The following is a 288,358-nucleotide window of genomic DNA, read 5'->3' as shown; positions in this document are numbered from 1 at the left end:
ACCTGGCTGATGCCCCTGGTGTCACACCGGTATGTGTCCAGGATGTGGCGCATGTGTGCCATACCGGTTCCCTCAGCTGGCTGGTCAGGTTCTCGCCTCCGCCTGCCTCCACTCCCACCACCCCTGCCCACACAAGCCTGGCCTGCCGTTGTGGGCACATCAGGTGCATTAGATGGCATTAGCGTGGTCGTCTGCCTCCTCCTGGGTGCCCGGAGAACCTTGTCCCTCCTGGTCAGACTGGCTGTGTTGTTCAGTGCGAGCAGGGCTCCTGGGTGTCTCCTGGGATGTGGCAGGAATGGGGGTGGTGGTTGGCACAGATGTACCTGACGCAGGTGCTGCAGGGGCTTGGGCACCAGAGGGGCCAGGTTGGTCGGGGTCATCCACGGAGTGGTGGGAGTCGTCGCTGCCGGTGGGATCATCTTCACGCTGAGCCTTGGACTGTGATTGTTCCCCCCCATTGTTGGGGGGAGGTCGATGACGTTGCCCTGTGTGTGAGAGAGAGACAATGTTAATGCTGTTTCATGCCACATCCATGTTTCATACATATTCAAGTAGTCACAGTTCCTCCAGGTGGTTGGATGTGCCTAGCATTCCTCTCAATGTACACTTGGGGATGGGTATGTTGCGGGGGACAGATTGGTATGTGCTCCTGAGTGTTTGCCAGTAGATTTTTGACTGGGATGCTAATTTGGCTATGGATTGGTCTTGTTGTGTCACATGTCCATTGTGAGAGTGGGTAAATCCGTTGCCTGCCCCGGAGGTGTGTGCTTGTGTGAGGGGGTGTGTGACCCGGCCTGCTGTTGGGTGTAGTGTGATTTGTCATTGGGTCTCCCATGTGATGTGTCTGTCTCCTCATGGTGCATGCTGGCATGACAGTGTGTGTGAGTTCCTGTGCTGGGTATGTGAGCTAGTGGAGTTGTTAGTGAGTGTACAGTGGTCACAGGAGGGCCTGGTGCTACCTACAGCAGGGCCAAGTGTCAGCTACCTTGTCAGTACTTTGCCAGTCCCTGTGCATTGGGCATGGTGCATGGGTATGTACCTAGGCCATATGGGCTCTGGGCATTGGTGTCTGGTTCTGAGTTGCACAATGTGTTGTGTGAGCCCCACCCTCCCAGCATCCCGGACATCCAGTCTTGGGTTTGTGTTTGGTGGGGCCTGGGACATGGCATTGCCTTTATTTGTGAATGGGGCATGGAGACGTTAGTGGCATGAGCGTGGTTTTTGGGTGTGGTTGTGTGCGGTGAGGGCTTGGGGAAGTTGCGTGCATTTGGTGTATTTGTGGTGTGGATGCCATTCCCCCCATGTTACGTGAGTTGTTTGTGTACTCACCAGGCTCTGCGACTCCTTCGACTCCGTGTACTCCCACCGGTGGAAGCGTGGCCATCACCTTCTCCTCCCAGGGATGGTAATGTACGGGTCTGCGGGGCAGCCCACCTCCAGTGATGTTACTCTGGGCGTATTCCTCGTTCATTTTCCTCTTGACTGCCCTGCGCAGATCGTACCACCTGGCTTGGCATTCATGCCTGGTCCTTCGGATGGGCGCAACTGCATTCACCTTATCGACGATCCTCTGCCACAGGCTGGTTTTTTGGGCTATGCTGGTCTGTCTGACCAATGTTCCAAACAGCTGTGGCTCGACTCTGATGACTTCGTTGACAAGGAGCTCCAGCTCCGTCGTTGTGAACTTTGGATTCTTGTCTGTGGGCATGGTGTGGGGTGTGGGTGTGGATGGTTGTGGGTGTGTGGGTGTGAATGTGACGGTGTGTGTGTGAAGGTGAAGAGGGGGTGTTTGTGAAGGAGGTTGTGTGAAGGTGTGTAAGTTAAGGTGTAGTTAAGGTGTGAGTAAGGTGCAGTTGTTTGTCTGTGGTGTCTGTCAGCAGTGGGTCTGTTGCAAAACCACAGGGACATTAAAACAAATAAAAATGAACCATCCCCTACTACTGACATGGAATATGCTCCCTCCTGTGAGAACACCCTGGAATCTTGACCTCCCATCACGGTTAACACACTGAAGACCATTTTTAAGACCATCAAATCCGGCTCCCCCAGGGACCCGATTCCTATCAAAGTAATTAAACAACTGGTTGATCGCTCCCTGGAAATCATTGTGGATACACTCAATTCTTCGTTAGAACTTTCCACAGTTCCGGCCCTTTGGAAACACGCCATGATAACGCCATTGCTAAAGAAGCCCACAGCAAATCCGGAACTCCTGGCAAATTATAGACCTATATCTTTGCTCCCTGCCTTCCCCAAATGTTTGGAGAGACACGTCCACTCGGTCTTATCCACCTTTGCTGAAAATAATTCTCTCTTGCACCCTTCGCAATCGGGTTTTCGGGCTGGCTTCTCAACAGAAACCACCCTCCTAGGAGTTACTGAACACATCCGGAACCTCCTTGATAATGGTCAAACGGTCGCGCTCGTGCTGTTAGACCTGAGCGCGGCCTTTGACACCATATCCCACGAAACACTCATCAAGGCGTTATACAGAAATGGTGTCCATGAGAAAGCGCTCGAATGGATCCGGTCCTTCTTGGCTCAACGGACATTCCAAATTACATCCTCCTTGGCCTGCTCCGACACTTTTAAAGCCCCTCACGGAGTGCCTCAGGGATCTATTTTGAGCCCCCTGTTTTTTAATCTGTACCTCAGACCCCTGGCCGACCTTGCAGAAGAATCTGGACTTACCCTCATGACCTACGCCGACGATTCCCAAATTATCTTCTCCCTATCTGAATCTTGTCCATCAACTCCGTCTCTCCTTAAATTAGGGCTTCAAATCATCCTTAACTGGATGACAAGAAATCAATTAAAGCTTAACGAAGACAAAACAGAGATTCTTCTCTTAGGGAAACAACAAGATCTTTGGAATCCCTCTCACTGGCCCAGTCAGATGGGAATTTTTCCCACCCCAGTTACTCAAGTACGTAATTTGGGAGTCATCATGGATAGCTCCCTTTCCATGAATAAAGTTGTCGGCCTATGCCTTACCATTATCAAATGGCTGAGGAAAATCCTTTGGATGCTACCCTCCTCCACTCAAAAAACCGTAGTCAATGCCCTCATAACATCACGGCTTGACTACGGCAATATTCTGTACCTTGGTTCCAACAAAGCGGTAGTCAGTAGACTACAGCTTGTCCAAAATACAGCTGTTCGATTATTGTGCAGAATCCCCAAAAACTCCGGAGTCTCGAGCTACCGCCGTGAACTCCACTGGCTCAGGGTAGAAAGTAGAATCCGTTTCAAAGCCCTGAACTACATGTTCAGAATTAAAGCTGGCATTGCACCCAATTACCTTCTAGCGTTGGCTCATCCCTACACTCCCAAGCGAAACCTTCGCTCGCAATCAGCTGCCAACTTCTGCGTTCCAAGATTCAAACTGGCAAGAATGGGAGGCAGATCTTTCGCCCACCTTGGACCATCCCTTTGGAACGCACTCCCTCCTTTCATTCGTAAGGAGGAAAATCATGCCAGGTTTAGAAGGCACGTTAAGACTTGGCTATTCGAACAATAACTTGAACAGCCAGTATTCCCCTGCCATCATTATGCTGTGTCTCGGCGCCGGGAAACCCTTCTTGGGTAGCTGTTGCGCCTTATAAATTTAAAAAATAAATAAATAATAAAGGCTCATGGGTTGTGTGTGTGGGCCCTTTTTATTGGTCCATTTGTGGGTGTGGCTGGGTTTGAATTTGTGGTGGGTGTGATATAAGAGGTGGTTGTGATTTAGGGCCTCTGTTTGCCTGTTTGGATGTGCCAGGTCAGTTATAGAGATGTATTTTGTCATGTTGACGTGTTTTGTGGTGTTGTGCGAATCGAATTGACCCTCCTTGTGCTGTTTTACAGTGTCCTGGTTCTGTACGAGTCTTTTTTGCGTAGGTAAGGTCCGTACATTCGCGATGCTGGGTGAGGGTGCTGGGGTATGGTGTTGTGGTACGTTGCGTACAGGTGGGGGGCTGTGCTACGGAATTGGAGTACAGTGCGTACAGGTGCGGGCCTGTGCTACGGTGTTGGGGTATGGTGCGTACAGGTGCGGGGCTGTGCTAGGGTGTTGGGGTACGGTGCGTACAGGTGCGGGCCTGTGCTACGGTGTTGGGGTATGGTGCGTACAGGTACGGGGCTGGGCTACGGTGTTGGGGTATGGTGCGTACAGGTACGGGGCTGGGCTATGGTGTTGGGGTACGGTGCGTACAGGTACGGGGCTGGTCTACGGTGTTGGGGTACGGTGCGTACAGGTATGGGGCTGGGGTACGGTGCGTACAGGTACGGGGCTGGGAGACGGGCCTGGGGTGTGGTGCATACAGGTGGGGGGCTGGGGTACGGTCCTGGGGTACGGGGCGTACAGGTGCGGGGCTGGGAGACGGGCCTGGGGTGCGGCGTGTACAGGTGCGGGCTGTGCTATGGTGTTGGGGCACGGTGCGTACAGGTGCGGGGATGTGCTAGGGTGTTGGGGTACGGTGCGTACAGGTGTGTACAGGTGCGGGGCTGTGCTACGGTGTTGGGGTACGGTGCGTACAGGTACGGGGCTGGGCTACGGAGTTGGGGTACGGTGCGTACAGGTACGGGGCTGGGGTACGGTACATACAGGTACGGGGCTGGGCCACAGTGTTGGGGTACAGTGTGTACAGGTACGGGGCTGGGAGACGGGCCTGGGGTGCGGCACGTACAGGTGGGGGGCTGGGGTATGGTCCTGGGGTACGGGGTGTACAGGTGCGGGGCTTGGAGACGGGCCTGGGGTGCGGCCCATACAGCTGCGGGGCTGTGCTACGGTGTTGGGGTACGGTGCGGAGGGGGGTACGGTGCTGACATACGGGGTTACGGTGCTGACATGTGCGGGGTGAGGGGGGCTGTATGACTCGTATCCGGGCACAAGTTTACCCGTGTACATGTAGGCTACAGCGTTCGCTCCGTACCGGGCCTTTTACATGCGGTTGTGTATTCGGACGGGCGGTACGGTTCGTACTTGGGCGCTCGGACTTCTGTTTTACGATTTGAACGTAAAAATGTCCGGCTCCCTATCGGACACTTTTCCCAAAGCAATTCGTATGTATTTTTTACGTACGAATCGTACTTCGCAGTTTGTACGGTACTTGTACGATTCGTACGTGAAAATATACAGATACGAGTCGTACGCAATTTTTTTTTCCCGGATCGGAATCGGCACCTTGGTGTGTCCATACTTGCATCACATAACAAGGCCCCTAAAGTGTTTATATAGAGAGTAAATAGGACCGGTGCAAGGATGCATCCCTGCCTTACTCCTCTATTTACCGTCCATGACTTTGTTAAGGAACCATTTTGGCTGTATTTTGCAGAGGCAGTTAAATTAAAATGAGACCAGTGTAGGAAAGATACCAAATTTGCGTCCATTATCTATTTCTAACAATAAAAGCCATAATTTAGATCTATTTACTCTGTCAAAGGCAGACGTCAAATCCATAAATGCCATAAACAAACAACCTTTTTTGGCCATGGTGTATTTACTGATCATCATATATAAATTAATGCACTGGTCCACCGTTCCCATACCTTTTCTAAAGCCATACTGCAAGTCTGATAACACATGTTTTTTCTTCCAGCCAATTACTTTTTGCTGCAAAATCTAATAATGAAATCGAGCGGGAACATGCCGGGTCATCTCTAGCCCCCTTTTCAAAAATAGGCAAAATCACTGCTGTGGACCAAAAATGAGGTAAACCTACCATTGTAGCAGCATTAAAAATCTTGGTTAAAAACTTTGCCCATGTACCTGAGTCTGTTTCATAAAGGTCCACTGGTATCCCGTCAGGACCTGGGGCTATTCGTGCAGATGCATCGTCAATTGCTTTCTGGACTTCATTCACTCTAAAACCTAATGAAAGAGGTACGTTAGAGGGTACCCAGGATGAGTCTGTTTGATTTTCAGCCACCTCCGCGTAGATCTGTTCAAAGTGGCTGACCCATCTATCCGCGGGAATAACACATTCGGTTCTCGCCGTGTGGTCGTTCTTAAAAAAGGGCTGTTGGAAAGTGGATTATTGGTAGGGGCAAATGTAGGTCTGCCACTGGCAATAAGGCCACTAACACAGTATAGGGCTCAGAATAAGTCTTAGAAAATGATTCCCATGCAAACTACTGGAACTTCTTCCTGAAGTTCGCCAAGGGGCCCCAAAGTGTCTCAAACTCACTCCAAGGGTCTGGAAGCTCCACTTGGACAAAACCCTTACAAATCCACTGGTATTTCTCCAGGTTGAGGATCCTTGGTGGTGATGTTCCAGGTGAGCTCTGTTAACCTATAGCTTGCAGGGAGTCCACTCTTTAGTTCTTTTTCAGCAAGGTAATCCACAGGGCTTTAGTTTCAGCTGGTGCAGTCTTCAGAGGGCAAGTCTTAGAATTTGTACCCCAACTTCTCAGCATGGCAACGTCTTGCTTTCTTAAGTTTCAAGCAGCAGATCTGAGAGACTCTGCCCCTCTCAGATACTTATTCCAAGTTTTCTGGCTCAAGCAGGAGTTCACTCCTGACCAATGGGAGCCAGGCAACTCCCCAAGGATAGAGTGCGGCATTATTTTGTCCCAGAGTGCACCAAGTCCTCCAAATTAACAATGGCTGATTTTCCAACAGGGAAGTAAGAGACGGCTAAACACACCCCTAGGATGGCTACTTTCCATAGCCTCTCCCCCTGCATCTGTGCATTTCTTCCAAAAGCCTAGCTCTCGCTTTGGGTCAAAAGAGTGAAGTTGTAAATGACACTGAGGCCGTCCTCATCTCTTTGAAGACCATGGTTTACGACTCCTCCCCCTGCTCTGGCATTCCTGTGTAGCAGCACACTGCCCACCCAGCAGAGCTTGTTAACCCCAGGGGCTCTTTATCACCTCTTCAAAGCAGCCTGGCTAATCCACTCAACCTGACCAATCAGGACAGACCACTGGAAGGCTGAATCTGGACCTACAAACAAGAAAGTCTTATAACTTCTTGTCTGTATATTTTAGGAGAAATTCAACAATATCATAGTGTTGGATTTATCACTACCATTCTGGGAAGTCTTTGAATGGAAATTCTATTATTCTTCTATCAGGAGTTATTAGTTAATAACCTCTTGCCATGTTAACCTATGTGGCATGGGATTTGCAATGGGAAAATGACTTGGGACAGTTTTCCAGCACTAGAACTTATAAAAACATATTTTATAAGTACTTTGCTTATATCTACAGGACCCCCACCCCATGGAACAACTAAGGGAGACTTTGGGGGTTCTGAATCTGTAGAAATATTGCAGATCCTCCCTTCACAGTGCTCCTAGCCTCAAAGTCAAATTTGAGCAGCACTTTATCACAATGTGGGGAGTGAAATTTCACTTAACCCCGGGCATATAAAACTCTTTTTATAAGGGTCTACCTTCTAAAATACCTGACCCCCCACCCCTGAGACACCTAGGGGAGACCCTGGGGCACAATTTACTTTTTAAAAGCAGCCCTGCCATCCAGGTGCAGAAAAAGCTGCTGGCCTCTAAACTGCCATTCCCAATTGTGGACTAGGGACTTCCTTTTAACCCCCCTGCCCTATTATTTAATGGGGTCTGATAGGGTAGGTCATGTCAATCACAGGGGTACCCCACACCATAGTGTACGCTAGTGTATGTAGGTGTTTTCACTGTATTCTAAATGTGTCTCTCTCAGCATAGCACTAGCCCTGGGCCAGGTTAGGCAGAGCCCAGGGTCAGTCAGAGTCAGTTACCACCAGTACCAGTCAGCAAAACGTTGGGGGGTGCCCAGGGCACAGGATGACTTTGCAACAGGGGCTATTTACAACCTTCCAACATTTGGAACTATTGGCAAGGGTGCTTGGCTAGTTTAAATCCTCCCATGCCTGTACCCCTATTTCCTCTTGCCTTATTTTTAGAGCCTTGTTATATTCTTTCCTACATGTTTTAATCAGGAATCCCTAGGCTTATTTTTTAGTGCTACCATAAGGGCTTTGAGGGCTTTGGAACAGTCTGCGTTAAACCATTTGCCCCCTTGGTACCTACTGGGCCTACTTTACCAGTTAGCTTCTTTGCGATCCGTTTTGCCAATTTGTCAAAAGCTTCTAGGACCTCCTCAGGCTCAGTATGGAGGTCGAGATATTGCTTGATATCTCCAATGCCCCCCCACATATAACTGGGTTAAGAAGTGCTCCGGAATGATCGTCCCCCACCTAATTTTACGGGCCTGATCAGTAAACTGGATTTCCCCATTTGCTACGGTCTTTAACTCGGCACCCTGGGTGACCATTAAACATTTGAAATCTGCAATGATTGGGTTGTGGTCACTGTAACCGGTCCATGAAGATCTAACTACCCTTGTGTTATGAAGTAATGGGGCAGACACCACAATATAATCAATGGTTGTCCAACATCCCCTCCCAAAAAAGGAGGGTAAAGTCTCCACCTCATTCGTGTGTTCTAGACAGTGTAGATTATTACTAGCAAAAATGCTTTTTAGCAGGGTACCTTGGGGTGAATGTTCGAAATGAACTACGGTGGCCAGGTCATCTAGTGTCTCCCTGTCCAGTAAGCAGTTTGAAGGGCAACGATGTACATTAAAATCTCCCATTATAATTATTTCGTAGGGGGTGTGTCTGGCCTCTGCAACATCCTCTAAAAAAACTCTTGAGGGCGACTATATGCTCATCATCCATTACTCTACAAAAGGAATTATAAAAATGTATAATCACCATGGTGGGTCTCCTGGGGAAAGTTAATTCAACTGCTAACAGGTTAGGGGATGAACTGAGCAGGCCCTTATTAGAGCATGATAATTTAAGTGATATTAAAATACGCAAATCTCCCTTAGTTCGTCCTGTAGCGGAGGACGATGCAGCCTTAAAAAAGGATGCAAAGCCATCCATCACAAATGAATCTGACGTGTCCCAAGTTTCTTGCAATGCGATGGTATGGGCAGATTTTAATATAGATGTCCACTGCATGTCATCTTTTTTCGCCATCGACCCCGCAAAGTTCCAAGACATGAAGGTGCAAACAGAAGGGTTTAACACTTTATAGTCACTATCTGGCCGGGTCGGAGTAGTCGTTTGAGCTAAAGAGCAGGAGTTTGTGCGGCAGTTTGTGCTGGCCTTGTGTTCATTAGGGGTTTTTAGTCAGTCAATACTGTCAAGATCCCTTAAAGGGCAAAATCTACACTCCCATTCATGAAAAACCAGTCTTAAAGGGAAAAGAATAATTTCACATTCTTTCTCCAGCAGCGCCTTCAAGATTCATCCTAAATCCTGAATCCTGAGTCCAGAGAAACTCTTCCTAATGAATGTTTAGAAAGGATCGGATGCATCAGTTCCAGAACTAACTTGCTACGGTTTTATATGTTTCCATCATTTGTTGGGACGATATTGTCCCTGCGATTTAACATTGGCAATGTAAATGTATTCGTATTTTCTCACTGTAATCGTGGACTATTTACATATGTGCACATTATGTCACTGTGATCGGTTTTATAACTTATGCATGTCCGTAGTAACTGTGTAAAAACCTATCCGTGCCGACTTCACTAATCAACAGTAATTACAAAATAAGATGGCTACCTATTGCAATAAATGAACACAGTTGAGGTGTGACGTCACAGACAGCAGACAAGGTGAAAAGCAGGCAACTGAGCAGAATTAAACTGCTCTTTAAACAATACCAATAAGAACAAGCGATTTCTTCTTCCAAATTATTTGCATTGAAACTTTTAGGTCACCAACTGATGAAGTGTCATTTATGACTGCATGTTTATTTATTGCAAGGTGGAGTTCATCACGAAAAAACAGCGTGTGTAGCACATTACCACACAATCTGAACCTACAATTTCTCCTAAAAATGAAACAACACATTAAATCCCCAGTGCAACTAAATGCAGAAATCTGGTGGGTTTACCTGGGTGTTAATCTAACAAGAGGCATCTTGAAAGACACAGGAAAGGACACAGCTCTTGGCCTACAACTCTCTAGGTTCTCCGAAGTCCTCTGATTCGAGCAAGGCAGCTACCTGCCCTGCAGTGCACGTGCCTACTAGGGGGAAGGAAGTCGAATATGAACCCGAGCTTTTTCCATAGGCCAGAGCTGTCCCGTTGTCTGGTCAGGTCATAGACACTAGTCCAAAATCAGTTGTCCATATTTAGAAAAGGAGGACTAAGTGCCTAAATCATTTTAATCTCTCATCCCCTATAGGTGTTCTTGCTCAAAGTGGCTATACATGCAAAGGAAGGAGACACTTTGATGGAGAAACATTTCAATGTAAAATCCACCAATTTCTGTCAATGGACCTAATGTCATCAGTGTGACTATTCTAGGCCCTATTCTGATGCAGCAAATTTTCAATGCAAAATCCAACAATTTCCGTCAATGTCAATGGACATTATCTCAGCAGTGTGCTTACACTCTGCCCGATTCTGAGTCGGCCATAGGCATATCTCCGAGTCTGAGTTCACCCGGGGCAGGTTTGCACCCAGGATTCCTCCTGTGTTTCCAGGCTGAAAGCAGTGGGAATCTTTGTGCAGAAACAAGGCCAGAATAAAAAATAAACATGTGGAAAGCACGCGGTAATTCAAGGTCCTACATATGATTCCCTAGGTCGGCCGTCCACACTCAGATTTGCAAGATACGGGGCAAGAATACCAGTCTGAAATGATCATTTCAGCCATGTTTACCTATGCCCCCCCCCCCCCCATTAGTTATGTTATGTTATGTTATTTATATTTTTAAAGCGCACAGCTGCCCCAGCAAAGGGGCGTCCTGGCGCTGTGACAGACGCTACAACATAACACACAATAAAAGAAAAGGAAATTAACCAGACACGGGAAACAATAAAGTTTTAATCGCCTGCCTGAAGGCGAGCAGGTCTTCAAGAGCTCGGATGTGTACTGGGAGCGAATTCCACAAACCTGCCGCGAGCACCCTAAAGGAGCGGCCACCCATTCTACTCAATTTAAAGCGCGGACAGACCGCCAGGTGAAGCCCCTCCGATCTCAAGGATCTCAAAGGAACATAGGGCGTGAGTAGGTTAGCCAGTGCCGGCGGCGAAGAAGATTTAAAAATTTTAAAGGTCAGGCACAGCGCTTTGAACTGAATTCGCTGTCTGACCGGGAGCCAATGTAAGGCCGCGATGGTACCAGACACTGAACAATGTCTGGGGAGGCCCACAATGGCCCGAGCCGCGGCATTTTGCACCCTTTGGAGCCTAGAGGCCTCCTCTTGATTCACCCCTAACAGCAATGAACTGCCGTAGTCCAGCCGAGATAGTATAGAGGCCTGGACCACAAGCTGTCTGGTGGGGGGATCAAAGTACTTTAAAACCGGCCTTATTCCCCGCAGAATGCCATAGCACGTGGCAGCCACCTTCTTAGTGTGGTCCTTGAAGGTAAGCGCAGAGTCCAACCAGATGCCTAAATTTCTCACTCCAGAAGCTGGAATGGGAGTGACACCCAGCTCTGATGGCCACCACTGGTTACCCCATAGCTCAGCATGCTATGCTAGTGGCTGGTGACATTTGAAAGTTGTGGGGTGTAACGGTCTGGGGTGATTGCCCTGTGGCGAGTGAGCGAACCCAACTACCATAAAGGAGGTTCCGGGGGGATTCTCCCCCCAGAACATTTTGAAAAATAGAGTGGGAGAATGGTGCATTTACAAGCAAATTTGAGACAGCAAGAAGGTTAATAAAGCAATATTGAAAGATTGGTTATGACATCAATAAATAGATTTTATATGATATCCTATTGCAACTCCTGTTCTTTGTGGACTGCTACGAGCTACCTTTGTATTTTTCAAAATCCCTAAGACAGTCAGGCACGCAACATTGATGACAGCCCCACCATTCTGAAAATTGTTGCAGCACCACTAGAACAGAGTATAGCCCGAGGCAACACGTTGGTGCCATCCATGGAATCTGTCATGAATCTGCCAGGCAGGCCCTGTGTTGTTAGTTTATGTCCTGACAAATGGCTTTAATTTTACTGCTTGCATTTAAAAGAGCCTGCTTTCAGTAAGCCAGTGCGTTTATTATGTAGGCTGCATGGGAGCATTTGTTAGGCCATAAAGACAGCACACAGCAGGCCCGGCTTTAGTGCTGTTATCACCCGGTGCAACACTCTCTCTCTCTCTCTTAGATGCATTTAATTCTTTTTATAGCGCCACTCATACCAGTGTAGGGTGTCAGAGCACTTTGCATTTCACACGTATTACACAGAGATAACCAATCATATGTGTAAATCAGTGTATAGGAAACGTTACATAAGATAGAGTACTATAAAATGTAAGTCACATGTCATCCATACTGGTAGGCAATATATTTTAAGAGTGCTTGGTCTGGAAAAGCACAAACTCATAATTTAAACTGTAACACCATGGTTGGTGGTTCTCATTAATAATAAGAACTGATTTCGACGCAAATAAACCCTTTTTGAAACATTAGGATAATTAAAGATGGGGGAGGGGGGTGGACTCATAACATTCTGAGCTATACCTTGCAGTTTGCATGCAGCTCTTTGATGACAGTTAATAGTTCAATGTTCTATATTTGGATTTTAACTTATAAACTGCAAGTAACAAAAGGGTCTCTCTGACAAAACTAGTAGCCCACTGACCTATTTACATTATATGCACTGTGTGATCTGCATGTTACACGTTCTTTGCAGCAGGCATATTAACCCTCTGTGCTACCTTGCACTAAGTCAAAACTTCCACTAGACAAAACTTCGATCTCAACCCAGGAAGAACATTAACCAATAATCCCCGTAGTTATCTTGACATTTTTATTGTTGCCTACAATTGCTGGAGGCATGGAATGCACACAGGGCTGAGGCCAAAAACTTGGTGAAGAAAATGAAATGACAGCCTAAGCCCATTGTGAAAAAATATAAAAATGCTTGTGGACCCCGCTTTCGCTCACATGTAAATTAAATGTACACAATAATAGAGGATCAGTAAAACAGCTGTTTTATCGTTCCTCGCAGAGAGAGGCGGCCGCATTAAGTGTGACTTGCCTGTTGCTGCAATTGGTCCAAGGGGGTTTATGACACTTGAATGACCGGTAGTCAGGGCACGAGTCGGGGTACCATGCAGGTGGATGGCGTCCCCCCACTTATTTTACAGGGTGGACGCTATCCCCCCTGCTCAAAAGCTGGACTTTGTAAGATGGCGACGTTACTTGCCCGCATGGCCTCCCCTAACTTTCTACGATTTCGTTGACTTACCCGTCCATCTCCCAATGACAGGGCTAGCTGTCAATCTTGTGTAGCGTGCGAATGCGCTACCTATCAAAGTTCTGCTTTGCCCTTTGAACCTAGCCGGGCGCCTACCAGTGGATTCTGTGACCTGCTATCAATCAGTGGCCATAGCAGTCGTCACGGGATTGGCCTGATCCAGATATTGTCATGTCTGGCCCTCCCACTGGACGAGACTCCACTTCCTTTCCTGGCCTCGCCTGCTGCCTGACCTGCCCAGCCTACCCAAGAGTGAAGGAGTTAAAATTTGCTCCTGGCATCCAGAGACGGAAAATTATTTTCCGCTTGGCGACGGTTTTGTGAAGTCGATCACGCCTGGGCTCAGCAGTGTCCGTGACAGGGAGGCCGGGTTGGAGCGGGGAATGGTTTGCTATTTTCTTGGCTATTTGTGAAGTAAGTAATGTTAGCATTACGTGTAAACCCTGCCAGGCCTACATAGGGGCATCTGCAGTAACTTGGCAGTTTGTTAACAAGACTCACCCCACGCCAGGATGCTTAGGATACAGTCTCCAATGTTGGGCCCCGGGGGAAGCAGAGTCGCAGACTAGTCTTCCCCCGGGGTCTTTTGCATGATAGGGCCAGGCTGGGGTCAAGGGGTGGGGTTTGGGGGGTGGGTATAAGAATGCAGGGGAGGAAGAAGACTTCCTCTTCCTGCATCCTGGCACTGTCGGGAGGGTTTATTTAGCAAAGGGGGAAAGTGTTAGGCCTAGTTATGGTCCAGATTTAGGCGGGCGGCGGTTGAGGCGGACCCACTGGTCGGTGTTGTTTGGCAGCAAGGTGCGTGCGCTGGTCGGTGTGTGTGGATGGCGATAGGCGACATGTCTGCAGAACAGGTGAGGGAGGCCCTGAGATTACTGGACTGCGCCGGCTGGGAGGATCTCCTCCGGCCAGGCGTGCTTGAGCAGGCGTGGGTGGGGATGTCGCGTGCCCCGCGTGCGGCCTCAGTGGGTGTTGCGGCAGCGGTGGTGGCTTGCATGGACGAGCCACCACTGTCAGGGATAAGCGTGCCTGGGAGGGGGCGGAGCGGGGTCAAGAAGGAGGCAGCACGCGGAGGCCGGCGCAAGAGCCTGCCCCCGCGTTTGGATCTTAGAGTGGCCAGGGTGGGAGGGCTCTTGGGGGTGGCGGGGTCCCCGGTTGGTTTGCTGGGGCCGAGTAACAGGCCAAGTACTGTTGAGAAGGGGAGGGGGTGGGAGCTGGGCCCCCTCCAGCTCTGGCAGAGCAGTTTGCAGCTGTGAAGCGGGTAGGTTGTAGGGGGGGCGAGACCTCCAGAAGTACAGTTATGGGGCCTGCCAGGGCACGGGGCTCCATTGAGTTGGGCGGTGAGGAAGGGCAATGGGAGGACGCTCCCATTGACCTCTCCAGTGGGTCACGAGCGGGCACCCCTGCATGTGGGGGGCACTGTGGGGGGCTGGTTTGCTTGTCTGGCGGGGGATGAGGGCCCCCGGGCAGTCTAGTGGGGTTGGGCCCTGGGTGCAGATTCAGGGTGTGGGGGGGCGAGGGTATTGCCCCCCTCCTTCCTCGGTGGGAGGCCATGTCAGTGTCAGACAGGATCAGGGAGCAGCGCCTCCTTGTGCAGGCGACAGAGGCGCGCTGGGCAGAACTGAATGCTGCCAGAGATGGGGTGTGGCGGTCTGGGAGGAGGAGGCGGTGGGGCCCCCCACGCCTACTTCTAAGGAGGAGAGATGGGCAGAGCAGGAGGAGAGGGACAGGGAGGCGAGGGGTAGGTGGGAGTGGGTAGGTAGAAAAGGGGGGTTACAGCCTAAGACAGGGACGGCCAGGACGGCTCTGAGGCCTGATGGTGCCGGGGCCCGGCCAGGTTGGAGCAACCTGGGCAGTAGGGGGGACCGAAGCCGGCAGAGGTCGGCGGAGTGTGGGGTGGCACAGCGGGGGCAAGATGGCCTCTGGACACCGGCTTGAAGCAGTAGGGGGGCAGTATTGGCAGCCTTCCCTCTGGCGCGGGAGTGGGCAACGGCGTCATATGTGGTAGGAGGTGGTGGCATGAGTGCACAAGCGAGTAAGGGAGTGAAAAGAGATGTGAGGGAGGTGATGTGGATGCCTGTTGACGTGGAGCCTGTGGTGGAATTTGATTATGACTCGAAGAGTGATGAGTTGGAAGACGGGGAGGTGAGGGATGACGAAGACAGGATGGTAGGGGCGAAGAGCAACAGCAGGATTGGTGTTTTGCAGGTAGCGAAACCAACGAAGACCAAGGCGGAGACCTCCAAAGCGGGCAGCACCAGAGGAAAGGCGGGAGAGACGCAGACGACATTGCAAGGTGAAGGGGCATGGTGGGCGGCTTGGGACGGGGGTCCTAAAGGGGGGCGGAAGAAAGCCTGCCGGTCAGTGGTGGTGGGAGAGGGGTCTGGGGGGGATCCTGTGGGGTTACCACGGAGTGGAGCAGTTGGGGGACCAAGGAGACCGGCGTGGGCAAGAAGGTGTCAGTAGCGGAAGTACAGACGGACAAGACGGAAGGGGCAGATGACAAAGGGGGTAAGGGCGAGGACAAGCATCCAAACAAAATGCTGTATATGGGGTTGGCAATGCCATTGGGGTCACATTTGTCGGAGAAAACTAGGCAGAGAATTTGGAAACACACATATGTGGACGTGTTTAAGTTATTGCACAGGGAGATTCAGGTGAAGGAGGGTTCTAAGGAGGAGGAATGGCAACTGACGAGACGGCCCAGGGTCCCAGTGAATATGGAGAACTGGACATGGATTTTCTCATTTACGCGAGTATCTATTGCGGGAAACATCTGGACAGGGCCATAGCACTTTTCAAGTACATGGATATCATTAGAAAGGAGGCTCAGATGCCTTTTGGGGGCTTTGCCTGGCTGAGTTATGACAAAGAGTTTTGGGCCAGGATCAGTGTGAACCCTGATAAGCCTTGGGGGGAGGTAGACCAGGAACTGTGGATGCAATGGATGTCATCCACACAGTCGTCGGCTTCTACTCACACGGCCAACGGCTTGCCGGTTACTTATCGGTCCTTTCTGCCTCGTCCCGCCCACGGGGGGGGCGGGGGGAACTACTGCCAGTCCAGTGGGTGCAGGGCCATCTTCCAAACAGGTAGTAGCAATACGGGAGCGTGTTAGAGTTACAACAGGGAATATTGTTCGCAATACCCCTGCAAGTTCAAACATGAGTGCTCCAAGTGCGGAGGACGACATGCACTTACCCAATGCTTTACCTTGGCCATGCCTTCCGAACAGTAGAGGGCTATGAAGGGGAGGGGACAGACTGGGCAGAAGGGCGCCTACACCAGTTAACGGGGAGGCGATGGGCTTGTGGCTCTCGCGTTACCCCGACAGGGAGGCGGCATTGAAGATTCAGTGGGGTTTCACGGAGGGTTTTCAGGTGGGGTATCTGGGCCCTAGAGTGCGGAGGTGGGCAGAGAACCTGAAATCAGCCAAGGAGTTGCCAGAGGTGATAGCAGCTAAACTGAAGACAGAGGTGGATGAAGGTCCGTTTGTTGACTGGCCGTTCGACGACCTGATCATCTCCCCATTGGAAATGGTGTCTAAGTAGGAGCATGTTGAGTTTTGAATGACTCATCACCTATTGTGGCCTGAAGGGCCGTCTGTGAATGACTTCCTCGCTGAAGCAGACTCAAGGGTGCTCTATGCATCGGTGGATGATGCGGTCTGCCTAGTGCGGGTGTGTGGGGTGGGGGCAGAAATGGCAAAGTGTGATGTGAAATCAGCTTTCCGCCTGCTGCCTATACACCCTACGGATTTCTCTCTACTGGGAATGCAATTCTCTGGAGCCATCTACGTGGACAAGGTACTGCCCATGGGGTGTGCGATTTCTTGCGCACTCTTCAAGATGTTTAGCACATTCTTGCAGTGGGCTTTTACACAGATCAGCGGACATCGGGAAGTTTCTCGCTACCTGGATGACTTTCTCTTTTTGGGAAAGGCGCATTCAGAAAATTGTGACAGGGCTCTGTCGCAGTTTCAGGAGATGTCACAGCACCTGAGAAAACGGCTGGGCCCAGCTGTAGCCTGACTTTTTGGGGAATTGAACTTGACTCCAGGCATTGGATTGCCCGACTCCCTGACATGAAGGTGACAGACATAAAGGCGTGCCTTTTGTGGGCGATTGGGGAAAGGAGGATTGCGTTGAGGGCTATAAAACAACTGTTGGGTTTCCTGAACTTCGCATGCATGGTGGTGCGGGCAGGACGGACGTTGCATTGCCATGTCGGCTGACTTTCTTGACTGATTTCAATGGGGTGTCTCTGGACTTTGATGGAGAAAAAATGGTTTGGCAAGTACAAATTGACTCTGATGCGGCCGGGGCAGCAGGTTTTGGGATTTTCTGGCATGGCAGGTGGTGCGCAGAGGACTGGCTGGCCCATTGGGTTAAACAAGGGAGGAGCATTGTGTTTCTTGAATTATTTTCCCCTGCTGGTTGCGCTGGAGGTGTGGGGCTCTGAATATCGGAATCAGTCAGTTTTGTTCCATGTTGATAACATGACTGTAGTCGAGTTGGTCAACCGGCAGCGCGCAAGGCATTTGAGAGTGCTGAGATTGCTGAGGAGTTTTATGCTGCAATGCCTGAGATTGAATGTGGTGTTTTGAGCGAAGCATATCCCAGGGGCGAATAATGATATTGCGGATGCTTTGTCTCGTTTGCAGTGGTGACGGTTCCGGCAACTGGTACCTGGAGCAGATCAATACAAGACCAAGCTGCCGGACGGCATCTGGGCCTGGGGGAGCGAGGGTGATAAGCCTGGCGGAGTAATCTATAGCTGATACCACAAGACGAATTTACAGATTGGCCTGGTCGGAGTTTGGATCCTTTATGGGCTGGTGTGGGGAGACGTCGACAGGAGACCGCTCCAATATGGAACAGGGAGTGTTGCGGTTTGTTTTGCATTGCATTGACAAAGGTTTGTCTTCCACGACGATTGCAGGGAAGCTGGCTGGTGTGTCTTTTTATTGCAGTTTGTTTTTTGTGTTTGATCCAACAAAGGATGTGATCATTAGCAGGGTACTCAGAGGTTGGGGCAGAGAGAAGGGAACGGGGGGGAGGAAAAGGGTTTTGAGAGAGGCTATTACGTTTGGTTTTGCTGGTTCGCCTGGTTGAAAAGTTGCCTCTCTGTTGTTATGACGATTTTTAGGTTGCTGTTTTTTGCTTTTGTATGGTGTGGATATTTTTCGGGGCTTTCAGGGTGTCTGAATTGTTGGGGACAAGAGGGATGGGTGGAAGGAGCTATGAGGATGTTCGGTTGGATGCGGGTCGCCTGGGGGTTTGGTTGGGGCAGTCCAAGACGGATCAGTTAGGGCGCGGTAAATTGGTGTGGCTGAGTGAGAGTGGTTGTCAGGGAGCGTGTCCCGTGGATGAATGGCGGAGGTCCCTACAAGCGGCGCGGGATCCAAGAGGGGAGATTTTCTGTCATGTGTCTGAGACAAGGGTGACAGCGGCTCAACTGTTGGTGGTGTTACGCATGGCTCTGAGACGTTTAGGTGTGAATCCGGCGGGGTTTGGGACTCACTCTTTCCGTATTGGGGCGGCATGGCGGCAGCACGTCTGGGTTGGTCCTGGGATAGGATTCGACAGATTGGACATTGGAAATCTAGGTGCTGCTAGCGCTATGTGCGTAAATGAAGGGTCGTAGGCGGTTCCTGGGGGGAAGATGGGGTTTCGGGAGTGTGATACTAACGCTTTTTTCTCACCGTAGGTTGCGTGGGTCGCCCGGGGGCCAAGACGGTCATATGGATTGTCGGTCACTTGATTGTGCATTGGGCCTCCAAGTATGCAGAGCAACAGGTGTACAGCCGTAACCTGGGACACAGAGGAAACCATCATGAAGTGCATTGGTGGGGAAAGAGGGGGATGCGATGGGGGGCACTATTGCCCTGGCTCGCGAAGATGGTCTCACAGAAAGGATGCCCGGACTTGTTAATACTGCATTTGGGTGAGAATGATCTTATTCGGCTGTCGGGTTTGGCGCTCTTGCAGCTGATGCAAAGAGACTTGGAGATCATGAAACAAAGAATGGCGGGGACCTGCATTGCTTGGACAGAATTTGTTCCACGGAGAGTATGGAGAGGGGCACTTAAACATGGGGGTGTTGAGAAGGCTCGAAGAAAGCTTAACAGAGCGATGAGGGTTTTTTTTGGAGGGAGAAGGACATTAAAGTGATCGCTCATACAGGACTGCGACTGGAGGAACCGTTACTGTTCAGGGATGACGTTGTGCATCTTTCGCAAATGGGAAACGCGTATTATATGATGGAGATGAGAGATGTGGTCAGCAAGTTGTGGAACGAGGCTATTTGGTGCAAGAGGGTTGAGTGAGTAGAAGGGCGAAAGATGCACAGAAGATCCCGGGAGGGGGCAGATAACCACCCTAAAGGGGGTCCCCTGGTTGGCGGTACGTGGAGGGGGTGGGGGAGTCTCTGGCGGGCACACCCATCCCTAGGGGGGAGGAGAGTGAATGATGGGGGGATGGAGGCATGAGTGTAATGCCTGGTGATAAAGGGGAGGATGCTAGAGGGGAAGTGAAGAAATGGGTGAAGAACGGAACGGGGCATGGAGTGGAATGAGAGGTGAGACGGAGTGGGTGAAGGGAGTTAATGGATGAAGAGTTTTATGTTGGGGGACTTGTATTGGTTATTTGATGTTATTGTTTATTGAGATGTTGTGCAGCCTGGTCCTAATAAATGGCCTTTTATGCTTAACTTTCAGCGTGGTCTGTTTCTTGCACGAAAAACGACTGCAGTGTTTTGCATTATGTAGGCTTAGCTTGTAGATCTACGGTCATCGGCACAGCAATGCGCAAAAATGAAGGCAAAATTGCAAAATATTTTCAGACTCAAGGAGAAGGTCATGCCATAGTTTCTAAAAATGTGACCCTGTGCCTTTGGCTGAGAAGAACACTAGTGTAGTCATTACATAGAACATATATAATTATCGCTAAGCACGGCCAGCGACAATTATCGCTGGCCGTTGTTAATATGCCCCAATGTTTGTAAGGCTGAAACAGAAGAGACTCCTGTCTTTCTACATTTGGTTCCATTTTGATTTAGGAAATTTGATGGGATGACATTTTCCTGAATATCGCTTGATTCAAAATACTACAGAATATATTGGCCAGGAATTGCTGGCAATCTTTGTAACGATCCCTTGGGAGTTACCAATTGCAGGACTGATACATTTCACGAATGGAAGCACAGCTGTGTGGATGGTGTTGCATCACTTTAGTTTAGGTTTAAGGGCAGCAATATATCCAAAACTGCACGCTCATCCTGCTGGTGGGCTGTGAAAACGTGTTCCTTGGGGAAGAAACAGGCTGGGTCATGGCTTGATCTAAATGGGTGATTGAATATATCTTGGTTTCTGCTGAGAGGCTGGCAGACTGGTGTGAGTGGCAGGATGTGTACCCTTGACTTTTAATAGCTGCTCACATAGAAGCTTCAACTGGGAATTTGCAACTGTCTTTCAAGCGAGCTATTCAGCTGGGCACTCACATGGAAAAGAGCCTCCGATTACCCCAGGCCCACTCAGGATGTTTGCGTACTGGGACCACTTGTTGCTGTAGCAAGTTTCAGAGTTTCACATTATTTTGGGGATCACCTGTGGGAATTAGGTGGCCCTGGACCAGTTTCCAGCTTGAGAATAACAGCGGAAGTCGGCATCCAACTCTCAGCTAGCAGTGAGCACCATATATAAACAGACATTTCCTACATGGTTTTAATCGCACCCAGAATGTCAAGCACCTGATTAAAGATAGCAAGATTATCCAAGGAAGGTACTCACTCCAGGTAGTTACCTTCAAGGCTCAGAGTATCGACCACAACAGGATCAGGGCACGCCCCCTGCTCAAAAGCTGGAGTTTCTAAGATGAGGTAGGAGTGAGCCACAAGGAATGTACCCAAATGGAATGAGCTGCAAGATTTGAGCAACACTGAGAATTAGTCACAGGGAATGAACAGCAAGAACTAAGTCAGAGAGAATGAGATACTGAGAATGGGCCTCAGAGGTAAAGGGCATGCAAGGAGTGAGCCAAAGGAATTGAGTGGCTCATAGAAATAGCCACAAGGAATGAGCTGCAGTGAATGAGCCACATATGGCAGCACAAGCTGAGTTACCAAAATCAGTTTGGTAGTTGGCTGAAATCTTCATGGAAAATAGCATTTCACTCCCCTATTACTGATCAGATACCCCCACAAACAGTGTCCTGGGAGGCACAGGCCATGAGGGTGAGTGGGCCTGCAGTGGACTCTGGTGTCTTGCTCATGTTGAGACCTGAAAAACAATATCAGTGGACCATCCGATACAAGTTGTCCGTTAGTGGTTCCTTAGCTGCCGTTGGTAGTCCCATGAAGATTTTTCGACTGCAATAGGAGGAGGTTTCTCTTTCGTCCTGCAAAATATGAAGAGTAAGATGTGTGGTCAGTACTTGTATCTCGACTTGCCAATCTTGTTCAACCCTCCCATGAAGCATAGGTACTTTACCATCGCTTTTAATTGGCTGGCTTTTAGAAAGTTACATTTTCCTTGCCTGAAGCATGTGTAGGCTAATCAGTATTTGCTCTTCAATTTCTCACAACTATAGATTGCATTCGAATGTGTGAACATGGTATGAAACACAACTTTTAATTTCAGGTGTTTTGCAGCAGTTTCAAAATGTTGTAGAGCTTCTCATTGCTGAATAGGGTGCAATGACTGATATCTATTTCTTTGCACTTTGTAGCTTGGTTTTCACTGAGTGGAAAGTGTCACTCTAAGGGGTCTATTAGGATGGCGGTCGGAAAATCACTCCGACCGCCGTGGTAGTGGGAAAACACCGCCCACTAGGACCGCGGCATATAACCGCCGGTCCGATTGGTATGCTCCATAGTCGAAATCCAACCGCGGGGGTGCGATTGCGCCATTTAACATTGCGGCGGTAGCTGCTGCCAGCGGCACCGCCGCGATGTCCAAAAAAGCATGTCCAGCATATCCCTGCACTGCGTGGCAGGCACTGCACAGTGCCTGCCACCTGGTACAGGGACATGATAGTGCACGACTGGATCTCATCCGCCACTCGTAGTCCGGCATACAGGAGATAAGTCCTTGAAGGGAAACAGGAAAGTTTGACTTTATAACACCACACAGGCCTCGCGCAAAGCTTTGCTAAACCATAAACACGCAACAAAGCATTGTCCAAAACTGCCACGTCCAAACCCTCGAATCACTGACAGAATATCAAAGGTCAGAATATCGACCTACAAAAATATCGCAGCAAGAATATCGAAGTCAAGAATATCGACATCCTATCTACATTATGGCAAGTACAAAAATATCGAGAAAAAAAATAATGATGTCAAAAATATTGTTGTTAAAAATATCGTTTTTTATTTAAGTAAAAAAAATAATGTAAAATAAAGTACATAATACATATGATTAAAATAAACATAGTTAAAATTATTACAAAATGTTTAAAAATTATAAGTCATATATATATACTGTCAAAATAAATTAAACATATACATATAATATATAATATATATACTTACTCATTATATGTTTTAATAATTGTTCTAATAACGTATACATTGTTTTTTTTAAAAAAAAATATAAATACATCTATTCACATAAAACAATAATATAAATAAAAATGTAATAAATATATGTAACAAATAAAAAAATGTTTTTATCTTTTTAAAATTAATTATATACTACATTAGCTAAAATAATACAAAAAATATTAGATAGCAGAGGGAATAAAATTACTATTCCAACTCACTCCAACCAGTGCAACAGTAGGGAAAATGTTGGATAGCATTGGGGTAAAAATTACTATTCCCACCCCACTGAGTGCAACAGTAGAGAAAGTGTTGGTTGGCGTAGGGTTTAAAATTACTATTCCCAGTCCAGGGAGTGCAACAGTAGGGAAAGTGTTGGATAGCCTAGCTGTAAAAATTACTATTCACACTCCAGTGAGTGCAACAGTAGGGAAAGTGTTGGATAGCGTAGGCGTAAAAATGACTATTCCCACTCCAGTGAGTGCAACAGTAGGGAAAGTGTTGGATAGTGTAGAGGCTAAAATTACTATTCCCACGCCAGGGAGTGCAACAGTAGGGAAAGTGTTGGATAGCATAGGGGTAAAAATTACTATTCCCAATCCAGTGAGTGCAACTGTAGGGAAAGTGTTGGATAGCGTAGCAGTTAAAATTACTATTTCCACTCCAGTGAGTGCAACAGTAGGGAAAGTGTTGGATAGCGTAGGGGTGAAAATTACTATTCCCACTCCAGTGAGTGCAACAGTAGGGAAAGTGTTGGATAGCTTAGCAGTTAAAATTACTATTCCCACTCCAGTGAGTGCAACAGTAGGGAAAGTGTTGGATAGCGTAGGGGTAAAAATTACTATTCCCACTCCAGTGAGTGCAACAGTAGGGAAAGTGTTGGATAGCCTAGTGGTAAAAATTACTATTCCCACTCCAGTGAGTGCAACAATAGGGAAAGTTTTGGATAGGATAGGGGTAAAATTAACATACTTATTAATGTATTAATTTTTGTAAAATAAATAACATATTAATAATTAATTAACAAAAATAATAAATACCAATAAAATTACATTAATATTAACTTAATTATTATAAATTGCTTCCCACCCTATTCCCCTATACACCCACAATCCGCTACACATAAAAAATAACACAATTAATGTAATTATCAATTAATAAAAATTAATTACCAATTAATAATAAATTAACAATAAATTAAATAACAATAATAATAAATAAAAATTAATAATAAATGAATTACAATTAATATAATTATAAATTAAACAATTATTACGAATTAATTACCAATCAATAATTAATTAACAATAAATTAATAATTAACAATAAATAAAAACATATTACTTAATTAATTATAAATAAATTACTTCCCACCCTATTCCCCTATAAACCCACAACCTGCTACACAAAAAAAAACATAATTAATTTAATTAGCAATTAATCAATTAAGAAAAATTAATTACCAATTAATAATTATTTAACAATATATTAATTAGCAATACCAATAAATACAAATTAATAATACATTAATTATAATTAATATAATGATTAAATAATCCATTATTCAAAATTATTACAAATTAATAATTAACAATAAATTAACAATCAAAAACAAGAAATAAAAACATATTAATTAATTAATTATAATTAAATTACTTCCCACCCTATTCCCGTATAAACCCACAACGCGCTCTGATACTAAAACGCAAGATTTACTTAAAAAAAATTACTAATGTATAAACATTTAATACATATATTTAAAAATAATAAAAATACATTACAAAAAATGTTAAACATACATATAAAATACATACTAAAATACATAACACTAATATAAATATCGATATTATTAACAACGATATTTTTGCTAACGATATTACATACTTCGATATATAAAAAAACGATATTACTTACCTTAAGGTCGATATTCTGGTCACCGATATTCTTGACATCGAAATTCTGTCCCTACGATATTAAAAACTCGATATTATTGAAGGTCGATATAAAAAATTTGATATTTTGACTGCGCACCCAATCCTTCACCTTTAATTTTTTACATTATGTACCTTTTTTGCATAATTTGATGGATCAGGCCAAAACCTTATGCGTACATTGAATAAAACGATCTTGAAGGTTGTGTTGTTCATTGGTATACCACATTCAGCTGTGCAGCATACAAACCAAAAACATAAAACGAATCTTTACATGTGACGCCTGAGGGCCTCCCATGGGAGACATGGGGGCGGAAGGCGAGTGACGGGGGCGAGAGAGGGCTTGCATGCTGAGAGGGCCACGGATGCCCCTGGAACACACAACAAGCAGTTACTGAGAACAAGCCAGCGTACATAGCGGCTAGGAAACCAGGCAATTCATTCTTACTTACTGTGGAAGGGGAGATTTTTTCAAATTTGTGTGCAGTAGGCCCTTGGCAAAACTAGCAGCAACCAACACTGCCTGTGAGTTTCTCTGTCCGTGGGGCATGAAAATGGGTGAGAGGGATAACCTCCTCCTGCCCTGCGCTGCCTCAGTCACATGCACACACAGACATGCCCCAGAGCAGAGGCCCGGCCTGGGATCTAAACCACAGGCTTCTTAGCCAATCCAGACACTGCTCCTGCTGTTACAGCATCTCCTGGACTGGCTAGGGCAGGCAACCTCACTTCTCACACTGAGAAAGGGGACTGCAGCTTTGAGTCACCACTGGCTCACTAAAGCACAGGCGGAGAGACGACTGTGACGCTTTTAGTGCCCATATTGGGCTGGCGGAGAAAGGCAGCCGTCAAACCCGATATGCGCACTTGGGCTCAGGGGCCTCTAACGAGTGTCTGTCAATAATGTTAAGCAAGCCCCACACCCCTCCGGCTTGCACTGGCTGAGGACCCGCCTCAGCCTCGACCATGCAACCTGCATGCGGCAAAGGCTGACGGCGGCAGGATGCAGGCAGAATGCCGCTGCCCGCGTCCCAAGCAGTGGGACATCAGCAGGGCAGCCCTCTAGTGGCCGCCCGTCGGAGCCTTCCCCCTTTCTGCCTCGCGCGCGAGGCTACGCCCACAAAGGTATGACCTCCCAATAGTGTGCAGGTGGAGGCGGGCCGTTGGGGGGTGGGGGCGAGGCTTGCACCCCCTACTTAGGAGGCCCTCTCGCCCAGTTCCTCCTCTGTTCCCTGCGCGCCGCTCCAGCCTGGACACGCGTAATCCTCCCCACGCCGCCGTTTTGAGTGTCTTGGGCGTTCTGGTCGCCCTGTCTGGCGTCGGGTTTGTGCCTTCGTGTTAGTCCGGTGAGTGTTAATTGTCCCCTGTCCCCGAGCCTCACTGGCCTGGGTGTTGCTGGGTTGCCTGGTGGGGCTCGGGAGGTGGGCAGAGGGGAGCGGGACTTATGCTGTGTAGGTGCGAGGCCGGGGGAGGGGTCTTTGTTGTGCAAGGTTGGCATGCCGTTGGTCTCCTGTGCGCAGCAGGAGCCGTAGCTCAGGTCGGGCGTGGTCACACGGTTGTGTCCGTGGTCTGCCGTTGTTTTCATTGGGGAGTGCAGGGCAGTACCGCCTCCCGTCTTCCCCCGATACTACGTGTCCCCACCCCAGCTCGGATTGTCCCTCGACGTCTCGCTTTATCGGTCGTGTTGGGGATTGCTGTAGACCACGAGGTTAGTCGGCTTCCCCCCTTCCCCCCCCCCTCTATTGGGGTCCCACCACCCGGGTTATGCCCGGGAGGCACTCCTCTCACGCTGGAGTTAGCGAGGTCCGCGTTGCCGGTACCGGTGGGGGTTTGAGCTTAAGGGAGGTGACGGGGCAGGGGGGGTTGAGTGCGTGGCAGCAGACGCCCGGCCGTAGCCGAGGTCGGGGCCTCCAGATCCGGGTTAATTTACTCGCTTACACGGCACCCGAGTGGTTGTCATTGGAGTATTGGGTCCCCTGGGGGGTAGCTAGAGCCAGGTCGGGATTATCATCGCCTGGGAGTCCCGATGTGTAGGGGAGAGCAGGTAGCCACATTGTGCCCCCCCCCCCCCTCTTCTAAGGTTTAATGGAGCTTGAGGGGGCTGAGGCAGAACTGCGAACCTCCGCAGTGTGGGGAGCACGCTTCGGGAGAATTATCCCTTCCCTGCCCAGTTAGCACTTGGAGCCGATGGCCTCGGCGGAGAGAGCAGGCCATGTGGCTTTCGAATGCGGCGCCTTCGGCGCAGGGGCTCCGTGTGTGGAGGGCATCGGGCTTAGATAACACGACGACCATCCTATCGCGGGCAAATGTTAAAATACACTTTTCATACCCAGGGTTTGAGTTTCCTTTTTTGGTTTTCCTGAATGTGTTGCCCCCGAACTAAAGATACGATTAAAAAAAAAAAAAAAAAAAAAAAAAAATGGAATCCCACAGGGATGAGATTTGAACTGAGAAGTCTCTTGACATGGGCTCAGTTATTAGTGATATGCAATTGTTACCACCTCAGGTATGGAACCTTACATAACCTGATCAGAAATCCGGAGCACAGATTTTATCTGACCAGGTTCAGGTTAAATACGGCCCATTTCTTGGTCGCCTTTCCTATGGTAGGCATTACTTGGTTTGCCTCTGTTCCATGCTGCCCATGTGACGCTGTCCCCACCCAATCCACCAAGCACTGTATACTTATTTACACTTTGTACCGTACCTTAAGAGTCCGTTTTTTACATCCAGTTCTCTTCACAAGCACTTTACATCCTACAAAGAAGGGCTGGGATATATGCAAAGTTTAGCTTCGCCCGAAATGCGCTTCGCTGTACTCAGCTGTGTTGTTGCTGCTATGAAGTTAAGGAACTTTATGCTTCTTAATTATAAACCGGGAAGATTTTCATCATGTTTAAAATTCATTGTCATTTTAACTGTTTTATTTTATCCTTGCTGCGGCTTTTGAATGTATCTTATATTCCGTGCTTTTATGGTCCTATTCGTTTGACCGATTAAAGATACTTTGACCATCACAGGGTTACCAAGAGCAACGCTGGATATTTACAGCGTTACGAAGTCAGAGGCAGACAATGTGTTATTTCTGGGAAAGGGATAATCATTTAACAATGCTGCTAGTTTACTTAGGGTAGGAATGGTGTGTTTACGTCAAATCCTACCGCATGTTTTCAACTTGCACAGACGCGACACGAGTCAGGAATGTTCTGGATTTAGCTCACGTGGGAAGGAATGTTTTTAACATACATAGGAGACAAGGTACGCATAGTTTGTCTTTACATTTGGTGTCATTCCTGTCGACACTGCTGGACAGGGAGTGCTGCACACTGCTGGGGGCACACAGTGCAAAGTGCGGCGCTTTTTTCAGCACAGACTCCTAACACTTACCGGGTAGTGTCTAACTGGCGATCTAGGGGGCCCGGCCACAAAGTTCCTATGAAGCCATTTGTTTACAGATGAGTTATCACGTGTATTCCAAGATGGTTTGGTTTGTCCATAAGGGCGCATCTGCGCAAACCATTTGTATATTTAGAGGATGATTTAACAGCAACGGTACAAGCACCACTTCCATCAGGGTGGTCAGCCCATTCTACGGTACAAGCTTCTTTTACGCATATGCGTGCATGCGAGCTCTCTCTCTCTCTCTCTCTCTCTCAAGCAGCAGTGCCTCAGTGAGGAAGGGCGACGGTAGTGCAAGCAATATCAGATAATATTCCACTAAACATCCTATGACACACCTACTATACCACTTTGTTGTATTAATTTCTAGGATGATTTACATGCCTGTAGTTGCAGATACGGCCTATCGGCTTGAGCTACGCTGCACAGAAGGGGACACTATTTGCATAGGAAGGAGTCTCAATAGCATAGCTGGGAGCAGGAAGGAGTCTCAGTAACATACCTTGGTATAAACTACGCTTATCCTCGCCAGGCGTAAGACTTCGTATCGGAATGTTGTCAGTTAATTTGGCCCCAAGGCAAGATTGCTAGGCATGGTAATAAAAGACACTTGTCTCTCCTGTGGGGGGGGGGGGGCGGCGCGGCAGATAGTTAAACCTGGACCGCAGTACATGACCTGCACCGAAGCGCACAAGGATATTGTATCTCCTACCTGTTGCGCTTTGCAGTGACTGCTCCAGACGTATCCTTGTTTGAATTGCACCCTGTCTTCTCATCTGGGAATGGCATTCCATATATTAGAGCCAATTTTACGTTACAGTATCACTTGGCCATTTGATAGTTGATTGGCTCATTGAGATTCGCATTTACATTCTATGTTCCGATACACCCAGTTTAAAATCCTTTATACAGAGAGTAGTGTTTAAACTTCAGCTAGTGACTGCAAGTGGGGCATACCGGAATGCCCTCCTGGAGACATGACTATAAAGTAAGCAGGAACAATGTAGGTGCCGCTGGCAAAACAGTCTGACGTGCGGCGTTCCGGCCAGGCTGCGTTCACCTTAGGCTAGTCCAGAGCTTTGCATTTGAGGCCGTACTGCAGCCATAATGTTCTCAGCTTATATGCCTTCCTGCTAGCTGTGAGGTGCTGACTGGGAGCGGTATGCCAGGTTCGAGTGCACCGCCCGTTTGCGACATTGTTTCAGGTCTAGCTTTCTAGGTTTTGGAGCGCGGTGGGTGCTCTGGGCGAACCGGTTGATTAATGAATGCGTCGCGGTGAGTGGCTGAGATTGGAGCCCCGGGTATTGAGGCTTGAGTCAAGCGCCTGGCTAGGTGCCCGGGGCGCGGGCGGGCGGTGTAATGCAGCAGCCGCCCGGCCGTCGCCCAGGTCGCGGCCTCCCATGCCGGGGACTTACTAACTGAACACGGCCACCTAAGTGGTTGTGCGTGTGGGGGGTCTGTGCTGAGTTTGCCTTGTCCCCAGCCTACACGCACACTGACCAGAACCATTTTCCCGGCGCTGCTGCCGGTCTTGGGGGTACGGGGCAGACATTTGCCATACAGTGAACCAGGGGAAACGAATTAGAGCCTCCGCACGACACTTAACTGCAGGTTATTCCTGGCATATTTATTCTTTGTCGTACCTTATAAATTAAATGCGCTACCAGATATCGGACATGGTGCTCATGTAAAGCGCCCGGATACCAGAAGTCAAGGTATCTGTTTCGGAATTCCACGGGGCCAAAGTGTATAATCGGGTTTGGATATGTTCCCTGATCCGCTATGTTTCCTTGCCAGCCATGTGGCATATTCATTGTTTAGGATATCGCGCGCAGCATCCAGTGCTCACTAGGCATGCATCCACAAGGGGCCTTTGTTTGGTTGCTCGGGACATTACATTGGGGGCCATTGCGAGTGACAGTGCCGTGCGCAGGTGTGGCTGTTGGTGTCTGTTCGATTCAGGATGCACGGTCCGAACCTCTGTCGGTCTTGTTTGGCGTTGGGGGTGGCGCTGCTGGGGCTTGCGCTTACAGCAGCTTGTTTCTGTGCACACGCTTGCTTGGTTAGGCGTGAGCAGGGGAGGGCCTTCCAATTACTTTTCCCCACAAGACTGCCCATGAATAAGTCTGCACTGAAATGATGGAAATGCCACACATAGAAATCAGACACCTGAGCAGCTATGGATGGGAGCGGACAGCCCTCGGGTGGCTAGGCAAATGATCGACAACCGTGGTTACTTCACCTTATGCAAATAGAACTGAGCAGCCAATGGTTGGGCTGGTTGTGGGTAGTGCCCCCCCCCCCCTTTTTGTAGTACATATAGGGATGCAATGGCTTCGAGGAATATGTAATGTACCTGGCGCCCAGAGGTAGCGTTTCAATGCCTTGGCATCCACAGACACGTTACACCTTAATGCCATAGTCATTGCCTGAGCAAGAGGGGTAGCTCTGCAGATTAGTTTTCTCTCTTAAACAATCTTTGTAGCTTGCTCAGGGCTCCCTCAGCTCCGTTGGTGTCGTTTTATGGGCCAGGTCCTTCTTGTCTTTCTTGTCAGGGCCAGGCCTGGGTAGGACTTGGATGGGAGGCCCAAAGGGGAACACCAGGATGACGCTACTTTTTGGAAACAGAGTTTTATAGGTATTATACTGCTCTTGTCTATTTGGCGGCAATGCGCGTAGATCAGAGTGGGTGTTACACCTGGCAAAGGTGCTTGTTGCTTTTCAGTCCTTTGGCCTTTCTTTTCAGTATGCAGATGCTTCCTCCCAGGCGCACCCCCTTTTCCTCTCGCTGGTTTCTAATGGTGCTGTCACTCGTGCACAGGGAAGTTTGTGGCAGGGGGCACAAAGGAGCAAATGAATATGTTGCCGAATCCTGCATTTTCACGCAGCATGATTTGACCATCTGGAATATGCTCTGCGAGATTCTCGGGCCTGTCTGTGTGCGAAGGGTGGTGCACTTTGCTGTGGAGGTGCTTGCTCCACGCCATCTCACGGAAGCCGCTTCTGGTGGCCAGTGTGTGACTCATAGAGGCTACATATACATTGTTAAACTTGATGGGTTTCACCCTTATCCAAGGACAATCTTCAGCTCTCCCACACTATTAGAGATCCGTCAATGGCTCTTGGCCGGGAAGGAGGTGTGATTAATCGGGTATTGCCTGCGTTGGGATAGGCAGGCTGACCTAGTGTGTGAGTTCTTGTGTGGCCATGTGCAACATCTAACAGGATCCACTGCTTTACCAGCTTCGTGTGTAAGTTGTCCTTTGCCTTGCAGTTGGAAAACAGCTTGTGTAATGTTTCTTTCAAATCAGTCATAGTGGCAACTCAGTACATGCAGAAAGTCAGCAGCCTGCGCTGTTTTGAGACCAGCTGAAGGCCTGGGTTTCTGGGGCATATAGAACACCTTGAAGGTATTTATTACTGTGAGTTCCACGCTTAAGTCAAGAGATGCCGCCGCCTTTCATCTTTAGCCTTGCTATTCTGAAACAGCTGGTGTAATGTTTCTGCAACTCAGTCATAGGGGCAGCTAGGTTATACAGGAACGTCATCAGCCTGAGCTGTTTGGAGACAAGCGGAAGGCCTGGGGTTGTGTGTCATACATAACATCTTTAAGGTTATTCTCCCTGTTCCCCAGGGAGAGCACAGAGTGACATGGTTTACCGAGACTTTGCCTGGCTTGCCGCTTCTGCGACCTTTGTGAGGGTTTATGTAGTGTACGAAGGTGACAGAGGCTGTCACTGTTGTTTGTTAGGCACCAGGGCCAGATGACATTCAAGTACATTGTGTGCTGAAAACTAAGGAGCGGGTCCATTTAGTAAGCACAAGGAGCACGGGGGGCGTTGTTAGCTCTAAAAGGAAGTTGAGGCAACCCAGTTGAGCTTCAGTGCAAGGCCACATTTGGTGGGGCAATTCCAGGCGTAAAGCATTAAGCCAGTCAGCCTAGGGAATTAGGCAGGCGTATGATTAGCTAAGATTTTGTTCAAACTGAGGGAGAGCACATCGACCATAATTAATTGTGGAACAAGAAAAAGCTTTCCAAAGCATGCTGTAGATTTCCGGTGGAATGCTGTTTGGATAGGTTTCAGGGTTAAGGCCATGACCTTTCTGGAAGGGGCGTCTTCTTCGACCTGTGTCAGACTGGGAATGGAAGTAAGGCGGGCTTGATAACTCTTTATTCTACCTGCGTTGGCACGTCTTGTCAGGAGTGATTGTCAAAGGTTTTGCTTTCAGCCAGTCTAGGTTAACACCCATCCACTCCTACAGATGGATTGAAGTCAATTCGCTTCTTGTAGAAATCTCCTTGTGAGCCTGCCCTGTGCTTCTGAGTAAGTTGCAAATTATTGCTGTTATTTACGGGTTACAGAACAGAACCCATAACTTAGCCCACTAAAGCCAGCCCGCAGGGGCAGGGCACCTATAACAGTGAAGGGAGGAAGGGGGGGCTCTGGCAGAGCGAATCCTTCATGCTAGGATATGAAGGGAATCGATGGATTGAGGAATTTAGCCATGGTTCAGTTCTGTCTCCATGTGCAGGTGCTAGATCCTCCCATAATTACGTTAGGATGATCTGCTGTGGCTTCGCTTAGAAGGTTAGGAACACCAGTCACGTCTAAGCTTACGGCGTTGGGGCCGAAATACATCTTTGTTCGTCTGCCCTGGGCTTTTGAGTAATGTGGCAAATTAATGCCGTCGTTTATGGGTTACAGAACAGGACCTTAATTTAGCCCATTAAGCTGGCTCGCAGGGGCAGGGCACATATAACAGCAAAGGGAGGAAGGGGGGGCTCTGGCAGCGACGGTTGCCTCCCCAGAGCTGTGGCGGAGTTACAGGGCGATCTGGATGCAGACGGGTACAGTAAGGGTACCTCTGCGACAGGCGGTACAGTAAGGGTACCCCTGTCCGGCACAGTAAGGGTGCCCGAGCCAAGGTCCAGGAGCCGAAGGGGGTTCTGGGAAGACCGCGACGGGCGGTTGGGGGGCCTGACCAACCGGGGGTGTGCCACAACACGCTCCGCCCCTGTCGGAAGGGGCGGGAGTAGGAGACAGATCACGTGACCCAGTGGATGATCTGTAAATAATCATGTGCCACACTGCCGGGCATCGACCCACCGTGTGTGCTGGCTCACCAGGCGGGCGGAGCAGCAAGGGGCTGCTTGCCCTGGATCGCCCGTAAGATAACCCAATTTTATTATCATACTATGTTGTATGAAATAAACCTGCAGCAGTTCTTCACCCACAAAGAAAAGTGTCAGTGTAATCATTGGGTGACGTCTGTGTATGCGTGTTGACTGAAGCGGATGACGGTGTGGTCACTATGCCGCTGCCCGCGTCCCAAGCAGTGGGACATCAGCAGGGCAGCCCTCTAGTGGCCGCCCGTCGGAGCCTTCCCCCTTTCTGCCTCGCGCGCGAGGCTACGCCCACAAAGGTATGACCTCCCAATAGTGTGCAGGTGGAGGCGGGCCGTTGGGGGGTGGGGGCGAGGCTTGCACCCCCTACTTAGGAGGCCCTCTCGCCCAGTTCCTCCTCTGTTCCCTGCGCGCCGCTCCAGCCTGGACACGCGTAATCCCACCCTTTCCGCTTACCCACGTGTCAGACACAGCGCGTTATTGGAAGGTTTTAATGTTTTCTTTTTGCGTTGCAGGCGGAGTTACAGGGCGATCTGGATGCAGACGGGTACAGTAAGGGTACCTCTGCGACAGGCGGTACAGTAAGGGTACCCCTGTCCGGCACAGTAAGGGTGCCCGAGCCAAGGTCCAGGAGCCGAAGGGGGTTCTGGGAAGACCGCGACGGCGCCCCGTTAGTCCTTCGGGCGGTTGGGGGGCCTGACCAACCGGGGGTGTGCCACAACACGCTCCGCCCCTGTCGGAAGGGGCGGGAGTAGGAGACAGATCAGGTGACCCAGTGGATGATCTGTAAATAATCATGTGCCACACTGCCGGGCATCGACCCACCGTGTGTGCTGGCTCACCAGGCGGGCGGAGCAGCAAGGGGCTGCTTGCCCTGGATCGCCCGTAAGATAAACCAAATTTTATTATCATACTATGTTGTATGAAATAAACCTGCAGCAGTTCTTCACCCACAAAGAAAAGTGTCAGTGTAATCATTGGGTGACGTCTGTGTATGCGTGTTGACTGAAGCGGATGACGGTGTGGTCACTATGCCGCTGCCCGCGTCCCAAGCAGTGGGACATCAGCAGGGCAGCCCTCTAGTGGCCGCCCGTCGGAGCCTTCCCCCTTTCTGCCTCGCGCGCGAGGCTACGCCCACAAAGGTATGACCTCCCAATAGTGTGCAGGTGGAGGCGGGCCGTTGGGGGGTGGGGGCGAGGCTTGCACCCCCTACTTAGGAGGCCCTCTCGCCCAGTTCCTCCTCTGTTCCCTGCGCGCCGCTCCAGCCTGGACACGCGTAATCCCACCCTTTCCGCTTACCCACGTGTCAGACACAGCGCGTTATTGGAAGGTTTTAATGTTTTCTTTTTGCGTTGCAGGCGGAGTTACAGGGCGATCTGGATGCAGACGGGTACAGTAAGGGTACCTCTGCGACAGGCGGTACAGTAAGGGTACCCCTGTCCGGCACAGTAAGGGTGCCCGAGCCAAGGTCCAGGAGCCGAAGGGGGTTCTGGGAAGACCGCGACGGCGCCCCGTTAGTCCTTCGGGCGGTTGGGGGGCCTGACCAACCGGGGGTGTGCCACAACACGCTCCGCCCCTGTCGGAAGGGGCGGGAGTAGGAGACAGATCAGGTGACCCAGTGGATGATCTGTAAATAATCATGTGCCACACTGCCGGGCATCGACCCACCGTGTGTGCTGGCTCACCAGGCGGGCGGAGCAGCAAGGGGCTGCTTGCCCTGGATCGCCCGTAAGATAACCCAATTTTATTATCATACTATGTTGTATGAAATAAACCTGCAGCAGTTCTTCACCCACAAAGAAAAGTGTCAGTGTAATCATTGGGTGACGTCTGTGTATGCGTGTTGACTGAAGCGGATGACGGTGTGGTCACTAAGTAAACTGTAGTACACTTTTATCTATTTTACTGTCCTCACATTAATAGAGGGTCGAGGGGCCATAAGATAAGTGGGGCAACGCCCCAACGCTCTAATGGAGGCATCACCCCTGCGCCCCTATCCCACATCCCCCTCCTACCATGCAGCTCTAAATCGGAGCCTTATTGTCTCTGTGATAGGCTGCAGTTTTATGGCTGATATTCTATGACCAATCAGAATACGAGTCTGTTCATTGCCCCATTTTAGTATGATTGGCATTCTAAGGAATAAGCAATTGTCTTTTCCTGTATTGTAATACTTTTTCCCTGAAATGGAGACTGGAGTTGGAGATGGCACTTTCCTTCCTCGAAAACTGCTGCAGGTAAAATCCGCGTTGACTGAAAGCGGTTGGCTGGAAAGAAAAGGAAAATGCTAAGGCTGTCTGTTCAATCCTGCCGTCTGATGTTACAAGAAAGCAGGGGAACAAACTGCTGCCGGTCCGGCAGTGGCCTCAGCCCTTGACGTCACAGTGCTATCAGCACAGTTATCGCGTGTCTTCTCAATGTCCCACTGCAAAGCATCCTGGCCTGGCACAGGTACCCAATACATTGGGCTGAAACTTGTTTTGTGAGCCTTGTGCTGCTACACTTTCTGAGGTCACCCCGCATATTACTGGAGAGTTATTAAACTGCTTTGCAAGGTTTGCTCCCGGCCTGACCTCCATGTTATAATGCGTGAAAGGGAAGACGGCTTGCTGCAAGTAATTCCTTCTCCATGACTCCCCTGCGACCTCTCTATTGATCTCGCGTTGTTATGCTGCATCTGAGAAGGTGCTGTCCATCATAGCGGGAGGCAGGTGAGCTGACTGCACACAAAGAGCCCAAGGTCATTGTTCATCTCAGGAGGCATAATGCTGGGTAAATCTATTTTCCTGTACCCCGCGAACCCTTCAACTTGTAATTAAAATCAAAATACGATGTGTGCTATTGACAGAGTGATTTGTTTGTGTTCTGGTTCTCATTAACCCAGCTGATTGCATTTTTCACGGACATGTAAATCAAATAGTTATCAAAAGACTAATTCTTATAATAAATTATTTTGCTCTGAATTGAGATCAATAGTTTTCTGCAGAACATACCGGGGTCTTCAAAGAAACAGATCCTCTTGATTAAACTCAGAAACAAACAATTATAGAATAACAAGAACAGAGCCCCCCATTCAACTGACAGCAGCGCCAGCCTCTAAAATAGGAACAATAAACATTACGTAAATAAAAAAGAAACAAGAAAATACTTTTAAAAAGCACAACATTTTCCAGCCGATCAGGATCACAGGGCACATGCAACCTGCCCTTGTTTGCCTTTTCTTCCAGCAAAATACACTACCTGTGCCCTGATTACAAATCTGCCAGAGTGGAACTCCTGTACGGAATTTCCCTTTCACACCATCACAACTGGTCCAGGGTTGCTTCACCCAATATACTGACCGATTATTTCAGCTGGTGAATTCGTTTGAGGCTTCAGCTGCAATAGCCCCTTTCCCCACCCAGCTTCTTTCTAATGCACCCCCCCCACTGGACACTTTGCCCCATTCCCTACCCTACCTTCAACATTCCTCTCCCTCCACCCATGCCCTGCAGAGAAGCCCCTGCTCCCATTTACCTTCTGGTTAGAGCAAGTATGTATGTATGTATTTGGTATTTCTATAGTGCGAACGTAGCCGAAAGACAGAGGAGCACTGTACAGGGTCAAAGACAAGCATAAAGTCAAGGAGTAATAGAAGAGGTAGCTGGGTTATTAACAGTTAATGCATTGTGCTGTAGTATTCTTTGAAAAGCTGAGTCTTCAACTCTTTCCTAAACTGGAACAGCGATAGGGCTGGCCTGATGGATAAGGGGATTTTGTTCCAGATCCTAAGCGCATTAATTTGATGGTGTCCGTGTTGCAGGTGTGCCACAAACCACCGTAGATGCTGAGCTAGTCTGGAAGGTAAGTGTTAGACCTGGCATCTTTTGGCATAGTCTCCCCTGACCTTTCGGCTGCGGACCTCATGTTTTGACTTTGTTTTGCTGGCATAGGACTTTGAGTGTGTTTGACACTGACATTCTGTGCCAAAGCACTGTGTTTGTCGCATACATACTGGTGATTGGTGTATACATGATTGGCTGATTCGAGTTAGCTGTAAGTCCCTTGTTGGGGGTAAGACATATACCCAGGCCATGTACCTCAAATGCTCCTCCTTGGGCCTGCAGCACTGGTTGTGCCATCCACAGAGGTAACTCATCGATTGTGCCATAGGTATGCCCCAGTGAAGCCTGTGTGCGCAAGTCACTGTACTCGCATTTAAAAAGCTATGTGCCAAGGTTCTGCATGTCTCCTCCTATATCGGAGTTTTTTCTGGACAGGGTTCGGTGTCAGGAAGAGGTAGGGCATAAGCGAGTGTGTTTTACATGCAAGGGTCACAAATGCCACAGGATGGTTTGTTCGATATAATGGGGCCTGCTTCTCGCATTGGATTAGCATGGCAGAATGTAGAAGAAAGCTATTGAGCAGTATTTCCTACGCACAGAATAGTAGCAGTATAGTGTTTAATATCGATGAGTTTGTAATCGTAAATTCTCTCTAGTAGTGCAAGTGGATCCAACATTACATATGTGGAAATCGCACTTTGGGAAAGTGGGCATTCGATGCTCATGGCTCTGTGTGCCTTTCGATATTTCTCGGATTCACACCTGGATGCTGGGGGGACAGCTAGATCTGTGCATTCCTGATAGACGGCCATAAACTAGGGGCTCAAGGGAAACTGCAGGACTCTCAGGAGCCTTTCTGGGATGGTTATGTGGGGGTGGAGTTGGTATTTGTATTCAAAGGGGCAGAGTCTTGGCCCCACTTGAGATAGTGATCAAACCTCCTGGCATAGGATGGCAGACAGAACAATGTTTAGAGAGGTCATGTGCATTTCAAAAATGGCCTTTTGAACTGATCGTATTTTCAAAGGCCATTGTGGGTGGAGTGTGGATGGATGAATGATGAAATGAAGAAGGACAACAATTTTTTAAGATCCTATTGCATTTTTCCAGAGTTTTGGTTTTAACATATTTTGACTACTTGGTCCCCAGAGTTTGACTACAGGGGTCCCTCTTCCCCCTTCCCATGGGACAATCCCACACCTGAAATAGGGTAAGATTGTCAGCTGGTCTCACAACTACTTGAATCTCAGAGCACTACGTTTGCAGTGACACATGTGCTCACCACATGCACTTTCAAATTTCATTGTGTGCAAGTATTTCAGACTGATTTCTTTTTGTAGCATGCATTGTATGCAACCTCACTTACAAATGTCATTTGCCATTTTCTTAACAGGTGTCTTGAAACGTAGTTAAAAGAGTTGGATTAGTGCCAACCTACAAATAGTTGATTTGTCTCTGTCTCCCTGAGACGAGACAGGAGCCCTTTTCTCTTAACGCCCTGATGAATGCCATGGATCCCCCGGGCCGTTTAGGCAGAAACATGTTGGCAACACAGATGGAGATGGGGTACTAACGCCCCGAGTCTCCACGACTTATTTTTAATATCAGGAGTATATAACATGGAGGGGGGATTCAATAAGGTGTTCGGAGGCTGGAATCTGGTTAATACTTTTTGAAACAACAAATGCCTCTGACACCATAGATCACAGTATCACTTTTTCTCAGCAGACCTATTTATTGACTGCGAGTTGAATTTGATTTTCATATATTTGAATTATTTTGAAACAGAAGAAACACTTTCTCAGTGTGACAATCACATATCCTGAACATTTAACATTAAACAAATCTTCACTTTTTTCAACAGTACAGGGTGATGACAAACATAAATTTAGCAAGTGAATAATAAATCAAAACAGTACTCAGATATCCTCTTTATAACATAGCGGCATGTAAACTCATTGTTGCCTCCACATTGAATGATTGTTGAGGTCCTAAATGGGATTAAAGAAAAAATATATTTTTCAGAGTTATCATGGAGAGCGTTGACTGGATGTTTTGTTTTTGCTCTTCTAGGGGCGTTATTGTGTGATTTTATCCCCAATACGTTCTCATTTTCTATTAGCCGACGCGTTTCGACCTTTCCTGTAGTGGACCTTTATTGGCTTCCTAAGGTCTTCATCAGGGCTTAATTGTGGTTCCAAAGGGACATCTTTTTCTGGAAAAATCAATAATATATCTTGTCATAAAGGTGTATGGTATTTGTTGGACCCGGCCTCGTAGAATGGCCCTCCGTGCCCCCGCACCACCGAAACCTGGTACCTACAGCCCAAGCCCCCGGCCCAGCCGAACCTCCCCACCAGGACACACGCACCGACCCGGACATCCCCGTCCCTGGCCTCTCCCCTTTCGGCCACCCCGGGCCCGCGTGCCCACTTCATGCACCAAGATGGCCGCCCGGCCCCAGCGCGACCCGGGCATAGAGGCGCCACTCCGGCTGGAGGACATCACGCTTCCAGGGGATGAGAGAGGGAGGAGCAGTTTCTATCGCACCTCTGAACTCCCCCGGGACGATGGGTTTCGATCAGCCCTCCGGCCTCCCTGAGGGCTGGCTCCACGCCTGCTGGGTGTCTGGGACTCCTCCCGACCCGGCCCTGAAAGGATCAAAAGACTATAGCAGGAAATCCCGACAAGCGACCCCCAGGTGACAAGACCCCTGCCTGCACAGACTCCGGACATCAAAGAGGGGTCGAACTATAACAAGGGGTGCTCTGGGGCTGTCCGGCAGATTCGACGCTGGAACAACGAGAGCCTGCTGACGTGGTCGCGGCTCCTGGAACTGGAACTCACCTGAGCCCTGCTGAGTGACTCGCGGCTCCCTGAAGATCGTAAGACCTCCGAACTTGTAACTGAGCCCTGCTGAGTGACTCGCGGCTCCCTGAGGATCGTAAGACCTCCGAACTTGTACCTGAGCCCTGCTGAGTGACTCGCGGCTCCCTGAAGATCGTAAGACCTCCGAACTTGTACCTGAGCCCTGCTGAGTGACTCGCGGCTCCCTGAAGATCGTAAGACCTCCGAACTTGTACCTGGGCCCTGCTGAGTGACTCGCGGCTCCCCCAGACTCTCACGGTCCCGCCGGACCCCAACTCCAACCACGTATCCCCCAGCTCGAGGATTGTGAGCTGTGCGCCGGGTACGTCCCTGCTTTGAACCGTTACCAGAGACAGTCCCGCTACCCCCTACCTTTCCGAGACTCCTGAGCCCGTGCTCACCTTGTACATATTTGCAGTGATACCTGTTTGATAAAGCTTGTTCTGAGAATACCCAGTGTGGTCCCTCTGTGTCGTGTGGTGCCAGAAGTACGATCCTAGTTGCGAGAGTTCTCCCCCTGGGGAATCTCCCGCCAGTACCCGGCTACGATACTTTGAGGGTGGGTCTCAGGGTAGTCAGGACCCCTTTCCGGGCTCCTCTGAGGTCGCCGTCTAACATTGGTGGCAAGCGACGGGATTCGGGCCCATCACCTAGAGATCGTACAGTAAACGACGGACGCACGACCAACAAAGATGGCAGAAGGAAGCGCCACGAGCTCCGCAGAAACCAACGCCAACAGAGTGTTCCAGGTGGAGCATCTGGAAGAATACACACACAAAGAGCTAAAACAATTTTGCAAAGAACTTAAAATCGCTACCACTGGCCTCAACACTAAGGAAGACTTGCAGAAAGCACTGAAAACTTGGGTGGAGACCGGGGCCTCCCGCCCGGAAGGCACGGGGGAGCGCCCCGACGAAGCCGAACCCCCCCAAAGTGAAAGCAGTAGCAATCAGGTGCGAGGCATCGTACCAGACGGGGGCCTATCCCCGGAAGAACTCGCGGACAGAGAGAGAAGCCGCAGTCATGAACTCGAGTTAGCCAAACTCAAAATCGAGGGCGAATTGAAGTTAGCGGAGAAGAAGCTAGCAGTAGAGCAAATGCGTGTACAAGGCGAACTGGAAGAAAAGAAGCTCCAACGGGAGCACGAAGGAAGAAAGCTCCAACTGGAGCACGAACGGAGCTTAAAGGAACTCGAGCTCAAGGCCCGAAATGAGGACGGGAGGCCCTCGGGGAACCGAGAGACGGCCCCCCCAGCGGAACAGAAGGTCCACATCCCCAAAGATGTGGTCAAAGAATATTATAAAAACGATGACATTCAGCAATGGTTTCGGGCCTACGAGGTCGCCATGACCTCCCATCGGATTCCACAGAAGGACTGGGGGGCGGGGTTGTGGGGACGGTTTCTGAGCGAAGGAAGGGACACCCTGCTCGACCTACCCCTCTCCCTGCAGACCTCCTACAGCCACATGAAAGAGGCTCTCCTCACAAGATACGGCCTCACCCCAGAAATGTACCGCCAACGGTTCCGGGACTGCAGGAAGATCCCGGGCACCACCTGGGTGGAGTATGTAAACTTTTTTAGTCGGGCCTTCGATGGGTGGGTCAAGGGCAGCAAAGTCACCACCCTTGCCGAACTCACTGACCTCATGTTATGGGAACATCTGGCTGCGAACTGCTTCGTAGAGCTACGTCAACATCTGCTGGATAGCAAGCTCACAGATCCCCGGAAGCTGGCCGTGGAGGCCGACCGCTGGACCAACACCCGGGTCTCCCGGGGCATGGTAGGAGAGTACCCCCGAACCAGTCAGGGACCACCCCGCCAGAGAGGGGGAGGGAACCAGGGAGGGCCGAGGGAGTCCCAGCCTAGCCCCCCGAAGACACCACCTCCACCTTTCCCGGCGCCCCCCCCACCAGTAACAGGGCCCCCTGGGAGACGGGGACACCGGGTGACCGTCACATGTTTCCGCTGCCAGAAACCCGGGCACTACGCCAATGACCCAGAGTGCCCCATGGCCACCCAAGTCACCCCTGCGAGACAGATAGCCAACGTAGCCCTAGGGGAGGAGGTTGAGGAAGCCGAGGAGTGGGAACCAGCCGCGATGGCCCTAGTATCCCTGGGAGATAGGGAAATGATCCCTGGTAGCCTCCTACCGTCCAACACACAGAAATATGGGCAGCTCGTCAAGATCAATGGCCACCAGGTAGAGGCCCTGCGGGACACCGGGGCCAGTATCACCGGTGTCCTCAGGCACCTAGTTCCCGAGGAGCAGATCCTCCCCAATGTCTTTTGCCCCGTAATATCTGCAGACAATAGGGAAAGTATGTGTCAGGTGGCCCTGGTGCCATTTGAGTGGGGAGGGGTGATAGGTAAACTCAAGGTGGCCGTAAGAACCTCCCAGCCGGTCGACTGCCTCTTAGGGAACGACCTGGAGAGTTCTCCCTGGAAGCACGTAGAGCGCAAGGCCCACCTAGGAATGATGGGACTCCCCGAGTGGGTGTGTGCCACCACCCGATCTATGACAGCCCGACTCACTCCCCGGAGAGAAATCGAGAGCACCCCGGTCGAAGTAGCCAGCACCGTCCCCGCCGAGGGTCCTCCCGTTCCCCCATCGGAAGGGTCCGTCGCCAGCGACGAACCCGCACCATCCGACCCCGCCCCGGTCCCCGAGTTGGGGGATCTACCCGAGTTGGCCCATTGGCGCCACGAGGGCGGGCCCACCCGAGAAGAATTTTGCCGGGAGCAAGCCACCTGTCCTTCCCTGGTCGGGCTGCGGCGCCAGGCCGAGGGCCAAGCCGCAGGTGACCAGACCGGAACGCACCGAATCTATTGGGAGAATAACGTCCTGTATAGTGAGCAGAAATCAGTGGAGCTGGGATCCGGACGGGTACTGGTGGTACCTCTCCGCTTCCGGGATTTCCTCCTGGGCTTAGCCCACGATGTCCCCCTCGCCGGTCACCTGGGTCAGGACAAGACCTACAGCCGTCTCGTGACCCATTTTTATTGGCCTAAGATGAAAGCAGCGGTAGAGGCCCACTGCAAGTCCTGCCCCACGTGCCAAGCCAGTGGGAAGAGTGGGGGGAAGCGCAAGGCTCCCCTCCAACCCTTCCCGGTCGTCAGTACCCCCTTCGAACGAGTCGGGATCGACATCGTGGGGCCCCTGGACCCCCCCACCTCCCAAGGTCACCGTTTCATCTTGGTCCTAGTGGACCACGCCACCCGCTACCCAGAGGCTATTCCCCTACGCACCATTACGGCCCCCGTGGTGGGCCGGGCCCTGATGGGGATCTTCTCCAGGGTGGGTTTCCCCCGCGAGGTCGTGAGCGATCGCGGAACTAATTTTATATCCAGGTATATGACGTCCCTGTGGCAACAATGTAGGGTGTCCTATAAGTTCACCACCCCGTACCATCCCCAAGGGAACGGCCTAGTAGAGAGGTTTAATAGGACTTTGAAAGGGATGATCGCTGGCCTAGAAGAGCCCCTCCGGCGTAAGTGGGACGTCCTGCTCCCCTGCCTCTTGTTCGCTTACCGGGAGGTCCCCCAGAAGTCCTTAGGGTTCAGCCCGTTTGAATTACTCTATGGGCACCCCGTCCGAGGTCCCCTCAGTTTAGTTAAGGAAGGGTGGGAGGCAGCACCCCAGACCACCCCCCGAGATGTGTTCCAATTTGTCCTGGCCCTCCGGAACCAGACCAGGAGGTTCCGAGAACTAGCCGAGGCCAACCTGGAGGCGAGTCAAGAAGAAATGAAGCGCTGGTACGACCAGAATGCTACTCTGGTCGAGTTCCAGCCGGGCCAGCAGGTGTGGGTCATGGCCCCCGTGAAGCCTGGCGCTCTCCAGGACCGATGGACTGGGCCCTACAAAGTGGTCGAGAAGAAGAGCCAAGTCACCTACTTGGTGGACGTCCAGTCGCCTCGGGATCCCCTCCGGGTCCTGCACGTGAACCGCCTCAAGCCTCACTTCCAGCGGACAGAACTGAGCCTCCTGCTGGCCACCGATGACGGGGCCGAAGATGAGTCGGATCCCCTCCCGGACCTCCTGTGTATCAAGGAGCAGGATGGCTCCGTGGAAGGAGTGAACCTCTCCCCAGCCCTCACTGCCCAGCAACAAGCGGACTGCCGCCAGCTCCTAAGACAATTTTCTGACCTCTTCTCCCTGACCCCCCGGGTCACCAACTGGTGTGTTCATGATGTGGACACCGGGGACAGCCCGCCGGTGAGACACCGAGCCTACCGGGTTCCTGACCGGGTCCGGTCCTGCATTCAAGCGGAAGTCTCGAAGATGTTGACCCTGGGGGTGATCGAGCCCTCTGACAGTCCCTGGGCCAGCCCCGTGGTCCTGGTCCCGAAGGCAGCGGCCCCCGGTGTCGCCCCCGAGCTCCGATTCTGCGTGGACTACCGGGGGCTCAATGACGTTACCCGAGCCGATGCCCACCCCATTCCACGAGCCGACGAACTCATTGACCGACTAGGGGCAGCCCGGTTCCTCAGCACATTCGACCTCACCTGCGGATACTGGCAGATTGCGCTCACCGAAGGGGCCAAAGAGCGGTCCGCTTTCTCCACCCCCGATGGGCACTACCGCTTCCGCGTAATGCCCTTCGGGATGAAAAATGCCCCGGCCACTTTCCAGCGACTGGTGAATAGAGTCCTGGCCGGGCTAGAACAGTTCAGCGCGGCATACCTGGACGACATCGCTGTCTTCAGTTCAGAGTGGAGTGAGCACCTCCAGCACCTCCGAAGGGTGCTAATCGCCCTGCGCCAGGCAGGCCTCACAGTAAAAGCCAGCAAGTGCCAGATCGGGCAAGGATCCTTGGTCTACTTGGGGCACCAGGTCGGGAGTGGCCAGGTCGCCCCGCTACAGCCAAAGATCGACGCCATCCTGGCCTGGGAACCACCCATCACCCAGGCGGAGGTCCGAGCCTTTCTGGGACTCACGGGCTACTACCGAAGATTCATTCGGGGGTATGGCAGCCTTGTCGGCCCTCTCACAGAACTCACGTCTAAAAAACAGCCAAAGAAAGTGCAGTGGACGGCTGCCTGCCAGGAAGCTTTCGATGCCCTAAAAAGGGCCATGTGTACTGCCCCCGTCCTCCAGGCTCCCGACTACGCCAAGGAGTTCATAGTCCAAACCGATGCCTCCGAGCATGGCATTGGGGCCGTCCTGTCCCAAGTAAATGACCAAGGCCTAGACCAGCCCGTCGCCTTCCTCAGTCGGCGGCTGTTGCCCCGAGAACGAAGATGGAGCACCATAGAGCGCGAAGCCTTTGCCGTGGTCTGGGCACTCAAAAAGCTACGACCCTACCTGTTTGGCACCCATTTCAGAGTCCAAACTGACCATCGGCCCTTACGTTGGCTCATGCAGATGCGAGGAGAAAACCCCAAGCTACTGCGGTGGTCAATCTCCCTCCAGGGGATGGATTTCACCGTGGAACACCGCCCTGGTACGGACCACGCCAATGCTGACGGCCTCTCCCGGTTCTTCCGCCTCAGCGAAGAGAACCCCCCAAGCTGATGGGCAGTTCTCTCCGGCTTTCAGCTGGGGGGGACGCGTGTTGGACCCGGCCTCGTAGAATGGCCCTCCGTGCCCCCGCACCACCGAAACCTGGTACCTACAGCCCAAGCCCCCGGCCCAGCCGAACCTCCCCACCAGGACACACGCACCGACCCGGACATCCCCGTCCCTGGCCTCTCCCCTTTCGGCCACCCCGGGCCCGCGTGCCCACTTCATGCACCAAGATGGCCGCCCGGCCCCAGCGCGACCCGGGCATAGAGGCGCCACTCCGGCTGGAGGACATCACGCTTCCAGGGGATGAGAGAGGGAGGAGCAGTTTCTATTGCACCTCTGAACTCCCCCGGGACGATGGGTTTCGATCGGCCCTCCGGCCTCCCTGAGGGCTGGCTCCACGCCTGCTGGGTGTCTGGGACTCCTCCCGACCCGGCCCTGAAAGGATCAAAAGACTATAGCAGGAAATCCCGACAAGCGACCCCCAGGTGACAAGACCCCTGCCTGCACAGACTCCGGACATCAAAGAGGGGTCGAACTATAACAAGGGGTGCTCTGGGGCTGTCCGGCAGATTCGACGCTGGAACAACGAGAGCCTGCTGACGTGGTCGCGGCTCCTGGAACTGGAACTCACCTGAGCCCTGCTGAGTGACTCGCGGCTCCCTGAAGATCGTAAGACCTCCGAACTTGTACCTGAGCCCTGCTGAGTGACTCGCGGCTCCCTGAGGATCGTAAGACCTCCGAACTTGTACCTGAGCCCTGCTGAGTGACTCGCGGCTCCCTGAAGATCGTAAGACCTCCGAACTTGTACCTGAGCCCTGCTGAGTGACTCGCGGCTCCCTGAAGATCGTAAGACCTCCGAACTTGTACCTGGGCCCTGCTGAGTGACTCGCGGCTCCCCCAGACTCTCACGGTCCCGCCGGACCCCAACTCTGACCACGTATCCCCCAGCTCGAGGATTGTGAGCTGTGCGCCGGGTACGTCCCTGCTTTGAACCGTTACCAGAGACAGTCCCGCTACCCCCTACCTTTCCGAGACTCCTGAGCCCGTGCTCACCTTGTACATATTTGCAGTGATACCTGTTTGATAAAGCTTGTTCTGAGAATACCCAGTGTGGTCCCTCTGTGTCGTGTGGTGCCAGAAGTACGATCCTAGTTGCGAGAGTCCTCCCCCTGGGGAATCTCCCGCCAGTACCCGGCTACGATACTTTGAGGGTGGGTCTCAGGGTAGTCAGGACCCCTTTCCGGGCTCCTCTGAGGTCGCCGTCTAACAGTATTAGATAGTTTAAAGTGTGTTCTATTTATTTTCTAAAAAATCACTGAGTCATTTTCTTAAAAACCTAGTTAAAGGTGGAACTTACATGCTGTCAGGTAAAGGGTGCTGGCGCCTTCTTTCACCTGCGGGGTGCAAAGGGGGACATGTCTATGTCATGGTTTGCTTTCTTATGGTATATGTTTCATTTTTAGCAGAATCGAAACATTACCAGTTATATGAGTGTGGCTTGACGTACCTTTCCCGTTCGCCCTATAGTCAATGGGCTGACGTGTGGGTCTTTGGCAGTAATGGCGACTGTAGGGATCTGTTGGATGCAAAGAATGGCAAGGCGTTGTAATGCGGGGTTGTCTACAGAAAAAGAGGCGGAATTTTTAATCAATAAAAATCCACGGACACCATTAATGTATGTTCTCCCCAAGGTGCACAAAGATTCAAATAATCCACCAGGCCGACCTATAATTTCGGGAGTCAACTCGATTTTAGAAAGACCTGCAAAATATGTGGACACCTTTCTAAAACCTTTAGTCTGCAGTATACCCAGCTACATCAAAGACACGATGCAAGCTATCACTTTATTGGAGGATTTTCCGTTTGATGAAGAAAATGAACTTTTGGTAACTCTCGACATCGTAAGTCTGTACTCCAATATCCCCCAGGAAGATGGTCTGGAAGCCATGCAAATATTCTTAGACAAACGCATCAGGCCACACAATGTACCCACCATCCATTTAATACAGTTAGCAGAAATATGCTTGAAGTACAACTTCTTCACCTTTAATGACATACAATTTCTACAGATCATGGGTACCGCGATGGGTTGTCCATTCGCCCCAGAGATGGCCATAATGTTTATGGCCCTCTACGAGGAGAAATGGATATACAACAACAACCCATATGATGGGCATATTAAAATATGGCGTCGTTACATCGATGATGTGTTTCTCCTGTGGAGAGGCAACACACAACAGCTTGAAAACTTCGTAATTTGGCTCAATGATAGAAATTCAAATATTCAATTTACGGTCAGTCACAGCAATTCAGAAATGAACTTCTTAGACCTTCTAATCAAACATGAAGAGGGACACATCTACACAACACTGTACACAAAAACCACCGACAGGAATACCTTCCTGCATTTCTCCAGTTTCCACCAAAGAAATTTACGTGAGAATCTACCCTTTAGCCAGTTCCTAAGGATCAGGCGTAATTGTACAAAGAAAGAAGACTACTTCAAGAATGCAACAACACTACTTGAGAAACTAGTAATGAGAAATTACCCCAAAAAACTACTCAAAAAAGCCCTGAAGCGAGCATGGTACACTCCACGTGAAGCTCTGCTCACCCCCAAGACAGAGAAAAAAAGTACACCGTTGGTATGTGTTACCACCTTTTCAGGACGGACTACAGAGATGCAAAAAATCATCCGCAGAAACTGGAACATAATAAGAAGCATACCAGTTTTCACACAGACTCCAATATTTGCTCTGAAGAAAAATACAAGTATAAGAGAGAAACTTGTACGAGCAAACACTACCATGAGGCAACCAGAAATCAACCTGAGGTCTATGTTATCATTACCACCAATTAAAGGACATAGAAAATGTGGCACCTGTACCTCATGTGACAGCACTATAGAAGGAACTAGATTCACGTATGGAGAGAAATATATTAACCATGAAGATTTCACAAACTGCAATACTCACAACGTGGTATACTGCATCGTCTGTCCCTGCCCACTGGCTTACATTGGGTAAACTACACAACCCATCAAAAACCGCATTTCTCAACACCGATCCACGATTAAATGAAAAGTACTGACCGCTCCCATGGTCCCACATTGTATTGAAAAAAATCATGGCCCAAAAGATTTCAAATGGACAGTATTACGTCACATACGAGGGAAAAACATTGATGCAACTCTATCAAAAAGTGAAGCAAAAACTATAATGTTCCTAGGAACCATTGCCAATGGGATGAACGAGATGACAGAATTGACACATATCGTATAGAAGAAGAGTGCCAATTGTTTTTTCCCTCTGAGAAGCGGAGTTGGAAGTTCATATCAGACCATTCCTACCTTTCCCAAACCAAAAAAACCACAGTGAAAACAATCCCAAAAACTTTATTGACAATTTGGATACTCACAGACCAGCAACATAGGCACAACAAATGACCCCTTCCCTCAAAAAATCCAGGCGCCACAACCTAGCATTGAAACTACGGATCAAAAAGCAAGGAGCCACACAGTTGAATTCACATTACGAGGAGAAAAACAGAAGCGATCAAGATAAACATCTAAAGCAAACATATCGCCGCCGGCAAAATCCCACACGAAGCAATCAAGGAAGTCGCCGGTACATCAACAAACCAAGCGTTGCCATAACAACGCAATCCGAACGCGGTGACGTCGGAACAACATAAATACGTCCAATTAACACACACTTCCGAAACAGGAAGCTTCCGCACAACGACGGACGGAGACGAAGAGAACACCACAGAAGAGAAGAAGTAGCTCTGACCCCCGAAGAAAAAACAAAAGGTATGCAAGCAACATGAGATGACGAAAATCTCGGACCTCTGAGATCAAGCCCTGCCGTTATGAACGACATAGTTTTTAAACAGCGTTGTTAATCACTCACGCATGCGTGTAAACTATGTATATAACTAAGCAGAAATTCGAGAGGAAGCCACAGTCCACCTACCGATACATCACGGGGAATTTAGTTCGCCACATAACTACCGCGTTTTATGCACAAGTTGGTGTTCACCTAATCACATTTGTGAAAATGCACACGGGAGCACTTGTCACACATAAAAATATGTCTGTAGACAACCCCGCATTACAGCGCCTTGCCATTCTTTGCATCCAACAGATCCCTACAGTCGCCATTACTGCCAAAGACCCACACGTCAGCCCATTGACTATAGGGCGAACGGGAAAGGTACGTCAAGCCACACTCATATAACTGGTAATGTTTCGATTCTGCTAAAAATGAAACATATACCATGAGAAAGCAAACTATGACATAGACATGTCCCCCTTTGCACCCCACAGGTGAAAGAAGGCGCCAGCACCCTTTACCTGACAGCATGTAAGTTCCACCTTTAACTAGGTTTTTAAGAAAATGACTCAGTGATTTTTTAGAAAATAAATAGAACACACTTTAAACTATCTAATACCATACACCTTTATGACAAGATATATTATTGATTTTTCCAGAAAAAGATGTCCCTTTGGAACCACAATTAAGCCCTGATGAAGACCTTAGGAAGCCAATAAAGGTCCACTACAGGAAAGGTCGAAACGCGTCGGCTAATAGAAAATGAGAACGTATTGGGGATAAAATCACACAATAACGCCCCTAGAAGAGCAAAAACAAAACATCCAGTCATCGCTCTCCATGATAACTCTGAAAAATATATTTTTTCTTTAATCCCATTTAGGACCTCAACAATCATTCAATGTGGAGGCAGCAATGAGTTTACATGCCCCTATGTTATAAAGAGGATATCTGAGTACTGTTTTGATTTATTACTCACTTGCTAAATTTATGTTTGTCATCACCCTGTACTGTTGAAAAAAGTGAAGATTTGTTTAATGTTAAATGTTCAGGATATGTGATTGTCACACTGAGAAAGTGTTTCTTCTGTTTCAAAATAATTCAAATATATCAAAATCAAATTCAACTCGCAGTCAATAAATAGGTCTGCTGAGAAAAAGTGATACTGTGATCTATGGTGTCAGAGGCATTTGTTGTTTCAAAAAAAAATTATTTTTAATATCGAGCACAAGCTGCATTATTAAAATATTTCATGCAGTATTGCGCATCGGTTTTTAAAATCACTCACTTTTTCAGCACGGGCCCCCACTTAGTTTTAGAAGTGCCTCCCTGTCTCCAGGTGCTGGCCCGCCTTTTATCAAACGGGGTTTTTAAAGGGCGAGGACAGCCAATGATGAAGCATGACACCTGGTGGTGTGTGAGGCCAGTCCATACAATTTTTGTAATGTCCAACACCACCTAAATCATTGGTATTATGTGCCTCTATATGTGTTAGTTCCGAGAATAGGGTAGCTTTTTCTTGTGTGTTACATGTAGATTGGAGGCCAGCTTCCCCTGTTTACCCCATTGCTCTTGTTCCCCGCCCTTTTTCATTAAAAGGGTTTTGTGTTTTGATGACATAAAGGATCTCCCCATTTCCATGAGATCGTAAGGACTGCACAGTGTACACCATGATCGCATTGTGCAGAGGAGTGAGCTCACAAAGATCGGCATCCCATCTGAGGTGGCAGGACATGAGGAATTCCAGGTGTGCGGGGGAAGCTTGCAGGGTCTGAGGGATCCATGCTTGCAACCAGGGGACCTGTGCTAGTTTGCACTCTGGAGCTTGTGGTATCCAAGGGGTGTTGAGGGACCTGTGCTGGGAGCTGAGACTGTCTTCAACCACCAGATCGGGAGGACGACAGTGCCTGACATTGCAGCCTCAATCTGTGGTCGCTGGCTCCCTCTCCCTGGACCCACATCACAAGATAATTTGTTGTGGAAAAAATTATGATAGGGCACGAGGGGTTTCGTTGTGCCTTGTGGGCACCTATGGCTGGGTGTCGGGCGGTATGGCAGCGTGCACCTCCACTTGAGGGGAAACATTTCTCCAGAATTGGAAGCACACCAGCTTCCTCGGTCACAGCCTTTTGTCTATTGGGGGATAGAGATCCCACACTCATGCAGTTGCCACTGGGGGCCTGGAGAGTTGTTGCGGATGGATGAAACTAAGTAACTGTTTCTTTCCGTTTTAGATGGCTACGACAATCTAATCAATGTGCGCAAAAGGGTCAAAGTGTATAGTTGGCTGGTGCAGTCGAGTGACTGATGGGCTGGGTCACGACGCATAGTAAAAGACCTGCAATTGCTTGACAATTGCAACTGTTGGGGGTATGCGATATTGGGGAATGTTGTGTTGGATGAATACCTCTGATTAGGGCATATATGTTCATGCCATTCTGCTGCTAATTGGAAAGTATGACAATTGCGCAAAACTGTAAAGTGTATATACAATGTGCATCTTGTTTTGATATCAATGTGTGTGTAATGCAAAGACCAGTGTTTTATGCATACGCGGTGGAGTCTTTTTGTAGCGTATGCAGGGGTGGTTTTGTGCCAATACTTTACACTTGAGCCCTGAGGATAAGACTGACTTCTTGGTGTCAAGCTACCCAAGGGTGTGCACAGGTTATCAGACACATGTATCGTACTCATCATATCCAGGACATTGGATTCTGACTGGCTTTGATGCGTCCCAGCCTGACGGAAACTGGTGGGTCTAACATTTGATGATCAGAGGTGTATGAGGGACGTTTGTTGGCAGAAGCCCTAGCAACACAGTTGTCAGCTATGACTCCGGTGTACAATAATGTATTCTTCCGCGGGCTTTGTTTTTTTCTGTGGTTTGCCATTCTTGTTTGGAAACCTTTCTGTATTCACAACAGTCATGTTTAAGTTGGGAGAGCCCACCGAGGGGCCTGCAGTAGGGGAGTTTGAGCAGGATAAGTCGGAAACCTAAATGGAAGCCAAGCTCAAAGGGTTCTGCAGAGACCTGAAATGTTCCTTCAAAGGCCTCAATAGAAAGGAGGAACTGTAAAAGGTATTGAGGGCCTGGCTGGAGGCCAGAGCTACACCTAGGGATCTAGGTGAGAGTGTTGTAGTGAATGCTGAGGAGCAGGAACTGCAGGAAAGGAGCGTAGTACCCTCCTGGTCGAGCAGTAGTATTTCTTCTAGGGGTCTGTCCCCAGAAGAGCTGGAGGACAGGCGGGAAGAAAGAAAGCTTAAGTGGGAGCTGGCCAAGCTAAGTGGGAAAGTGAGAAGGCCAAAGTGTCAATGGAGGAAAACAAATTATGTTGGCTATAGAGTTAAGCATGAGAGAGCTGGACATAAGAGCCAAACCCAAATGGTGGCAGCATTTCATCCGTGTGTTCAGACAAAAGAGTTTACATACCTGTGGGTCTGGTCCCTGATTATAGAGTGGGGGATGACATAGACCGGTGGTTTGGGGCCTATGATATAGCTTTACAAATGCACTGGATCCCTGAGGGGGATTGTGGGCGAGTTTGTGGAAGAATGTTCCACCTAATGGGGGGACAACTTGTAGGCCCTTGAAGAGTGTGACCAGGGGCCATATGTATGAAAAACGCATTTTGCGATTCTCAAATTGAGATTTTTAGGGAATCGCAATTAGAGAATCGTAAAATGCAATGTATGTAGGATTTGCTAAATATTTTGCGAATCCTACATATTCCTTATTTGCGAATCGCAAATTGAGATTCGCAAATAAGGAATACCTTCCCATTCATTCCTATGGGCTAGAAGGCCCATAGGAATGAATGGAAAGACATTCTCAATTTGCGATTCCCAATTAGAGAATCGCAAATTGAGAATGCAATTTCAAGGTTGCAAGGGTGTCAATAGGACACCCTGTGGCACCCCTGAAATAAGCATGTGTGCACATGTGGTGCACATACATGCCCTAAGGGCATGTATGTGCACCACATGGCACTAAGAAAAATGCAAAAAAGAGAATTTTTCAAAGAAATCACAAATTACCACCAACTTGAAGTTGGTAGTAATTTGTGATTCCTTAAGCCAAAATAGCACAACTTGGGTGCTTCCTACATTGCATTTAAGGAATCGCAATTTGAGATTCCTTAAATGCATTCGCAAAATAGGGAATCGCAAATTTTGTGATTCCTTATATTGCGAGTGGGTTTTGGTGTGCTACATTGCACACTGCCTAAAATACGATCGTAAGAGCTGAAATTCTGCAAATTTCAGCATTTGCGATCGCAATTTGGCTTCATACATATGGCCCCAGGTGAAGTATTTCACCCTGAAGGAGGCCCTGGTCAGGAAATATGGGCTGACCCCTGAGAAGTACAGGCAGAATTTAGAGACAGTGTGAAACTGACCCCCCAGACCTGAGTAGATTGTGCGGATTCATTTAGCAAGGCATTGGATAGTTGGGTCAAGGGCAGAAAGGTGGTGGAGTACAAGGGACTGTACAACTTGATTGCACAGGAGCACATGCTTAGCCTTTGTTCTACCGAGCTGCGTCAGCACTTGATTGATAAAAAGCTTTCTGATCCCGGAGAGAACTTGCTGAGGTGGAGGAACTCTAGGTTAACACTCGGTTCCACAAGATGGTGTCTGGGGGAGATCCTACCAAGAGTGGGCTAGGTCTTTCGCAGAAGAAGGAATAAAAATAAGGAGGTCTCTCAAGGGCCCCAGACTAAGTCCCCAGTTAAGGATTCCCAACCCCCTGGTGATCAAAAGAAGTGGTTCCCTACAGGTAAGATTGCAGGAAAGGGACCCCCCTCTGTGCTATGCTTGTCAGCAAGAAGGGCACTATCGGGGGGATCCTAAGTGTCCTAAGCGGACACCGTCCCCCACCGGTGGGCAGACACCGTAGGCAGTGGGTGTTGCGCTTGGGGATGAATTGATCCCAATTGATGGTGGAGAGCCATCTGGGATAAGTGCCTTTAGGTGACAGTGAAGTGGTCTAAAGAACCCTTGTGCCTGAAAATACTAGAAGTACAGGCAGTGGGTGACCATTAATGGTAATAGGGTGCAGGCTCTGCGAGACACCTGGGCTAGTATGATGACCTAATACTAGGTTGTTCCTAATGTGAGTCACCAAGTGGTCACAGCCGACAACAGGGAGAGACACTGTCCAGTGGCACAGGTTCCTTTTGAGTGGGGGGGGTTACCAGTTCCTTGAGGGTAGCTGTTAGCCCATCTATGCCTGTGGACTGTCTGCTCTGCAACAACCTGGAACATACCTCCTGGAGGGAGGTAGAGCTCTGGTCGCACTTGGGGATTTTGGGACTGCCTGAGTGGGCTTGCCTGACCACACAGTCAGAGGCAGCACAGGAGGATGGTCAGAAGGACCCTGAGCCTGAAATAGTTGCCCAGGTCCCTGCCAGGAAGAGAAAGGGCAAGGGGCACAGAAAACCCGCTCCAGAGATTCCTGCAGTCTGGGAAGAAGCTGACCCTTAGGGGGAGGCTCCGGTATTTACAGGGGAAGATGTGGCCAAAATGAGCAACCTGCCTGAGCTGACCAATTGGCAGTAGGACGGAGGTCCCTCCGGGGAGGAGTTCTGCATGGCGCAGAAAGAGTGCCCTAATCTTGTGGGTCTTTGGCGGCAGGCTGAGGCCCAGGAAGCTGGTGACGCCTGTGGAACTCACTGGATGTATTGGGAGAATGGTCTCCTGTATAGTGAGCCTAAGGTTGCTGAACCAGGGTCAGCCCGTATGTTGAAGGTACCCCAGTGTTTTAGAACCTTCCTATTGGGTTAGGCTCATGATGCGCCACTAGAAGGTCATTTGGGGTAGGGAAAGACCTTTGACAGGCCGTCCAGTTATATTGGCCCCAAATGAGGATGTCCAGCATTCTGTCAGTCCTGTCTGACCTACCAGGCGAGCAGCAAAACAGGAGGGAGGTGAAAGGACCCCCTGCAACCGTTTCCTGTTGTGGGCACCCCATCTGAGTGGGAGGGCCTTAACATGGTGAGGCCTCTGGATCCAAGACTGCCGTGGGCAACAGGTTCACCCTGTTCTTGGTGAACAATGCCACCCGGAAGCGAGCCCCTGAGGATGGTGATGGTGCCAGCTGTGGCCTGGGCATTGTTGTGGATCATTTACCCGCGTGGGTTTCCCCAAGGAGGTGATCTCCGACCGGGACACCAACTTCATGTCCTCTTTACATGAAGGCCATGTGGAAGGAGTGTGGGCTAACCTATAAGTTCTCCACCCTCAAACCAATGGGTTGTGTGAGAGATTCAACCGTACCCTGAAGGGCATGATTATGGGTCTTTCAGACCCCATGTGGCGTAAGTGGGACGTCCTTCTGCCATGTCTTTTGTTTGCCTACAGGGAGGTTCCACAGAAGGGGGTTAGCAGCAGCCCATTTGAGCTTTTGTATGAGCACCACATGAGGGGTCCTCTCAGTTTGGTGTGGGAGGGCTGGGAGCATGCTCCCCGTAAGCCGCCCCAGGATGCATTCAGTTATGTCCTGGCCTTCCATAACCAAACAGCCCACTTCAGGAAACTTGCTCAGGTGAACCTGGAAGCTAGCCAGGAGGCTATGAAACAATGCTATGGCCAGAACTCCACTCTGGTTGAGTTTCAGCCATCCAGAAAGTCTGTGTTATGACCCTTGTAGAGCCTCGTGCTCTACAGGACAAGTGGCCCAGGCCATTTGAGGTGAAGAGGCGCAAGAGTGACGTCACCTATCTGGTGGACTTGCAAACTCCAAGGAACCCTTTGCAGATCCTGCATGTGAATGGCCTCAAGCTACATTTTGAGAGGACTGAGTTGACGATGCTGTTGGTCACCGATGAGGGGGCGAAAATGGAGACTGAACCTCTCCAAGGCCTCCTGTCCTCCTTGGAGCAGGATGGGTCAGTAGAAGGCATGAGTTTCTCCCCTATTCCGACCCAGGAGCAACAGGCAGACTGCCGCCGGTTGCTGGAGCAGTTTGCTCTATTGTACTCGCTCACCCCCAGGGTCACCCATTGGTGCATTCATGATATTGATATGGAAGATAGTCTATCTGTTAAGCTTAAGGCATCGGGGAAGAGGGTTTCAAGATGCTAGCCCTTGGGTTGGTTGATCAGTCCAACAGCCCTTTTTTGCAGTTTTATATCGCGTGAACGTGACTCAAAGGTATTAGAGCACTTTACATGAGCACCAGTTGCATTGCAGATGGCCACATTCATTTTTTCTTTTAGGCGCGGGGAGATTATGTGATTTGCCCAGAATCACAGGATGTTTGAGCCTCCAGCCAGACTCAAACCAGGTTCCCCAACTTCAAAGTCAGCCGCTCTAGCCGTTAAGCCACATCCTCTACTCTTGGTCTAGACCTGTGGTATTGGTGCTCAAGGCTGCTCCCCTGGCGTGGCCCCTAAAATTTGGTTCTGTGTGGACTATTGTGGGCTCAACGCTGTCACTCGGACATAAGCGCACCCTATCCCCTGAGCTCATTACCTCATTGATCGGCTGGGGGCTGCTAAGTTTCTCAATACCTTTAATCTTATGTCTGGGTACTGGCAGATTGCCGTAACTGATGGGGCATGAGAGAGGTCAGCCTCCTCGATACTGGAAGGGCATTTCCAGTTTCGGGTTATGCCATTTTGATTGAAGAATGCATCTGTCACCTTTCAGAGGTTGGTCAGCCAGGTACTCACAAGGCTGGAGAACTTCAGTGTTGCCTACCTTGATGACATTATGGTTTTCAACTTCAGTTGGGAGGATCACTTGGACCACCTCTGGGAGGTACTGAGGACACTGCTGCATGCCAAATTCACTATCAAGGCCAGTAAGTGCCAGACAGGGCACAGGTCTGTGGTTTACTTGGGACACCATGTAGGTGGGTGACAAGGTGGCGCCGCTGCAACCAAAAACTGAGACTATTCCCGTAAAACAGACGGAGATGAGTGCCTTTTTTAGGCCTCACCGGATACTACCAATGGTTTGTCAATGGGTACAGCACCATTGTAAGCCCTTGTCAGAACTGACTTCGAAGAAGCAATTACGTTGAGTCATCTGGGCGGAGGCATGCCTGACCCTGAAGGAGGCCATGCGCAAGGCCCGCCTGCTAAAGGCGCCTGACTTCTCCCAGAAGTTTGTGGTGTAAACTGATGTATCTGAGCATGGTGTGGGGGTTGTGCTTTCACAGCTAAATGAGGAGGGCCTGGATCAACCAGTAGACTTTCTTAGTAGGAGGCTAATATCTAGGGAACAGAGGTGGAGTGCCATTGAAAGGGAAGCCTTTGCTTTGGTCTGGGCACTGAAGAAGCTGAGGCCCTATTTGTTCGGGACTCACTTCGTGTTATGATGGACCACAGGCCCCTCTGAAGGTTAATGCAGATGGGGGGTGAGAATCCTAAACTATTGAGGTGGTCCATCTCCATACAAGGAATGGGTTTCATGGTGAAGGACTGGCCTAGAACTGAGCACGCCAATGAGATTGGTATTTTCAGATTCTTTCGCCTTAGTGATGAAGACTCCTCTGAGGTGGGGTAGTTCTCCCCACTTTCTGCTGGCGGGGACAAGTGTTAAACCTGGCAATGTTTGGTGTGGTCTCCCTTGACCTTTTTTGGCTGCCAACCTCATGTCTGGACATTGTTTTGCTGACTTAGGATTTTGAGCGAGTTTGAAACTGGCATTCAGTGCCAAAGCACTGTGCTTGTCATACGCACACTGTTGATTGGTGTATACATGATTGGCTGATTCAAGTTGTTGTAAGTCCCTTGTCGAGGGGTAAGACCTATACCTAGGGCATGTACCTCGAATGCTCATGGAAAACTGCAGACCTCTGACTCTGAGGGGCCTTTCTGGGAAGGTTATGTGGGGGTGGAATTGGGACCTGCATTCCAAGGGGCCGGGTCTTGGCCCCACTAAAGATAGTGATCACACCTCCTGGGGTAGGATGGCAGACAGGACTAAATTTAGAGAGGACAAGTGCATTTCAAAGGTGGCTTTTTGAACTGACCGTATCTTCAAGGGCCATTGTGGGTATAACTACTGGGGCTTTGGTCTCAGAAGTTAGAGACACTTTTGGATTTACAGCCATACTACGCTGGTTGATGCTGGGACATCAACAAGAGGAATCATTAGGGCAGGAGGGACTACAATTGGATTATCCGCAGAGTTGTTGTGGCCTGGAGCTGGTCATGCTCCAGGAAGGGGTGGATTTTACCTAGACATTGCTGGCCTACAGCTATGTGCCAACTATTGTAGCCCGGGTCTCTAAGTACTCTCCAAGGGCCGATTGGCTAGCCTTCTGTCCACGAGATCCCAGGGACACAAAGTATCTCCCCATTTCCACGAGATCATAAGGACAGCGCAGAGTGTGGCAGAAACGGATGGAAGTGATCGTCAGTTGGGACATGGACCGTCCTGATGTAAACCATCATCGCACTGTGCAGAGGAGTGTACTCGTAAAGATCAGCAGCCCACCTGAGGTGCCGAGACGTGAGGAGTTCGAGAAGGGCAGGGGAAGCTTGCAGAGTCTGAGGAACCAGTGCTTATAACCAGGGGACCTATGCTAGCTTGCACTCCAGAGCGTGTGGTGTCCGAGGGATGTTGGGGGACCTGAACTGTGAGCTGAGACTGTCTTCGACCTCCAGATAGGGAGGACGACAGTGCCTGAGATCTGAGGTCATTGGCTTCCTCTCCCTGGACCCAAGCCATGAGGTACTTTGTTGTGGGTAATATGGTGAAGGGCCGCAGAGGTTTCATTGTGCCTTGTGGGCACCTACAACTGGCTGTCGGGAGCTACAGCAGCTCGCACCTCCGCTTGAGGGGAAGATGTCTCCAGACTTGGAAGCGTGCCAGCTTCCTAGGTTACAACATTTAGTCTATGGGGGAATAGTGATCCCACCCTCATGCAGGTGGTGCTGGGCACCAGTAGGTCATATCTGGATGGACAGAACTAAGTAACTGTTTCTTTCCATTTTAGGTGGCTCAAACAATCCAATCAACATGGCACCAGCAAGGGTAACGTGTATCATTGGCTGGTGTAGTTGACTGACTGAGGGGCTGAGCCATGAGACATAGACAAAGATCTGTGACTGCTGGAGCAGAGTTTTCTGTTTGAAAATTCGCTGGTTTTTGAAGCTCTGGCATGTCTATTTGTCATATTAATTTTCTAATCACTAATAGTTAATTATTTGTCTTGTGCAAGTGTGTTTATATTAATCAATCCGTTTGTCCTAATAAGAGAGAGTTACACGTGGGTGCGCATAAATGTGCTGTTTAACAATAACGTGCGTGTTTTCATGTTTAAACGTTGCTATGTGCTGTTTATTTTTGAGCACAAAATGCTTTCCGAATTAATGCTTTTTCTATGTTGCAAGTGCTAGATAGATGCATACACATAAGGGTATTAGTGGGGTTAACACTGTTTAATCACTATGCTGTGGTAACATTGTTTTTGTTTCTTTTAATTAAGATGGTCTATTGTGGCCTATGGTGGCCTAGTTAAAGATGGCCGATTTTGTAAGCCTGGCCTCGATTTGAAAATAGAAAACTGTGATGGAAGAGAGCCCTGCTGAATATGGTCCTGAAGTCAGCTGACCACAGTCCTTGCTTGCCTTGTGAAATTTTCCGTGAGGACATCAGCAGCCGGGGTAATCTTCGAGTGAAATGGAACGTCCTTGGCAGCCTTGGGAAAACAAAGGAGCTTTAGAGAAAGACTCTGAGCATTGGTCTCATTGCCGAGGAGAAGTAGAACTAACAAGATACATTTGAGATTCTTGGTTCCTGTTCCGTAGTCTTTATTTTGTGATTTTTCCTGAGCGGAGATTTCCGAATGTAGCAATGTTACATCCTTTCCTTCTCGCTCTGCTCAGCGGTCCAGCGGACATTACAACTTTTCTATGTATCTTTCTTTTGTTTGATTTAGTATAAGAATTGTTAGCCTAGAGAGGGTTTTCCCACTTGCCATTTGCCTTTGCCGCGTACCGAATCTGCGCTGCTGAGGATTGATGCTGAAGGGACTTCGTCTTGAGAGACTTTACCGAGAGACTTGTCCTGACCCGTTCTGACATTTAGCTAGAATAGGTAACTTTGAGAAAAATGATTTATTCTGCTTGATCTTCACTTGACTAATTTTAGATAAAGCAATATAATTTGAACATGGTGTTGGATATTATTTCTTGTCAATTATTGTGTATTATATTTTGATCATTGCCGTATAGGTTGTATAGATTATGTTTATGGACAGTCTCAATAACCAGGTCTTATCGACCTCGATATAGATGCAGGGTGACTAGGAGTTTTCTTTCCACAGGTTTATTGCTGGTAGAGTATTTGAGCGTATGTTAGTGAAATGGGCCCTAGCGTATGATGAATGTATGTGCGTGTAACTGTGAGATTACTCTATCTGTGGTAGTGGGAATATTATACACACCCTGATCTCTATCAATTTCCTGGTAGCAGAGTTAGGATGGTTATTGATGATTGTCTTGATCTGATAAGATTGCATGTACATTAGCTTATTGATTATTGATTGATGTTGGTATATGTACTAATACTATATGTTGGAGTCGTAATGTTGAGTTATATGTAGTGCTTCTGGAACTTGGGAGCTGGTAGCAGTTCCGTAGTAGGGCAGAGGGAAGTATATGCTGCCCTCGGGAAAGACGGAATTGTAAGGAATAACGTGTGACAATTGAAGTTGCGCGTCACATTGTCTGGGTTCGGAATCAGTGACATCGTCGTATGTTACTATTAGATATTTCTGGTATATAAGGAGTGTGTGTGTTGTAAAAACAGGGGAGGGAGGAAGAAATTGAATAAAGAGAACCTCAAGAAATTGAATTAGAAGAATTAAGGGAGAGTGTTTACTTAGAGACAAAAAGGGATGATGAAAGAGTGACTGGTGTGTATTGTTGTGTAAGGGGAAAAAGACATTTCCGGTATCTCCTAAAATGGGACTAAATTTTCACTAATTTTTTTTATGAGGTTTATTTGGTGATAAAATCACCAAAGGGGGGATTGCTGGAGCAGAGTTTTCTGTTTGAAAATTCGCTGGTTTTTGAAGCTCTGGCATGTCTATTTGTCATATTAATTTTCTAATTACTAATAATTAATTATTTGTCTTGTGCAAGTGTGTTTATATTAATCAATCCGTTTGTCCTAATAAGAGAGAGTTACACGTGGGTGCGCATAAATGTGCTGTTTAACAATAACGTGCGTGTTTTCATGTTTAAACGTTGCTATGTGCTGTTTATTTTTGAGCACAAAATGCTTTCCGAATTAATGCTTTTTCTATGTTGCAAGTGCTAGATAGATGCATACACATAAGGGTATTAGTGGGGTTAACACTGTTTAATCACTATGCTGTGGTAACGTTGTTTTTGTTTCTTTTAATTAAGATGGTCTATTGTGGCCTATGGTGGCCTAGTTAAAGATGGCCGATTTTGTAAGCCTGGCCTCGATTTGAAAATAGAAAACTGTGATGGAAGAGAGCCCTGCTGAATATGGTCCTGAAGTCAGCTGACCACAGTCCTTGCTTGCCTTGTGAAATTTTCCGTGAGGACATCAGCAGCCGGGGTAATCTTCGAGTGAAATGGAACGTCCTTGGCAGCCTTGGGAAAACAAAGGAGCTTTAGAGAAAGACTCTGAGCATTGGTCTCATTGCCGAGGAGAAGTAGAACTAACAAGATACATTTGAGATTCTTGGTTCCTGTTCCGTAGTCTTTATTTTGTGATTTTTCCTGAGAGGAGATTTCCGAATGTAGCAATGTTACATCCTTTCCTTCTCGCTCTGCTCAGCGGTCCAGCGGACATTACAACTTTTCTATGTATCTTTCTTTTGTTTGATTTAGTATCAGAATTGTTAGCCTAGAGAGGGTTTTCCCACTTGCCATTTGCCTTTGCCGCGTACCGAATCTGCGCTGCTGAGGATTGATGCTGAAGGGACTTCGTCTTGAGAGACTTTACCGAGAGACTTGTCCTGACCCGTTCTGACATTTAGCTAGAATAGGTAACTATGAGAAAAATGATTTATTCTGCTTGATCTTCACTTGACTAATTTTAGATAAAGCAATATAATTTGAACATGGTGTTGGATATTATTTCTTGTCAATTATTGTGTATTATATTTTGATCATTGCCGTATAGGTTGTATAGATTATGTTTATGGACAGTCTCAATAACCAGGTCTTATCGACCTCGATATAGATGCAGGGTGACTAGGAGTTTTCTTTCCACAGGTTTATTGCTGGTAGAGTATTTGAGCGTATGTTAGTGAAATGGGCCCTAGCGTATGATGAATGTATGTGCGTGTAACTGTGAGATTACTCTATCTGTGGTAGTGGGAATATTATACACACCCTGATCTCTATCATGACTGCTTGACTATTGCAACTGTTGGGGGTATGTGAGATTGGGGAATGTCGTGCTGGATTAATACCTCTGATTAGGGCATATATGTTCATGCTGTTCTGTTGCTAATTGGAAAGTTTGTCAATTGCATATAACTGTAAAGTGTGTAGACAATGTGTATCTCATTTTAATTTCAATGTATTTGTAATACAAAGACCAGTGTTTTATACACACCGTGTGGAGTCTTTTTGTGGCGTATGCAGTGTGTTACAAGGGTGGAGTTGTGCCAATACTTTACACTTGGGCCCTGAGGATAAGACTGACTGCTCGGTGCTGTTGGAGAGGAAACACATTTAAACTTTTTAATGACATGAGAAAGCAAAGTACAACACTTCTGAAAGAAAATGTATAAACGTGCACCATATACACGTTCAAGAAAACATGATAAGAGATCCTTTAGTTACTACATCATTAAAACATGCAGTATAGATGAACATTAGATGATATAATTTGTGTGACTAATATAGAATGTGATTTACTAATTGACAAAGTTCTATATTTTATTAACGTGTGCTAGAAATGTGTAAATGGTGAGTTTTCACATTATGGAGTTCATCTCTAATCACTCTTTATCATCATTTATATGTGTGTATAACTAATGAGAATTAGTCAAACAGTAAGATTTAACCTGGTTATTATGGTGAATTTTATTAAACATTATCTTTGTGTGTTTAGATGTTGTAATGTTGGGCCCGGGGCCTGGAAATAATGACACTCGGTACACACAGGTATGCAAGTGGTGGTCAGTGCAATGCCTGCCACGCCCAGAGCCCTGGGCTTTTTATTAGCACTAGTGCGTGCCGTCCGAGGGGACGTCGGGCACACCCAACTCCGGCTACGCAAAGGGGGGGGGGTGAGACCCTGACACACGCGCGCGGACCCTCGGGCTATGATTCGGTCCGTCGCGCAACATTACATTTCTCCTTTACCCAGAATTGAAAACTCAACACAACTCGTCGCCTATCGCGACTCGAAAACAGCTTTAGCAGTCTCTAAAGAGTCTCATGGAAAACAAAAGAACAGTCTTACTTGGTCGGTTGTTGGAGGGGCAGCCTTCCTTCACTCCCACAGCTGACAGCGGGCCACAAAGTCTCTGTACCTCTGGGACGGTCGCGGGTGCGGGCGTAGGTGATACTGGCCCTGGCTGCGCCCATCTGATTGGGTGAGAGACATGTCCTCTGATCCGCCCGCTTCCACCGAGTCCGGGCGGCCTGGCGCCGCTTGTGGCACCTCTTCCCGTCCTGTTGACGCTGAGGGGGTATTGTCGGCGCTCTCCGCCCTCTGGGGTTCTTCCGCTCCTGGGGTTTTCCGAGGGCTGTGGGATGGGGTTGGGTAGTGGTCTTCCAACTCCGGGAGGTCTTCTTCCTCATTTTGCGGGGCTTTCTTGAAGAACGACACGTTTCTAGTCACTTTTTCACCGCCTCTGGCGGCTGTGATCAGGGTCCCTTGTACATCGGTGACAATCCATGGGGCCAGTTCAAAGGGCAGGCGGAATTTTCCCCCGGGGTGCCGGTCTTTCACTAGCACCTGGTCGCCGACCTGGATTGTGCTGTCTGACGCTCTCCGCCGCCGGGAGGCTTCTTGGTTCGCTTTAAGTCGATTTTCTGTGGAGCGGTTGGGTGGGTCTGGTGATGACTCCCACACAGGATGGTGCGGGATAGTGTCCCGGATCGCTCGACCCAGACACAGGTGGCTCGGGGGAACCCCGGTGGTGCAGTGGGGTGTCAGCCGGTACTCTCGCAGGAATTGGTAGAGGGCTAGCTCGACGTTGACGCCGTCTGCCAGGGCAATCTGAATAGTTTTGTTTAGAGTCCTCATCAGTCTCTCAACCTCACCGTTTGCCTGCGGCCACCGGGGGGTGATGCGGCGGTGTTTAATGCCGTGGGATTGCAGGTACTCGGCCAGTTCCGTGCCATTGAATGGTGGACCGTTGTCTGTGCGCAGCTCACTGAGGAGTCCGTGGGTGGCCATGACTTTTTCCAGCTTGGGGATTACGTCCGCCGCTGCAGTTGAGGGGACAATCTCCACTTCGGGGTACCGCGAGTAGTCGTCTACCACAACTAGCATGTGCCGTCCTCCAGGGAGACTGCCGAAATCGGCGCTGGCTCGCACCCACGGCGAGGTCGGGCCCTCTTCCGTGATCACGGGTGCTGGGGGGTCGGGTAGGCTGGTCGCCAAACACCCCGGGCACCGCTGGACCGTGTCTTCCACCATCTTGTCGAGTCCCGGGAACCAGAGCTTGCACCTGAGGCGGTTCTTCGACTTGACAATGCCTTGGTGAGCGCCATGCGCCAGGAGGGCGGCTCGTTGGGTGAGGCTGCCGGGCAGCACCAGGCGGGGACCTCTCAAGAGACACCCTTCGGGGGACACCGATAATTAATTCCTGACGATGTAGAGCGCTTTCAGCGCCGCCTGAGCCTCGGGCGTGCGAAAGGATGACGGGCTTTGGAGCGGCCTCCAATCTCCAGACGCGACCGCTCGGATGGCCATCTGCAGGCAGTCGTCTCCTTCTGTAGCCAACGCAACCTCGTTGAGGGACATCGGCAGGGGCCGGGACCTTTCCACAATCATCCGGAGATATTCCTTGGTAGCGGCCGCCTCCGTGGCTTCCATGTCCGTGGCCGGGCGGGCGTGTCTGGACAGGAAATCTGCCGGATTTCGGGCGCCTGGTCGGTACTCCACAGTGAATTGGAACTCTTGGAGCTGGAGGACCCATTTCTCTATCCACGGGGGAGGGCGTGATGACGAGCCTTGGAACAGCGGGACCAGAGGCTTGTGGTCAGTGATCACCACAAACGGGTGTCCATACAGGTAGATGTGGAAGTGGCGACACCCCCACAGGATCGCGATGGCCTCCTTCTCGATCTGCGAGTACCGCTGCTCCGTTGGCGTGAGTGTTCTGCTTGCGTATGCGACGGGGGCCCATTCCCCGCATTTTTGCTGCTGGGCTAGCACGGCTCCTAGGCCTGTCGGGCTGGCGTCCACTATGAGTTAGGACTCGAGCCGTGGGTCGAAGTAGGCCAGGGTGGTGTCGGCCGAGAGCGCCTCTTTGGTTCTCTGGAACGACTCTTGCTGGGCGGGGCCCCACTCCCAGGTGGCGGAGGCCTTGGTGAGGTCGCGGAGGGGCCCCGTGAGGTCAGATAGGTCGCGGATGAACCTCCCACAGTACGTGACCATTCCCAGGAAACTGCGGACAGCTGTCACGGAGGTAGGCGCGGGGGCCGCGTGGATGTCCTTTACCTTATCTGGGTCGGGGCCTATCCCCTGGTCGGAGAATCGGTATCCGAAAAAGCTGATGTCTTTGCGCAGGAAGTCACATTTGTCTCTGTGGAGGGTCAGGCCTCGTTCCTGCAGCCGGGAGAACACCGCTCGGAGGCGTCGGATATGTTCATCCAGGGTAGGGGCATGGACGAGGATGTCATTGCTGACGTTCAAGACGCCCTCCAGCCCCTGCAGGACATTCTGGATAATGTTCTGGAACACCTCCGCGGCGCTCGAGATCCCAAAATTTAGCCGGGTGTAGCGCCAGAGGCCAGCGTGCGTGGAAAAGGTGGTGATTGGGCGGGAATCGGGGTGCAACGGGATCTGGTGGTACCCCGACCTCAGGTCCATCTTGGAGAACCATTTGGAACCTGACAGCTCTCCCACGATGTCGTCGATGGTCGGCGTCAGGTGGCGCTCGCGCCTGATGGCCAAGTTGGGGACGCGCATGTCCACACAGATCCGCACTGCGTCCGGCTGTTTCGGTTTTTTCGCCACCACGGTGGGTGACACCCATGGGGTGGGCCCGCTTACCCGTTCGATAATTCCCGCTTGTTCCAGTGTCCGTAGTTCTGCTTCCACTTTGGGTCGTAGGTGGAACGCGATGCGTCGATGCCGGAGGGCTACCGGGGTAACTGTCTTGTCGATGTGGAGGTGTACGGCGGGCCCTCTGAGGCACCCGATCCCGTCGAATAGGGCTGTGTGCTCCTGCACCAGATGGTCAAGGTTGCTTGTTTGAACCGTGAGGGCGAAGTGGATCAGGCCTAGGTCTTGGGCTGTCCGGCACCCCACTAGGAATCCCATCCCTTCCTGTGACACGTATATTTTGGTTGGCAGACGAGTGGTGTCGTGGGACAGGTCAGTCCTGAAAGCCCCGCACAGGCGTAGGGGGCGATGGGTGCCGTAGGCATACACTTGCACCCTCGTGGGCCGGAGTGGTGGAGCGCTCCTCAGAGTCCGGTACACGCTGGCTGACATCAGGTTGATGGAGGCACCGGTGTCGATCAGGGCCGGCACGGCCTGGTCCTGTACTGAGACTGTGCACATGGGTCCGGTTGACGGGGACGCGGCCAGGGTGTTGAGCATCCGCACGACGTGCACCGAGGCGACATCCGCTTCGTCGTCGTCATCCATGTCGCTGTTGGTGGCTGTGCTGGGCAGGGGTGCCAGCTGTCTCACCCTCCTGGGCGGGCCTCCTTGCTTCTTCCTTGATGTGGACAGGCACACGCTCGCAAAGTGGTTGGCCTTGCCACATGCGCTGCAGATTTTGCCTTGGGCCGGGCACGCCCCTTTATGAGGTGTCGCTCCTCCACACCACACGCAGGCTCGGCTGGGAGACGATTGGACCGGCTTCGGGCTCCTCCGCTGGGGGTGCTTCGTGCGGGTGTCCGCTACCTCTGCCATGATGGCGCACACCGGTTCCGTTTTGATGGTGACTGCCGGCTTCGGTTCCATGTGCGCGGCTCTGGCCTTGGACAGTTCCTTCGAGCGGCCTAGCGTGAGGATGTCGCGCATTGGCATATTGTCCGCCTCCAGTACTCGTTCACGGAGCTTGGACGACGCGCAGCCTTGGATGAACTGTGCGCGGATCTCGTCGTCCGCATCGGGGAGCGTGCACGTGCTGGCCAGTTTTTTGAGCCTGGCGTAGAAGACGTCCACCGACTCCTCTGGGAGCTGGCGGGCTTGGCGGAGCAGGAAACGTTCATAGTCTGCGCTCGCAAACGGTTCAAAGTACGCTGTGATGGCGTCGCGTAGCGTGGCGTAGGTCATGGGCGGCCCAGCTTCCACCACGTCTTTAGAAATGTCATGTATCGCCTCACCTCCCAGGTGCAACAGCATGGCGCGCCTCCGCACCACTGCGACTTCCGCCGCCACGAAGTAGTTCTCCAGACGTTCCACCCATTTCTTCCAGCGTGCGGCTTGAGACGTTGGGGTGCCGGTGACCTCGAAAGGTTCGAGGGGAGGTACTGTGGCCATGGTCGCAGAGAGCGGCAGCCGGGGGCGTCACCGACTCACTGTAGGAGGCACACTGCACACCCAGGCGTTGTCCGCAGGCAGGCAGGTCAAATGGAGGGCCGGGGGCCCGTCGAGGGGGTGCAGGGCCAGCCAGGGGCTTCCGTCGCCGTAAAACGGGCCTCACGCGAGATGCGTGGGGAACGGCAGGGCCGGGCCACGTGGTGCACGCGAGATGCGTGAGATTCGGCAGGCGGGTCCCAGCGTTCCGCGCGCGCAGGCCCCGTAGCAGAGGCAGGCAGCCGGAGGAGGAGGAACCAGTCGTCGCCGGCCTGGGAGGCAGTCAGGAGCGTCGGCACACAGCTGAGGGCCAGCCGGGGACCTCACAGGGCTGCCAGGGGGGGGCCAGGGCAGCGCAGGGGCCGGGCCAGAAGCAGGTGGCAGGAACCGCTCCTTGGGCAAGAGCGAGGGTTCGGTGATTACTCGAGGGGGTGGCGAGACCACCTCGTCGCCAGTGTAATGTTGGGCCCGGGGCCTGGAAATAATGACACTCGGTACACACAGGTATGCAAGTGGTGGTCAGTGCAATGCCTGCCACGCCCAGAGCCCTGGGCTTTTTATTAGCACTAGTGCGTGCCGTCCGAGGGGACGTCGGGCGCACCCAACTCCGGCTACGCAAAGGGGGGGGGTGAGACCCTGACACACGCGCGCGGACCCTCGGGCTATGGTTCGGTCCGTCGCGCAACATTACAGATGTGTGCACTGAAATGGCAAAAAAAATAGGTGTTACACATTCCTAATTAATGATGCATCTGCGAAACGTTCAGAGATTGTATTATATACATGTACAAATGTTAAACACCTAAAACGAATTTGTAAATTTATGGTTTTAAATATATTTACACGTTATTACATTCGAAAAGTAGTAGTGTACCATAATGACATGTTATTTGGAATATGTCCACACAGAGGATCTAGCGGAACGGGCCCAACCAATGGCATACTACTCTCTATCTTTCATACAACTCACAATAGGTACGTCTGGTCATAAACTAGGTGTAGAAAATCACAGGAAACACAATACATCTACATGGTGCTCTATATGTGATTGTATGTGTGCATAAGAGAGAGCTGTCAAAGAAAACTTCCTATCAGGACAAAACCCTCACTCACTGCAGGTGACATGCTTCAGTCTTTCTGGAAAGTCAACTTATATCTTGTCAGTACTATATACATTACTATCACAGAATATGCTTTCTCTTGGATAAAACATAACAATAGGTCTTTATTACTTTTCATACAATTACTGAGTCTATATTAAATAAAACTACTGAAAATAACTGGCGCTGTATATCTAATATATTTGCAAATACAGGGGTCATGTGCCATTGGAGAATCGTTTGTCAAGCGAGGAATGACACTCAGGGTGCTGTGTGAGGCCATGCCCTACGCATTATTGTAATTCTTGGGTCCTTATAGCGAGATATTATAGACACCAGGGTCCCCAACAAAAGGGTAATTTCCCAGGCAGTGATGCTATAATTGTGGCAGTAAGTCACATTTGCATCTGTTGTACAGTATGTGAGAAGGAGGATGCAAACATAGGCTGTCCATATTTTTTCTTTCGTTTACTCGACTCTGTTCTTGCTTAGGGGATCATTGGTTGTATGCAAATAATTATGTGCCAACATAATTCCACTAAAGTATATACAAAAGTGATGGATGGAATGCTTGAATTAATCTCAGCCACTGGTCACTTGATGCACCATCTCAGTCCATCATTATTTTGCACACCATGCCACCTCAGTTTGAACCCAGCCATATGAAAATCAGTCTTGCCATGCTTCAATGGTAACAGTCCAGCCCGAACTGCCAGGCCAGGTCCATCATGAACTAGAATGCAAGAAACCCAGGACTGGTTTTGTCCTAGTGAGGGCTCATCAGCCAGGGACAGGTTGGTTCCAGTGACATAGTGTGCACAGGACCCCTGTCTGGGCATACCTGTCCCCGTAGCGCATTGCATGGCACTGCTGCGTAAAGGTAAGCGCTTCCTGCACTGCATCCTGACAAATTCTTTGGCAGTTTATTTATTTAGTCTTCATTGAATTCTCTGTTCTAGTAAGAAGACGTGACTGTTAAATGCTCTCGTGCTTTATGAATACATAAATGTAAAATATGAAACATGTTTGTTTCAAATGCTGCGTTGCACTGCACATTATAATCTAGTGGGTTTATGCACTTACTGTGAAATGCACAAACTGTAGATCATTTAAATCTTAGTGAGTCAGACTCAGACATTGATCCTTCCAATGTGTTTAAAATGAAGTCATTTGTTCTGCGACAGCATTGCACGTCTGTGCTAGAGTGTACTATAAAACTGCTATGGCATGTTTTAGACGCCTGCACAAATGCCAAATAAATAAGGAGCAGAACATTGATTTCCCACTCTTTCTACTGTTTCTCCGGATTTCAAGTACTGCAGGAAAAAAAAACCATGGCTACCTGTACCAGCATCCTTGGGAAGAATGTCCTAAAGAAGTCAGAAACCCAGTTACTCTCCAAAGTGCCTCACTTTCCCTGATAAACTCAATATCTGGAAGTAAAGCCCTTCGCTAACTAAAGATCTAGGGGCTTATTTACAAGGCCCTTGCGCCACTTTTGCGTCATTTTTAACACAGAAAAAATGACACAAAAGTGGCGCAAGGGCCTTGTAAATAAGCCCCCTAGGGTTCCCTTCTGGTATGGCATGGACGCCAAACTGACAACTCTAATGTTATTTGTTGGTATAGGATGTTTTACCAGTGTTCAACTATATTTATGAATTGAAGCTATCTGATTGGCTCTCTAATTACTTTGAAGAAACCTTGCTAGGTGGCGAAAATGCAACGCAGCCCTGTTTGGTTCTTTTTGTGCACTTAAACAATACAAAACGGTTCTCACAACCCAAGCTCTTGATTCAGGATTTTCGGGGATCGGGTCTTACGGGTTTTGATCCCATCCCAACCACTCCCAGTGTGCTCTCTGAGAAGACACCGCATCTCACTGCCTCTCTGTTAAATGTTATATTCAATGCTGGAAAACTAGTTCTGCCGGGTTAAGCACTGGGGTTGTCATTCATTTAGATTGTAATCCAGCTCAGTCTCTAAGGACACTGTCTGCCATCCTTTTTAGGTCGAGCCTAGCATTGCAGCACATGCGCTGCCCGCTCTGCGAAGCATGCTGTAGTAGGGTATGTTGTGGAAGTGGAGTGGAATCCCCGCCCATATTGTTGATTGGCTGGTGTCATTGTCCATGGTAAATGCTGGCTTCCGATTGATAATGAAGCTTCTTATCCCTCCTTGTTACCGCCCTGTCTCCTTTTGTGACCGCCCATCAGGACTGGATCTTTTACTTGCGACGTTACACTGTCTCCTTCATTAGTCGGTAAGCACTCTTTTTTGTTCATTGGGTTTGGGCAAGGGCACCCACGGGCACCCGCTTCACAGGCTGCCATGTACATAACTTATGTATGCACGGGCGCCGCGCTGCTTCACAGGCCGCCATGTACATAACGTATGTACGCACGGGCGCCGCGCTTTAGCACAATGCTTTTTTTATTGTCTACTGCTTGTTTTTCTATGTATTTACTTTTTTTTCACGTTGGCGGCACACTCGCTTTACCTTTATCCATGTTAAGCTAAAGCGGGGGTGCCGCGATTGTTGAAAAAGTGAAGAAATTGATTTTTTTCTATTTCTTTACTTTTGCAGCATTCGTGGCACCCGGGCTTTACTTTAACATGGTTAAAGGTAAAGCGCAGGTGCCGCGATTGTAGCAAAGTAAAGAAATAGAAAAAAAGAGTGGGCCGCCATTTTTTTCTATTTCTTAACTCTTGTTTACATTGCCATAGGTTACAAACTATCAATTGTGACACCTATAGCATTGTAAATGCTTGTTTGGTGTGACGTAGGAGGGTCTGCTGCTAGCTCGCGCAGAGCGCGGACAGGCTCCCCTGCAAGTCGCCGGTTATTATTTATATTTATGTTTTAATTTTAATCCCTTGTTCAGGCTGCCACGCCTTCCCCTCGTCCCCCAACAACAGTGATAACCGGAAGCCGCAAAAAGAGCAGGGGCCCTATGTCAATCCTTGCCAGACGGCAGCTCATGCTAGACTTCAAGAGGTAAAGGAGTGATCCTTCTCGTTCTTTAAGAGGTCACTTTTAGAGGTACTGGGGAAAGAGAGGACAGAAACCTGTTGGCACAGGGATACGGTATTCTCGTCTCTATTCTTAGCATGCTCCTACGCTGATAGCGTAGTGATGGTGTACGCTCGCCAAAGCTGGGTTGGGAGCCTCACGCTTTTTGCACAGGAACAGGTCGTTCTGCTGAGTAAGAGGATGATTCTGGCGCTAGCTAGTCTGAGAATAGCTGTATGGTGTAATATTTAAACTCTTTCCCCGCAGGCTTCAGGAGGATTCCCCTGCGGGGTGAGTGGAGCCCAGTCCGAAAACAATATCATGGTGTGGAATGCTGTCATCTTCGGGTAAGATGTTTTCTCCAGTGCTTTCTACTTCATTAGCCACCGTAATGTCCATCTCCTTGCTGTGTGTCCCTACTCCCTTGAGTTGACCCGCACCTACTTCAATCAATCATTTGTAAAGCGCACTACATACCCGCAAGGGTCTTAAGGCGCTGGGGGTGGGGGTGCTACTGATCGAACAGCCAGGTCTTGAGTATCCTCCTAGGCTCAGTGGGAGGGTGTTCCATATCTTGGCGGCGAGGTGGGAGAAGGATCTCCTGCCGGAGGCTGTTCTTCGGATGCGCGGGACGGTGGCGAGTGAGATGTCGGCGGAGCGTAGCTGGCGGTTGGAGATGTAGAAGGAGAGCCGTCTGTTGAGGAAGGCTGGGCCGGTCTTGTGGAGTGCTTTGTGTGCGTGGATGAGGAGCTTGAAGGATCTCCTCTTGTTGACAGGGAGCCAGTGCAGGTTTCTCAAGTGGGGGGTGATGTGGCCGTGTCGTGGTACGTTGAGGATCAGTCGCGTCGAGGCATTTTGGATGCGTTGTAGTTCTTTGATGATCTTGGTCGGGGCTCCCGCATAGAAGGCATTTCCGTAGTCGAATCTGCTGCTGACGAGGGCCTGGGTGACTGTCTTTCTTGTATTTGTCGAGATCCATCTGTAGATCTTGCGGAGCATGTGGAGGGTGTTGAAGCAGGAGGAGGAGACGGCGTTGACTTGCTTGGTCATTGAGAGCGTTGAGTCGAGGATGATTCCCAGGTTGCGTTCGTGGTCGGTGGGTGTCGGGGCTGCCCCCAGTGCTGTCGGCCACCAGGAGTTGTCCCAGGCTGAGGGGTTGGAGCCGAGGATGAGGACCTCCGTCTTGTCCGAGTTCAGCTTCAGGCGGCTGATCTTCATCCAGTCAGCGACGACCTTCATTCCTTCGTGGAGGTTGGCTTTGGCGGTGATGGGGTCCTTGGTGAGGGAGAGGATCAGTTGAGTGTCGTCTGCATAGGAGATTATGTTGAGGTCATGCTGTCGGGCGACGTGTGCGAGCGGGGCCATGTAAATGTTGAACAGTGTCAGGCTGAGGGAGTATCCCTGGGGTACACCTCAGATGATCTCGGAGGCTTTGTAACGTAATGGGGGAGGCGGACGCTCTGGGTTCTGCCAGAGAGGAAGGAGGTGGTCCATTCCAGAGCCTTGTCTCGGATTCCTGCGGCATGGAGGCGAGCGCGTAGTGTGCAGTGGCAGATGGTGTCGAAGGCGGCGGAGAGGTGTAGGAGGATGAGTGCTGCGGTCTCACCGTTGTCCAGCAGGGTCCTGATGTCGTCGGTAGCGGCGATGAGGGCAGTCTCGGTGCTGTGGTTGCTGCAGAACCCTGACTGGGAAGGGTCCAGGATTCTGTTTTCTTTGAGGTATCGGGTTAGCTGTCTGTTGACGATTTTCTCGATGACCTTGGCCGGAAAGGGGGGCAGAGGAATGGGCCGGAAGTTCTTGAGGTCTCTTGGGTCTGCCTTAGGTTTTTTGAGTAGGGCGTTTATCTCAGCGTGTTTCCAGCTCTCTGGGAAGGTCCCGGTCTCGAGGGAGAGGTTGATGATGTTGCGCAGGTGGGGTGCGATGGAGCTGCTTGCTTTGTTGAAGACGTGGTGCGGGAATGGGTCTGACGGAGAGCCGGAGTGGATTGTGCTCATGGTCTTGATGGTGTCATTGACGCTCACGCTGGCCCAGGCCAGCAGGGGGTCGTGGTCGATGGTGTGCGGAGGGTCTGTGGTGTTGCTGTCTGTTGGGGCTGTCTGGGTGTTGAAGCTGTTGTGGATGTCTGCTATCTTGCGGTGGAAGAAGGTGGCGAGGGAGTCGCACAGGGCTCGCGACGGCGGGATGTCGTTGGTGTTGGAGCTGGGGTTGGAGAGTTCCTTCACGATGTTGAAGAGCTCCTTGCTATTGTGTGCATTGTTGTCGAGGCGGTCTTTGTAGGAGGTCCTCTTGGCCTCCCTGATGAGGTGGTGGTTGCGGATGGCGTCCTTCTGTGCTGCGTGGCTGTCCAGAGTTTGTACACTGCGCCATTCCTTCTCTAGTTTCCGGCAGGCTTGCTTGGAGGCAAGGAGTTCTGGGGTGAACCAGCTGGCCCTCTTGCTGGTGTCTCTGTGGGGGGTTTCTTCAGCGGGGCGAGGGTGTTGGCGCAGTCCTTGATCCAGCGTCTGAGGCTGTGGGCAGCGTCGTCTGCGTTGGAGGGTTCGGTGGGTGGGCAGAGAGCGAGGTTTGCATGTAGTTGGTCTTTGGTGATTTTGCTCCAGCAGCGGCGGGGGATCTGTTGGGTGCGGTGGTGTGTGGTGGGTTTCTGGAAGGCAAAGTGGATGCAGCGGTGGTCGGTCCAGAGAAGTTTGGTGGTGTGGCTGACGGAGACGTGCGGGCTTGAGGAGAAGACGGGGTCGAGCGTGTGACCGGCGGAGTGGGTGGGTGCTGTGACGAGTTGCTTCAGTCCGAGGTTGGCTAGGTTATCGATCAGGGTTGTGGAGTTGTTGTCATTGTTGTTCTCAAGGTGAAAGTTCAGGTATCCGAGGAGGATGTAGTCGGTGGAGGTCAGGGCGTGCGTGCTGATGTAGTCGGCGATGGAGTTGCTGAACTGGGGACGGGGTCCGGGTGGTCGGTAGATGAGGGTGCCTCTGAGGGTGGAGTTAGGGTCTGTGTGGATCTGGAAGTGCATGTGTTCGGCGGTGCTGAGCGCGTCATCGGTGCTAGTCGAGACCCTGATGCTGTTCTTGTGGACGATGGCAATTCCTCCTCCGACTCCCTTGGTGCCATCTCTGCGGGTGATCTTGTAGCCGTCTGGGATGGCTATGGCGATGTCAGGTGCGGAGGAGTCGTTCAGCCAGGTCTCTGTCAGGAAGGCGACGTCCGGGGATGTTGTGTTGAGCAGGTCCCAGAGCTCGACGGTGTGTTTGCGTGCGGAGCGGGTGTTCAGTAGTATGCATCGGAGGTGGTTGGGGTCTTTCTTGGCGGGTGGTTCGTCGGCTCTGAGGCTGGTGTAGCTGCAGTTCCGACAGGTGAAGGGACCATGTGTGCGTTTCGGGGCGGCCTTGATGCAGGTGTGGGTCCGTCCGGAGTTGAGAGCATGCAGAGTGCGGCCGGCATATATGGGGAGGTGGGAGGGAGGAGCAGCTGGGAGGCGGGAGGCGAGGGCAGCGAATGGGCAGTGGGCAGTCAGGGGGGTGGGGCCGCAGGGGACGCAGAGGCGGGGGCGATAAGGGACGATAAAGGGAACAGAAGGCAAAAGGGCACAAGAAACGAGGGAAAACGAGTGTCACAGAGGGCAAGAGGGCACAGAAATACAGGAAAAACAAGTGCAACAGAAGGCAAAACGGACAGAGAAATACAGGAAAAATGAGTGTCACAGAAGGCAAGAGGGCACAGAAATACAGGGGCAGCTGAGAAACAGAAGGCAAAAACGGGTGGAGAGGCACGGGGCAGCGAGGGGTACAGAAGGAAAAACCGGGCATAGACACGGGGGCAGCGAGGGGTACAGAAGGAAAAACCGGGCAGAGACACGGGGACAGCGAGGGGAACAGAGGGAGGAAAAGGGGCACGGACCACGAATAGGCAGCGGGGGAAGACAGAACAACAGCAGTCACAGACACAACAATGAAATACAGGCAATACAATAAAACAATAGAGCGGAAGATTAACAAACCTATGGCCTACCACTGGCCACCAGGGATGAGGCGCAGGTGGTAGTCTGCGGGTGGTGGAGGGCCTGGAACTTCCTCAGCAGCAGTGGCAGCTGGGGCAGGGACACACAGGCGGTGCTGTGCGGAGGGGGAGCGACCTACCTGGTGGATGTTTGGGCACGCGTGTGTCACTTGCTAGGTCAGTCAAATTACATAGAAGATTTACTCCCTTCTTACAAATTTCACAAGCTGTCAGTGAGTGAAGTACTGCAACTTGTGTCATGCGCAGTATGACTGGCATTTTCTTCACAAAGGTGACAATCCTAGCCTCGTACCACCGCTGCTGGGCTTCAATGCCCACGTTTACCTGCTGTTATTTTCTAAACTCTACCTCTGTTAGTAATGTTTAATTTACTGATCCTCTCCATGTCCTGTATGTGATTGACCATCTGTGCTTCCCTGCCCCTAACTCTGCTGTATATGTGCCGCGGCTGTTTTCAATTGGTTCCCTCTGTAATGCTTTTTCTACCCCTGTGTTATTGTGTTCCTTTTTCCCTACTGCACGCCGCACTCTTATTAAACTTCCCTGACACTGCTTTTAATCTTTTCTTCCTGCTGCAGTTATATGCATCCTTCCTCTGTGTTTGGACTTCAGGGACTCTCACCCCCAGCTTGGACTGCAGTTCACCCTTGTGCTTAGACTGAAGATGTCCCTTTATCACCCTCTGCCTCCACCCCATGTGCTTGAATGCAGGTGCCCCCCCCCGTGCTTGGACGGAGGTGCCACCCCCTCCCCCCATCCTTGGACGCAGGTTGCCTGGAAGAAGGTGTCATCCCTCCCGAGCTTGGATGCAAGTGTAACCCCCCCACTCTTGGTTTTAATGTCTCCACCCTCTGTGCTTTTAACCTCAGTGTCCACGCCTTTCTCACTTAGACTTTACTGTCTTCCTTCACTTCCCAATTGATGTTTTTAGTCTGTGTAAGTTAATTAACTCAGCCTAGTCAGTCATGAAAACCATCAACCATGACGATATTTGCGATGTCACACTCAAAAGTGCTTTCCAGGACCGTGAATTATTTATTCACTAGCTGCAGCCTGATGTTTCTCTGAAAGATCCAAACGTCAAGAAGCGTATGGATAGCTGCATTGATTTGCTTTATTTTAACTACATTGCCGTTTACACTGTTTAAGTAATGCAGGAAGGGAGGTTCAGGGAGGAACAGTGGAAAAGGAGAGAATGACAGAAAAAGGCTTAAGAAGGAAGGCACAGAAGGGATTGTTTATAGAATAAACACACTGCGATAAACATTTACAATGCAATATGGCATGTAAATGACAATGCCTTTTATGTATGTGTTAAGAAAACCTGCAAAGTACGAAGTGCGTGTTTACACACCGCTTGCAGGTTTTCAAAACACATAAAAAAAGGCAGTGTCATTTACAATGTCAATAGCTCAACTCTCACAAATGCGAGACCTATTGCATTGCAAATGCTTGTTTGTACTCTAAACAAGGCCGAGAAGCTGCGAAAGAGATGAAGGACCCATGTAAATAGCTTCGAAGCATAGACGATTTGCATGTCGAACCTCTGGCAAACAACATGCTTTGCGGCGTAAACACACACTGATTACTGCCGGTGAGAGGTCGGAATTTTGTCTGGTGGCAGTTTTCACTCGTCATAAAGTAGCGCAGAGGGATAATGTGCCCGCTGCAAAGTGTGAGTGAACTATGAGTAGAGAGAGGTTAAGCACTCAAAAAATTAAATGGACATCAGAGAAAGGCAATGGAGAGGTGATGGGCACTACTGTAGAGTGGTAGTGAGGGAATTTGTGAAGAATGAGGTCATGGGGTGGGGCCGCCAAAAAAAGACTGTCGCTCCAGGCGCCACCAGCGGTGAAGCCGACCCGTGCACACACATAACATTTGCCATTGGTCTGGAGTACTCACCGGCACTACACTCGTCCGTAGACAACCTCCAGCGCTATGAGTATTCGGCTGTTCCAGCTCCTAGCAACAATGCGGCTTATCAGCCGTGTCAGCCGATAGTGCGTCCGCCGAGCCGGAGCTTGGCTGCTCTCTCCAGACGAACCTCTTGTTCCTCTTCTGCTACTTGGGCCGGTGCTCCATAAATAGTCCCATCTCAGCAGCGTGATGATTCCTCAAGAGGCGGTTCAAGGAGCCGAAGCGCTTTGAAGGCTGGCGCTTGTTCTTTGCAAACAGCACCAGCAGTGACGTGACTAATCTAACAGGCTCTCTGCTGGAGAGGCCCCATGTCAACTCGCAGGTTTGATTTAAGGCCCCCCTTTCACTAATGTAAACTATTGGACAGATCGACTGTCATTTCTTTCATGCCTATATAAGAATGATTCGACGCCCATTTTTATCCTTTATTTGGGGAAAATGGTGGAAAAAGAGGCTTTGTGGTTTAGATGTTAAGATCACCTGCAGTATGAGGGTTGCTGCATCATTTAACATCATTCGACAGGCCAAGAGTTCTCTGATGCTTTCTTCTGTCACTTTGTGCAAATTGTATCATATTGCATAATAGAAGCTTTGCAGTGTACAATAGTTTCACGTCATTAAAGTGTGTTCTACTTTGTCTGGCGGATTTCGTATAGGACAAGCAGACCCCCAGCTCACCCATGCTTCTTCCTACACACCTTCCTCAACGCTAGACCCTCCTGCTGCTTCCCGCCTTCTTTCAGCTCATGTCTGCTCATCTTGGTTCCTTCCCTCTATGTTCATCCTCTGTCCCATCTGCCTTTTCTTATACTGACTCCACTTATGTTGTTTCCTATGCGCTCGGGAGCACCCTGTGACCTAGTGAGCTCACTCTTAATCCTTCTGCCACATCTGCTCAGATGATATGGCTTTAGGACTGCTTCCTCGTGTTTTTTTCTAACCATTTCCTACCAACCTTCCCCAAATAACCACGTTTTTATTGGTGTAGCAAGAAGTCATTGAACATTGCATTAATAACACTGTCCTGGTAGTAGTGTCACTTTAAAAAGATTTTGCAAAGTTATAAAAAATAATATATAAAATAATGCAACTTGTCATCATCATTCACCACTCAGCAGCAATAGAGATGTACGACAGGATGAACATCCTGTTGCGTTCCTCCTCATCCTGCATCATTGACTGGTCTGCTGCTACATAAACTGGTGATAAAATCCGTGGCAGCTGGTGACATTTGAAAGTCGTGAGGCGTAAAATTATTGCCGTACTGCACTGCGGTGAGCGAGCGTAGCGAGCGAGCCCAAATAACCTACAGGAGGTTCGGCGGGTTTCTCCCCACTAGAACATTTTGAAAAAAGAGTGGATAAATGGTGCATTTTCAAGCAAATTTGAGGAAGCAGGAAGGTTAATAAAACAATACGATTGAATTATTTATCATTTAAGAAATTGCCAATTTTTATGAGCTATAGAGGACATTCTTTGCATATGCTGATGTTATCATTTGCCCATTTTAACGTTTGAACACACTGATACACTTGTAATGGTTCTAACTATACAATAGATACATTCATTGACTGTGCAGTGTTGCACATTAATATGATGACACTATTTCCTTAAATAAATGTTCTGTTTTCATGCAAGAAACGACATTTAACCCCTTCGAGCGGTTCCGTCATGAGCGTCGGTTGCGCTGTGCGCATGATGGAACCGCTCCGTCATGGCCCCGCCCATGCACAGAACCTTCAGCACGGCGCGGAAATCCGCGCCGCGCTGAAGGGGTTAAAAAAAAGTGCCACAGTGACTTCATTACAACATTCTGAATCTGTTTTAGGTGACACCCTTGCATAGCAGGAAGTCCACAATGCAGACCGTGACTATAGTGAAAGCACAATTAAATGTTCAACCTATTACAGTGCAGCTTTCGAGCCACGTCTCTTGTCAATGAATAGTGAGGTGTGAATGTAGTTAAACCACATATTTATAAAGTATTTACACATTCATACACTTGTATTACATAGATATAAAATTGATAAATAACAATTTCAAGAATCCACCACAAGGGCCAGGGAAGACATGCACGTGGCCTCAGAATCAACAGCTTTAAGTAGTAACGTCACGTGTGATGCAATGTATAATCAGGGCCAACTGAATTATGCGGCAGGGAAGGGACAAATTATGCGGAATCATGTACAGTTTTAGGCCCAAGACAAGGGGTATCCGATTAAAAGGTGATTTGTATTAATAGCGCTTGCTCCAAAATGCAGCACGCTGTTCTCTGAGAAGCCAGAGTTTGCTGACGTTTGGAATGAGCAAAAGAACTATTTACATCCATGGAGGCATGAAATCCACTAAGTGCGGAAAGACTGTGAGTCCTGTAATCGGTCACCCACCCAGGAGTACACCACTTACCTCTCTTTCGTTACCATAGTTTTCTTCCTTCAGATTCAGCTGTAAACCATCTCTCCTTGTATAGAGCGGCGTCTTTATTCACAGTTTGCCAGCAATATCAACCCCATAATATCAGCGGTCTGTGCACAGCGCCCTCTTCGTTATTGTAAGATTAGATGCTAGTTAGTACTTTCGAACAAAGGGCTGGAATGAAAGGTGTGCTGACTGCTGAGTACCCGTATTTGTCCTGGGTTTATAACGCGCCCCTGCTGTGTGAGGTCCTCTTTTCGGATTGTGAGACCTTAGGTGTTTATTTTAGACTGAAGGTCTCTTTAAGCGAGGGTGTAGTTTTGCCACAAAGATTCTGACTGGCTGCCAGTGTCTTCTGAATGGCCTAAACACAGGGATCTATTACAAGCTTTGGCACACAAAGGGGCTTATTTACAAGGCTATTGTACCGCTGGTGCATAACTTTTTTTGACACATCGGTGCCACAATGGGGTGCCACAATGGGCTTGCCCATATTTACAAGGCCACGTAAAGTCACCCTGCATGACTTTTCATGGCCTTGTAGATATGGCCCCCTTGCATGGATTACTCTGCAGGAAAGGGGCGTTCCATGGGTGTTCCCACACATCATCCATGGAACCTGACACATCCCAGGTTTACAAAAATGTTGTGAAGCTTGGAATGCGTCAGACTCTTACGCCTATGGTGCAACGAGGCAAAATACTTTAATCTCTCCTTGTTTTTTCCTCTTTCTGTGTGTGCTGTATTCTTCAGCATGCATAGGAAGAGGGACATTCGATTAATTACTATTTGTGTGCAGGAAAGTCTCTCTTCCAGTACAAAAATAATCATCCCAGCAGCGCAGGTACCTTCACAAAATGATGCAGGGGGTATGCGCTGGCACATGGCAGCCAAATGTGCGCCAGCGCAGGGGAAAGCACAGGGATGTGTTGTATTGTTGTTAATACGATGCATCACTGTGCTTTGAAAATGATGCAGCACTGCGCAGCTAAATGGCTTGCGGTGCCGCGCTGTGTCATTTTCTTGTAGATGAGGCACAAAGGCTTTACTGGCGCTATGGTAAACACCAACTACTGCACTCACTCAGCCGGCATCTAAGGGAGAAGGTATTCTTAGCATGACACTTCTCTCAGAGGCCAATACATCTGCTTTTTGAACAATTGCAGAAGACCAATGGTAATTAGGCAGGTAATGAGGCCTTGGCAAGCGTTACCTTTTACATTTTGACACTTCCTAAAATTCTCTCCAGGGATTTCTGAGTGAAAAGTATTTAAACATTAAACTATGACAGTTATAAAGAATAAAAACATTGAATTCGATGTACCATAAGGTATGTGCTTGCTCTTCCCTCAGTATTTTGAAAAACATTTATTTTCCTGAGCAAAACTTTACAGACAAACATTGGCAAGGCCAGCAGCTTGGCACTTGCATTATAAAGGTGACACTTATTAGCTTTGTCAATGCTTGTTAATTGGCTGCTGCTGCCGTGCCAGTCCTACAAGCAACATGGAAACTCCCTGCAGCCTAAAAATGCCAACGCAGTTCGCTTTTTTTAGTCCACTGCAAGTGGGACGGGAACCCCATCAAACCCCATATTCTCCATTGAATTCGTATCCGCAGAGTACAGATGAAAAAAGAACTTCACCCAAGTGGGACGGAAAACCTTCTGCGTGGCATCAAAGATCACGCTTCCATTTCCCTGTGCTGGTCTCCGGGCGAGTCACTGGAAGGTTGATGTTGTTTCGTTTTTTATTTGTACCCGAATCAATCAAAACAAGATGCTCTGGAGCTCTCTTGCTCGATAGTTTGAGAAGATTCTTGCCAATCTGTCTTTTCCTAAACTATAATATCAGGCAGCATGCTTCGTCTTAGGGACTCAGAGGTAAATAGTAACAAGCATCGGCATACAAACAGAACACGGTGACCAGTACAGGGTTGTTTGCTCTCCCCCACGCCCCAGTGGCACACTCAGGAGTTACACCCTCAGTAAGGACACTGCCAGTAGTGATACATCCAGGAGTGATAACCTCAGGAGAGACACACAGGACTGAAAAACTAATAGTGACACACCTAGGAGTAACACAATCTGGAGTGTAAGTACAGGGGACCCTGTCCCTGCCGGCTGGACTCATTTAGATGTGGCCTAACTGTTAGAGCGAATGACCTCGAAGCTGGGTTACCAGGTTCGAGTCTCTGCGGCTCAACCTCTTGTGATTCTGAGCAAAACACTTCATCTCCCCACGCCTAACAAAACATGGATGTGCCCATCTGGAACAGCTGGTGCTTGTGTAAAGCGCCATGATACCTCTGGGTCGAGTTTGAGCTCTATAAAACTGCAAGACAAAAAACACAGCTCTGCGGATCTTACACGCCCTCACACATGCACTCGCTGTCACGTGCCTCAGAGGTACTCTTGTGCTCGTGGGGCATGCACTCTCTCCCTCCATGAGTGCCTCTCTCTCCCAGAAGATTCACGCACTTCCTGCTGGTTGGTGAAGAGTGAGACACAAGCTCTCACATGACAAGGTCGGGGTATAGCGCCCACCAAGCGAATCTCGGGTTTAAACAAGCATCGGCATACAAACAGAACACGGTGACCAGTACAGGGTTGTTTGCTCTCCCCCACGCCCCAGTGACACACTCAGGAGTGAGACCCTCAGTAATGACACACCCAGTAGTGATACATACAGGAGTGACAACCTCAGGAGAGACACACAGGACTGACGGGCTGGACTCATTAAGATGTGGTCTAACAGTTAGACATATGACCTCGAAGCTGGGTAACCAGGTTCGAGTCTCTGCGGCTCAACCACTTGTGATTCTGGGCAAATCACTTCATCTCCCCGCGCCTAACAAAACATGGATGTGCCCATCTGGAACAGCTGGTACTCCTGTAAAGCAAAAGATACAAAGGTATGCTGTTCCTAAGAAGGCTATGAATGATTTTGAAGATGTATGAGTCAGGAAAAAGACCCTCACACATCCGGCAAACTAGCTGTCATATATCGTCAGCATAAGGCCCGGATGTCATGTTTCATCATAAGGTCTGCTCCGAATCGGGGCGGCGCTGCAATCCCCGATCGGCGACCTTGGTGGCGCCTTTTAGTGGAGATCTTTATTCCTTTTAGTTGCCGGTAGGTGAAGTGCAAGTGAGGGCCCTAAAGAGAAGTGTGTGCAGGACAGAGTGTATTAAAAATAAGTAGTGGAGATCCTAAGTAATGAATTTTAATGAGGGAGGTCCCACTCTTAATTAAAAGCAATAACGTGCGTAATCTAACAGTAAAGGTGTCTGTATTACGCTATAGTGAATGGTGGTCAACATGTTTCTTGCAAAAGGTATAACTAACCGCAATTCTTCAGGACCAGGAAGTTCACACACTTATTGGTAGTGGTAGCAACTGATAAAGCACTTACCACTAGTACAGCACCCTAATAAGTGGTGAATGAAATAAGGTAAAAACGCCTGTATAAAGAAAAGAAAACAAGGGGACAAACATACAAATCAAAAAACATCTTACTAAGTACAATCTTTAGTAAAATCGCCTTATTTACTGCACCAAGATGGCGTCATGCAGTATTCGTGGTGTGATGATGTTTAGTATAACAAAGGAGTGTAAAACAAACTTGTTAGTGGCTAAAGGAAATTGTTCCCTTTGTCTGGTGAGCGCTGTTGCAGAAATGATATATGTCTTAGTATTAATACACCGTGACTCTAGAAATTGATAAAAAATTGATAAAAAACCTCATCAGTAGGTAAAACTCACCCTGAGGTGTAGGGCTTCAGGTTCCAACGAGAAGGCGCTGGATACTGACACTGAATAGTGCAGTGACCTGTTAACACAAAGGAAGGACAACAAATGCGTAGGACTAGTATGTGTATCAAGAACTCATAAAGTGTCATTCTTAAGTATTGGTTTATCAAAGATGAGGTTGTCAATGTTGTGATTCTGTTAACTGCACAGAACTACTGGTGTATCGAGAAAGCAAGAGTCTAGGTCTCGTACACGTCTCACAGAGCTAATCAGGTATCGATCTAAAGTAAACATTTTCACGGCTGAGTAGTCAAGGTTGTCATCTGTTCAACCGCATGTGATCATTGGTGTGCAGATGGAGTAAGAGCTAGCCAAAGATAATAATGTTACTTACGACAGTCCGCAATGTGGGATGCCTAGGATCCTACCCTTCGTCCGCGCCAGCTCGGTGGACAACAACAATCGTTGGCGGGTGGAATACATAGTGGCCGGCTCCTGTAAAGCACCCTGATACCTCCAGGTTGAATTCGAGCTATATAAAACTGCAAGACAAAAAACACGGCTCTGCGGATCTTACACGCCAGGAAATTGCTTGTACTATCTCCACGCAAGGAAGCTAGAGATGTTTAGGAACGACTGCTGTGGCACAAAATGCCATGAAGGTGCTTGTGTGTGGCATAGAAGGACTCCCTGCAGATAAATCACGGATTACAGTGGCATAGCGCGTGACAGTAAGAAAATAACAAGCGCTCGCCATGACGTTTACGTCGCCTTTTTCTGCCGTCCCACTTGGACGGCCTCACCTGCTAAAAGGTTTCTTGTCTTTATGGGGCCATGTGTTTGGCCCCATAAAGAAGATAAGAAACCTTTTACGCCAGCAGGAAGTCAGACGAGCCAGTCCAACTGGGACGGCTCTAAAAGAGAAAAGTGTGCGTCACTGGAAGCTCTTTGCCAATGGCTGGCCACCGTTTAGCATAAACGGTGACGCCAGCCAATGGAAAAGAGGGGCGAGGCTTAAACCCCGCTAGTGAAAGCTACCCAAAAACATAAAATCTCGGCAGCGAGACTGCGCATGTTTACACAGCCTACGCTAGCCGAGACCTAAAAACGATACCTTAGTGAATGAAAGTTAGAGAAATAAAGTAAAATAGGCTTAGCTGTCTAAAAGGTCAAGTGGGATCAGTGCAGAAGAGATGCCAACTGTAGTTTACAGCACCTCACTTTCAAACGAAAAGCAACTTTTAATTTTAACATGTTTTTTTTCTTTATGCGCCTTGTCATTAATGAGGAAAAATCTATTTTAAATTAATTGAAATGAAACTAACCCAAACGCCACTTTTCCAGTCAACTGACTGCAGGCCAGCTTCATCACGATCTTCTGCTCTGCTTCTATGGGCCTTACTGAAACCATGCGTCTCGAGATCAGGGGCTGATTACTGAATGTCAAATTAGAAGGCAGGATACGATTGGGGCTGACCCTTCTTCACTCTGTTGTGTTGTATCCTGGCATTTGACAGGGCATGGGGCGGCTGCGTCAAAAACACATCACCGCCCGAGCAGGATGCTATCTTAAGACATGCTGCACTGCACTAAGCATGCGCAGCATGTCTAATGCCTAGTCAATTGAATACTGGAGCTGAAACGAAAAACGCCCTTCACAGGCGCAGTCCATCTTAACTCCTGAACTTGCCTGCTGTGTGCGTTGGCATGCGCTCTTTAATCTGTCAGGAGCGCAGGCCGGAAAAGTAAGCAGACAAACTAAGAAAGGTATCGGTCTACTTACAGTCCTGCCGCCTGAGCTGCAGAGAGCTGTTTCTTTTTCTGTAGATAGTGTTGCGCCGCTCCAGCGCCCCCTATGTACCAGCCGCCCCTGGTTAAAATCACACTGGCTGTGCAGATGGTGGCCCTAAGGACTTACTCTTCAAAGTGAGGGGACGGCTCCGTTCCTCTATGATTTTACATCAACCATCTTCACTGGAAGTGACATTACTTCATTTATAAGCATCCACATCAGTAACTGACATCATTGGTTTCCTGCCAAAACTGTCTTAAAAAAAAAACTAGACAAACAGACATTTTCCCCCATCATCCATTGCCGCAGGAAGTAACGTAATCGCATTACCCAGCATTCACCTCAAGAAAAACTGATATCACTTGTTTTCACTGAAAAATCAACTTTAAAAGATGGAATTTACCGAAACGCTGCATCGATTTAATAGGATTTATTCTGCAGCAGCATGTTCCAATTTCTACTTATGGTGCCTTGTTGCTAGATGGGAATCTGGGCACATGCCCGGCTGCGTATTTAATTCCTAAGAGTGTCAAATTGACTATCAATTTCCCAATAATGTGTATATTAAGACACGCACACACACCCACTTAATGTTATTTATCCATCCATCTGCTCATCCATCCACCCACCCTCTGTCCTTCCAACATCCACCTCCGCCCATCCGAACACTCATTGCCCTTCCAACAAACAGCTCAGTCCATCTATCCATTCACCCTCCCACTATGCTTTAAACACCCAAATCCTTCCTTTAGTCCAACCACTAACTGTCCTTTCAAGAACCATCTACATCCGACCGTCCATTTACCCACCCACTGTCTTTCCAAAACCCACCTCTGAAAGTCCATCTATTTCCAATACAGATGTATAATATGCAAATATAAATATGTACCTGAAGGGTATTAAATATAAATAACATTCATCCACTATATTTGCTAGATAATATACATTTAAATACATATATCAACAATATAACTAAATACACTGATACACAAGTTGTAGTGAAGACTGCTATTTATATACGTACAATGCTAAGTTAGCACAACCGCGTTAGATGTTAGAAAGCCAACTTGCCACTTTTGCTGCTTTTGCACACAACACTGTAGTTACATGTTATTAATTGAGAAATGCTTGCTCGCCTTTGCTTCACATGAGAACTGTCTGTTGTTCACATCCCAAACAGTGATCTACGACCTTGGTCTGAACATTGTGTAAAGAAACAGTCTGGGTCGCTAGACGGTGCATCTTGTTAGGTTCAGGTTGATCGGCCCACTATTTAGCCATAACACGCACGCAGCTGCAAATACCTGAAAGTCGAGTGCTTTTAATATTGCAGGCAGCATGCTTTAGACACATTCGGAAGAAGAGCTTTCCCAGGAGCAGAGTCTAGCTGATCCTGTGATGTGATTCCACTAAGCTGATCTTTACGGTATGGGGTTCCCCATTCAAGCCTAGAGACCTTTTATTAGTCTAATAATAATAATATTAGTTTACTAGCGAAAGGAAGGTGGCTGACATCCACTGTCATTTTATTATGATTACTCCTTTCATTTTCTATGTTATTGTAACTATACCTCCAAAACCCCCCCACCTATTCTACGGACACCAACGACGCAGCCCGCAACCTCGCACAGTGGATCACCAACTGCGCCGACGACCTGGCACCACTGAAGAACCCCCGAAGCAAACCTGGCAGCAGGAAAGCCCCATGGTTCACCGACGACCTCAAAGACTCAAAGAAATCCTGCCGTACCCTCGAGAAAGCCTGGCGCCACGAACAGACGGCAGATAACCTGACTGCCCTCAAGAACGCCACCCGAAAACATCCCCAGCTGATCCGCGCAACCAAAAGGACTTCGTTCAGAGAACGACTGGACAACAACACCCACAACAACAAGGAACTCTTCAGCATCGTTAAAGAGCTCTCCAACCCCAGTGCCAGCAGCAACGACATCATGCCTTCACAAGACCTCTGCAACTTACTCGCCACGTTCTTCAACCGCAAGATCGTCGATATACACGACAGCTTCGGCGCCCAGCCCACGTACCCCACCACCGCACCAACGCCCCCCACCACCACCCTCTGCGCCTGGACCCCGTCAGCACTGAAGACACCACCCACATGATGAACACCATCCACTCCGGCTCCCCAGCCTACCCCTGCCCCCACCACATATTCAACAAAGCCGACTCCATCATCGCACCCCAACTCCGGAACATCATCAACAACTCTTTCGCATCCGCTACCTTTACGGAGAGCTGGAAGCACGCAGAGATTAGCGCCCTCCTGAAGAAACCCACCGCGGACCCCACAGACCTCAAGAACTTCCGGCCCATCTTGCTTCTCCCTTTCCCCGCAAAAGTCATCGAGAAGACCGTCAACAAGCAACTGACCGGCTTCCTCGACACAAACGACTCCCTCGACCCATCGCAGTCCGGTTTCCGAGCGAACCACAGCACTGAGACCGCCCTCATCGCAGCCACCGACGACATCAGGACCCTGCTTGACAATGGGGAAACTGCCGCCCTCATCCTCCTCGACCTATCGGCCGCATTCGATACAGTCTGCCACCGCACCCTAACAACCCGCCTCCACCACGCCGGGATCCAAGGAAAGGCCCTGGAATGGATCACCTCCTTCCTCTCCGACAGAACCCAGAGAGTCCGTCTCCCGCCCTTCCGCGCCGCGGCCACCAAGATCATCTGCGGCGTACCCCAAGGCTCCTCGCTCAGCCCCACCCTCTTCAATGTCTACATGAGCCCCCTCGCAGCCATCGCGCGCAACCACAACCTCAACATCATCTCCTACGCTGACGACACCCAGCTGATCCTCTCCCTCACCAAAGACCCCGCCACTGCCAAAACAAGCCTCCAGGAAGGAATGAAAGACGTCACGGAATGGATGAAGCTCAGCCGTCTGAAACTGAACTCAGACAAGACGGAGGTCCTGATCCTCGGACCAACCCCCTCCGCCTGGGGCGACTCCTGGTGGCCCCCTGCCCTGGGCTCCGCCCCCAAGCCCACGGACCACGCACACAACCTGGGCTTCATCCTTGACTCCTCCCTCACGATGACCAAGCAAGTCAACGCAGTCTCATCCTCATGCTTCAACACCCTCCGCATGCTCCGAAAGATCTTCGGGTGGATCCCCACTGAAACCAGAAAGGCGGTCACCCAGGCCCTCGTCACCAGCCGGATGGATTACGGGAACGCTCTCTACGCTGGAACCACAGCCAAGCTACAGAAAAGACTCCAGCGCATACACTACGCATCTGCACGACTCATCCTGGACATCCCCCGTCACTCCCACATCTCCGCCCACCTGAGAGACCTGCACTGGCTCCCCGTCAGCAAGAGGATCACGTTCAGGCTCCTCACCCACGCACACAAAGCTCTCCATGACAGGGGCCCCGAATACCTCAACAACCGCCTTACATTCTACTCGCCACCCCGCCAGCTCCGCTCCGCCAGCCTCGCCCTCGCCACCATCCCACGGATTCGCAGAACCACCACCGGAGGAAGATCCTTCTCCTACCTAATTACACATCAGTTGAGGCACATTATAGGTATTAGTCCTACAAGAATTTCATATATCAAAAGAGTCAAAGAGAATTTTAAAGTCCACAAAAAGATCAAAGAATTTCATTAATTATCATTTGTTTATTATTCTTTTCTTGAATTGTCCAAATTTCATTATAACACATAACAGCCGACACGTGTTTCGTCCATCCAGACTTTTTCAAGGCTGTAACAAATAGATACAAATATACAATATTACAAATCACATAAAAACAATAACTATACAAAGTGTTGATGTTTAAAAACACAATTTTACTTTAAAAAGGTCCTCTTACAAAAAGACAATTTTACCTATATTTGTGTTGTATCGATTCCTTATATATTGACACTCAATACAAATGAGGGGCTAGTGTCAATACATACAATGAAAGAGAAGGCAATAAGTATGCAGCTGGTGAAGAAAATGTTAGCAATAGAATAAAGAGAGCCACCACCAGAAGAACCATCCAGATCCTATTGGAGTATAAGATACATAGCAGTATGGTAGTAGATTAGTGTGTGCTAATAACGTCATAGCGAGGAACTAACCTCATTGGAAAGCAGAGTTTCTCTCCATATACATTGAATCAAAAATATGGGACCACTCCTTGTTCGCACTGGTCAGTCCTGGCATTAAAAGTTCAGTGTTCCATGTGATAATTTTCTTTCTAATGCCTTGAACACTCCCCACGCTCGTAATCAATTTGAGGTTAGTTCCTCGCTATGACGTTATTAGCACACACCAATCTACTACCATACTGCTATGTAGCTTATACTCCAATAGGATCTGGATGGTTCTTCTGGTGGTGGCTCTCTTTATTCTATTGCTAACATTTTCTTCACCAGCTGCATACTTATTGCCTTCTCTTTCGTTGTATGTATTGACACTAGCCCCTCATTTGTATTGAGTGTCAATATATAAGGAATCGATACAACACAAATATATGTAAAATTGTCTTTTTGTAAGAGGACCTTTTTAAAATAAAATTGTGTTTTTAAACATCAACACTTTGTATAGTTATTGTTTTTATGTGATTTGTAATATTGTATATTTGTATCTATTTGTTACAGCCTTGAAAAAGTCCGGATGGACGAAACACGTGTCGGCTGTTATGTGTTATAATGAAATTTGGACAATTCAAGAAAAGAATAATAAACAAATGATAATTAATGAAATTCTTTGATCTTTTTGTGGACTTTAAAATTCTCTTTGACTCTTTTGACATATGAAATTCTTGTAGGACTAATACCTATAATGTGCCTCAACTGATGTGTAATTAGTGTGTGACCTTAGTGGAATACCCTTTGGGCTTCTCTACGGGTCTATGTTTTTCCTTCTACAAGCAGAGGAGGAGGTTGTTAGGTTTGAGAGCACTATAGGCTGAATAGGAAAGGGGAGAAAGAAAGGAAAGAAAAAAACATACGGATAACTATCATGAAGCCAAAACTGAGAAAAAGAATAATGTGGATGTGCATGTAAATTCTGACAAACTGCTGCTTAGGTTCATGTGTGTCAATCCTTCTCCTACCTGGCTGCCAAGACGTGGAACTCCCTCCCCACCCACCTACGACTGACCCAGGACCACCTCTCCTTCAGAAAGCACCTCAAGACCTGACTCTTCGAGCAGTAGCAGGCCCCCCCCCCCCCCCCAGCGCCTTGAGACCCGCTCGGGTGAGTAGCGCGCTCTACAAATGTCATTATTGATTGATTGATTGATCTTAATCATTTGTCTGCTTATGTTAGCCAAAGTACTGCATCTTAGGACACGAGGTTTATAAAATAAACTCTTTAAACTTTACCGTGTCTCTGTTGATTCTGTTGTGGATTGATATGAGAATAATTACGAACAGGTATTTCTGATTCCCACCATTCCTGAGAATACCCTAAGTCACTTGTTCTGGGTTGTCTATACATTGGGACCGCCGAGATAAAACTCGGATAATGAATGGGACACTGATGCTGGTCGGATAAGGGGTTCTGGGTTCTGAGGTGAGTTTTTGGTACACCACAATCCACTGAGGTCCTGGTTTCCTGTGCATAGTTCTGTGCATAAGCAGAATCCCTGCAACATGGCGCACCTAACGTTTGGTCGATTGATTTGAAACGCCTTAGTAGTGCTTATATTAGTCCACAACGCCCTCCCTCTTGTTTCCGGTTAACGGGAGTGACGGGTTTAACCTAAATGTGTTTCGACTAATAGGTTCTTTCAAGCTTGATCATTAAAAAGGGTTTTTTCTGAACCCCAGTGCTACTGTTGATATCGTTGATACTCTTTAGTGTGTCCTTATGGCGGTTGATATAGCCGCACATAGTCGTGCACCTCTGCACCGTCATTTGACGACGTATGGGGTGCCGGATGATGGGATGGCTGTTATTTTTGTGGTGAGCGCTGATGCGTCATACCCATATGAGTTGTTTTACTCTTGGGTGACTTTTCCGGCGGTGGATGCAGACGATGATACGTTTCATTCCTATACTCCCACGCAGCTACCTGCGATCTATACGCCGTATAGGACACAATAAATTCCTATTTCTGCCTGGCAGCATACCATTTGGTTTAATGGCGCCCTTCCCCATGCGGTTGCACCGGCTTGAATTGGCCCGTTGTCGATTGCAGGGGCCACATGGCCGGTGCTAGCCGGATTTACGCCTCATCCCCGCTATCTCACGGTGGCGGTGGCTAAGTTGCGGGTACTACACACAGCCCTGATTACAATTCTTAGGGCTTTAGTGCAGTACGTGTCACGCAACGTGCAGGTGGGGGCACCTGCTGTTGCGGGACAACCAACGGACCACCACGCGGTGGTTATTAGTCCTGTCATGGTTAATTCGGTGATGGGTAAGCGCCCCCAACATAAGGATGATTTGCCTTATTGGCTTGCTGAGAAATTTGACCAACTGGAGGCGGTTTTTCCGCATACCTCTCCTGTGGAGAAACACAGGATTCTCACCATTAGTTTGCCGAAAGACTTGGTCCCAGATATGGCCGATTGCACAAACTGGGGCAAGGTCTTTGCCGCGACCTACTCAAAGTGCTTCGGCACTCCGTCTATGTCTGTACTACCCTCCGTCATTAAACGTGTTCAAGAGAATCACGGGGCGGAGGCTGCTGTAGAATTGGGAATTAGGCTTGTCGGGGTGTTCCATGTGGTTGCTTCCATGGTAATGGGCAACCTCAAAGGCGATGCCATGCAGTTCCAAGTAGCTAATAAGCTGGACCTCGTGGACGAACTCGACAGGCCTAAGGAGTTCGCTAAAATAATTGTGGAAGCCTATAGGACCATAGGCCGCAGTGCCTTAGGTGTTAAACCAACTGTGATAATTCCTGATATAGTACATCAAACTTAGGTGAGCTCGTCTAGTAAAGACGAACGCCCTCATTTTCCTATACAAAATTAGTGAGCAAAGAAACAGGGGAAGCAGCAACAGAAACAGGGGTCTCGTCCTGCCTCACCCGTACAGTCGTCTAGTGAACGCACATATGATCTGCGCGATCGATCTAGTATTAAGTCACCTGATAGGTTTCAGGTTTCTGAACAACGTTCTCCTCGTTCTTCACAGGAAACATCGGCTTCACAATCCGGTGGCGGAGACCGTGGGAAAGGACGGGGTGCACAAAGTCGTGAACAACCCCGTCAGACTGACGGCAAAGGCAAGCAGGACGAGTCTGCGCATCAACGACCCTCGTTTCAGAAGAAGAAAATTGCAGTGCTAACAGCGAGGTATGCCGCAGATAGTGCGGACGCAGCTTCAGAACCTGACATGGGCACTAACGCTGCTCGACAGCGCGGCGGAAATTACAGTAGTGCGACAAGCACTGCGTCCATATCTGGTGGCGACAGCAACTGATACGTTCATAACGGTAGAAACTGCTGACACTAGTGTGGCTCCCCCTGACAGACTGTATAATATTGTCCTCTTAATTGAAGGTGACATACAACGCACGATTCAAGGGATTTTTTGGGATAATCTAACCTCTTCGTATGATATTCTACTAGCAGAGGCTGATTGGCCCCTGGCTTTCATTTTAGATGCTCCTAGAGGGGAGGAGATGATCCTCCCGTCCTTTCCGCACACAGTGCCAAAGGACCAAGCTAAGAAGTTCACCGAGGAGTGAGCTCTGTTGCTTGCACCTGCTTTGTATCGTAATCAGGTAGGCTGGGATAAATTGTCCCCCAGCCATGAGATTCCGTTGCGGTCCACGCCCCAGCCACAACCCCAATATCCCATGCGTCACGAAGCAAGACCTCACGTCGCGGCTATCCTTGAACAATTGGAATACCAAGGTGTAATTGAAGCTTGTGTGTCACCAATGAATAATCCTTTATTCACTGTGACGAAGCCTGATGGGTCGTACCGCCTGGTTTTGGATTACCGGCATCTAAACTCTCATTGCCGGACATGAGCAGTACAAAATACCCACAGTTCGGCTCTCGTCGATAGTCTCGTGAGAAAACGGTTTAAAACCACACTTGACATTTCCAACGGCTTTTATAGCCACAACCTGTCCTCTCTTAGTAGTGAATGGACAGCATTTACCTCGGGCGGCAAACAAAAACATTTCAAAAGATTACCGATGGGCTATAAGAACAGCCCTGGTGTCTTTGCTGCTCGGGTAGTCTCTCTGTTAGAGAGCATAGACCCTGATGCGTACTCGTATGTGGATGATATTTATCTCACGGATGACGAGTTGTGGCCGCATCTGTGTCGCGTTGATCGCATTATTGTTTTGTTTGCAGACTTCGGTTACAAATTCAACTTTGCGAAGTCTCACATTGCGGAATATACTGTTGTTTTTGGGATACAAACTCAACAATGAAGGTCGAGGATTGGCTCCGCACGTCCTGGAGAAATGCGCATGCCTACGTGCTCATACAACACTGAAGAAATTACAAACTTTGCTGGGCTTTCTGAATTTCGGTCGAACGTACATTCCTGATTATGCCCAGCGTATCAAGTCGCTTTATGCCTTGGTACAACCTACTTTTTCCAAATCATGCTGGCTGCCGGAGCATTCAGCTATATTGCAATCTTTGCAAGCTGACCTTCTTGCTTCAAAATACTTACTGACGCGTGATAACCACACTAACCTGGTCATAAGAATTGTGCCAGGCGCAGTGGGGCAGTGGGTTTCACGTACTTAACGTTCAATGAGGGCGAAACCGTCCCCATTGCCTACAAATCACACCTGTACACTTCGGCTGAACTGCGATTTTCCGCTGTCGAGAAAGTTCTGACGGCACTGCAGATGGCGATTCTGAAAGAACGGGCGCTATCGCAAGGAAAACGCATGTTGGTGGTAACACCTTATCCTGCCCTTGAAGCGGTGACGAAAGCAAGTGTACCAAATTCTAAAGCTTTGCATCCACGGTGGATACAATGGGCCACTTCCTTGACATAGCCCGACGTCACATATATCTTTGATGCGGTTCTACAGACTCAGGAGTTCTTACAGTATGAATTTGTTCATCCAGCTCCTCTGTCCTTGCGCCCGCTCGAGGATTACCATTGTGTTATTTACACTGACGGTTCTGCGCAACCGGCTACTGGATCGAAGCATACCTATTCAGCGGCCCGCGCAATTGTGGTCGGTACTTTCGTGAATGGTGAATTCCAATCTGATGTCGTGCATACGCAGTCATTGGGTGATTGTACCGCACAGTTGTCGGAGCTTCGTGCTCTGGTGCTTGCACTGGAGTTGGCTGATCCTCGAGTCACTACACTTATAGTGAGTGACTCGTTCTATTGTGTTCAATCTTACAACGACAATCTACATTTTTGGTCTCAAAATGACTACCGTGATTCCAAAGGTAGCACAATTAAGCATAAAACGCTTTGGGTTCGAGTGGCAGAACTTAGAGAACATCTGCCTCTCGTGAATGTTATTCACACTCTTGGTCACCAACAAGTTGGTGTCCATGCTGTCGGCAACAGCCTAGCTGATGAGGCAGCAAAAACAGCAGTGGCAATATACTTAGTAGCAGCAGTTACAAGATCACAAAGTAAGATCGATGATGACATCTTGGCAGCTATTGCTGCTACAGAGAAGGGAACAAAATATCCAAGAGGTTTCCCTTCTCGTTACCATTATCGCTTAAGTCCTGATAACGTCCCGTTAGTGAGGATTAACGACGTTGGTGACAGATTGATTCCCAACGCGGACCGCAGCCCATCTTTGATATTAGCGGCTCACGAGGGCATGGCGTCTGCTCATGCCGGCGTTGCAGCTACTGTATCTCTATTACAGCAACGTTACTGGTGGTGCGGTTTATATAAACAAGCTCGCGCTTATGTTCTTAATTGTGACATTTGCCAGCAGATAAAACCTTCAACTGCGGCGCGCCCACCACAGACTCAGTTGTACATATCTAATAAACCATTGGGGTGCGTTTATTTAGATCATTGCGGTCCATTCACCTCTGATACTGCGTACAAATACATCTTGGTTGCAGTGGATTCGTGCACACGTTTTCTGTGGGTATGGCCACAAAGGAGTGCTGATGCCCGTACTGTCATCAAGGATTTGCATGTCTTTGTTGGAAGTTTTGCATGTGGTACCTTTCATTCTGATCAGGGCCCTGCATTCGCCTCTAAGGCGTACAAAGAAGCCATGAGAAATTTGCGGGTCCAAGTCAAATTTTCGTCTCCATACCGACCTGAGGGTAATAGTGTGGTGGAGCGAATGAACCGTGACTTAAAGCAATCTTTGACAGCTAGGGTTTTAGGTACTGGCCGGAACTGGCTAGCCCACTTGTATGACGTACAACGTGCACTTAATAATCTCCCTAGAAGGTCTCTGGGTGGGCGGACCCCATACATGATGCTCTTTGGCATACGAATGTTTGTCCCGGACCTTGATGGTCTAGACATGGCGGCTTCGGCCGCACCCTTTGACGTAGATGATCACTGTGCTGTATTGCAGAATCTACAAGAAGCCAGAGACAGTCTAGCGAAGGAACACGTGCCCGCCACATCTGATGCTGCGCTTCAGATTCCGGTAGTCGGCTGGCCACCTCGAGTTGGTGACCTGGTCCGTGAGAAGGTGGAGAACAAGAAGGAGTTCGGCCCCTCTTATCGTGCACCAGTTCCGGTGCTTGGAGTACAGGGTACACGTACAGTCATTTTACCTCCACTTCCTGGTCGCAAGGATAACAGGTACATCTCTATTGACAATGTCAAGCTACAGTGAGTGGCCGATACTTCTTAGTATGACTCCAGCGGTTTCTTGCCCTGCGATGCTGAGAAATTCTGTTTTGGCCCCGGCTCCTACCACCTTGCCTGATGTTGCCGTCGAGATGCATACAGTTACTGGTCCTTTATTGCCACCGACAGCTGGTGTTCTACCTGAAGATATTGAGTATGCCTATCCTGCGGATGTCCCGTTGCCTGTTTTACAATCCACCACAGTTACCCAGTCGCGCTACTCCTTTGACACAAATTCAATGACTTCCATTGCCCCATCAAAAGTTTCGATTTTTGTTGCCTGGTTTAAAAGACATGTTTTAATTCCCCCTTGGACTTACATTTGGCTGGTGCTCATATGTATTTTTTTGTTTATGTCCATTGGCTTTGTGGTTGTGTTTTTTAGACTTATAAATGGACACTACCTGAAAGAAAGGTCTACAATTAGACTAATTGATGGAACTTTGGCCCCCCACTCCTCATCACATATTATGAAAAGGGAGCAGACTTTTGTGAACATTACTGCCTGGCCTGTACTGCATGGGATCGCTTGGGAGGCTGTTAAATTTCAAATTCATGGTCCCACTGAAGTAATCAATGTGCCAAATGTATTTTGTGTTTCTATGGGTGATGTAGTTAAGCAAAACATCCACTCGGAGGATTGGGATGTACAAGCAATAGAAGCACTGTTTTCTGATTTGAAATATTATGCTGCATTTGATGCTGAGGATTTGTATGATGTATGATGAGCAATTCTGCTATCCACATTATGGCACGCATTTCCTACACAAAGCAAATACGTTTAGAAATTTTGTAAATTATACGCAATGGGAACACTGTCCAGCACCTAGGCTGGGCAGCTGCACCACGTTAGTGGACAAATTCACATATTTTTCTGATTTCAGTGTGTCGAATCCGGCCTCCTTTTATTTTAAGGTTGCAGCTGAGTCTGCTTCTAAAGTTAGACTGACACACACCAAATTGTTGTATTCCTAGTCCTTTATAGACGAGTTGGCAATCGGAGGCTATGATCTGTGGAAAGCTACTATCGATCTTAAATCGGTTTGGGGTTCTAAACCGTGGCAGGTACAGAGAACAGAAGCTTTGCATTGTGCCTGCCTCATCCCGAACCACATGTTATTTTTGAATTTGTCAATTTTTCAGACCACCTGTTTTGGATTGGCTACTTCTAAAAAACTAAATTCTCCCTCCGCTCCGGGTCTGGGGACTTATCCTAATTGGGATAATCATACGGATCTGTCCCTTGCTACGTTGCAGTCATACATTTCCAACACATCCTTCAATATTTCTGAATTGAATCCGGAAGGGTGGTGTTAGACCCGGCCTCGTAGCATGGCTCTTCCTGTCCTCGCACTACCTAACCTGGTACCAGGGACCCCAAGCACACGGCCCAGCCGATCCTTCCCACCAGAACACACACACGCGACCCGGGCCTCCCCGTCCATGGCCTCTCTCCTTTCGGCCACCCGGGCACGCGTGCCCACTTCGTGCACCAAGATGGCCGCCCGGCCCCAGCACAACCCGGGCCTAGAGGCGCCACTCCGGCTGGAGGACATCACGCTTCCAGGGGATGAGAGAGGGAGGAGCAGTTTCTATCGCACCTCTGAACTCCCCTGGGACGATGGGTTTCGATCGGCCCTCCGGCCTCCCTGAGGGCTGGCTCCACGCCTGCTGGGTGTCTGGGACTCCTCCCGACCCGGCCCTGAAAGGATCAAAAGATAATGGCAGGAAACCTCGACAAGCGACCCCCAGGTGACAAGACCCCTGCCTGCACAGACTCCGGACATCAAAGAGGGGTCGACCTATAACAAGGGGTGCTCTGGGACTGTCCGGCAGATTCGCTTTGGAACATCTGAGCCCTGCTGAGTGACTCGCGGCTCCCCGAAGATCGTAAGACCTCCAAACTGGTACCTGAGCCTGCTGAGTGACTCGCGGCTCCCTGAAGAACGTAAGACCTCCGAACTTGTGCTTGAGCCCTGCTGAGTGACTCGCGGCTCCCTGAAGATCGTAAGACCTCCGAACTTGTGCTTGAGCCCTGCTGAGTGACTCGCGGCTCCCTGAAGATCGTAAGACCTCCGAACTTGTGCTTGAGCCTGCTGAGTGACTCGCGGCTCCCCCAGACTCTCTTTGGTCCCCACGACGACAAGCGTATCCCCCAGCTCGAGGATTGTGAGCTGTGCGCCGGGTACGCTCCTGCATTTGATCCATATCCCCCAAAGACTGTCCCGCTACCTCCTACCCCCGCCAAGACTCTGTGAGCCCACGCTCTGCTTGTAAATATCTGCCTTGCTGATCATAAAGATCCTACCACTTCGATTTGATAAAGCTTGAATCCTAAGAACCCTCGGTGTGGTGTCTCTTTGTCGTGTGGTGCCAAGTGTACGATCCTAGATACGAGATTCCTCCCCTGCGGAATCTCCCGCCAGTGCCCGGCTACGATACTTTGAGGGTGGGTCTCAGGCAGTCAGGGCCCCCTCCGGGCTCCTCTGAGGTCGCCTTCTAACATTGGTGGCAAGCGACGGGATTCGGGCCCATAACCTAGAGATCGTACCGTGAACGACTGACACACTACCGACAAAGATGGCAGAAGGAAGCGCCATGAGCCCCGCAGAAACCAACACCAACAGGGTGTTCCAGGTGGAACAACTAGAAGAATACACGCACAAAGAACTGAAGCAATTCTGCAAAGAACTTAAAATCGCTACCACCGGTCTCAACACCAAAGAAGATTTGCAGAAAGCACTGAAAGCTTGGGTGGATGCCGGGGCCTCCCGCCCAGAAGGCATGGGGGAGCGACACGACGAAGCAGAACCCACCCAAGGCGAAAGCAGCAGCAATCAGGTCCGAGGCTTCGTGCCAGACAGGGGCCTTTCCCCGGAAGAGCTCGCAGACAGAGAGAGAAGTCGCAATCACGAACTCGAGTTAGCCAAACTCAAAATCGAAGGCGAATTGAAATTAGCGGAAAAAAAGCTAGCAGTAGAACAAATGCGCGTACAAGGCGAATTGGAAGAGAAGAAGCTCCAACGGGAGCACGAAGGAAGGAAGCTCCAACTAGAGCACGAACGCAGCTTGAAGGAGATCGAGCTCAAAGCCAGAAACGAGGAAGGGAGGCCCCCGGGGAACCGAGAGGCGGCCTCCCCGGCGGAACAGAAGGTCCACATCCCCAAGGACGTGGTCAAAGAATATTATAAAAATGATGACATTCAACAATGGTTCAGGGCCTACGAGGTCGCCATGACCTCTCATCGGGTCCCGCAGAAGGACTGGGGGGCAGGGCTGTGGGGACGGTTTCTGAGCGAAGGAAGGGACACCCTGCTCGACCTACCCCTCTCCCTGCAGACCTCCTACAGCCACATGAAAGAGGCTCTCCTCACTAGGTACGGCCTCACCCCAGAGATGTACCGTCAGCGATTCCGGGACTGCAGGAAGATCCCGGGCACCACCTGGGTGGAGTATGTAAACTTTTTCAGTCGGGCCTTCGATGGGTGGATCAAGGGCAGCAAGGTCACCACCCTCGAGGAACTCACCGACCTCATGTTGTGGGAACACCTGGCGGCGAACTGCTTTGTGGAACTACGCCAGCAACTGCTCGACAGCAAACTCACCGATCCCCGGAAGCTGGCTGTGGAAGCAGACCGCTGGACCAACACCCGGGTCCCCCGGAGCATTGTAGGAGAATACCCCCGAGCCAGTCAGGGACCACCCCGCCAGAGAGGGGGAGGGAACCAGGGAGGGCAGAGAGAGTCCCAGTCGAGTCCCCCGAAGGCCCAACCTCCACCTTTCCCGGCGCCCCCCCCACCAGTCTCCGGACCCCCCGGGAGACGGGGGCACCGGGTAACCATCACTTGTTTCCGTTGTCAGAGGCCCGGGCACTACGCCAATGACCCGGAGTGCCCCATGGCCCCCCAGGTACCCCCTGCTGCAAACCCTGCTAGACAGATAGCCAACATAGCCCTGGGGGAGGAGGTTGAGGACACCGGGGAGTGGGAACCCGCAGCTATGGCCCTAGTATCCCTGGGAGATAGAGAGATGGTCCCTGGTAGCCTCCTGCCCTCCAACACGAAGAAGTACGGGCAGCTCGTCAAGATCAATGGCCACCAAATAGAAGCCCAGCGAGACACCGGGGCCAGCATCACCGGTGTCCTCAGGCACTTAGTCCCCGAGGAGCAGATCCTACCCAACGTCTTTTGCCCCGTAATTTCCGCAGATAATAGAGAGAGTATGTGTCAGGTAGCCCTGGTGCCGTTTGAGTGGGGAGGGGTGATAGGTAAACTGAGGGTTGCCGTAAGAACCTCCCAGCCGGTCGACTGCCTCTTAGGGAACGACCTGGAGAGCTCTCCCTGGAAGTACGTCGAGCGCAAGGCCCACCTAGGGATGATGGGACTCCCCGAGTGGGTGTGCGCCACCACCCGATCTATGTCCGCCCGACTCACCCCCCTGGGGGAAGTCGAGGACCCCCCGACCGAGGGAGTCAGAGCAGTCCCCGCCGAGGGTCCTCCCGTCCCCCCATCGGGAGGGTCAGTCGCCAGCGACGAACCCTCACCGTCCGACACCACCCCGGTCCCCGAGTTAGGTGATCTGGCCGAATTGGCCCCGTGGCGCCATGAGGGCGGGCCCACCCGGGAGGAGTTCTGCCGGGAGCAAGCCACCTGTCCTTCCCTGGTCGGACTGCGGCACCAGGCCGAGGGCCAAGCCGCAGGCGACCAAACCGGAACGCACCGAGTTTATTGGGAGAATAACCTCTTGTACAGTGAGCAGAAGTCGGTGGAGCTAGGATCCGGCCGGGTGCTGGTGGTACCCCTACGCTTCCGAGACTTCCTCCTGGGCTTGGCCCACGACGTCCCCCTCGCCGGCCACCTGGGTCAAGACAAAACCTACAGCCGTCTCGTGACTCACTTTTACTGGCCTAGGATGAGAGTAGCTGTAGAAGCCCACTGCAAGTCCTGTCCCACGTGCCAGGCTAGTGGGAAGAGTGGGGGGAAGCGCAAGGCTCCCCACCAACCCTTCCCGGTCATCAGTACCCCATTCGAAAGAGTCGGAATCGACATCGTGGGGCCCCTGGATCCCCCCACCTCCCAAGGTCACCGTTTCATTCTGGTCCTAGTGGATCACGCCACCCGATACCCCTACGCACCGTCACGGCTCCCGTGGTTGGCCGAGCCCTGATGGGGATCTTTTCCCCGGTGGGTTTTCCCCGCGAGGTCGTGAGCGATCGCAGCACTAATTTTATCTCAAAATACATGACGTCCCTGTGGCAACAATGTGGGGTGTCCTATAAGTTCACCACCCCGTACCATCCCCAAGGGAACGGCCTAGTAGAAAGGTTTAACCGGACTCTGAAAGGGATGATCAACGGCCTAGAAGAACCCCTCCGGCGTAAGTGGGACGTCCTGCTCCCCTGCCTCCTGTTCGCTTACCGGGAAGTCCCACAGAAGTCCTTGGGGTTCAGCCCGTTTGAATTACTATATGGGCACCCCGTCCGAGGTCCCCTCAGCTTGGTTAAGGAAGGGTGGGAGGCAGCACCCCAGACCACCCCACGAGATGTGTTCCAATACGTTCTGACCCTCCGGAACCAGACCAGGAAGTTCCGAGAGCTGGCCGAGGCCAACCTGGAGGCAAGCCAAGAAGAGATGAAGCGCTGGTACGACCAGAATGCCACTCTGGTCGAGTTCCAGCCGGGCCAGCAGGTATGGGTCATGGCCCCCGTGAAGCCTGGCGCCCTCCAGGACAAGTGGACCGGGCCCTTCAAAGTGATTGAGCGGAAGAGTCCAGTCACGTACTTGGTGGACGTCCAGTCGCCCCGGGATCCCCTGCGGGTCCTACACGTGAACCGCCTCAAGCCTCACTTCGTACGGACAGAACTGAGCCTCCTGCTGGCCACCGATGACGGGGCCAAAGATGAGTCCGATCCCCTCCCGGACCTCCTGTGTGTCAAGGAGAAGGATGGCTCCGTGGAAGGAGTGAACCTCTCCCCATCCCTCACTGACCAGCAACAAGCGGACTGTCGCCAGCTCCTAGGACAATTCTCCGACCTCTTCTCCCTGATCCCCCGAGTCACCGACTGGTGTGTCCATGACGTGGACACCGGGGACTGCCCGCCAGTAAGACACCGAGCCTACCGAGTCCCTGACCGAGTCCGGTCCTGCATTCAAGCTGAAGTCTTGAAGATGTTGACCCTGGGGGTGATCGAGCCATCCGATAGTCCCTGGGCCAGCCCCGTGGTCCTAGTTCCGAAGGCAGCGGCCCCCGGTGTTGCCCCCGAGCTCCGATTCTGCGTGGACTACCGGGGGCTCAATGACGTCACCCGGGCCGATGCCCACCCCATCCCCCGAGCCGACGAGCTCATTGACCGACTCGGGGCGGCCCGGTTCCTCAGCACATTCGACCTCACCTGCGGATACTGGCAGATTGCGCTCACAGAGGAAGCCAAGGAGCGGTCCGCCTTCTCCACCCCAGATGGGCATTATCGCTTCCGCGTAATGCCCTTCGGAATGAAAAATGCCCCGGCCACCTTCCAGCGACTGGTGAATAGGGTCCTGGCCGGGATGGAACAGTTCAGTGCGGCCTATCTAGACGACATTGCCGTTTTCAGTTCCGGATGGAGTGAGCACCTCCAGCACCTCCGGAGAGTGCTAACCGCCCTGCGCCAGGCAGGCCTCACAGTAAAAGCCAGCAAGTGCCAGATTGGGCAAGGATCAGTAGTCTACCTGGGGCACCAGGTCGGGAGCGGTCAGGTCGCCCCTCTACAGCCAAAGATCGACGCCATCCTAGCCTGGGAACCACCCACCACCCAAACGGAGGTCCGAGCCTTCCTGGGCCTCACTGGCTACTACCGAAGATTCATCCGGGGGTATGGCAGCCTGGTTGGCCCCCTCACCGAACTCACATCAAAAAAACAGCCCAAGAGGGTGCAGTGGACGACTGCCTGCCAGGAAGCGTTCGATGCCCTAAAGAAGGCCATGTGCACGGCCCCCGTCCTCCAGGCTCCCGACTACTCCAAGGAGTTTGTAGTCCAGACCGATGCCTCCGAGCATGGCATTGGAGCCGTCCTGTCCCAGGTGAATGACCAAGGCCTAGACCAGCCCATCGCCTTCCTCAGCCGGCGGCTGTTGCCCAGAGAACAGAGGTGGAGCACCATTGAGCGCGAAGCATTTGCCGTAATCTGGGCCCTCAAGAAGCTGCGCCCTTACCTGTTTGGCACCCATTTCAAAGTACAAACCGACCATCGGCCCTTGCGATGGCTCATGCAGATGCGAGGAGAAAACCCCAAGCTACTGCGGTGGTCAATCTCCCTCCAGGGGATGGATTTCTCCGTAGAACATCGCCCTGGTACGGACCACGCCAACGCTGACGGCCTCTCCCGGTTCTTCCGCCTCAGCGAAGAGAACCCCCCAAGATGATGGGTAGTTCTCTCCGGCTTTCAGCTGGGGGGGACGCGTGTTAGACCCGGCCTCGTAGCATGGCTCTTCCTGTCCTCACACTACCTAACCTGGTACCAGGGACCCCAAGCACACGGCCCAGCTGATCCTTCCCACCAGAACACACACACGCGACCCAGGCCTCCCCGTCCATGGCCTCTCTCCTTTCGGCCACCCCGGGCACGCGTGCCCACTTCGTGCACCAAGATGGCCGCCCGGCCCCAGCACAACCCGGGCCTAGAGGCGCCACTCCGGCTGGAGGACATCACGCTTCCAGGGGATGAGAGAGGGAGGAGCAGTTTCTATCGCACCTGTGAACTCCCCTGGGACGATGGGTTTCGATCGGCCCTCCGGCCTCCCTGAGGGCTGGCTCCACGCCTGCTGGGTGTCTGGGACTCCTCCCGACCCGTCCCTGAAAGGATCAAAAGACAATGGCAGGAAACCTCGACAAGCGACCCCCAGGTGACAAGACCCCTGCCTGCACAGACTCCGGACATCAAAGAGGGGTCGACCTATAACAAGGGGTGCTCTGGGACTGTCCGGCAGATTCGCTTTGGAACATCTGAGCCCTGCTGAGTGACTCGCGGCTCCCCGAAGATCGTAAGACCTCCGAACTGGTACCTGAGCCTGCTGAGTGACTCGCGGCTCCCTGAAGAACGTAAGACCTCCGAACTTGTGCTTGAGCCCTGCTGAGTGACTCGCGGCTCCCTGAAGATCGTAAGACCTCCGAACTTGTGCTTGAGCCCTGCTGAGTGACTCGCGGCTCCCTGAAGATCGTAAGACCTCCGAACTTGTGCTTGAGCCTGCTGAGTGACTCGCGGCTCCCCCAGACTCTCTTTGGTCCCACCGGACCCCACGACGACAAGCGTATCCCCCAGCTCGAGGATTGTGAGCTGTGCGCCGGGTATGCTCCTGCATTTGATCCATATCCCCCCAAAGACTGTCCCGCTACCTCCTACCCCCGCCAAGACTCTGCGAGCCCACGCTCTGCTTGTAAATATCTGCCTTGCTGATCATAAAGATCCTACCACTTCGATTTGATAAAGCTTGAATCCTAAGAACCCTCGGTGTGGTGTCTCTTTGTCGTGTGGTGCCAAGTGTACGATCCTAGATACGAGATTCCTCCCCTGCGGAATCTCCCGCCAGTGCCCGGCTACGATACTTTGAGGGTGGGTCTCAGGACAGTCAGGGCCCCATCCGGGCTCCTCTGAGGTCGCCTTCTAACAGGTGGTTAATATGGCAAACGAGCTCAGATTCCTGTCAACATCGGTTTCTGGATTTGGCACCGGGGTATACACAAGTTCGTGTAGACCCCCGTTTTGAATCTTCTCACACTGTAACTACCTACTCAGTAGGAAAGTTATGCCAATCTTGGCTGCAACATTCCACCTTAGCATCTGTTAAACTTCATTTATCACAATTGAACGACAAAATAGATTTGAATGATTTTGTTAAGGGTCCTGCGGTTGGCAGGTCCAAAAGATGGGTATATGCTGTTTACAACGCAGTTTGGAAGCTATCACAGATTGAAGTTGCATCCAGATTACGAGCTATTGATCAAGCCAATATGGAGAAAGTATTGGCTGTAATAGATAATAGCATTAACACCCTGTCTTCCAGAATTTATACCTTAGATAATATTGTTTCATCTGTGGTAGACATTGTGCAGGATGATTTGTCTGTTTTGTATCATGGTCAAAATCAATTGCGTTCCATTATGCAGTTTGTATGGACGTTGCAAACTCTAAAGGCTGGGAAAGTCCCTTGCGATTACATGAATACTTTATCTTTGTTCCTTCCTTTTAATTTAACTGCGAAACAACAGTTCATGTCCATGAAGGATGCAACATACTCATTGCTGCACATTGAAAAGTTAGAACCTTTACCTTTCTCTTTTGCCGAATTAAACTCCGCTGTGTGGCTTATCCACGGGTTGATCACATTACCATTCCCCCTGTTTAAGTTCAGTTCGTGCATGAAACATTATGCCCTAGGCAGATATGAAAAACTGGGTACTGCCTTCCTGCGCGAAGTTTGGTCACTCCCATTCACGTACAGATGCGTGAGGGATGGAAAAGAGGTTTACTTAAAAGGTGATGAGTGCCCTTTCACTCCAGATCACTCTGTGGTGTGTAGGCACATTCAATTGCATGGTGCATGTAATGTGCACGCTCCTAATTTAGCTTGCGTCCCGAAAGGGATTCCGTTGCCAGTTATAACACCGTCTTTTACGCTGCTTGCTAACGGTAGTTATTTGCTATTGAATGTTGAAGCTTGCTGTGGGATGTTAGTGGGAATTCCCTACATAGTGACTGTTTCACAGAGAGTAGTCTGCTGTAATAACGTACTATTCCCACCCCCGCATGGACGGCTCAATGTATCCATCTGGCCTTCCATTCCAACCTTGAAAGCAGAGTTCAAAAAGATGAGCAGAATAAGGGCTCTATTGTCTCAAAAAGAAGTCGCGTTGACTTCGTCCCGGGAAACATTTGTCCTTCACGTAGCAAATACGCGCACAGAGGTGCAAGCGCTTTTGAATACTGATCTCCCACTTCATTTTGGGGCCCTGATTCAGACTATCTTTAGTGCCTCGTCAACAAGGGGCCTGGCAATTTTTTTTTAAATTGTGGGCTCCGGCCTCGTGACCTCCTTTCAAACTGTTTTTGGTGTGATCCCGGCCTTTTTTCATTCTATTTTTTCCAGCGTCTTCCGAGGTCTCCCTTTGATTCTTGCCCTCTTAGCTGGGATGCTTTTGTTGATTTGGGTACTACGCTATGGATGCACAACTTGCGTCACACGACAGCATGTCCCGGCTGCTCCATCTTCGTAACTGGATGCTTGAATACTATGGAGCATTACCACTGGCAACTCTAAGCATAGCCTATGGATTGTCCTTCCGGTTTCCCTACTTTACTTTCGTGCAGCCTGTCTTTCATTGCCTAGAGTGTCCGTTCCAATGGGCTCTGGATTTGTGCTTGTCGAACTCGGTGTCTCCTGCCCCGGATTATGTTCGGATAATGAGCCCCTTAGTGGCTCATGAGTTGGAATGTTCTGGCGTCAGGATTATGGCCTGTGGAGCAGCACATGGAGTCCTAGGGAATTGGGACATCGGAACGGCTGCAGCTGAATTCTTAGCGAGAAGTTATCTTGAAGAACACACCAGTTGTCCTCTGATGGTACTAGAGGCTCCGGTTGTCGAGGAACATGTGTGTACCTTCCCCTTGCTGAATTGGATGGCAGATAATTTTGCAGAACGTTCCAATGATTTCCTCTTGGAAGCTGTCTTAACTTATTGTGCTTATACCTTGATGGATTAACTTGGAAGTCATCCAAAATTCCTGTGGAATGTCTTTTTGTTTTTGTTTTTTCTCTCTCCAATCTTTAATTGAATAGCCATCGATGATATTTTTTTCCCCTTTAAATGGGTTTTTTCCTCCCCTTTTTTTTTCTTTCCTTGGAACTTTTCACTTACCTTATATGGATTCACAATTTGTGCCCTTAGTTCGATTCTATCGAACTTGAACTCTGCGTTCTTGGAATTGTGCCCCTACTGGTTAGTGGTCCGATCAAGGGGGGATGTAGTGAAGACTGCTATTTATATACGTACAATGCTAAGTTAGCACAACCGCGTTAGGTGTTAGAAAGCCATCTTGCCACTTTTGCTGCTTTTGCACACAACACTGTAGTTACATGTTATTAATTGAGAAATGCTTGCTCGCCTTTGCTTCACATGAGAACTGTCTGTTGTTCACATCCCAAACAGTGATCTGCGACCTTGGTCTGAACATTGTGTAAAGAAACAGTCTGGGTCGCTAGACGGTGCATGTTGTTGGGTTCAGGTTGATCGGCCCACTATTTAGCCATAACATGCACGCAGCTGCAAATACCTGAAAGTCGAGTGCTTTTAATATTGCAGGCAGCATGCTTTAGACACATTCGGAAGAAGAGCTTTCCCAGGAGCAGAGTCTAGCTGATCCTGTGATGTGATTCCACTAAGCTGATCTTTACGGTATGGGGTTCCCCATTAAAGCCTAGAGACCTTTTATTAGTCTAATAATAATAATATTAGTTTACTAGCGAAAGGAAGGTGGCTGTCATCCACTGTCATTTTATTATGATTACTCCTTTCATTTTCTATGGTATTGTAACTATCCTGATGGTTTTGATCTTAATCATTTGTCTGCTTATGTTAACCAAAGTACTGCATCTTAGGACACGAGGTTTATAAAATAAACTCTTTAAACTTTACCGTGTCTCTGTTTATTCTGTTGTGGACTGATATGAGAATAATTACGAACAGGTATTTCTGATTCCCACCATTCCTGAGAATACCCTAAGTCGCTTGTTCTGGGTTGTCTATACATTGGGACCGCCGAGATAAAACTCGGATAACAAATGGGACACTGATGCTGGTCGGATAAGGGGTTCTGGGTTCTGAGGTGAGTTTTTGGTACACCACAATTCACTGTGGTCCTGGTTTCCTGTGCATAGTTCTGTGCATAAGCAGAATCCCTGCAACAAAGTGGGCACACACACATGCGCAGATGCCCAGTTGTGTTTAGTGCATTCTGGAGCCAGCACTACAAACTTTGCAAGATTTCACATTAGCATATTCTGATGTTGATGTATGCTGAAGTCGGCATATCTTGAACACAGTTTATCTAAACATCGCCATATTTTCACATCAACCTATCTTGAAATCGGCATACCTTAATATTGGTGCATCTTAACATCACAATCTCTTGACATCAGTATATATTGGTGTCTACACATCCTGATATCTATACACCTCTCACCCCTATCTATCCACCAAATCACAGAATTCCACTACACAAATCCACTCCACAACACACAATTCAACCACACACAAATCCACAACTAACAATTTAAATCCAACCCACATAATTCCACTCAAAACCACATACATCCATTTCATACCAAAACACATGGGTAAAAGACATTATCATTTACAACGCCAATAGCTCTGACTCTGGCAAACTTGAGACCTATTTGCATTGCCAATGCTTGTTTTTTCATATGAAGCTTTTATAGGCACATAATCAACAATATTGGTTTCTTGTCACTAACAAGAAAAACAACATTTCGGAAACAGAAATCACCAGAGATGGTTTTTAAATGACAGAGTTACAATGTTTATTTACCAAATAAAAGTTCAGCCCTTTCCTTGTCAGAACATAAACAATTTAACGTGATTGAAAAAAAAAATGTGAGTGAGAGTTAAGAGAGGGCAAATCCATTCCTAGCTTTATAGGCAATACATAATGCACTAAAGATCATTCTTATGCAGCTGGAAGCTGTAGAGAACGGCAAACGACAGACAAAATCAAGTCGGTTGTACAAAGATATATTATGGTCGCAAAACCCTGGATTCACTATGAAATGCAAAAGCCATTTTAGGAGTCAGCAAAGTCATTCCAACTGGTAAAATGAGTTTTGCAACCCAGTCCAAATCACAAGTAGGTGGGGGCGTGAAAGGGGCATTCCCCTACTTTCTGCGGTTCGAGAGGAATGTATCAATCATTGTGACCACAACTGCCGTCGCAAACCATTGATCAGATACCAACACCTCAAATGGGATGGTATCTGATTTGCCAAGGGGAAGATGTTTCACTGGAACATCATCCCCTTTGACAGCCTAGGGCGGAGTAGGTAGTAGTGCAGAGGACTACGGCCACCTCTCGCCAATGTATTCCCAAACAGGAAACCTTTTTTAAAAAGCAGCACAGGTGCCTTTAATGAATAAGGGCTGCTTTTAAAAATATTCAAATTAAGGGACAGAGCTCTTCTGTCCCTTGCAGGCCTCCATCCAATCATAAGGGTTCACAAACTGTGACCTGCCTAATTAATATTCAGGAGGTTGGTGATTTTGCAACCTCCTGCACATGTACAATTTGCATTAAACCCTATCATCATTACACAGGTCACTTCGCAAATTGCATTCCCATTCGCAAACCAATCAGTGTGCAAATTGCACATTCCTAGTTTGTGAATGAAATAGTACATCAGGCACATTGTTTCTCCATGGAAACATCACCAGTTTCAGCGTTCTGCACAAATTGCAGGCATTGCAGGATAAAAGTGACAGAAGATCCAACTAAAATAGTTTTTGTACTCTCAGAGGGAAGAAATGATGGAATTAACAATGGGTTTGTATGTGACCTGAGGAAGATAATAGAATTTCATCTTAGTACCCAAAGGCAGACGAAACAGGATGAGAGAACAACTCCAGTGTGAGAAGCTAAAGACCTATAACTATCCAGCTTCAAAACAAGAACTTTAAAACTGTAAAGGTTCAAGATAAGGTTCCACAAAGCATAGTGTAAAGCATGAAAGCTAGAAGAATGTGCAAAGGCAAACATGGGTGCCATATTTCTGGGATGTGCTTTGATACAGCTATTCCTCATCCAACAATTCCAGTAATTCCTATGCAAACAGTACTTTTCGGTCTGAATTTCCAGATAAAATTACATTTTCCAGAAAAAAAGCAGGCTTTGGTTTATGAAAGAATATTACACAAAGCCTGTGTTGTCAAACGCAGTAGATGCCATTAGGCTCGGACACCACTGATATGTATTTGTTTATTTTGGTACTTAGTTAGGAACATCCTTGCATCTCAAATTAGACCAGTGTGTCATTTTACTTCTCCTGCATTTGGTTCTTTGCCCCCTAGATGTATGTAAAAATATTACCAGGTGTACCCAAGCTTTAAATGGAGGAAAGAGGCGCACACTGTTCTTATTGTTTGTCAGTGCTTTTTATGTTTTATAGAGAATGTTTTAAGTTTTAGCTTACTTTTAATATCATCCTTTTTTGTTCGCTGTGACTACCTTACTCATCTTTTTGAACATAAAAGATCTTTGTTTATCCTAAGGAGCACAATGAGCATAATGACTCTGCCCTTGCCTGCATAATGCTTCAAAGTATGCAGAGACACCATAAACATTCCAGCAGTGGGAATGTGTTGAGTCGCATACTCCATCCACATAATGGCCTGTGGATGCGTACAGTGTGTTTCCTGTGGCATGTTCTATTTTCTGTGTTACTATCCAGTCAAGCAGTTCACTACAAACCTCTAAAGGAGCTGATTTGAGGCTGACATGTCTATGTGTAACCCTTCTGCACTGGCAGCCCTCCAGGGGAAGCACCTGCAGCACATCCTGCACCTGTTCAAGGTAGTGTGCATCCCAGGAGTGATGGAACCTCTAGGCCTCAGATGGGCTCTTGAAGAGAGGTACCAACACATTATTTATCATTCTCAATGTCTCTTCAGACATCTGCAGCTTTCAAACTCCAGGTAAACATACTTTATAGCATGCAGTTTTGTTTTTCCAAGGATTGTTAATGTTAACTCAGTAGCACTGTGCTTGCATCTTCATTTGATAGGCTATCTCTACCTTCTCACCCACTAGGCTGTTTAACCCTTGATTGCCTACAAGAAAAAAAAAGCGGAAATTCAAGACCAAAACTATCTTTTACATTTAACAAGTCTGTCAAGTGGTGCTATGGCATATGATATCAGTCATGGCTTTTCAACCAAACAGTTTGTTAAGTTGTTTGGTGTTACAGTGTTGGTTTCAACACTGTTATTACAGGCTCAACATCACATCATGCAAAGCATTGTTGACTTAAATTACAGAATTAACTGTAGATGTTAAATGGAGTCACATATTAGCTATGTTTTAACATTTTTTAAGTCTAGTCAACTTAAAAAAAAACTGCTTGTTTCACACATAAAACCAAAACTAAAGTCTTGGCACTGCAAATCATTTCGGGCCTGATTCTCAAAGGTGAACTTACACTTTGTAGTAAGTTTACTAAGTTCACAAACTATTTGTGGAATTTTCATACTCTACACTGCCAATATTTATGTGTGAGGAGTTCTCTGCACCCAGAGAATCCCCATCGGTGAGAAGAACTCGGCACATATATGTATAGGGGCTGTGGGTCATAGAACTCTGCATGTACTTTGTGAATTGTAAATGTGCAGGGATTTATATAGCGCAAATCGCCAAGCGGTCTCTAAGCGCTTGCTTAGGGAACCCGTCCTGGTATTCCCCTGTGAGATAACCCAGCAGGACATCCGCGCAAGGTGAAAGCCAGGCATCCCGCCACGAGGGGCCCTTGTGGAGATTAAGCAAGCTATTGCCCAGAGTTGCAGAGTGGGAACCCATGAATCGAGTATGCACTGGAGCGAGAATTATCGAGTCCATGGACATTTATGGACTCAAGACCCAGCCGAGCCGGGAATTGAACCCTGGTCCCAGGCTGACCTCTGCTTCCAGGTCTGCCTCCTCTAACCAGTGAGCCACACTTCTCCACATTTTATAAAAGGTTTTGAAGTACTACACAATGACCTACTGTTGGAAATGGGGGTCTCTAGTTGGCAGAGTTAAGTACCTTTGTCCAAATAGGAACCCTTGCTTCTAGTCAGGGTAAGGGGGGTACACACTCTAGATAACTCCTGCTCACCCCCTTGATAGCTTGGCACAAGCAGACAGGCTAATCTTCAAGGCAATGTGTAAAGTATTTGTCCCAACATTCACAGTAACACAGTGATAACACCACAAATGGACACCAGACCAGTTTAGAAAAATAAAGCATCTTTATCTAAACTCAACAATACCAAAATGGCAAAATTCCAACATACAAGTATTAAGAAAAATGACTTTACAAAGGGTTTAGCAACTGAGTCCATAGAAAACTATGGATGCGTGATTTCTTGCAAAGTACCTGTCGTTGCTCAGGCAGGTCTGAGTTATCGTTTCAGAACTACTCATGTGGGTGGCACAATCAGTGCTGCAGACCCACTAGTAGTATTTGATTTACCAGCCCTGGCCCACTCAGTGCACTCTACTAGTGATTGACCAGTAAATCAAATATGCCAATCAGGGAGAACCAATCATAATAACAATTTACGCAGGGAACACATGCACTTTGACACTGATCAGCAGTGGCAAAGTGCCCAAAGCATCTAAGCCAGCAAATACGAAATCCAGCACAGCATCAAAAATACAGGGGGTAGAGGCAAAAAGTCAGGGGAAACCACACCAAAGATGCCATGGCTAACAACTACAAAGTGCAGTTCCAGAATCAGACCGCTTGTGCAGTGGAAACGTTTATACAAAACTTTAAAAACTGTAATTTTGGCAGCTCAAGCATGCCAAACACAAAGAATAGGGAAAGATGGCAGTAGCTGGGAGAATATAATTTTTTTTTTTGCACATACAGAACAGGTACACGACAGGAGTAAAATGAGTTACCAGACAGTTGTACACTCTCTGTAAACAGACATAAACGTACTGAAAGTAAAACACTCCTGGAAAAAACAGACAGCTTCTCATTGAATGACCGTACCTTCATGTAATAACATAGGAGTATGTACTCTTGACTACCTAGTATAACATGCTTCATTAATGATGTCCATATGTAGCAAAAAGCATTCAAGAGAAATACATTTCTCTGGTTGTGCAGCCTCATGTTTCGGGTTACCAAGTCTGGGTGTGATTATGTCCCCTATGCCGACATTTATGTTGTCCCTTTGTTAAACTGTCAGGCAATATCTAATCTCTCTTAAAATGCAGCAAAAACACCGGTTACTAAAATCTCACTCAGAAACCCGTATATCTGACCTCTACTTTTCTCTAAACAAGGGCATGCAAACCAATGACCTCATCTTCTACACTAAAAGACGAGCACAGTGGAGGACTGCCATATATTCCCTACTCCGAGTAAACAACTCCACTAAAACACCCTATGGGCTTAGACTGTCCATATCCAATTCACCCTTTTGCTGAGTATTCACTACCATATCCCTCCACAACAACGGCATCACTCTGATTCAATCCTCCAGTGACAACCTGGACATACTGAACGATATTTTCCCCATCATAGAAAGAGCTGTGAACAAGAAGATCCCAACCTCAATTCGACGACACACTAACGTGCCTGACATCAACCCTGCATCCCTTTGCACCCCTTCTTCCTCACTGGCCTCATACTGCCCTTCCTTGGGTGTTGACCCTTGTCTCCACTCACCATCTTTGCCCACCACTACCCTTGTCTCCTTCCTCTCTATCCCAATCGGATCCCTCTCCCTAAGTCAACATTCCGGATTGCATTCACCAGACCCTCCACAGACGCAATCAGGAAGTCCCCCACTCCTGATCCTTTCCACACCTCTGCAATCCAACCCTGTGAGAAGTTGGCCTGGCATATGCTGGTCACTAGTTATAGTGGCCACCTTGCACCAGTCCAATTCGACTCTTATGGTAGATAGGTTTAACCCCTTCCCCGCTCATGACGGAACCGTTCCGTCATGAGCCACGGTTGCCGTGTGCTCATGACGGAACGGTTCCGTCATGACAATCCTGTTGGCGGCCGCTCCGCCTGCGCGGCGCTGTTTCCCCGCCTGTGCGGGGAGACAACGCAAATGGGCGGAGTCATGACGGAACCGTTCCGTCATGAGCACAGCTCAACTGTGGCTCATGACGGAGCGGCTCCGTCATGAGCACAGGCCCACCGCGCTGCCCCCCTGCCCCCCCCCAGCGCTGCAGCGCTGCAGCGGAATGTCCGCGGCAGCGAAGGGGTTGTTAAGAGAACCTTTTAAAGAAACCTATCCTAGTGGTAGCTGTGGAGAGCAGCCTTCAGGCTAAGTCTCAGAGGAATGTAAAGCAGCTTGTTTTACCTTATAATGTCTTGAATTACCAAATGAAAGGACACCACACAGGTATATATATCAAATATATATGTATTTATTTCTAGACACACTCTACTAATCTCTTTATGAGATAGAAGCCAGGAACATATTCAAATATCAACGTTTCACAATAAGTTCAGCAAAAATATGGCTGGGGCCCTAGGGGCGTACCAGACCATATACTAAAAAAGAGGTTTAGGAAAGTCGACTTGCAAAATGACAAGGCCTAGGGCCTGTAGAATCGCTGGGGCTTCACTAATGCAGCAAAAGCAGGTAAGTAAAAGACCCACGGGAGGCGCATGCAGTGTGAGAACACAGCCGCGGGTTCCCTATTGATTACAATGGAGCAAGTCACGGTTAGATTTTTAAAGTTTTAGGGTACTTCGTGGAAGGCTACAAGCAAGCCACTTACAAGGAAAGTAATTTGAGGGCCAACACACACTAGGGCACCGGAGTGCACGAGTTACCTCACCCAGGGAAACCGGGTGCATAGGTGTCTTTTGGTGTCAGGTCGCGTCGCTGTTTTCTATGGAGACCAAAGAAGATTTGCTGCTTGCGAAGACTGAAGAAGTGTCCGGTGGAATCCAAGGCTGGATTCAAGATGTAGATGACCTGAAAATTGAAGGGACAGTGTTCACAGTCACTTGCCAGTGACCCGGGGCCAGGAAGATGGATGCCCACGGATGTCGGGTGATTTCAGGTGATCAAGGGTGTTTTGACTCTTCGCTCACGAGGTCCAGGAGAGATTGACAATGACCAGCAGCTGGATTCAGAGTGTCCCATAATGTCTGCAGCTGACTGCGGTGTCGGCAATCGGATTGGAGCCAACAAGCCTTGGCAACAGCAAGTCACGTGGAAAGTAAATTTAGTCAATGGTGCAGACCAGCAAGGTCTGAGGGACTCACCCAGCAAGGGTGAGTGAGGGCAGGCGTGGAGCAACCAGGGGAGCCCTGTGAGTTGATAAGAAAGTCTTCAGCGGACCCACAAGCCAATGGGCAAGGGATCGCAAAGACACCTCTTGAGGAAATGCTTCACAGGAGCCCACAGTCACTCGGGATGGGGTAGGCCTCTGATTTTCACTGCAAAACCTGCTGGAGGCTTGGGCCACATGTAGTCCAAAGCACAAGTTCGTTGAATGTCGTGAAGGGATTGCACTTGACAATAGTGCACGGTTCCCAGGTATTGCGGTTCCTCGTCACTCGTGGGGTCCATTCGCCTCAGCTCTGCTGGGGACTCACAATGGCCGTCGAGAAGTCAGGAAATCATTTTCTGGGGCTGCAGGGACTTCGGACTCCGGCGGGAGTGGGAAAGTTTGCGACCGTTGATTCAAGTTTTGGTGCCTGCCAAGCAGGGGAGTCACTCCTTGACTCCAAGGGAGATTCTTCCGTCTTCCAAAGGTAGTGGAACGTCAAAGGACCAGGATTCTTCTTGTAAAGCGTCGTCCAGGGTTATCTAACTTGCAATGGCAAGGTGTACCTATCTTATAGTAAAAGAAAGGGAGGGACTAACTCTATGACCACTCCTCTAGGAGGGTCAGGGGGGTGGGTGGTTAAACCCACTTCCCTTTGCCCAGTTTCACACCAGAGCAGGGGCTGGTAGCCCCTGAACCGGTTTGAGCTAGCATATGCACAGAGGAGCCTACTGCTCCCCCAGTGCAGGACTTCAAAGCACTCTAAGAGTGCACCTACCCAGCTCCAATACACTAAATCCTGTCTGGAAGGTGGTGACACCTCCCTGTGACAGGATGCCTATTGTTGGGCCTCCTCCACTGCGAGTTTCAGTCAGCGGCAGGAGGGCAGCCCAGTGTCTGTGCTGGTGGCATCCATTTTGTGATGCCAGGGCTCTTTCAGATTACTACTGTGTTACCACGGTATGTACATGTCATCCCCTCTAGAAGGGTGGGATCATACTCCCACACCAGTTACTGGTGTGGGGGTATGATTCCAAGATGTTTGACACCAAACACGACATGTTTTGATGCAGTCATTCCAAAGTTATCATTAACCGGGAGGTTATAATGCACTTAAGAGTATATGGTTTAATCGCATCCACAAACAGCCACAGGGAATAGACCCTACCAGCTGCAGAGGGGCCCTGCTCAGGCAGAGGCACCCCCTCACATTGTAAACCAAGCACCCTGCCCTCAGGATTGATAGGGCCTGCCATAAGGGTGACTGATAGGTTTATATGTGTGTGTATGGTGAGATATAGGAACCTATACCTCTGTGAGGAGTGCTAACACTACCTCACCCAGGCTGCAGTAGCAGGCCTAAGGTGTCAGATTTAGTCTGCTTCCCAGGGGTGGCATAATACATGCTTCAGCCCCTCGTAGGCCTGTAAAGTACCTATGACCCTGGTACCTAAGGTACCATATACTAGGGGCTCATAAGGCACCACAGTAACTAATAACTAGTGCATCTAATATGCACTCCAAGTCGTTTAGAGAGAACAGAGAGACTGGGACCCTGATTAGCAGGGACCCAGCCTGACTATAGCCAGAAACCAGTGTTAACATCAGAAAAAAAGTGGGGGCAACATAAGTGCAGATCCTACTCTCCTACAAACCCGTGCTTCCCGAACTACTTCCACCTAGCCCTCCTAACAGCTCCTCATGGCCTATCAATTCTCTGACAATGAATAGTCCAGATCTCTTACCCCGGATATCTTGACCCATATGCCCTCCAGATCCCCTCAATCAGCATACTTCCTCCCCAATCCGACATCCTCAAGCTATCGTTCCTCCCTCTCTGACAATCCCTCCACAGGATCCATCTGACCTTCAAACTCTTTCTTCACCCATACTAACTGTACCTCCCAACCTGACTCCATAGTCCAACCCACTATCACCTGCCCCCTCGTCTCCTCAGAATCTCGACTCAAGGAGATCTCACTTAACCTGCTACATCTCAAGGAAGATATTCTAAGACTTACCTTCTTAACCAACAAAGTATTGCTCAACCAAAGGCACAACTGTCTGCACGTGAAGCAAGCTGGCTCCCAGATCATCCTGTTCCCCAACAGCAAACTTCATACACCTCACTTCAATAGATACTCCCTTCCCCATAGCTCCCCCTCTTGTCTCAGGAGATCGACCAATTGCCTCTCAGATAGCGACATCCACGCATTGCTCCTTTCCTACACCCCTAATGATCACAACCCCAAGACTTACGCTGAGCAAATCCACACCGTCCAAAGTAATCCATACAGAGTATCGACTCACAACCCCAGAGAAATTAACAAAGCTAATCTCAAGCCCATCAACCTCAATTGGCTTGTCACAGCTCACTCCAATTCCTCCCTGAAATGCATGCTAATTAATTGCAGATCGGCTGTTAGCAGTGTTTCCGACATCTATGACCTCACCTGCACTCAGGAGCTTGACCTCATTATCCTGACAGAAACTTGGCTAAATAACTCCTCTGCCCCTATTTTAGACCTGCTAGTCCCACCTAGTCACAGCATTATTAGACTAGACAGAACTTACAAAACTGGTGGGGGAGTCGCATGCATTTACCGTAATACCCTGGAGGTAATTCAGGCTGCTTCAGATGCCCTTCCTACAGAAGAGCACCTTTGCATCAATATCATTAGGAATGACAGACCTACTTACAAACTTCATCTAATCTACCATCCGCCCTGAAACAACCCAGCTTTCATCGAACAACTCATGCAAGTAATCTCCAACAACGCTGGCCAACAAATCCGTCAGATCTTCATTGGAGACTTCAACCTTCACTGGAATTACCTAAATGACCAATTAGTCAACACCCTCAAAGACTTTCTCTCAGAGCTCAAACTGACCCAAATATGTGATCGCCCCACTCACAATAAAGGCGAGACCCTAGACCTAATCATCGCCGATCGAGGCTGGACGACGTCCATCCTGCCCTGCTGATGGACAGACCACTTTCGTATTACCTTCCTTATCAATGCCAATATGACCCCTAAAAAAGCTCAAGTAAAAAACGAAATCCTTGGAAATGAAACTTACAGAACATAACCCTTAATGACCTATTGGCCCTTAGCCTCAACTACCCGACCCCTCAATTGGACATGGTGGACTTCCATAACCTAACAGAGCATTACAATACTTCCAGCTTGAAGATCCTGGACTCAATCGCTTCATAGCAACTCAAAAACGTATCCACAAAAATGTATAAACTCTGGTTCAACAAAAACCTCAACAATGAAAGACGCAATATGAGATTAGCTGAAAGAGGCTGGAGATCCTCACCTTCCATGGATAACCTGGAAAGGCTACGAGCAGCGAGAAACACCTACAATAAAAGCATCAGGGATTCGAAAGCCAATTTCATTAGAACCCAACTGGACCAAGCCAGAAATTGACCTAAAAAGCTTTTTTGAAATAGTCAAGTAACAATCGAACAACCAACCCCTCCCTGATATCGGCTCCAAAAAGCCTTCAAATTGCAAAGAACTCACCTCATTCTCCATGGAAAAAACTGTCATTATTGAACAAGAGCTACAGACTATGAGGAAGTTGTTACCATCTAACTTTCCCTCCTCTAATCTTCCATTACAGTCCGCTATCCTGATCAACCACCATGATCTTTCACTTAAAAACAATGCCTCTTGGCACACTTTCACCCTTCTCAAGGAAAGTGACATTCACTACTTGCTCATACTGCTGAAGCCATCGAACCACTTCATCGACCCTTTTCCTCCATCTGTCTTTAAGGAGATCAAACTGTCTATCCTCCCTAAATGGACTAAGATCATAAACGCCTCTCTCCTCTAGGGCCCCAACCCTGATTGTCTAAAAGTTGGACAGGTAGCCCACATCCTAAAAAAACAACGGCAGACTGTGCAGACCTAAACAATTTCCGCCCAATCTCCAACATTCCCACCGTGGTGAAGCGTATCAAGAAATGTGTTCAGATCCAACTCTAATCACATAGACCAGTACCAACTCCTTGACCAATACCAGTCAGGCTTTCGTCAAGACCACAGCACCAGAACAGCACTCACTCTCATAATGGATGACTCCCTTTCAATGCTCGATCAGAATGAAGTGTGTCTCCTCATCCTCCTGGATCTATCCTCTGCATTTGATACTGTGAAACACGACAACCTTATAAACCTACTTGAAAGAAGGATAGGTCTTTCAGGGACCGTCCTCCAATGGTTTACTTCATTCCTCCAGAACAGAATTCCTCCTCATTACCCCACCCAAACACAACTGAAGATCGATCATTGGATAAAATATCTAACTGCTCTCAACTGTACTCCTCACTTTGTAGACTCTGTGAGATTGCTGGTAATTATACTAGACAAACATCTGCACATGCAGAAACATATAAGCAACGCCACCAAAGGAGCAAACTAACAGATGAGCATTCTAAGGAAACTGAAACCTTTCCTCCCCCAGGAAGATCTTAAATCGGTGGTACAAGCCCTAGTCCTCCCGAGGCTTGACTATGGAAGTGCCATGCTCAGTGGCCTTCCCCGATACACGCTGGCCCCCCTATGGGCCTCCCTTAATGCGGCGGCCAGACTCATCACCAGAACAAAAAGAAATAATCACATCTCCCCTGACCTGAAATCCTTAAACTGGCTCCCGTACGAAGCACAAATGAATCTAAAAATCGCTTGCATGACCCACAAAGCTTTACATTTCAACACCCCAAGTTACCTTGCTCAAAAACTGGAACCATCGGGTGGCTGTAGGACATCGCGTAGCAACAGCTCCATGCTGCTGAAACCACAGATTTTCCACAAGAAAAAAAGTGCTACAGAGCTTTCTCTGGCATCGCACCGAAAATCTGGAACTCTCTGCCGAAGGAAATCCATCTGATTCACTCTTCCGCCTCCTTCAAATCAGAAGTGAAATCATTCCTAATGTCTAAATGGTTACACTAAAAGCCGTCTCCACATGAGATATCGACTGAACTTACTTGTTGAACTCTCTTTTTGCTGCTCATGTCCTCACCCGTCTGGTTGCCGAAAGAGTTTGCGCACCCGATTTGATACTCTTTTATGTTTATATTTTATGTTCTTAAATGCACTTTATTACTGTCTTCTACCGATGTATCCTCTCCATCCCCCGCCGCCTTGTAAAGCGCTCTGATACCCTTATGGGCTTGTTTGCGCTATATAAAACTTTTAAAATAAGTATCAAAACTGAGTGCGGATGAGCTAAAAATGTTTTTACCGGTGCCTTCCAAGCACAATGTTAAAAATAGAAGGGGCGAGCAAAAGACCCTAACCCTCTCTTTCATCAACATGTGTCAGCCCTCAATGTTTGCCCTAGGGAGGTAAAGCACATTCCTCAGCTCTATAGGTCTCAGTATCTCACATGACATATTGTGAAACATTCTCTGGTCCATAGGGTTATTATGCAGGTACAAATAATATTTTTTTTTTCATAAGATGGAGCCCCAGCAGTGGAAACACCCCTGCATAGAAAAGGTACACCTTGTGGTCAAAACAGTAGAAACTACCCCCTGCAGAGGACAGCTATAGATAGAACTGCAGCAACACAAGTTTTGCCCATCACAGGGCACAAACAAATTGGGGAGAATCAATGCAAGTTTTACGCCCTAATTGATCAGGTACAGCATGAAAATACCAAATAAAAATTCGCTCTTTCACAGAAGACAGCAAGTGCAACCCTTCCATTTCCTGCAGAACAGATTCTGCATAGTACGCTTTCATCACAGAACACGTACAGTTAAGGCATCAGTGGCATGTAGGTTACAAATAGATCTCCAGAGCACTTACTGAGAGTAATGTATAGGTCGATGAGTTTGTGATTTTGTCAGTTCTGACATAATTCTCATTTAGGTGATATTCCACATATGCATCCTAAAAGTTCTGCTGCTGTATCTTGGAGATCTGCTGTCACTGCTGTAATTCCTGTCACATTCTTGCAGTCGTCCCTATTCATAGCGTGAAAGAACGGAGCCTGCTTGCCACTGACGCACTCCATGGGTGGCGAGGTGACACAGGTCTCGCCCTGCGCAATGGTGGCCGGGGCCTGGGTTCTTTCATAGACACATGTATGAAACAGCGCGCAACACAACAGAGAAGCTGTCGCACTACTGAGAACACTACAGGGACACAGTCGAGCTTACCGGCAAATACAAGGTGAGGGGAGAGCGTGGGAGGAGGCCCTAATCGGGAGCTTAGAACCATTGCTGGACACCTCAGACACCGCATGCTGCGGGGCGGGCCCGGAGCGCTACCCGGCCCGGGACTGGCAGGGGCCCGGAGCTACTAATAAAGTAGGAAGTCCCAAAGTCCTGTAACTGGCTTGAGTCTTGAGGGTCACAAGGCCAGGGAGGCCCAGCATTACCACTAGCAGAGGGTGCCAAAATGGGAGTGGTACCTAGGGGGGCACCTCTGCCTGACGCCAAAGGAAAGACGCAGTGCCGCCTGGTCCAGTTTCCCACTACAGACGGTGATATCAAGTCCCAGAGAAGCAAGGCTCCTAATAGCAACTGTGCCGGGGAGAAGGAGTGGCTCACAGACAGAGACCCCGATCTTGAAACAGGGGGCGTGCTGGCCTTGTGACTGCCTGCCAACAGCACCAGAGTCCACACGCTGCGGAGAAGGGCAGCAGATCTCTGCTGGCAATCCACGACCGCCTGCACTAGGGGTGGAGCTTCGAGACTAGGCTCCGCAATAGATAAGAGAAGGGGGGCCAAGCTGTAGTGTCTGGCGACGGCCCCCAGTGGAGGAGGGAAACAAAGGAGATGAGAGCCGGGGGCCGCCCCCCCATGTTAGCAACCCACTGTGGTACAACACATTTTAGGGCACACCAAGAATCTGTTGTTGAGCCAAAGTGTACCTGAGCCTACCTGCGCGATCCACAAGAGAGCAGCCTCACTGGAATCAGCCGTGTAGCTGATATAGTTAGAAAGAGGCTGCATATTGGTGGCGATAGTAAGCGGTGCCCTGGTTGCTGCACTTGAAAACAGTCCTTGAGCATGAACAGAGGCCTAAAGGAGTCAGGAGCCGTTGGCCGATCCCCCTCAATGCTGCATGGAGGTGCGACTGACGGAGACCTGCCTCGCAGGCCCTCCTTGGCCGACACATCCTAGGTCCCTCAATGATTCCCATCAGCAGGGCGGAGACAGACCAGGAGGCTGTTTCACACCAGTGCAACTGGGACCTAGTCACCTCCTGAACTATGACATCTGCAAGAGGGACAAAAGACGGGACCTTGAAAGAAATGTTGATTAAACTCTCCTTTGGGCCAGGGGACGATAGGCAGACAACACCTGGCACAAATCAAGGTCAAGACGTGGAGGGAGCTGAGGAGCCAATCACACATTCATCCTTGGAGGCACTGTTTTCCACACTGAGCGAACACCTGAAAACACTCAGAGGGGATCTATCTAACGATATCAAAGAGATCCACCACAATGTAGACTCAACCAGGGCTCGGGTCACAGCTCTTGAAGACCAGGAGCATACCAGAGATGAGGAAGTGGAGCAGCTGCAACAGGAGGTGATTCACCTGCGAGAACAACACATAAATCTCCAAACCCATGCTGAAGACCTTGAGAACCGCTCCCGGTGCAATAATATTCACACTAAGGGCATGCTGTCCCAGGCAGAAGGCTCCGACATGAATCTCTATCTGGGAGATCTCTTTATATATTTGGGAGGCCCCCCAGAAACTGAGATAAAAATAGACCGTGCCCAAGAGTGGGCCTACCACAGCAAACCTTGGCCCCACCACCAGACATTCCTGCCTACCTCCCAGACTTTCAACTGAAAGAACAGATCCTACGCAAGGTCTGTCATTCCGGGGGCACTCGCCATCCCTCTTCCAAGGCTTAGCCATGATCACGTTGCAGAAAAGGAAGGAATTCCGACCGGCCACAGCTCATTTAGAGAATCTGGCCATTGCATATTCTTGGGGTCACCCCTTTTGTCTTATCTTTCGTGGGGAGGGCAAACTGCACCAACTAAGATCACTCACAGAGACTTGTTGCATCCTTGGTATTGAAGATTCCCTAGCCGAGGACTCAGGGAGAGGAGAATCGGGCGCCAACATGAGAGGAGACGACACTCACCCGAGAGTGGCGTGAATCCGGACCCGCTAATAGAGCAATGGAACGTCAGGCGGTACTGGAGTTGCTGTCTGGTGAGTGGCAAGATGGAGACAAAAAGTGAGACCCCTGAGTAGAGATTGAGTTTTCACACTAGGCTGAGCTGGCGGTGGGTGGGGTTTTTGGGAGGGGGTGGGGGTATAATGCCACAACATGCATCCAACAACTCTTATCCCTATGTACTTGTGGACTCGATCTGCTGGACTTGGACTTAAACTGTTTGTTTCATGTCATAGTTCATGTTTTTTACTAATTTGTTTAGAGACTAGTACTCATCTTAGAGGACTATTGGGAAAAGAGCAGATGCAACTAAGTGTGGGATCGAAGTGGGGGAAGCCGGGAAAGATACGGGGCACTCGGAATAGACAGTCTTAAAGAGATACCCTCACATAGATCAGACATGGCATCACTTACAGTTAAGGTTATATTGCTCAATGTGAAGGGTCGCAACCCTACTAAGATACGAGCAATAGTTTCCTACCTCAAAAACTCGGATGCGGATATATGCCTTCTTCAAGAGATTCACCTCCTGAGCAGGTATTGGCACCGCCTCAGATCCCGAGCCTTTCCCCACCAACTTTTTTCCCCCGCTACTTCCAAAAAAGCGGGAGTAGCAATTCTTCTTGCTAGATCATTCAGGGGCGAGGTGGGCTCTAAGCTTGCTGAGGTGAAAGGTAGACTCTTGTCACATACAGTACACTTTGGGGGCCAATCCTTAGTGGTGGGTTCCATATACGCTCCCAACACGGGACAGAAACAATTTCTTCAGGCGGCAGCTACAGAAGTGATGGCCACACAGTCACGCTTGATACTCCTGGGGGAGACTTGAACCTCATGTTCAAGACTGAGAAAAACAGATCCATCAGCTGCTCAGGTCAGGGAACTTGAACGTATACATAGCTGAATGGGGGTCCCCAGAGTCTGGCTCCAACTACGTGAAGCATGGGCTCAACTAGCGGGCTTCGACTTAGATAGGGCGAAATATGCCGCTCTCCAACTGAAACACTCATTCTACATTGGAGACAAATCAGGGAGGTTGCTAGCTAACAAACTAAGGGCTCAACAACAGCAGATGAAAGTACATTCCCTCAGATCTCAAGGGGGCAGGGAATTGGTAGACGACGATCTGTCAATCATCTCCTTGTGTTTACTTTGTTTGCCCTAAATTGGCAGGGTATGCCCAAACGTGGGTCCTTTGCTCACTTTGCCACTGGATTCCAGGTAGCCTGGCTGATGGCGGGTGTTACCCAGAAACCGATCCCAAGATGCTTATTTCCCGTCAAGGGTGCACCCGGCTTGGCAGTTCGGGCTGGACTGTTGCACAGGATCAAGACTGATTTGCATATAGCTGGGTCTGAACTGGATTGGCGAAGTGAGCTAAAGAGCGATAATGGATTCAACACAGATCTGTGACCGGGAGTAAGTGTCTGAAAAGTTTCAGCACTCCATCCCTCATCTCCTTGTGTTTAATAAAAGATTTAAACCATAAACACAAGGAAACTTTCTCTTCCCACACCACTACTTCCCTTGCTTTATCTCTCATACCATCCTCTCCAACACTTTTCATTTACTCACCAATTTCTCCCCATCTTTTGATACCCTGCTGTCTCATCCTTTTCACTTCCTTCAAGCTCACCACCAGTGTTGGACAGGGCTTTCGGGCAGTCTGGCACTGCCAGTGCGTAAGGGCAATTGTGTGAACTGTGGTCGTTGGTACTGTCACAGCTCATGATACCAAACAAAAATGTCCCATATGATGTCCCTTCGAAGCTGGCCCATCTGGCAATGCTAGACTGCCCAGAAGTCCATTTCAATACTGCTCACCTCAAGTACTTTTACTTATAGGCATTGCATACATTCTAGTTTCACCTTTTCACACCGTTCTCTCAAAATATTTCTCACACAAACACTCTCCCACATTACCTTGCCTCTTTCAAACCCTTTCCCTCTCAAACCCCACTTACTTTTCCTTCTCACATAATTGCCTCTCTTACACTGTGGCCTTTCATGTTTTTATGCCTTTCTTTCTCTCTCTATTGTTTCCAACAAGCACTTTCACTTGTTTACTCCCTCCCTTACATAATCACACAATCAACAAGCATTCGAAATGCAATAGGTCTTGCGTTTGTTTGTTAGAGCTTTGAAATTGGCAATGTCTTTTACCTATGTGTTATTGAATATATGAGTAGTATGTGTCATGAAGTGTAAATATTTGGAGTAGTATTTTGTGTTGTGGAGTGTTATGTAGTGGGGTTTTATTATGTGGTGTTCTGTTGAATGTTGTGGTATGAAATTGAATTATGTGTTTTGAATTGGATATATGTAACGTATAGTGGAATTGTGTTGTGGAGTGGATTTATGTGGTCTGGTATTGAATTATTTGATGTGTAATGGATTTGTGTGGATTTGAAGAGTGTGGCATGGAACAGTGTTGCGTTGAGTGAAATTATGTTGAGTGGAATTATGTGGCATGGTGTGGAGTGTATTTATGTGGACTGTTATGAGGCTTAGATTGTAATTATGTGGTATTTAGTAGCGTGTAATTAGGTGCAGTTGAATAATGTGGTGCTGAGTAGTATTATGTTGAGTGTAATTTTGTTGAGTGTTGTGGAATTGTGTGGCATTGTGTTGAATTATGTGGAGTTGAATGCTTGTTGTCTATGTGCGGCAGTGCTGAGAGAGGAGACTTTGGTGCCGATTCTGATCCTGGAAAAACTGGGTACGAACCGTCGGTTGGAGCGTTTTCTCCGTCCGACTCGTACCCGGGAAAAAAACATTACAAACATGGAAGTACGATTCGCACGGAAACACCATTTCCGTACGATTCGTACAAAACACCGACCGACGAAAATATACATACAAATGTGATCCGGGGAAAGCGCCGACATGACGTCGGGACGCATTCAGGCTGCGTTTCACGAACCAGGAAGTACGAACCACACCGACGTCACCCCGCACGGATAAAATTCTCCGCCTGCCAAAAACTGCCGGGAAATCAGGACGACGCGCGCAAGGAGCACCTGTACGCGACGGACAGCCATGGACCCGAACCTACGTGTCATCCCAGCCCTCATAGCAGTCCACCTGCTCTACAGGAACCGACGCAGGCGCCGCAGAAGTTCAGAACAACACCCAGGGGCAAAGGGGGGGGGGCAGGGGCAGGACACAAAACCCCCACCCAAGTCACAAATCATACATGCCCTGGACATACCTGACCTTCAGGGCCTGGTCACTTCGAGGGGGTGGGGGCGTGTCCAGCAACGGAAGTGGATGTACACGCGAACCGGCAACACAACAAGTCCGGTACGTACCGTACCCACGCCTTAAGAGCGTGGGTACGAGTCGTACCACGCCCACCCCTACATCACCCCAATAATGGCGGTACGGCCCGTACCCATGTTCCAAAGGCCTGGGTACGGGCCGCACCCCCACCCGTGTATGTACGGCGCGTACCAACACCCCAACAGTGCATGTACGGACCGTACCCCCACCCGTGTATGCATGGAGCGTACCCAGACCCGTGTATGTTCGGAGCGTACCCCCACCCGTGTATGTAGGGACCGTACCCGCACCCGCATATGTATGGAGCGTACCCCCACCCCAACAGTGTATGTACGGACCGTACCTGTCAGGTTTGGAATTGAGAGGGTCAGGTTTCCCCGTTTGCACCTACAACACTTTCGTCAGACAAGGTTTGGAAGAAGAAGGCGGAGATGTGTGTCTGCAAGATCGCTCTCTGCTTTCCTCCGTTTACTATTAGTTTAGACATTTCCTTTCTTTTCTTCCCCCCTTCCCTCCACACCTCCAAGATGGCCGCTGTTGGTGCTTCTGTTCCTCAGTTCACTCTGTGGACGCGCTGCAGTGTTTTCCTTTTGAATGTAGTGCGCGCGCTGCCAATACGCGGCGCACTTCAACCGTCTATTTTTGCTGAGTGGCGGTTTCTCTTGGAGCTCCGCATTCCCCACAAGAAATTTTCAGTCAGAAGTTGGGAGTATCCAAGTTAGGGTTTCTCTCTCTCTGTGACTTCCTTTTGGGCTCCGTGAATGGAGCGTTTAGTTCGTGACTTTCTAGCAACTTATCCTTCAGAGTTAGTTCGGCGGATATGAAGAGAATTTCCAGGCTGCTCGACGAATGGGCAGTGTTCTTCTGAAGTAAGGAGGCTTAGTGTTTCGCGAGGGAAGATTACCTCTTGATAAGTAAGTGAAGCCTCTTTCTTGTATTTGCCGTAAGCAGCATCATCAGTGTCCTCTTCCAGACAAGAGAAGTAGAGAACTCAGTTTATCAAACTCCGTGGGAGCACAGACTTGTTCCAGATTTGACCAGCAACGTTTTTTCCAAGCAGTGTTGTGTTGAACTCAGACCTAAGGCGTACTTGCTTCAACAAGAGACTTTGTTTTAATGGAACCTAAAAGCGCTGAGGGGTGTGCAATTATATATATATATATATATATATAGGGTTTTCACAATCCTGCAACCAATCATTCTGGAGTCCAGAATTTCAACAAAACTATCTCGCCCAATCTTATCGCTCCATTTCCAAGTTTGGTGAAATATAAATGCAAGGGTTCCTCACAGAAGGTAGACAGGTATGGTAGCCAGATAAGGAGAGGGTGGGGGAGTCTCTGGTAGGCCGGGAGTTCATGTGTACATTTTCATTGCAGGAACTGTCTCTGCCATCTGTACAGCGCACTCCCCACAAATGAGGTTCTCGCTGAGAATAGAGAGCAGCTACCCACTGTATCAGGACAGGTATTTGGTAGAAGGTGTTTAATTAGAGTGTAGAGAGAGTTAGTGGTTGGAGTTGTTGTTTATTAACTCTCATTACAGGGTCCAAGACGAAAGAAGATACGAGGCCAGTCCTGGAAGAACATACAGTGCAGTCTCTCTTGTCTGTCCAATTCCCCTTTCCCCCTCACTGCTGCTCGTGAGCCCTGAGTTCGCGGCAGCGGAGTGGGGGAGTGGAGATCCAGCATCGGCTCCTGTGGAAAACTAACTTCAGCTTGAGGAACTTGACAGATTGAAGTGCCTTAAAACCGAAATTTCCACCTGAGCACGATGGCTGAGGGAATTGATGTTAAGGCCCTGGCCACAGTATTAGATAGTATACAAAAACAGTTAAGTGATACTATGGAAGAGAATAGGTCCCTTAGAGAAGAGGTCAGGAAGTCAGTTGTAGATTCTAGTTATTTATGCCAACAGTTTGAAGATTTTACTGGAAGTAGTCGCCCTCCTGACAAAGAAGATAAATCCCCCACTTTTGCTCCCGCCCCATCTGCGGCAGAACTCACTACACAGGTGATCCATGCAATCTCACCAACAATTCCTTTAGCAGCTCCTGAGAGATATAGTGGGGATCCGAATAAGGCCCAAATTTTTCTCACACAATGCTCTTTACACTATCTCTGTCGGCCAATTATCTTTAAGGAAGATCAGTCTAAGGTGGCGTTCATGCTGTCGTACCTGAGTGGAGATGCCGCAGCTTGGTCCATGCCGTTGGTCAACAACAATGATCCAATTTTATATGAATTTGAGGAATTTAAGAAAGAATTTCTACGGATTTTTGACAGACGGTCCATTTCTCAATCCACAGATAATGAGCTACTAGATCTAAAGCAGGGGAACCGTGAGTTAGTTGCATACTTGGCTCAATTTAATAAATTAATTGTGGAAACTAACTGGCCAGAAGCAAAACGTGCGGCAATCTTTTATCGTGGTCTCAAGGATGAGATCAAGGATGGTCTATCACAGATTCCGAAACGGCCCACAGAGATTTCTGAACTAATTGACCTTGTTCTTCAGATTGATCAGCGTCAGAATGAGAGGAAGAATGAGAGGCGCAAAGAAACTAGATATATTCCTCCTCGTTTCGACAGGATGAAAGCAGAAGGAGCCAAGTCTAAGGAAACGACTTCAGAAGATGAGCCTATGCAGATTGGTTCTGTGCGAGGACCTTTGTCGAAAGAAGAAAGAGAGAAGAGACGTTTGGGCAAGTTGTGTATGTACTGTGGGAACCCAGGTCATTTCGTGAAAGAATGCCAGAAGAGACCAAAGAACAATTCTTGGGTAAAAGATCGGCTCCACCAGTAGAAGGGGTTGCCCTGGTGGAAGCGAAGGAGCAGTCAACTCCAGATTTAAAATTGGTGGCTAACACTTTGCAATCTTCGGCCCCGCATCTAATTTTATTGGTACAGATAAGATTTGGAGGTCAAATCAAAGAGGGAATTTCCGTCATGATTGACTCAGGGGCCACAGGAAATTTTTGTGATATTGGTTTTGCTAAGACGCTTGGAATCCTGTTCGTGAGGAAGGAACGGCCAGAGCCGGTACGTGCAGTTGACGGAACTAGTTTGTCCTCCGGACCTATTGTCTACGAAACTGAGGAAATTCTGTTGTATGGCCCCGGTCAACATCTGAGCTCAGTACGCTTCAGCCTGATAGATGCTCCGCAATTCCAATTTATCTTGGGTTTGCCTTGGCTTACGGAGCATAACCCTCAAATCGACTGGGCTCAACGATCCATTCGCATGAATTCCAATTACTGTTTGCAACATTGTTTTCATACATATTCAGATTCCTCAGCGGCAGCTCAAGCCTCCCAGTCCCAATTGTTGGCAAGCGTGTCTCAGACCATTTGTGCTTTAGATACTCAAGAAATACCCCAAGAGTATGAAGATCTCGCCTCAGTGTTTGATGAAAAGGAAGCAGAACGTTTACCCCCCCATCGAGAGTACGATTGTCGAATTGAGTTGGAGCCTGGAGCCTCACTGCCCTGTAGTCGAATCTATGCATTGACTGAAACTGAAAATGTCCATCTAAAGGAATATCTGAGTAAATATTTGGCTAATGGCTTCATCCGCCCATCACAGTCACCGTTGTCGTCTCCACTTTTTTTCATCCCTAAGAAGGATGGCGAACTGCGTACATGCATTGACTATCGTGCCTTAAATTTGGTGACAAAGAAGAATCGTTATCCACTGCCTTTGATTTCTGAGCTTTTGGATCAGGTGAAGGGGGCGAAGGTATATACGAAATTGGATCTGAGAGGAGCCTATCACCTGGTACGTATGTCTGAAGGAGAGGAGTGGAAGACGGCTTTTCAAACTCGTTTTGGGTTATACGAATATCAAGTCATGCCATTTGGTCTGTGCAACGCTCCAGCCGCTTTTCAGCACTTTGTAAACGACGTGCTTCGCGAATTTTTGGATCGTTGTGCAGTGGTTTACATAGACGACATCCTCATTTTTTCAGCCAGTTTAAAGGAACATATCCAGCATGTTCGCTCCATCCTGAAGAAGCTGCTAGAGAACCAACTTTTTGTAAAATTGGAGAAGTGTGTTTTCCATTCCACCCGAGTTGAGTTCCTGGGATTCGTATTGTCCCCCACTGGGGTATCCATGGATGAGTCTAAAGTAAGAGCCATCAGGGATTGGCCCTCTCCGACCTCAGTGAAGGAAGTCCAGAGTTTCCTCGGCTTCGCCAATTTCTACAGGCGTTTCATCCTAAACTTTTCTGAGCGAGTCTGTCCCCTTACAAGATTACTCAAGAAAAAGACCAAGTTCGAGTGGAACTCGGAAACTGAATCAGCCTTCAATGATCTTAAGAGAACCTTTGTATCTTCCCCAGTGCTGCTTCATCCAAATCCGGAAGAACCATTCTTTGTGGAAGCAGATGCCTCCAATCTGGCAATTGGGGGAATTTTATCCCAGCGCCATAAGCAAACTGGCCAGTTGCATCCTGTAGCCTTTCGTTCCAGAAAATTATCAGCTGCAGAGATCAATTATCCAATCGCAGATAAGGAACTGTTAGCAGTCAAGGATGCATTCTTGGAGTGGAGACATTATTTGTTGGGGGCCAGGCATGTTGTAACCGTATTTACGGATCATCGAAATCTCCAATTTTTGAAATCCGCTCGCACTCTAACTCCACGTCAATTGAGATGGTCCTTATTCTTTGCAGATTATGATTTTGTTTTGACTTATAAACCTGGAAAAGCTAATGGAAAGGCGGACGCTCTTTCTCGCCTGAATGTGAGTGAGGAAGTTAACACTAGTGAGAAAGGAGTAATCATCCCAGTAGACCGAATAGTTGGAACTCTCACCTACGCCGACATTGAAAAGAAATTGAGTGCTTTGCAGTCTCCAGAAGAGGTTAGGACTTGGACCGCCAAAGGGAAGAGATTTCAAGTCAAAGAAGGAAGACCCTATTATCTTGACAAGTTGTTTGTATCGGATCTGGGTTTGAGAAAGCAGATCATTGAACACTTTCATGACGATCCTCTGGCTGGGCATAAAGGAGTGAAGAAGACTATGGAGTTGATGCAAAGAGAATTTTGGTGGCCGGCCATGGAAGCTCAGGTGCGGCAGTATGTAGCCACTTGTGAGTTGTGTATCAAGGGAAAGACGCCTAGAAGGGCTCCACAAGGTCTATTACAGCCTTTGCCTCCTGCCCCTTACCCTTGGCATACCATTTCAATGGATTTCATTGTTGATCTCCCGTCCAGTGGAGGGCTTTCAGTCATTTGGGTGGTGGTGGATCTTTTTTCTAAAATGAGTCACTTCGTCCCTTTGAAAGCTCTTCCCAATGCCACACTTCTGTCCAAACTGTTTACCCAACACATTGTCAGGGCACACGGCATTCCAAAGACAGTCATTTCCGACAGGGGCCCTCAGTTTGTCTCTCGATTTTGGAGATCCTTTTTGAAGAGATTGGGAGTTGATTCTCGACTGTCCACCAGTTTCCATCCAGAGACGGATGGACAGACAGAAAGAGTAAATCAAGAATTGGAACAATACTTGCGCCTGTTCTTGATGGATCAGGAAGGAGAATGGCCAGACTTGGTCTGGGCAGCTGAGTTTGCTTACAATAATTCACAGCATGCATCTACGGGGTATTCCCCATTTTATTTGAATTCTGGTAGGCATCCAAACACTCTGGTAGATAGAGAAATCAGTAATGTTCCAGCAGTAGAAACTGTAGTACAAGAATTACACTTGGCTTATCAATCAGCTTCTAGAAATTTAGTTAAGGCCAAGAGTTCTTTTAAGAAACAGGCAGACAGGAAGAGGCGTCCAAACCCAGTATATGAGAAGGGGGACCTGGTCTGGGTTTCCACGCGAAACTTACGCCTGAAGGGAAACCGGAAGTTTCAGCCTAGGTTTGTGGGCCCATTTAGTGTGGACCGAATGGTGAATCCAGTCAGTGTAAAGGTCAGACTTCCTCCTAGATTGAAGATTCATCCGGTCTTCCATGTTTCCCTGCTTCAGCGTAGTCCAGAAGGATGTAGGCTAAGGAAGACCCCTCCGCCAATCAAAGTGCAGGGCAGTGACGAATTTGAGGTGAAGAGAATCTTAGATTCTAGGCTACAATGAGGGGAAATTTTCTACTTAGTGGACTGGAAAGGGTATGGCCCTGAAGAAAGATCCTGGGAGCCATTGTCCAATATCCATGCACCACGTCTGCTTCGAGAGTTCCATCACACATATCCCACTAAACCCAAGGAGGGGAGAGGAGGGGCTTTGGTGGGAGGTACTGTCAGGTTTGGAATTGAGAGGGTCAGGTTTCCCCGTTTGCACCTACAACACTTTCGTCAGACAAGGTTTGGAAGAAGAAGGCGGAGATGTGTGTCTGCAAGATCGCTCTCTGCTTTCCTCCGTTTACTATTAGTTTAGACATTTCCTTTCTTTTCTTCCCCCCTTCCCTCCACACCTCCAAGATGGCCGCTGTTGGTGCTTCTGTTCCTCAGTTCACTCTGTGGACGCGCTGCAGTGTTTTCCTTTTGAATGTAGTGCGCGCGCTGCCAATACGCGGCGCACTTCAACCGTCTATTTTTGCTGAGTGGCGGTTTCTCTTGGAGCTCCGCATTCCCCACAAGAAATTTTCAGTCAGAAGTTGGGAGTATCCAAGTTAGGGTTTCTCTCTCTCTGTGACTTCCTTTTGGGCTCCGTGAATGGAGCGTTTAGTTCGTGACTTTCTAGCAACTTATCCTTCAGAGTTAGTTCGGCGGATATGAAGAGAATTTCCAGGCTGCTCGACGAATGGGCAGTGTTCTTCTGAAGTAAGGAGGCTTAGTGTTTCGCGAGGGAAGATTACCTCTTGATAAGTAAGTGAAGCCTCTTTCTTGTATTTGCCGTAAGCAGCATCATCAGTGTCCTCTTCCAGACAAGAGAAGTAGAGAACTCAGTTTATCAAACTCCGTGGGAGCACAGACTTGTTCCAGATTTGACCAGCAACGTTTTTTCCAAGCAGTGTTGTGTTGAACTCAGACCTAAGGCGTACTTGCTTCAACAAGAGACTTTGTTTTAATGGAACCTAAAAGCGCTGAGGGGTGTGCAATTATATATATATATATATATATATATATATATATATATATATAGGGTTTTCACAATCCTGCAACCAATCATTCTGGAGTCCAGAATTTCAACAAAACTATCTCGCCCAATCTTATCGCTCCATTTCCAAGTTTGGTGAAATATAAATGCAAGGGTTCCTCACAGAAGGTAGACAGGTATGGTAGCCAGATAAGGAGAGGGTGGGGGAGTCTCTGGTAGGCCGGGAGTTCATGTGTACATTTTCATTGCAGGAACTGTCTCTGCCATCTGTACAGCGCACTCCCCACAAATGAGGTTCTCGCTGAGAATAGAGAGCAGCTACCCACTGTATCAGGACAGGTATTTGGTAGAAGGTGTTTAATTAGAGTGTAGAGAGAGTTAGTGGTTGGAGTTGTTGTTTATTAACTCTCATTACAGGGTCCAAGACGAAAGAAGATACGAGGCCAGTCCTGGAAGAACATACAGTGCAGTCTCTCTTGTCTGTCCAATTCCCCTTTCCCCCTCACTGCTGCTCGTGAGCCCTGAGTTCGCGGCAGCGGAGTGGGGGAGTGGAGATCCAGCATCGGCTCCTGTGGAAAACTAACTTCAGCTTGAGGAACTTGACAGTACCCCCACCCGGTTATGCATGGAGCGTACCCAGACCCGCGTATGTTCGGAGCGTACCCCCACCCGTGTATGTACGGACCATACCCACACCCGCGTACGTATGGAGCGTACCCCCACCCCAACAGTGTATGTACGGACTGTACCCCCACCTGTGTATGCATGGAGCGTACCCAGACCCGCGTATGTTCGGAGCATACCCCCACCCGTGTATGTAGGGACCGTACCCACACCCGCGTATGTATGGAGCGTACCCCCACCCCAACAGTGTATGTACAGACTGTACCCCCACCCGTGTATGCATGGAGTGTACCCAGACCCGTGTATGTTCGGAGCGTACCCCCACCCGTGTATGTATGGACCGTACCCACACCCACGTACGTATGGAGCGTACCCCTACCCCAACAGTGTATGTATGGACCGTACCTCCACCCCAACAGTGTATGTATGTAGCGTACCCCCACCCCAACAGTGTGTGTATGGAGCGTACCCCCACCCCAACAGTGTATGTACGGACCGTACCCCCACCCGTGTATGTATGGAGCGTATATGGCCAGACACAGGAGGGGTGGGTGCAGAGTCCTCCCAGCAGTGCCCAGACGCAGGAGGGGTGTGTGCAGAGTCCTCCCAGCAGTGCCCAGACGCAGGAGGGGTGTGTGCAGAGTCCCCCCAGCAGTGCCCAGACACAGGAGGGGTGTGTGCCTATCATTCCCAGCAGTGCCCAGACGCAGGAGGGGTGTGTGCAGAGTCCTCCCAGCAGTGCCCAGACACAGGAGGGGTGTGTGCCTATCATTCCCAGCAGTGCCCAGACGCAGGAGGGGTGTGTGCAGAGTCCCCCCAGCAGTGCCCAGACACAGGTGGGGTGTGTGCAGAGTCCTCCCAGCAGTGCCCAGACACAGGAGGGGTGTGTGCCTATCATTCCCAGCAGTGCCCAGACGCAGGAGGGGTGTGTGCAGAGTCCTCCCAGCAGTGCCCAGACACAGGAGGGGTGTGTGCCTATCATTCCCAGCAGTGCCCAGACGCAGGAGGGGTGGGTGCAGAGTCCCCCCAGCAGTGCCCAGACACAGGAGGGGTGTGTGCCTATCATTCCCAGCAGTGCCCAGACGCAGGAGGGGTTTGTGCAGAGTCCTCCCAGGAGTGCCCAGACACAGGAGGGGTGTGTGCCTATCATTCCCAGCAGTGCCCAGACGCAGGAGGGGTGGGTGCAGAGTCCCCCCAGCAGTGCCCAGACACAGGAGGGGTGTGTGCAGAGTCCTCCCAGCAGTGCCCAGACACAGGAGGGGTGTGTGCCTATCATTCCCAGCAGTGCCCAGACGCAGGAGGGGTGTGTGCAGAGTCCTCCCAGCAGTGCCCAGGCACAGGAGGGGTGTGTGCCTATCATTCCCAGCAGTGCCCAGACGCAGGAGGGATGGGTGCAGAGTCCCCCCAGCAGTGCCCAGACACAGGAGGGGTGTGTGCAGAGTCCTCCCAGCAGTGCCCAGACACAGGAGGGGTGTGTGCAGAGTCCTCCCAGCAGTGCCCAGACACAGGAGGGGTGTGTGCCTATCATTCCCAGCAGTGCCCAGACGCAGGAGGGGTGTGTGCAGAGTCCTCCCAGCAGTGCCCAGACACAGGAGGGGTGTGTGCCTATCATTCCCAGCAGTGCCCAGACGCAGGAGGGGTGTGTGCAGAGTCCCCCCAGCAGTGCCCAGACACAGGAGGGGTGTGTGCAGAGTCCTCCCAGCAGTGCCCAGTCACAGGAGGGGTGTGTGCCTATCATTCCCAGCAGTGCCCAGACGCAGGAGGGGTGTGTGCAGAGTCCTCCCAGCAGTGCCCAGACACAGGAGGGGTGTGCCTATCATTCCCAGCAGTGCCCAGACGCAGGAGGGGTGTGTGCAGAGTCCCCCAGCAGTGCCCAGACACAGGAGGGGTGTCTCTCATGAACAATCCCACCGCAGCCCGAACCAAACTTCACGAAGGAATGAAGGAAGTGGCGAACTGGATGACAGACAGCCGTCTGAAACTTAACGCAGACAAGACGGAGGTCCTCATCCTCGGCCCCACTCCCACCGCATGGGACGACTCCTGGTGGCCCCCCGCCCTAGGCAGCACTCCCCAACCCACCGACCACGCACGCAACCTCGGCTTCATCTTGGACTCATCACTCTCCATGACCAGGCAGGTGAACGCGGTGACCTCGGCATGCTTCAACACCCTCCGCATGCTCCGCAAGATCTTCCGCTGGATCCCCACCGACACCAGGAAGACCGTCACCCACGCCCTCGTAACCAGTCGCCTGGACTACGGGAACACCCTGTACGCCGGCATCACCAACAAGCTGATGAGAAAACTCCAACGAATCCAGAACGCCGCCGCGAGACTCATCCTGGACATCCCTCGCCACCACCACATCTCCGGACACCTGAGAAAACTCCACTGGCTCCCCATCAACAAGAGGATTACCTTCCGACTCCTGACCCACGCACACAAAGCCCTCCACAACCTCGGACCCAAACTGATCAACAGCCGCGTCTCCTTCTACACCCCTCCGCGCACTCTACGTTCCGCCGGTCAGGCCCTGGCAGCTGTACCCCGCATCCGCAAAGCCACCGCCGGAGGAAGATCCTCCTCCTTCTTGGCAGCGAAGACCTGGAACTCGCTGCCCACCCACCTCCGCGCCATACCTGACCACCTCTCCTTCATAAGGCAGCTCAAGACCTGGCTCTTCGAGCACTGACCCCCCCCCCCCCAGCACCTTGAGACCCTTTATGGGTGAGTAGCACGCTTTATAAATGCGAATGATTGATTGATTGATTGATTGTGCAGAGTCCTCCCAGCAGTGCCCAGACACAGGAGGGGTGTGTGCTTATCATTCCCAGCAGTGCCCAGACGCAGGAGGGGTGTGTGCAGAGTCCTCCCAGCAGTGCCCAGACACAGGAGGGGTGTGTGCAGAGTCCTCCCAGCAGTGCCCAGACACAGGAGGGGTGTGTGCCTATCATTCCCAGCAGTGCCCAGACGCAGGAGGGGTGTGTGCAGAGTCCCCCCAGCAGTGCCCAGACACAGGAGGGGTGTGTGCAGAGTCCTCCCAGCAGTGCCCAGACACAGGAGGGGTGTGTGCCTATCATTCCCAGCAGTGCCCAGACGCAGGAGGGGTGTGTGCAGAGTCCTCCCAGCAGTGCCCAGACACAGGAGGGGTGTGTGCCTATCATTCCCAGCAGTGCCCAGACGCAGGAGGGGTGGGTGCAGAGTCCCCCCAGCAGTGCCCAGACACAGGAGGGGTGTGTGCCTATCATTCCCAGCAGTGCCCAGACGCAGGAGGGGTTTGTGCAGAGTCCTCCCAGCAGTGCCCAGACACAGGAGGGGTGTGTGCCTATCATTCCCAGCAGTGCCCAGACGCAGGAGGGGTGGGTGCAGAGTCCCCCCAGCAGTGCCCAGACACAGGAGGGGTGTGTGCAGAGTCCTCCCAGCAGTGCCCAGACGCAGGAGGGGTGTGTGCAGAGTCCTCCCAGCAGTGCCCAGACACAGGAGGGGTGTGTGCCTATCATTCCCAGCAGTGCCCAGACGCAGGAGGGTGTGTGCAGAGTCCTCCCAGCAGTGCCTAGACACAGGAGGGGTGTGTGCCTATCATTCCCAGCAGTGCCCAGACGCAGGAGGGGTGTGTGCAGAGTCCTCCCAGCAGTGCCCAGACACAGGAGGGGTGTGTGCAGAGTCCTCCCAGCAGTGCCCAGACACAGGAGGGGTGTGTGCCTATCATTCCCAGCAGTGCCCAGACGCATGAGGGGTGGGTGCAGAGTCCCCCCAGCAGTGCCCAGACACAGGAGGGGTGTGTACAGAGTCTTCCCAGCAGTGCCCAGACGCAGGAGGGGTGTGTGCAGAGTCCTCCCAGCAGTGCCCAGACACAGGAGGGGTGTGTGCCTATCATTCCCAGCAGTGCCCAGACGCAGGAGGGGTGTGTGCAGAGTCCTCCCAGCAGTGCCCAGACACAGGAGGGGTGTGTGCCTATCATTCCCAGCAGTGCCCAGACGCAGGAGGGGTGGGTGCAGAGTCCCCCCAGCAGTGCCCAGACACAGGAGGGGTGTGTGCAGAGTCCTCCCAGCAGTGCCCAGACGCAGGAGGGGTGTGTGCAGAGTCCTCCCAGCAGTGCCCAGACACAGGAGGGGTGTGTGCCTATCATTCCCAGCAGTGCCCAGATGCAGGAGGGGTGTGTGCAGAGTCCTCCCAGCAGTGCCCAGACACAGGAGGGGTGTGTGCCTATAATTCCCAGCAGTGCCCAGACGCAGGAGGGGTGTGTGCAGAGTCCCCCCAGCAGTGCCCAGACACAGGAGGGGTGTGTGCAGAGTCCTCCCAGCAGTGCCCAGACACAGGAGGGGTGTGTGCCTATCATTCCCAGCAGTGCCCAGACGCAGGAGGGGTGTGTGCAGAGTCCTCCCAGCAGTGCCCAGACACAGGAGGGGTGTGTGCAGAGTCCTCCCAGCAGTGCCCAGACGCAGGAGGGGTGTGTGCAGAGTCCTCCCAGCAGTGCCCAGACACAGGAGGGGTGTGTGCAGAGTCTTCCCAGCAGTGCCCAGACACAGGAGGGGTGTGTGCCTATCATTCCCAGCAGTGCCCAGACGCAGGAGGAGTGTGTGCAGAGGCCCCCAGCAGTGCCCATGGAAAGAAAAAGGGTGGAGTACCCACAGATCCAATTGCCACAATTGTCAGTCAGGTGCACAAAGACCCTGCAGTACATGTAACACATGTGTGCGAGGCTGGGAGTACACATATGCATACTGCCTAAAAGCGAACATGTCCACATGAAGTCATGTCAACAGACTACATACACAAGTACAGTGATCACCCAGGATGCCACGAATGATGCAGGTGGAGACATCACTCTGCATGCATGGCCAAAGTTGAAGGGGTCCGTCACACACCCAGCTAATGTAGACACAGCTCAGCGCAACATATTGGAAACACCCTGCAGGGAAGATGTCAGGGTACACAGAGGAAGGAACACACCTTGGGACAATTTCACCATGCAGTAACTGCCTACATGAACAAAGAAACTTAGCTAACACCTTGTGATGGCACACAGAAACCAGGGTCCCCCCTATGACCAGCACACTACTAAATTTCCCACACACCCAACACATGATCACCACCCAAAATCATGTAGCAACCCCACCAACAGCAATACCACAAAAGCAGTAGTGTTCTAAGAAAAAAAAGGCTTTATTCAGCATTAGCAAAAAATGTTTGTGTGGATAAAGTTCAATATTTACAAAGCCCATAGGGCAGTCCATTAGTCACAGCTGGATGGGGGACACAGTGGGACGCGTGTCCCCTAGCTTGCCTGCACAGTTCAGACCACCCTGTCTTCCACAGGGGGGGGGGCATCATGTCGGGGGGAAGGACCAGGCACCGCAGGGACAGGAGGGGCAAGGGCAGGCATTGTGGGTGCAGGGATGGAGGACTCCACCACAGGGGTTGGGGCAGCGCCAAAGGAGGTGGTGAGGATGGCGCTGCATACGTCAGCAAGGTCCCCCAGCGTATCCCCTGCACCCGAAGGAACCACAGGCCCCAAGGAGGGGGGGGCGGAGGAATGGGTCGCAGCGCCACTGGGGGAGGGTGTGGACAGGGGGGGGCACTCAACTACCCTGACCGGGGATTCCTTTGCCCGCTTGCTGTGTGGTGTCACTGTTGGGCTCAGGGACAGAGCGGCCATGAAGGAATCGTTGCTGGATTCGTGGCCAGGAGAGCTGAGGGGAGTGGATTTGGAGGGAGTGGATTTGGCGGAATGCGGACTCCCACTCTGGCTGCGTGACTTACATTTGCCCCCCGACCCAGTGGGTGTGCCTACCTCACCCTGTGCGTGCGTGCCAGGAGGTGTGCGCTTGCCCTGCCCTGCTGGTGTGGTGCCTGTGTCTGGTGTTGTGCGTGCATGCTGACGTCTGGGTGTACGTGGGACAGGCATGGGAGTGGGAAGTGTGGATGGGGCAGGGGTAGGGGGTGGGACGTAGCGCTGCAGAAGACCCACTGCTGCAGTCAGTGTCGAGTCTATGGACCTCAGCAAGTTGCGTTGGTCAGTCTGCGCGGCTGAAATGCCCTCCAAGTATGCCTCCATCTGGTTGAGCACTTGGCTGTGGCCATGGAGGACACTAAGCGTCGCAGTCTGACCAACCCGCAACTGCCGCAGGATGTCCACAGACTCGGCATTGGTGCCAGCAGTGGAGACAGGGGCAGGGGGTGCGGTGCCTGGCAAGAAGGGGACACGTGCTGACCGAGCACGGCGGGAAGGGACACGAGCAAGTGGGAGGCCGGTGATCGGAATGGAGGGGGCGGGTAGTGATGGAGTGCTGGTGTCAGCTGTGGGACCAGCCACCGCCCCCTCGGAGTGCTCAGCCTCGGACCTGTCTGCGTCATAGTCGGTGGTGGATTGACTGGACAGGTCCTCCGCTGCACTCCCGTCGGCCTCCGTGCCACTCGATGTGCCAGACAACTCTGCACTGCTGGCACTGGTGCTCGCTCCCTTCTCACGGTCCGTGCCAGTGTCTCCCTCGGTGTCCCCCGACGATGCTGTGAGCAAGGTGAAGAGACAGGAAATAATCAGACACCTGTATACATATGTCACATGAGTCAAATCCACATAGGTCACAGTGCATAGCCTGAAAAGCAACATGAGTAACATCTACAATACAAGGCACATATGTAGGCCCTGCAACACACAGTTGGTTGACCCACCATGCCACTGACCAACTATGGAGCGCATGACACAATAGCAAATAACATGATATGGATTTGGACAGAGGAGCCAGGCACTGGGGACAATCCAGCACAGCATCTGCAGCACACAGCGTTGGCGTAAAAAGGGATGAGCAGGAACCATGTCTATTAACTGTAGGCACATGCTGCAAAGGCAATACTTAAAAACATGCCCAACATTAATGGGTCACTGCACCTTGAGTGTATGTCCAGACAAACATCACACACTGGCCAGACCTAGCAAGGAGACTTCAGGTCTAGACATGTAGGCCTTGCCCGCACCAACCACCCCCTACATGAGACAATTTATTGAGACACAGGAATCACTTACATCTCTTAGTCTGGAATAAAAACACATGGCCTGCAAGAAATCCTGATTGGACACCAAATACCCCTGGTGCGCCGGTACAAATACATCATCTACAAATGGCCATCATCAGATCATTTTACCAAGACACAAAGGCACTGGCCCCCGTGAGTATGAACAAGGGACATTTGGTCAGCCTGTACAGTGGCACATGTAGCAGAGTTTACGTAGACACAAATGGTGCCAGTGTACAATGGCACAGAGCACAACCTATGCTGTAGACAAAGAGATTGGCGACATTTTTGGATTACACACATGCTACCTAGGAAAAGATGCCCCAGGGGACAATAGTGGCCACACTACTCCATGGTCCTGAATGGTAATGACTGCAACACAAGCCACCATCCCTGCACTCTGCATATCTCACACTCATGCACATCATGTCACAGGCCACAAAATAGGACATGCATGCTGTAAAGCAATACACTTTAGAGACACACTCCTATGTCTGGACTCAGCATCAGTGACAACTGACATGGACCCCACAAGTACTGAACTGGACAGGGCACAGGCAAGGTCCCAAAACCTGTTACACACCACCCCCACACATGAAGCTGCAAGCATTGGGCACATCGATAAACTGGCAGCCTAGATAACCTTGTGCAAGTGTGACTACACACAGACCAGGGTACACATGCCAAGGAGGGGAAGGGAGGAAGGACAGCACCGCTACACTTTGGGGACCAGGAACTGCACTGCACATGTAAACCCTGGCAGTGTATCCATGCAACTGTGCACTTACAAATGCTGGTGACACACAACAAACACACATGTACCTACCCCCTTCCTGCTGCTGCTTTTCCCGTAAGCGCCTGTCCATGTCAGGGAAGACGACCGCTAGCACACGCTTGTGGATGTGGGTCAGACGGCGGCGCCCATGGTTCTTTTGGCTCACAGGTGAGTCCCCCAGCAGGACCCGTGCGATCCTCCGCGTCCAGCACCGGATATCCTGCCAGCGTTTCCTCACCTGGGCTAGGCGCTGCTTCCGACCATCCGTCTGTCTCACGGCACTGACGGCGTCCTTCCAGATCTGCTCCTTGGCACAGGCGCCTACCTGTGAGGATGAAAAAGTGAGACAACATCAATACACCTGCGACATGTCACAGAGACACACATTAGAACAATTTGGCTGGTTTTAACAGGGCATAGAATGCATCAAACTCATTACATCTGTGTCATAGGGACACTTTCCTCTGTGGAAGGCAAAAAGCACTAGGTGGCATTGTAGAGTACACAGGTGGCATGAGGGGTACGACACAATCAATCATCCAGGCTCACACTGTGCATCACAAGCGACACCAGGATTATGTGCAGCACCTCAAAGCAGTCACATGCCACAGGCCACTGAGGCGCCCTCAGCAGAGTACACAGACATACACAGCCACAGGACAATCACCTGCCATTGCCAACTGCAGCTACACACCTCACTCTGCACATGTGCCACTAGACTGGGGGGTGTCACAGGTGTGGGGCTGGCCCATCACCGCAGACACACAGCACTGCTCCCTGCTCACATCAGATGGGCAGGGTATATCCATCCCTCATGCAGCTGGGGTGCTACACTCCACATATGCACTCACCCACATGACAGGGGACTTACACACACACACCAATGTCCAGGGGACAAACACATCATTTGGACACTCTCAGCACATGTACACTAAACAAACACACATCTGTGGGTACTGCCACCTGTCACACTGGGGGGACCACAGATTCACATAAGGACTGTAGTAACAACATTCCCAGGAGGATTAGACAGGCAGACTGTGTAATGCCACATGCAGTGATTGTCACAGTACACACAATGCAAGTGAGGAGAGCAGACATGCACCACAGCATGCTCTGGCTGGGAGACATTAGGCATTCCCCCACCCGGGACCCACCCTACAGTACATTGCATGTGTGTTACACCTGGACACAATGGCAGAAGTCACAGTCACAAAAAAGGGGCACAGTCTTTGCTAGTGGACTCAGCACTCACCTGAACCCCTGGTCGACCATACAGCATGGGGTACTGTGGGAGGATCACATCCAGCAGGGCTTGGTTCTCCTCCTGGGTGAAAGGCTGGGCCCTCTCCACAGACCTGGACATGGTGCCAGAGGATTCACGAGCAGCAGCAGTGTAGTTGAATCAAAGGATGTGCAGGCAAGTGCTCTCTCATGGGACCTGGCTGCCTTATATCTACCTTGCTGCCCTGTTTCATTCACAGGAGTACAGAGTGATTGGTCACTCACATTTGCATCCTATGTTTCCTCCAATCCCTTTAAACCTACCACAGTCAGTGGCTTTGCTCTTTTTTTTTATTGAGCATGATGTCAACTCAACAACCACTTTGCAACATTGTAGATTCTTTCAAACCGACTTTAGCTGGGCACCTGATGAAAAAAATTCAAACTTTAAACTTTGTCTCCATGACAACCAGCATGCATGTAGGGCTTTATACTTGTCCCTCATGTGTCCCCTATGTAATTTGGACATTCACACACAGGTACGGTGAGTTCCAGGGCCCTAGGGCACCCCAAATGCATAGAAACGGCCCGTACAAGTGCGTGTACGGGGCGTATCACCATGGGTACGCATACGCGAGCAAAGCCATAGTGAAACGGCCCGTACACGCGCGTGTACGGGGCGTATCACTATGGGTACGCATACGCGAGCAAAGCCATAGTGAAACGGCCCGTACACGCGCGTGTACGGGGCGTATCACTATGGGTACGCATATGCGAGCAAAGCCATAGTGAAACGGCCCGTACACGCGCGTGTACGGGCCGTTTCACTATGGCTGGGATGTGGCAGGAATGGGGGTGGTGGTTGGCACAGTTGTACCTGACGCAGGTGCTGCAGGTGGTTGGACACCAGAGGGGCCAGGTTGGTCTGGGTCATCCACGGAGTGGTGAGAGTCGTCGCTGGCGTTGGGGTCCTCTTCACGCAGAGCCTGGTCCTGTGAGTCTTCCCCCCCAGTGTTGGGGGGAGATCGACGACGTTGACCTGTGTGTGAGAGAGACAGTGTTAATTGTGTTACATGCGACATCCATGTTTCATTCTTTTTTGATTTGGCACAGTTCCTCTGGGTGGTTGGATTTGGCTAGCATTCCTCACACAGTGCACTTGTGCATGGGTATGTCCCTTGGCCACAGCTTTGGACACTTTACCTATCTGTGACACAATCTTAGTTGATGCATATTTTGGGAACGCAGTCAGCAGTCTAGTGAGCGGGCGTAGCAAGCCATGCAGAGCCGCCTTACGTGTTGCACTGTACGTTGCCAAATGGTTTTTTTTCCATGCTATTTGAGAATGCAGGTAGGTAACTTAACAATTTGTGACAGGGTTCTGACGAACACAGTGGGTAGGTATACTGGGTGTAAGGTTCTGTTTGTGCCTGCAGCACGGATGTACTCGTGCACAGATTGACACATGGCCTAGTGTTTATCAAAGGTTGAAGGGGGGGTTAAGGCACTGCCAAACCTTGTCTACATGCACACAGTCTACCTGCTGACGAGCGGACATGGCCACACCACCCAAGGGTGATTTGGTCTCCCTCTGTCTCCCTTACTCCCTCCCTCTGTCAGCCTCCTCCCACTGTCCGTCTCCCTCGATCTCCCTTTCTCCCTCCCTCTATCAGCCTCCTCCCTCTGTCCGTCTCCCTTTCTCCCTCCCTCTATCAGCCTCCTCCCTTTCTCCGTCTCCCTTTACTCCCTCCCTCTGTCAGCCTCCTCCCTCTGTCCCTCTCCCTTTCTCCCTCCCTCTGTCAGCCTCCTCCCACTGTCCGTCTCCCTCTATCTCCCTTTCTCCCTCCCTCTATCAGCCTCCTCCCTCTGTCCGTCTCCCTTTCTCCCTCCCTCTATCAGCCTCCTCCCTTTGTCCGTCTCCCTTTACTCCCTCCCTCTGTCAGCCTCCTCCCTCTGTCCCTCTCCCTTTCTCCCTCCCTCTATCAGCCTCCTCCCTTTGTCCGTCTCCCTTTACTCCCTCCCTCTGTCAGCCTCCTCCCTCTGTCCCTCTCCCTTTCTCCCTCCCTCTGTCAGCCTCCTCCCTCTGTCCATCTCCCTTTCTCCCTCCCTCTGTCAGCCTCCTCCCTCTGTCCGTCTCCCTTTCTCCCTCCCTCTGTCAGCCTCCTCCCTCCCTCTGTCTGTCTCCCTGTGTCCACCTCTGTCTCTGTCCCTCTCTCTGCCCCTCTCCCTCCCTCTGTGTGTCACCCTCTGTCACCTCAGCCCAGCTTCCTGGGCACACACAGTTTGCAGGTCTTGCAAAGGCCATTGGCTTGTTCATGTGGGTTTGTTTCTTCTCTGCGGGCACCCATTGGGCGGAGTGTGTGAGTCTGCGCTGCTGCTGTGGCGGTGTGTGCTGACACTCTTTCAGTGTGCTGCGTCTTCATTGGCTGCTGTTATGTGCAAATTGTGCCTTCATACCCATGTCGTCGTGCAACGCGGCCACCATTAGCAGGCAAAACAGTACTGTGTGGGGACACACTGTTGGTATGGCTGTGCCCTAAGCCATATGGGCTGAGGGCATTGTTGTGTGCTTCAGAGTTGCTCTATGTTAGTTTTGAGGCCCACCCTCCCGGCATTGGGGACATCCCGTCTTGTGTTTGTGTTTTGTGTGGCCTGTGACTTGGCCTGGCCTTGCTTGGGGCATGGGGCATGGAGGCGCTAGTGGCATGTGTGTGTTTTTGGAGTGTGGTTGTGTCCGGTGCTGGCTTTGTGGGGGTTGCGTGCATGATTGGTATTTGGGTTGTATATGGCGTTCCCCCATGTGAGGTGAGTTGTTTGTGTACTCACCAGGCTCTCGGACTCCTTCTAGTCCGTCACATGCCAACGGCTCCAGTGTGGTCATCACCTTCTCCTCCCAGGGATGGTAGTGTACCGGTCTGCGGGATGGCCCTCCTCCAGTGATGTTGGCCTGGTTGTGCTCGTCCGTCATTTTGCGGCGGACCGTCCTCCGCAGATCGTACCACCTGGCTTGGCACTCATGCCTGGTCCTTCTGGTGGACCCAACAGCATTCACGGAATTGACTATTCTCTCCCACATGGCAGTTTTTTCTGATATGCTGGTCCGTCTGACCAATGTTCCAAAGAGCTGTGGCTCGACTCTGATGATTTCGTCGACAAGGGACTCCAGCTCGTCCTTTGGGAACTTTGGATTCTTGTTGGTGGGCATGGTGTGGGGTGTGGGTATGGATGGTTGTGGGGGTGGGGGTTTGGATGGGTGTGGGTGTGGATGGTTGTGGGTGTGCAGGTATGTGTGTGTGAATGTGATGAGGGTGTGTTTGTGATGGTGGTTGTGTGAAGGAGTGCAAGTGTAAGGTGTATTGATGGTTGAAGTATGGTGCAGTGCGTTTTCTCTGGGGTCTGGCAGCAGTGGATCTGTTGCAAAGGATCATGGTTTGTGTGTGTTGGGCCTTTTTATTGGTCCATTTGTGGGTGTGGCTGTGTTTGAACTTTGGGTGGGTGTGTTATAAGGAGTGGTAGTGGTTTGGGCCTCTGTTTATCTCTTTGTCAGTTGCAGGTCAGTGTATAGGATGTATTTGGCCTTGTTGGATATGTTTAGTGGTGATGTGGGCCTCGGATTGACTGTCCTTGTGTTTTTTTGGTTAGTCATGGTTCAGTAGGAGTGTTTTTAGGGTCTGTACGGTGCGTACATGGGCCATGTTGTTGTACAGTGCTGTCCTTTGCTATGGCTTAGTACGACTCGTACATGCCCGATGTTGGGTGAGGGTGCTGGTGTGTGGGCCTGGGGTACGGTCCGCACATACACTGGTGGGGTGGGGGTACGGTCCGTACATACACTGGTGGGGTGGGGGTACGGTCCGTACATACACGGGTGGGGTGTTGGTACGCTCCATTCATACACGGGTGGGGGTACGGTCCATAGATACACGGGTGGGGTGGGGGTACGGTCCGTACATACACTGGTGGGGTGGGGGTACGGTCCGTACATACACTGGTGGGGTGGGGGTACGGTCCGTACATACACGGGTGGGGTGGGGGTACGGTCCGTACATACACGGGTGGGGTGTTGGTACGCTCCATTCATACACGGGTGTTGGTACGGTCCGTACATACACGGGTGGGGTGATGGTACGCTCCATTCATACACGGGTGGGGGTACGGTCCGTAGATACACGGGTGGGGTGGGGGTTCGGTCCGTACATACACGGGTGGGGTGGGGGTACGGTCCGTACATACACTGGTGGGGTGGGGGTACGGTCCATACATACACTGGTGGGGTGGGGGTACGGTCCGTACATACACTGGTGGGGTGGTGGTACGGTCCATACATACACGGGTAGGGTGTTGGTACGCTCCATTCATACACGGGTGGGGGTACGGTCTGTAGATACACGGGTGGGGTGGGGGTACAGTCTGTACATACACTGGTGGGGTGGGGGTACGGTCCGTACATACACTGGTGGGGTGGGGGTACGGTCCGTACATACACGGGTGGGGTGGGGGTACGGTCTGTACATACACTGGTGAGGTGGCGGTACGGTCCGTACATACACTGGTGGGGTGGGGGTACGGTCCGTACATACACGGGTGGGGTGTTGGTACGCTCCATTCATACACGGGTGGGGGTACGGTCCGTAGATACACGGGTGGGGTGGGGGTATGGTCCGTACATACACTGGTGGGGTGGGGGTACGGTCCGTACATACACGGGTGGGGGTACGGTCCGTACATACACGGGTGGGGTGTTGGTACGCTCCATTCATACACGGGTGGGGGTACGGTCCGTACATACACGGGTGGGGTGTTGGTACGCTCCATTCATGCACGGGTGGGGGTACGGTCCGTACATACACGGGTGGGGTGTTGGTACGCTCCATTCATACACGGGTGGGGGTACGGTCCATAGATACACGGGTGGGGTGGGGGTTCGGTCCGTACATACACTGGTGGGGTGGGGGTACGGTCCGTACATACACTGGTGGGGTGGGGGTACGGTCCGTACATACACTGGTGGGGTGTTGGTACGGTCCGTACATACACGGGTGGGGTGGGGTGGGGGTACGGTTCGTACATACACGGGTGGGGTGGGGGTTCGGCGCGTACATCCGCGGCCGGGGGGCATTTTGCACGTACATGCGGGGTCTGTGGTGGGGTGTTCGGCGCGTATGCGGACACGTGTCTCCATGCTTGCTGTGGGAGTTCGGTCCGTACGGTGTTTTTTGCATACAGTTGTGAAATCGAGAGGACGGGAGTGATCGTACTAGCGCGAGCGGACTTCATTTTTCCGATTCGTACGGTAAATCGTCCGGGGATGTGTCGAACACAATTTCCGACCCGAGGACGTGTGGGGAAATGTTCCGGATGTGATTCGTATGGAGTTTTTCCCATGCGAATCGTTCTTGGCAGTTTGTACGCTACTTGTACGATTCGTACGGTAAAAAATCCAGATTCAATTCGGCCGGGGGAAATTTTTCCAGGATCCGAATCGGCACCTTTATGGGAGGTGAACCAATGTTTTCTCTGTCCTCTTACCATCCTGAACATGAGTGGCATGGAGTGGAATTATATGGTGTGGTATTGAATTTTGTGGCATGAGGTGGATGTTTGTGGTGTAGATTGAATGTATGTGGTGTGTAGTGGAATTATGTGTTGTGGAATTGTGTTTTGGCGTGGAATTATGTAGTGTGGAATGGAATTGTGTGGCTTTTGAATTGTGTGGCATGAATCTGTGTGATGTTGAGCAAAATTATGTTGAGTGGTGTTATGTGGCTTGGTGTGGTGTGTATTTAAGTGGAGTGTTGATTCGTGACATGGAGTGTATTTATATGGAGTGTATTTATGTGGTATGGAGTAGAGTGTAATTATGTGGCCAAAAACATTGACAATTGTTCCACTGAAGCACAAAAGCCTAAACTAAATCCAGAGTACGCACTGCAAATAAAGCCTTAATACTTTTACTGCATGTTTAAAATGTGCAAATGACACAATATAAGCATGTTGTATTTTCATTTCGTCAATAAATGTTTTTCTCCTTAAAGAGGATCTGTTTGGAAAGCCCCAACATTGCAACTTTTCCCACACACTCTGGGGTACTGAAAGTAAATAAATATTAGTTTAAATGCCAGCACTGAAGCCAAAAAGTGCAAACTAAATACAGTATAGAGTAACCCAACCACGCTTCGCAAAATCATATAGAGTGTTTATGATGTGCAAAAATCATAAGATAAGCTTTTTGTTTTGTACAAGAAAAATATTTAAACCAGAGCTTAAAGAGAATGTGTGGAATATTTAAATGCAACCAATGTCAATTTATTTTTAATTTTTAGGATAAAACCATTGCATCAGCACTGTTTTTACAAGGAACAGAAGTCTTCTCCAACAATTTTTTAAAATAATGCAGATCAATGCTCGGATTTTACCCTAACGAATGTAAAATGTATGAGCATGGGTTTAAATCTACTTTATCTTTTGTTTGGGGGTGCCTAGCTCAGTTTTCCAAAAGATAGGAACATAGATAATGAACAAAGGGCTGCCGGAATGTTAGCTTTTTTTTTTTGCTTGCGTAAATGATTTCTACAACCCCAACCTGATAGCATCTCTGTGCATGTTGCACGTCTGCCTTCCTGAAGTAGCACCACCAATTAAATGATTGCGATTCAAATGTTTATGATGATTGGCCCAAAGTTTAAAAGTCAGTATGCATGAAGCAAATAACGCATACCTAGAATGTAGAAAGATACAGCCTTGATGCATAGGGACCTGGAGCTATAGGGTCATAGTGAGGAAGGGGCATAACGCGGAGAGCTGAGGGACAGCAGGCATAGAGAAGTATAGTTTAAGATAATGGATACTGAAAAAAATGCATAGAGGTCACTGAGAAACAGGCTAAAGACAAACAGACTAGTGAACAGAAATATAAAGAGGGATGTGTAGTATAGATAGAGTATATATAGAGCGAGATGGGATAAAGAGTGCAAAAAAACATTTGGAAATATAATTGCTATTGGAAAGGTAAAGTGAAGAGAAAGAAACAAGGAATAAAGATAAGGAAAGAGAGAGAGAGCAGAGTAAGCAAGACAGAGATATTTGGAGAGAGAACTGAAAGGCATAGAGAAAAGAGAGAGAAAAAGGATGAAAACAGTGAGGCTTTGAGAGAAAGAGTGACAATGTGCACGAAAGAGATAAAGAAAGTGATGAGATAGAAAGATACTTGGAAAGATAAGGGAAAGGCAGATTTGGCATAGAAACAAAAGTCACTGAGAGAAAAGAGAGAGATATAGAGCAAGAGTGCGTTAGAGATTGAGAGAGAGCAAGGCAAAAAGAAAGTGAAAGAACCTGTCCAGATCCCCTAACTGCTAGAAGTATTCGGTGTGTGTCTTTTAAAGAACAATATGCGTTGTAACAATGGGGGCTGAAATGAGGAGATTTAAGCCAGTAAAGCGGCAGAGTGAACAGGGAGAGAGAAGGCATTCCAATTGCTAATTACAGAAATAAGCATGTTGTTTATATAAAGCCGTAACAAATACCAGCAGTGGGGAAACTCGATGCCTGAGGTGAAAGGTGGCTTGTGAAACATGAATAAAGTATAGCGGAGAACAGGTACAAAAAGCAACGACATTCTGCGCCTTTCTAAACACTGTGTCCTTGGAGGCATATGTCTATAACCCGTAAACCTCAGAAGATAAGTGTCCTAGTGCTGTCAATACATAGGATTTGGCCTAATGGCTAGAACGGGTGACCTCGTAGCTGGGGAACCAGGTTAGAATTTCAGCAGGGACACTGAACATCCTGTGCTTCGGGGCAAATCACTTACTTTTTCAGTGCCTCACAAAATGAATGTGTTAATCTGTAGCTCAACTGGTGCCCATCGTGTGAAGCCTCTGATACCTTGAGGTCGAGTTTGCTCAATAAGAAAAAGGTTAATCTCCTACACCACCACCCATCAAACTAAATACAAGCCAATAAATGTATGTTTTCTTATTAGCTAATATAAAAGCGTGAAGTCCCCTTTCTAATGTAATGTGCCCGACCCCTAAAACATCAACATTAAAAATATATTTTGTTTTCTAACGAACATAACCTGCAAGATAAGAAAGCTCTTGTTGTAATTCACACACATAAGTGTGCCTTTTTAAGTCTCGCCTAGCGTTGCAGCGTGAATGCGCTGTCATCGCTTTGCGAGGCATGCAGTATATACTGTAGTGTGAAAGCTTTGTTGAAGCTCCGCCCACTCTCTGCCCATTGGCTTTTGTCTTAAATGCTGCCTTCCAATTAGTTTGAGGCTTGTTAGTCCCTCCTTATTCATTATTTGTATACTTCCAAAGCTATTGTCCCCTTTACTCCTGACACTATTTTCTTTTAGGTCTCGCCTAGCGTTACAGCGCGAATGCGCTGCTATAGCTTTGCGAGACATACAGTATATACTGTAGTGTGGAAGCTTCGTGGAGGCTCTGCCCACTCTCTGCCCATTGGCTTTTGTCTTAAATGCTGCCTTCCAATTGGTTTGAGGCTTGTTAGTCCCTCCTCAGTCATCATTTGTATCCTTCCATGGGTATTGGCCCCTTTACTCCTAACACTACTTTCTTCCCTGTCTCCCCACCCCACCGCCCCCTCCCTCAGTCTGTGACTATTCTCACCCTCCCCTGCCACCCCCAATCCCGTTTGTGTTTTCTTGCCTGCCGGTACTTCCATTTTCATCTTTATTATTGCCACCTTGAAATATGCAAATTCAAGATGCGTGCTGTACAAAAACTTCTTGTGTTTAATTAACTAGATTTAAATGTTACTCTAAATATAATAAAACTCAAGGCAACATTCGGGGTATGCGTGGCAACTGACGCCTCTTAGTTCACAAATGGCATTGTTGTCAGGCCGGAGGAGCGGCAGTGTTTTAACTCATGCTTAAAACGAGCACTTTTAATAACTTCCTCTCAATTCAGTGCTATACTCTTGTGTACTGAGGTGACGCGCTAAAGTAATGCACTTTTTCAAATTTTAAAGATACATAATCGCTCATTTACATCATGTTTGCTGTATGATTAACATGCCGATCATTTTCACGGCTCGCCCACTGGCTCGTATACGCTTGGCTTGTCTCTGGCTGGCTCTACCTGTTAATTAATATATTGGCTCGCACACCTCTAACAAAGAGAGATGAATGGATACATGACAGTGAGCCCGGTAGATGGTAGAGAAATAGACTGGTGCAGACAAACAGACAAAGTCAGTCTCCATTGCCTCACGTCAGAATCATCACTTTCAATAACCTGGAAAACTCCTGCATGCCCCAACTTCATCCCCCTCACCTATTCTTAGCAGAAGCGGCAGATTCTGAGCTGTCCCTGCTGGTGCAGAGGAGCACAGCAGAGTCTATAGAATCGCTGGGATCCCTCGCCTCTTCGGGCGGGTACCTAAGCCTTCCGGGTGCCTTCACACTCAGGATAAATGAATACATTTTGTTCTGTGCTTTAGTCGCCACTCTGTGAGCACTGTCTGGTAGATGAAGCTCTGTGTTAATAAACACATTCAGAGAGGTGGTTGTGTACAAACAAACAATAGCCACAATGCCGTACGTTTTGAACGTGTAGTTAAATACCTGCTCATCGAGTACTTCATTGGCTGATCATTCCATGGCACTACCAAAATTGCATTTGGACATATTTGCTCAACTGTAAAACACTCCCTTCTATGGGTCATTTAACAACTCGGGGCTTTGGGGTTAGGTAACCTACTTTGGATGCTGGGTAAAAGAGTAAATACAAAAAATAATGCAATGAAACTAAGCAACCAGTACTGTCTAAAACACTGTGAAAACTGACACGCATTCTGGCATTTTGTTTAGTTAATGTCGATTTTCTCATAGATGCGAGTAAAGTACTCTTAATATCTGCACACTTTTAACTAATAGCACCGGGCGACCTTTAACAACTAGGCAATGAAAACATTTTCATGTACCCTCGAAGCCCCCCTGCCCCCTTGGCAAACTTAATTGCCTTCCAGTGTTTGGGGGATAACCAAGACCCAGGAGAGTGAGTCTAATAGTCTAGTAAATGAAAGAGAAGCCGGGATTCGGATTCACATGCTCCGATCCCGATCACGTTGGTTAGTCTGTAAGCACCACTTTTATTAATGAGTTTCGCATTAGTAAAGCACAACAGTGTGCATGTGTGGCGACACTTCACCCATGAGACACATGCCAAGCAATTGTTGACACAGTCCACACTTTGCGTCCTTTTCAATATATTTATTACGAAGTGCAGGACCTTTCCAAGGGATTTTGCACACTACATACATTCACTCCAAAAATAAAACGTGTTGGTAGAAAAAAAAACATTGCCATTTACAATGTCAATAGCTCTAACTCACAAATGCGAGACCTATTTGCATTGCAAATGCTTGTTTTAAAACCGCAACTGATAATAGGAGCAGTGCTGGTTTTTTTTTTGGGTGGAAAACTAACAAATAACAGCAGTGGTTAAACACGATTCATAGAGTCAAAGGTCACTTACAAAACATCAAGTAAGTATACCCAAGCAGCGACACACGAACAAACAAAACCTTCAGTGCCTTTCTCTTTCTGAACACTGTTTTGACTGACGCTGCAGATGCCCAGACGGGAGGAGGGGCATCACGCACTGTAACGGGAGGAAAGGTAAACACACTGTGATGGGCAACAAAAAGATTTACTAAGTGAAGAGGAAACCAAGCCCCAAAGGAGGGACAATTACAGGGGATGCCCCAATAAAATGGCAGTATTTCTGAATGGCACAACACATAACGAATGGCAATGATGGGCTTGGCAAAAGCCCACAGAGGAATGATAAAATAGACTTGCATACAGCGCATGCGCTGTAAGGCTCGACCTAAAAATGGCTCTATTTGTTATGCTCCCTATCACCATGAATGATCATTTTAGAAAATGACGTTAGTGAAAACAAAGCTGTTTTAGACAAATAGGCAATATCGACTTAGAGGTCCCACTGATGAGGTCAGAGGAGAAAATTCTATGCAGGATTCTTCACTTAAATCAATGCAGTGATAATTTTAAAATGAAACATTGATATTAAGGGGTCGACTATGATGTTGATCGAAAAGCCTCTGACCGCCGGTCAGAGGCTTTCCGACCGACATCTCCGGTTTCAATACCAACTGCCTAATAACAATGTAGGTGGTCAGAATTGAAACCGGTCAGTCATTACGGCTGGATTTCAACGGACTCAAGAAGCCCGTCGGCCAGTCGGATGCCCTAAAGTAATTCCTGAGGACGGCGTTTCCGTCGTAGGGATTACGATGTTGGTTTCCAACAGGCTTTCCATGACGGCCTTTTTGACATGGAAAGCCTGTCGGAAAGCGACTTTGGGGGCACCTAGCAGGCCCCCCATTTCCTCCTCAACCCCAAATTGGGGGCCGAGTGGGCACCCATGGTGCCCCCCTGTTAATCCCTGCACCGTGTGACAGGCACCTTAAGGTGACTGCCACGCGGTGCAGGGATTTACAGAATCTCCTATTTCTCCATGGGAGCTTCTGCTATGGACTGTTTACTGTCGCAGCACAAGCTCCCATAGAGAAACCAGAGTATGCAAACATACCATGTGCGGTTGCATTGTAATGACAGTGTCAGGACCGCCGACTGGACGTTGGTCGGTCCCGAGACCGCGGTGATGTCAGGCGGACGTGAGTTCACCCAACATCATAATTAGGCTCTTAGTTGTGAAATTAGGAGCACAATGAAGGTTTGTGGTCATTAACAAACTGCATTCATTTGTGTTGCTTCTTTAATATTCAATATATTGCGTAGTAACCAGAACCTAATAGATCATCTTTTTTCTAGCAACTTTACTCTAGACAGGCACACAGGTGCCAAACTCTTCAAAAGCGTTTTGAATGAGCATGCACCTGACTCTGAGCAATTTCAATCTTAGTATTGCACATGTTCAAAGTGTTGAGAGTAGCCACTTTCCTTCTTGTTTTGCCGACGGTCTGTAAACAAGCATTGATGAAGCCAATAGGTCCGTGTTTAGTGTGCTAATGCATGCAGTGTCAGCACATTTGAGTGAGATACAGAGAAGGAAGCCAGCAGAAGCAAATATTGCTATAGATGTGAAGTAGTCCCTCGTGCAGTTCCATGCAAGCACTACAGGGGAGGAGGAACGATATACCCAACAACAGTTGGTGACAAATGAATACTCCACTGCGCTGATCCAAAATATAGTTGACAAAGTTTCAAGAAAATGGCTCAAAGAAGCTTTTCAAAGAAAGCCAATGTTTGAAAGGGGCAGGGCCAAAGCCCACTCTAAGGGCCTGATTCACAAAGGTACATTTGCATTTTTGTGTAAGGATTCTTTCCTATTGACAAAGGTATTTTACTGGTAATATCTTTACGACTGCAGAGTCTCCGCACATAAAAGGATAGAACTGTCCTATCTTTTTATGTGAAGAGACTCTGCAGTCATCAAGATACTACTAGTCAAATACCTTTGTGAATAGCAAACATACTTAAACTTACTGAAAAGTGTACGTTTACCTTTGTGGATCAGGCCCACTGTATATTGTTAACAGTAGGTCTGTTTGATATCTTTACTGTTAAAACCCAAACTAAAAAGTTTGTATACTTGAACAGCCTATACGAATAGCAAAAATGCATTCAAATTTGCATTGAAATATTTTCAAAGATTTTAAATTGATTGTGTCTCTGCCCTCTTTCTGAGAACAAAGTCTTTAAGTAATTAAGCCACATCCCAGTTCCATACATGTCACATCAGTTCATCAGAATTGTATTCCATCCACAATCTGGATGTGGCTCAATGGAGGGTTTTCAAAAAATATAAACGCCTTTTCCACTCCACCCACAGATTTGAAACCACAGGGAAATGGTGAAATGGGAAATATTTAGTTTGGTCTTACTGGCTGCTTTTGTTGAAACGTGCTTTTGATATTATTGCTTCTTCAAACAATGGGATGATGGATACCCATTTTCCCTTGGCTTTAGATGAAAACCACAATATTATCAGTAATAACATCAATCTACAATGGGAGGAATAATGGAAACTATCCAAACATGAGAGATTGATGTTCACCATCTCAACATGAAATAATAATGGTTTTAGAGAGAAATATACCATTAATAACAGAAACTCTAATGGAGAAAGAAAACTGGAAACACTATTAAACGAAATGTACTGTATCTATAAAGATTTGCTAATAGGTTATGTCTTCATGTTAGATTTAGAAAACCAACACTTTTATTTATAACACTAAAATTAGTGGAAGAAAATGCTGGAAATTGAGTTTGACATAAAATCCATAATAACAGATGTAATGCAGTTTGTTGAACTATAAAGACATAATCAGTTGAACTAGGACTGCTATAAATATATTTCACAATACTTTTGCGTTATAAAGTCTTATTGTTCTTTTCCTTTGACATCCAAAATTTGTTGAGATCCAACAATATTTGGATTTTAGGAGCAACACAGTGCCGGAGTAGGTCATTTGTTTACTATACACTAGTATAGGTTAGTCTGGAGCCAGGGCAGGGAAGGCAGGATGCCTGGGGACTTCAGAGGAAAACGTCTAGAAGCTTCTCCCAACTTCCAAAGCATGGGCACCAGGTATCAATATTAGACCTCAGATGGTTCAGTGACTAAATATCGAGGGAATAATATAGAATGCCCAAATATCGACTCCAAAATATAGAAGTACAGAATATAGAATCCCTATCTACAAACAGGTAAGTACTAAAATATCAATTCCAAAATATAGAATGTTAAAATATAGTTAGCTAAAATAACAATTTTTTTTAAATGTATTAAAAATAATATAAAAATAATTAAATATTAAAAACAATTAAATATACCTAATATAATATAAAAAAGCTTAAAATGTAAAAATAATAAATGTAATGTAAAAAAAAGTAGAGATTTTGTTGGATAGTGAGAGCGTAAAAATTACTATTCCCACTCCAGTGAGTGCAACAGTAGGGAAAACGTTGGATAGCGTAGGGAAAAATTACTATTCCCACTCCAGAGAGTGCAACACTAGGAAAAGCGTTGGATAGCGGGAAGGGAAAAATTACTATTCCCACTCCAGTGAGTGCAACAGTAGGGAAAGCGTTGGATAGCATAGGGATAAAAATTACTATTCCCACTCCAGTGAGTGCAACAGTAGGGAAAACGTTGGATAGCGTAGGGGTAAAAATTACTATTCCCACTCCAGTGAGTGCAACAGTAGGGAAAGCGTTGGATAGCGGTAAGGGAAAAATTACTATTCCCACTCCAGTGAGTGCAACAGTAGGGAAAGCTTTGGATAGCGTAGGGGTAAACATTACTATTCCCACTCCAGAGAGTGCAACAGTAGGGAAAACTTTGCATAGCGGGAAGGGAAAAATAACTATTCCCACTCCAGTGAGTACAACAGTAGGGAAAGCGTTGGCTAGCGTAGGGGTAAAAATTACTATTCCCACTCCAGTGAGTGCAACAGTAGGGAAAACTTTGGATAGCGTAGGGGTAAACATTACTATTCCCACTCCAGAGAGTGCAACAGTAGGGAAAACTTTGCATAGCGGGAAGGGAAAAATAACTATTCCCACTCCAGTGAGTACAACAGTTGGGAAAGCGTTGGCTAGCGTAGGGGTAAAAATTACTATTCCCACTCCAGAGAGTGCAACAGTAGGGAAAGCGTTGGATAGCGGGAAGGTAAAACTTACTATTCCCACTCCAGTGAGTGCAACAGTAGGGAAAGTGTTGGATAGCGGGAGGGTAAAAATTACTATTCCCACTCCAGTGAGTGCAACAGTAGGGAAAGTGTTGGATAGCGGGAGGGTAAAAATTACTATTCCCACTCCAGTGAGTGCAACAGTAGGGAAAGCGTTGGCTAGCGGAAGGGTAAAACATGCTATTGCCACTCCTGAGAGTGCAACAGTAGGAAAAGTAGATTTAATATTAAAATAAGATTAAATTAATTATCAATACCAATAAACAGTTAATTAAAAATAATGACCAATTAATAAAAATCAATTACCATAGATTTTTTTTATTACCAATTAATAAAAATGAATTACCAATTAATAATGAATTATCAATTAATTATCAATACATATAAATAACAATTAATATTTACTTTATTACAATTAATTTACTTCCCATCCAATTCCCCTATAAACCCACAACCCACTCCCAATAATAAAAAATACAATTAACATTATTATCAATTAATCAATTAATAACAATTAATTAGCAATTAATACAAATGAATTGGCAATTAATCAAAATTAATTGGCAATTATAATTAATTATCAATTAATTATCAATACACATAAATAAAAATTAATATTTACTTTTTACAATTAAATTATTTCCCACCCAATTCCCCTATAAACCCACAACCCGCTCCTAATAATAAAAAATACAATTAACATAATTATCAATTAATCAATTAATATAAATTAATTACCAATGAATACAAATTAATTACCAATGAATAAAAATTAGTTACCAATGAATAACAATTAATTACCAATTAATAATTAATTATCAATCAATTAATTATCAAAACATATAAATAAAAATTAATATTTAATTTACTATAATTAAAATACTTCCCACCCTATTCCCCTATAATCCCACAACCCGCTACGGAATTAAATTACGCAAAAATGTAATTACATAACATTTATTACTTTGAAAAAATTAAACATACATTACAAAAATAATACAGAATTTTAACACATATACTACCATACATAACACTAAAAAAAAAATCGATGTTATGGAAATCTATATTTTTAAATTCGATATTATGGAAATCGATATTTCATACCACAATTTCGATATTCTGTCCTATCTATATTTTGATATTTCGATATTCTGTCCTATCTATATTTTAGAGTCGATATTCTGTCCTGTCTATATTTTAGATTCTATATTTTGGTCGTTTATCCCTCAGACACCACCTCTTCAGTTCACTTCTGGGCCTGTGGATAGTCTGCCATGAAGAGGAACTGCAATGCTGCTGAAAGGCTTACCACTCTGCTGGACTGCTGTTCTGAAGGACTGCTGCCCTGCATTGCTGACCTGCTGCCCTCTTGCCTCGTGAGATGGACTGGACCTGCATCTGCTGAACCCAGGACCTCATAGTTACTCCAAGTGCTAGTTGTCTGGCCTCCTGACTGGAGACACAGCTACAGAAGGCTCCACAACCTTGAACCAAGCACCTGACTCTGACATCTGTGAGTCTACCCTGCCAAATGGTGCCACCCCAGTCCTTGACCCTTGGAAGGGGGCCTAAGGTGTTCTGCCAGCCTCTTGGATCCAGCTGAACCAATGTATCTCCTCTGCTGCACAGCCCAACCCGAGCAGAACCAATGTATTGCTGCTCCTGTGTGGAACTCTTCCATCGCATTGCAGCCCATTGCCTCATCAGAACCGGTGCAGGCCTTCACATCCCTCTTTGATGACAGCCTCGACGAGGAAGCAGGATTTTGCATCACAGCCTCGCAACTCCTCAGAACAGCTGCGTCGTCCCCCAACTGTGCAACACATCTTTGACGCCGGATTTCGCATCGCAAACCCTCATCAACAGCATCCTCAATGACAATGCAAGACATCACACTGCAGCCTCGCCGCATCTCGGAACTGAGCACTGCTTCAGCTGCGCAGTGCATTATCGAAGCAGATCCTCGCAATGCTCTGCAAAATAGGAAGTACTTTATTCAGCGGGCCTAGCTGGGTCCCTGTAGCCAGCCCATATTCCATCATGGTCAGCCTGAACTTGGGACTTTGTTCTCGTCCGATACAACCAGCTATCCACAGTTGGCACTTTGTTCTTTTTTTGGTGTTATTTTTACTGAAATCTTTAAACCTGCATATCTCCGGTTCTACTGATTGGATTTTTATCATTTTGGTCTTGTTTTATTTTCTAAAACGGACACTATTTTTATAAACTGGTTGTGATCTATTTGTGGTGTGTTTTCACTGTGCTACTGTTTGAAGTGTTGCAAAAATACTTTACACATTGCCTCCGAGTTGTGCCAAGCTACCGGAGGGTTGAGCCAAAGTTAATTTAGGGTTTGCCTGTGCCTGCACCTTGACAAGTATTATGGTTTGAATACCCCCCCAACAGGTAACCCCAATTTCTTACTATGGAATATGATAAAACACCAAAGTGCATTTAGACTTTTGTGAGAAGTGCATTTAAAATACACATCCAAAATGAAGTCAGAATTCAAAGCATAATATGTTGAGAACTGTAGCATTCTCGCCAACTTACCACAGCCACCATGGCAGCTGCTGGCCTATCCAGCCAAACTTCCCAGAACCCAGATAGCATAGAGGGCTCCCAGTAGTGTGGACTTGTCACTGGTAAACACTGCAGACTCTACTCGTACAGCAATGTAGGAGTCCATGAAATAGATACCCTTAGGTACAGTGGTAGAGTAACCTATTGGATCATCTGCACACAATCTGCCATTAGGACTTATTCTGGCATGAACCAATATGGACATTTGAATAGTTATGCATAGACCTACGAATCATACACATACCTGTCCTCATATCAAGGCGCTAGCACTTACTCACTTTAAGATGAGCACCTTATATAATATGATAATATGTTCTTGATACTGTTCCAGAATTGATACCATGAACAATATGGTACGGTTTTAACTTAGACATGGTTGCTTTTGTCTCTTGTTCCCTATTGGCTAATTATAGGCAGCGAAATGTAATTACATAACATTCATTACTTTGAAAAAATTAAACATACATTACAAAAATAATACAGAATTTTAACACATATACTACCATACATAACACTAAAAAAAAAATCGATGTTATGGAAATCTATATTTTTAAATTCGATATTATGGAAATCGATATTTCATACCACAATTTCGATATTCTGTCCTATCTATATTTTGATATTTCGATATTCTGTCCTATCTATATTTTAGAGTCGATATTCTGTCCTGTCTATATTTTAGATTCTATATTTTGGTCGTTTATCCCTCAGACACCACCTCTTCAGTTCACTTCTGGGCCTGTGGATAGTCTGCCATGAAGAGGAACTGCAATGCTGCTGAAAGGCTTACCACTCTGCTGGACTGCTGTTCTGAAGGACTGCTGCCCTGCATTGCTGACCTGCTGCCCTCTTGCCTCGTGAGATGGACTGGACCTGCATCTGCTGAACCCAGGACCTCATAGTTACTCCAAGTGCTAGTTGTCTGGCCTCCTGACTGGAGACACAGCTACAGAAGGCTCCACAACCTTGAACCAAGCACCTGACTCTGACATCTGTGAGTCTACCCTGCCAAATGGTGCCACCCCAGTCCTTGACCCTTGGAAGGGGGCCTAAGGTGTTCTGCCAGCCTCTTGGATCCAGCTGAACCAATGTATCTCCTCTGCTGCACAGCCCAACCCGAGCAGAACCAATGTATTGCTGCTCCTGTGTGGAACTCTTCCATCGCATTGCAGCCCATTGCCTCATCAGAACCGGTGCAGGCCTTCACATCCCTCTTTGATGACAGCCTCGACGAGGAAGCAGGATTTTGCATCACAGCCTCGCAACTCCTCAGAACAGCTGCGTCGTCCCCCAACTGTGCAACACATCTTTGACGCCGGATTTCGCATCGCAAACCCTCATCAACAGCATCCTCAATGACAATGCAAGACATCACACTGCAGCCTCGCCGCATCTCGGAACTGAGCACTGCTTCAGCTGCGCAGTGCATTATCGAAGCAGATCCTCGCAATGCTCTGCAAAATAGGAAGTACTTTATTCAGCGGGCCTAGCTGGGTCCCTGTAGCCAGCCCATATTCCATCATGGTCAGCCTGAACTTGGGACTTTGTTCTCGTCCGATACAACCAGCTATCCACAGTTGGCACTTTGTTCTTTTTTTGGTGTTATTTTTACTGAAATCTTTAAACCTGCATATCTCCGGTTCTACTGATTGGATTTTTATCATTTTGGTCTTGTTTTATTTTCTAAAACGGACACTATTTTTATAAACTGGTTGTGATCTATTTGTGGTGTGTTTTCACTGTGCTACTGTTTGAAGTGTTGCAAAAATACTTTACACATTGCCTCCGAGTTGTGCCAAGCTACCGGAGGGTTGAGCACAAGTTAATTTAGGGTTTGCCTGTGCCTGCACCTTGACAAGTATTATGGTTTGAATACCCCCCCAACAGGTAACCCCAATTTCTTACTATGGAATATGATAAAACACCAAAGTGCATTTAGACTTTTGTGAGAAGTGCATTTAAAATACACATCCAAAATGAAGTCAGAATTCAAAGCATAATATGTTGAGAACTATAGCATTCTCGCCAACTTACCACAGCCACCATGGCAGCTGCTGGCCTATCCAGCCAAACTTCCCAGAACCCAGATAGCATAGAGGGCTCCCAGTAGTGTGGACTTGTCACTGGTAAACACTGCAGACTCTACTCGTACAGCAATGTAGGAGTCCATGAAATAGATTCCCTTAGGTACAGTGGTAGAGTAACCTATTGGATCATCTGCACACAATCTGCCATTAGGACTTATTCTGGCATGAACCAATATGGACATTTGAATAGTTATGCATAGACCTACGAATCATACACATACCTGTCCTCATATCAAGGCGCTAGCACTTACTCACTTTAAGATGAGCACCTTATATAATATGATAATATGTTCTTGATACTGTTCCAGAATTGATACCATGAACAATATGGTACGGTTTTAACTTAGACATGGTTGCTTTTGTCTCTTGTTCCCTATTGGCTAATTATAGGCAGCGAAACTGAAGCAGACACAAATGGCCCATTGAGGATCTGTGCACTGCTTAGCACCAGGGCCATGACATCAATGAAGCAGAAAATAACTAGAGAGTCCATGCAAAAAGTTTTGTCCTAGTGAATCAGCATAACCACATAAGGTAGAGAAACACGGCGACCTTTGTTACACAGGTAAATGCATACCAGTAGATTGCTTTTACTTTTAGTGTAGTCTTATAGAGAATTTCTGACATAATTTTAGTTTTTTACATGAGATTCCTACAGCATAGAACTCTGTGAGCATATTACTACGTGTACTTACAGGAATAGTAGAGACAGTTGAACCAGTTAGTGCTTCCGCACAAGTGTTAGTTTTTTTTACATGGAGTCAGAGAGAGGGAAAGTTTTACCCATCTCTTCCCTATGCATGCACACAAAGGAGCATCAAAGCAGAGAAGCACGGATTCAAAGACGAGCACAGTCTTACAGCATTTTTTGTGCGCCCTTAAGGTTTAAGGTGTATTCGTAATAAGTTATTGTCGTTTTATCTCCCAAGTCAACTAGAACCAATTACTCGCACACTGCGCCCAGTCGTACCTCGAATCTTTCTTTTACAGCTACATTTTCAAAATGGAGACTGTACGCTTGTCTCCTCGTGCTACTCCCTCTTTTTTTGGAATATGGATGTTTTGAATGTTACAACAGTCCAAGCATGCCAAAACCATGGCCAGTGGCGGCTGGTGACATTTGAAATGGTGCGGGGGGGGTGAGGGGGGGGGGGGGTAAAAGGTGTATATGAGTGATATTATGTCATGAAGCGAGTCCGAGCAACACTGTCAGCCTCATGCATCAACCCAAAATCCAGTCGGTAAAATACCGATTCGGTAATAGCTCCCGGTAATAAGTAAAAAATACCCAATCCCAATGCATCAACCCAAAAGCAGAAATCGCTATTTAAGGAATCCTTAAATAGCGATTCTTTAAATAGGGATTCCTTAAATACCGATTCCTTAAATAGCGATTGCATTTAAGGAATCCCAAAGTGAGATTCCTTAAATGCAATGCATCAAAGTTAAAAAATTAGCGATTTCGCTAATAGGGGGAGCAAATTACCATGAAGATGAACTGCATGGTAATTTGCAAAAACTTTGAAAAATGCACTTTTGTGCATTTTTCAAAGTTTCATGTTGCGCACACACATGCCCTTAGAGCATGTGTGTGTGCAACATATGTGCACATATCATTTTCAGGGGTGCAACAGGGTGTCCTTTTGACACCCTGGCACCCTTGAAAGTGCTCCCGCTATTAGCGATTCGGTAATACCGAATCGCTAATACAGACTGGCTTTACATTCATTCCTATGGGCCTCCAAGCCCATAGGAATGAATGGGTAGGTATTCCTTATTACCGATTCGGTATTACCGATTCGGTAATAAGGAATATTAAGGAATCGCTATTTGAATAGCGATTCCTACATGCATAGCCTTTTGCTATTCCTTATTAGCGATTCCTTATTTTTCGCTAATAAGGAATCGCAAATGGCATTGTTGATGCATAGGCCCCAAAGTCGGTTGTCTCCCTCTATCCTGACAGCATTTTGAAAAAAGCATGTGGCAAATTGTGACAAGAAACACTACATAATTAGCAGAAGCAATTCACCAAAGCACTGAATTCATTCTGATTTAAATTGCGGGGAGGGGGTTCTGGGGTTCAGAGTGAAACAGTTAAAAATGACAAAACAAACTGTACCTATTTTGTGTGTCTTTCACCCTCAGGTGACTGCATACAAAATAGCACACACACCTTAACTGATGTCAAATGCAAGTTAAAGGAATCTGTGGAAAGTGCACTCTTTTAAGTTATGAAGTCTCAGCTGGTTAATGCAATCACTGCAGATGTTCTGTGTGAGAACTGAGAGAAACAGAATTGAATCTTGGTGGGCGAACTGCAGAATAGACACTTGTGTGTTTATACTGCTATGAGGTCTTAGCATGCAACTTAGAAGGGACTGTAAATATGCATACCATTATTTTAAAATCGCATTACGCACAGTACGAGACAGGCTGTCTTAAAATGTGCAAAGAGATTTAGGGGCTGATTCCGATCCTGGATGAACCGGGTACGAACCGTCGGACGGAGCGTTTTCTCCGTCCGACTCGTACCCGGTAGAAATACCTTACAAACATGCAAGTACGATTCGTACGCAAACACCATTTGCGTACGAATCGTAAGAAACACCGACCGAACAAAAAATACCAACAATTCTGATCCGTGACACCACGGACGTGATGTCCGGACGGAGTCAGGCAGCGTTTCACGAACCAGCAAGTACGATTCGTACCGACGTCACTCCGCACAGACAATATTTTACGGGAGCCAAAAACTGCCGGGAAATCAGGACGCCGCGCACAAGGAGCACCTGTACGCGACGGACAGCCATGGACCCCAACCTACGTGTCATACCGGCCCTCATTGCAGTCCACCTGGTGTACATGAACTGACGCAGACGCCGCAGAAGGTCAGAACAACACCCAGGGTCAAAGGGGGGTGTTAGACGGACCGGGAGGGTCGGCCGAGGACAAGGGGAGAGGTGTGAGAAGTTGGCCTGATGTATGATGTCACTAGTTCTAGTGCACACCTTATATCAGTCCAAATACCCTTATGGTGATTGGTTGTAAAGTCAACCTTATAGACCAGCTATCCTAGTGGTAGCATGGACAAGAGCAGTCTTAGGCTAAACTCTGAATGGCATGTGAAGCCAGCTGTGATACCATATATAATCCCTTGAATACCAAATGAAAGGACACCACAACAGATATATATATAAAATAAAGTGTATTTATTCTAGTCAAACCCTCAGCACTCTTTATGAGATTAGAGGTAAGCACAACACAGTCTTATTTAAGCATACATTAAGTCACACAGGTAAGTAATACAGTTAGGCCCTAGGGGCCACGCAAACCATATACTAAGTAAGTGGTATAAGAACCACTGTCACGGAAATAGAATAGGCCTAGGCCTAGGGAATCGCTGGGGCTACACTACACTAGCGTTAGTTGGGAAGTGGGAGGCCCACGGGATTCGTGTGCAGAGTGGAAACACTCACGCGTAATGCGTAAAAGTCAATAGCAATAGTACAGTTTAGAAAACGGTAGATTTAGGACACTTCCGGAGTAGCTAGGAAGTTGAGACTTGAAAACTAGACACTAGGATAGTCACTATCCTGATGAGCACCGGAGTACCCAAGTTACCTAGCCCACAGGCTGCGGGTGCATAGGGGTGAAGATGCGTCGTTTTCGTCGTCGACTCCTATGGATGCCTGAAGAAAGATGCTGACAGGCAGTCAGTGAAGAGTGTCCGGTGGATCCCAAGGCTGGGATCAAGAAGAAAGGAAACCTGCAAGCAGAAGGGACAGAGTCAAGGTCACTAGCCAGTGACCACGTGGAACCAGGAAGGAACCAGGCGATGTCGTGAAGATTGCAGGTGAATGTGAAGCTTGTCGCTGCAGCCAGGAGGACCAGGAAGCGTCGAGGACGACCAGGACCAGGAGGCGAGCTGTCCCACGAAGGCTCTTGCTGTCGGCGGCGTCGAAGTTGGACTAGGACTCACCAAGCCTTGGCAAGCGGAACCCACGAAGAACGGAGGACTTGCTTCTGGTGCAGACCAGGAAGGTCTGGGGTGCTTCTTCTTTGCAGAGAAGCGGGAGCCAGTCTGGAGGAGCCAAACCAGCGCAGAAGATTTCAGGGTGCGTCGTCACAAAGGCCACTAGCCAGCGGGCAAGCAACCAGACAGACGCGGCAAGCAGGAAAATGCAGAAGGGCCCCACGCAGGACTCGTGGAGTGTGGGGGGCTGATCTTCGGTGCAGATGGTGCTTGGGGTTGGGGCTTCTCAATCCCCGGTGCACAACTTCGAGGGTACCTCAGAAGCTGCGCTTTAAGTTACTAGCCACTTTTTCCAGGTAGCCGGTCCCACGTCGCTCGTCGCCTCCACGGATCTCAGCTTTGCTGTCGATGTGGATCAGGGTCGGAGAAGTCTGGAAGTCAAGGCTCTGGTCGGGCTCTGCAGTCGGTTCCTCGTAGAACGTGGGCAAAGCAAAGGGTAGTCTCTTGATGGTGCCTGTTTGCACAGGGTAGCCACTCCTTGGCTACAAGGGAGATTCTTCAGTCTTCTTCTTTCGTCGAATGTCGAAGGTCCAGAGTTTCTGTTCAGTTTTGCAGGTTCAGGATAATCTAAAGTCTTGAGGCCCAACTCCCACTCTTATACTAATCTGGGGGGCTGGGATACCTGCTAGGTCACGCCTTATGGGTGGGACCTGGGAGGGGGTGGTTACACCCACTTCCCTTTGTCCAGTTTCGCGCCAGAGCTGGGGCTGGAGTGCCCCAGCGCCGGTTTGAACTGGACTATGCAAGGAACACCTTGTGTGCCCCAGGCATGTCTCATTCCTTTCAGCCCACCCTGCCCCAATACACTAAAGGCTGTCTGGGGAGGTGCTAGCACCTCCCCAAGCAGGAAACCTATTGTCCAGGCCTCCCTGGCTGGGATCACTCCCAGCTGCAGGAGGTCAGACTTGTGTCGTGGCAGCAGCATCCATTTTGTGATGCTGAGGCTTTGGTCAGAGGCTAACAGTTGAAGTATGATTTTAACATGTCTTTCCCTCTAGAAGGGGGGAATAATATTCTCATGTCCAGAAATGGCATGGGGGTATTATTCCACAGTGTTAGACACCTTACACGACATGTTTCGATAAAGCCAAACCATAGTTACCATAACCGTCTAAGATTATAAGGCACTTTAAGAGTATATGGTAGGCTATATCATAGAACAGCTATAAGGACAAGGTTCCGAAAGCTGCAGACAGGCTCAGCTCATGCTAGAGCACCATCTCACATGTTACCAAGCACTCTGCCTCCAGGATTGTTAAGGCCTGCCATAGGAGTGACTGATAGGTACACATGTGTCTAAATGTAAGTTAGGTATAGGAATACTACACCTAAGCAAGGGGTGATTACACGACCTTGCCCCAGCTGAGTGATCAGCCAGTTGTGTCAAAATGGAAGGCCAGGCCAGGGGTGGCATAATACATGCTGCAGCCCCTGGTAGGCCTAGGGTACACCTATGCCCTGGGTACCTAGGGTACACTGTACAGGGGCCAATAAGGTGATCCTATCCAAATGGGTTATGCACCTAAAGTAAATAGTATTAATTTAGAGAGAGAACAGCAGGGCTGTGGGTCTGATTAGCAGGCCCACAGCCACATCTAAGTCGAAAACCAGTAAAGCAAAAGCAAAAAGTGGGGGTGAACATAGAAAGCAGACCCTACTCTCCTACACAACCCCCCCCCCCAAAACTTAGGGACATTAAACTAACCTTGACCAGTTGAGTCTTCATGTTCTAAGTGGAAATATCTGGAGAGTCCATCTGCATTGGCATGGTCAGTCCCAGGTCTATGTTCCACTGTGAAGTCCATCCCCTGTAGGGAAATGGACCACCTAAGAAGTTTGGGATTTTCACCCTTCATCTGATTTAGCCACAAGAGGGGCTTATGGTCTGTCTGAATCTTGAAGTGAGTGCCAAACAAGTATGGCCTCAGCTTCTTCAGGGCCCAAACCACAGCAAAGGCCTCCCTCTCAATAGCTGACCAACGTTTCTCTCTAGGGGTCAGCCTTCTACTTATAAAAGCAATGGGCTGGTCTTGACCATCTACATTCAGTTGTGAAAGAACAGCTCCCACACCTAACTCAGAGGCATCTGTCTGGACAATGAACTCTTTGGAGTAGTCTGGACTTTTCAGAATAGGTGCACTGCACATGGCCTGCTTCAGGTCATCAAATGCTTTTTGACAGCTTACTGTCCACTGAACTTTCTTTGGCATCTTCTTGGAGGTCAAGTCATTAAGTGGTGTCACTATGGACCCATAGTTCTTAACAAACTTTCTGTAGTACCCGGTCAGGCCCAAGAAAGCTCTGACCTGAGTCTGGGTAGTTGGAGGAGCCCAGTCCTTTATGGTCTGGATCTTGCTCTCCAGTGGTTGAACCTGACCCCCACCAACTAGGTGGCCCAGGTATACAACCTTGCTCTGCCCTATCTGGCACTTAGTGGCCTTGATAGTGAGGCCTGCCTTTTGCAGGGCCTCTAAAACATTCCTCAGGTGGACCAGGTGATCCTCCCAGGTGGAGCTAAAGACAGCAATATCATCAAGATAAGCTGCACAATAATCATCCAACCCAGTAAGGACTTGATTCACCAACCTTTGGAAAGTGGCAGGTGCATTCTTCAAACCAAAGGGCATTACCACAAATTGATAATGTCCTCCTGGGGTCGAGAAAGCAGTTTTGGCCTTTGCACTCTCAGCTAGTCTGATTTGCCAGTAGCCTGCTGTTAGGTCAAATGTGCTCAAAAACTTAGCAGCTGCCAGTCTGTCAATGAGCTCATCTGCCCTAGGTATTGGGTGGGCATCTGTCCTAGTGACAGCATTGAGACCTCTGTAATCCACGCAAAACCTCATCTCTCTCTTACCATCTTGGGTGTGAGGTTTTGGCACAAGAACTACAGGACTAGCCCAAGGGCTCTCTGAAGGTTCAATGACTCCCAGCTCCAACATCTTTTGTACCTCAACTTTTATGCAGTCCCTGACATGGTCAGGTTGCCTGTAGATTTTACTCTTCACAGGCAGACTGTCACCAGTGTCCACCTCATGGGTGCACCAGTTTGTCTGACTTGGGGTCAGAGAGAACATATGTCTGTAGGATTGCAGAACCTGTCTGCAGTCCTGTTGCTGATGGACAGTGAGGCTGTCAGAAAAGACCACACCATCAACTGAGCCATCATCAGGGTTCTGAGTCAACAGGTCTGGGAGAGGGTCACTCTCCTCCTCCTGCCCCTCATCTGTAGCCATGAGTAGCCCCATGTCTGCCCTGTCAACATATGCCTTCAATCTGTTGACATGAAGCACCCTGTGGGGGCTTCTGGGAGTCCCAAGGTCCACCAAGTAGGTGACTTCTCCCTTTTTCTCAACAATAGTGTGGGGTCCAGACCATTTGTCTTGGAGTGCTGCTGGGGCCACTGGCTCCAACACCCACACTTTCTGTCCTGGCTGGTAAACAGTCAGTACAGCCTTTTGGTCATGCCAAGCTTTTTGGAGTTCTTGGCTTGCCTCACGGTTTTTAGAAGCCTTCTTCATATACTCTGCCATCCTGGAGCGGAGACCAAGTACATAATCCACTATGTCTAGTTTGGGTTGTCTGAGAGGTCTCTCCCATCCTTCCTTCACCAAACACAGGGGTCCTCTTACAGGATGCCCAAACAAAAGCTCAAAAGGGCTGTAGCCAACCCCCTTTTGTGGGACCTCTCTGTAAGCAAACAGAAGGCAGGGTAAAAGGATGTCCCATCTTCGCCTAAGCTTGTCTGGTAATCCTTTTATCATTCCCTTTAGGGTCTTGTTGAATCTTTCAACAAGCCCATTGCACTGTGGGTGATAGGGTGTGGTGAACTTGTAGTTAACACCACACTCCTTCCACATTGCAGTCAAGTATCCTGACATGAAGTTGGTACCTCTGTCAGAAATGACCTCCTTTGGAAAGCCCACTCTGGAGAATACTCCAAGCAGGGCCCTTGCCACAACAGGAGCTGTTGTGGTCCTCAGGGGAATTGCTTCTGGGTACCTGGTGGCATGGTCCACTATCACCAGTATGAATCTGTGCCCAGATGCCGTTTGTGGGTCCATTGGTCCTACAATATCTATGCCCACTCTCTCAAAGGGGACCCCCACCACAGGTAGTGGTATGAGGGGGGCCTTTGTGGTGCCACCTGATTTGCCACTGGCTTGGCAGGTGACACAGGAGCGACAAAACTCCTTAGTATCTTCTGACATATGGGGCCAGTGAAAGTGAGGGACAAGCCTGTCCCAAGTCTTGTTCTGGCCTAGATGTCCTGCAAGGGGAATATCATGGGCCAAGGTGAGAAGGAAGCCTCTGAACTTCAGTGGTATGACCAACCTCCTGGATGCACCAGGCTTGGGGTCTCTAGCCTCTGAATACAGTAGCCCTTCATCCCAATACACTCTATGGGTACCTTGAGCATTCCCTGCAGCCTCAGCAGCAGCCAGCTGTCTGAGGGGTTCAAGAGAGGGGCAGTCTAATTGAGCCTGCCTCAGATCTGCCCTCGAAGGTCCCCCTGTCCCAAGAAACTCAACCTGATCAGGTTCAAGTTCTTCTAGGACAGTTCCTTCAGGGCTCTCAGAATCATCCTCCTGGGAGGGCTGATCCACCACCTGAGGCAGGGGGGAAGGCACAGCCTTAACCCTACTGCTCTTTCTCTTGGGTTGTGACTGGTCCATAGTTTCAGGATCCAGCACTTGTTCAGTGGTGCACTTTTTGGCCTGTGACCTGGTCACAGCAAGGACATGTGCATCTATCCCCAGCATTTCTGCATGGGTCCCATACTTCACTTCAGACCAAACTGAAGTTTCAAGATCATTGCCCAGTAAACACTCTACAGGAAGGTCTGAACTAACAACAACTTTCTTGAGGCCAGTTACCCCTCCCCAGGAGAAGTTAACAATAGCCACACTATGGGAGGTAGTGGCATTGCTAGCGTTGGTCACTAGGTAATTCTCACCTAGTATGATCTGTCCAGGGTCCACAAAAGCAGGTGTTTCCATTGTGACACTAGCTCCAGTGTCCCTGTAGGCCTGAGCCATTCTTTGGTTGATAAAAGGAGTCTGCCTGTACTTGCCCAGGTTACTGGGGCCTACAGTAGAGGACAAAGCTAAGTCCCCATCACAGATCAGAACAGCCTGAGTAGGTGCTCTGACTAGGCCAGAATCCTCCTCAGTTCCCAGGGTTAACCCTACTACACCCTTTTGCTGGGAACCACCACTTACAGCTGAACTAGGGGGTACAGTTGCCTTAGGGGCAATGGTGGCTGGGGGCTTATCCTTTTTGGTGCACTCACTAAACCAATGTGAGTTGGACTTACAATAGTTGCACCATGGTTTCTTTTGGCCATCTTTCTTTTTATCCTTTTTGGGACCACCCTCCCCCTGAGCCTTTTGGGGGCCTGGTGAAGACTTCTGGTCTTTTTGTTTCTGCTCATTACCCTTCTGGTCTGCCTTTTTCTGATCACCGCCCTGGTTCTGGTTTTTCTGCTTAACTCTAGTCCTGACCCATCTATCTGCCTTCTTTCCCAATTCTTGGGGAGAAGTCAGATCAGAATCAATCAGGTGTTGATGCAATAGCTGGTTTTGACAGTTGTTAAGTATTTGCTCTCTCATGATCAAATTATACAATCCTGTATAGTACTTAACCTTACTTCCCATTATCCAGCCTTCCAGAGCCTTAGTGGCACAATCTACAAAGTCAGTCCAGTCCTGAGTCTGTGTCTTCTGGGTATCCCTGAACAACAACCTGTATTGTTCAGTGGTTAGGCCAAACCCATCAATCAGAGCACTCTTCAGGACAGTGTAATTATCTGCATCCTCATCACTAACTGTGAGGAGCTTGTCTCTGCCTTTCTCAGAGAAGGAGAGCCACAAGATAGCTGCCCACTGACTTTGGGGTACCTGCTGTACTTTGCAAGCTCTCTCCAAAGCAGTTATCCATTTGTGGATGTCATCCCCACACTTGTAGGGAGGGACAATCTTGCTCAGGTTTCTATTATCATAGTGCCTGTCTCTATCCTTAGGGATATTGCTGCCACCAGTGGGTTCTGACCCACTCAACTTTTGTTCTCTAGCCAGAGCAAGCTTCTCTTTGGCAAGGGCAAGTTCTTCCCTCTGAATCCTCAGATTAGCTTCCCTCATTCTGGCTTCATGCTCCTTTCTCTCAGGGGAAGTCATTCCCCTGTGAGAGGAAGCATTAGAGATGTTAGAGACATGGGAGTGGATGGATTCCCTTGAAGGGGATCTGTCCCTCCTGCTTCTCTGGGTAAGCCTACTTGGGGGTCTGTAAGGGGGGACCCCATGCAAACTCCCGTGTAAGCTTAGGTTAGCCTGGCTAAGTCTTCCTACTTGGCCCTGGCTGTCTACCTCTTCATCTGAAGTCTCCTCTGACTCCTCTGTGGTGGGTAGACCCTCCTCTGTACCTAGGGTACCTGCCTGAGATGCCCTAAGAATGTCATACTCCTCTAGGAGTTGTCTTAACTGAAGGAGGGTAGGGTTTGCACCCTGTTTTATTCCTCTGGAGGTACACAAGTGTCTCATCTCCTGGAATGTTAAGGTATCATATCTAGAGGGGGTCTTTTGCAGACCTGATCCTCCTGAGAGAGCATCTACTTGATCTCCTCTCAGAGACATGATCTAGTGAGGGTGTGGTGTGTGCACCTACCTACACTAGTTGTATCTACTAAACCTCTCTAGTAGTTGTAGTCAGGGTGTGTTACTCCCTTCAACCTACAACTACAAAGTCCAGTAGGACTTAAGTATTATAATCTATGTTATATGTACCTAGACAATATCTGTGTGATCTTTCAATTTAGTATCTCAAGATTACAATGGTATTACAACAGCAAGCTCAGATCCCAACCGCTGCCACCAATGTGAGAAGTTGGCCTGATGTATGATGTCACTAGTTCTAGTGTACACCTTATATCAGTCCAAATACCCTTATGGTGATTGGTTGTAAAGTCAACCTTATAGACCAGCTATCCTAGTGGTAGCATGGACAAGAGCAGTCTTAGGCTAAACTCTGAATGGCATGTGAAGCCAGCTGTGATACCATATATAATCCCTTGAATACCAAATGAAAGGACACCACAACAGATATATATATAAAATAAAGTGTATTTATTCTAGTCAAACCCTCAGCACTCTTTATGAGATTAGAGGTAAGTACAACACAGTCTTATTTAAGCATACATTAAGTCACACAGGTAAGTAATACAGTTAGGCCCTAGGGGCCACGCAAACCATACACTAAGTAAGTGGTATAAGAACCACTGTCACGGAAATAGAATAGGCCTAGGCCTAGGGAATCGCTGGGGCTACACTACACTAGCGTTAGTTGGGAAGTGGGAGGCCCACGGGATTCGTGTGCAGAGTGGAAACACTCACGCGTAATGCGTAAAAGTCAATAGCAATAGTACAGTTTAGAAAACGGTAGATTTAGGACACTTCCGGAGTAGCTAGGAAGTTGAGACTTGAAAACTAGACACTAGGATAGTCACTATCCTGATGAGCACCGGAGTACCCAAGTTACCTAGCCCACAGGCTGCGGGTGCATAGGGGTGAAGATGCGTCGTTTTCGTCGTCGACTCCTATGGATGCCTGAAGAATGATGCTGACAGGCAGTCAGTGAAGAGTGTCCGGTGGATCCCAAGGCTGGGATCAAGAAGAAAGGAAACCTGCAAGCAGAAGGGACAGAGTCAAGGTCACTAGCCAGTGACCACGTGGAACCAGGAAGGAACCAGGCGATGTCGTGAAGATTGCAGGTGAAGGTGAAGCTTGTCGCTGCAGCCAGGAGGACCAGGAAGCGTCGAGGACGACCAGGACCAGGAGGCGAGCTGTCCCACGAAGGCTCTTGCTGTCGGCGGCGTCGAAGTTGGACTAGGACTCACCAAGCCTTGGCAAGCGAAACCCACGAAGAACGGAGGACTTGCTTCTGGTGCAGACCAGGAAGGTCTGGGGTGCTTCTTCTTTGCAGAGAAGCGGGAGCCAGTCTGGAGGAGCCAAACCAGCGCAGAAGATTTCAGGGTGCGTCGTCACAAAGGCCACTAGCCAGCGGGCAAGCAACCGGACAGACGCGGCAAGCAGGAAAATGCAGAAGGGCCCCACGCAGGACTCGTGGAGTGTGGGGGGCTGATCTTCGGTGCAGATGGTGCTTGGGGTTGGGGCTTCTCAATCCCCGGTGCACAACTTCGAGGGTACCTCAGAAGCTGCGCTTTAAGTTACTAGCCACTTTTTCCAGGTAGCCGGTCCCACGTCGCTCGTCGCCTCCACGGATCTCAGCTTTGCTGTCGATGTGGATCAGGGTCGGAGAAGTCTGGAAGTCAAGGCTCTGGTCGGGCTCTGCAGTCGGTTCCTCGTAGAACGTGGGCAAAGCAAAGGGTAGTCTCTTGATGGTGCCTGTTTGCACAGGGTAGCCACTCCTTGGCTACAAGGGAGATTCTTCAGTCTTCTTCTTTCGTCGAATGTCGAAGGTCCAGAGTTTCTGTTCAGTTTTGCAGGTTCAGGATAATCTAAAGTCTTGAGGCCCAACTCCCACTCTTATACTAATCTGGGGGGCTGGGATACCTGCTAGGTCACGCCTTATGGGTGGGACCTGGGAGGGGGTGGTTACACCCACTTCACTTTGTCCAGTTTCGCGCCAGAGCTGGGGCTGGAGTGCCCCAGCGCCGGTTTGAACTGGACTATGCAAGGAACACCTTGTGTGCCCCAGGCATGTCTCATTCCTTTCAGCCCACCCTGCCCCAATACACTAAAGGCTGTCTGGGGAGGTGCTAGCACCTCCCCAAGCAGGAAACCTATTGTCCAGGCCTCCCTGGCTGGGATCACTCCCAGCTGCAGGAGGTCAGACTTGTGTCGTGGCAGCAGCATCCATTTTGTGATGCTGAGGCTTTGGTCAGAGGCTAACAGTTGAAGTATGATTTTAACATGTCTTTCCCTCTAGAAGGGGGGAATAATATTCTCATGTCCAGAAATGGCATGGGGGTATTATTCCACAGTGTTAGACACCTTACACGACATGTTTCGATAAAGCCAAACCATAGTTACCATAACCGTCTAAGATTATAAGGCACTTTAAGAGTATATGGTAGGCTATATCATAGAACAGCTATAAGGACAAGGTTCCGAAAGCTGCAGACAGGCTCAGCTCATGCTAGAGCACCATCTCACATGTTACCAAGCACTCTGCCTCCAGGATTGTTAAGGCCTGCCATAGGAGTGACTGATAGGTACACATGTGTCTATATGTAAGTTAGGTATAGGAATACTACACCTAAGCAAGGGGTGATTACACGACCTTGCCCCAGCTGAGTGATCAGCCAGTTGTGTCAAAATGGAAGGCCAGGCCAGGGGTGGCATAATACATGCTGCAGCCCCTGGTAGGCCTAGGGTACACCTATGCCCTGGGTACCTAGGGTACACTGTACAGGGGCCAATAAGGTGATCCTATCCAAATGGGTTATGCACCTAAAGTACATAGTATTAATTTAGAGAGAGAACAGCAGGGCTGTGGGTCTGATTAGCAGGCCCACAGCCACATCTAAGTCGAAAACCAGTAAAGCAAAAGCAAAAAGTGGGGGTGAACATAGAAAGCAGACCCTACTCTCCTACAAGAGGTCTCCGGGGAGAGCCGTCTCCAACGATCGTACAGACAAGTAACTTCCCCCCCACAGATGTACACCACACAAAGATAAGGTTTAACGTTCTTTATAAGCAATCTTTAGGTACGATAGAATGGTACAAGGAGGTCAGGACTCAGGGGTCCCCTCAATTCTAGTCTCTTGGTTGGGAAAGGGGGTAGCGGGACAGTCTTGTTACCAATCTGGTAGATGCGATGATATGGTGGATAGCTCACAATCCTCGAGCTCGGTGTTCTAGCTGGACGGGCCGCGGCAGCGCCAGCAGGTCCCGGTGAAGGTGGTCGTTACACGGTCCGCGGCAGCGCCAGCAGGTCCCGACGAAGGTGGTAGTTACAACGGTCCGCGGCAGCGCCAGCAGGTCCCAATGAAGGTGGTAGTTACAACGGTCCGCGGCAGCGCCAGCAGGTCCCAATGAAGGTGGTAGTTACAACGGTCCGCGGCAGCGCCAGCAGGTCCCAATGAAGGTGGTAGTTACAACGGTCCGCGGCAGCGCCAGCAGGTCCCGACGAGGATGGAGGATGCAGAAGGCCGCGGCAGCGCCAGCAGGCAGGATGATAGTTCACAAGGCAGGGCTACGGCAGCGCCGGTAGTCCGTCAAGGATGAGTTCTTCTCGGTGTCTCTCGACTCCAGGATACAACTGCCTTCCTGCTCTGGAGCTGCCCCAGTTATAGGTCTGGCGCCCTTTGATGTCCGGACCCTCGCTCTTGGAGGTCGGGAGGTCTGGGATGAGGGAGTCCAGACACCCAGCAGGGGGGTGGAGCCAGCGCCCGGGGGAGCTGGGGGGCGATCGGCACCTGGCGGGGGAGAACCATCGACACTTCTTTCTCCCATCGACCTGCCAAGTGGTCCGTTCACCTCCTGGGTGGATGGTGGTGCCGGGATGTCGGGGCCTGGCCAGGCCCAGGGTTAGGGTCGAGCTGAGGCCACGCGGCCTCGTGGTGCAGTGTCCAAGATGGCGGCCAGGCCGGGCGAGGGAGCCGGTAGTGGTTCGGCCCCATGATACAGAGATGTCCGGGGGCAGGAGTCCCGTCTGGAGACGGGGTGTGGGTTGTTTCTGTGGGTAACACCTGGAGGGCCGGGGCTCGGGCCCTGTCATGCGGGGAGGGAGCAAGCCCTTCATGTGGCCTGTCCAACATGCGTCCCCCCAGCTGAAGGCGGGGAGAGTCACCCATCCTCTTGGGGACTCTCCTCGTCGAGGCGGAAAAAGCGTGACAGGCCATCTGCGTTGGCGTGGTCTTGGCCCGGTCGATGTTCCACAGTGAAGTCCATCCCCTGCAGGGAGATGGACCAACGCAATAGTTTGGGGTTTTCCCCCCGCATCTGCATTAGCCACTGCAGGGGTCGATGATCCGTTTGCACCCGGAAGTGGGTACCGAAGAGATAGGGCCGGAGCTTTTTGAGGGCCCAAACCACTGCGAAGGCCTCCCTCTCGATGGTGCTCCAGCGCTGTTCTCGGGCCAGGAGGCGTCTGCTGATGAAGGCCACCGGTTGGTCAAGTCCCTCGGAGTTCAGCTGGGAGAGGACCGCCCCAATGCCGTGGTCGGAGGCATCTGTTTGTACGATGAATTCCCGACTGTAGTCGGGGGCCTGGAGCACAGGGGCAGTGCACATGGCGGCTTTCAGCTTCTCGAAGGCCGCTTGACAGTCTGGGGTCCAGTTGACCTTCTTCGGGTGGTTTTTGGATGTGAGTCCCGTGAGGGGCCCCACAATGCTGCCATAGTCCCTCACGAACCGCCGGTAGTAGCCGGTGAGCCCCAAGAAGGCTCGGACCTCGGTCTGCGTGACTGGAGGCTGCCAGGACTGGATGGCAGCGATTTTGAGTTGCAGAGGGGCCACCAGACCGCTTCCCACCTGGTGTCCGAGATAGGTCACGGACCCCTGACCAATCTGGCACTTGCTGGCCTTGATTGTGAGGCCGGCCCGTTGGAGGGCCTGCAGGACCTCTCGGAGGTGGTGGAGGTGGTCGGACCAGTGGCGGCTGTATACAGCGATATCGTCCAGGTAGGCGGCGCTGAACTCCTCGAGCCCCGCCAAGACCTGGTTCACCAGTCGCTGAAAGGTAGCTGGGGCATTCTTCATGCCGAAGGGCATGACTTTGAAGTGGTAGTGGCCATTGGGGGTAGAAAAGGCGGATCGTTCTTGGGCCCGGGGTGTGAGACCGATCTGCCAGTAGCCCGCTGTCAGGTCGAAGATGCTGAGGTAGCGGGCAGCCCCCATGCGGTCGATCAGTTCATCCGCTCGGGGGATAGGATGAGCGTCGGTTCTGGTGACAGCATTCAAGCCCCGATAGTCGATGCAGAATCGGAGCTCAGGAGTGGTGCCGGGGGCAGCAGCTTTGGGGACCAGCACGACCGGGCTGGCCCAGGGGCTGTCCGAGGGCTCGATGACCCCGAGCGTGAGCATCTTTGATACCTCCTCTTGGATGCAGGCCCGTACCCGATCTGGTACGCGGTACACCCGGTGTCTGATAGGGGAACTGTCCCCAGTGTCCACGTCGTGCAAGCACCAGGGGGTGACCCCTGGGGTGAGGGAAAACAAGGTAGCAAACTGCCGCAGGAGGTCCCGGCAGCCTTGGCGCTGTTCCGGGGTGAGGGCATCGGAGAGCCGGACCCCGTCCACGGAACCATCTTTCTCACGAGTCTTCAGGAGATCAGGGAGAGGCTCGGAGTCTTCTTCCGCTCCACTGTCTGTAGCCATCAGGAGGCTGAGCTCCGAGCACACAAAGTGGGGTTTGAGTCTGTTGGTGTGGAGGACCCGGAGGGGGTTCCGGGGAGATTCCATATCGATGAGATAGGTGACGGGGCTCTTGCGTTCGACCACTTTGAAGGGCCCCGTCCACTTGTCCTGCAAGGCACATGGTTCGGTGGGGGACATCACCCACACTTGTTGGCCAGGTTCGAATTCGATGGAGGAGGCATTTTGATCGTACCATTTTTTCATGTCCTCCTGACTGGCCTCAAGGTTCGCTTTCGCCATTTCTCTGAATCGCCTGGTCTGATTGCGTAGGGTCAGGAGGTACTTGAAGACGTCTGGAGGGGTCTTTAGGGGGGCCATCTCCCAACCTTCTATGACTAGGCTGAGGGGCCCTCGCACAGGGTGCCCGTACAAGAGTTCGAAAGGGCTAAAGCCGAGGGACTTCTGGGGAACTTCTCGATAGGCGAAGAGGAGGCACGGAAGTAGTACATCCCACTGGCGACGGAGGGGCTCTTCCAATCCCCCAATCATTCCCTTGAGCGTGCGGTTGAACCGCTCGACTAGTCCGTTTCCTTGAGGGTCATAGGGGGTCGTGAACCGGTAGGTGACCCCGCACTGTTGCCAGAGGGACTTCATATACTTTGAAATAAAGTTTGTGCCTCTGTCGCTGACGACTTCTCGGGGGAAGCCCACCCGGGAGAAGATCCCCATTAAGGCCCGGCCGACCACCGGGGCTGTTACAGTTCGCAGGGGCACAGCCTCGGGGTAGCGGGTGGCGTGGTCCACCAGTACCAGGATGAACCGATGTCCTTGTGCTGTACGGGGGTCCAGGGGCCCCACAATGTCTATTCCCACCCTCTCGAACGGGGTGGTGACAACTGGGAAGGGTTGCAGAGGTGCTTTGAGTTTGCGGCCGCTCTTCCCGCTGGCCTGGCACGTGGGGCAGGACCGGCAGTGAGTGAGGACGTCGTTTCTCATCTTCGGCCAGAAAAAGTGGGTCACCAGGCGACTGTAGGTTTTGTCCTGGCCCAGGTGTCCGGCCAGAGGGACATCGTGGGCCAAATTTAACAGGAAGTCTCTAAAACGGAGGGGCGCCACCAGCACTCGACTGGCCCCTAACTCCGCGATTCTCTGCTCACTGTACAATAGGTCGTTGTCCCAATAGATCCAATGGGCTCCGGTGGTGTCCCCTGCGCTCTGGGCGAGGGCTTGCTGGTGGAGTCCCTCGAGGGAGGGACAGGTCTTCTGTTCTTGACGGAACTGTTCCTGGGTGGGCCCCCCTTCTTGATGCCACTGAGCCAGGTTGGGAAGGTCCTGGGGCTGAGCGAGCCCTTCGGGGGTTTGCTCTGGGGGGTCGGTATGGTCGGTGTCCTCTACTGGAGCGATCGGGGGAGGAGGTGCTGGCCATTCTGGTTCTTCTGGTCGGGGGATGGCACGGGCGGCCATGGACCGGGTGGTTACGCACGCCCAGTCCGGGAGGCCCAACATCCCCAAGTGCTCTTTTCTTTCTACGGCGGCCCACGGGGAACTCTCAAGATCATTCCCCAGGAGACAGTCCACGGGGGCATCATCTCGGACCGTCACCTTCAACGTGCCGGAGACTCCTCCCCATTCGAAGGGGATGCAGGCCATCCGACATAGACTCTCCGAATTGTCGGCTGAACGGACGGGGCAGAGAATGTTCGGCAGGATCTGCTCTGGTTTTACCAGGTGACAGCGGATGGCCGTCACACTGGCCCCCGTGTCACGTAGTGCTTCGGCCCGGCGTCCATTAATGTTCACCCACTGACTATATTTTCTGGTGTTGGCGGGTAGGGGAGCCCGCGGGACCATGTCTCTTCCCCCTAGGCACGCTAGAACCATGGCGGCCGGTTCCCACTCTTGTTGTTCCTGCTCGTATTCTTCCTGTTCTTCGGAGATTTGTTCTCCCCCCAGGGTGGCGGCAGCTACCTGGCGGGGTCTCGGAGTTTGGTTCTGTGGACAGTTCGGGTCATTGGCATAGTGGCCGACTCGCTGGCATCGGTGACACGTGACATTGGCTCGGAACCCCGGCCGCATCGGGGGGTTGCCCCGGCTGGCCGGGAGCGGGGTGCTGGCAGCGGGAGCGGCCGGGACGGTGTCTCTTCCTCGTCCCTGGCCTCCCCCTCCTCCTCGGGGACGGTGCTGACCTTGGTTGTTCCGGTTCTGTTCGTGCGGCCCTCTCCGGCCCACTCGGGTGCTTTCCCACCGGTCAGCTTCGGCGGCGAGTTGCCGTGGGTCAGTCAATTTACTGTCGAGGAGGTGCTGCCTGAGCTCGACGAAGCAGTTGTTAGAGAGGTGCTCCCACACCATGAGATTAAAAAGTTGCTCGTAGGTCGTTACGTGGCTTCCCTTGATCCAACCCTCGAAGGCTCGGCTGAAATAGTTGACATATTCCACCCAAGTTGTACCCGGGATCCGGGTGCAGTCTCGGAACCTCTGGCGGTACATTTCGGGTGTGAGCCCATATCGGGTGAGGAGGGCAGCCTTCATGTGGTCATAGGATGACATCAGATGGTCTGGGAGCTGTAACAGGGCATCGCGGCCTTCATTGACGAACCTCCCCCATAGACCGGCTCCCCAGTCACTTCGATCGATCCGGTGAGAGGTCATGGCGATCTCGTAGGCCTTGAACCACTGTTGTATGTCGTCCTCTCGGACATACTCTCGAACGACATCCTTGGGGATGTGGACTTTCTTTTCTGTCGCTCCCGGGGTGCGCGGTCGCTCGGGCACCTCCAGTTCTTTGTTCTGCTTCCGTAGGTCTATTTCTGCCAGTTTGCGCTCGTGTTCGTACGCTAATCTCTTTTCTTCGAGCTCTCTCTGCCTCTGTTTTTCTTCCCGTTCTTCTCGGAGCCGCAGATGTTCTAGGTTCAGTTTTTGTTCGGCTAATTTTAGTTCACCGTCCATTTTGAGCCGTGCCATTTCTAGCTCATGTAGTCTGCTTTTTTCTCTCTCTTGGATCTCTTCCTGCGAGAGACCCGTTCTTCGCTCCTCGGGAGCCGTGGTGTTCCTCTCTGATGCTGCAATGTTTTGGTCCGGGGATCTCGCGGCCCCGGTTTCTGCCCACGACTCAATGGCGTGCTTGAAATCGTCTTTGGTACTCAGGCCGGTGGTAGCAATGCCTAGTTCAATGCAGAATTGTTTCAATTCACGATGGCTGTACTCTTCCAATTTCTCCATCTGGAATTTCTCGGTGGATCCGCTCTCTTTGGTTGACATTGTGGTTTCGTCGTGGGGTGAGCTACTCTCTGTACGATTACGCGTTGATTCGGATCGCGCCGCTGGCCACCAATGTTAGACGGACCGGGAGGGTAGGCCGAGGACAAGGGGAGAGGTCTCCGGGGAGAGCCGTCTCCAGCGATCGTACAGACGAGTAACTTCCCCCCCACAGATGTACACCACACAAAGATAAGGTTTAACGTTCTTTATAAGCAATCTTTAGGTACGATAGAATGGTACAAGGAGGTCAGGACTCAGGGGTCCCCTCGATTCTAGTCTCTTGGTTGGGAAAGGGGGTAGCGGGACAGTCTTGTTACCAATCTGGTAGATGCGATGATATGGTGGATAGCTCACAATCCTCGAGCTCGGTGTTCTAGCTGGACGGGCCGCGGCAGCGCCAGCAGGTCCCGGTGAAGGTGGTCGTTACACGGTCCGCGGCAGCGCCAGCAGGTCCCGACGAAGGTGGTAGTTACAACGGTCCGCGGCAGCGCCAGCAGGTCCCAATGAAGGTGGTAGTTACAACGGTCCGCGGCAGCGCCAGCAGGTCCCAATGAAGGTGGTAGTTACAACGGTCCGCGGCAGCGCCAGCAGGTCCCAATGAAGGTGGTAGTTACAACGGTCCGCGGCAGCGCCAGCAGGTCCCGACGAGGATGGAGGATGCAGAAGGCCGCGGCAGCGCCAGCAGGCAGGATGATAGTTCACAAGGCAGGGCTACGGCAGCGCCGGTAGTCCGTCAAGGATGAGTTCTTCTCGGTGTCTCTCGACTCCAGGATACAACTGCCTTCCTGCTCTGGAGCTGCCCCAGTTATAGGTCTGGCGCCCTTTGATGTCCGGACCCTCGCACTTGGAGGTCGGGAGGTCCGGGATGAGGGAGTCCAGACACCCAGCAGGGGGGTGGAGCCAGCGCCCGGGGGAGCTGGGGGGCGATCGGCACCTGGCGGGGGAGAACCATCGACACTTCTTTCTCCCATCGACCTGCCAAGTGGTCCGTTCACCTCCTGGGTGGATGGTGGTGCCGGGATGTCGGGGCCTGGCCAGGCCCAGGGTTAGGGTCGAGCTGAGGCCACGCGGCCTCGTGGTGCAGTGTCCAAGATGGCGGCCAGGCCGGGCGAGGGAGCCGGTAGTGGTTCGGCCCCATGATACAGAGATGTCCGGGGCAGGAGTCCCGTCTGGAGACGGGGTGTGGGTTGTTTCTGTGGGTAACACCTGGAGGGCCGGGGCTCGGGCCCTGTCATGCGGGGAGGGAGCAAGCCCTTCATGTGGCCTGTCCAACAGGGGGGGGGGGGCAGGGGCAGGAAACATAACCCCCACCCAAGACCCAAGTCCAAAATCAAACATGCCCTGTACATACCTGACCCCCAGGGCCTGGTCACTTCGGGGGTGGGGGCGTCTCCACCAAGGCCTGCGTCCGCCACAACGGAAGTCAACATGGACGCAAACCGGCAACACAACAATTGTGGTACGCACCGTACCCACGCCTTAAGAGCGTGGGTAAGGGTCGTACCACGCCCACCCCTACGTCACCCCAACAATGGCGGTACGGCCCGTACCCACGTCCCAAAGGCATGGGTATGGGCCGTACCGCCATTCTTGGGGTGACGTAGGGGTGTGCGTGGTACGACCCGTACCCATGTCTGCCGTACCGCCATTCTTGGGGTGACGTAGGGGTGGGCGTGGTACGACCCGTACCCACGTCCTAAAGGCATGGGTACGGTGCATACTCCTACAGCACCCCAGAGCGTGGGTACGGTCCGTACCACGCGTACCACTACGTCACCACCACAATTGTGGTACGGCCCGTACCCACGCCCCCAGAGCGTGGGTACGGCCCGTACCACGCGTACCCCTATGTCACCCCAACAATGGGGATACGACCCGTACCCATGCCTCAATGACGTGGGTACGGCACGTACCAAGTGTACCCCTACATCACCACTGCAATGGTGGTACGGGCCGTACCCAGGCCGTAGGACGTGGGTACGGGTCGTACCACGCCAGTGGACAGAAACATAGGGGTGTGTGGACATCAGCCCCAGCAGTGCCCAGACATATGAGGGCTGGGTGCAGAGTCCTCCCAGCAGTGCCCAGACATAGGAGGGGTGGGTGCAGAGTCCTCCCAGCAGTGCCCAGACATAGGAGGGGTGGGTGCCTATCACTCCCAGCAGTGCCCAGGAATAGGAGGGGTGGGTGCCTATCACTCCCAGCAGTGCCCAGATATAGGAGGGGTGGGTGCCTATCACTCCCAGCAGTGCCCAGACATAGGAGGGGTGGGTGCAGAGTCCTCCCAGCAGTGCCCAGACATAGAAGAGGTGGGTGCAGAGTCCTCCCAGCAGTGCCCAGACATAGGAGGGGTGGGTGCAGAGTCCTCCCAGCAGTGCCCAGACATAGGAGGGGTGGGCGCAGAGTCCCCCCAGCAATGCCCAGATATAGGAGGGGTGGGTGCCTATCACTCCCAGCAGTGCCCAGACATAGGAGGGGTGGGTGCCCAACACTCCCAGCAGTACCCAGACATAGGAGGGGTGGGTGCAGAGTCCCCCCAGCAGTGCCCAGACATAGGAGGGGTGGGTGCCTATCACTCCCAGCAGTGCCCAGACATAGGAGGGGTGGGTGCAGAGTCCCCCCAGCAGTGCCGGGGCATAGGAGGGGTGGGTGCAGAGTCCTACCAGCAGTGCCCAGACATAGGAGGGGTGGGTGCAGAGTCCTCCCAGCAGTGCCAAGACATAGGAGGGGTGGGTGCCTATCACTCCCAGCAGTGCCCAGAGATAGGAGGGGTGGGTGCAGAGTGCCCCCAGCAGTGCCCAGACATAGGAGGGGTGGGTGCCTATCACTCCCAGCAGTGCCCAGACATAGGAGGGTGGGTGCAGAGTCCTCCCAGCAGTGCCCAGACATAGGAGGGGTGGGTGCAGAGTCCTCCCAGCAGTGCCCAGACATAGGAGGGGTGGGTGCAGAGTCCTCCCAGCAGTGCCAAGACATAGATGGGGTGGGTGCCTATCACTCCCAGCAGTGCCCAGACATAGGAGGGGTGGGTACAGAGTCCCCCCAGCAGTGCCCAGACATAGGAGGGGTGGGTGCAGAGTCCCCCCAGCAGTGCCCAGACATAGGAGGGGTGGGTGCAGAGTCCCCCCAGCAGTGCCCAGACATAGGACGGGTGGGTGCCTATCACTCCCAGCAGTGCCCAGACATAGGAGGGGGGATGGATGCCTATCACTCCCAGCAGTGCCCAGACATAGAAGGGGTGGGTGCAGAGTCACCCCAGCAGTGCCCAGACATAGGAGGGGTGGGTGCCTATCACTCCCAGCAGTGCCCAGACATAGGAGGGGTGGGTGCAGAGTCCCCCCAGCAGTGCCCAAACTGAGGAGGGGTGGGTGCAGAGTCCTACCAGCAGTGCCCAGACATAGGAGGGGTGGGTGCAGAGTCCTCCCAGCAGTGCCCAGACATAGGAGGGGTGGGTGCAGAGTCCTCCCAGCAGTGCCCAGACATAGGAGGTGTGGGTGCAGAGTCCCCCCAGCAGTGCCCAGACATAGGAGGGGTGGGTGCCTATCACTCCCAGCAGTGCCCAGACATAGAAGGGGTGGGTGCAGAGTCCCCCCAGCAGTGCCCAGACATAGGAGGGGTGGGTGCAGAGTCCTCCCAGCAGTGCCCAGACATAGGAGGGGTGGGTGCAGAGTCCTTCCAGCAGTGCCCAGACATAGGAGGGGTGGGTGCCTATCACTCCCAGCAGTGCCCAGACATAGGAGGGGTGGGTGCAGAGTCCCCCCAGCAGTGCCCAGACATAGGAGGGGTGGGTGCAGAGTCCTCCCAGCAGTGCCCAGACATAGGAGGGGTGGGTGCAGAGTCCCCCCAGCAGTGCCCAGACATAGGAGGGGTGGGTGCAGAGTCCCCCCAGCAGTGCCCAGACATAGGAGGGGTGGGTGCAGAGTCCTCCCAGCAGTGCCCAGACATAGGAGGGGTGGGTGCAGAGTCCCCCCAGCAGTGCCCAGACATAGGAGGGGTGGGTGCAGAGTCCTCCCAGCAGTGCCCAGACATAGGAGGGGTGGGTGCAGAGTCCCCCCAGCAGTGCCCAGACATAGGAGGGGTGGATGCCTATCACTCCCAGCAGTGCCCAGGTGCAGAGTCCCCCCAGCAGTGCCCAGACAAAGGAGGTGTTGGACCTGGCCTTGTGGCGTGGTCCCGAACCCTCTTATCCGACCCGACGGGGGCAGCCCCCACCCTTTGGGGTCCCTCCGGATTGTACTTTGCTACCCGCACCAGCCTACGCGACACGGCTAGCCCCGGCCTCGGCCCCAGCGAAGCCCCGACATCGAGGCACCAATATCCGGCCAGGGGGTACCAAGTGGCCACTCCACCGATCCCGGAGGAAGGGAGTTTCGATGGGACCCCCAACCGTCCCTCAACGCCTGGCTTCAATCGCCCTCCGGCCCTCCTGGGCACTGGCGCCTCTCCAGCTGGGTGTCTGGCCTCTCCTATCCCGGCCCCTCCGCCCCCAGGCGCAAGGGTCCGGACATCAAAGGGCTCCAGTCCTATATCTGGGGCAACCTCAAGCCAGGACGGCAGTTGTATCCTGGAGTCAAGAGCCTTGCTGATCGGATCGCGGCTGACCCTACGGAGAAAGACTCACTACTTGGACCTTGGACCTCTGAGCCCTGCTGACTGCGTCGCGGCTCCCCCCTTTTGCTGAGAAGAGGATCCTCCCAGAACATCGGAGGTCGGCTCGACCTCGCAGAAGTAAACTATCGGAGCCCTGCTGACCTCGTCGCGGCTCGATCTCGCAGAAGTAAACCATCGGAGCCCTGCTGACCTCGTCGCGGCTCGACCTTGCAGAAGTAAGACCATCGGAGCCCTGCTGACCTCGTCGCGGCTCGACCTCACCGCACCAATCCCCTGAACCGAGTGGACGACGTCCCGGTTCCCGGAACCCCCCCGGCTCGAGGATTGAGAGCTAGGCGCTGGGTGTCCAGTACCAGGCTAAGACTGAGACTGTCCCTCTACCCCATTCCCCCCAGACTTTGAGACTATCTTGGATCCCTCGATCCACCTGTAAATATTGCCACGGAAACCTGCCTTGATAACCGATAAAATCTTATAAGAATAAATACCCTGGTGGTGTCCCTTTGTGGTGGTGGGGTTGCTTGGCTGATATGATCATAGGAGAAGGACCTCGCCCAGGAGGCTTCTCAGCGGCGCTCGGCTACTCGCCTACGGAACGGCGGCTCTCGGGGTGCTCGGTCTGACAGCATCGGGCTCCCGGAGGGCGCCCTTCTAACATTGGTGGCCAGCGGTGCGATCCGAGTCCGGAGCAGATCGTACAGCAAGTAACTCACCCACTACCTACCTAGACACAGGGTAACCATGAACGACCAACAGACCACCCCAACCGCGGAGTTCCGACAAGAACGGTTGGAGGAGTATACCCATAAGGAACTAAAACAGTTTTGTAAAGACAAAGGCATTGCAACCACCGGATTAAACACAAAAGAGGACCTGCAAAAAGCCCTAAAGACCTGGGTAGAGTCCGAAGCGGCCTCCCTCCAAACCGAAGAAAACCCGGTGCCAACCGCGGCCCCGGCAGAGGGGAGGACAACCAGCATAGAGACCGGCTTCTCCCCGGAAGAGATACGAGAACAGGAGAGGGTCAGGACCCACGAGTTAGAGCTCGCCTGGACGGCGAACTCCTGCTAGCCGAAAAGAAACTGGCCTTAGAACAACTGCGGCTGCAAGAAGAGATAGAGGAGAAAAAGCGGCACCGAGAACTGGAAGAGAGGAGGCTAACCCTCGAGCATGAGCGGGGCCTTAAAGAACTTGAAATCAAGTCCAGAAATGGAGAGACCAGCACCCCCGGAAACCGAAACACCCCCACACCAGTCGAGGCGAAAGTACACATCCCCAAGGATGTCGTCAAAGAGTATTACAAGAACGACGACATCCAACAATGGTTCAAGGCCTACGAAGTAGCTATGACCGCCCATCGGGTACCCCGGAAAGAGTGGGGTGCCGGCCTATGGGGACTGTTCCTCAGCGAAGGCCGAGACACCCTGCTACAGCTCCCAGATGCAGTGATGACCTCCTATGACCATATGAAGGAGGCCCTGCTCACCCGCTATGGGCTCACCCCAGAGATGTACCGCCAACGCTTCCGGGACTGCAAGAAGCTCCCCGGTACCACCTGGGTGGAATACGTAGACTTTTTCAGCAGAGCCCTGGAAGGGTGGATCAAGGGCAGCAAAGTCACCTCCTACGAACAGCTGTTCGACCTCATTGTATGGGAGCACCTCTCCAACAACTGCTTCATTGAGCTGAGACAGCACCTCCTCGACAGCAAGCTGACCGAGCCACGGAAGCTCGCCGCCGAGGCCGATCGATGGGTGAACACCCGGGTCCCTCGGAACTCGATGGGGGAGTACCAGCGGAACACCACGGGGCCCGCCCGCCAGCGGGGTGGAGGAGGGGGATCGAACAGAAACAGAGACTTTCCAGCGGGGCCACCCCGAAGTCCTCCCCGGGGACCGCCCTCAAACCGCACGTCCCCGTCCCTCGCCCGAAGAGGGGCCCCCCCAGCCCGACCAGGACCTCGACCGACGGTGACGTGCTACAACTGCCAACAACCAGGGCACTACGCCAGTGACCCCACCTGCCCCGTGAACCGACGGGCGGGGACCACCGGGCCACCCCCCCGCCAGTTGGCGACCGCTGCCCTGGAGGAAGGGGGAGAAGAGGAAGAGAACTATGACGCTGGCCCAACTGAGTGGGAACCCGCCGCCATGACATTGGTCTGCCTGGGCAGCCGGGAGATGGTACCCCGGGCGCCCATCCCGAGCAACACCCAGAAGTACCAACAGTGGGTCACTGTTAGACGGCGACCTCAGAGGAGCCCGGGAAGGGAGTCCTGACTACCCTGAGACCCACCCCCAAGTATCGTAGCCAGGCACTGGCGGGGGACTCCTCAGGAGGAGAAGTCTTGTATCGAGGATCGTACTTCGGGCACCACACGACACAGAAACAACACACCGTGCGTTCTCAGGAACCAATCTTTATCAAATAGGTTAGCACTGCAAATATGTACAAGGAGAGCGCGGGCTCAATGAGTCTCGGAAGGGATAGGGGGTAGCGGGACAGTCTTTGGCACAAAAGTTCAAGGTAAGGATGTACCCGGCGCACAGCTCACAATCCTCGAGCTGGGGGGTAGGCTGGTTGTCGTGGGGTCCGGCGGGACCAGTGGAGTCTGTGGAAGCCGCGAGTCACTCAGCGGGCTCAGGTACAAGTTCGGAGGTCTTACGATCTGCAGGGAGCCGCCAGTCACTCAGCAGGGCTCAGGTACAAGTTCGGAGGTCTTACGATCTGCAGGGAGCTGCGAGTCACTCAGCAGGGCTCAGGTACAAGTTCGGAGGTCTTACGATCTTCGGGGAGCCGCGAGTCACTCAGCAGGGCTCAGGTACAAGTTCGGAGGTCTTACGATCTTCGGGGAGCCGCGAGTCACTCAGCAGGGCTCAGGTAGTTCTAAGTTCCAGGAGCCGCGACCGCGTCAACAGGCTCTCGTTGTTCCAGCGTCGAATCTGCCGGACAGTCCCAGAGCACCCCTTGTTATAGGTCGACCCCTCTTTGATGTCCGGAGTCTGTCCAGGCAGGGGTCTTGTCACCTGGGGGTCGCTTGTCGGGGTTTTCCTGCCATTGTCTTGTGATCTTTTCATGGCCGGGTCGGGAGGAGTCCCAGACACCCAGCAGGCGTGGAGCCAGCCTTCAGGGAGGCCGGAGGGCCGATCGAAACCCATCGTCCCAGGGGAGTTCAGAGGTGCGATAGAAACTGCTCCTCCCTCTCTCACCCCTGGAAGCGTGATGTCCTCCAGCCGGAGTGGCGCCTCTAGGCCCGGGTCGCGCTGGGGCCGGGCGGCCATCTTGGTGCATGAAGTGGGCACGCGGGCCCGGGGTGGCCGAAAGGGGAGAGGCCATGAACGAGGATGTCCGGGTCGAGTGCGTGTGTTCTGGTGGAGAGGATTGGTGAGGCCGGGGATTGGGGCTGCCGGCACCAGGTTAGGTGGTGTGGGGACCAGTAGAGCCATGTTATGAGGCCGGGTCCAACACGCGTCCCCCCCAGCTGAAAGCCGGAGAGAACTGCCCATCATCTTGGGGGGTTCTCTTCGCTGAGGCGGAAGAACCGGGAGAGGCCATCGGCGTTGGCGTGGTCCGTCCCAGGACGGTGTTCCACGGTGAAATCCATCCCCTGAAGGGAGATTGACCACCGCAGTAGCTTGGGGTTTTCTCCCCGCATCTGCATGAGCCATCGCAAGGGCCGATGGTCGGTTTGGACTTTGAAATGTGTGCCGAACAGGTAAGGGCGTAGTTTCTTGAGTGCCCAGACCACGGCAAAGGCTTCGCGCTCAATGGTACTCCATCGCTGTTCTCTGGGCAACAGCCGCCGACTGAGGAAGGCAACGGGCTGGTCCAGGCCTTGGTCATTCATCTGGGACAGGACGGCCCCAATGCCATGCTCGGAGGCATCGGTCTGGACTACAAACTCCTTGGAGTAGTCGGGAGCCTGGAGGACGGGGGCCGTGCACATGGCCTTCTTTAGGGCCTCAAACGCCTCCTGGCAGGCAGTTGTCCACTGAACCCTTTTTGGCTGTTTTTTGGATGTGAGTTCTGTGAGGGGGCCGACAAGGCTGCCATACCCCTTGATGAATCTGCGGTAGTAGCCAGTGAGGCCCAGAAAGGCTCGGACCTCCGTTTGGGTGGTGGGGGGTTCCCAGGCCACGATGGCGTCGATTTTTGGTTGTAGAGGGGCGACCTGGCCACTCCCGACCTGGTACCCCAGGTAGACTACTGATCCTTGTCCAATTTGGCACTTGCTGGCTTTTACTGTCAGGCCTGCCCGGCGCAGGGCGGTTAGCACCCTCCGGAGGTGCTGGAGGTGCTCACTCCATCCGGAACTGAAAACGGCGATGTCGTCCAGATAGGCCGCGCTGAACTGTTCTAGCCCGGCCAGGACTCTATTTACCAGTCGCTGGAAGGTGGCCGGGGCATTCTTCATTCCGAAGGGCATTACGCGGAAGCGGTAATGCCCATCTGGGGTGGAGAAGGCCGATCGCTCCTTGGCCCCCTCGGTGAGCGCAATCTGCCAGTATCCGCAGGTGAGGTCGAAGGTGCTAAGGAACCGTGCTGCCCCGAGTCGGTCAATGAGCTCGTCGGCCCGTGGAATGGGGTGGGCATCGGCTCGGGTGACGTCATTGAGCCCCCGGTAGTCCACACAGAACCGGAGCTCGGGGGCGACACCGGGGGCCGCTGCCTTCGGGACCAGGACCACGGGGCTGGCCCAGGGACTGTCAGATGGCTCGATCACTCCCATGGTCAACATCTTTGAGACTTCAGCTTGAATGCAGGACCGGACCCGGTCGGGGACCCGGTAGGCTCGGTATCTCACCGGCGGGCTATCCCCGGTGTCCACGTCATGGACACACCAGTTGGTAACTCGGGGGATCAGGGAGAAGAGGTCGGCAAATTGTCCTAGTAGCTGGCGGCAGTCCTCTTGTTGCTGGGCAGTGAGAGCTGGGGAGAGATTCACTCCCTCCACGGAGCCATCCTGCTCCTTGACACACAGGAGGTCCGGGAGGGGATCGGACTCATCTTCGGCCCTGTCATCGGTGGCCAGCAGGAGGCTTAGTTCGGTCCGCACGAAGTGAGGCTTGAGGCGGTTCACGTGAAGGACCCGGAGGGGATCCCGGGGCGACTGGACGTCCACCAAGTATGTGACTGGGCTCTTCCGCTCAATCACCTTGTAGGGCCCGGTCCACCTGTCCTGGAGGGCGCCTGGCTTCACAGGAGCCATGACCCATACTTGTTGGCCCGGCTGGAACTCGACCAGAGTGGCATTCTGGTCGTACCAGCGCTTCATCTCTTCTTGGCTTGTCTCTAGGTTGGCCTCGGCCAGCGCTCGGAACTTCCTGGTCTGGTTCCGGAGGGTCAGAACATAGTGGAACACATCTCGTGGGGTGGTCTGGGGTGCCGCCTCCCACCCTTCCTTAACCAAGCTGAGGGGACCTCGAACGGGGTGTCCATAGAGCAACTCAAACGGGCTGAATCCTAGGGACTTCTGGGGGACCTCTCGGTAAGCGAACAAGAGGCAGGGGAGCAGGACGTCCCACTTACGCCGGAGGGGCTCTTCTAGGCCGGTGATCATCCCTTTCAGGGTCCGGTTAAACCTCTCTACTAGGCCGTTCCCTTGGGGATGGTACGGGGTAGTGAATTTGTAGGACACTCCACATTGTTGCCACAGGGACGTCATGTACCTCGAGATAAAATTAGTGCAGCGATCGCTCACGACCTCGCGGGGGAACCCTACCCGGGAAAAGATCCCCATCAGGGCCCGGCCCACTACGGGGGCCGTGACGGTGCGTAGGGGGATCGCCTCAGGGTATCGGGTGGTGTGATCCACCAGGACCAGGATGAAACGGTGACCTTGGGAGGTGGGGGGGTCCAGGGGCCCCACGATGTCGATCCCGACTCGTTCAAAGGGGGTACTGACGACCGGGAAGGGTTGGAGGGGAGCCTTGCGCTTCCCCCCACTCTTCCCGCTAGCTTGGCACGTGGGACAGGACTTGCAGTGGGCTTCTACGGCTGCTCTCATCTTAGGCCAGTAAAAATGGGTCACGAGACGGCTGTAAGTCTTGTCTTGACCCAGGTGGCCGGCAAGGGGGACGTCGTGGGCTAAGCCCAGGAGGAAGTCTCGGAAGCGGAGGGGTACCACCAGCACCCGTCCGGATCCCAGCTCCACCGACTTCTGCTCACTATACAAAATGCTATTTTCCCAATAAATTCGGTGCGTGCCAGTTTGGTCGCCTGCGGCTTGGCCCTCGGCCTGGCGCCGCAGTCCTACCAGGGAAGGACAGGTGGCTTGCTCCCGGCAAAACTCCTCCCGGGTGGGCCCACCCTCGTGGCGCCATTGGGCCAACTCCGGTAGATCGCCTAACTCAGGGACCGGGACGGTGTCGGACAGGGAGGGCTCGTCGCTGGCGACGGGCCCCTCCGATGGGGGGACGGGAGGACCCTCGGGGGTTACTGCTCTGACTTCTTCGGTCGGGGCGTCTTCGACTTCTCCCAGGGGGGTGAGTCGGGCTGACATAGATCGGGTGGTGGCGCACACCCACTCGGGGAGCCCCATCATCTCTAGGTGGGCCTTGCGTTCGACGTGCTTCCAGGGCGAACTCTCCAGGTCATTCCCTAGGAGGCAGTCGACCGGCTGGGAGGTTCTTACGGCAACCCTCAGTTTACCTACTACTCCACCCCACTCAAACGGCACCAGAGCTACCTGACACATACTCTCTCTATTATCGGCGGAAATGACTGGGCAAAAGACGTTGGGGAGGATCTGCTCCTCGGGGACTAAGTGCCTGAGGACACCGGTGATGCTGGCCCCGGTGTCCCGCAGGGCCTCTGTTTGGTGGCCATTGATCTTAACGAGCTGCCCGTATTTCTTCGTGTTGGAGGGCAGGAGGCTACCAGGGACCATCTCCCTATCTCCCAGGGATACTAGGGCCATGGCTGCGGGTTCCCACTCCCCGGTTTCCTCAACCTCCTCCCCCAGAGCTACGTTGGCTATCTGTCTTGCAGGGGGGTTTGGGTGGCCATGGGGCACTCTGGGTCATTGGCGTAGTGCCCGGGCTTCTGGAAACGGAAGCAAGTGACGGTTACCCTGTGTCCCCGTCTCCCGGGTGGTCCGGATACTGGTGGGGGGGGGCGCTGGGAAAGGTGGAGATTGGGTCTTCGGAGGGCTAGGCTGGGACTCTCTCTGGCCTCCCTGGTTCCCCCCTCCTCTCTGGTGGGGTGGTCCCTGACTGGCTCGGGGGTATTCTCCTACCATGCCCCGGGTGACCCGGGTGTTGGTCCAGCGGTCTGCTTCCACCGCCAGCTTCCTGGGATCGGTGAGTTTGCTGTCGAGCAGATGCTGGCGTAGTTCCACAAAGCAGTTCGCAGCCAGGTGTTCCCACAATAGGAGGTCGGTGAGCTCCTCAAGAGTGGTGACTTTGCTGCCCTTGACCCACCCATCGAAGGCCCGACTAAAAAAGTTTACATATTCTACCCAGGTGGTGCCCGGGATTTTCCTGCAGTCCCGGAATCGCTGACGGTACATCTTGGGGGTGAGACCGTACCTTGTGAGTAGAGCCTCTTTCATGTGGCTGTAGGAGGTCTGCAGAGAGAGGGGTAGGTCGAGCAGGGTGTCTCTTCCTTCGCTCAGAAACCGTCCCCACAACCCTGCCCCCCAGTCCTTCTGCGGGACCCGATGGGAGGTCATGGCGACCTCGTAGGCCCTGAGCCATTGCTGAATGTCATCGTTTTTATAATATTCCTTGACCACATCCTTGGGGATGTGGACCTTCTGCTCCGCTGGGGAGGTCGCCTCTCGGTTTCCCGGGGGCCTCCCTTCCTCACTTCTGGCCTTGAGTTCGATTTCCTTCAAGCTGCGTTCGTGCTCCAGTTGGAGCTTCCTTCCTTCATGTTCTCGTTGGCGCTTCTTCTCTTCTAGCTCGCCTTGCACGCGCATTTGCTCTACTGCTAGCTTTTTCTCTGCTAACTTTAATTCGCCTTCGATTTTGAGTTTCGCTAACTCGAGTTCGTGATTGCGGCTTCTCTCTCTGTCCGCGAGTTCCTCCGGGGATAGGCCCCCGTCTGGTACGACGCTTCGCACCTGATTGTTGCTGCTTTCGCCTTGGGGCGGTTCGGCCTCGTCGGGGCGCTCCCCCGTGTTTTCCGGGCGGGAGGCCCCGGTATCCACCCAGGCTTTCAGTGCTTTCTGCAAATCTTCCTTGGTGTTGAGACCGGTGGTAGCGATTCTAAGTTCTTTGCAGAATTGCTTTAGTTCTTTGTGTGTGTATTCTTCTAGTTGTTCCACCTGGAACACCCTGTTGGCGTTGATTTCTGCGGGGATCACGGTGTTTCCTTCTGCCATCTTTGTTGGTAGTGCGTCCGTCGTTCACAGTACGATCTCTCGGTGATGGGCCCGAATCCCGTCGCTTGCCACCAATGTTAGACGGCGACCTCAGAGGAGCCCGGGAAGGGAGTCCTGACTACCCTGAGACCCACCCCCAAGTATCGTAGCCGGGCACTGGCGGGGGACTCCTCAGGAGGAGAAGTCTTGTATCGAGGATCGTACTTCGGGCACCACACGACACAGAAACAACACACCGTGCGTTCTCAGGAACCAATCTTTATCAAATAGGTTAGCACTGCAAATATGTACAAGGAGAGCGCGGGCTCAATGAGTCTCGGAAGGGATAGGGGGTAGCGGGACAGTCTTTGGCACAAAAGTTCAAGGTAAGGATGTACCCGGCGCACAGCTCACAATCCTCGAGCTGGGGGGTAGGCTGGTTGTCGTGGAGTCCGGCGGGACCAGTGGAGTCTGTGGAAGCCGCGAGTCACTCAGCGGGCTCAGGTACAAGTTCGGAGGTCTTACGATCTGCAGGGAGCCGCCAGTCACTCAGCAGGGCTCAGGTACAAGTTCGGAGGTCTTACGATCTGCAGGGAGCCGCGAGTCACTCAGCAGGGCTCAGGTACAAGTTCGGAGGTCTTACGATCTTCGGGGAGCCGCGAGTCACTCAGCAGGGCTCAGGTACAAGTTCGGAGGTCTTACGATCTTCGGGGAGCCGCGAGTCACTCAGCAGGGCTCAGGTAGTTCTAAGTTCCAGGAGCCGCGACCGCGTCAGCAGGCTCTCGTTGTTCCAGCGTCGAATCTGCCGGACAGTCCCAGAGCACCCCTTGTTATAGGTCGACCCCTCTTTGATGTCCGGAGTCTGTCCAGGCAGGGGTCTTGTCACCTGGGGGTCGCTTGTCGGGTTTTCCTGCCATTGTCTTGTGATCTTTTCATGGCCGGGTCGGGAGGAGTCCCAGACACCCAGCAGGCGTGGAGCCAGCCTTCAGGGAGGCCGGAGGGCCGATCGAAACCCATCGTCCCAGGGGAGTTCAGAGGTGCGATAGAAACTGCTCCTCCCTCTCTCACCCCTGGAAGCGTGATGTCCTCCAGCCGGAGTGGCGCCTCTAGGCCCGGGTCGCGCTGGGGCCGGGCGGCCATCTTGGTGCATGAAGTGGGCACGCGGGCCCAGGGTGGCCGAAAGGGGAGAGGCCATGGACGAGGATGTCCGGGTCGAGTGCGTGTGTTCTGGTGGAGAGGCTTGGTGAGGCCGGGGGATTGGGGCTGCCGGCACCAGGTTAGGTGGTGTGGGGACCAGTAGAGCCATGTTATGAGGCCGGGTCCAACAGTCACCATTAATGGACGCCGGGCCGAGGCCCTCCGAGACACCGGAGCCAGCGTGACAGCCGTCCGCTGCCACTTGGTGACCCCCGAACAGATCTTGCCTAATGTACTGTGCCCCGTCCGGTCGGCAGACAACACTGAGAGCTTGTGCCGGATGGCCCGGATCCCCTTCGAGTGGGGGGGGGTGTCGGGCATGCTGAAGGTCACCGTCCGCGACGACGCCCCCGTGGACTGCCTCCTCGGGAACGACCTGGAAAGTTCCCCCTGGGCCCACGTCGAGCGCCGAGAGCAACTAGGGATGCTGGGACTGCCCGAATGGGTCTGCGCCACCACCCGGTCCACGACCGCCCGGGCCGTCCAACCGAGCGTCGAGGCTCCCCCCGAAGAGCCGGAATGGCCCGAACCACCAGCCCCCTCCGTCGAAGAAGAAGCCGACGCCGAGGCTGGGCCGCCCGAACTCGCCCCGGACGAGGTCGCCGCGCTCGGCGACCTCCCCGAACTCGCCCAATGGAGCCAAGAAGGTGGCCCCGCAAGGGAGCAGTTCCACCAAGAACAAAAGACCTGCCCCTCCCTCGAGGGGACCGGACAGCAAGCAGCCGCCCAGGCCGCCGGAGACCAGGCGGGGAGCCACTGGGTCTATTGGGACAATGACCTCCTCTACAGCGAGTAGAAGACCACAGAATTGGGGGCCAGCCGCGTGCTTGTGGTCCCCCTCAGATTCCGGGACTTCCTCCTCAATCTGGCGTATGATGTGCCCCTCGCCGGGCACCTGGGGCAGGACAAAACATACAGCCGCCTGGTGACCCACTTCTACTGGCCCCGCATGCGGAAAGACGTGGACAATCATTGCCGGACCTGCCCGACCTGCCAAGCCAGCGGCAAGAGCGGGGGAAGGGTCAAAGCCCCTCTCCAGCCCTTTCCAGTAGTCAACACCCCGTTCGAGCGAGTGGGGATCGACATCGTGGGGCCCCTGGACCCCCGAACCTCCCAGGGGCATCGCTTCATCCTCGTCCTGGTCGACCATGCCACCCGATACCCCGAGGCCATCCCTCTCCGAACAGTGATGGCACCCGTGGTAGGCCGGGCCTTGATGGGAATCTTCTCCCGAGTAGGCTTCCCCCGGGAGGTGGTGAGCGACCGAGGTACCAACTTTATCTCGAAGTATATGCGGTCCCTGTGGCAACAGTGCGGGGTCACCTACAAATTCATCACCCCGTACCACCCCCAGGGGAACGGTCTAGTCGAACGATTTAACCGGACATTGAAAGGGATGATCAAATGCCTGGAGGAGCCCCTGAGACGCAAGTGGGACGTCCTGCTGCCCTGCCTCCTGTTTGCCTATCGGGAGGTGCCGCAAAAGTCCCTGGGGTTCAGCCACTTCGAACTCCTGTACGGACACCCTGTCCGAGGCCCTCTCAGCCTGGTCAAGGAATGCTGGGAGACCACCATCCAAGATGCTCCCCCTGACGTCTACCGGTACCTCCTGACCCTGCGAAACCAAACCCGGAAATTCAGGGAACTGGCCGAAGCCAACCTCGAGGCCAGCCAGGAGGAGATGAAACGCTGGTATGACCAGAACGCCTCCTCCATCGAGTTCGCCCGTCGACCCCTGTGCCCTCCAAGACAAGTGGACCGGGCCCTTCAAGGTGGTCGAGAAGAAGAGCCCCGTCACCTACCTGGTCGACCTGGAATCCCCCAGGAACGATCTCCGGGTCCTCCACGCCAACAGGCTCAAACCCCACTTTGCCCGAACCGAACTTAGTCTGTTGATGGCTACGGACGATGGGGCTGAGGACGACTCCGAACCCCTACCCGACCTCCTGAAAACCTCCAAAAAAGATGGCTCCGTGGAAGGAGTCATCCTCTCTGCCACCCTGACTCCCGATCAGCGCCGAGATTGTCAAAAACTGCTGCATCACTTCGCTGCTCTCTTCTCCCTCACTCCCGGAGTCACCCGATGGTGCATCCACGACGTCGACACCGGGGACAGCCCCCCCATGCGACACCGAGCCTACCGGGTCCCCGAGCGAGTGCGGGCCTGCATCAACGCCGAGGTCACCAAGATGTTGGCCCTGGGGGTCATCGAGCCCTCCGACAGCCCCTGGGCCAGCCCGGTGGTCCTGGTGCCGAAAGCAGCCGCCCCCGGCACCACCCCGGAGCTCCGGTTTTGTGTGGACTATCGGGGATTGAATGCCGTCACCAAAATGCCCATCCCATTCCTCGGGCAGATGAACTGATCGACCGCCTAGGAGCAGCCAGCTACCTTAGCACCTTTGACCTCACCGCCGGATACTGGCAGATCGGGCTCACCCCCGGCGCCCAGGAGCGTTCCGCTTTCTCCACCCCCAATGGCCACTACCACTTCTGCGTGATGCCCTTCGGCATGAAAAATGCCCCGGCGACCTTCCAGAGGCTGGTAAATAAGGTACTGGCCGGCCTGGAAGCGTTCAGCGCCGCCTACCTGGACGATATTGCGGTGTTCAGCAGCCACTGGGCCGAGCACCTGAGGCACCTCGAGGAGGTCCTGACCGCCCTCCAAAGGGCCGGACTTACCGTAAAAGCCAGCAAGTGTCAGATAGGCCAAGGGTCAGTAACCTATCTGGGACATCAAGTGGGGAGCGGCCATGTGGCTCCCCTCCAGCCAAAGATCGACGCCATTGTGGCCTGGGAGCCCCCAACCACCCAAACAGCTGTGAGGGCCTTCCTGGGACTCACAGGTTATTACCGGCGGTTCATTCAGAACTATGGGAGCATTGTGGGCCCCCTCACGGAGCTCACATCAAAGAAGCAGCCCAAGAGAGTGCACTGGACGCCCCGCTGTCAGGCGGCCTTCGAGACCCTCAAGACAGCAATGTGTACCGCTCCCGTGCTGCAGGCCCCCGACTACAGCAAGGAGTTTGTAGTGCAGACGGATGCCTCAGAGTATGGAATCGGGGCCGTCTTGTCACAGGGGAACGCTGAGGGGGTTGACCAGCCGGTGGCCTTCATCAGCCGGCGCCTGCTGCCCAGGGAACAAAGATGGAGCACCATCGAACGAGAGGCCTTCGCCGTGGTGTGGGCCCTCAAGAAGCTCCGGCCCTACCTCTTTGGCACCCACTTTCGGGTCCAAACCGACCACCGACCCTTGCGGTGGTTAATGCAGATGAGAGGCGAGAACCCGCAGTTGTTGTGACGGTCTATCTCTCTGCAGGGGATGGACTTCACTGTAGATCATCGGCCCGGCAACGACCACGCCAACGCCGACGGCCTGTCCCGCTTCTTCCGCCTCGGCAAGGAGAACCCCCAAGATGATGGGTGACTCTCCCTGCCTTCCGCTGGGGGGGACGCCTGTTGGACCTGGCCTGGTGGCGTGGTCCCGAACCCTCTTATCCAACCCGACGGGGGCAGCCCCCACCCTTCGGGGTCCCTCCGGATTGTACTTTGCTACCCGCACCAGCCTACGCGACACGGCTCGCCCCGGCCTCGGCCCCAGTGAAGCCCCGACATCGAGGCACCAAGATCCGGCCAGGGGGTACCAAGTGGCCACTCCACCGATCCCGGAGGAGGGGAGTTTCGATGGGACCCCCAACCGTCCCTCAACGCCTGGCTTCAATCGCCCTCCGGCCCTCCTGGGCGCTGGCGCCTCTCCAGCTGGGTGTCTGGCCTCTCCTATCCCGGCCCCTCCGCCCCCAGGCGCAAGGGTCCGGACATCAAAGGGCTCCAGTCCTATATCTGGGGCAACCTCAAGCCAGGACGGCAGTTGTATCCTGGAGTCAAGAGCCCTGCTGATCGGATCGCGGCTGACCCTACAGAGAAAGACTCACTACTTGGATCTTGGACCTCTGAGCCCTGCTGACTGCGTCGCGGCTCCCCCCTTTTGCAGAGAAGAGGATCCTCCCAGAACATCGGAGCCCTGCTGACCTCGTTGCGGCTCGACCTCGCAGAAGTAAACCATCGGAGCCCTGCTGACCTCGTTGCGGCTCGACCTCACAGAAGTAAACCATCGGAGCCCTGCTGACCTCGTCACGGCTCGACCTCGCAGAAGTAAGACCATCGGAGCCCTGCTGACCTCGTCGCGGCTCGACCTCACCGCACCAATCCCCTGAACCGAGTGGACGACGTCCCGGTTCCCGGAACCCCCCCGGCTCGAGGATTGAGAGCTAGGCGCAGGTTGTCCAGTACCAGGCTAAGACTGAGACTGTCCCGCTACCCCATTCCCCCCAGACTTTGAGACTACCTTGGATCCCTCGATCCACCTGTAAATATTGCCACGGAAACCTGCCTTGATAACCGATAAAATCTTATAAGAATAAATACCCTGGTGGTGTCCCCTTGTGGTGGTGGGGTTGCTTGGCTGATACGATCATAGGAGAAGGACCTCGCCCAGGAGGCTTCTCAGTGGCGCTCGGCTACTCGCCTACGGAACGGCGGCTCTCGGGGTGGTCGGTCCGACACCATCGGGTTCCCGGAGGGCGCCCTTCTAACAGGAGGGGTGGGTGCCTATCACTCCCAGCAGTGCCCAGACATAGGAGGGGTGGGTGCAGAGTCCTCCCAGCAGTGCCCAGACATAGGAGGGGTGGGTGCAGAGTCCTCCCAGCAGTGCCCAGACATAGGAGGGGTGGGTGCAGATTCCTCCCAGCCGTGCCAAGACATAGGAGGGGTGGGTGCCTATCACTCCCAGCAGTGCCCATACATAGGAGGGGTGGGTGCAGAGTCCCCCCAGCAGTGCCCAGACATAGGAGGGGTGGGTGCAGAGTCCCCCCAGCAGTGCCCAGACATAGGAGGGGTGGGTGCCTATCACTCCCAGCAGTGCCCAGACATAGGAGGGGTGGGTTCCTATCACTCCCAGCAGTGCCCAGACATAGGAGGGGTGGGTGCAGAGTCCCCCCAGCAGTGCCCAGACATAGGAGGGGTGGGTGCCTATCACTCCCAGCAGTGTCCAGACATAGGAGGGGTGGGTGCAGAGTCCCCCCAGCAGTGCCCAGATATAGGAGGGGTGGGTGCAGAGTCCTACCAGCAGTGCCCAGACATAGGAGGGGTGGGTGCAGAGTCCTCCCAGCTGTGCCCAGATATAGGAGGGGTGGGTGCCTATCACTCCCAGCAGTGCCCAGAGATAGGAGGGGTGGGTGCAGAGTCCCCCCAAGCAGTGCCCAGACATAGGAGGGGTGGGTGCCTATCACTCCCAGCAGTGCCCAGACATAGGAGGGGTGCGTGCAGAGTCCCCCCAGCAGTGCCCAGACATAGGAGGGGTGGGTGCAGAGTCCTCCCAGCAGTGCCCAGACATAGGAGGGGTGGGTGCAGAGTCCTCCCAGCAGTGCCCAGACATAGGAGGGGTGGGTGCCTATCACTCCCAGCAGTGCCCAGACATAGGAGGGGTGGGTGCCTATCACTCCCAGCAGTGCCCAGGTGCAGAGTCCCCCCAGCAGTGCCCAGATGTAGGAGGGGTGGGTGCCTATCACTCCCAGCAGTGCCCAGACATAGGAGGGGTGGGTGCAGAGTCCCCCCAGCAGTGCCCAGACATAGGAGGGGTTTGTGGAGAGTCCCCCCAGCAGTGCCTAGACATAGGAGGGGTGGGTGCAGAGTCCCCCCAGCAGTGCCCAGACATAGGAGGGGTGGGTGCCTATCACTCCCAGCAGTGCCCAGAGATAGGAGGGGTGGGTGCAGAGTCCCCCCAGCAGTGCCCAGACATAGGAGGGGTGGGTGCCTATCACTCCCAGCAGTGCCCAGAGATAGGAGGGGTGGGTGCAGAGTCCTCACAGCAGTGCTCAGACATAGGAGGGGTGGGTGCAGAGTCCTCCAAGCAGTGCCCAGACATAGGAGGGGTGGGTGCCTATCACTCCCAGCAGTGCCCAGACATAGGAGGGGTGGGTGCAGAGTCCCCCCAGCAGTGCCCAGACATAGGAGGGGTGGGTGCCTATCACTCCCAGCAGTGTCCAGAGATAGGAGGGGTGGGTGCAGATTTCCCCCAGCAGTGCCCAGACATAGGAGGGGTGGGTGCCTATCACTCCCAGCAGTGCCCAGACATAGGAGGGGTGGGTGCAGAGTCCCTCCAGCAGTGCCCAGACATAGGAGGGGTGGGTGCAGAGTCCTACCAACAGTGCCCAGACATTGGAGGGGTGGGTGCCTATCACTGCCAGCAGTGCCCAGACATAGGAGGGGTGGGTGCAGAGTCCTCCCAGCAGTGCCCAGGCATAGGAGGGGTGGGTGCCTGTCACTCCCAGCAGTGCCCAGACATAGGAGGGGTGGGTGCAGAGTCCCCCCAGCAGTGCCCGGACATAGGAGGGGTGGGTGCAGAGTCCTACCAGCAGTGCCCAGACATAGGAGGGGTGGGTGCCTATCACTGCCAGCAGTGCCCAGACATAGGAGTGGTGGGTGCAGAGTCCTCCCAGCAGTGCCCAGACACATGAGGGGTGGGTGCCTATCACTCCCAGCAGTGCCCAGAGACAGGAGGGGTGGGTGCAGAGGCCCCCCAGCAGTGCCCAGACATAGGAGGGGTGGGTGCAGAGTCCCCCCAGCAGTGCCCAGACATAGGAAGGGTGGGTGCCTATCACTCCCAGTAGTGCCCAGACATAGGAGGGGTGGGTGCCTATCACTCCCAGCAGTGCCCAGAGATAGGAGGGGTGGGTGCAGAGTCTCCCCAGCAGTGCCCAGACATAGGAGGGGTGGGTGCCTATCACTCCCAGCAGTGCCAAGACATAGGAGGGGTGGGTGCAGAGTCCCCCCAGCAGTGCCCAGATATAGGAGGGGTGGGTGTCTATCACTGCCAGCAGTGCCCAGACATAGGAGGGGTGGGTGCAGAGTCCTCCCAGCAGTGCCCAGACATAGGAGGGGTGGGTGCCTATCACTCCCAGCAGTGCCCAGACATAGAAGGGGTGGGCGCAGAGTCCTACCAGCAGTGCCCAGACATAGGAGGGGTGGGTGCCTATCACTCCCAGCAGTGCCCAGGCATAGGAGGGGTGGGTGCAGAGTCCTCCCAGCTGTGCCCAGACATAGGAGGGGTGGGTGCCTATCACTCCCAGCAGTGCCCAGACGTAGGAGTGGTGGGTGCAGAGTCCTCCCAGCAGTGCCCAGACATAGGAGGGGTGGGTGCCTATCACTCCCAGCAGTGCCCAGACATAGGAGGAGTGGGTGCAGAGTCCCTCCAGCAGTGCCCAGACATAGGAGGGGTGGGTGCAGATTCACCCCAGCAGTGCCCAGACATAGGAGGGATGGGTGCCTTTCACTCCCAGCAGTGCCCAGACATAGGAGGGGTGGGTGCAGAGTCCTCCCAGCAGTGCCAGACATAGGAGGGGGGTGCCTATCACTCCCAGCAGTGCCCAGAGATAGGAGGGGTGGGTGCCTATCACTCCCAGCAGTGCCCAGACATAGGAGGGGTGGGTGCAGAGTCCTCCCAGCAGTGCCCTGACATAGGAGGGGTGGGTGCAGAGTCCTCCCAGCAGTGCCCAGACATAGGAGGGGTGGGTGCAGAGTCCCCCCCAGCAGTGCCCAGACATAGGAGGGGTGGGTGCAGAGTCCTCCCAGCAGTGCCCAGACATAGGAGGGGTGGGTGCAGAGTCCTCCCAGCAGTGCCCAGACATAGGAGGGGTGGGTGCCTATCACTCCCAGCAGTGCCCAGACACAGGAGGGGTGGGTGCAGAGTCCCCCCAGCAGTGCTCAGACATAGGAGGGGTGGGTGCAGAATCCCCCCAGCAGTGCCCAGACATAGGAGGGGTGGGTGCCTTTCACTCCCAGCAGTGCCCAGACCTAGGAGGGGTGGGTGCAGAGTCCTCCCAGCAGTGCCCAGACATAGGAGGGGTGGGTGCCTATCACTCCCAGCAGTGCCCAGACATAGGAGGGGTGGGTGCAGAGTCCTCCCAGCAGTGCCCAGACATAGGAGGGGTGGGTGCCTATCACTCCCAGCAGTGCCCAGACACAGGAGGGGTGGGTGCAGAGTCCCCCCAGCAGTGCCCAGACATATGACACATGCATACCCACCCCTGGTGCTGACAGCACAATACACAGAATGAGAGCATGCAACAAGACTGTATACTCATGTGCCACCCTACTAAACTAAGAGACCCAAAGGGAACACACACTGTCACGCACATTCCAGGACTGATAGCAATGTACAGGTGCTGGGGCAGCCAACAAGTTGTTGCCTACTATGGAAGGAAAAGGGTGGAGTACCCACAGATACAATGCCCACAATTGTCAGTCAGGTGACCAAAGACCCTGCAGAACACGCAACACATGTGTGCGAGGCTGGGAGTACACGCATGCATAGGGCGTAAAAGGGAACATGTCCACATGAAGTCATGTCAATATACTCGATACACTAGTACAGTGACCACCAAGGATGCCACAAATGATGCAGGTGGAGACATTGCTGAGCAGGCATGGCCAAAGTTGAAGGGATCCGTCACATACCCAGGATATGTAGACAGAGCTCAGCAAAACAATTGGGAAACAGCCTGCAGGGAAGATGTCAGGGGCCACAGAGGAAGGAACACACCTTGGGACAATATCACCATACAGTAAGAGCACACATGACCAAAGATTATTTGCAGAGCCCTTGTGATGGCACACAGATACCAGGGTCCACCCCATGAGCAGCAGACTACAACATTTCCCAGACACCTAACACATTATCACCACCCCAAATCATAGAGCAGCACCACCAACAGCAAGTCCAGGAAAGCATTAGTGTGCAAAAGAAAAACAAAATGCTTTATTCAGCATTCAAAATAAATTGTTTTAAATGTCCACTATTTGCAAGGCCCATGGGCCAGGCCATCAGCAAAGTCCTGGGGGGGTACACATCGGGACGTGTGTCCCCTAGCTTGCCTGCACAGTTCATGTTGGAAGGCGGACCTCTGGGGAGTCGGCGGGACCACCCAGTGGGCCTCCTTACTGCAAGGAAGTAGCCGAGCGCCGCTGAGAAGCCTCCTAGGAGAGGTCCTTCCCCTATGATCGTACTAGCCTAGTAACACCACCACACAGGACTTGACACCGGTATCAGTTCTCATATATTTTTATCAGTAATTTATCGTAGGTTTCTTTGGCAATATGTACAGGTGGATCGAGGGATCCGAAAAGAGTCTCAATGTCTTTGGGGGGAAGGGGTAGCGGGACAGTCTCAGTACCAGCCTGGTACGGGGGTACCCTGCGCCCAGGTATTAAGCCTCAAGCTGGGAAGGACTCCGGGAGTCGGAGCGTCGGGTGCCGGACACAAGGGCGGCTCGAAGAGGTCGAGCCGCGACGGAGTCAGCAGGGCTCGGGTGGTAGTTCCGCTAGGTCGAGCCGTGACGAGGTCAGCAGGGCTCCAATGGTAGTTCAGCGGGGTTGGGCCGCGACGGCGTCAGCAGGGCCCCGAGGTTTCTGTGAGGATCTTATTCTCAGCAAGGTGGAGCCGCGACGCAGTCAGCAGGGCTCGAGGTACAGTTCCAGGCAAGAGTCTTTCTCCGTAGGGTCAGCCGCGATCCGATCAGCAGGGCTCTCGACTCCAGGATACAACTACTGTCCTGGTGCAGGTTCGCCCCAGATATAGGTCTGGAGCCGTCCGGGGAGCGGAGAGGCCGGGCTGGGAGATGCCAGACGCCCAGCGGGAGAGGCGCCAGTGCCCAGGGAGGCCGGAGAGCGATCGCACCCAGGCATTGGGGGACGGTTGGGGGTCCCATCGAAACTCCCCTCCTCCGGGATCGGGGGATTGGCCACGTGGTGCCCCCTGGCCGGATCTTGGTGCCTCGATGTCGGGGTTTCGCTGGGGCCGCGGCCGGGGGAAGCCGAGTCACGTTGGCTGGTGCGTGTAGATGTGTACTGTTAGAAGGGCGCCCTCTGGGGGCCCGAGGGTATCGGACTGACCACCCCGAGGATCACCGTTCCGTAGGCGAGTAGCCGAGCGCCGCTGAGAAGCCTCCTGGGTGAGGTCCTTCTCCTAGGTTCGTAACAGCCAAGCAACCCCACCACCACAAAGGGACACAACCAGGGTATCAATTCTTATACGTTTTTATCGGTAAGCAAGGCAGATTTCTGTGGCAATATTTACAGGTGGATCGAGAGATCCAAAAGAGTCTCAAAGTCTGGTTGGGATGGGGTAGCGGGACAGTCTCAGTCTTAGCCTGGTACTGGACACCCTGCGCCTAGCTCTCAATCCTCGAGCCGGGGGGTTCCGTACGGTTCAGGGGGATTGCTGCGGTGAGGTCGAGCTGCGACGAGGTCAGCAGGGCTCCGATGGTTTCTCTCTGCGAGGCCGAGCCGTGACGAGGTCAGCAGGGCTCCAATGGTTTTACTCCTGCGAGGTCGAGCCGCGATGAGGTCAGCAGGGCTCCGATGGTCCGGGAGGGTCTTCTTCTCAGCAAGAGGAGGGAGCCGCGACGCAGTCAGCAGGGCTCAGAGGTCCAAGTTCCAAGTAATGAGTCTTTCTCCGTAGGGTCAGCCGCGATCCGATCAGCAGGGCTCTTGACTCCAGGATACAACTGCCGTCCTGGCGGGAGGCTGCCCCAGATATAGGTCTGGACCCCTTTGATGTCCGGACCCTTGCGCCTGGGGGGCAGAGGGGTCGAGATGGGAGATGCCAGACACCCAGCGGGAGAGGCGCCAGCGCCCAGGAGGGCCAGAGGGCGATTGAACCCAGGCGTTGAGGGACGGTTGGGGGTCCCATCGAAACTCCCCTCCTCCGGGATCGGTGGAGTGGCCACTTGGTACCCCCTGGCCGGATCTTGGTGCCTCGATGTCGGGGCTTCGCTGGGGCTGATGCCGGGGCGAGCCGGGTCGAGTAGGCTGGCGCGGGCGGCAAAGTACAATCCGGCGGGACCCCGAAGGGTGGGGGCTGCCCCCGTCGGGTCGGGTAGGAGGGTTCGGGACCACGCCATGAGGCCGGGTCCAACAGGCGTCCCCCCCAGCTGAAGGCAGGGAGAGTCACCCATCGTCTTGGGGGTTCTCCTCGCCGAGGCGGAAGAAGCGGGACAGGCCGTCTGCGTTGGCGTGGTCGTTGCCGGGCCGATGATCTACAGTGAAGTCCATCCCCTGCAGAGAGATAGACCATCGCTACAATTTCGAGTTCTCGCCTCTCATCTGCATCAACCACCGCAAAGGTCGGTGGTTGGTTTGGACCCGAAAGTGGGTGCCAAAGAGGTAGGGCCGGAGCTTCTTGAGGGCCCACACCACGGCGAAGGCCTCCCGTTCGATGGTGCTCCATCTCTGCTCCCTGGGCAGCAGGCGCCGGCTGATGAAGGCCACCGGCTGGTCAACCCCCTCAGGGTTTACCTGGGACAAGACGGCCCCGATTCCGTACTCTGAGGCATCCGTCTGCACTACAAACTCCTTGCTGTAGTCGGGGGCCTGCAGCACGGGAGCGGTACACATTGCCGTCTTGAGGGTCTCGAAGGCCGCCTGACAGCAGGGCGTCCAGTGCACCTTCTTGGGCTGCTTCTTTGATGTGAGCTCCGTGAGGGTGCCCACAATGCTTCCATAGTTCTGGATGAACCGCCGGTAATAGCCCGTGAGTCCCAGGAAGGCCCTCACGGCTGTTTGAGTGGTTGGGGGCTCCCAGGCCACGATGGCGTCGATCTTTGGCTGGAGGGGAGCCACATGGCCGCTCCCCACTTGATGTCCCAGATAGGTCACTGACCCTTGGCCTATCTGACACTTGCTGGCTTTTATGGTAAGTCCGGCCCTTTGGAGGGCGGTCAGGACCTCCCCGAGGTGCCTCAGGTGCTCGGCCCAGTGGCTGCTGAACACCGCAATATCGTCCAGGTAGGCGGCGCTGACCGCCTCCAGGCCGGCCAGTACCTTATTTACTAGCCTCTGGAAGGTCGCCGGGGCATTTTTCATGCCGAAGAGCATCACGCAGAAGTGATAATGGCCATCGGGGGTGGAGAAAGCGGAACGCTCCTGGGCGCTGGGGGTGAGCCCGATCTGCCAGTATCCGGCGGTGAGGTCGAAGGTGCTAAGGTAGCGGGCTGCCCCTAGGCGGTCGATCAGTTCATCTGCCCGAGGAATGGGATGGGCATCGGTTTTGGTGACGGCATTCAATCCCCGATAGTCCACACAAAACCGGAGCTCTGGGGTGGTGCCGGGGGCGGCAGCTTTCGGCACCAGGACCACCGGGCTGGCCCAGGGGCTGTCAGAGGGCTCGATGACCCCCAGGGCCTACATCTTGGTGACCTCGGCGTGGATGCAGGCCCGCACTCGCTCGGGGACCCGGTAGGCTCGGTGTCGCACAGGGGGGCTGTCCCCGGTGTCGACGTCGTGGACGCACCATCGGGTGACTCTGGGAGTGAGGGAGAAGAGAGCAGCGAAGCGGTGCAGCAGTCCTTGACAGTCTCGGCGCTGATCGGGAGTCAGGGTAGCAGATAGGATGACTCCTTCCACGGAGCCGTCCTTTTCGGCGGTTTTCAGGAGGTCGGGTAGGGGCTCGGAGTCGTCCTCGGCCCCATCGTCCGTAGCCATCAACAGACTAAGTTCGGTTCGGGCAAAGTGGGGTTTGAGTCTGTTGGCGTGGAGGACCCGGAGAGGGTTCCTGGGGGATTCCAGGTCGACCAGGTAGGTGACGGGGCTTTTCTTCTCGACCACCTTGAAGGGCCCGCTCCACTTGTCTTGGAGGGCACAGGGGTCGACGGGCGACATGACCCAGACCTGCTGGCCGGGCTCGAACTCGATGGAGGAGGCGTTCTGGTCATACCAGCGTTTCATCTCTTCCTGGCTGGCCTCGAGGTTGGCTTCGGCCAGTTCCCGGAATTTCCGTGTCTGGTTTCGCAGGGTCAGGAGGTACCGGTAGACGTCCGGGGGAGCATCTTGGATGGTGGTCTCCCAGCCTTCTTTGACCAGGTTGAGAGGGCCTCGGACAGGGTGTCCATACAAGAGTTCGAAGGGGCTGAACCCCAGGGATTTTTGCGGGACCTCCCGATAGGCAAACAGGAGGCAGGGCAGCAGGACGTCCCACTTGCGTCTCAGGGGCTCCTCCAGGCCTTTGATCATCCCTTTCAATGTTCGGTTGAATCGTTCGACTAGACCGTTCCCCTGGGGGTGGGTGGGGTGGTGAATTTGTAGGTGACCCCGCATTGTTGCCACAGGGACCGCATATACTTTGAGATAAAGTTGGTGCCTCGGTCGCTCACAACCTCCCGGGGGAATCCTACTCGGGAGAAGATTCCCATCAAGGCCCGGCCCACCACGGGGGCCGTCACTGTCCGGAGAGGGATGGCCTCGGGGGTATCGGGTGGCATAGTCGACCAGGACGAGGATGAAGCGATGCCCCTGGGAGGTTCGGGGGTCCAGGGGCCCCACGATGTCGATCCCCACTCGCTCGAACGGGGTGTTGACTACGGGGAAGGGCTGGAGAGGGGCTTTGACCCTTCCCCCGCTCTTCCCGCTGGCTTGGCAGGTCGGGCAGGTCCGGCAATGATTGTCCACGTCCTTCCGCTTTCGGGGCCAGTAGATGTGGGTCACCAGGCGGCTGTATGTTTTGTCCTGCCCCAGGTGCCCGGCGAGGGGCACATCATGCGCCAGATTGAGTAGGAAGTCCCGGAACCTGAGGGGGACCACCAGTACGCGGCTGGCCCCCAATTCCGCGGTCTTCTGCTCGCTGTAGAGGAGGTCGTTGTCCCAATAGACCCAGTGGGTCCCCGCCTGGTCTCCGGCGGCTTGGGCGGCTGCTTGCTGTTGGGTCCCTTCGAGGGAGGGGCAGGTCTTTTGTTCTTGGCGGAACTGCTCCCGTGTGGGGCCACCTTCTTGGCGCCATTGAGCGAGTTCGGGGAGGTCACCGAGCGCGGTGACCTCGTCCGGGGCGAGTTCTGGCGGCCCGGCTTCGGTGTCGGCTTCTTCTTCGACGGAGGGGGCTGGTGGTTCGGGCCATTCCTGCTCTTCGGGGGGAGCCTCGACGCTCGGTTGGATGGCCCGGGTGGTCGTGGACCGGGTGGTTGCGCAGACCCATTCGGGCAGTCCCAGCATCCCCAGATGCTCTCGGCGCTCAACGTGGGCCCAGGGGGAACTTTCCAGGTCGTTCCCGAGGAGGCAGTCCACGGGGGCGTCGTCGCGGACGGTGACCTTCAGCATGCCCGACACTCCCCCCCACTCGAAGGGAATCCGGGCCATCTGGCACAAGCTCTCAGTGTTGTCTGCCGACCGGACGGGGCACAGTACGTTAGGCAAGATCTGTTCGGGGGTCACCAAGTGGCAGCGGACGGCTGTCACGCTGGCTCCGGTGTCTCGGAGGGCTTCGGCCCGGCATCCATTAATGGTGACCCACTGTTGGTACTTCTGGGTGTTGCTTGGGATGGGAGCCCGGGGTACCATCTCCCGACTGCCCAGGCAGACTAATGTCATGGTGGCGGGTTCCCACTCGGTTGGCCCGGCGTCGTAGTTTTCTTCCTTTTCTCCCCCTTCCCCCAGGGCAGCGGCCGCCAACTGGCGGGGGGGTGGCCCGGTGGTCCCCGCCCGTCGGTTCACGGGGCAGGTAGGGTCACTGGCATAGTGCCCGGGTTGTTGGCAGTTCTAGCACGTTACCGTCGGTCGAAGCCCTGGTCGGGCTGGAGGTGCCCCTCTTCGGGCGAGGGACGGGGACGTGCGGTTGGAGGGCGGTCCCCGGGGAGGACTCCGGGGTGGCCCCGCTGGAAAGTCTCTGTTCCTGTTCGATCCTCATCCTCCTCCACCCCGCTGGCGGGGGGGCCCCGTGGGGTTCCGTTGGTACTCCCCCATCGAGTTTCTTGGGACCCTGATGTTTACCCATCGATCGGCCTCGGCGGCGAGCTTCCGCGGCTCGGTCAGCTTGCTGTCGAGGAGGTGCTGTCTCAGCTCGATGAAGCAGTTGTTGGAGAGGTGCTCCCATACAATGAGGTCGAACAGTTGTTCGTAGGAGGTGACCTTGCTGCCCTTGATCCAACCTTCCAGGGCTCTGCTAAAAAAGTCTACGTATTCCACCCAGGTGGTACCGGGGAGCTTCTTGCAGTCCCGGAAGCGTTGGCAGTACATCTCTGGGGTGAGCCCATAGCGGGTGAGCAGGGCCTCCTTTATATGGTCATAGGAGGTCATCACTGCATCGGGGAGCTGTAGCAGGGTGTCTCTGCCTTCGCTGAGGAACCGTCCCCATAGGCCGGCACCCCAATCCTTCCGGGGCACCCGATGGGCGGTCATGGCTACCTCGTAGGCCTTAAACCATTGTTGGATGTCGTCGTTCTTGTAGTACTCTTTGACGACATCCTTGGGGATATGTACTTTCGCCTCGACCGGCGGGGGGGTATCTCGGTTTCCGGGGGTGCCGGTCTCTCCATTTCTGGACTTGATTTCGAGCTCCTTAAGCCCCCGCTCATGCTCGAGGGTTAGCCTCCTCTCTTCAAGTTCTCGGTGCCGCTTTTTCTCCTCTATTTCTTCTTGCAACCGCAGTTGCTCTAGGGCCAACTTCTTTTCGGCTAGTAGGAGTTCGCCGTCCAGGCGGAGCCGGGCGAGCTCTAACTCGTGGTTCCTGGCCCTCTCCCGTTCTCGTATCTCCTCCGGGGAGAGGCCGGTCTCCGTGCTGGTTGTTCTCCCCTCTGCCGGGGCTGCGGTTGGTTGCCGGGGTGCGCTTGGCACCGGGTTTTCTTCGGTTTGGGGGGAGGCCGCTTCGGACTCTACCCAGGTCTTTAGGGCTTTCTGTAGGTCCTCTTTTGTGTTTAATCCGGTGGTCGCGATGCCTTTGTCTTTACAAAACTGTTTTAGTTCCTTATGTGTATATTCCTCCAACCGTTCTTGCCGGAACTCCGCGGTTGGGGTGGTCTGCTGGTCGTTCATGGTTATCCTGTGTCTAGGTAGGTAGTGGGTGAGTTACTCGCTGTACGAACTGCGTCGGGCTCGGATCGCACCGCTGGCCACCAATGTTAGAAGGGCGCCCTCCGGGGGCCCGAGGGTATCGGACTGACCACCCCGAGGATCACCGTTCCGTAGGCGAGTAGCCGAGCGCCGCTGAGAAGCCTCCTGGGTGAGGTCCTTCTCCTAGGTTCGTAACAGCCAAGCAACCCCACCACCACAAAGGGACACAACCAGGGTATCAATTCTTATACGTTTTTATCGGTAAGCAAGGCAGATTTCTGTGGCAATATTTACAGGTGGATCGAGAGATCCAAAAGAGTCTCAAAGTCTGGTTGGGATGGGGTAGCGGGACAGTCTCAGTCTTAGCCTGGTACTGGACACCCTGCGCCTAGCTCTCAATCCTCGAGGAGCCGGGGGGTTCCGTACGGTTCAGGGGGATTGCTGCAGTGAGGTTGAGCCGCGACGAGGTCAGCAGGGCTCCGATGGTTTCTCTCTGCGAGGCCGAGCCGCGACGAGGTCAGCAGGGCTCCAATGGTTTTACTCCTGCGAGGTCGAGCCGCGACGAGGTCAGCAGGGCTCCGATGGTCCGGGAGGGTCTTCTTCTCAGCAAGAGGGGGGAGCCGCGACGCAGTCAGCAGGGCTCAGAGGTCCAAGTTCCAAGTAATGAGTCTTTCTCCGTAGGGTCAGCCGCGATCCGATCAGCAGGGCTCTTGACTCCAGGATACAACTGCCGTCCTGGCGGGAGGCTGCCCCAGGTATAGGTCTGGACCCCTTTGATGTCCGGACCCTTGCGCCTGGGGGGCGGAGGGGCCGAGATGGGAGAGGCCAGACACCCAGCGGGAGAGGCGCCAGCGCCCAGGAGGGCCGGAGGGCGATTGAACCCAGGCGTTGAGGGATGGTTGGGGGTCCCATCGAAACTCCCCTCCTCCGGGATCGGTGGAGTGGCCACTTGGTACCCCCTGGCCGGATCTTGGTGCCTCGATGTCGGGGCTTCGCTGGGGCTGATGCCGGGGCGAGCCGGGTCGCGTAGGCTGGCGCGGGCAGCAAAGTACAATCCGGCGGGACCCCGAAGGGTGGAGGCTGCCCCCGTCGGGTCGGGTAGGAGGGTTCGGGACCACGCCACGAGGCCGGGTCCAACATGTACAATCTAGGGGGGACCCCGAAGGGTGAAGAGGTCCCCGGTCGGCCTGAAAAGGGGGCTAGGACCACGCCACGAGGCTGGGTCCAACAGGCGTCCCCCCAGCCGAAGGCAGGGAGAGTCACCCATCTCCTTGGGGGTTCTCCTCGCCAAGGCGGAAGAAACGGAACAGGCCGTCGGCATTGGCGTGGTCGTTGCTGGGCCAGTGTTCCACTGTGAAGTCCATCCCTTGCAGAGAGATGGACCATCGCAACAACTTCGGGTTCTCTCCTCTCATTTACATTAACCACCGCAAGGGCCGGTGGTCGGTTTGGACCCGGAAGTGGGTGCCGAAAAGGTAGGGCCGGAGCTTTTTGAGGGCCCATACCACGGCGAAGGCCTCTCGCTCGATGGTGCTCCATCTCTGCTCTCGGGGCAGCAGTCGCCGGCTGATGAAGGCCACTGATCTGTCAAGGCCTTCCGAATTTACTTGGGACAGGACTGCCCCAACTCCGTACTCCGAGGCATCGGTCTGTACTATGAATTCCTGGCTGTAGTCGGGGGCTTGCAGCACAGGAGCGGTACAAATTGCTGTCTTGAGGGTCTCGAAGGCCGCCTGGCAACGGGGCGTCCAGTTCACCCTTTTGGGTTGCTTCTTGGACGTAAGCTCCGTGAGGGGTCCCACAATGCTCCCATAGTTTTGGATGAACCGCCGGTAATAGCCTGTGAGGCCCAGGAAGGCCCGGACAGCGGTTTGGGTGGCTGGGGGCTCCCAGGCCTTGATGGCGTCCACTTTTGGCTGAAGGGGAGCCACCTGGCCGCTCCCCACTTGATGACCCAGATAGGTCACGGATCCCTGGCCTATCTGGCATTTGCTGGCCTTTATTGTGAGTCCGGCCCTCTGGAGGGCGGCCAGAACCTCCCCGAGGTGCCCCAGGTGCTCGGCCTAGTGGCTGCTGAACACGGCAATATCGTCCAGGTAGGCGGTGCTGAACGCTTCCAGCCCGGCCAGGACCTTGTTCACTAGTCTTTGGAAGGTCGCTGGGGCATTCTTCATGCCGAAGGGCATCACCCGAAAGTGGTAGTGCCCATCGGGAGTGGAGAAGGCGGATCGCTCACGGGCGCCGGGGGTGAGCCTGATCTGCCAGTATCCGGCAGTGAGGTCGAAGGTGCTTAGGTAGCGGGCGGCTCCTAGGCAGTCTATTAGTTCGTCGGCCTGAGGAATGGGATGGGCATCGGTCTTGGTGACGGCATTCAACCCTCGGTAGTCCACGCAAAATCTGAGTTCCGGGGTGGTGCCTGGGGCGGCGGCCTTCGGCACCAGGACTACTGGGCTGGCCCAGGGACTGTCGGAAGGTTCGATGACCCCGAGGGCTAGCATCTTGGCGACCTCGGCTTGGATGCAGGCCCACACTCCGTCGGGCACCCTGTAGGCTCGGTGTCGCACGGGGGGCTGTCCCCGGGGTCGACGTCGTGGACGCACCAGGGGGTGACCCCGGGAGTGAGGGAGAAGAGGGCAGCGAAGGGTTGCAGCAGCTGTTGACAGTCGTGGCACTGTTCCGAGGTCAGGGTGGTGGAGAGTTTGATGCCCTCTATGGAGCCGTCTTGGTCGGAGGTCCTCAGGAGGTCGGGTAGGGGCTCGGAGTCGCCTTCGCCCCCATCGTCGGTAGCTAGCAGCAGGCTTAGTTCCGTTCGGGCAAAGTGGGGTTTGAGCCGGTTTGCGTGTAGAACCCGGAGGGGGTTTCTGGGGGACTCCAGGTCGACTAGGTAGGTGACGGGGCTCTTCTTCTCCACCACCTTGAAGGGCCCGGTCCATTTGTCCTGGAGGGCACAGGGGTCCACGGGCGACATGACCCAGACTTGCTGGCCTGGCTCGAACTCAATGGAGGAGGCGTTCTGGTCATACCAGCGTTTCATGTCCTCTTGGCTGGCCTCGAGGTTGGCCTCGGCCAGTGCCCGGAACCTCCGGGTTTGGTTCCGCAGGGTCAGGAGGTACCGGTAGACGTCGGGAGGGGCATTTCGGATGTTCGTCTCCCAGCCTTCCTTGACCAGGCTGAGGGGACCTCGGACAGGGTGTCCGTACAAGAGTTCGAAGGGGCTGAACCCCAGAGACTTCTGCGGGACCTCCCGATAGGCAAATAGGAGGCAGGGTAGCAGGACGTCCCATTTCCGCCTCAGGGGCTCGTCCAGACCCTTGATCATCCCCTTCAGTGTTCTGTTGAAACGTTCGACTAGTCCGTTCCCCTGGGGGTGGTACGGGGTGGTGAACTTATAGGTGACCCCGCATTGTTGCCATAGGGACTGCATGTATTTTGATATAAAGTTTGTTCCTCTGTCGCTCACCACCTCCCGGGGGAACCCCACTCTCGAGAAGATTCCCATCAAGGCCCGGCCCACCACGGGGGCTGTCACAGTTCGGAGAGGAATGGCCTCAGGGTATCGGGTGGCGTGGTCGACGAGAACGAGGATGAAGCGGTGACCCAGGGGGTTCGGGGGTCCAGGGGCCCCACTATGTCGATCCCTACTCGCTCGAACGGGGTGTTGACTGCCGGGAAGGGCTGGAGAGGGGCTTTGACCCGTCCCCCAGTCTTCCCGCTGGCTTGGCAGGTCTGGCAGGTCTGGCAGTGATTGTCCACGTCCCTACGCATTCGGGGCCAGTAGAAGTGGGTCACCAGGTGGCTGTATGTTTTGTCTTGCCCCAGGTGCCCGGCGAGGGGCACATCATGTGCCAGATTGAGGAGGAAACCTCGGAATCGGAGGGGGACCACCAGCACTCGACCGGCCCCTAGTTCTGCGATCTTCTGCTCGCTGTAGAGCAGGTCATTGTCCCAATAGACCCAGTGAGTTCCCGTTGGGTCACCGGCGGCCTGGGCGGCCGCCTGCTGTCGGGTCCCCTCGAGGGAGGGGCAGGTTTTCTGTTCTTGCTGGAACTGTTCCCTTGTGGGGCCCCCGTCGTGGCACCATTGTGCAAGTTCTGACGGCCCGGCATCCGCGTCTGGCTCCTCCTTGACAGAGGGAGGTGGTGTTTCGGGCCCCTCGGGCTCGTCGGGTGCCGCTGCTACGGTGAGTCGGTGGGCCTGAGCGGTCATGGACCGGGTGGTGGCGCAGGCCCATTTGGGCAGTCCTAGCATCCCTAGATGCTCCCGGCGCTCAACCTGGGCCCAGGGGGAACTTTCCAGGTCGTTCCCCAGGAGGCAGTCCACCGGGGCATCATCGCGGACGGTCACTTTCAGCAGGCCTGACACTCCTTCCCACTCGAATGGAATCCGGGCCATCCGGCACATACTCTCGGTGTTGTCGGCCGTCCGGACGGGGCACAGTACATGAGGCCGGATCTGTTCAGGGGTCACCAGGTGGCAGCGGACAGCGGTCACGCTGGCTCCAGTGTCACGGAGGGCTTCGGCCCGGCGTCCGTTAATGGTGACCCACTGCTGGTATTTCTGGGTGTTGCTCGGGATGGGGGTTTGGGGCACCATTTCTCGGCTGCCCAGGCATACGAGGGACATGGCGGCCAGCTCCCACTCGGTGGACCCGGCGTCGGTGCTCTCTTCCTCCTCCTCCCCTTCCCCCAGGGCGGCGGCCGCCAGCTGTCGGGGCGGGGGCCCGGTGGTCCCGCTTCGTCGGTTCATGGGGCAGGTGGGGTCACTGGCATAGTGCCCTGGTTGTTGGCAGCTGTAGCAGGTTACCGTTGGCCGAGGTCCTGGTCGGGAGGGGGTTGTCCCCCTTCGTGCTAGGGTCGGGGACGTGCGGTTCGTGGGCGGACCCCGAGGAGGACTCCGGGGCGGCCCTGCTGTAAAGTCTCGGTTCCGGTATGACCCTCCTCCTCCGCCGCGCTGGCGGGGGGGTCCTGTGGCGTTCCGCTGGTACTCCCCCATCGAGTTCCGGGGGACCCGGGTGTTCACCCACCTATCAGCCTCGGCGGCGAGCTTCCGCGGCTCGGTCAGTTTGCTGTCGAGGAGGTGCTGTCGCAGCTCGACGAAACAGTTATTGGAGAGATGCTCCCAGACAATGAGGTCGAACAGCTGCTCGTAGGAGGTGACTTTGCTGCCCTTGATCCACCCTTCCAGGGCTCTGCTAAAAAAGTCGACGTACTCCACCCAAGTGGTACCGGGGAGTTTCTTGCAGTCTCGGAAGCGCTGGCGGTACATTTCTGCGGTGAGGCCATAGCGTGTGAGCAGGGCCTCCTTCATGTGATCGTACGAGGTCATCACGTTGTCCGGGAGCTGTAGCAGGGTGTCTCGACCCTCGCTGAGGAATCGTCCCCATAGGCCGGCACCCCAATCCTTCCGGGGTACCCGATGGGAGGTCATGGCCACTTCGTAGGCTTTGAACCATTGTTGCATGTCGTCGTTCTTGTAGTATTCTTTGACGACATCCTTGGGGATATGTACCTTCGCCTCTGTCGGCGGAGGAGTGTCCTTGTTTCCGGGGGTGCCGGTCTCCCCCTTTTTGGACTTAAGCTCAAGCTCCTTGAGGCTCCGCTCGTGCTTGAGGGTTAGCCTTTTCTCCTCCAGTTCTCTGTGCCATTTTTTTTCCTCAATCTCTTCTTGCAACCGTAGTTGCTCTAGGGCCAACTTCTTTTCCGCCAGCAGGAGTTCTCCGTCCAGCCGGAGTCGTGCGAGTTCTAACTCATGGGTCCGGACCCTCTCCCGCTCCCGTATCTCTTCTGGGGATAGGCCGGTTTCAATGCTGTTTCTTCCCCCATTTGCCGGGGCCGTGGTTGGCTGTAAGGCTACGTTTAGTTCTGACGTTCCTTCGCTTTGGGGCGATGCGACTTCGGACTCTACCCAGGCTCTTAGGGCTTTCTGCATGTCCTCTTTTGAGCCTAATCCGGTGGTCGAAATGCCTTTGTCTTTACAGAACTGTTTGAGTTCTTTGTGGGTGTATTCCTCCAACCGTTTTTGTTGGAACCCCCCGGTCGTGGTGGTCTCCTGGCTGCTCATGGTTATTCTGCGTCTGGTTGGGTAGCGGGTGAGTTACTTGCTGTATGATTTGCGTCCGGCTCGGATCCCGTCGCTGGCCACCAAATGTTGGAAGGCGGACCTCTGGGGAGTCGGCGGGACCACCCAGTGGGCCTCCTTACTGCAAGGAAGTAGCCGAGCGCCGCTGAGAAGCCTCCTAGGAGACGTCCTTCCCCTATGATCGTACTAGCCTAGTAACACCACCACACAGGACTTGACACCGGTATCAGTTCTCATATATTTTTATCGGTAATTTATCGTAGGTTTCTTTGGCAATATGTACAGGTGGATCGAGGGATCCGAAAAGAGTCTCAATGTCTTTGGGGGGAAGGGATAGCGGGACAGTCTCAGTACCAGCCTGGTACGGGGGTACCCTGCGCCCAGGTATTACGCCTCAAGCTGGGAAGGACTCCGGGAGTCGGAGCGTCGGGTGCCGGACACAAGGGCGGCTCGAAGAGGTCGAGCCACGACGGAGTCAGCAGGGCTCGGGTGGTAGTTCCGCTAGGTCGAGCCGCGACGAGGTCAGCAGGGCTCCGATGGTAGTTCAGCGAGGTTGGGCCGCGACGGCGTCAGCAGGGCCCCGAGGTTTCCGTGAGGATCTTATTCTCAGCAAGGTGGAGCCGCGACGCGGTCAGCAGAGCTCGAGGTACAGTTCCAGGCAAGAGTCTTTCTCCGTAGGGTCAGCCGCGATCCGATCAGCAGGGCTCTCGACTCCAGGATACAACTACTGTCCTGGTGCAGGTTCGCCCCAGATATAGGTCTGGAGCCCTTTGATGTCCGGACCCTTGCGTCCGGGGGGCGGAGAGGCCGGGCTGGGAGAGGCCAGACGCCCAGCGGGAGAGGCGCCAGTGCCCAGGGAGGCCGGAGAGCGATCGCACCCAGGCGTTGGGGGACGGTTGGGGGTCCCATCGAAACTCCCCTCCTCCGGGATCGGGGGATTGGCCACGTGGTGCCCCCTGGCCGGATCTTGGTGCCTCGATGTCGGGGTTTCGCTGGGGCCGCGGCCGGGGGAAGCCGAGTCACGTTGGCTGGTGCGGGTAGATGTGTACAATCTAGGGGGGACCCCGAAGGGTGAAGAGGTCCCCGGTCGGCCTGAAAAGGGGGCTAGGACCACGCCACGAGGCCGGGTCCAACAGTTCACATGTCCATTTCATCCACAGAAGGGGGGGCATCATGTGGGGGGGAAGGACCAGTGTTAGACCCGGCCTCATGGCATGGCCATCCCTGTCCCCGCACCACATACCCTGACCCATGCACCTCATGCAGCCCCCGAGCACACGGCCTAGCGGATCCTTCCCACCAGAACACACACACACCCGACCCAGACTTCCCTGTCCGTGGCCTTCCTCCTTTCGGCCACACCGGGCCCGCGTGCCCACTTCATGCACCATGATGGCCGCCCGCCCCAGCGCGACCCTGGCCTAGAGGCGCCACTCCGGCTGGAGGACATCGCGCTCCCATTGGGATGAGAGAGGGAGGAGCAGTTTCCATCGCACCTCTGAGCTCCCCTGAGAAGGTGGGTTTCGATCGGCCATCCGGCCTCCCCGAGGGCTGGCTCCATGCCTGCTGGGTGTCTGGGGCTCCTCCCGACCCGGCCCTGAAAGGATCAAAAGACAATGGCAGGAAACCCCGACAAGCGACCCCCAGGTGACAAGACCCCTGCCTGCACGGACTCCGGACATCAAAGAGGGGTCGACCTATAACAAGGGGTGCTCTGGGACTATCCGGCAGATTCGCCTTTGGAAATACCTGAACCCTGCTGAGTGACTCGCGGCTCCCTGAAGATCGTAAGACCTCCGAACTTGTGCTTGAGCCCTGCTGAGTGACTCGCGGCTCCCTGAAGATCGTAAGACCTCCGAACTTGTGCTTGAGCCCTGCTGAGTGACTCGCGGCTCCCTGAAGATCGTAAGACCTCCGAACTTGTGCTTGAGCCCTGCTGAGTGACTCGCGGCTCCCCGAAAGATCGTAAGACCTCCGAACTTGTGCTTGAGCCCTGCTGAGTGACTCGCGGCTCCCACAGACTCTCCTGGTCCCGCTGGACCCCGACGATGACAAGCGTATCCCCCAGCTCGAGGATTGTGAGCTGTGCGCCGGGTACGCCCCTGCATTTGATCCATATCCCCAAAGACTGTCCCGCTACCTCCTACCCTCCCCCGAGACTCTGTGAGCCGTGCTCAACTTGTATATATTTGCCTTGCTGATCATAAAGATCCTATGACTCCGATTTGATAAAGATTTGTTCTTAAGAACTCACGGTGTGGCGTCTCTTTGTCGTGTGGTGCCGAGTGTACGATCCTAGATACGAGATTCCTCCCCTGAGGAGTCTCCCGCCAGTGCCCGGCTACGATACCTCGAGGGTTGGTCTCAGGATAGTCAGGGCCCCCTCCGGGCTCCTCTGAGGTCGCCTTCCAACAACCAGGCACCGCAGGGACAGGAGGGGCAACGGTAGGTGTTGTGGGTGCAGGGACGGACGACTCCACCACAGGGGGTGGGGCAGTGCCAAAGGTGGATTCCAGCACGGCGCTACACACTACTTCCAGGTCGCCCAGCATCTCCCCTGCACCCGAATGAACCACAGGCCTCAAGGAGGGGGGGGGGGGCAGAGGGATGGGTTGCAGCGCTCATGGGGGAGGGTGTGGACAGGGGGGGGACTCTACTCCCGTGGACGGGCACTGCCTCCACCGCTTGCGGGGTGGTGCCACACTGGGGCAGAGGGACACACTGGGCACCAAGGACTCATTCGGTGACAGTTGGCCAGGAGAGCTAAGGGGAGTGGTTTTGGACGAAGTGGGTCTTGAGGAATGAGGACTCCCACTCTGGCTGCGTGCCTGCCGTTTGCCCCCAGACCCACTGGGTGTGCCTACTTCCCCCTGTGTGTGCATGACTGGAGGAGTGCGCTTTGCCTTCCCTGGTGGTCTGCTGCCTGTGTCTGGTGGGGTGCGTGCATGGGGACGTCTGGGTGTGCGTGGGACAGGCATGGGAGTAGGAAGTGTGGATGGTGCAGCGGTAGGGGGGGACGGAGCGCTGCTGGAAATCCACTGCTGCAGTCAGTGAGGAGTCTATGGACTTCAGCAACATCCGTTGATCAGACATCGCTGCTGACATGGCCTCCATGTACGACTGCATCTGTGTCAGCAGTGTGGTGTGGCCATGGAGGACAGTAAGCATCGATGCCTGACCAACCTGCAACTGCCGCAGAATGTCCACAGACTCGGCATTGACGGCAGCAGGGGAGACAGGGGCAGGGGGTGCGGTGCCTGGCACGAAGGAGTCCTGTTGGCGCCTAGCACGGTGGGAAGGGACCCGAGCAGGTGGGAGGCGGGTGATGGGAATTGAGGGGGCGGCGACAGATGTAGTGCTGCTCTCAGCTCTGGGAGTAGCGACCGCCCTCTCAGGGAGCTCAGCCTCGGACCCGTCAGCGTCATAGTCGGTGGTGGGACTGGACAGGTCCTCCGCCGCACTCCCCTCCATCTCTATGCCACTCGCTGAGCCAGACACGCCAGCACTGGTGGCACCGCTGCTGGATCCCTCCTCAATTTCCGTGCCAGTGTCTCCCTCGGTTTCCCCGACGATGCTGTGGGCAAGGTGAAGAGACAGGAAATAATCAGACACCTGTATACATATGACACATGATTCAAAACTACATAGGTCACAGTGCATAGCATGAAAAGCAACATGAGTAACATCTACAATACTACGCACATATGTAGGCCCTGCACCACACAGTTGGTTGACCCACCATGCCACTGAGAAACAATGGAGAGCATGACACAACAGCAAAGAACTTGATATCAAATTAGACTGAGGAGCTAATCTCTGGGGACAGTCGAATACAGCATCTGGACCACACACCGTAGCCAAAAAAGGGATGAGCAGGAACCATGTCTTGTAACTTTTGGCACATGCTGCTTAGCAAATACATTTAACCCTGCCCAACATGACTGGGTCACTGCATGTTGAGTGTATGTTCAGACAATCATCACACACAGGCCAGACCTGGCAAGGACACATACGGTTTGGACATGTAGGCCTTTCCCGCACAAACCCCCCCTAACTGAGACAATGTGAGTGACACAGAGGAAGTACTTACACCTCTTACTCAGGGATTACTAAAATGCCCTTCAAAAATCCTGAATGTACACAAACTAACCCTCGTGTGCCTGTCCACACATAAAATTGACAAACAACCATCATCAGATAGTTGTACCAAAACACACTGGCACCGGCCACTGCGAGTATGCACAAGCCAAATTGGGTCACCCTGTACAGTGGACACATGTAGCACACTTTACGTATATACATATTAGGCCAGGGTACAATGCCACAGAGCACAACCTATGCTGAAGACACAGTGAATGTCCACATTGTTGGATGACACACATGATACCTAGGAAAAGGTGCCCCAGGGGACTGTAGTGGCCACACTCCTCCATGGTCCGGTATGGATATGACTGCAACAGAAGCAAACATCCCTGCACTATGCATATCTCCCCTTCATGCACATCATGTCTGAGGCAACAACATTGGTCATGCATGCTGTAAGGCAGTACACTTTTCAGACACACTCCTATGTCGGGACTCAGCATCAGTGCCAACTAACATGGACCCCACATTGACTGAACTGGCCAGGGCACAGGCAAGGTCCCAACACATCTTGCACACCACCCCCGCACATGATGCTGCAAGCATTGGGCACTTGGATTAACTGGCAGCCTAGATGACCTTGTGCAAGAGTGACTACACACAGACCAGGGAACACATGTCAAGGAGGGGAAGGGAGGAAGAACAGCACCGGTTTACTTTGGGGACAGGATATGTACTGCACATATGAACCCTGGCAGTGTATCCATGCAACTGTGCACTTCCGAAAGCTGGTGACACACAACAAACACACATGTACCTACCCCCTTCCTGCTGCTGCTTCTCCGCTAGGCGCCTATCCAAGGCAGGGAAGACCACCGCCAGCACACGCTTCATCTGGTGGGTCAGGCGCCGGCGCCCACGGTTCTTGTGGCTCTCAGGTGAGTCCCCCAGCAGGACCCGGGCGATCCTCCTGGTCCAGCACCGGATATCCTGCCAGCGTTTCCTCACCTGGGGCAGGCGCCGCCTCCGACCCTCCACCGACCTCACGGCACTGACGGCTTCCCTCCAGATCTCCCCCTTGGCATGGACGCCTACCTGTGAGGATGACAAAGTGAGACAACATCAATACACCTGCTACATGTCACAGAGACACACATTTGAACAATTTGGCTGGTTTGAACAGGGCATAGTATGCAGCAAAATTATTGCACCTTCATCATATGGACATTATCCTCTGGGGAAGGCCAAAGGCACGACGTGGCATTGAAAGTACACAGGTGGAATGAGGGGTGCAACACAATCACTGATCCCGGCTCACACTGTGCATCACAAGCTACACCACGATTATGTACAGCACCTCAAAGCAGTCACATGCCCCAGGCCACTGGCGCAACCTCAGCAGGGTACACAGACACACACAGGCACAGGAAAATCACCTGCCATTGGCTACTGCGGGTACAAACATCACTCTGCACATGTGGCACTAGGCCGGGGGGTGTCACAGGTGTGGGGCAGGCTCAGCACGTCAGACACACAGCACTGCTCCCTGCTCACATCAGATGGGTAGGGTATATGCATCCCTCATGCATCTGGGGTGCAACACTCCACATAGACACTCACCCACATGACAGGGGACTTACACACACACCAATGTCCAGGGGACGAACACATCATTTGGACACTCTCACCACAGGTACACTCAACTCACACACATCTGTGGGTACAGTCACCTGTCACACTGGGAGGACCACAGAATCACATCAGGACTGTAGAAACAACATTCCCAAGAGAATTAGCCAGGCTGAATGTGGCAAGCACCATGCAGTGATTGTCACAGTAAGCACCATGCAAGTGAGGAGTGCAGACATGCACTACAGCATGCTATGCATGGGAGACATGAGGCATTCCCCCCCCCTGGGACCCACTCTGAAGAACATTGCATGTCTGTCACACCTGGACACAATGCCAGAAGTGACAGTCACAAAACAGGGGCACAGTCTGAGGTAATGGAGTCTGCACTCACCTGCTCCCCTGGTCTCCCATACAGGCAAGGGTACTGTGGGAGGATCACGTCCAGCAGGACCTGGTTCTCCTTCTGGGTGAATGGCTGGGCCCTCTCCACAGAACTGGACATGGTGCCAGAGGAATCACGAGCAGCAGCAGTGGTGTGGAATGAAAGGTTGTGCAGGCAAGTGCTCTCTAATGGGGCCTGGCTGGCTTATATTTGCCTTGCTGGCCTCTTTCATTTACAGGAGTACAGAGTGATTGGTCAATCTCATTTGCATCCTACGATTCCTCCAATCCCTTCAATCCTACCCCAGTGGGTGCCTTTGCATGTTATAAAAAAATGAGCATGATGTCAAGTCAACAACCACTTTGCAACTTTATATATTGTCTCCAACCGACTTCTGCTGGCCACCTGATGAAAAAATTTGAACTTGAAACTGGGTCTCCATGACAACCAGCATGCATTTAGGCCCTTATAATTGTCCCTCCTGTATCCCCTATGTAATTTCACTATACACACACAGGTACGGAGCATTCCACGCCCCTAGGGCACCACTACTCCAGTGATACGGTCCGTACACGCGTGTGTAGGGTCCGTACCACTATGGTTGTGTCGCCGAAGGCGTACGCCATGGTGATACGGTCCGTACACGCGTGTGTAGGGTCCGTACCACTATGGTTGTGTCGCCGTAGGCGCACGCCATAGGGATACGGTCCGTACACGCGTGTGTAGGGTCCGTACCACTATGGTTGTGTCGCCGTAGGCGTACGCCATGGTGATACGGACCCTACACACGTGTGTACGGCCCGTATCACCATGGCGTACGTCTACGGCGACGCAACCATAGTGATACGGACCCTACACACGCGTGTACGGACCGTATCACCATGGCGTACGCCTACGGCGACACAACCATAGTGGTACGGACCCTACACACGCAATGGCATACGCCTACGGCGACACAACCATAGTGGTACGGACCCTACACACGCGTGTACGGACCGTATCCCCATGGCGTACGCATACGGCTGCACTACCATAGTGGTACGGACCCTACACACGCATGTACGGACCGTATCCCTATGGCGTACGCATACGGCTGCACTACCATAGTGGTACGGACCCTACACACGCGTGTACGGACCGTATCCCCATGGCGTACGCCTACGGCGACACAACCATAGTGGTACGGACCCTACACACGCCCTCAGAGCGTGTGTATGGTGCGTTTCACACCTTACACTGGTGACAGGTGGCACACAGAAAGGAATTGAGCTGTCATACTTGGCCGAGGCTGGGCATCAAGTCATTGTCAGTGCAGTCCTACATGTCTCGGGCCTAGGTGTGTCAGGCTGTGATGTGGCATAAATCTCCTCATGTTTGAACCCAGTAGATGTGTGATGAGCTGTGTACACATGTCATGTGTCAAGCTGCACTATGTGCCACACATCCCCTTCACACCTTTGACATGTGTGCATGTAGTACAGACTTGTTGAGCACTGCGTCACTGGCATGGCACAGACACCAACACCCGCAACTGTCCCCTGATGCCAGGTACATGGATAATGACACCTAACATGTGACTACTGGCTTTGCACGATGTGAGTATGTCATGTGTGTGTCATGTGTTCCCATAAGCTTGCTGTTGGTGTTACGTCAAATGCATCTGCAGTTGCTGCATCCAACATGTGCATGTGTGTGGATGGGCATGGCACACTATTATGCACACCAGGACACATGTGGAATCAGACGTAACGTGTGTATGTATGCATCGAACATGTACTTGCGAGACAAGGACATATCTGCGTAGTATCAATGTATGTGTGATCAGTTTTGACATGTACCCCTTCATGGCAAGGTGTGTGTTCTGTCCTTTTTTCAGGGACATGTGACCTGTGTCTCTAGTGTTCCGCAACCTGTCTGTATGATAAACATCCTTCTCCTGCACACATGTGGATGTCTGTCACTCCTGTAATGCGTCTGCCTGTTCACTTACACTGGCCCACAGCTAGTCTCATGCCATGTCATGTTGAGCTTGTGAATCCACGTTTGTAGATGGCTCTTGGTAGGAGTGTCACCTGCCTGGCATACATGTCCAGGATATATTGCACAGACCTGACTCTGCATGTAGCATATGTGTATTGGCTGTTCAACATGTGGTCAGTACATTGGCAGTGTTGTTGTACTGTACTTACTCTTCGTTGTCCCTTCCAAATTACTGCAGGGCTCCGCCTCTCCCCCCGACCAATCCCAGACTTGGCTGCCCTGAGGGAACGTGACTGTATATGCCGCTACCGCTTCGCCCAACGGTTGATTCTGAACTTGACAGCAAGGCTGGCACCACACCTCCAACCGCTACACAGGTATCCTACTGCACTGACACCCAAGATGAAGGTGATGGCAGCCCTACATTTCTTTGCCACGGGTACGTTCCAACATACCATTGCTCATGTTGGTGGCATGTCCCAGACCATGTTCAGCCGTTTCCTGCATGATTTGTTAGAGGCCATGTTGGTTCACCTGGATGAGTTTATACATTTCCCAACTCCTGAGCAGTTGACAGGTGTCAAGGGTGACTTCTATGCCCTGGGAGGGATACCCCATGTCATTGGGTCTATTGAAGGGACACATGTGGCTTTGGTACCACCACAGGCACAGGAGGTAGCCTATAGGAACAGGAAACATTACAACTCCATTAATGCCCTTGTGGTGTGTCTTGCTAACATGGTGATTTCCCATGTCTGTGCTCGTTTTCCAGGATCAGCACACGATGCCTACATCATGAGGCGTAGCAGGGTGCCTGAAATGATGCTGCAGCTGGGCAACGAACGAGCATGTCTTGTTGGTGGGTATACTCTGTTACTCCTGTATTTAGCGTCATCTTTCTGTCTTACTGCTTCCCCTGACCCACTTCTGTCCATGATGTTTCCATGTAGGGGACTCTGGCTATCCCAACATGCCATGGCTGATCACACTTCTCCGCAATCCCAGAACGGCTGCCGATCACCGGTACAAGAACGCCCATGGGCAGACCAGGCGAGTGATAGAGAGGACCTTTGGCCTCCTGAAGAGCCGATTCCGGTGCCTCGACAAGACCGGCGGCGCACTCCCATATGCACCGGTGAAGGACTGCAAAATCTTCCTCGTGTGCTGCATGCTGCACAACATGGCAGTGAAGAAAGCTGTGCCACTCATCCTGGATCCCGATGAGCAGGAACATCCACCCGTGGAGGACGAGGGGCTTGGTGACGAGGCAAGTGATGTTGAGGAGGAGGAGGAGGAGGACATCCGGAGTCGGCTCATACGCAACTTCTTTGCTTAGTGGTGAGTTGCAGTGTCTGAGTGTGCACGCATTAAACCTTGTGTGGCATGTGTTGCAATGTGTGGGTCCATCTGCATGTCTGGCAAGTGAGTCAGAGGTGTGTTTGGATGTGTCACTCGAGTGATGGTGTAATAACAGTATGTCTTACCTGAGACACTATTTTCACCTAGCATGTTGAAAACCTTATACGTGTCGAGTACATGCCCATGCATGCGGATGTGCTTCTTTTGGCTCACTTCTTGTGTGTCTCTCATCCCCAGGTATTTGCGCATGCTGTCTGCTGGTGGCATTGTTGTGCTCCTGCTATTCCTCATGAATATAGCAACGTGTGCTGAATCAGCGTAACATGCACGGACATGTCGAAAAATCACCTTAGGGTAAGGGATGCACCATGGCTTTTTGGGTGTGCTATGTGTTTGGAATGTGTGTGCACTGCTCCTGTTCATGTTTGGTTACTTAGCATACATGTAGAATCACCATGGGTCACATGACATGGAGCTGGATTCACCTGAATTGATAGTCACACTTGGTGACAGTCATCTGTAATGTGATTGTGGATTGTGATGAAGGCATCAATGTGTGTAACACTGCCCTCGGACAAATACGGGATGCACCGGGTTGGCATAGTGTGGGACATCCCCATTAGTGGTTCAATGGTGAATTGCAGCCTCTCCATGAGCAGCACGGGGTGTTTGCCTCAAACCTGTCACTTGTGTGCCAGTTCTATGGGTTTCCTGCATCTGTGGTGCAAAGGGGGGTGCCAGTGTAGGTTCCACATGTTCATCCACATGACCTGTGCATCTGTTAATATAGATGCATTTGCCTTCCGGCAAACATGACTAATAAAGGTGTCCCTCAGCCTCCAAGGTGCCTCATCTCTGTCAATGCAGGTCTCTTGCCACTGTGCATGCGGCATGTCTGGCATAGTTGTCACAGATTGTGCATATGAGTAGCAAGATGCAAGCTGTTTGTCAGGGATTATGATATGTATTGTGCACGATGTACATGGCTGTGTAGGTATTTTGCCATCTCAGTCCCCACAACGGCCACTTTGCTGCATGTGCATCCATTGTCTGTGTGTGTGCCATGTTGAACCAGACACTCCTCCCTTCTCATACACCTTTTGCAGTAGTCCTTTCTGACATGCTTGTGTCAGTGTGCAACTTGTGGCATGGTTTCCAGGACATGGCGCCTGCTGCTGCAGGCCCTGCAGCAAGGGCACACAGAGTTTCTAGATTTGCCCTCACACACACGCCTCTAAGATGCACCCTCCTTCCTCCCTCCACCCATTCATTTTGGTGTAATCTGCTTGTGTGTGACACAGTTGCGGTGGCAAAGGCTGGACCGTCTGCACATGCTACGTGCACATTGCACGTGCCTCATGTCCTTGCATGTGCCACATCACGCTACACCATGATGTTGAGGCCGTCTGCACATGCTACGTGCACATTGCACGTGCCTCATGTCCTTGCATGTGCCACATCACGCTACACCATGATGTTGAGGCCACCCACCAAGCAATGTCCATCCAATACATCTGTTGCATGCACTCATCACCCACACAGCACCTTTGCATAATGAGTGTGCAACTCCAACTGCCTACACAGCGCTGGCACGCCTTCCAGGCCCTGTCACACCAACCAGGTCATGTCCCTCCTACTCCCCACCGGCTCTGTACCCCAACATGGCCATGTGAGTGGCCTCTGCATGTAGTATGGTGTCATTGTGGGACACATGGCACAGGTATCATGTCTCAGCGTGTCAGTCTACAATGTGTCCAGGATACCCCTCTACACCATGACATGCGCACTGCATCTCATCATCATCTGGTGTCCCATTGACAGGCAGGTGCTCCTCACCCTCCCCAAAGACGCAGTCCTTGCCAGTTCCCATATTGAATAATGCATGGTATCCATTGGCAGATGGCTGCACGTTGGCCTCCTGATGCTGGACTTGTACACGACTGAGGTGTTCATCTGCGGATTGTCCCCTTACAGCTGGGTCAACTGCTTGTGTCCCACCCGCAAGGGCCCTGCACAGGCACACAGTGTCCACGCACATGAGCTGGTGTGCATCATGGAAAGCTTGCTCACATGTGCTATGCTGATCACCAGCATCTGTACCTCAGGCCTCAGAACACTCTGCATTATGCACAAGGTCCACTGTTCGATCCACCTCAAGGCAATACAGACCATCCCCCAGGTCAACTTCGACATCCATGTCCAATCCTACCCTGCACTCTAGGGAGAAGTACCTTACAACTCCCATGACACTTGTCCACATCCAGGGTGCATCTGCACAGCTCTGCTTCAACATCCGGCAACCCAGCCACATCACCGTCCAACAGGGATAGCGGCAATGGATCACTGTCATCTGCAGGATGATCTTCACAATCCACGTCCACACTCAGGATTCAGCCCACGACCACGCCCCCAACACAACCATGTGGCACTGTCATCCAAGACCCTATTGTGTCATCTCCATGCATCCAACCTTGGCCTGGCCACCATTCTCCACATCCACCTGACTCCTGTTTGCAGGATATAGTTCTCCCACCTGGCTACACATACCTGGGACTCCCACCCCAGGACACTCCACATGATCCCTGACCTCTGCGCATGACTGTTGCTTTTCGAAATAGGTCTGTCCGCACAGTTGTGCAGGCACCCCCTCAGCTGGTTGGGACCATCACGGGTGAGTATGGTGCTCCATGTCTGTATTGGATGATACATTGTGACCCATGTGTGTCCTGTGCCAGACTCAGACCCCAGGGCATGCATGGTTGGAGTTACTTCAAAACTCAGGCATGGTTTGACTTGCCAACACACAAATGTAATGGAATAATGCTAAATGACGGCATCATCTCGTGATTTCTAATATTTTTATTGGTGGTGGGGTACGTGTTTGGGGGGATGCAATTAGGTGCTGTACCGGGGGTATAGAATCCAAAGTTCACAGGGGGAGATGGTATCCTTGCCATTGGAAGTCATCAGAGTCCATGCCACAGTCTTTGTCAACATTGGTCAGACAGTGACCAGCAAGTCCATGTGGCAGAGAATGTCATTGGATGAGGTGCTGCTGTTGCGCCAGGGGGCCAGGTGCCAGGCCAGGTGACCTGGGAGATGGTGATGGTCCGCTGACTCTCACGGTCTTTTGCATGGACGACCCACCTTCCTCCGGGGACCCTCAGATGCAGGCCTTGACGATGCTGGGGACGCTTCGTCAGATGAATCCTCCTCCTCCTCCCTCCCTGTGTCTGGTGCTGGTCTATGCCTGGTGGCACAGGGAGGGTTTGCCAGGCTTTGGGCGATCTGACGGAGTGATTGGCTCACGCCCCTGTGCACCGCCAGGAGCTCAGCCAGTCTTGCCTCCATCCGTCCTTGGTGTTGTTGATGACTGGCATGATGCTCGACCTGCAGGTTCTTAACCTCATTGAGGGTCCCCTGCATCTCGGAGAGTCTTGACACAACCTGGTCGATCCCTCTGGTGTCACGCCGGTATGTGTCCAGGATGTTGCGGACGTGTGACATAACTGGTTCCTCAGCTGCCTAGTCAGGCTTGCGCCTCTGCCGTCCTCCACTCCCACCACCCCTGCCCACTTGAGCCTGGCCTGCCCTTGTGGGCACGTCGGGTCTCCGGGACCCCTGAGGGATGGCATTTGCGGGGTCGCCTGCCTCCTCCTGGGTGCCCGGGGTCCCTCGTCCCTCCTGGTCAGACTGGCTGCGTTGTGTGTGAGCAGGGCTCCTGTGTGTATCCTGGGATGTGGCAGGAATGGGGGTGGTGGTTGGCACAGTTGTACCTGACGCAGTTGCTGCAGGTGCTTGGGCACCAGAGGGGCCTGGTTGGTCGGGGTCATCCACGGTGTGGTGAGAGTCATCGCTGCCGGTGGGATCATCGCCACGCCGAGCCTGGTCCTGTGTGTCTTCCCCCCCAGTGTTGGGGGGAGATCGACGACGTTGCCCTGTGTGTGAGAGAGAGACAATGTTAATGGTGTTACATGCGTCATCCATGTTTCATACATATTCAAGTTGGCACAGTTGCTCTGGGTAGTTGGATATGTCTAGCATTCCTCTCACAGTGCACTTGTGGATGGGTATGTTGCGGGGGTCAGATTGATATGTACTCCTGGTTATTTGGCCTGTCTAATGAGTGTTGGGATGCTTATTTGGCTATGGATTGGTCTTGTTGTGTCACATATCCATTGTGGGAGTGCCAATTTGCGTTGGCTGCCCCAGGGGTGTGTGCTTGTGTAAGGGGGGGGGTGTGTGACCGGGCATGCTGTTGGGTGTGGTGTGATTTGTCATTGGGTCTACCAGGTGATGTGTCTATCCCCTCTTGGTGCCTGCTGGCATGACAGTGAATGTGAGTTCCTATGGTAGGTAGGTGGCATGTGGTGTTGGTGTTTGCGTGTACAGTGGTCACAGGTTTGCCTTGTGCTGTCTACAGCAGGGCCAAGTGTCATCTACCTTGTCTGTACTTGGCAAGTCCCTGTGCATTGTGCATGGTGCATGGGTATGTGCCTTGGCCACGGCTGTCAACACTTTTCCTATGTGTGACACACTCTTTGTTGTTGCATCAGTTTTGAACGCAGTGAGCAGTGTAGCAAGCGTGCGTAGCGAGCGCTGCAGAACCGACTTACGTGTTGCACTGTACGCGGCCAAATGTTGCTGTTAGAAAAGGTAGACGGACCGGGAGGGCCGGCCGGGGTCAGGGGGAGAGGTCTCCGGGGAGAGCCGTCTCCAGCGACCGTACAGACAAGTAACTTCCCCCCCACAGACAGATATCACACACGGATAAGGTTCAGTGTTCTTTATAGGTACTTGGGGCCATATGTAGAAAGCAAATTTGCGATCGCAAACGCTGAAATTCGCCGAATTTCGGCGTTTGCGATCGCAAATTTGCTAAGTGGAATGTAGGAAGGCAAATCTGCATGCAAAATAAGGAATCGCTAAATTTGCGATTCCTTATTTTGCAATTGCATTTAAGGAATCGCAAATTTTGCGATTCCTTAAATGCAATGTAGGAACCTCCAAAAAAGTGCTATTTGGCCTTAAGGAATCGCAAATTACCACCAACTACAGGTTGGTGGTAATTTGCGATTTCTTGTAATAATGCAGTTTTTTGCATTTTTCAAAGTGGAATGTGGTGCACACACATGCCCTTAGGGCATGTATGTGCACCACATGTGCACCCATGCTAATTTCAGGGGTGCAACAGGGTGTCCTATTGACACCCTTGCAACCTTGAAATTGCATTCTCAATTTGCGATTCTCTAATTGAGAATCGCAAATTGAGAATGTCTTCCTATTCATTCCTATGGGCCTTTTAGCCCATAGGAATGCATGGCAAGGTATTCCTTATTTGCGATTCTCAATTAGAGAATCGCAAATAAGGAATGGGTGGGATTCGCAAAAAAAATTGCTAATCCTACCTACATTGCATTTTGCTATTCTCTAATTGCGATTCCTTAAAAATTGCAATTAGAGAATCGCAAAACACAGTCTACCTACATATGGCCCTTGGTTATGATACGGTAGAATGGTACAAGGAGGTCTGGACGCAGGGGTCCCCTCGATTAGAGTCTCGTAAGGTAGGGAAGGGGGTAGCGGGTCAGTCTATTTACCAATCAGGTAGTTCGGATGAGATGATGATGAGCTCACAATCCTCGAGCTTGGTGGTAAGGTGGTTCGGTCCGCGGCAGCGCCAGCAGGTCCCGGTAAGGATGGTCGATACAACGGGCCGCGGCAGCGCCAGCAGGTCCCCGGAAGATGTACGGTCCGCGGCAGCGCCAGCAGGTCCCGGTGAGGATGGTCGTTACAACGGGCCGCGGCAGCGCCAGCAGGTCCCAGGAAGATGTACGGTCCGCGGCAGCGCCAGCAGGTCCCGGTGAGGATGGTCGTTACAACGGGCCGCGGCAGCGCCAGCAGGTCCCAGGAAGATGAAGGTTGCAGAAGGCCGCGGCAGCGCCAGCAGGCAGGACGATGGTTCACAAGAGCGGGCTACGGCAGCGCCAGTAGACCGTCAGGGTTGAGTTCACTCGGTGTCTCTCGACTCCAGGATACAACTGCCTTCCTGTTCCGGAGCTGCCTCAGTTATAGGGCTGGTGCCCTTTGATGTCCGGACCCTCGCACTTGGAGGTCGGAGGGTCCGGGATGAAGGTGTCCAGACACCCAGCAGGGGGTGGAGCCAGCGCCTGGGGGAGCTGGAGGCGATCGGTACCTGGCGGGGAAGAGCTCTTGACACTTCGTTCTCCCATTGACCTGCCAAGTGGTCCGCTCACCTCCTGGGTGGATGGTGGTGCCGGGATGTCGGGGCCGGCCAGGCCCGGGGTTAGGGTCGAGGTGGGGCCACGCGGCCGCGTGGTGCAGGGCCCAAGATGGCGGCTCGACCCGGCCGGGGAAGCCGGTGGGGCTGGACCCCGTGATGAGTAGGGGTCCGAGGGCAGAGGGTCCGTCAGAAGACGGAGTACAGGGGCTTGTCACGGGGGTATGCCTGGTGGGCCGGAGCTCGGGCCCTGTCGTGCGGGGAGGGAGCAAGCCCTCTGTGTGACCTGTCCAACATGCGTCCCCCCCAGCTGAAGGCGGGGAGAGTCACCCATCTCCTTGGGGACTCTCTTCGTCGAGGCGGAAAAAGCGGGACAGGCCATCCGCGTTGGCGTGGTCTTGGCCTGGCCGGTGCTCCACAGTGAAGTCCATTCCCTGCAGGGAAATGGACCAGCGCAAGAGTTTTGGGTTCTCCCCCCGCATCTGCATCAGCCATTGCAGGGGTCGGTGGTCGGTTTGTACCCGGAAGTGGGTACCGAAGAGATAGGGTCGGAGCTTTTTGAGGGCCCACACTACTGCAAATGCCTCCCTCTCGATGGTGCTCCAACGCTGTTCTCGGGCCAGGAGACGTCGACTGATGAAGGCCACCGGCTGGTCATGACCTTCGGGGTTCAGCTGAGAGAGGACGGCCCCGATGCCGTGGTCGGAGGCGTCGGTCTGCACCACAAATTCCCGACTGTAATCGGGGGCCTGGAGCACCGGGGCGGTGCACAGGGCGGCCTTCAGCTCCTCGAAGGCCGCTTGACAATCAGGAGTCCAGTGGACCCGCTTCGGTTGATTCTTGGATGTGAGTCCCGTGAGGGGCCCCACGATGCTGCCGTAGTCCTTCACGAACCGCCGGTAGTAGCCGGTGAGCCCCAAGAAGGCTCGGACCTCGGTCTGGGTGACGGGGGGCTGCCAGGACTGGATGGCAGCAATCTTAAGTTGTAGTGGGGCCACCAGCCCGCTTCCCACTTGGTGCCCAAGGTAGGTCACAGACCCTTGGCCAATTTGGCACTTGCCGGCCTTAATGGTGAGGCCGGCCCGCTGGAGGGCTTGGAGGACCTCTTGGAGGTGACGGAGGTGGTCGGACCAGTGGCGGCTGTATACAGCGATATCGTCCAGGTAGGCAGCGCTGACTTCTTCGAGCCCTGCCAAGACCTGGTTCACAAGACGTTGGAATGTGGGGGGGGCATTCTTCATGCCAAAGGGCATGACCTTAAATTGATAGTGGTCATCGGGGGTGGAGAAGGCTGACCGTTCCTGAGCCCTGGGTGTGAGGCCGATCTGCCAGTAGCCCGCCGTTAGGTCGAAGATACTAAGGTAGCGGGCGGCCCCCAGCCGGTCGATCAGCTCGTCTGCTCGGGGGATGGGATGAGCGTCGGTCCGGGTGACAGCGTTCAAGCCCCGGTAGTCGACGCAGAATCTCAGTTCAGGGGCGGTGCCGGGGGCAGCGGCCTTGGGAACTAATACAACCGGACTGGCCCAGGGACTGTCCGAGGGCTCGATGACCCCGATCGTGAGCATCTTGGCCACTTCCTCCTGTATGCAGGCCCGTACCCGATCTGGTACGCGGTAGGCCCGGTGCCGGACAGGGGGACTGTCCCCGGTGTCTACGTCGTGCAAACACCAAGGGGTGACCCCGGGGGTGAGGGAGAACAGGGCAGCGAACTGCAGCAGGAGGTCCCGGCAGTCCTGGCGTTGCTCCGAAGTGAGGGCGTCGGAGAGCCGGACCCCATCCACGGAGCCGTCCTTCTCCTGAGTCTTTAAGAGATCCGGGAGGGGCTCGGAGTCTTCTTCTGTACCACTGTCTGTCGCCATCAGGAGGCTTAGTTCGGAGCGCACAAAGTGTGGTTTGAGCCGGTTGGTGTGGAGGACCCGCAGGGGGTTCCGGGTGGACCCCATGTCGATGAGGTAAGTGACGGGGCTTTTACGCTCGACCACTTTGAAGGGCCCCGTCCACTTGTCTTGCAGGGCACATGGTTCGGTGGGGGACATTACCCATACTTGCTGCCCAGGCTCGAATTCAGCGGAGGAGGCATTGTGATCATACCACCTCTTCATGTCCTCCTGACTGGCCTCGAGGTTCGCCTTGGCCATCTCCCTGAAGCGCCGGGTCTGGTTTCGTAGGGCCAGGATGTATTTGAAGACGTCGGGAGGGGTCGTTAAGGGGGCCATCTCCCAACCTTCCTTGACTAGGCTGAGGGGCCCTCGCACAGGGTGCCCGTACAAGAGTTCGAAAGGGCTAAAGCCGAGGGACTTCTGGGGGACTTCTCGGTAGGCGAAGAGGAGGCACGGGAGCAGCACATCCCACTGGCGACGGAGAGGCTCTTCCAATCCCCCAATCATCCCCTTGAGAGTGCGGTTAAAACGCTCCACTAGTCCGTTCCCTTGGGGGTGATAGGGGGTCGTGAATCTGTAGGTGACCCCGCATTGTTGCCAGAGGGACTTCATGTATTTAGATATGAAATTCGTACCTCGGTCGCTGACGACTTCTCGGGGGAAGCCTACCCTGGAGAAGATCCCCATCAGGGCCCGGCCAACCACCGGAGCTGTCACTGTCCGTAGGGGCACCGCCTCGGGGTAGCGGGTGGCATGGTCCACTAGTACCAAGATGAACCTGTGTCCTTGTGCCGTGCGGGGGTCCAGAGGCCCCACAATGTCTATCCCCACCCTCTCGAACGGGGTGGTGACCACAGGGAAGGGTTGCAGAGGGGCCTTCAGCTTCCGACCACTCTTCCCGCTGGCTTGGCACGTGGGGCAAGATCGGCAGTGGTTCAGGACGTCATTCCTCATTTTTGGCCAGAAAAAGTGGGTCACCAGGCGACTGTATGTTTTGTCCTGGCCCAGGTGTCCAGCCAGGGGGACATCGTGGGCCAGGTTGAGCAGAAAGTCTCGGAAGCGGAGCGGTACCACCAGAACTCGACCGGCCCCCAGCTCGGCGATTCTTTGCTCGCTGTAGAGCAGGTCGTTGTCCCAGTAGACCCAGTGGGTTCCGGTGGTGTCCCCTGCGTTTTGGGTATCGGCTTGTTGGCGGAGTCCCTCGAGGGAGGGACAGGTCTTTTGTTCCTGGCGGAACTGTTCTTGGGTGGGCCCCCCCTCTTGACGCCACTGAGCCAGATCCGGAAGGTCCTGGTGTTGCGCGTCTGCTTCGATAGTCGGGTCCGGGAGGTCGGACTCGCCGTTGTCCTCGACGGGGGCAACCGGGGGCGGAGGTGCTGGCCATTCGGTTTCTTCTGATCGGGGAGTGGCACGGGCGGCCATGGATCGGGTGGTTATGCAGGCCCAGTCCGGGAGGCCCAGCATCCCCAGGTGCTCTCTTTTCTCGACGGTGGCCCACGGGGAACTCTCGAGGTCATAACCCAGGAGGCAGTCCACGGGGGCATCGTCCCGGACCGTCACCTTCAGTAGGCCGGAGACCCCTCCCCATTCAAACGGGACGCAGGCCATCTTACACATACTCTCAGAGTTATCTGCCGAGCGGACGGGGCAGAGAATGTTCGGCAGGATCTGCTCGGGCTTCACCAGATGACAGCGGACGGCCGTCACGCTGGCGCCGGTGTCACGCAAGGCCTCGGCTCTCTGTCCATTAATGGTCACCCACTGACCGTATTTTCTGGTGTTGGCGGGTAGGGGAGCCCGCGGAACCATGTCTCTTCCCCCTAGGCATGCCAGGACCATGGCGGCCGGTTCCCACCCTTGCTGGGCCGGCTCGTACTCTTCGGGTCCCTCCGATGATTGCTCTTCCCCTAGGGCAGCGGCCGCTACCTGGCGGGGCTTGGGTGTTTGATTCAGCGGGCAGTTCGGGTCATTGGCGTAGTGGCCTAGTCGCTGGCACCGGTGGCACGTGACGTTGGCTCGGTACCCAGGCCGCAACGGGGGGTTGCCCCGGCCGGCCGGAGGCGGGGTGCTGGCCACGGGTGTTGCTGGTAAGGCGTCTCTCCCTCGCCCCTGGCCCCCTCCTCCTCCCCGAGGACGGTGCTGGCCTTGGTTGCCTCTGTTCTGGTCGTGGGGCCCTCTCCGGCCCACTCGGGTGCTTTCCCACCGGTCAGCTTCGGCGGCGAGCTGCCGGGGGTCGGTCAGCTTACTGTCGAGTAGGTGCTGCCTGAGCTCGACGAAACAGTTGTTTGACAGGTGCTCCCATACCATAAGGTTGAAGAGTTGTTCGTACGTGGTGACCTGACTTCCCTTGATCCAACCTTCGAATGCCCGGCTGAAATAGTTCACGTATTCTACCCAAGTTGTACCTGGGATCCTGGTGCAATCTCTGAACCTCTGGCGGTACATCTCGGGCGTGAGGCCGTAGCGGGTGAGGAGGGCAGCCTTCATGTGGTCGTAGGACGACATTTGGTGATCGGGGAGCTGCAGCAGGGCATTGCGACCCTCGTTGATAAATCTCCCCCAAAGTCCGGCTCCCCAATCACTCCGGTCGATCCGGTGGGAGGTCATTGCGATCTCATAGGCTTTAAACCACTGTTGTATGTCGTCTTCTCGGACATATTCGCGGACAACATCCTTGGGGATGTGAACTTTTTTCTCACTTGGCCCCGGGGTGTGTGGTCGCTCAGGCACCCCCAGTTCCTTATTCTGTTTGCGCAGTTCTATTTCCGCTAGTCGGCGCTCGTGCTCGAGCGTTATTTTTTTCTCTTCCAGCTCTCTCTGTCTCTGCTTTTCTTCTCGTTCCTCTCGAAGCCGCATATGCTCGAGGTTGAGTTTCTGTTCCGCTAACTTGAGTTCCCCATCCATCTTGAGTCGTGCCATCTCCAACTCGTGTAATCTGATTCTGTCTCTTTCTCGGATCTCCTCTTGCGGGAGGCCCGTTCCCCGCTCCTCGGGAGCCGTGGCGTTCCCCTCTGGTGTGATGCTGGTTTGGTCTGGTGTGACGCTGCTTTGGTCGGAGGGTCCTGTGACCCCCGTTTCTGTCCATGACTCCAGAGCGTGCTTTAGATCATCCTTGGTACTCAGGCCGGTGGTAGCAATGCCAAGTTCTATGCAAAATTATCTCAGTTCGCGGTGGTTGTATTCTTCTAATTTCTCCATTTGGAATTTCTCGGTGGAGCTGCTATCTTTGGTCGACATCGTGCTTATGTCGTGGGGTGAGCTACTTTCTGTACGATTACGCGTTGATTCGGATCCCGCCGCTGCCACCAATGTTAGAAAAGGTAGACGGACCGGGAGGGCCGGCCGGGGTCAGGGGGAGAGGTCTCCGGGGAGAGCCGTCTCCAGCGACCGTACAGACAAGTAACTTCCCCCCCACAGACAGATATCACACACGGATAAGGTTCAGTGTTCTTTATAGGTACTTAGTTATGATACGGTAGAATGGTACAAGGAGGTCTGGACGCAGGGGTCCCCTCGATTAGAGTCTCGTAAGGTAGGGAAGGGGGTAGCGGGTCAGTCTATTTACAATCAGGTAGTTCGGATGAGATGATGATGAGCTCACAATCCTCGAGCTTGGTGGTAAGGTGGTTCGGTCCGCGGCAGCGCCAGCAGGTCCCGGTAAGGATGGTCGATACAACGGGCCGCGGCAGCGCCAGCAGGTCCCCGGAAGATGTACGGTCCGCGGCAGCGCCAGCAGGTCCCGGTGAGGATGGTCGTTACAACGGGCCGCGGCAGCGCCAGCAGGTCCCAGGAAGATGTACGGTCCGCGGCAGCGCCAGCAGGTCCCGGTGAGGATGGTCGTTACAACGGGCCGCGGCAGCGCCAGCAGGTCCCAGGAAGATGAAGGTTGCAGAAGGCCGCGGCAGCGCCAGCAGGCAGGACGATGGTTCACAAGAGCGGGCTACGGCAGCGCCAGTAGACCGTCAGGGTTGAGTTCACTCGGTGTCTCTCGACTCCAGGATACAACTGCCTTCCTGTTCCGGAGCTGCCTCAGTTATAGGGCTGGTGCCCTTTGATGTCCGGACCCTCGCACTTGGAGGTCGGAGGGTCCGGGATGAAGGTGTCCAGACACCCAGCAGGGGGTGGAGCCAGCGCCTGGGGGAGCTGGAGGCGATCGGTACCTGGCGGGGGAAGAGCTCTTGACACTTCGTTCTCCCATTGACCTGCCAAGTGGTCCGCTCACCTCCTGGGTGGATGGTGGTGCCGGGATGTCGGGGCCGGCCAGGCCCGGGGTTAGGGTCGAGGTGGGGCCACGCGGCCGCGTGGTGCAGGGCCCAAGATGGCGGCTCGACCCGGCCGAGGAAGCCGGTGGGGCTGGACCCCGTGATGAGTAGGGGTCCGAGGGCAGAGGGTCCGTCGGAAGACGGAGTACAGGGGCTTGTCACGGGGGTATGCCTGGTGGGCCGGAGCTCGGGCCCTGTCGTGCGGGGAGGGAGCAAGCCCTCTGTGTGGCCTGTTCAACAGTTGCTTTGTCATGTCTATTGGAGAATGCAGGTAGGAAACTTATGCATTTGTGAATGGGTTCTAACAAACACAGTGAGTGGGTATACTGGGTGTGAGGTTAGGTTTGTGCCTGCAGCGAGGATCGACTCGTGCACAGTTTGACACATGGGCCAGTGCTTTCCAAACTAATGAGGGGTGTTTCACGCACTGCCAGACCTTGTCAACATGCACACAGTCCACCTGCTGATGAGCGGACATGCCCACACCACTCAAGGGTGATTTTGTCTCCCTCTGTCTCTCTCTCTCCCTCCCTCTGTCACCCTCCTCCCTCCCTCTGTCTGTCTCCCTCTGTCTCCCTCCCTCTCTCTCCCTCTCCCTCCGTCTGTCTGTCACCCTCTGTCTCCCTCTGTCTCCCTCTGTCGCCCTCTGTCGCCCTCTGTCGCCCTCTGTCGCCCTCCCTCTCTCTCCCTCTCCCTCCGTCTGTCTGTCACCCTCTGTCGCCCTCTGTCACCCTCTGTCTCCCTCCCGCTCTCTCCCTCTCCCTCCCTCTGTCTGTCCCCCTCTGTCGCCCCCTGTCTCCCTCCCTCTCTCTCCCTCTCCCTCCGTCTGTCTGTCACCCTCTGTCGCCCTCTGTCACCCTCTGTCTCCCTCCCTCTCTCTCCCTCTCCCTCCGTCTGTCTGTCACCCTCTGTCGCCCTCTGTCGCCCTCTGTCTCCCTCCCTCTCTCTCCCTCTCCCTCCCTCTGTCTGTCTCCCTCTGTCACCCTCTGTCTCCCTCCCTCTCTCTCCCTCTCCCTCTGTCTGTCTGTCACCCTCTGTCACCCTCTGTCGCCCTCTGTCTCCCTCACTCTCTCTCCCTCTCCCTCCGTCTGTCTGTCACCCTCTGTCGCCCTCTGTCTCCCTCCCTCTCTCTCCCTCCCTCTGTCTGTCTCCCTCTGTCGCCCTCTGTCTCCCTCCCTCTCTCTCCCTCTCCCTCTGTCTGTCTGTCACCCTCTGTCGCCCTCTGTCACCCTCTGTCTCCCTCCCTCTCTCTCCCTCTCTCTCCCTCTGTCTGTCTCCCTCTGTCGTCCTCTGTCTCCCTCCCTCTCTCTCCCTCTCCCTCCCTCTGTCTGTCTCCCTCTGTCGCCCTCTGTCGCCCTCTGTCGCCCTCCCTCTCTCTCCCTCTCCCTCCGTCTGTCTGTCACCCTCTGTCGCCCTCTGTCTCCCTCCCTCTCTCTCCCTCTCCCTCCCTCTGTCTGTCTCCCTCTGTTGCCCTCTGTCTCCCTTCCTCTCTCTCCCTCTCCCTCCGTCTGTCTGTCACCCTCTGTCGCCCTCTGTCGCCCTCTGTCTCCCTCCCTCTCTCTCCCTCTCCCTCCCTCTGTCTGTCTCCCTCTGTCACCCTCTGTCTCCCTCCCTCTCTCTCCCTCTCCCTCCCTCTGTCTGTCTCCCTCTGTTGCCCTCTGTCGCCCTCTGTCGCCCTCCCTCTCTGTCCCTCTCCCTCCGTCTGTCTGTCACCCTCTGTCGCCCTCTGTCGCCCTCTGTCTCCCTCCCTCTCTCTCCCTCTCCCTCCCTCTGTCTGTCTCCCTCTGTCACCCTCTGTCGCCCTCTGTCGTCCTCTGTCGCCCTCTGTCGCCCTCTGTCTCCCTCCCTTTCTTTCCCTCTCCCTCCGTCTGTCTGTCACCCTCTGTTGCCCTCTGTCGCCCTCTGTCTCCCTCCCTCTCTCTCCCTCTCCCTCCGTCTGTCTGTCACCCTCTGTCACCCTCTGTCGCCCTCTGTCTCCCTCCCTCTCTCTCCCTCTCCCTCCCTCTGTCTGTCTCCCTCTGTTGCCCTCTGTCTCCCTCCCTCTCTCTCCCTCTCCCTCTCCCTCCGTCTGTCTGTCACCCTCTGTCACCTCAGCCCAGCTTCCTGGGCACACACACTTTGCAGGTCTTTCAAAGGCCATTGGCTTGTTCATGTGGCTTTGTATAGAATCTCCCGGACCCCATTGGGCAGAGTGTCTCAGAGTATGCGCTGCAGCGGCGGTGTGTGTTGACACTCTTTCACAGTGTTGCTTCTTCATTAGCTGCTGTTATGTGCAAATTTGGCCTTCATACCCATATCATCCTGTGACGCGGCCGCCATTTGCAGGCGACACAGTACAGTGTCGGGACACACTGTTTGTATAGCTCTGCCCTAGGACATATGGGCTGAGGGCATTGGTGTCTGCTTCTGAGTTGCACAATGTGATTTTGGAGGCCCCCCCTCCCGGCATCACGGACATCCTGTCTTGTGTTGGTGTTTTGTGTGGCCTGTGACTTGGCATGGCCTTGCTTGGTGCATGGGGCATGGAGCCGATAGTGGCATGTGCGTGTTGTTGGAATGTGGTTGCGTCCGGTGATGGCTTTGGGGTAGTTGCGTGCATTATCGGGAGTTGGGTTGTGGATGCGGTTCCCCCCATGTGGGGTGATTTGTTTGTGTACTCACCAGGCTCGGCGAGTCCTTCTAGTCCGTGTACTCCCACCGGCGGCAGCGTGCGCATCACCTTCTCCTCCCAGGGATGGTAGTGTACCGGTCTGCTGGCCGGCCCACCTCCAGTGATGTTGGCCTGGTTGCGTTCGTTGGTCATTTTGCGGCGGACAGTCCTCCGCAGATCGTACCACCTGGCTTGGCATTCATGCCTGGTCCTTCGGATGGGCGCAACATCATTCACCCTCTCGATGATCCTCTGCCACATGGCTGATTTTTCTGATACGCTGGTCTGTCTGACCAATGTTCCAAACAGCTGTGGCTCGACTCTGATGATTTCGTTGACAAGGATCTCCAGCTCCGCTGTTGTGAACTTTGGATTCCTATCTGTGGGCATGGTGTGGGGTGTGGGTGTGGATGGTTGTGGGTGTGTGCGTGTGGTTGTGAAGGTGTGTGTGTGAATGTGATGAGGGGGTGTTTGTGAAGGTGGTTGTGTGAAGGTGTGCAAGTGTAAGGTGTAATAAAGGTTCAAGTCTGGTGCTGTGGGTTGTCTGTGGGGTCTGGCAGCAGTGGGTCTGTTGCAAAGGCTCATGGTTTGTGTGTGTGGGCCCTTTTTATTGGTCCATTTGTGGGTGTGGCTGTGTTTGAACTTTGGGTGGGTGTGTTATAAGGGGTGGTTGTGTTTTGGGCCTCTGTTTACCTGTTTGGCTGTTGCAGGTCAGTGTATTGGGTGTCTTTGGGCTTGTTGGACGTGTTTTGTGGTGTTGTGCGATTCGAATTGACTCTCCTTGTGGTGTTTTGCAGTGTCCTGGTTCAGTACGTGTGTTTTTCGCGTCTGTGCGGTGCGTACATCGGCCATGTTGTTGTACAGTGCTCACATTTGCTATGGCTTGGTACGACTCGTACGTGCGCACGGCTGGGTGAGGGTGCTGGTGTAGGGGCCTCGGGTAGGGTGCGTACAGGCATGGGCAGGGTGTTGGGGCCTGGGGGTACATGCCGTACATACGTGAACCCAGGGTACGACGCGTACATGGGGGGGCTGGGGGTACGGCGCGTACATACGGGATGCTGGGGGTACAGTGTGTGCCCCCACCTCCGTATTGACGGTGCGTACCCCCAGCCCCCGTATATAAGCACCGTCCCCCAGCACATACCCCCAGCCCCCCGTATGTATGCGCAGTACCCCCAGCCTCCGTATGTACGCGCCGTACACCCGGTCCCCCCCCGTATGTACGCTCCGTACCCCCAGCCCCCCTATGGACGGAGGTACGGAGAGAACCCCACCCCCCCGTAGGTACGGAGAGAACCCCACCCCCCGTAGGTACGGAGCGTACCACCACCCCCGTAGGTACGCTGTGGACCCCCAGCGCTATGCGCTGGGGGTCCGCACCGTACATACGGGGGGGTACGCTCCGTACCTACGGGGTGGGGGTATGCACCGTACCTATGGGGTGGGGGTACGCTCCGTACCTAGGGGGGTGGGGGTACGCTCCGTACCTACGGGTTGGGGTGGGGGTATGGCACGGACATGGGGGAGTGCTGGGGTACGGCGCGTACATGGGGGGTTGTGCTGGGGGGGTGTTCGGTGCGTATGCGGGCACATATTTGGACGTCTCCATAGGTGCTATGGGAGTTCGCACCGTACGGTATTTTTAACATACGGTTGTGCATTCGGACGGACGCGACGGATCGTACTTGCGCGCTCGGACTTCAGTTTCCCGATTCGTAGGTAAAACTGTCCGGGGACGTGTCGGACACTATTTCCGACCCGAGGACGTGTGGTGGAATTTCCCAATGCGATTCGTATGGATTTTTTCACATACAAATCGTACTTGCCAGTTTGTACGGGACTTGTGCGATTCGTACGGTAAAAACCGGATACGATTCGTATGGGGGAAATTTTTGACGGATCGGAATCGGCGGCCCCTTATTGTTTAATATAAAATAAGTGTTAAAATACATATATAGATATTTTTGTAGTATGCAAAGGTAACTGAATATAAAATAGTGCACACACCTTGTATGAAAAACAAATGCAAGTTAAAGTACATGGTGGGAAATGCAGTCCTTTACGTTTTGAATCCTCAGTTAGTTTTATCACTGAAGAAATCTGTGTGTAACCAGAGAGAAACAGAATTGTATCTTAAAAAGCGCAGTGGGACTAGAGTCTTGTGCATTTGCAGCGTTGCGAGGTCCCCACCTGAGTGGGAAAGCAGTCATTATTTTAAAATAGTATTATACGTGGTATCTGCATCATATATGGCTGTAGAATGTCACTTTTAAGTTAACTGAAACTATGAAAAAGCCATACACTAGCAATCTGAAAACTTGGCAGCTAGGCATTAACAATGCGACAGTCAGATCACAGAGGAGCAAAACCTTTCATTCAAAGCAGACGTGCTCCTACTAAAAATGATTAACAATTAAAAACATGCAAACGTTTCCTACAAATTAACTGCCAGGCGCTTTCCCAGGTGCAGGCATTCGTAGAAGTCAAATTCCAACCCCTTCCAAGACTCCCAAGCCTGCGGCAGGGAGTCCATTCCAGCTTCAGATCACGAGGTGAGAATGAGGCGGGGGGAGGGGGGTGGGGGAGTTAGAGTTCTGAAAGGGGCACAATCCCCTGGCTGGGCTGACAGAGAGCAGGGGTGCAGTCAGCACCCTCACCAGATGAGAACATAACTGCCCCTGATGTGTAACAATGGGGTCACTGGGTGTCACTGAGTCATGCCCTTTCATTGGAGGAGGCTAGGTTGCCCCCCCCCCTCATGAACCCCTCCCCCTCCAATACAACGACAAATGGGCTATTTGGTCAGCAGACTCATGACCCTACCCTCACTTACACACTGCAGCAGGGCCTCCACAGTTGGGTCCTGAGGACCCAAATATATACGCTTCCGTGGGTCCTGGGGTAAGCCAAAATGAGAATAAACTTAATCTAAATTTCACTATCATCTAAAAGGAAAAAGATACCATATGTGACAGACACAATCCCAAACCCATCCCCCCCCCCCCCCCCAGGAGCACAAGGGTCTCCTAAAAAATGTCCCTGCACCACAGCAGGATCCTTGTCCTCTAGTAAACGGGGGTGTATGGGTGAATGCGCCTCGTGAAAAAGGGGGCACAAGGATGACAGACCCCACGAACGCCTACTGCAGACAGGGGGTGCGGTTGGTAGAAACAAGGCACCGAGCAGCACATGATACAAAGTGCGCCTTCCATAGACGTTTGAATAATAGATATTGTAATCTGACCCGACGACGATACTGAGCTTGTCAACGCTGGGAGAATGGAAGTGGGAGTCAGCCCTACCAGCAGAATGCTCATGCTCACGTGGCGAACCCGGTGAGCTATCTTACTAGATCACTGAAAGTCTGGATCTGCCCGTGTGATCGGTGCACACTGTGTACTATCCCAAAAGAGGAAACCAAGATAAAGGACAACTGGACAGCTATGATTGGCATAAGTGGCTGCTAATTCATTCATTCATCACCACGTGCATGTTGTAATTCACCATACAGTACATGATTTCTCCCATTGAGTATTGATTCATCACCTCTATTTACATTGTTCTCCATAGCTCAGGCCAGACCTGAAGGGCGTTGGAGCGCTATAAAGAAAATTACAGAGGCTGCCCACAAAGGGGGCCTCAAGGGCCGGTGCCATAACCGACGCTGAGCCCCCGGAAATCCCCCCCCCACCAGGAAGGCACCGCCCCCCCCCGGCCACTGGGGGCGCGAGCGGGGTATGAACCCCCAATGGGGGGGAACCCGCCAGCAAGGCGGGAAAGTCTCAGGGGGGGACAAAAACACCGCTCCCCTAGGTAAGCTCCTATCTTCGTGGAGCGGGGGAACAGCGTCGGCACTAAACACATTTTGTGGAGTATCGTTACCTGGGCCAAGCGGAGCCTCAGGGGATCCAGAATGAACACCGCCGCTGCTGGCTAATGACACTTCGCTTGTGGGGTAGCTTGATGAGGATCGGAGTGCGCCAGAGGAAGGAAAGGCTCCCTGCCCCCATAAACTGCATTACGACGGTGTCTTGCTCCTCCTTTCGGGGCCTCGGGTTGGCACGGTGCTTAGGAGAACCCGACGGTGCCCCAAAGAGATCGCCGCTGAGGAGAGAAGCCTTGCCGTCCAGTCGCCAGGGACCACGGCCTTTTTGCAGTGAGAGCGCACTAACCGCCCGCACTGCTAGAGAGACTGCGGGAGAGTTCCCTGCCCTGCGGGGCTACACTCTGGGCCAATCTGCAGTGCCCATGAAGAATCGTCCGGGCCCGAGCTGTTTCCCGCCCGCAACGGAACAAAGAGAAACATTGGATGCTACGTGGGGCGGACTGGTCACACGGCGGGAGTGGTGCCCATTTTCCATCAGAGGGCGTGCTGCTCTGTTGTAGGTGTTAGATCCTGGGCTCTTCGCAGGCTGATGGGAGGGCGCTGGTGCAGCAGGGGCAGAGCTTTTCCGATTCCTGAAGTGGGCGGCAACAGGTGTAATTATTCGCTCCGGCTCTGCAACTCGTGGCCGAGCGGGCGCAAGAGGGGGCACCCCGAACACCAAGTTGATCGAGCGAGCTGTTTCGTAGTACCCAGAGTCAAGTTCTTGGGTTCAATCCCTTGTACCAGTTTGCTTTGGCACAATGACACAAACAACATTGGGCACGGAGAGACAGCCCCAGCAAGTGAACACTTGGTGCATACAGGCCAGCGGCAGCACACCCCTGCAACAGAGGTTCGGGGGCACCAGTCAAAACCCCTGAAGGGCGCAGTTAGGGCGTAAGGAGCAGCGGCAGCACTCCACAATATCACAGAGGATGGCAAGGCGAGGTGGAAAACATCAGCCCGAAGACCTCAATGAATTGCTGCGAAAAATCAGGGCGGCATCGGAGGTCCATGGTAGTGAGTGGCTGCAGCCACATCCGGTGCGCGACGCCAGGGGAGAACCAGGCAGCCAGCAACACAAGGACATCATGCTCCATCGGCCAAAAGGAGAAGGAGAGCACTGGTCAAGCTTGCAGAGGTAGCAGTGACCAAGAAAGCCCCCCAGAAGAAGGCCCTGCCTCCTGTACCCAGCCCAGCGGTGGCAGGACCAAGCAGCGGGACCAGGGAAGCAGCAGCAAGTGGTGAGCATATTAGTGTTTAGTGAAACAAAGTTTTAAAACAATGGCACCACTGTTGCTTAAGGGGCTGGGCACGCAGGGGCTGGGGGTGGCAGGAGCCCAAGCGAATGGGGAGGTGTCAGGATTGCCATGGCACCTAGTGGACCCAGGCCAGGCGCGCCAGGAATGCTTGAGGGACCAGGGCGCACAAGAGGTCAGAGGGGGGATGGGGTCCCCTATAGCGGCATGGGGAGGGTGTGACCACAGTGGGCGACCCGCCCAACGCTCCTCCGGTGCCAAAACCATATGCAAGGCCCTCACCCGGTCTGGCCTCCTTGACCACCAGGGCCACAGGGCTAGCAAGCCTCATACCACTAGCAGTCAAAGAAAGGATATGGAGGAAGGAGTTTATTGATATTTTTACACTGTTAGAGATTCAATTAAAAGGATGACGATAGAAGGGGAGAAGGGAAAGGAATTTTGACAATTGGTTAGATGCATTCAGGATAATGGCATGCATAATTGTAGAAAAATTCCCACGCTGCGCAGCCAACCGATGGCTTTACGAGGCCAACATACACAATGCACAGAGGCAATTCCTGGGCGATGCATGGCTAGAGTATGATAAAGGTTGTTGGCTAAAAATGCAAACGCACCCAGACATGGAGTGAAATTAGGAGGACGTATCAGGCTTCATCCATAAAATGATGGTAGCAAGGGAGGCCAAGGCATGGGCAGGGAAGAGCGAGCAGTTCTTTTGGGGTTCCTTCCACAAGTGGAGGCGGAGGCCTTTCCAAAAGTCCAAACAGTTCGGGGCATGGAAAGCTCTATATACTAGTGGGACAGTGGCAATTTGCTATAAATTCGAGGCAAACAAATGTACCTAAGGGGGCTTTGTGCAAATTTCAGCATATTTGCTCCTCCTGTGGCGGAACACAGGGGAGAAAAAAAGGAGAAGAAAAAACAGTGAGATAACCACAGTGGGCGCGGGGGGCCCAAAGGAATTCAGGATTGCTGGTTAGCCAGGTCCCCCGTCAACACCCTCCAATTACTCAAGCTAGCCAATAGGAATCACAACAGGACAGATGCAGCAATACCAGTACAGGGTTTCGAGCAAGGTTTTATGATCCCGGTCATAGGCCCCCTCCCCCCAGGCAGCACCAAAAATCTCAAATCAGCACTACACCACCCAGGGGTGGTCACGAAGAAGTTGGAGAAAGAGAAGATCTTGGGCAGAATCAAGGGCCCCCTCCCCTCCCACATGAGCAGGGGGTTGGTGATCGCACCACTGGGGGTGGTCCCCAAAAAAGAACCAGGTCAATACCGGCTAATTCACCACCTGTCCTTCTCGGAGGGTTCATTGGTAAACGATGGGGTCAGTGGGTTATGCTACGGTAGATGATGCCATTGACCTAGTCAGAGCTGCAGGCCGTGGGGCCCTCATGGCAAAAGCAGACATCGAATCAGCCTTTCGCTTACTCCCGGTCCACCCCTCGAGCTTCCACTTACTAGGGTTTCAGTCGGAAGGAGACCTTTACTTTGATAAGGCCATGCCTATGGTGTTCTCTGTATCCTGTGCCTACTTTGAAATTTTCAGCACCTTCATAGAATGGGCACTACACGTCAGGCATCCCCCAGGTGGGAAACTCCATTACTTGGATGATTCCTTTTCACGGGCCTGGCTGCATCGACCGAGTGCGACGGCACTCTGGCAGCGTTGGTAAAATTAGCCGAGAAATTAGGGATCCCCCTTTTGGCAGAAAAAACAGTGGGCCCAGCGACAACGATCACATTCCAGGGGATAGAAATAGACTCTGTGACAGGGACGTCTAGGCTTCCTTCCAAGAAGGTGGAGGACTTCAGGGGGGAAATCAGGGGCCTCTGCAGGCGTGAGAAGGCAAAATTGAGGGATCTCCAGAGGTTGATAGGCAAACTTAATTTTGCAGCCAGGGTTATTCCAGCAGGCAGGGTGTTTGTTAGGCGCTTAACCCAATTAACGTGTGGACTTACCCACAAAGACCATCACGTTAGGCTTGGCGCAGAAGTCAAACAGGACCTACTAATGTGGGACACCTTCCTGGCAGATTTCAACGGGACATTGATCTGGAGAGAAGGCTGGGTCACTAGCAGACAGATTGTGCTGTTCACAGATGCAGCTGGCAGCACAGGTTTTGGGGCAATCCTGGGCAGTAAATGGTGCACGGGCCAATGGCCTAGCAGTTGGCGCAAGCAGGGCATAACCAGCAATATCACGTTGCTTGAACTGTTCCCCATCATAGTAGCGCTAACAGCGTGGAAGCAGGAATTACATAACATGAAGCTGACACTATGGTCAGACAACAAAGGCGTAGTGCAGGCAATTAATAGAGGATCAGACAGGTGCCCAGACACACTACAATTAATGCGCAGACTGGTTAAATTGCAGTTGGAGGGAAACATAGACCTGAGAGCATGCCACGTACCGGGGGTGGAGAACGAGGTAGCAGACGGCCTGTCAAGAGCACGAATTAACAAATTCAGGGAACTCACACCTGGGGCGGAACAGAACATGACCCCCTTCCTGGTCCAACTGTGTGACCTGGCGGGGTAGACCTATTAGAACTGGTTAACTAAGCCCTCGCCCCGGAAGCAGCCAGGAGATATAAAAAGTATGTTGGGACTGTAATGCGGGTAGAGGGTATCCAGACCTTGGGCAATGTGGGGGCCACGCGCAGGGCAGTTGAGCAATTTGTCCAGTGGGCATTCAACTGCAGGAAGTCCAGGTCGTGGGCACAAGCCCATCTGTCCGCCGTGGCGCATTACACGAAACTGGAGACAGGGCAGGACCCAGTGGCCTCTCACTATATCAAAGCAGCGATGAAAGGGTGGAAACAAGCAGAGGGCACAAAGAGGGACAACAGGCGCCCAATAGACTACACAAAGCTGGGTTTACTGTTGGGAACACTGTGTGGCATAACAAAGGACAACTTTGAGCACCTCCTGTTTAAGGCCGCATTTTCCACCGCATTCTTCAGGGCATTCCGCCTCAGTGAATTAGTGGCGCCCTCAAGGGCGGGACCAGCCAAACATTGCTTACAGGCAAGCGATGTGACACCCAGAACAAAGGAACTGGAGATACTACTGAGGCGGTCGAAGACAGACCAGACTGGCAAAGGGGCGATAGTAAGGCTACAATGCATCAAGGACCAGAGCTGCTGTGCAGTGTGTTGCATACTAGCATTCATGGCAGTACTGTTCAAACACAGAGACGGCACACATCTGAGCAAATTCCAATTCATAGCGGTCATGTGCCTCGCCCTCAGCAAAGCAGGGCTGCCGCCGGCGGGTTTTGAGTCGCATTCATTTAGGATAGGGGCTGCAACAACAGCCGCACAGCATGGGATAACCGAGGCTGGGATAGAGGCAGTATTTAGATGACGGTCGTGGGCATACTGGACCTACGTGAGCCCACAGTTGATATAGATACACCATGACGGCCGTGGGAGGACAGGGGCGCCTCTCCCAAGGGCAATCAGCGGATTGACATTTTTATCATTGACTCAGCAGGAAGGAGACCACGCCTGGTGTGGGTGGTGGGCCATTCCTTCACAACGCGGATGCAATCCTGGTGGCGGCGAGGGGGCCACAGACAGGAGGGATGACCAGTGGACACATGCATACAGTGGTTTGGCCAACCAGGAATGAAATGGGACATGCTGCCAGCAACCCTCTCGGACCTGCAAGCGGATGCAGCATGGCATCCGGACATTTTGATCATACATTTGGTGGGGAATGATTTGGCCCAACGGGGAAGGAAAGCACTCCTCCACAATATACAGAGAGACCTCATGGTCGCAGCCAGGGCTTTCAGGAGCACCGCCATCATCTGGTCGGAACTGATCAGCAAAAGGGAGTGGTGTGGGGCTGAATCGCAAAAAGCTGTTGAGAATTAGAGGAAAAAACTGAACCTCACGGTGAGCAAATTCTGCAGAACCAATGGATTTGAAACTGTCAGATACGGCTCATCCACACAGGGCACCTTGAATTCTACGCGAAGGATGGTGTGCACCTGTCGGAGGAAGGCATGCAAGTGTTCTGGGATAACATGTGGGGCGCCATAGCTCTGGCAGGTTGCAGATCACATTTTTTTTTAAGAAAGCAGCGGCGTGGATGGAGCCACAGGAAGACGGAAGCCTCCCTGACGGTGTGGCAGAGAGCTACGGGGACAATGGTTGGTACGGAGGCTCACCTTGGGATGCTTCACGGCTGGGTGAGTTGGCCTAAGGGTGGTGTGTAGGACCACTCACTTTGGGATGCCTCACGGCTGGGTGAGTTGGCCTACCAAAAAGGGGTAGCAAATGGAGACGGCGCTCGCAGCCCAGCCCCCGCCGGATGGCAGGGCACAAAAGAGTCTAACAAGGTAGCGAGTTGTGGCCTAACTCCGGGACAGAAGCTAACCCCCGCACAAAAGGAGCGCAAATCCAACCAAACAAGGAAACGACCCAGAAGGGACAAGAAACAAGACAAAGCCTGAAATGAGCTAACCAACGAACTGTCAGTCCATGCTATTTGGCGATGTACACATGATTTATGGCAGATATGATGTATGACAAATGCATTTGATTTATGACGCAAATATGACAGTTCACCAATAATGATTTATGACCAGGGCATGCAAATTATGACAAGTATATACATGTATTCTAAATAAAACTACGGCCAACAAATGACCACTACAAGACACGATTGCATTTTGGCTTTTTCATTCTAAGGAATACAGAGGGGGAAGGTGGCATGTACTCTGGAGTGGGCACAGTGCGGGGGTTATGCATTTAAAGTGTGTAGATAATAATTGTTCACTCTTTACTTATTCATGTCTTCATTTGCGCACTGTCTGGGTGCTTATAATTTATCAAGCTCACTCTCTTCATACATTCAGAACTCTAGCCTCTGAAGGTGTTTATTTACTGTGGAACTTTTTATTGATTTGAGTGTGTTTTTTAAACTTCCTTATTTTGTTAATTTAGTTGTGTATTAACGTCCATTTCTCGTTTGTTCATTCATTCTAACTCTGGCCCGGAGTATCGCAAAGATCCAAACGTTGTAAGTACATGTTTTATTTTACATCATTTCATACAGACACACCACACAGGGCATTCGTTCTGACTTCAACATGAGCGTTGTAATATAAGTGTTCTTATGATGCATGCTACTTAGTCATTTTAAGTTACTTACTGATGGTAGTTTAACCCACCAAGTCCAAGAACCTCTCCAATGCACCGTCGTGCTTGTGTGCTGAAGCCAGCAGAGCGCTTAAACATTAACTTCGCTCCTGCACAATGTTTTGTTTCAAACATCGGAACTAGAGGCCAACCTCCCTACTCACGTTTCCTGTGACACTGCCTATCCAGACGCTGCTCCCTTGAATTTCATATTAGTGAACAATGTGACAGCAGTGTCCGGATTGCCCTGGGCAGGAAAAATAAGTGCTCATAGACTGGGGGCTAAAAATGTGCAGATAGGAAACACCTTAAATGCGCATGTCAGGCTGGACTCAGGAAGGTACCCGTCCAACCCAACATGCGCACTTCAAGAGTAGATGACTTATGTCAATCATTTAAGCTCCACCTCTGCCCTCATGCAGAAAGGCACCAAGTCTGCAATTTAAAAGCAATGTTGACAGACAAAAATGTAATGTAATTCAATATGGGGCAAAAAATACACATGGGCAAAGCTCTAGAGCTCCAATAGAGGAACCACTTAAGTTCCCCAAAGTCATCAGTTTGCGGACGTCGGAGAATGCCTGAGGACAGAGAGCTGCAAATATTCAGACAAAATATCGAGTTAAAAATATCGAGTTGCAGAAATGCCGATGTTTTTAATATTGTGGCACAGAAATATCGATGTTGTAAGGCAAGAAATATCGTTTTCAAGTTTTTTTTATCTGTTTAGATAATACTTTACTTGTATATATTTTATATTGTTTGTGTAATTGTTGTAACTGTTTTTAAATATAGTTTGTAATTCTAAGGTATTTATATTTTTAATTTAATTGTAAAATAGTAAGCTATAGTTTTGTAGAAGGCTGTGAGGTTTGTAGGGGAACAGGGTGGGAAGCTAAATAAGTATAATTAATTTACAATTTTTTAAATAAATATTAATTATTTATGTGATTAAGCACGTAAATTGTGTAAATCATATCTTTATAAGGTAGATTTTATGTGCAGGTTGTTGGGTTTGTAGGGGATAATACAAAACGCGACAGCTAGACTGGTCTGCACAGTCCCGCTCCGCCAACATATTTCTCCTCATCTTAGACAGCTCCATTGGCTCCCGGTAGCCAAGCTCATCGAATTTCAGACCCTTACAGGCAGAGGGCCGAACTATTTGAGGAAGAGACTTCGTCCCTACCAGTAGGACAGATCCCTAAGGTCGAATCACAAACGATACCTCACCACCCCCCGTTTTGCGAAGGCAAGAATGGGGGGAAGGACATTCAAGGTGGGTGCCACTAAATGCTGGAACAACCTACCTGCTCAATTACGCACGATGCATTCCGAACAGGAATTCTGAAAGGCTTTGAAGACCTGGCTTTTCAGTCGCAATGACTAGATGTGTACATACCCCTACTTTTGTTGCTGTCCGTTTAGCGCCGGGACACCCCATTCGGGGTAGCTGCACACTTTATAAATATCTTTTATTATTTAATATTTATTTATAGGGTGTGAAGTTAATTCAATAATAATTGATTAGTTATTCATACATTAATTAATTGAGTGTTAAATAGTTATGTAATTTGTATAATTATTATCCAAAAAATATTAACATTCAAGTGTGAGTTGTTGGGTTTGCATGGCTATAGGATGGAAAGTTATTTAACTAATAATTGACTAATTATTGACTATTGATAAATTATCAATTAAATAATTGTTAATTCCATTAAGTAAATTGTGCAATTATTACACTTTTTAATTTACATTTTAGGTGCCAGTTGTTGGGTTTGTAAGGATATAGGATGGTAAGTTTGTGAAATAATAATTGATTAATTAAAAGGTACTTATTTACAATTAATTAATTAATTATGTAAATGGTGTAATTATAATATTTTAATTAAGATATATGTTAAATATAAACTGCTAGGTATGTGGGACTATAGTGTAGAAATGTAATGAAATAATTATTCAATAAAAAAAAAATCTTATATTAATTATTTAAAAAATGTATAAATATTTTAATTGTTTAATTGTTTTTTAATGTGAATATTTCATTTTAAGTTGATAGTTGTATAATTTGATGAAATTAATATTTTTATTAAAATAAGGTATGTTTTGGAAATGAAGTATTTTTCCTACTGTTGCACAGACTGGAGTGGGAATAGTAAATGTTACCCCTTCGGAGTCCAATGCTTTCCATAACGTTGAACCAATATTAGTGGGAATATTACATTCTACACCTCCTGAGTCCAATGCTTTCCCTACTTTTGCAACGGCTGGAGTGGAAATAATCAATTTTACCCATCCTCTGTCCAATGCTTTCCCTTCTGTTGACCAGGCTGGAGTGGGAATAGCAAATTCTACCCCTCCTGAGTCCAAGGCTTTCCCTACATTTGCACAGATTGGAGTAGGAATAGTAAATGTTTATTCCTAGAATTTTATAGTTTTGTTTATGTGGTTTAAAATTATATTATTATTAGTTTCTGTGTATTTAAAATGATATTTTTTAATTAGTAATGCTTGTAATATATCATATGTTTTTAATAAAATGCATTCTTCTATGTTGCTTTACTTTTTTATGTGTAATTAAATTGGTATATTTTAAAAAGGTTTCCAGTTTATTTGTTACGGTTTTCAATTTATTGTGTGTATGTATGTTATGTATGTGTATATATATATATATATATATATTTTTTTTTTATTTTTTATTTTTTTTTTGTCGCACACACCAATCCTTCTTTTTCACACGTTTTTTATTCCAAGAACAGAGCCAGTCTGTCAACCGACGCGTTTCGGCCTTGCGGCCTTTGTCACGGTAGGGAGACACTACTATCATCATCTGTTTTTATAATACTTCCTGTTTAAAAACAACCCCATTGCATTATGGGAGTTGTAGTGATTTCAACATGATATCCCAATGACAGAGAAAACATTTTTTGTATTGCATTACAACATTAATCATTGCATTTTTGTATATTCTATGTACTATGCAAACACGCCCCGTGGCGCCTTTTAAGTTGGGGGATTAAGTCCTGAGCAGGCCTAGGGGGTCAGGCGGTTTCTACCCTGCCCCCTTTTTGCGTTCTGCACGTTTGTTTTTGTGCTTTCTTGTGCCTCGGTTCTACCGAGGCACAAGATGGCTGCCAACACTTCCTGGTTTGGAGTGTTGACAGCCAATTAGCATCCAGCTCGTGCTCGGCAGGGTGCGCGGATCCACCGCACCCATAGATATATCTATGACTTTACTTTTGATTTTCTCAGGAAATACTGAACGGGTTTACACCATTTAAGCAAAAGGCATGAGTGTGAACCAAGGGCTACCTTTTTGCCACATTTGGTGTAATTCCGTTCAGCAGTTCGGGCTGTAGCTGCGTTTAACGGTTCCTATAGAAAATTGCATGGGGAAAATATGTTTTGGGACCCCCCTTTTTTCTCAGCCCTCGCTTGAGGAATCACCCCGAGACTTTCAGGATAGGAGCGGACCGGAGCACCCCACCAGTTTTGAACATTTCGCGAAGATTCGTCAACCGGCCCCAAAGTTATTCCAAATAGAATGTTGTGGATTTCCTATGGATAATAGGTCCTAACTATAACTACCTACTGGCGACCGCGAAGATTCGTCAATCGGCGCCAAAGTTATTGGGAATAGAATGTTTCGATTTTCCTATGGATAATAGGTCCTAACTAAGTTTTTTTTTAGCATGCGTTTTAAATAGTTCACTTCTGCAGAATATGTAGTTATCATCCTGAACTTTCCCTCATTTTCATCTTTTGGACAGTTTTTTTCTCCACCAACAGCATTGGAAAAAACATTTAACAGAGTGAAAGGGATCCCTAGAGATCAATTACTGGTGAAGAAGAAAAACTGTCCAAAAAAATGAAATGGATGATAACTACATATTCTGCAGAAGCAAACTATTTAAAACGCATGCTAAAAAAAAAACAAGCATATTCTTAAAACAGATAACATCTTTTACGATGATATTCCAGCTCATCCTTTGGTCACCTTTAAAAAGGCTCGATCATTAAGAGATATGCTAGTTAAAAACCATCTTGATAAAGTGTCACATAAAATGAGTACCTTGAAGGAAATGAAAGGGTTTTTTCCATTCAGAAAATGTAAAGCCTGTTCCAACAGCAAAAGGGTTCTATCCTACAGCACACCAGGCATAAAAAAGAATAAGCAAATAACTAAGTTTCTAGCTTGTAGCCCAATGCATGCAGTGTACTGTCTATCAAGCCCATGTGTGGGCTACGATACATAGGCAGTACGATCCACCCACTTAAGATCAGAATACTGGAACATCTTAGGGCGATTGATAAAAAGGATGCAGCGTATCCAGTAGCACAGCATTTTGCTGACAAACATCTAAGCAATAGAAACATGCTACAATACTATGGTCTGGATTTTGTTCCCCTGAGCATCAGAGGAGGAGATAGAACTCGCAAATTGCATAGACTAGAGTCCCCCTTTATCATAGATCTGCGAACCAAATTCCCTATGGATTAAATAGTGGGGAAGAGCTGGCGTCACATCTAGGCTCATAAACTGTTAAATTCATTGTCTGGCTGATACACAGCGTTATGAGGTGTAATTCCTAATTCATGTTTCTTGAAATTGTCTGAATATTATAAGCCTTTTGCCTGTAAATTAGCGGCTGATTAGTCTTCCTAAATACTACCATTTGTGGATGTAATGGAGAAGGGTGGGAAGGCAGACGATGTATTGCAAAGTGAAGCAGGCCCTTTAAGTAAGGCCTTCTGTCTTTCCCTGATCACACTCCCATTTTGGCTTAAGACAGCCAGTATGCAGAAGCCTCATGCTTCTTTGGACCTCTGTTGTGTGTTTCAGACTGGAAACTAATGTAAGGTGAGAGGCATCACTCGACACAAAGGATATATAACTAGAGATTAGTCTGCAAAGTACACTTGAAATGAGAACCACTCAAAACTAGTTCTCAACATGCAAACAGTGGACACATTTCCTATCTGATTTTGCTGTACAAATGTGTAGTCCCACTACCTCACCTGTTGTTCCAGTCCTAAGTCCTCTACGGTTAAAGAAGGGAGTGCTCTGCAGATTACTCAGAGGACTGCTGTGCAACCAGAGTTGATGTCTACCTGAAGACCAGCTTTCCAGACGTGAGAGGACATCCCCTAAGCCTGACCTCTTGTTGAACGAGCTATATCACTGTCCTGAAGTTCCTAGAAGCCTGCCTGCCTGCTGAGAGAGGGGTGAAGACTATCAACCCTGCAGGAGAGGTGCCTGTCCAGGATAACTGAGATGCAACATGTCAAAGGTATCTGTGGGACATTCAAAAGAAGACTGAAAAAAACAATCTGTGGGCCCTGGTGTGTCTGGACCTGCAGTCTCTCCACAGCAGTTCTTGGCAGGAACCTTGAAGCCTATGACTATGATCACAGAAGCCCAGTTATGACTGTGAACATGAGTTGACATGGCTGTTCTGCAAGCAGAAGATCGGTGTCTGGCCGCACTGAGCCCAGAGGTTCGGCCAGAGGATGGCCACACTGAGTCTGGGAAAATTAGCCTGAGCAGCGCTCAGTTGCTTGAACTGTGATCAAGTTTTCACCTGGGGCTGTTACTCCTATGTATGTATGAGACATACCCCCACCCGTGTTCCCTCCACCCGTGTATGTATGAGTCGTACCCCCACCCGTGTACCCCCACCCGTGTATGTATGAGACATACCCCCACCCGCGTATGTACGAGACGTACCCCCACCCGTGTACCCCCACCCGTGTATGTACGAGTCATACCCCCACCCGTGTATGTACGAGTCGGACCCCCACCCGTGTATGTACGAGTCGTACCCTCACCCGTGTATGTATGAGACGTACCCCCACCCGCACTGTACATACACGGGTGGGGGTACGTCTTGTACATACACGGGTGGGGGTACGTCTCGTACATACACGGGTGGGGGTACACGGGTGGGGGTCCGCACCGTACATACACGTGTGGGGGTACGTCTCGTACATACACGGGTGGGGGTACACAGGTGGGTACGACTCGTACATACACGGGTGGGGGTACGTCTCGTACATACACGGGTGGGGGTACGTCTCGTACATACACGGGTGGGGGTCCGCACCGTACATACACGAATGGGGGTACGTCTCGTACATACACGGGTGGGGGTACGTCTCGTACATATACGGGTGGGGGTACACGGGTGGGGGTCCACACCGTACATACACGGGTGGGGGTACATCTCGTACATACACGGGTGGGTGTACGTCTCGTACATACACGGGTGGGGGTACACGGGTGGGGGTACGACTCGTACATACACTACACGGGTGGGGTACGTTTCGTACGTATGCGGGCACATGTCTCCATGGTTGGTATTGAAGTTCGCTCTAGACGGTCTTTTTTCCATACGGGTGTACATTCAGACGGACGGGACAGATCGTACTTGCGCGCTCGGACTTCATTTTTCCGATTCGTATGGATAATCGTCCGGGGACGTGTCGGACACTTTTTCCGACCCGAGGACGTGTGGAGGAATTTTCCCAATGCAATTCGTATGGACTTTTTCCCATATGAATCGTACTTGCCAGTTTGTATGGCACTTGTACGATTCGTACGGAAAAAAATCCGGATACGATTCGTACGGGGAAAATTTTTCCAGGATCGGAATCGGCACCTGAATATAAGTCATATGCTCGTATATCTTGGCTATCAGTGTAGTATTTTCTTTTTATTGTGTGTTTTCAAAACAGCACAGCCAACGTGTTTCACCTTACAAATGCTTCATCAGGGCTGCAAACATGAAAAACATACATATATCACATATCATAGAACACATATATAAATCTGAGGGGAAACTAGGGGTGGGCGACAATTTCCGTTCCGCTCCCGGAAATTGCGACAATTCGACATTTCCGCGTTCCGACCGGAACGCGGAAATGCCGAATTGTCGCAATTTCCGGGAGGGAACGGAAATTGTTGCCTGGCCAAGCACTTACAGATATAAATAAAGCAGGGGCCCGAGTGGAAGCTCAAATGCAGTAACGCTTTAATCAGCACAAAACATTCGGGAGCTAGGTCGAGGCTAGGCAGGTGTGCTTTTCTCCCCATATCTACCGTCAAAAATTAGCTGTGGTCCTTACCTGTCCTTGATGAAGCTCTGTGCAGCCATGACTTTATCGAGCGCAATCCCCGTGTAGTTCCTGACACCAGGAGGTTCTGTCTCCTCGTCTGCTGCTCTGATCGGTCTCTGGCCCGCGGCGTCTCTGGCCCACGGCATGTGAACTGCATTGGAAGCCCCGCCCCACACACCAGCGGTGGGCAACGTCTTCCGCCCTTTACCCCACTACGATGGACAGCTGACTCGAGGGACCCTAGGGACGTCGGCGCCGTGGCTGGCAACGTACACAAACTGTAGCAGGCGGCAGCGGCAGGCCGGAAGCACCAATTTCAGCGATCACGGAAATATCGCGTGATCGCGGAAATTGCGTGCATTCTCGCGAGAATTGGCGGAAGTGCCTTCCGCCAATTCCGCCCACCCCTAGGGGAAACATGGCGGTGGGCTGACGCCGGTCGCGCGAGCTCCCGATCCTAGAGAGGAGAGAGCGTTGGCACAGAAGACTTCGTGAGGGAAACAGCCACAATACAGTATTGGATTATGGTTCTTTTTTGGCAGGACAAGCAGTTGAATTTAAATATACAATGTTTAGATAAGTTTCTTCCATCAACTTTATATTTTGGCTTACCTGGATCTGTGAGGCAATCTCTGCCTCTGTCTATGGCTTTGGACGCGGAGCCACAGCACGGTGTTTGGTGCTCCGCCGCGTGCTCATTCCAGAGGGCTTGCGCTGTGCTCGCGGTAACGGGCTTCCAGGGCACGAATGGCAGAGTGAATACAGGGCACTGTCCTACGACGGAGTCAGCAGAGAACAGATCGGAGAACGGAGTGAGTAGCGGCGGCCCTGGTACAAGATCTATGCCCCATAATATCCAAGCGAATTGGCAGCGGGGCGGCGTAACAGGAGGTAGGGAACACAAGACGATTAGTTCTCAAGCACAGGGCTCCGTGCGAGGGGCTCTGCGACCGATGGAAAGCGACCCTCAATCATCAGCATCACAGCTAAAGTCACACCGAGAAGTAAGAGAGACTGGTGACGATTGTTGTGATAAGGGGAGTTCTGATAATACGGTGAAATATAAATCTGGGGATTCGGTAAAAAATCGATACCAGCTCCGGTCACTGCCAGAGGCAAAGGGTAAAAGTAAGGGAGGCAAGAGTGGAAGCAGCAGGGAATTGTCGGCTGGTGCTGAGCCTTGCGCAGTTTCTCCCAAAAAGAAGTTCTCGAAGGTAGGAGGAAAGCCTAGATGTTGTGGCCCAAGGGGGGGGTGTGTGTCTGTAAAACCCGCGCCCTCCTTGAGATCCTACTTTAAAATTATGGAGCAGGTTGAATGCTCACAGGTACGGAAGCATGTACCACAAAATGCTTCACTTTCTTTGGAGGATCGTTTCACCCCACTGGCGGCGCTTCTGCAAGGTGTAGAGGCACAAGTTGATAGTTTAAGTTCTGAGATTGTCGCTGAGCTTAGTCTTGATTCTAGTCCCACTTGCATTATTGGGACATTTGAGGGAATTACTAATGGGAGACAGGCAGAGAATGCTAGCCAAAAGGATGACAATTTAAGTGGTGATAGAGGTGAACCTCTTATGGAGAAGATGTTTCTTGTTCTACGTCAAGATATTTTTTCAAAATTTGAGATCTCCGAAACAAATCAAAAGGCGATTTGTGAGAAATGTGAAGTGCTTGAGGAGAAACTTGACGATCTTGCGTTACGTACCGGATTATTAGAAGAGGAAGTTAAAGCCCTCTCTGTAACAGTAATGGATAATTCCAAGGATATTGAGTTCTTAAGGAAACAGAATAAAATATTACAAGATGACTTGAATCGGCTTGAGACTCAATCTCGCCAGAACAATTTAAGATTTCTCAAAATTCCTGAGGGGTTTGAGAAAGGGGACGTTAAGGTCCTTATTTGCAGCCTTATGAGAGAAGTTTTGAAGGATAGGCCTGAGATTGACTGGGAGAAGGAGATCCAGAGGGCCCATAGGGACCCCTTTAGGTTGAGTTCGGATCGGAAGACCCCTAGAAAGATTTTGGTAAATTTCTTAACATTTGCTGTTAAAGAGCTGGTGCTGCAACGGGCTCTGAAAGGGGGTCCTCTAAGTCATGATGGGTTTTCCTATCAAATCAGGTCAGATCTTGGTAAAAGGACTGCTCAGAGGCAGTGGGAATTGGGTACTAGAATCACTGAGTTACGGAGTAAGGGTGCACAAGTTAAGCTAAAATTTCCTGCAATGCTAAAAATTATGTGGCAGAACAAAATGTATAATATAAGTAATCCAGAGGAGGTTGATACCTTTCTATCACAGATGGTATGATAAGGTATTTGATTTAAGTCTATGTTAATATGGTTGAGCTAAGGATCACGTATTTTGATATGGAAGAAATTTATGGATAGGCTGTTTTATATGTTCTTTCTTTTTCTTTGTTTAGCTCTCTCCTCTCTGGAGGGATGGGGGAGGGATGGGGGAGGCCGCAAAGGGCGGAGTGTATCGCCTCAGGATGAAGAGGGGGTTTCCCGGGGGGAGGGCAGAGGGTAGGGCACTGGGTGTAGGGAGCAGTGGGAGAAAAGCAAAAAATAGTCCTCATTCGCATATTTCTTGTAGGGGATGTGTTAAGTGTATATATGCTCATGGATCAGAACCAAGATAGTAGGGTAAGAATTGAAACGTTAGGGGCAGAGAATGGATAAGTTTAAAGTAGGTAATTTTTTGACCTGGAATGTGAACGGGCTGAGATCTAGGGGGAAATTATCTAGGGTTTTGGAAATTCTTAAGGGAAGCACTGCTCAAATTATACTACTACAGGAAACTCATTTGGAAAGTATTGAATGTAGACAATGCTTTCAAAAGTGTGGATGGGTTCAGGAGGTAGTATGCTCGGACCAGAGGGGGAGTACTCGAGGAGTTGCCATTATTATTAAAAGTAATAATGGAATAAGATTACTTAAATATGAATCTGATTGTTCAGGTAGATGGTTGGTGGCGACCCTGGTAATTCAAAATTGGTCCCTGGTATGCGCAGTTTACTATGGGACGAATAATGATGACCCGGAGGCTTTAATTAAGATGGAATCCTGTTTGTTAGAGACAACAGTACCTATTGTGGTGGGAGGGGATTTTAATTTAGTTATGGATAAGGAACTAGATAGGACATCTAAAGTAAACTATATGAACCCACCCAGATCATTTTCCAGGCTATAGAGCATCATTAAGGATTTTAACTTAATCGACATTTGGCGTATCAAGAGGGGGGATGTTCGGGAGTTCACTTTCTACAGTAAAAAGTATAGACACCATTCTCGAATTGATTATTTCTTGGTAGACCAAGAGTTGCTTAGAGATGTATTGGAGATTGTACATGTCCCCGCGATAGTGTCGGACCATTCAGCTGTTGCCCTGGCATTGATGATACAGCAAAAGGAGGGGCAGAGAAGATGGACAGTAGATAGAAACATTTTTTTAGATGAGGGGATAGTTAGAGATCTAAGAGAAAAATCTGAGGCATACTTTTATATGAATATCGGATCGGCTGACTATCAAATAGTTTGGGATGCCTATAAGGCTTCCCTAAGGGGAGTTTTAAGATCTATAATGGTAGGGAAAAGAAGGGTGGAGAAACGAGATGATGAATATAAATTGGAAGAGATTAAGATCAAAGAAAGAGAACTACAGAAGGCCTCAATGGATGACTCAGATAAAGTTCCTACTTTGAGTAAAGAGTTGGAAGGGTTACAGGCATCATTTCGAGCGCGTATTGATAAAAAAATATCTGATAAATGCAAAGCCAGTAAACTCCGGAATTTTGCATATGGAGAAAAATGTAGTTCTTTATTAACCTGGAAGACTAAGGCTGACAGAGCTAGAAATAATATTCGAGCACTAATCAGTAGAAATTCTGGCGAAATATTGCACACCAATGATGATATCTGTAAGGAGGCTTGTAGTTTTATGAAAGATTTATATAGGGAGGATATTTATCCTGATCAAGAGGTTATTACCGAGTGGTTACAACTAACGGCTTCTCCTCAGCTTACCAATGAGCAACAGAAAGTTTTAGAAGGAGAGATTACAGATGGTGAGATTAGAGCTCAATGTAAGAAAATGGTAAAGGGGAAAGCCGCAGGGCCAGATGGCCTTCCAGTCGAGGTATGTTTATCTATTATAGATATAATAATCCCAGTTCTAAAAGTTTTGTTTAATTTAATTTACATTAGTGGGGAAAATGCTCATGTGTCCTGGTCAGAGGCTATAGTGACTTTGATTTTAAAGCCAAATAAAGATCCGCGAAGTGTTGATTCATATCGACCGATTTCCCTATTAAATTCGGACTACAAGATTTTTTCTGGTGTTATAGCAGCCCGGGTAGCCAGGGTAATAAAACTGGTTATTCACCCCAATCAAAGAGGCTTTATCCCTGGAAGAGAACTAAATGAATTAACTTTTCAGTTGGTAAGGGTTGTAGATATAGCTGAGACTCGGAGGGAGCCACTTACTATAGTAGCGGTCGACGCAGCTAAAGCTTTCGACCAGGTGCATTGGTCCTATATGTGGGAGTCCCTACGTAGCTTTGGATTTCCGTGGAATATGGTTATGGCGGTGCAAAAATTGTATTGGGGTCCAAAGGCTAGGGTTTTGGTAAATGGGGCATTGTCTGACTGGTTTGATATCTCTAGGGGGACAAGGCAGGGTTGTCCCCTGTCCCCGCTTCTCTTTAATTTATATATTGAACCTTTTGCAAATTTGATTAGAGCAGATACTTCCATCCTTCCTTTCAGATCAAAAAATGATGAGGTTAAATTAGCTTTGTATGCAGATGATTTATTGTTGTATACAAGAAATCCGCAGTATGCGATTTCAAATTTAATGAGGAAGGCAGAGCTATTTGGGCAAGTCTCAGGCTATAAAATAAATACAGACAAAACGGAGATTATGGAGTGGAATCAGGCCTCAGAAAGTAATGGGGTGAAAACCCAAATACGGTATTTAGGGATTCTAATTCCACAAAAGACTGAGAATATAACAAAAATTAATTGGAGGAAAACTAGTCAGGAAGTGGCAGGGCTGTTGTTAAAATGGGTAAACCTCCCCCTAATTATATATGGTCGGTTGAACTTGGTAAAAATGATTATTCTTCCAAAGATTACATTTCTTTTTAATTCTATCCCACTGGTTTTTAAGAAAGAGGACATCGCAAAACTTCATGGTAAAATAGGTAGCTTTATTTGGGCGTCCAAAGGTCCTAGGATTTCTTGGAAGAAGTTGAGGAGGAGATTAGAGGTGGGTGGGTTGGCACTTCCTGATTTGCTTGTATATAGTTATGCTTTTCATTTTAAGAATGTGCGGATGCTGGCAAATAAGATAGACAAATAATCTATTGGCTCACTCTTTTTTGCCATGTTAGAAGATATCCCGCAGGGCCAACAACACTTTCTCTTTAAATTTGGAGATTCCACTTTTTTTAAGAAGATAAGATTAAAGGTTTTGAAGGCTGCTTAGAACACTTGGATGTATGTTTGGAAAGTTTTTAAAGTTCCATATTTTTCGATTTATGCTCCAATATGGGTATTCTTCCGGCACTCCCGAATGTTTGAGAGATCACCTCAGTCAGCCTCTGAAATTAGGGGGTATTTATTATTGGGCTGATTTTAAGCAGGGTCTAGACTTAAGGAGCTGGGGAGACATGAATAATGTGTGTAAGGGGCAGCTAACAAGATTTAAGTATTATCAATTAAGCTCCTGGTGGACCACACAGGTTTGGGTGGAGGAGGATAATGAAACGAAATTTAGTCAGGTGATGAGATCTGGCCAGTGGAAAAAAGAGGTGTCTTTTTGGTACTGGGCCTTTTTGCTAATGGGTAAGGAATTAGAGATAGAAATTGTGAAGCTTTGGGGTCAGGAGCTTGGTGAAGAGGATGTAATGCAATTGTGGCGTATTTCTTATGATTATTTACGAACAGTAGTCAAACCAGCATCACTCAAAAGAAATCATCTATTTAATACATATAGAGTGTATTGGTCACCTGCAAAGTAAACTAAGATCACCAGTAATTTATATAATTGTCCCAGATGTATGTTACCAATGGCAGACGATATTCACCTGTTTATGACATGTCCAAATATATCCTCCTTTTGGAATTCAGTGTGTGACTTTATCAGGGATACGATTGGGATGCAGATCACAATCTGCACTTGGTTAATTTTCTTTGCTTTAAGTGTGGAGGAAAATGTGCAGCTATCCATGTGTAATGCGATATTTTTGTTTTTTGTGTTTCTTTTGGCCAGACGGGAGATATGTAGGCTATGGAAATCAGGAAATCCACCCTTGTTTAGTGATTGCCTCAGAAGTATAATTTACACTAGCGAGTCTGATATGGCATGTGATCCTATGAGTGAGAGGAGAATCTGGGCACCGTTGATAAGATGGAGAAATAAAGAATTATGAATCCTATGATTAAGCCAAACTTGCTGTCGGCAACCATCCTCCTCCTATTGGCGAATCACTCGGTATAGGAGAGTGAAGTGGACGTAGCAGTAAGCTTGAAGGAAATTACTCGCGATTGTCTCCTGGTCTGTCGGTTGGTATCCTTATATAAGAACTCGAGGGATCAGAGTGAACCCAAACAAGAATGTTGGCGGTATGAGGATGAAAAAAAAAAAAAAAGAACACATATATAAATCTGTTGACAAAAGGACAAACAGTAATACTTAAACCCCAAGCAGCACAACAAACATAATCTTTTTACAAACACAATAGACTACAATAATGTCCCATGTAACAAAACAAAGAAAAAATATATTTCTTTTAAAAAAACTACTCAGTTGGTACCATCGGAAGAGCTGTAAAGTAAGATCATTTTTATCCCATTTCCATTACACTGAATGTTCTAAATGTTCGAAAACAACTAAAACATATTCATAAATATGTCAAAAATATCAAAAGTCTCGAAAGCACCAGAAGATACCACTCAGTGTGCCAAGATACACTAAGTAAACGTGAGAGATATCTCAAATACATAATGATTATGGACGCCCCGTTTCATCCTAGTGATTAGTGCAACTTATTTTCACATATGTCGAACAAGGAAAAAACAGGAAGGAACACAAGAAGAGACAGAATGGAATGTAATAGTGTGTAACGACCCAAAGCATGATCCCGAGTCTTAGCCCATAAATCAACGAGTGAGAAAAAACACACAAATTCTTGAAAATCCTTACCAAGAGATCTGATCCACTAGAAATCACAGTTATCTTCTAAGTGTAAAATCGAATGGTAACAGAAAATTAAAACACCTATCATGAATATAAAGTGATATATTACGTATTATTTCAGGTCTACAGGCCCAGTAATTCAATCGATGGTCGGCTTGTCATAGACTAAGTCCTCACATTCTAAAATACCTGACATCAGTGCGCTTTACCCCCTTGCCCAAATATGTTTCCATTACTAGCCTTGCATGACCTTCATCGTTGCTTACTGCTGAAGGTGTGCCCTGTCCAAACACTGTAACCTAAATCCAGGTTGCAGAGTGTTGCAAGAGCTTGCGTCAAAGATGCTGCGGGCTGAGATGCTTGGTCCTGTGTTGGAGCTGCGTCACGCAGCAGTGGTTCTAATGTAGCCATCGGCGGGGATTGTGATGCAAGGTACTATGTCTTCAAGGAGGGCATCGACAATGGCTTGCGATGTGAAGGCATCACACGGCAGTGGTTCTGCGAAGCTGCGATGCATGTTCCTGCATAAGGGATGCATTGTGCAACTGCGATTCTGATGTGGAGCTGAGAGGAGATGTGTAGCACTGCATCGATTCTGCTTAAGAGACCACAGCTGAGCTGAGAGAGCATCTTCAGGACCACTTCCAAGCAGACTCACAGCAGGTAGTGTCTAGGTGCTGGGTGCAAGGTGGTAGGAATCTTTTCTGTCCCTGAGGCTATGATCAGTAGGCCAGCCAGCTAGCCCTTGCAGTCAGTCTGGTGGCACTGGGTTCAAGATACAGGTCCAGTCCTTTTCACTCAGGTAGCAGGGCAGCAGAGTAGTAGGGCAGTTGAGTACCAGTCCTTCTTGCAACAGAGCAGCACAGCAGTCTTTCAGAGTGGCCCACAGGTCCAGAGGTGTACTGTAGAGTTGGGTCTGAGGGTCCACTTATACTAAGTTCCATCTTTGAAATAGGAGAAGGTTCTGGAGGTTTCCACATGCAGAGGTGTTTGGAATTCCCTGCCTCCCTGCCCTGGTCCCAGCTTGTCTGGAGGCACAAAGGACTAATGTGAAACCATTGGTGAGTGTGCTGAGGCAGAGCATTTGTGATGTGCAAGGGTGGTAGGTGACAGCTCCTCCCCCATCAAGTCAGAGATGGCCCATCCTGCCAACATTTATTCCCCTTTTGTCTCACTGTCTAGCAGTTATACAGAAAGACCAACTGCCAGCTACACATAGTTATGTGTAGCCATGATGCAGGCTGCAAGGCACCAAATGGATGGGACATGAAAATGCCATTTTCAGAACTGTGAATTGAAATTCGGCTTTACCAAAAAAAAGATGTTAAATTGCAATTCTTTAGACACCAAACTTTACATTCTTACTTACTCCAAATTGATAGTTATCACTTATAATTTAAGAAGACAACCCAATATTATTTGGTGGGAGGGTTAGGCCCTGCAGTAGTGACACATGACAAACTATTTTAATACACTGCACCCTGCCCGCAAAAGTTGTAGAATGAAATAAGTCCTTTGGTTTTGCCCACTGGTACTGTTTATGGACATTATATGTGTTTAGGGTTTTAATACAATGATGCTTGGCCCTGAAGTAGTTCCTAGAAGAGAAGCAAGATGAGCAGCCATGTAGACAAGTACTTTCAATGGCATAAACGTTGCTGTCGATGATCTTAATGGAAGCCGTGAGATCATTTCATTCTGTAAATAGAATGTCTATATTGATAGCTATCAAGGATAGCTCATGAGGTTTGGGGGCATGGGATGTGGTGACTGGGTAGTCTTTATACACTCCTTACAGCAACAGTGATAGTAATCAACAAGTATTGTCTTCCTGAATTCTCTTAAGAAATTATGGTTCAGCCATTGTGACCTGTAAAAATGTCTATGTTTCATAAATTGTCTGGGTCTCAGAAACTGTAAATTCTTATCAGCTTGAGCCAGTCCAAAATACATCTACTTCAAGAATACAGCTAGTACACTGTCTCAGTAGAAGACCAACATATATAGAGTAGAGAGTTTCATCTTTTTTCTCAATAATAGCATTATGTATAGCAGAAAGATTATGCCCAGGCATTCTTTCCATTATCTGAGGTTTATCCTCAAAATCTGTCACTCTCAGTTCTTTGTCAAACTGGACACCACTGCAGATATAGGAAGCCCGCCCTAGCATAAACCAATCTTAAAACGTTTCTTTTACATTTTCCAACTGTTTCCCCATCAGGTCAACCCTCAGTTCAGAAAACTATGGGGTCTATTAGCATGGCGGTCGGAAAATCACTCCGACCGCCATGGTAGCGGGAAAACACCACCCGCCAGGACCGCGGGAAACCGCCGGTCCAATTACTATGCTCCGCAGTGGAAATCTGACCGCGGCGGTCGGATAGCGGTGGTTAACATTGTGGCGGGCGGTGCTGCCAGCAGCACAGCCACGATGTCCAAACAAGCATGTCCTGCATGATGTCCCTGCACTGTGTGGCTGGCACTGCACAGTGCCTGCCACCTGGTACAGGGACATGTAGGGGGGTACCATAGGTACCCCCCAGTGCACCCACACACACCCCCAATGCATTGGGGTCCGCAATGGACCCCCGGAGACATTCTCCGCATGCCTTTCCATGGCAGTTCCACCACCGCAGAAAGCTGGCTACCGCCGGCATCATAATCGTGCCGGCGGTGCTTGGCCCTGATCTGCCACAATTGTAGCGGTCCAGCTCCGCCCGACTGCAACTGGCGGAAAAGTGGTAGGCGGAAAATCACACCGCTGCGGTCACGATCGCAATGCTAATCGGACCGGCGGTGTTCAGGGCTTCGATGGCGGGCGGATGTCTGCCGCCAGCCCGGCGGTTTTTACCGCCCGCCCGGCGTAGAACATCCGCCCTCCGGCCTAATGGACCCCTATGTGTATAGATGACACAACGTAGTCTCACACAGCTTACTGCTTATGTATATTTTAATTGTGGTCCACACTCCTACAGAGAATTAAAGAACAAGGTATAACATGATGTCAAAACTCAAAAACATTAATCAAGAACCCTGCAGTTATGCTCTGCGTGCAAGGATTCAGGATTATTTAGTTTTAACAGCTGGATTTCAAGAATAGTTGATTTTGGAGGAAAATGGTACAATTGATTTTGGCATGGAATTAAGGAAAGTATATCATTCGTGATAAACTAAACATAAAAACCTGAAATGAAGAGAGTTATAATTGTTGGGAGTGGTCAGACAAAACGTGTTGCTAGAATGGGAAAGATACTGGATGCATAGTGATTGATTTGAGATGGCAAATGTGAAAGGTTTTCATAACTGTATTCATTTCCGGCTGTTGGAAATGATACAAGAAACAAGAACACTCCTTCCTACATATGCACATCCAGCCACACGAATCTGCAAGTACTAACATACGCAATATGCGCACACGCATGCATATAATAATGCACATCCATACAGATATGCACGTATACAAAATCACCTTCATTCTACACCAATGAGTGGAGGTTATTTCTTGGCAGGGTCCCTTGACACTTCTGTGTCTCACAACTCGTGCCACTAGCCCCCCACTCCATGTCACTTCAGCAAGCTCACGTTTAGTGAAAACTTGCAGAGGAGGGATTCCTAGATGCAGCCACTAACTGCAAGACAGAGGAAATGAGCCCCCCTAATTTGTCACCCTAGGCTGGCCAGCTCTTGGAGCCACAAAGGCACTGAGCCAAGCAAGGGCACTTTGGGTGGTGGGGTCCACAGTACTCCAGGGGCTGATGAAATGCTAGTAGGTGGAAATGCTACCAGGAGGATTCAACACCCTTTCCGGGGCTATGATCAAAATCCTGATGCCACCCAACACCTTGCCCATTCGAACTTGCTGAAGTAGCAGAGAAAAACATGGCTATTTAAAAAGTTCCGAATTTCAACATCAGCAAACTGAAATAGGCGATTCTCTGTAGATAAAGTTAGTGAAGCAGAGACAATTACTTAAACTGCTATAGACAGCTAAATAATTTGGGCCACAGGTATGAAACCATTTTGCATCTGCAAACGGTGGGAGTCAGCCATTTGCGAATGCAAAAAAGCCTTACAAGATGTGTGAAAGGCTTTGGCAGTTCATTTTAGGTAATCACATTTTTTTACCATGACCTAAAATTGCGACTACAAATAGAGAATTGTACTTTGTGATTCTCTAAGCACATGTACCTAGCATTTTCCAAATGTAAACTGTGCATTTTGGAAATACCATTCACCATCGACTCCAAGTCGATGGTAACCATCTGCAATTTTTTTAAATGCTCCAAAAATGCATTTTTCGAAATGTCAGGCAGTGCGCACATGCCCCTACAAGATGTGTGTGCTTTATATGTGTACATTTTATTTTTGGGTCCTGCAGGGGGGCCTTATGCTCCCGGGTAACCTTGCTTTTGCTTTACCTAATTTGCGATTACCAATCAGGAAAACCCAAATTAGGTAATACAAAACCATTCGCCTATGGCCTTTAGGTAGTATTACCGGTTATCTAACTGAGATTGCGACTCTGTAGGAATCGCTATTATGTAATTGCTATTTTCTTACATAGAGAATCAGGCAGTATGAGGCTAGAGCAGTCGACATCAACGCTGGGAAACCGGGTACGAGTCTCGGCAAGGGACGCTCAACATCCTATGATTCTAGGCAAATCACTTAATCTCTCTGTGCCTAACAAAATGAATTTGTCCATCTGTAATGCAACTGGTGCTTATGTAAAGTGCTCTGACACCTTCGGGTGAAGTTCGCGCTATATAAAACTCAGGAAAAAAAATGAGAGCAGCATCTGGATTGGCTGGGGAGCCTGTGCCTTCCCAGAGACTGCCGGGATTGCAGCACGGAGGCGTCCGTCAGCGTCGGGGCAGCGAGAGGTAGGGTTTTTTTGATAAAACGTTTACCCTCAAATACCCTCATCCTCCACCCTCCCGCCTCCCCCACCTTCATTTTGCGGCAGTTGCCACTGCCCTTAATGACTCGTGATGGGACATAGAGGTGGTTTTCTATGTTGAGTACAGCTTTCACTGAAGAACCTTTTCTAATTCATATTTAGATACCTCCAGCAGTGCAGGAGATGTGAGGCAGTATCTGAGGTTATGTGGGATTGTCACTCATTTGGTAACATTTAAGCATTGCTGATTGAGGTGACACATTGAAAGAACAATAGCCTAAGTGAACATTGCCTCTGCATCCTCACTGGTACGTGCTGGTTTTCAGCTCTGGGTGTAAAGAAGAGGTACTACCACATCTCAATAAAGTGAGAAAATCACTGACTGCCCTCTTCCAAATGGCTCCTGGCCTTCTGTGAATGTTAGAAATGGGGGTCTCTAGTTTACAGTGGTATGTACCCTTTCCAAGTAGGGACCCCTCCTTCTAGTCAGGATAAGGGAGTTACACACCCAGATGACCCCTGCTCACCCACTTGGTAGCTTGGCATGAGCACTCAAGCTTACTTCAGAGGCAATGTGTAAAGTATTTGTACATGATACACACAGTAACAGTGAAAACATTACAAATGGACGCTGTGAGAAGGTGGCTTGATATGCGCTGTCCACTAGTTCTAGTGGGCACCTTGTATCAGTCCAAACAACCCCTTATGGTGAATTGGTTAAAGACAACCTTTATTGAAAGCTATCCTAGTGGTAGCTATGGAGAGCAGCCTTCAGGCTAAGTCTTGTTTTACCAGTCTATAATCTCTTGACTGATCAAATGAAAGGACAACCGCATCAGGTATATATTAAGCCCGGGCGTAGCACTACGCTTCGCCCACGTAGTGTACGTAGCGCTGCCTGCTTCGCACTTTCCGAAGTAGGCGAAGCAGGGCAGCGCTACGCACACGCCGAGGGCGAAGCGTAGCTGCCTGCCACCCGCCACCCACCTCCCGCCTGCCCTACTTTTAAATAATATCAGCAATGAAAAATAAATTAAAGTAAAGCGACTTACCTTAAGCGCGGCGTCTCCGGGGCTCCCTCTTTCTCGTTTCTAATTTCTTCTGGCAAATGCGCATGCGCGGACACCCGCGCATGCGCATTTCTTGCGGGCATTTGTCAGAAGAAATTAGAAACGAAGAAGAGGGAGCCCCGGAGACCCCGCGCTTAAGGTAAGTCTCTTTACTTTAATTTATTTTACATTGCTGATATTATTTAAAAGGAGGGCGGGCGGAAGGTGGGTGGCACGTAGTGGGGCTACGCGAAGCGCGTAGTGTGCGTAGATTTGGGCACAGTACGTGCTGCTTCACGTAGCCCCACTACGCCCACTACGCCCACCCTTAGTATATATTCAAAATATATATATTTAGGATAAAACACACCACTCTAGTCTCTTTATGAGACTGGAGTTTGAAGTACTTAATTTACAAGTTAGAAATCAACAGTAATAGCACAAATAAACGTTTGGGCCCTAGGGGTGTACCAAACCATATACCAAAAAAGTGGTATAAGAACCACGACTGAACTAGACACAAGGCCTAGAACCTGTAGAATCGCTGGGACCCCAAGGAACCACCCGAGGTAGCGACACAGGGGACCCACAGGGACTGTGTGCAGTGTGTAAACTATGGGCAATGTCGCAGTTGGAAATTTAAAGATTAGGGACACTTAGAATCGAGTCAGGACCAAAGTCTTTTGGACTTAAGAAGTTCTAGGGCTAGCACCCACGGGAGCACCGGAGTACTCGAGTTACCTCACCCAGGGAAGCCGGGTGCATAGGTATCTTTTGGTGTCGGGTCGTGTCGTCGATTACAATGGAAGCTGGCGAAATACTACTGCTACCGTGAAGAGGAGAAGTGTCCGAAGAGATCCACGCCTGTATCTAGGATGGAAGGAACCTGAAAGCAGAGGGGACAGAGTCTGGGTCACTAGCCAGTGACCAAGGGCAGGATGAACCAATGCCCACAGATGTCGGGTGCATCAGGTGAGTTGATGGGTGTCTTGACTCTTCAGCCACGAGGTCCAGGAGGCACCGATGACAACCAGGAGCTGGATTCGAGCTGTCCCACAAAGTCTGTCGAGTGCTGCGGTGTTGGCGACCAGATTGGACCCAACAAGCCTTGGCAACGGCAAGTCACTGGAAATCAGAGAAAGGACTGCGGTGCAGACCAGCAAGGTCTGAGGGACTCACCCAGCAAGGGTAAGTTGGGGCACGTCTGGTGCAACCAGGAAAGCCCAATTAGAAGAGGAGTTGCTTTCATAAGGACCTACTAGCCAACGGGCTAATGATCGCGAAGGAGCCTTGAGCAGTCACACTTGAAACTGGCCCACGGGTCACTCGTGGAGTAGAGGCCAGCAATCTTCGGTGCAGGAGGTGCACAAGGCTGAGGCTGTTCGGAACCCAAAGCACAACTTCGAGGAAGTCCCAGAAGATAGTGTTGCTGCAAAAGTTCATGGTGTCCAGGGGTCACGGTTCCACGTCACCCACGATAGCCACGGGCCTCAGCTTTGCTGTGGACTCAGGGTAGCCTTGGGGAAGTCTGGAAATCCACCTCTGGTGATGCAAAGACTTCGGCGTCCGGCGGGAGCTTCAGCGATGGAGACTGGTCAGTTGCTTCTTTGGTGCCTGTCAAGCAGGGGAGTCACTCCTTTACCCCAAGGGAGATTACTTCTGTCTTCTAGTCGAAATAGAAAGTCGAAGGTCCAGGATATATGTTGCAGAGTTTCGTCCAGGGTAATCTCACGTCACAAGGACTGGGTTCCCATACTTATACAAAGTTTGGGGGATGGACATACTCTAGGGACCCACCTATGGGAGGGTTTGGAAAGAGGGGTGGTTACACCCATTTCCTTTGTCTAGTTTCACAACAGAGCAGGGGCAGGTAGCCCCTGCAACCGGTTTGAACTGGACTATGCACAGGGACAACAAGTGTGCCCCCAGTGCAGGACTTTAAAGCACCAGAGAGTGCTCCCGCCCAGCCCCAATACACATCGGCCTGTCTGGGGAGGTGGTTACAACTCCCTGTGACAGGAAACCTATTGTCCAGGCCTCCCCTGCCGGAGTTTCGGTCAGCAGCAGGAGGCCAGACCCGTGTCTGTGGCAGAGGCATCCATTTTGTGATGCCAGGGCTGTAGAAAGTCCTACCTGGTTAGACCAGTGTGAACATGTCTCTCCCTCTAGAAAGGGTGGAATGCTAACCCAACCGCCAGAACTGGCAGGGGGTAGTATACCAAAGCATTTGACACCAGACACGACATGTTTCCGTGCAGCCATCCCAAAGTTAGCATTTACCGCGAGGTTATAATGCACTTAAGAGTATATGGTCAGGCTGCACCACAAACAGCATCAGAGGAGGTACTCCGAAAGCTGCACAGGGGCTCTGCTCATGCAGGGGCACCCTCTCACATAAAAACCAAGCACTCTGCCGTCAGGATTGTCAAGGCCTGCCATAGGAGTGACTTATAGGTTTTATATGTGTGTGCAATGGTAGTGATATAGGTAGCCTATACCACTGTAAGGGGTGCAAGCACACCCTTACCCAGGCGGCAGTAGCAGACCTGTGGTGCCATTTTGGAGTGCTTCCCAGGGTGGCATAATACATGCTTCAGCCCCTGGTAGGCCTCTGAGGTACCTATGACCTAGGTACATAGTATACCATATACTAGGGGCTTATAAGGCACTCCAGAATCCAATTAGATATGTACCTAATGTACATGCAAACCATTTTAGAGAGGAAGCAGCTAGGCTGGGGTCCTGATTAGCAGGGCCACAGCCAGACTAAGGTCGCAAAACAGTGAAACACCAGCAAAACGTGGGGGTACCCATGTGAAGCAGATCCTACTCTCCTACACATCTCCCCCCAAGCGCAGGGACATTAAACTAACCTTGACCAGTTGAGTCTTCATGTTCTAAGTGGAAATACCTAGAGAGCCCATCTGCATTGGCATGGTTACTCCCAGGTCTATGTTCCACTATAAAGTCCATCCCCTGTAGGGAAATGGACCACCTAAGCAGTTTGGGGTTTTCACCATTCATTTGTTTTAGCCATGAGAGGGGCTTATGGTCTGTCTGAACAAGGCAGTGAGTACCAAACAAGTATGGCCTCAACTTCCTCAGAGCCCAAACCACAGCAAAGGCCTCCCTCTCAATGGCTGACCAACGTTTCTCTCTAGGGGTCAGCCTTCTGCTTATGAAAGCTACTGGCTGATCCTGACCTTTATCATTCAATTGTGACAGTACAACCCCTACCCCCAATTCAGATGCATCTGTTTGGACAATGAACTTCTTGGAGTAGTCAGGGCTCTGCAGAATGGGAGCAGTGCACATGGCCTGCTTCAGGTCATCAACTGCCTTTTGACAGCTAGCTGTCCACTGAACCTTTTTGGGCATCTTTTTAGAAGTTAAGTCATTCAGGGGTGTCACTATTGAGCCATACCCCTTGACAAATCTCCTATAGTATCCAGTCAGGCCTAAGAAGGCTCTCACCTGAGTCTGGGTAGTTGGAGCAATCCACTCCATTATGATCTGGATTTTGCTCTGCAATGGTAGACCTGGCCTCCACCTACAAGGTGGCCCAGGTATACAACCTGACTCTGCCCTATCTGGCACTTAGTAGCCTTGATAGTTAGGCCTGCTTTTTGCAGGGCCTTCAAAACATTCCTCAGGTGGACTAGGTGATCTTCCCAGGTGGAGCTAAAGACAGCAATATCATCTAGATATGCTGCACTAAAGTCTTCCAGACCTGTAAGGACTTGATTCACCAACCTTTGGAAAGTGGCAGGTGCATTCTTCAAGCCAAAGGGCATTACCACAAATTGATAGTGCCCACTAGGGGTAGAAAATGCTGTCTTTGGCTTTGCATCATCAGCTAGTCTGATCTGCCAGTAGCCAGCTGTCAGGTCAAATGTGCTTAGAAACTTGGCTGAGGCCCTGGGGATGGGATGGGCATCAGTCCTAGTGACTGCATTGAGACCCCTGTAGTCTACACAAAACCTCATCTCTCTTTTCCCACCACTGGTGTGAGGTTTAGGTACCAGGACTACTGGACTAGCCCAAGGGCTAACTGAGGGTTCAATCACACCCAAACCCAACATCTTTTCGACTTCAGTCCTTATACAGTCCCTGACATGGTCAGGTTGCCTGTAGATCTTATTCTTCACAGGTTAACTGTCCCCAGTGTCCACTTTATGAGTGCACCAGGTGGTCTGACTTGGAGTCAGTGAAAACATATGTCTAAACTGTCTGAGAAGGTTTCTGCAGTCAGTTTGCTGCTGGGCAGTGAGGCTGCCTGGCAAGGATACACCATCAACTGACCCATCATCAGGGTTCTGAGAAATCAGGTCAGGGAGTGGGTTACTCTCTTCCTCCTGTCCTTCATCAGTAGCCATGAGCAAGCCCATGTCTGCCCTGTCAACATATGTTTTTAGTGTGTTGACATGAAGTACCCTGTGGGGACTCCTAGGGGTTCCAAGGTCTACCAAGTAGGTAACCTCCCCTTTCTGTTCAACAATTGTATGGGGGCCACTCCATTTGTCCTGGAGGGCTGCTGAGGCCACAGGCTCCAACACCCACACCTTCTGTCCTGGCTGGTAAACAGTCAGTACAGCCTTTTGGTCATGCCAAGCTTTTTGCAGTTCCTGGCTAGCCTCAAGGTTTTTGTTTGCCTTTTTCATGTACTCAGCCATCCTGGAGCGGAGACCAAGTACATAGTCCACTAAGTCTTGCTTTGGGTGCTTGAGAGGTAACTCCCATCCTTCCTTCACCGAACACAAAAGTTGAAAAGGGCTGCAGCCAAACACCTTTTGAGGCACCTCCCTGTATGCAAAAAAAAAGCAGAGCAAGAGTAGGTCCCATTTTCGCCTAAGCTTCTCTGGGAGTCCTTTAATCATGCCCTTCAAGGTTTCGTTGAATCTCTCAACTAAACCATTGCATTGTGGGTGATAGGTTGTGGTGAAATTGTAGTTCACTCCACACTCCTTCCACATAGCAGTCAAGTAACTAGACATGAAGTTTGCTTCCCTGTCAGATACTACCTCCTTAGGAAAGCCTACTCTTGAGAACACACTCAAGAGAGCTCTTGCCACCACAGGTGCTGTAGTGGTCCTTAGGGGAATTGCCTCTGGGTACCTGGTGGCATGATCCACCACCACCAGTATAAATCTGTGCCCAGATGCTGTTTGGGGATCCATGGGACCAACAATGTCAATCCCTACCCTTTCAAAGGGCACCCCCACCACAGGTAGTGGTATCAGGGGGGTCTTTGTGGTGCTACCTGCTTTGCCACTGGCTTGGCAGGTTACACAGGAGCGACAAAACTCCTTTGTGTCTTCATACATGTGGGGCCAGTGAAAGTGAGGGACAATTCTGTCCCAAGTCTTGTTCTGGTGAGGAAATATGAATTTTTATGGTCAATTGTGTCCCCTATCTTAGACCCCAACGGCTCCATGTACATGCTACAAGTACATGTATGTTCCCTCCAGTTCCAGCTATGAAGACGCAAATACATGTGCGTCCAACGTCAACCTGTCCTCTTTCAGATCCGCCATGAATGGGTCGAATATTCCATTCCTAAGTATGATTGGCCACCGACTTTATATGGTTCACTTTTCACGTTTTACAGTTCAGGCGAGTAGGCCCTAAATTCTGCCATCAAGCCTTTTCCTGCTTCTGCCTCTGAAATGCTCCAGCTTGGACCTGCATCCGTATCCATGAACTTTGTCCTACTCCCTGCGCGGCCAACGGTGCCTGACGCGGCCTGTTGCCTGCCAAAACTGTATTCAGCCTTCATGTTATCTGCTCCGCTCCTCATCCAATGCATTCCTGTCTAGTAGTTTTAGGTAAACATCCTTCCAGCTACCGAGCAAAGGGCCCGGTCTCGCTGTCTTTATGCAAGTAATTCATAGCCCCTGTTACCATGGAAGATTCCTGCCCCCTCGCATCTCATGTAGACACATAGACGCTTGTACATGTACTAACAGTCAGTATAGAATAGATTCCGTCCGAGAGACCTTTCCTTTTGGATAAAACAGTTCCTTAAACAAAGATATTAGATACGATTTGGGATTAGGTTGACCTGACCCCCAGACTTCTGTCTCCACATGTAGAGCTAAATGTCAATTCTCCTTCACCCTCCAGTTGCACGTCAATCACACGTCATGCGGCTGCGCGCGCATCTCTGCCAAATATTTCTGCTGACACTGCAGGATTCTCTTATGGATCCACCCACTTGTGACATCATTTTAAATGACGTTTCTAGTATACGCCTGTTATTACGCCTATTTTCATTACGTATGTGTATTCTTATCTGTATTATCAGCTGTTACTCCTCCTGCATCTGTCTTAATGCAATGCTTTTCATATATATATTGTTACTTGTCAATAATGTATTGCCTATCCCTTCCTGAACCTTCGTGGTGATGGAATAAGATTGCCTGGTTCGAACCATAATTCCTTTGTAAGGAATAAAGCCCTTTTCAGAACCTCTAATACCACGGATTCTGCCTCTTATTTTGACTGAGTTATTCTTACTAGACTTTACCGCATAAAAAATAGTACAGGTAATTTAAATATTTACCACATAAATTGGCGCCCGAACAGGGACACTTTCTCATCTCAAGCGCCGGAGGTGCGTTGCAGGCCCGGTCTCCTGCCACAGCTGGACGGACAAAAACGCGTACCCGCAGGATTTCCTGTATCTCCCTCCGGCCAAGCGGGGGTGACTGAGGCTGCGATCAACACCCAGACGAGGCGGTGAGAAGTGCGAAGTATCCCGACCAGAGCCTAGCTGAGAGAGCAAGATCCGAGGTATACAGAGGCCCACCAGGTTCCGAAGTTTCCGAGTCGAGTCGAGTCCAGTCCAGTCCGGTCCAGTTCAGTTCAGTTCCGAGGCCTTCCGCTCCGTGCTACCCGGTGAGTACCGTTGCTGGGGAGGCATTTAGACGTGCACATTGGTTTGTGCCGGTCCTGACGGGTTTGGGTACACAGATCCGGTCTGCACTGTTTTAGCAGTGTATCTGTACTGTTTAGCAGTATATCCAGTATATTTTGTATATAATTCAGTATTATCTAGTATTAGTATTATGTCAGTAACTAGTTTTCTCTTAATTATCATTGTTCGTTAAATGTTAAATGTTAAATGTTTTAAGGTGTTTAAAAATTGTGGTATGAATGAGTGTTCATTTTTGTGTTTATCATATTAATTGTGTTCAAGTCCAGTTTGAGTAAGACTCAAGTAGGAAGGTTTAAGGATGCCGTTCTTTTCAAAATTAAGACAGATCAAAACTAGAAAAGGAGTACTCGAAGAAGCTGTTCCCATTCCACCTAGGGACACTCCAGGGTATTTTATGTATCATAAACATGGCCTAGATGCCGTATTATATCTTGACTTATGGGTGGACTACACCAAGGATCTAGCAGAAAGTCAGAGGTGGCCCATAGCTGGGACATGGGATGCAGATTGCATCATGAGAGTAGAAGAAGAATTATGGAAAAAGAAAGCCAGACAGTCACAGAAAGATGCCATTGAACTATGGCGTAAAGAATCGCATAGGCGCACAGAGAAAGCGCTCAGACAGGAAGAGAAAAGTAGGGAGAACTTAAATAAAGCCCGAGAAAATATATTAATTGAGGAAGGTACCCGAGTAAAAACAGAACAAGTAGACAGACAACGAAACACTCTTATGAATGGTATGTATCCTCTTTTGGCCGAAGGTTTACCTAAGGCCACCCCGAAAATACCGAAAGATTTGCCACCCCCATTACTCCCGATTAAAGCACATCCCAAGACCGCAAAAGATATTTTCCTTTCCTCCTATTTAGACGATGTAGCTCCCGAATATGTTAATGTTCCACCACACACGCCACCTGTCGATGGTGCTCAACACCGAGATCATCCGCCCCCAACTCCGCAACAACAAACTCCTCCGCATATTCCAATAGGTCCATCTGTTTCCACCGCTTTTCCCGCATCCACAGTTTCTACCTTACATCCCACAAATCCTTTCGTGCCTAGCACCTCAGAAGGTGCGACAGGAGGTGCGGCAGCAATTTTTGCCACGCCACCATCACGAAGTAAATCGTCTCTTAGAGATTTAGCAAACCAACGTACACCCCAAATAGCAACGTCCGACATGTTTAAGGAACATCTTGTAGATTGTAGATATGATCCAGTGCCCGGTAAAAATGACAGAATGCTGCTATCATCACTACGTATACGACGAGCTTCAATGTATTTAACGACACTACCAGGAATGATTAAACATTTAGACAATATATATCGCTTTGTCCAAACAGGGCAAGGCCCTGAAAGTATTGACGAAGCCATGGAATACCAGAAAGTGGATATACAGAGATTACTGTTACGCTTCTTCATAAACTGCTTGATCAGAGACAGAGATAGGTCCGAGGTAGATCAGGATGAAATGCAAGTACTTACCAGATGGGGTCAGAATATATCAGAGGGAAAACATGATAAACAGACATGTATAGTAGCTATGTGCCGAAAGATCCGCAAAGAAGTAGAACGAACTCATAAAGCCAGATTGGAGGCAGACAAAACTGAATCAGAGGGAGAGGAGGAGGAAGAATCAGAAATGCCCACAGGACAATTAGAAACGATAGCTTATGTAGGTAGGGGAAGACCTTGTAACAATACCAGATACTTTAATGATCCGATACGTCCGACACGCCCAGAATGTAACAGACATTTTCAAGCACCTATGTTAAATACGAAGTCCCCTGAACACCTATTCCAAGCTGCTGATAAATTACTTCGAGACCGAAGGGGGTATCATATGCTCGATTCTATGGATGAACAAGAATTAGCCAGGTCAGCAGTACAATGGGCTGACAGTTCTGAAAAATACAGTGATGATGCGCTAGCACACACGTTTTTGAATCTTACCCCAGACGAACTGCGTTTAGCTGGTATATACATGATACAACACCTCGTTATATTGTATAGAAGCCAACATTCCGATCCTGGTCCCCTACCTGATATACTGATAGAATTACTCACGAATAAATGGAGAGGTTCAGGTACTGATTTAATTAAAGAAATTCTAGAATATCGACACCAGTACATTGTCTTCGTATGCCCAGAACATGTTTCAGTTCCCCCCAAGGAAAGAAAAACGTATCACATAGACAGACAGAATCCCTTACGCGAAGTGCACCCAATAAGAGGTGAGGACAATACTTTTAAACGCGTGTTTGTGTACACGCCCATAACTAAAATTGAATTATTAGAAATGAAGAAAGTAGTACCTAGCCATGACAAAGACCCAGCAGGTTTCCACCGTGAAATAAAAGACATGTTACTCATGGGAGAGTATACTTATCCTGACATTATGAAAATATTGAAAGTTTTATTGCCTGCCGGGATTTACGAGAAACTCAAAGAAAAGGAATGGGAGGTGGGAGACCAAAAGATAGATTGGACAGCACTAGAAACCGAAGAAAAAGCCCGAGCTGCAGGTTCAGGGCTTGGGGAAAAGACTACAGCATTACCAGGATTATTAGTGCAGGTACTACCACGTCTATTAACTACGAAAAAGGAAGACTGGGGTGCAATTTCAGCCTGTAAACAGAAACAAGATGAAGACACTAGTGATTTCTATTCCCGATTTGAAAAATGTTTTGGTATTAATAGTGGCATAAAAGCAAGTAGTGAGTCGTATCCACATCTGTTTGTGACAAAATTAGTTGAGAATTCCCTGCCCCAAGTTAAGAACAGAGTATTAAAATTCGAGAGTACCTGGCAAGGTAACACACCGTCACAGATGTTACAAATGTTACAATATCATCACAATAGAATTAGAGAAGAACAAGAACATGAACAAAGACGTATGAAAGACACGAAAATGAAAATGCTTGTTGCTCAGTCAGTTCCAGCTGACGGTCATAAAAAGGGTACGACGCAGTCCAATGATTCAGCAGGTCCTGTTAGAGGGACATGCAACTATTGTAAACAGCCAGGTCATTATATACACGATTGCGCAGTTCTGAAACATAATATCTCTACGGGTATAACGAAGGAGAGACCACGTCCGCCTAGACAGGATCAGATCCAACAACAAGTCCCTCAGCATGCGCAACCTATGCCAGTTCCACAACAGACCGCACCACAACCACAACAACAACCACAACAACAGCCACAGCCTATTGCTGCAACACAAAACACAACACAACAGATGTACCAGTATGCACAAAATGACTATCCAGAGTATCAGCGCTACACATGAAATAGCCTAGAGAGGGAAGTTGGCCTACCCCTTATTGAGGTTCCCGTAGATCAAGAAGGTCCTTACGTACAGAGTCAAGTATTAGGGAAAGACAGAAAGTTTCTACTCGATACAGGGGCAAGCAGAACCACTATCAGTCACAGCGAAGTCCCAGGGGCACCCCTCTCAGGCTCACAAAATATTTCCCTTGGTTTTTCAGGAAAGCCCACTATTAACGAAGTATCGCAACCACTTGCATTCACAGTCGGTCCATTAACACGGACTACAGATCTATTGCTTACGAAATCATGCCCAGAAAACTTGTTAGGTATAAAAACATTGAAGGCTCTAGGAGCTATAATATGTTGTTCTCCGGAAGGAGTACGACTATTTTTGCGTGACTTCAAAGGTCACTATGTGTCCAGAGACATGGATCACCGGTTACAGAATTTACCCACACATTTATGGGCGCAAGGCCCCACTGATGTTGGTTGCATGCACATTACACCATATTGAGTCACACTCAAAACAGGAGTGGTACTACCACGAATACGACAATACAAGTTACCCCCAGATGCTGTAGTGGCTTTACTGCAAATCATTGACGAGCTCATTGCACAAGGAGTGGTTGTAGAAACGGACTCCAATGTGTGTAATTCCCCGATAATTCCGATTCTTAAACGAACTGATCCAAAGGCACCACCAGTATATCGATTAGTTATTGATCTACGAGAATTAAATAAATGCATTGTACCACAATACCCCGTGGTCCCAGATATCTCTTCATTGCTAACAGCCATAGATTCAGAAGCAACGTTCTTTACTGTAATTGATCTCAAGAACGCTTTCTTTAGCGTCCCAATCGATCCGGAAAGCCAATATTTGTTCGGATTTAGTTTAAATGGACGAAGTTTTAAATTCGCACGCGCACCTCAAGGATTCACAGAAAGCCCCAGCATCTATAGCCAAGCACTGAAAAGAGAACTTGACAGTATCCACATGCCAGCTAACACTGCCCTGCTTCAATATGTCGATGATCTGCTGATCACCGCCCGAAGCGAGCCTGAATGTGAAAAAGCATCACTGACGGTTTTACATTTCCTAGCCGACAAGGGGCACAAAGTGTCCCCTTCAAAGCTGCAATTCTGTGTCCAGCAAGTTGTGTACCTTGGGCACTTGCTGTCCAAGGGGGGAAGACAGCTTACACCCGACCGTATCCAGTTAATTGTTAACATGCCGACACCCAAGACACAAAAGGAGGTACGGGCATTCATAGGCCTCACTTCGTACTGTAGGCAGTGGATCCCTCAATATGCATTTCTAGCAAAACCACTCATTCAGTTGACAACACAGGAGGCAGCGACATCGACTGTCCTCCCTTGGACTCAGGAACATACACAAGCTTTTGAAAGCTTAAAGAAAGCTTTATGTCAAGCACCTGTTTTAGCAACACCATGTTACAGCAAACGTTTTACACTTTTTGTTACAGAACGTGAAGGTACTGCTTTGTCAGTACTCACGCAGGAACAAGCAGGATCACACAAGCCATGTGCTTATTTTTCCAGTACATTAGATCCCGTAGCTCAGGCTCTTCCTGCGTGCCTGAAATCAGTCGCGGCAACAGCTTTAGCAATCAGACAAAGCGATGCCATAGTGTTAGGACATCAATTGACAGTACAAGTACCACACGCAGTAGAGGTTCTCTTGAACCGGACCCAAACACAACACTTGACTATAGCAAGACTGACGGGTTATGAATTGACATTGTTCCAGCCATACATAGAAATCAGACGTTGTAGTACATTAAATCCTGCCACACTTTTGCCATTAAGTGGAACAGACCCATTGGCACATGATTGTATTGAAGTCATTACTATTACGACGAAACCCAGACAAGACTTGACAGATATTCCATTACCAGATCCAGACCTGACATTGTATGTAGATGGTTCATGCATGAGAACAAGTACAGGAGAGTTAGTGGCCGCTTATGCAGTCACAACAGACACTGAAATTATTGAAACAAATTGTATCGATACCTTGTCAGCTCAAGCAGCAGAGCTCATCGCTCTGACACGAGCCTGTATTCAGGCCAAAAATAAGAAAGTCAACATATACACAGATTCACGTTATGCATTCGAAGTCGTCCATGACTTCGGCGTGCTTTGGCGAGAGAGAGGTTATTTAACTTCTCACGGTGCCCACATCCAGCACGGTCCCCTTATTCAAGCTCTGTTAGATGCAATACATCTGCCGACTGCAATATCGATTATGAAGTGTAAAGCCCATACAAAAGTGACTGACATTATTTCTCAGGGTAACGACCTAGCTGACAGAACAGCTAAACAGACTGCTCAGGATCAGACTCATACAACTGACACGACAAAGACAATAGTTCCGACACCAACACACTGCATGACAGTTAAGGACCCCGCCCTTGATGTAATTGACATACAGACACATGCTACACCAGAAGAAATAAAGAGATGGACTGAATTAGGAGGGATCCAAACGGATCAAGGATGGATGACGAAGGGAAAATCTATATGGTTTCTCCCCGACTCAATGGTTCAAGTCATCATTAACACAATACATAGTCCAGCGCACCTAGGAGAGAAAGCTATGCTAGACAGTATTCAACACATTTGGTTCAATAAACACTTACGAGCAGCAGCTAAACAGAAAGTACGTACCTGCATGATTTGTTGTCAGTTCAATCCAGGAAAAGGCGTACCTGTAGAACAGGGTGGATTTCAACCCCCCGATCACCCTTTTGAAGTCCTCCAGATGGATTATATCCAGATGGAACGATGTCGAGGATTCAAATATGTCCTCGTAGTTGTATGCGCTCTTTCCCGGGGGACAGAGGCGTATCCCGTCTCAGATTACACTGCCCCGACTACTGCCAAACAGTTAGTTCGAGAATTCTTCCCACGGTATGGTTTGCCCCGTGTCGTGTACTCAGATAATGGCCAACCGTTCTCATCCGAGCTAATGAAACATGTTTCACTTCTGTTAGGCTATCAATGGAAATTCCACTGTGTCCGACATCCCGAGGCAGCAGGTCTCGTGGAGCGGCATAATCAAACTTTGAAAATTAGACTGTCCAAAGTATGTAGAGAAAAAGGTGTCGACTGGATAGTAGCTTTACCAGTTGCGCTCTTTTACATGAGAATGGTAGCACACTCTCGAACAGGGCTATCCCCGTATGAGGTGATCTTCGGTAGACCACCAAATATGTGGGGGACGCCTATACCTCGTAAAATCACTGATGTTGATTGTAATATGCTGACAGATTACCTGGCTTCCTTGATGTCTGCACTACAATCTTGTCGTTCACAGGTAGCTGCAGCTTTTCCCGATAACACTGAGGTGAAGCCCCATGACGTGGTTCCGGGAGACCTTGTACTTGTAAGGAACTTCGACAGAAGGAACCCGCTGGAGCCTCGCTGGCAGTCGCCTAAGCTCGTCTTATTGACCACAAGGACAGCTGTGAAGATTGAGGGACGTAAAGGGTGGTTGCACTCGAGCCATATCAAAAACTTTCATGGACTATCATCCGACTTGAATTTTCAGCCCTGCATTCCCTCACAGACTGACTCAAAACTCCCCCTGGTTGATGAGCCAGAAAAAGAAAATTATAAACTGAAACTAAGGTCTAGCAAGTCAGACAATTTGATTGTTTAAGTCCTCTCCAAGGTGAATCGGTTGAATTTGGCTCTGACATGTATCCTCTAGACCGAAATAGAGAGAGAAATAGACAGAAACAGCTCAAGAAACATGCGTACTGTAAATCACTTCGTAGTCACTGCATAGTGACATTGTTGATTATGTTTTTTCTAAGTCTTCTGATTATTATTGTCAGTATATTATTACACATGTATTACCCTATTTCCAAGCGTGCTTTCAATGCTACTGCCGAACATTCTTTTAGCGAATTACCCCCACATGAGTTGTCCTATAGATTTGCGCTGCGCAACAACACATTCATTAGTATGTTACATCATTCTCATCAGACCAGCAATGCTACAAATTGTTGGATATGTGGCCGACTCCCTCCCTATCAGAAATACAAGGGAGTTCTGCCCCTCTTTCCGTATCCATTCACACACAATGGCTCCTGTGGAGCATGGTTTAGTTTGATTAATTCCCTAGATTCAAATTCAGTAGTTTATCAAGACAACTGGGTTTGGGGAAACCTGAACCTAGTTTTACTTAAAGTCTGCTACCCTAACAAGGAGGGAC

Source organism: Triturus cristatus, chromosome 2_1 (genome assembly GCF_964204655.1).
Source record: "Triturus cristatus chromosome 2_1, aTriCri1.1, whole genome shotgun sequence".
Taxonomy (NCBI): Eukaryota; Metazoa; Chordata; class Amphibia; order Caudata; family Salamandridae; genus Triturus; species Triturus cristatus.
This window is presented reverse-complemented; position numbering follows the sequence as displayed.